The following is a 238573-nucleotide window of genomic DNA, read 5'->3' on the forward strand; positions in this document are numbered from 1 at the left end:
GAGCATTGAACATTTATCATTAAGAATCAGTTAAAATTATTTTAACAAAAAAGAATCACAGAAACTGTAAGAGACTTTTGTTTATTAACCACGTATATGAAGTATGTGTCTATTTAACTATGATATTACTTATTATGATAAGAATCATAAGAAAAATCGAAAGCTATGTATGTGTAATATATTTATATGTATTTACTATTTAGAATATTTAACAGACAAAACCTAGGTGTAATGTCAGACAATAAAATGTTTTTGAAAAATGTATAGAAATATAGCATTTTTTTCCATGATAGATCTTGGCAATCCTTGAGTTGAATGTCTGACCGTAGCCCAAATCAAATACCTGGCAACTCTGAATCCTAACGAATAGTGACAGTAGAGTTATACTGTCACACATAATTTCGGACAGCTAAAAGCAAATAGTAGCTTTAGGGAACGGAATAGATCATAATCTTTTGGAAGAGCGCAATGTATGCAGCCGTGAAACCCCTCTCCAAGTATCTGCGCCTCAAGACGGTGCGCATATACGATCCGATCTTCACGCTGCACTCGAAGTGCACCATCGTGATCCTGCTGACGTGCACCTTCCTGCTGTCAGCGAAGCAGTACTTCGGTGAGCCCATCCTGTGCATCAGCTCCGAGAAGCACACGGAGTACGTGCAATCCTACTGCTGGACCATGGGCACCTACATCCTGCCCGTCGAGGGCGACAGAGAGAGCTCCAGCAGCTGGGACTTTGGCTTCTACTCGTCCTCCACCGCCGAGGCCTTCAATCTGAGCAGCCTGCGCGCCCTGGTGGCCCACAATGAGCAGTATGCCCGGGTCATCTCGATCGCCGAGGGCGTGGGACCCGAAACGCGGGGCGTTACCAAGAGGCTATATCTACGCTATTACCAATGGGTCTTCATGATCTTGCTCTTCCAATCGCTGCTCTTCTACTTTCCCTCGTTCCTGTGGAAGGTGTGGGAGGGGCAGCGCATGGAACAGCTCTGCAGCGAGGTCGGCGACGCCCTCATCCTGGAGTCCACCTACCGCACCCGGCTACAGATGCTCACCAAGTACTTCCGCGCCCAGTTCTCGCCCATCCACTGCTGCTACTCGCTCAAGTACGCCTTCTGCGAGCTTCTCAATCTCGTCATTAGCGTAAGTTCATACCTTCGGAACCAACAAAAAAAATTTACTTTTGGTCCACCTTAATGTTCCAAATAGGGGTTAATGAAAAAATAATTTTATTCCCACCCTTAAATATAATATTTAAACTGTAAAAACTATATATTTGGATTTAGGCATTACTCAATGGTCTTAGATTTTTAACATATATTAAAAATACTCATACAAAACATATAGCAGATAGAGTTTAGTCCAACAAAATCTTTCTTCACTCCTCTCCTATCGGAAACATTAATACTATTTCTTTGGTTGTAATCTAAACAAGATTAACTTGGAGCCGATGAACAGATTTTTTTTTACAAATTAAAAAAAAATAATCTGAATGCAGATAAAATAACTCCGAATTTCTAAAATGTAAATGCCCTAAAGCGGGTGAAAGACTGACTTTAAAAATGCCCATACAAATGTGGTCCACTCTAGTCTACATATATTTAAGTAATACTACTACCCTCACAGTTTCTGAACTTCTGGCTGATGGACGTTGTGTTCAATGGGTTCTGGCACAAGTATATCCATGCCCTGGCCGCCATACCCGTGTACGATTGGAATTTGTGGAACCTGATGACATCGCGGGTCTTTCCCAAGGTGGCCAAGTGCGAGATGTTTGTCTACGGGCCAAGCGGCACCCCGAATATCCTGGACATTCTGTGCGTCCTGCCGCTGAATATCCTGAACGAGAAGATCTTCGCGGTGCTGTATGTTTGGTTCCTGTTCATTGCGATGCTGGCGGCGATTAATATCCTGTACCGCCTGCTGCTCTTCTTCTGCTCGGAGTTGCGGCTCCAACTGCTGCGCACCCACCTGCGCGGAATGCCCAAGGCGCATGTGCGCGAGGTCCTCGCCAACGCAGGATATGGTGACTGGTTCGTGCTCATGTGCGTCAGCATCAATGTGAATACCTCGCTCTTCCGGGAGCTTATCGAGCAGCTCTATGCCAAACAGAGGCAGGCTCGTTCCATGGATATGGAAAACGAATCCGTGTCCCCATCCGCAGACATCGGGCATCCCTCGCAGCAACTGTCGCATCCCGCGCAGACCAAGCTTGAACGGAGCATCAGTCACAATTGCAACATTGGAATCGATCCACTGATCGATCGTCACTCCATTGGCTCGGTGAGCAGCCGTCGGCAGGAGGTGCCCGCAAGACCCACAGCGCCGACCCTCAATTTAATGGCGCCCAACGACGAAATCATCAGCATGGATCGCTTCTACCATGAGAGCAATGCCTAGGATATGGACTTCCTATAAAGTTTAGTTTTCTATGAATTGTTACCAAATATTAGGATCTACAATAAAACGGAATAACCTAAACTGATTAGGAGAGTAATTCAAAAATATAGTTTTCAATATAGAATTTACATTACCTAATGGTAAAAATGAGACGTGTAAATTAGCTTATGTATGTACAGTTGATTCTTTTCCTTTTACACACTTCTTTTCACTTTTTTCCCCGTACTTTTATAGATTCTGAAAGAAATGGCGCCCAACGGCAAGATCATTATCATACATCCATTAAACTCTTTAACAGCATGTTAACTACTCTGGTAAGTAGCAACTGTACTCCACATTGCTTGCACACATACATCACACACTTCTTTTCACTTTTTTCCCCGTACTTTTATAGACTCTGAAAGAAATGGCGCCCAACGGCAAGATCATTATCATAAATCCATTAAGCTCTTTAACAGCATGTTAACTACTCTGTTAAGTAGCAACTGTACTCCACATTGTTTGCACACATTCATATGTAGTTTCTTAACACATTACACCAATTTATGTATGAAAAATGGCGCCCGTATCATTTCTAATGCGTTTCCCTGTATTTCGACCCATTTTCCCTTCCGAAGCTTTATCAGTTTTGCAAATAAGTGAATTGCATCAGAATGCAAATAAAATGCACTAATCAAAATGACAGCGGGGTGGCCAGCGGGGTAAATACCAAATACCGGCAGGCATAACAAAAACTTTAACAAACTTACAGAAGTTAAACAAGCCGCGTTAGGGGAAGGGGGGGGTGTAGCGTTCGCTCTCGCTGAGAGATGATGACGATGATTGCAAAACTCTTCTCTTCCGCTGGTTAAGCTTTTGTCTGTCTGCCAACAGGTAAAACTAACAACAACAAGTTGGGAGAGGTGGAGAAAGCAGGTGTCAGTGCTGCCAACAGTAGCTTTCTAAGCGCATCTAAATAGCTAAAAATGAATACCTACGTCAAATAGAATCGAAAAAAAAAAATATTTAATTAATTTTTTATTGAAAAACGGAAATCAAATTGAAGTTTGTACAAGTATGTGTTGAATGATAGTATATCTAGGTATCATTGGCTAGACACACTTTCCAAAATCTCTTTAAATAAAAGTTAAAGGCTAACAATAACCAGATCTGGCTATTAAATAGCTGAATTGGCCACATTGGCCTTAGCAGAAAGAGAGGGATTGGGAGAGGCAGAGGAAGTAGGAGAAGAGGCGACGACAACGCAAATGGCGGCAATTACATGCAGCTACAGCATCAACAATAACACAACAACAGCAAGAGAGGAAGAGAGAGAGAGAGAGACAGACGGAGACAGAGCGCAAAAGAAAGACGCGGGCAAAGTCAACATCACTTTGTCTGAGCTGAGGCGGCCGAAAAGAGAGAGTGTGTGAGGGAGAAAGGTGGCGTGGGTAAAAGCGCAAAATAAACAAAGTTAATTTTAATTAAAAACCGCAGGAAACCGAAAAAACAACAAAATGCTAAATAAAGTGGGCGTGCACGAAGTGACTCGGCAAAGCCGATGACGATAACGATGACGATGACGCCGAAGGAGTGAGCAGGAAGTCTTGCATATGCCACTGCGATAAAGAGAAGGAAATAGATAAAAACAGTGATCAGTGGTGCCAGCAGTGTCAAAAAAAAGCTAAAACAAATAAAGAAATTTAAGTGAATACGACTGTTAGAAGTTTAACTAATTTAATAAATTATATATATGCGTATGCGTAATAATACGTATACGTAATTGCTTAGGCCATAAATTTGTATAGCCTACTTTTTTGGTCATAACATATTTTTTACTCAGATTTAGTGTTATTATCTGTTTATGATGTTGTTGAGCACTAGTTTCTGGAATTTAGACGGCATTAAAGGTATATCACTTACTTTTGCCTTGGAAAAACATAAAACCCTGTCCGAAAAATGTTCAACATGGCAGCACAGACACGAATAGATATGTAGACTGGCAGAGAAAACATGCCTCCAGCTAACAACGAACAGCTGAAATGTAGGCTGAAACATAACATATTCCTACTCCGACCCCCAAAAACCGACGTATCCCCCCTGAAAACCCCCCTCCACTCAATCCACAGCCACCAATGGATAACTGTAACTGTAACAAAGACACATGTAAACAATTCCGTTTGTCTTCAACGCTGTTCTTGCCTAGTTTTAATTATACCAAGCAAAAACTTTGCCCGCACTTTGCCTACACTTCCCACTTTCCCATTTTCCCATTTTCCACCAACCTTCAACCATCAACCATCTCCGAACCACCCCCCACCCCCCTCCCCCCTTCGGCATCAAAGTTTGAAGTGAGCAACGGTAAACGATTTTTAGCTAACCACAATCCCCAATCCACATGGAAATTACTCAGCCACCAGCTCCTTTTTCGTTTCAAAGGAAACTCCTCGAAGAGATTTTGAAGAAGTAGCTAATAAAACTGCGATTGAGATGCCAAAACTGAAGAGCATAAGTGCTGTGAAAAATATGGAAGTTAACTTGAGAAACCAGGATCATTTTTTTTAAGATAGTATTGAATTTTCCATTCAGAAAACATTTCTTTCATGACCGTTCTTTAAGTTTATGGCCCCTATATCGATTTTTATTTATAACATATGATACTTTATCAATAAGATTAGTAGAACTATATCGTTTTGCGTTTCAAAGGAAACTCCTCGAAGAGATTGTGAAGAAGTAGCTAATAAAACTGCATAAGTGTTGTGAAAATTATGGAAGTTAACTTGAAAACCCGGGATCATTTTAGTTTTAAGATAGTATTCAATTTTCCATGCAGAAAACATTTCCTTCCTGGTAGTTCCTTAAGTTTATGGTCCCATATCGAGAATTAGAATTACTTTATTCCTTAATTTACATTTGACCTTGAGCTAGAACCAACTTTAACTAGTAAAACTTAAGGATTAAAAGATAGTACTAATTTTCAATTCAGAAAACATTTCTTTTATGATGGTTCTTTAGGTTTATGGTTCCATAGCGAGTTTTTTTTTTATAATGTATGGTACTTTATCAATAGGATTAATCAAACTATATTTCTAAATTCAAATTTGACCTTTAGTTAGAACCAACTTTAACTAGTACAACTTAAGGATTAAAACTCTTTTTAAGCCGTTCAACAATTATTAACCGATTCAAAATTGAATTCATACATCCCACCAATACATCACTACAATTTGATATACTGCCAACCTTTTCGCGAATTAGATTGCCAAATTAACAGAGACCGAGCGGCGGAAACCCCTTGCTCAAGCAACTCCGCTCCCAACTGAACCGTAACCCCCATCTGAACCATCACCTTGGTAACCCCGGCGGAGTGGTTTTCAATGGCGAAGGACGAACAAAGAAAATTTCAAATAAATTAACAAGTTAATTGAGTTTCGTGTTTAGGCGGCGAACGAAAGCGATCCCAAACAGACGGGGCCCGAAAGGCGAGACCTCAGAGCAAACCTACCTTATGGCCAATAATCGGGGGGAGTCGCCAGGTGACACTGACGCCCCCGCAATTGCGGTCAAAATATAGTATTGACACTGCAAGCAAAAGGTTTACATTTCCCTTCAGGCCTTTAAGGCTTTCCATTGTTTTAAAACTTTAAAGCCAGCTTAAGATATTTCTTATAGTGTTACAAAAAATCGAAAAATGTAGGACTGATCATTATAATATAATAATAACTAAAGTCAAAAACTTGCTTAAAACATTTATTATTTATATAATTTGGTTAAGCTACCTTAATATTTTTGAAAAACTTAGTAAGACCTGTTTTATGTATCATTTGGAGGACAATTTACGAAGTTCATTATCTTCTATATAGATAAAGGTATCCACCCAAAACCAAGAATCAAGGCAAAGCGAAAACGACTTAAATTACACTAATAACACTGTGTAACAAAATTGAGCCTTTATTTATTTACCTCAATGGTTGCTAGAAAATCTTATTCGCTTTAAAACCCCCATTTTGAAATTTATTTACCAAAAATTAACCTACGCAAGGATTCTAAGGAAAAAAAAAGGACCTCAAAGTCGTAAAAATTCTGATTTTTGCTTTTCTTAACCGAATTTACAGACTAACCCCACACTACTATTATGTTGACCGCAGCTGTATGTCTATGACTATGTCTTCATTTGTTTATAACTCCCTTGAAAAAAATCATACAGTTATTTTGAGTATGGTATTTTCCAACTTTAACCTTCATTTTCTCAGAATCCTTGCGTAGGGGAACTTTTTGGTGAACACAGCTTAAAATGGCTATTGAAATCAAATTTTCTTGCAGCCATCGAGGTAAATATTTGATGTTACATAGTGATATATATCTTATAATTAATTTTTTATAAATTGATTTTTTTTATTATATAAATTGATTTCCTAAAATAAATTTGGGGAGCCCAAGTGGCCCTAATCGCTTTTACTGAGAAGAAAAGTTCCGGACGAAACCATTAAGGGGCCTTACAAGAAATTTTATAATTTTGTTTTTATTATGCATATACTTCATATATCATTTGAGGAGCGATTTGTAATCCAAAGAATTTCAGAAAACATCTAAAGAATTGTTTTTAACGTGTAGATACCATTTACTGGTTAGTAAATTGAGTGATTTTAGTAATTCATGTTCTGAAGCTGTATCCTGAACCCAGTATATTGTATCCTGAATACTTTAGCCATCTCTCTCCATCTCCATCCCGCCATCCAGCCCACGCCAAATGTCCTTGTTGATGGTGTCGAAAGCGTTGTGGTTTGTCAGGTGCGTTAAACTGTGCGGTTCCCGATGCGGTCGCCGCCGGTTATTAACAATTAACAATTAATGCTAAATCAATAAGCAAACACAACATATTTGAAAGGCTCTGGCAAAGCGGCGAGAGCGACAATGTCATTTATATGCTAATTAGGGCGGCTCAAGGAGGTGGCATCCATCCATCCATCTCATCTACCCATTTATCCATCTACCTGGATATAGCTTCGCTGCAGCATTTGCAAGTTTCAAGTTTCCGCTGGCCGCTCGACGAATTAATTAAACTTTTTCGCCTTGCCGCAAAATTGGCGAAAAGCGGCGCCGCCACAGGACAAAAGCCGGGCACAGAAAATGCAATCCCCAATTCGAGTGCCCCGTCCTGGTTTTTGGGATCCCTGTCCCAGGTCCATCTCCATCTCCATGTCCACGTCCGCATCCGCATCCGGATACCGGCCTACATATGTGGGACATGTGCAACAAAATCATTTTTCAATTACATTTTCGGGTTTTCGTGTGCGGTCCGGGGTTTTTGGTCCTTTAAAAAGCGACCATGACCACATGCCAGGTGTATGGATGGTCAGGAGTAGGAGTAGCAGGTGGTTTCCACCAGGAACAGAACAGAAGGACCTAAAGGACAAGTGCTAAGTGGGGCGGCATTCACGCCGCTCCATTGTTGCATATCGAAAATTTGCTGCAAAATTGATTCCACGGCATTTTTGCGGATGGGAATGCAAAGCATTTTGAATGACCATTGATCACATGAACAGCAGGAAGTGAAGGTGAGCTCAAAAATATTTATATATAGGGAAATAAATAATAAATTAAATAATAATATGGTTTACTTGCGACTAAGTTTCTATCTCGCCTTCTTCTGGGATTACTTAATATTTTTTGGCATACCTATTTTCATTATTTTTTTAAGCCAATTAATTTGGAATCGCCCCCCAAATTAGATGTGCATATGTGGTTTTAGTACTGACAGTAATTTAATTCTGCAGCTGCGCCCGGCCGTTAATCTTTAATAACAATTTAAAACTGGGTATGTTGACTTAAACACTTTTTGCTTGGATATAAAGGCATAAATATTGCAAACCACCGGACCGCATGAAATAGCGCGTCCAAAGCTCGAAATGCGATGGGATTGCTTCATCCACATTGCACATTGGCCAAAAAAAAGGATTTTTGTTAAAAAATATAAAAAAGTTTTTATTTTTGATCCACTGATAATTAAAAAGAAAAGAACATGTATACGGTATAGGTAATTTAAGCCAAAGTGGTGTATTATTTCGAACTATTTTATTTTTCGCATATACGTTTTACTAAGCCTTAAAGTATAAGAGATACATTTTTAAAAAGTATAAAAATAATAAAAGTATAAATATAAATAATATATATATAGATCGGCACACAATATAACGACATTTTGTTTTTCAAGTGTTTGAGTAATTTGCACTAGGCAATTCATAGATGTGCTTTTGCCCACCGCTGTTGTACAATGTATGTGTTGCGGCAGAGTCCGGTTAGTCCATCCTTTCTAAAATTAATGTCAATATACTTAAATCAAGAAATTTTTTCCGGGAGAGTGTTATCATAACTAAATCAAGTTAATCAAGTTAAAAAAAATTGCTTGGAAGATATGTAATTGATCTTGCAATCCGTTTCTTTTAACTTGATGTTATACGTTTAATCCCTTCAATTATAAGGTAAAAATATGTAAGCTTGAAAACTATGATAATAAGTGGTTACACGCAAACCACTATGGTTTTTATATCTCTTTTAAATGTACATTTTTGTGTCTAAAAGTAGGCAGTTCATTATGGATAGTAGTCTTTTTGAATGTATTCATTGAACTCCTAAGCTAAAAATATATTGTTGCCTACTTTTAGACACCTGAAATTGATTTTTTAAGTGATTTTATAACCGTAGTAATTTATGTAGCACCCCTGAATTATGAATTTTCAAAAATTTGCTCAATGAGTATTTTAGGGTGATCCAAATCGTACTTCCCTAATTTTTCCAAAAGAATTGTTTGCCAAAATTCTAGTTGCAGTGCCAATGTGCGGTGGCTAAACGCTCGACCAGAAACAGCCGTAAACAGTGCTGATGCAATTGCATTTTCCGCATCCCCACTCCCGGTGCCTTTTCGCCGTTCAGGAGCCTTCAACGCCATCATCATTGGATTCCCTGGACAACATCCACATTCACATTCACATCCACATCCACATTCACATCCACATCCACACCCATCCTCGTCGTGGTCATCATCCGTACCGTTTTAATCAATTATAATTGCTAGCATTTTTGATTAGTTGGCACCTGCCTCAATCATCTGCAACGTCCGAAATGGTCGGAATCGTTTTGGTCAACCGAACACACAGCAACGGATGTAGGATGTGGGTTTTCGGGCCTCTTGGTTCCACAACAGCTACAGCAACAACTGCTACGGCTACTACTGGTTTTACTGAAATCTGGGTTGGAGATTGGAATGGGGGGGATAGATATACCGACCCACACAAATTTGGAGGACGGACGAGGAGCGGCTGGCAAACATTTTACGTAATTGCGCACATATTTAAATTGCGTTCCATATTGCACAATACATCAAATTATGGCCCAAAGTAAAGTAAATCTGACAGACGGACTGTTGGACACATGGACATGGCCACAATGGATATGAATGGAGACCTAAGGCCAGTTAATAAGTAAGCCATTGCATTTATCCGGCTTTGTGTCTCTATCTCGCATGCATTTTGCATGAGATTTTTCAGGGGGCAAACTGCACTGTAATTTATTTAGAATGTCTTGGCAAATATTTGTGCACATCGTTTCATTGATTTATAAATCAATTGCAGCCCCCGGGAAATCCCTGGGAGCTTCCCCCCGTAAAATGCTGACCGTAATTAATAAAGACAAATTACCTGAAAGCGATTTCGGCTCCCGAATGTCTCGGAAACTTTGTGGTCCTGCCAAAAAACTGGAGATGGGATCAGGCTAATCCCTTATCCCCCCCCAGACTGCAGATCTGGATTAGTATTAGTCGGGAATCGCCATCATTGGGGGTCATTAGACTCCTTAGCCTCCATTCGGGTCCCATATTCCCATCCTTAGCCATGGCTGGTTAAGTTTGCAACTGATTTGATTTCATCTCGGCCGATTTTCCTTCGATGGGCGTGCTGCCACGCCCACAGCTAAGCGGTCCATAACAAAGAGAACGACTTAAAAACACTCCTTCGACCCTCCACATCCCTTAAAAAGGACTTATCGGCACAGACAAGATCACAAATCTAGCACTGGGAGTAATTAGTTATCAGCTTACTTTCCGTTTGCACCCCCATATATATATACTCATCATGAATTTCAGAAAATAACCATTGATAGTTAATAGAGCTTTTTCAAAATCATATAAACATTTTTTAAAAACTCTCAAAAAAAATTTTTTTTTTTTCAAACAATTTTTAAAAATTAAAAAAGTTTAAGAGTTATAAATAAATTTTCTTTAGAGTGCACTCATACTGATTAAAAAGTGCACAGAGAAATTAAAATTGAATTGAGAACATTGATCTTGAACATTGTTCTTGAATCGAGAACATTCGTTCTTAAAAAACCGTGCAAGTACATTTTGGTATCAATATAAGAACAAAATGTTGAGAAGAGAAAAGTTAAATTGAGTTTATTTAACAACTTTTTGATAAGTATATACTAAGGACTGAACTAATAGTTTTTATTTTACATACAATGTACTTAAATACCGCCAATTCAACTTGATTCGAGCAAAATAAGAAAATTTTCAACTTAAAAATGTCGTTCTATTTTAAGAAAATTTTCAATTTAGATGAGAACGTCAGATTTTTCTCTGTGTAAGGTTGGAAAACCTAAAATTTTTTTTTTTTAATATAATGTATTTTACATTTTCACTCATTTTTTCTCATTTTGGTCTGATTGTTATTCTGAATTTAGGAATTTCATTTAAAATTCAAAACCAATGGACTTTTAACACATTTTCTAGGTTAAAATAATTAATGGTATGCATATTTCTTTTAATTTAAATAAACCTTGTTCCTAATGTGACAACCTGCATTGTGGATGTCGGTATTGCCTCGATATGTGTGTGTATATAAAAAATATTTCACAGGCAATTTCGCATCCCCACACACGCCCACGAGGAACGTCTTCGTCTTCGCCTTCGCCTTGGTCCTGGTTTTGGTCCTGCCATTGGTCCTGTGGCCCCTGGTCCGGGGACATCTACTATTGTGCATACACAAACTCTAATAAAAAATTCAGTCCACGTCTCGAGCACTTATTGATACGTGAGCATAGATGACACACAATCTCGCACACACATAAGTAGCGCACACATATGCATACGGTCCTTTTCAGGAGTGTGGCCCTCTGGGGGCCCAAGGATATCGGCCGGGGACTCGGAACAGAAGGCCCCCCCCCCCCCAAAAGGGACAATAACTGACCATGAAAAATGGACAGGAGTCGAGACATCGATTGGTAATGGGACTCGATCAATGTCAAGGAGACAAATCAATTTTGCACGGTGAATCACTGGGCATCCAATTGTGGGTCAGACAGAACTTGGTAATTAGTATAAGAAAATATAGCTTTTCTTAAAAATATATAGCATTTTTATCCTCTTTTTATACTAAGTGTCAAAATATTGTAACTTGCTAAAAAATTCATTGAAGTAGGGCAAATACTAAAGGAAACATTTAAAATGGTTTTTTGGTTGTTTTAAGCCCGAGCAGTCTAGTAAAAAAGGGATTTACAATTTTTTGTGATATAAAACTACAATATTTGTTTACTATATTCACAGTTAATGGATTGCAAATGTAAAGCTCATGGCTCAACGTGGATAAATATAGCTTTTTCCGGTATTCCCCTCTAGAATTTCCCCAAGGATTAATCCCAAACTCTCCATTTCTTAATTTTGAGGACGGCATTTTTGGAATATCGTCTTATGCGCTTGAAACGACTAATTTTTAAGTATTTGAATATTTATATACAATTAATTCTGTACATCGATTTATAAAAAAATTTTATTAATACAATAGGTTATAGGTAATTTTCAATTGCCTTTTAACCTGAGAATATATAAATAAATAAAATAATAATAAAACACGGAAACTGTTAGAAGGTATATGATTTTATTTTTGAAAATCCCAAGTTTATCTATTAAAAGTCAAAGTACAATGTTTAAAGCATTCTTTTGTACACATTTTCAAGTGATTTGAAATCACTAGAGGTTTCTGTGGCCATAAAGGGGAAACATGGAGCGAGCACACAAAGTGTGGAACATTTTGGTAAGGCCACTTTGCGACATTTTAATTTAAATGCTAATCAGTTGCCAATAGACAAAAAAGAACGAACCTATCCCACCTCGAGTGCAGTTCATGTTTCAGGAACCGGGTGTACAATGTGTGTTTGGGAGTGTGCAAAAATTGCAACTCATTTGGAGGAGGACGTGGTAGTGGAAGTGGCAGTGGCAGTGGGATAGTGGACTGAATGGGCCATGTGGATGGGCTGGATGGGCACAACAGCAACAGCGCTGCAATTTGTATTTAAAATGTCGGCCATTGTGGATTAGCTGAGACAGAGGAGCCCAGGAGCACGTCAAAAACAGGACACTCGAAAAAGAACATTTAGGAACCGGGAGATCATATATACAAAATTCTATTTTTTATCACACTTATATTGTACGTTTCCGTTGGTGAAACCTTGCGTAATAAATTTGATAAGCGCTCAGTCCTATTTATTTATTTAATCCTTTTAAAACTACTCTCCATAATATTATGTAGCTATTTTACTAAAAAAATCTTATGTTATGTTTTTTTAGTGGGCTCTTCTTTATAAAATGGAAAGGCATAAATATGTGTACTTTAGTATCAATTATACTAAAAAAATTAAAAATAATTGATATTCTATAGGCAACCTTTTATTATTACCTTTATTATCATATCATAATCATATTGTATTTGTAATGTTTTTAAATTTACATATACTGAATGTATTACCCAAGGACAATCTATTATTTTACCATATATCATGTTGTATTTCAGATATTTAGTTGCAAGTTAAACCTAAAATATATTTTTCCCAGTGCACATTGTCACCTGAAGCTCTTTGTTGTTGCTGTTTGGGTGCCGTGTCGTCATTATCGTTTGCATTTGCATTTTCGGCCTGCTCACTGTCGGCTGGTTGGGTAAATATTGCCATTTTATGCAGCGTCCACGAGATGCCATCGAAGGAGTCGACACTATGACTATAAAAACAAATTGGACGGGGACGGGGGCACAAGGCCGCGACGAATGTTTAAACAAAATGTTGTTTGCCCCACCTAGCAATTTAGTTAACTCGCGGAATTTAAATTTGAATCTAATCGATAACGATTAACGGCAATCGAATGCACACGCCCAAGAGCTGTCAGCTAAGGCACTCCCAGTGTTTCCAGCTTACGCTTCTGAAAAAAGTAGCTAGAAGTAGCCAAAAGCAGCTAACTGATAACTAACAACAAATAAGTAATTTCTTTGCAGAGTGTATGTTGTTAAAAAATATATAAAAATAAATCTTGGAGGTGATTTAACCATATGTTGTGAAGTTTTATCTAAATACAAGTTGTTAATTTTTAAGCCCGGTTAAAAAATAGCTAACATTGCTGGCTATAAAATAACCAACTGGCCATCCTACAGCTGATTGATAAGTTCGTTTTTTTTTGGTTTCGATTAGTTTACTTTTCTTTTCTGTTGTTTATTTGTGAGCCATCGCTCACTCCGCCCAGATCGCCAGCCACGCCCCCTGCCTTTAGCCTCCCATGGACACCCGGACGAACTGCACCTGCGAGGAGATGGGGACGGATGGGCAGATCCCCGAGAGAAGCCACCGCCTGCTGCAGTTCACCAACTGCCGCCTGGTTCGGGGCCACCGGATCATCCAGGATGACCTGTGGGTGCGCGACGGACGGATCGTGAATCCGGAGCCCGTCTTCTTTGACGAGCAGGTGAAGTCCCACTGCCGCATCGACTGCGGAGGCGCCATCATCGCACCCGGCTACATCGACCTCCAGATCAATGGTGAGTTCCCCTGACCTTATTATCCTTAGTCCGGAAAGAATCCATATGATAATCCAGGATTCATTTGAAGAACCACATCATATAATCATTTCAACATAGTTAAAAACAATACGAATATATCTAGACTAAGTGCTGAAAGGTCAAATAAATATTTGCATATCACATGATTTTTGGTACGATATATGTATCTGGAATTATAACTAAGCCCCATAATGGATTCAATATTATATGGATGAAATAAAAATTATAATCATATCGCATTCCCTTTTCTTTTCATGTATTTCATGATAAATAACTTTGTATCTTACAGTAATGAGATCATTTAATATTTACCATAGATAATATCAATATGTTTAAATACACTTCAATTTGATGGTAAAAAAAAGTATTTGTAAAGATAAAAATAAAAATCCTAGGTTGGCAGTGGTATTTGAACTCAGTTATTATACCCAGATGCCATTAACCCTACAAAAAATATTATTCATCTCGATTTAAATATTTTAATTTATTAGAATGATATGATAGATGATATTGAGCTGTTATTCTGCCGGCGATCCCAGTAATTGGTACTTTCGCCGCGGTTCAATCAGTCGCCAAAGTCATCGTTTCTGTTTACCCGTTGACGAGCCGCAATATGGAGCACTCGTAATCGGAGCGAGTTAATCTTATCGTGACTTCAAAGGCCCCAAGCAGGAGCTCAACCACAAGTGGAATACAGTGGGCATTTGCAGCAAAGACCCACTGTGGTTAGACTTAAGTCGCGATAACCTGGTTCTTTGTCTTTTAGAAACAATGGGGGATCGGGCGATAAAGATAATCTATTTTTATTATTAGATATACAAATTCCTGTTTTGGTTATGATATTGGAACTCATTTTTGTATCATGTCATTTTAAAATGTAATATTAAATCTATGATTTCTTTTCTAAAGGTGGCTATGGAGTGGACTTCTCCTACGACACGGAGACCATCGAGGAGGGTGTGGCCACGGTGGCCCTTGGTCTGGTCAAAAGCGGGGTCACCTCCTTCTGCCCCACGCTGGTGACCTCACCCAACGAGAGCTACCACACAATACTGCCGCGCATTCCCAAAGATGTTCCAAAGGGCGCCGGAATCCTGGGCATCCATGCCGAGGGTCCGTTCATCAATCCGCAGAAAAAGGGTGCGCATCCGGAGAACTGCATTCAGACCATTGATAAGGTGGGTTTCTAACTTTTAAGATCTGCTGTTTAATCTAACATAGTTAGCTATCCTATTAATAAACCTTCTTTATTTATCCTTCAAAAAGGGACTGAGCACTCTGGAGAGCACATACGGCTCCTTGGAGCGCATCAAGATCATCACCCTGGCGCCGGAGAAGGTCACCGACCCGGAGGTAATTGGCCAGCTGGCTGACCGAGGGATCACCGTGGCCCTGGGCCACTCGATGGCCTCTCTGAGCGATGGAGAGCGTGCCGTGCAGCAGGGGGCCACGCTGATCACGCATCTGTTCAACGCCATGCTGCCGTTCCATCACCGCGATCCCGGCCTGGTGGGATTGCTCGCCTCGGATGCAGTGCCTCGCGGACGGACCGTTTACTTTGGCATCATTTCGGACGGAGTGCATACGCATCCGGCGGCACTGAGGATTGCCTACCGAACGCATCCGCAGGGCCTGATCCTGGTCACGGACGCCATCTCGGCGCTGGGCCTGGAGGAGGGTGTCCACCACATAGGACAGCTGCCGCTGCAGGTGAAGCAGGGCAAGGCATTTATCGCCGGCACGGAAACCTTGTGCGGCAGCATCGCCCCCATGGACGAGTGCGTGCGGATCTTCCAGAAGGCCACCGGTAAGATCCTTGCAGCTGATACTTGCTAGAATTCCTTACTAAATGCTCTATATTGCAGGCTGCTCCGTTGTCTACGCCATTGAGGCGGCCACCTTGCATCCCGCACAGTGCCTGAAGATCGAGAAACAGAAGGGCACCCTGGACTTTGGCTCAGATGCGGACTTTATTCTCCTAGACGATCAGCTGCAGGTGCTGTCCACCTGGATAGCAGGGACATGTGTCCATCGGACTGCCAAGTAGTACATCAAATGTACAATGAACTTGCAAACAAGTTACAACTCTTTTTATATACCTGATGCAGGATGTATTTTATACCGAAGATTCTCCAATTAAATTGTTACATTTATACATTCCAAATGGAACCTTAACCTCCCAAAAAATGATAGTCCTTCGTTTATATGACATGGTTTAGGTTGTTCTTTATATTTTTAATCGGTAAATCATTTGGTGTAGACAACTAAACTAAATCCATATACAGTTACAAATAATTGGTTTACACGAAAAAAAAATATGTAGAATAAAATTACAAGGAGACAGGAGGCGAGCGCACGTCGGTGCGTTTGGGGTTGGGCGCTCCTCCCTTGCGGATGCTACATTCATGGCGTGCACCGTCCTTACATACATACACATACTTGGAGATATACTCGCGCGCACACCCACGCCCCCTTTAAGTGTACACATATATAATAATATTGGGTGTGCGGGCGCGAATAATGCACATAAAAACGATGCAATATATGATTCATATTTATATATAGGCAATAATCAGAAAACAATTTCGGAACAGCTCGAACTCTGACCCCGGGCTTGATGAGTGGAGTGACTGCAGAGAGGATCTATGTACGAATCTACTATCTAATAACCCCTACCTCCCCCTCCATCGAAATCTTAGTATCGCTGGCTTAGTATCTTAGTATCGTAGAAAACAAAGCGAAAGCAAGCTAAGGTATGTATATGCTATATACTATCCGATGTATAATATGTATAGGTGTTATTTATATCTAGACTGAAACGCAAAACAAAAACAAAACACTAAGCGGGGGGCGGCAGGGGAGAAGTGCGAGTGATGGCGAACGAACGAACGATTGAGTACAGGAATCGTAAGACTATATATATATCAAAAGTTACGTTACAAAAGTTGCTTATGTCTGCCGTCTTTGTTTATCTTAAGTCCCTGGAACTGATCTTCTATGTCCACGTTAGCTGACCGAAAGAATGCAACCCGAAATGCAAATATACTCCTCTGATTGGAGCTGTGCTAACGTAGCCCATTCCACTTGCTATCTGATCCGACCACCAATCGTCTGGGGTTTTTTTTTTTTTGTAAAGATTCTTCCAAATGTTCGTGTTACAATATCTGTTGCTAAACTTTAGGTAGGTTGTTTCTGTTGCTTGTTCCATCTTCGTATCCTCGTTATAAGTAAGTTCCCACCGTGCGCGAGTGACCCCGGGTTTATTGCTTTGTTTCCCCATTTCGTTTGTACGGATCAGTTTCAGAAACCGACCCCCAACGCATTCCAATCCGATCTAATACAATTCCATCCATCCTTCGCCGTCTTCCGCCGTCTTTCCCACGCACAGCTAAGCACACAAACCGGGCCAAAACCACGCCCCGTTCGCCTCGAATGCCGCTTTTTACGCACAGCACTTGCTGTAGCCCTGCGCCTTCTCGTTGTTCCGCCGATCGATGATCACGCGCTCCGGATTCTCCGCCGACTCGCGTCCCGATGTCTTGTCCAGAATGGCCTCGGCCAGCTCGCAGAAAGCCCGCTCGATGTTTATGTTCGACTTGGCGGATGTTTCCATAAACCGAATGCCATGTTCACGGGCAATCTAAACGCGGGGTAGAAATGGAAGAGGAGAGGGGGTTACACACTCTGTAAACAAATTGATCAAAACAGGCACGGATCGCATACACATGTGTGATCATTGGGAAGCAATCAATAAATAAATAACCATATGAGTTCTAACGCAAATTGGGTGTTTGTGTGTTTGCCGGGGAATTTCCTCTGGTTTGTTTGGTTAATTTGGAAACTATAAAGAACCTAAATCAGTTTAACTTTCTAGCTATCTGAAGAAATTTAATAGGAACGAAAAAAGAGAACTTATTTCTCTTCATTAACTTTAAACTGCAAGATACGTAGGTCAGTGTATCTTTTTAGATATCTAAAGACTGTAAGAAGACTTAGATATTTGCCTTTTTGATTTTTACATATACGAAGAACTATATTCTTTTCATTTATTAAAATTTTAAAGTACGTAAATAAGTTTTAATTTCTAGCTATCTAAAGAATTTAATGGGACCCACAAAAATTGATTGGAAACGTAAGCCAGCTTATCTTTCTAGATATCTAAAGAATGTAATAGGACCATATGATCTCTATATGATTTTAAAATATACGAAGAATACTATTCTATATTTATTATAATATATTTATTGGAAACTTCAAAGTAGACAAATCGGTGTATCTAAAAAAACGTGCCCAGTGCTACAAATATAAGTGTAAACACGCTGCGCTAGGATAGTAAGTAAATAAATAAGTTAAAATGAAATACACAAATATAAAGGGATCAACATATATGACTAATAAATATGAAAAGAATCCTAAAAATTCTCGTGTAATTGATTAGTTGAAAAAAATTTATAAATTCCCTTAAGATTGATTAGTTAACAAAAACATTTTTGTTTTTGTCTTAAAAAACCTAGGAATACGAGGGTACGGTAAAGAATAGTTTCCTATAGAATCTAAGAATAGTTTAGAACTGTAGGCTCTTATAATTCCTTTCTTAAAGGATATATGCCAACAATCTGAAAGGTATTTCCCAACTAGTGATCTCTTATCTCTAAACGGGTAAAGGGTTCCCGGGTTTTGAAGATGCTCACCGCTTCGCCGCGCTCCTTGTTCACGACCCGCTTGTCCGTCATATCGCACTTGTTGCCCAAGATCATCTTCTCCACATCCTCGTTGGCGTGCTGGAAATGGAAATACCGATATATATTTAGAGGGGATAGGTCTTGCGATAGCATTGGAGTCACTTACCTCGTCTATATTCCGTAACCATTTGACTATATTCTCGAAACTCTTCTCGTTCGTTATGTCATACACCAGCATTATGCCCATGGCCCCTCGATAATACGAGGTGGTTATCGTGTGGAAGCGCTCCTGACCGGCGGTATCCCATATTTGCAGCTTGATCTTCTTGCCGCGCAGCTCGACTGTTTTGATTTTGAAATCGATTCCTGCAAGAAAGGTGTTTTCAAATACAACGATTTTTTTTTGGAGCGGAAAAACAAACATAAAAGTAGCCCAATGACGTCACGGCGATGTTATCGATTACGCTTGTGGAACGGAACTTGAAGTTTGGTAAATTAATAAAGTCCCCCCTAGTGATAATGAAGATGATTCATTCGCATATCGAGCAGACATTCCAACTAAATGTTTGCACGTTCGTGTTACGTGTTTCGATTTTGTTTTAGTGCGGGATTAAGGGAGTTACATAGTCTTGGGTTAATATTTCTTAAATTCATGTTAATTCTACAAGGTGATCAAAGCAAGCAGTGCGTCCGCCAGTCGATAAGGCAGTGCCACGCCCAGGCACACACACACACTCACACCCACCCACCCACACAGGCGCACATATCCTGGCTGTGCAGCTGACATGCGTATGTATGTATGCAAGGTCCCGTTACTCACCGATGGTCGATATAAATGTGGACGTAAACGCATCATCCGAGAATCGGAACAATATGCACGTCTTTCCCACTCCCGAGTCGCCGATCAGCAAGAGTTTGAAGAGCAGGTCGTAGGTTTTCTTTGCCATTTCAACCAAAACGACACGCTCGCAGAACAAAGCACGAACACACGAACACGCACTGACGCACACACACACACACGGGGATGCAGGTGACAAACGATATTATTATTTTCACGTCTGTTTTCCTCGCGATTCTCGTTATCTCCTCCTTTATGCAATTGTCTTCTTTGCGGTGTTTAAATGCGCCGAATTACTTTATATTTTCGTTTTCAATTGTTGCTATTATAACTAGAGCTGGTACAATAAACGATGATTATTCAAGGCTATCGATGTTTCCGAAAGTGTGGCAACTCCTCGAATATAAATCCTGCAAATATCGATTGCAGACTATCAAGTCACTCTTTTTAGTTAATTTTTTATTAGATTAAAGATAAGACCAATTTTCATAAGAACCTTTTAGTTTTAGGGTATACAAAAATAAAAACAGACAGGTTTGCTCATATCAAGGTCTTGCAAAAGTCACAGTATTACAGATTCGGACTCTAGTCTTCATTTCATAACTACATATCCTTATATTTTTCAATAGTTATATATAAAACTATATATAATTAAACTTGTTCCAAAATATAGCTTGGGAAATAGAATAGAATAGAAAAGTTTCAACGAATTGCTACTCTCCGAATAGCCCTGCACGATATAACGACCATAAAATAATAAATATTTTAATAATAATACATTAAAAGAAAACATGTTTATGTTAAATTCGAACAGCTTGACTTTTAGCTATAGAAGCTATGTAAAATATTAAAGAGAAAAGTTTAAATCTACAAAGATAAGTTAAATGGGAATTAATATTAAAACAAATGATTTTTAATAACTGTCATATTATCTTAATTTAAATAATTTTAAATGTTCACGCGAATATTTATAAAGATTGGCCTATATTGTTTAAGATTTTATAAATTGTAGATATAAATTATTTCGAAATATCACAAATACCGCTGGTTTAAAGTCAAACTTCAAGTTCTGAAGGCTATATAGGTATATAACTGACTTAAATCGTTATCGATATCAGTTGACCCGACATCCAACCCATCGTTAATCGATATCGAGGTGAGGTGGTTAAAAGTTGTATCGTGTTGTATTTACGAGGAGTTTTCGCACAAAACCGAGGGGCAAACGCCTGGACTTAAGCAATCCTGACCGCACACAACCCCATCCGCAATGGACATCGACTGGCAGAACAGCCTCACCGAGCTCAAGGACCGGGGCCAGTACCTGCTGCACTCGGAGAAGTGGGCAGACTGCCGCTTCCTGGTGGGATCTGGTTCCTCGCCGAGCCAGCGGCTCATCGCCGGCCACAAGCTGCTCCTGGCGATGGCCTCGCCGGTCTTCGAGCGGATGTTCTACGGCAATCTGCCGGACAAGACCGATCCCATCGTCATCCCAGACGTGCAGCCGGAGGCATTCGAGGCGATGCTCGAGTACATCTACACGGACCGCATCACCATCGGATCCTTCGACAAGGCCTGCGAGCTGTGCTACGTGGCCAAGAAGTACATGCTGCCCCACGTGGTCACCCGCTGCACCCACTTCCTCTGGGCAGACCTCAGTCCGAAGAACGCCTGCCGGGCGTACGAGTTCGCCAAGCTCTTCGATGAGCCGCGCCTCATGCAGAGCAGCATGGACCTGATCGCGGCAAATACGCGCGAGGTGCTTTCCGATCCCAGCTTTCTGGACATCGAGGTCTCCACCCTGATGGCCATTCTCGACCAGAACCGCCTGAACATCGACTCTGAACTGGATCTGTTCAACTGCCTATTGAAGTTCGCCAGCGAGCGAGGCATCCTCAACGAATCCGGGCAGGAGGAGGGCGCTGCCGGTGGGCAGGTTGGGCAGCCGACCAAGGAGTCGCCCGACACCGCCGCCGGCCATGTGCTGGTGGAGGAGATCAAGATGGAGCCCGATGTGGCGGCCATGGTGCAGCACATGCACCAGGACGACGAGGGTGACAGCTTCGAGACGGACGCCGGCATGGCCTCCACTTCCTCAGCAGCTACTGATGCTGCTGCTCCCGCGGCTGCCTCGCCACCTCTGGACGTGGCCTCGGGCTCCGATGATCTGGTGATCATCGACAGCGATGCCTCCGCCGATGCTGCCGCTAATATGATCAACATCATGGACGCCCAACGTACCATTCTGGACGGAGCCATGCTCCGGCAGGCGGTGAAAAAGATACGCTTCCTCACCATGACTCCGCAACAGTTCGCCGAGGGTCCTGCCCGTTCCAAGCTGCTGCAGCAGCACGAGGCCCTCTCCATCCTGATCAAGATCTCGAGTCCATCGCTCAACGATTGCCACATGCCCGAAGGTTTCTGTGTGTCGCGCAGCACGCGCAACTTCTACGAGTCGGGCCACCGACATGCCCAGCGGGAGCTGTCCTCCTCGTACCGCACTGGAGCTGCTGCCCCGGGCGGCGTCGGCTTCCTGGGACCGGGTCCGTCAGTCCGCGGCGCAGGTCCTGGCTGTGGCGGCGGCGGAATGATGGGCGTTATGCCGCGTTTCGGATCCATCACTGCGGGATTCAGTTTTGTAGGCGAGGACCTAGGTATGCGCCCCCCCGAACCAGTGGGCGTGCCGCCCGATGCCGCGCCAGCTCCCGCCCCACTGCGCTTCGGCGAGGGCTACGAGGGCGGGGCAGCTGTTCCGGCGCCAGCCAACGAGGACGAGAGCGGCGAACGAGGAGGACCGGCGCCCGCTGGTGGAGCACCAGCTGGTGGAGCTGGATCCGCTGCTGGCAATTCGCACAACGACATGGTGCGCGCATACTGCATGCGCTCCCTAACCCGCCAGTTTGACTTCCGCAACACCAGCGTCACGGACGCTGGCGTGACCTTCCAAGTGGACACGAACATCTGGATCCTGGGCGTCCAGGTGCCAACGCGAGTGCTGTGCGGCGAGCTAATGACGTCGGCCGGGTTCACGGAGCGCTACACCGAGGTGCTGTACGCCCACATCCAGGACATGCACGGCTCGAGGATCACGTACACCCACTGCACGGCGCGAGTGCGCTACGACTCTCTGCTGGACATCACCTTCGACCGACCCGTGTACATTTACCGGAATCAGATCTACAAAATCTATGTGGTGTTCAACAAGACTGGCTGGTATCCCATGTACTCCTGTGTGCCCGATGCCAACTGCAATCGCGTCAAGTTCATGTTCAATGTGGGCAATCCCACGGAATCCGTTCGTGACGGCCTCATCTACGCAATCATCTTCTCCACGCCCCAGGACCACGGCCGTCACCTGGTCGACTGAATCCGGAGCAATAATTAGTTAAGATGGTTTATTTTTTGTATTTTCGATGTGATAGGCTTCGGTGGGCGTCTTTGGCCATGGGAATTAATTGATCTGTAAGCTGAATTATTTCCCATCTCATATTTACAAGGTGGGAACTAATTCTGCATTGTTTTATACATCACTTAACATATTTTTTTAGATTGTGTTCCTTATCTAAATTCAAAGTATTATTTAATTGCAATTACACTTAAATACATATACTTTACAAGTTTATTGCCAACATCAATTAGTTCCGAAAAGCTGTAGCCAATTTGTGCATTTATTTTTTCGCATGCTTGATTTAAGCTGCCAAATAATAATGATATGTAAACATCTCTTCTGACAAATATCACTTAAATATTTTGCTTCCAAACATATATGTTTAATATTTAGGTTTTTGTGGATCAACAAGCTAATATTTAGGATGTACACAAGACTAAACTGGTAAACTTCAATTTAATAAAATATATTTCATAGATTTACTAACATCACTGCGAATTTTGTTATTTTTTGGGAAATAACTTGGATACAAATGTGTATACATACCTTGATTATTTAAAGTGATGATTTTAAATATTCAATTTAAAAAACAAACAAAGAAAAACAATAGGTCACCGTAGTACCCTTTTATATTTGAGTATGGGGCGAAACCAACCCCCCAAAAATATAAAAACCATAAAGTTAAGAGAATATTTCTTCTGATGACTTCAGGAATTCTTCCATCTTACCCAAAAATAACTTTTTGTGCCTTGAAAAAATGTACAATAAATAAAATTAACTTTATTGCGATTCATATACAAAAGAGACCAAACAGCAAACAAGTTAAGAATACAGGAAATAGTGACAATAATGTGGAGACGGTTAAAAAGCAAAGAGGTTAACAAGCTATTGGGCTAGGAAGTTTTGTTTACAGTGAAACCTAGATACGGAAAAAGAGTGGACGCAGCAGTTAGTCGGAGCTTTGATTTTTACAACACCGTACAGTGCACACTCGAATCAGCGAATCAATCAAAAACCTAGGGAGTAATGATTTGCAAACAAAAAAAAAAAACAACAACATATTTTTCAACAACAACTCGTTCGAAATTTGCAGCAAACAAATTTTAAATTTTTAATTTTAGCATTCACATAATCGAGATTGCACTGTAGTTGGTTCGTGAGTATATACATGTACGGAACGATCGGCGATCCCTATTTGCCGTAGTTGGCGCAGCTGCCGCTGGCGTACTCCGGCTCCTCGCAGGTCAGCGTGTGCTCGTCGAAGACCTTGTCCTCACCGCAGCTGATCAGGCGCGGATGTCCCTCGACGCAGGTGATCAGGCGGTGGCAGTCGCCGGAGACCGGGAAGCGGGGGAAGGGCCAGAAGCGGGCGGCCACCGAGTTCGGGTCCACCTTGGTGGGGCACTTGAAGCCGACGACAGCTGGATTGTTCAAAGGAAAGGTTTAATATATTATGTATTATATATTATATTATATTATATTATATTATAGTATTATAGTATAGTATTATATATTATACTATAGATGGTTTTTAATTTTTTTAATGCTTGAATGTAAAAGGCACATACAACTTTGTATCTGGTAAAACTTTATTCATTAGGAAATGCATTGAAAAACTGAATTTTTTGACTAAAATATGGTTTTTGACCTTTTAAAATATACTAAGGGATACAAATAAATCTCTAGAGGTTTGAAATTACCTATAAAAGTGTCTAAAATTATGCAAAGATACATTTTAGAACGCAAACCAAGCGGCATAATATTTCTACAGCACACTTTTAGTCAGCTTTTTAAGTGTTTTCAAAAACCCGTACATTTCAATTTGGCTTTTTATTTCTTCAGTTATTCCAAAGGGCTCCAACGATATACTTTTGAACCCAAGCCGCGAGACAAAGACTCTCAAGACTTAAACGTCATATAAGTGCCTCAAAATATGCAATTAACTTTGATTAAAGATGGTTTCTACAATTTTAGAAATTTGTATGTAACCATTAATTTTTTTTTATTTATTAAAAAATCCGTGTAGGCTTGGACACACCTATGAAAGACCCAACAAATATGCAACTATTCATTATTTTGAAGTTAGTTTCAAAATCTCTATAAAAGTCATTTAAGTGCAACAAAGTATGCGATGTATTTTGCTTAAAGATGGTTTCTAAACTATAAATTTTATTTTATTTAAAAAAATGCCCAAAGGTTTGAAATCACCTATAAAAGCCCCTAAAAGTATGCAACTATTTTATATTTTGAAGTTTTAAAAAACCCTATAAATGTTTGTGGCACAACCGATGACTCACCCTCGGGATTGCAGTGATCCAGCAGCTGATCCGGCCAGTTGCAGCCGTGGATCCTCTCGTCGTAGGCCAATCCGGCGTCGCAGTCCTGCTCATGGGGCTCTCCGTGGGCGCACTTGATGTAGGTGGTGGAGCAGTCCTTGGAAACCGCATACAGGCCGAACTGATACTCGCAGGCAGGCGTGGAGATGGGAGTGGCTAGGTGGAGAGGGGGAATCTTTTTTTAGTAAACGATTCGGGATGTGCTCAGGAACCCAAGGACTCACGATCCCACTGGCGACCCTTGCAGTCCACCGCCCAGTTGTAGTTGCAGTGGTTGTGCACCGCGCCCTTTCCATCGAAGAGCAGTCCGTTCTCACAGGTCTCCAGGGTCAGGGTGCCGTTGGTGCAGAGGAAGAACTGGTCGCAGTTCTCCGTGTGGGCGTAGGCCTGCACGCCGTACTTCTCGGGGCACTCCGGAGATCCCACGGCCAGGGCATGTCCTGAAAAGGGATTAAAGAAAAGTGGCGATGAGTCAAGGGATATCTCTTTAAGAAAATTTTAGCAAGATGGTTCCGTTTTACATACGTAGGTTCAACTATTTCGAAACTTCTACATCTTTTTAATACACATAAATATTTTGATATAGTTTACTGTTTGAGTCATAAAAGGAACACAAGGATGTTATTATATTTGATCATACAGTATTAAAGTTGGACGTGGTATATATTTAGCTTGCAAAACCAATTTGGCCCAACCTTTTTGTATTCCAGAAACTCTAAATAATAATTCTACTTTTCTTTTTGGTGTACCAAGTTTGGAAAACTTTGTCGGTGGTGCCACAAAATGCCCTAGGGATTTTCTATCGCTTTTAAATGCCAATCTGGGTGTCTAAAAGTATGCAACAATATTTTTTAAAATCAGAATTACAATGAATTCAACCAGAAAGGCTTCTATCCTTTAAACACTGCATACTTGTAGAACCCTAAATTAACATTTAATATTGATTTAAAAATGATATACAGGATTGGACATGGCATTTTTGGTATACCAAGTTTGGATAACTTTTTATAATGGATTTATAAAAAAATATTGGTTTCGCCTTTTGGGTAAGCAACACATAACTATTTAAACAGGGCGGCTTCTACTCCACTAATGTGTTATTTCTTTCTGTGTAGATCTAATACGATGCTGGGTTTAGGTGAGTCTGCTTGAGTCAGAAGTGCCCTATAGAGTTTTGGGATTGACTACCAAATTGGTTGTTTTTAAACGCTAACAACGGTTTCCCACCATTAACCATTATCAAGCCCGAATCGCAGTGGCGTCTACTTCCTTCCTGTCCGCCAGTCGGTCTATCTCTATCCGTTAGCCCCCTCCACCCGATCTCCGCGTGGATCGCCCCTGGTCCACCTTTCCACCTGCCCAACTGGTTTTGATGCAAGTGCAAGTGACGCCACAATTGCGACCACGACACTTTCGCGCATCTTCGCACCGCGTCTAGCGATTCGAATCGCTTTGGAGGTGGAGATGGAGATGGAGATGGAGATGGAGATGGAGATGGAGATGGAGATGGAGATGGAGATGGAGATGGAGATGGAGATGGAGATGGAGATGGAGATGGAAGTGGAGATGGAGATGGAGATGGAGCTTTGGAGCTGGTGTGATGTAAGCTCGAAATGCCGATGCCATCGAGATCGGGCAACAGGTTGATTGTTGATTGTTGACTGTCTGCCTGTCTGCACACAATTTTCTCGAAGCCCACAGTCGAAAATCAAAGGCAAAACATGCATATGCATATATATTTAAATCTTTAAAGATTTCCGGTAATTTGTCTTAGTCTTGAAATTAGAGAAATGTCATTTAGTGAAAATGTCATCGATCCCATATAATCTGATTCCTTATCGCCGAGGATATACATGATCTATTCAAGTAATATAAAGAAAACCAATGTGCTGTAAATTGTTTAGGTGATTACCATTATACAATCGTCAATGCATGTTACTAGTTCTTGGAAACTTCGATTATTTGATTGGTCGCTTAAAAACCGATTGTTTTCTAAGATAATTCTCTTCTAATAGCTCAATTATACTAGAGTTCCTATCCTATGTCTAATGTCAATAAAATTCAAATAACAGTAAATCTCTTAAGGTTTCTTAGATATCAGTAGATTTTCAAAGATAATTATCTTATTACAGATCGATTGTAATAGATATTAACTATCTCATGGTTATAGACAATCAAATAATAGTAATTTACTCTAGGAACCTTTTAGTATAGCTCTATTATAATAGATCTCACCTATTTTAATCAAAATCGTATAACGGTTACTTATATTTAAAGGTTTTTAAAGAAAATCCTATTATAACAGATTAATTTTAATAGATATTAGCTATCTTATGGGTATCAAACAAGTAAAAGTGATTTATTTTCAGAAACCTTTATAGGTTTGGAAATATTATCATGAGTTTAGGGAGTATTCTTGTGACGTAAGTAACATCGATCGCTTATCGAAAAGGCCAAAGCGTGTGGCGAATTATTAGATCCTATCAACCTTTCGGTTGGACCCGGGTGGTTTGAAACTGGTTGCCTTGGTTAACCCAGAACTAGATCGTATAATGTGAACGCTATCGTACTTAATTGTCAACTGGTTTGACGGGCCCAAGTTCTACTTTTGACTGGGTTTGGCATTTGTTTTATTTAGTCCATTAACTTGCCGGATTGGATCGAATTGCCTGCTGATGTATATACATATAGAGTATTATCCGCGCCCAGCACCAAGATCTCGGATCGGCCAAGTGAGTCAGTTGGGTGGAAACAAAAGCAAAAGTGATTCGAGCACATGATCTGCATGCCAAATCAGGTATAGCCCATTGCTATATGGATATAGCCAAAGATCGGGGTGTCTGGCGGGGTTAAAGTGGAGCAGGCGGGCTGCTAATCTGCGGCCTAGCCTTCGGCTCAAAACCAGTAATTAAAATATATTAAGATCCGAACTCGATTTTCGAGGTGAGAACAAAAGAGCTAACGGTCTGGCAGATTCGAAGGGGGGGCCTTTGTACACATAGCACTAATGTACCGCCAATATATCGCATTTGGACACTCCACGCGATTGCATTGGAATTTTTGAAAGTAAAAGCTTCCATTTTCGAGGCACACACACGCGAGTAATTGAAAGGTTGAGCTAATTGTGAGCGGGAGTGGTAACAATTATAATTGTTTGCGGCGACCAAGGCCCTAAAAACTAATCATCATAATAGTAAACAATATTTTGAAATTACATACCACAGGCAATCCAGGCCAGGATTAGGACACTGCTAACTTGGAACCGCTGCATGTTTTTAGTTTCCTAATGTTTGAATATATAATTTGTATGTTATGCTAAATATAATAATACTAGAGGAAATGCAAAAAAAACACAAATATAACACACACACGCACCGTAAAAAAATATATATTCAAATATACGCGCAGAAAATGGTTGAAACTTCCGCTCCAAGAGGTCTGTACGTTTTAACGGTTACGCGTTCCAAACTCAACTGAAAAGATTTATACCGCGCTCCAAGAAGAAGAAGAAGAAGCGGCCGAGCTGCGACTGCGCAGCGTTGACTTCGACGGTTGTTTTTGCCGTTGGCAGCAAAAAACACAAGCCAAATAATGAAAATACAAAAAAAAAACAGAAGAAATGTGGTCAAAAAACCGACTAAGTAAAAAACCGAACCAAACCGATATCGAAAGAAATACAAAAAAAAAACCCCACAAACGACACCAAAGTTTTGCAAAACTTAAATTTTGGCTTTTATTTTTGGGGGGCGTTAAGGGGGCAGGGGGGGGGGGTTGCGGGGTTTTGTGGGTGGTGCTGTGTGTTGTCACAGCTGCCATTGTTGTTGCATTGTTGGTGGTTGGTTTGAATGCAAAACGGGATTTGGGTTGTCCAGTGCTGCCAATTCAGCCATTTTCTCCATCAAATCTCAACCATGAGAGGAGATAGAGGTATATGATCTGAAAGAAAAACGCTTGTTTTTCTTATTCCTCCCCACATACCAAATTTCATATCGATCGGTTTACAAGTATTACACTTAGAAGCAGGACTTCCACTGATATTTCTAACGGATTAGAACCTCTTAAAAATATATCTAAAAGTATGCTGAGAAAAGTACAAGCCTTGAAGCTTGAAATACTTTTAGAAATTTTTTTAAAACGTTCCAAAACTTTAATTTAAATTGTAAAACACCAAAAAGTTTGCAGACATTTTAACATTCCGTTAGAAATGTAAGATGGGAAATTCAAGTCCTCCAGTTTAAAATCATTTTACTCAAGCTTGTAAATGTAATATCATAAAATCAGCAGATATTTGAAAGGAATGTCTTAAAAAGTCACCAATCTATACATGGGCAATACAGCTACCTTTTTATATACCTTAGATATAAGATCTTAGTTATAAGATATTGATATTTTAATATATTACTATAGTTTTTACTATAAATAATGCTTATAAATCACTAGGGTATTGAAATCACTTATAAGTGTGCCTAAAAGTATGCAGTGTGAAGAACAACCTCGTGTTTTAGGACGAATTCATAGGAGTTTTGACTTCATAGTATCTTATTGCATACTTTTTAGCATTTAAGTGATTTCCCAGAAGTTTCCAGGGCCAGTTTCGACCCAATATTTAAGTTTATGATCAGCATTTAACCATTTTCAATGAAACTAAGGTAGCTACTCCACTCCTGGTGGGTAAAACCGCCAGCACTGCGTGTCTGAGGAGGAAATCGGGCTTCTCTGGCAACATGTGTGATTGAAAGTAAAAGGCAAAGCTCGCGCAGACCATAAGCTTCATTCATGATTGGGTCTCCCGTTTGCCGATTGCCGTTACATTGTTAACTATTGCAAAACTCTTGCTTTTGCTTTTGCTTTGCTTTGCTGCTGCTTTGCTGCGGCGATTGCATAACAACTCTTGGCTGCTTTTTATTTTCATTTACATGTGCGGTTGCTGCTCTTTTTCGCCTTGCTTTGGCCACTCGGGTAATTAACGACTCTTTGTTGTCCGTTGGATTGACAAAGGGCTATAATGGATGGACCAAACCCCGCCCCCCGCCCCCCGCCCACCGACATTATCCGATATTACGTGCATACATATATATTCCCAGAGTTGCGTGTCCAGTGAAAGGTTTGATTGATTAGTCGATCACTCTCTTCAGCTGATCCGAACAGCCATCATCATTATTATTTCCAAACGAGATGCACACTAATTTTGTATAGATTCGAAATCATTTTTTAATCAAAGAAAAGGTAGAAATTACTGGGATGAAGTTGGTTTACGAGTGGGATTTTCTTACATTTACAGATTTACTGTCGAATGAGTGATGCCTTAAATAAATTAGGTAAAAGTAGAAATGTAGAAACTAGATTAAGGCAAACATTGTAGGCTTTGCACACAAAGCATTTGAAATAATAACAGTCTAGAAATTAATCAATAAATAGCCTGGGGTTTGTCGAATTCGAACTATGAAGTAGCATAGTCTAATGAGTATTTGAAAAAATATGAATTTAAAGAGAGAATTAGAAAATAAATGTGTAATGCATAGAACGCAAAAAGATATACAAAATAAAATTATAAAGTAAGAAACAGTAGGTGGAAAAGTAAACTTGAAGAAGAATTATAAGCACGAAAAAAAGTCTGATATAGGATAAGATTGTAAAAAAAAAATCTTGAAAGTTTTGAAAATAATCAATGTGAGGTGAGTTTAAGAACATGAAAAGATGCCAAATAAGAAAAAAATAAAGAATCTTTGTAGAGGATAGAAAAAGTTTACAATTAAAAATGGCAGAAAAGTTTGATACAGTATATGATATAGAAAAAAATTGAAAAAAAATATATTTTTAGAAAAAGATGCAAAGTTGAAAATTGGTATGTTCAGAGAAAATCACATAGAAGTAGCTAAATCATAGTAAAGAATAGTAGAGAGATCAGAGTCAGAGGAGTGGGAAAGATAGATAGTTTTGGTAGGTTTAGTTTATAAAAAAATCAGTTTATTCTTTTGTATAAAATTAAGGCGAAAGTCTGGAAATGGGAAATATATACACAACAATTTGGTAGAATTCGGTTGGGCACAGAGATTAAAAGATATAGAAAGTAGGAAAGTAAGTGATTTGAGACAGATCAGATAGTAAGGAAAGAGAAAGAACAGTAGATAGATAGAATAGAGGGTAAACAGAGTATTGAAGTTTAACTGCTACACATACGTTCTATAGGAAATGGGCTAGAACTACTAAATTTAAGTGACTAAGACGCGAATCGGTGTTGTGTTTTTTGTTTCGATTGTTTTTTCTCAGTGTGCTTGTGTGCATGAGTGTGAGTGTGGATGTGATGAGAAAGGTCGGCCGGAAGGGGCTTAGTCCTTCTTGTCGTCGACATCCTTGTACCAGTCCTCGCAGCCGGGCACATTCTCGGGGGCATCGCACATCTCGGTGGCATCGTTGTAGACCTCGCCCAGCTGGCAGCCCAGATCCCTGGGGTCCTCGCCGTTCAGGCACACGTAGAACTTCTGGCAGTCGGTGGGATGGGGATACTTGGGATGGGTCACCACCTGGCCGCGGTCATCGGTCTTTGGCTGATCCTTGGGGCACACAAAGCCGGTCTCGGAAGTTCCTGATAAAATTTTAGATATATATATATAGATTATTTCCAGAAACCTCACTCTATTTTCAGGGTGGACCTACTCTGCTCTGGGTTGCAGCCCTCGCGTTTCGCGGTATCGGGCCACACACAGGTGCCCGAGTACTCATCGAAGTGCAGACCCACGGTGCACTTGGTCTCCAGGGCGTCGCCTTCGATGCAGTTGTAGAAGATGTTGCACACGGCGGGATCGGGATGGGCGAAGAATCCGTTCTTGCGCGGGCAGTACTTGCTGGACTTGGGCTCCTCTGTAATGGGAAATCATATTGGGTTAGATGTTGAATTTCTATAGATCTAACGCAACTTAAACAGATCTGTAGAGAATGCTAACATGTATTTTTAATCCAGAAATTCTATTCTGCATTGTTAAAGCATAAAATTCTATAATTGATAGCACAGTTTTAGACACCTCCATAATATGGTTTCAAACTTCTTGAGATAAAAAGCCCAAAAGTGTGCTATAATATTATATTATGACATAATATGATGAACTAAAACTGTAATATACCCTATTTGATAATATATTTTTATCAGATCTAATGCATTTTAGATCATTTCTAGAAAGATAACTCAAATAAAAACAAAATTATGAAAGCAACAAATTAAAAAAATGTAAATATGATAAAAAAAAATGAAGAGGAAGTATTATCCTGAACTTCATGACATAAAAAGAAGACCTTGTGCCTACCCACCAAGTCTGATCTCGTATACACATTGCCAAGATGACTTTGCCTTGACATAGTTACTTGGGATACGTAATACTTATGTTGCATAAACTGGTTTACTCCCAAAGGGTCAGTTAAGATGGGTAGTTAATTATAGAGGATGGCCAACTTACGGAGCTCCGTGCGGTCCTCGCAGTCTACATTGAAGGGCTGGTCGCACTTGTTGAACTTGCGGTTGAGGGGATCGAAGACCAGGCCATCGGGACAGAGCTTCGCCTTGGCCACTCCATCGTCGCAGACGTAGAACTTGTCGCACTGCACTTCATCGGCGAACTGGCCATTTGCCTTGGGGCACTCAAAGTTGGCGGCGGAAACGGCTGTCGGGGGGAAAAAGGTACAAAAAGATATAGCTTGAGTCAACTTGTTTTCCCACTTTCACTTTCCTGGTGCAACTGGTGGCCCCAGTCACACACGAAAGTGTAACAAGATCGAACGAGCACTCGATTCATCGATGGCAATTCCGCATTTGCGGTTTCCTGCTCAATGAGCAATGGTTTTCGAGGAACAGGTTACTTGGGTACAAGATAGCATAAGGAATAATGGATAAATCAGATCAGAATCTGATAAAAATACGAAGTAATAGTACCAAAAAGTTCGATTATTGTAGATCTTTGTCAAGATCTCAGCTATATCCTCGAAAAAGGTATAGTTTTTACAAAATATTTGAAATCTTTACAGATTATAAGTCCCCTATAAGGTTTAATACCTAAAAAAAGATTAAGATACATCCGAAAAAAGTATAGTTTTAACGTTTTAAGTCAAATCTCTTTAGATTCTATACCACCTTTGAAAGTATCTAAAAGTATGCTAAGAAATTTTTGAATCCGGAAGTAATCCTATATTTGTATCACAACATACTTTTGGAAACCCTATTTTAAGTGATTTTAAATCTCTAGAGATTTTACATGTTTAAATATTTTTCAGATCAAAAGCGGTTATCATTACACAAGGTTTACGATGACCAGGCCGAGTTCAATGCCCTCTTCCGGTTACCATCTGGCCACAGAGATGAACGCGGTTTTATGGCTCAGAAAAGTAAGGTTTTTTTTTTTAACTTCGACTTGGCCAACAAACTGCAGGAGTTGCATAACCAGCGGCCCAGACAGCCAGCGACTCTTGGGCTTGGCCAGCATTCCAGTTTTTCCAGACGGAAAAAGAAAAACCAGCCCTCCATCGCCCAACTCGTTTATGTTTATGGATTGGATCCGCAATCGCGACTCGACTTGAGGCTGGAACGCAATCTTGCGAGACGTCTAAATGTCATTGGCTAAAGCTTAGAGCTTATAGCTTATACCATCTAGCCTTAGAGCTATGGCCAAAACAGCTCGATATGCAAAAAAACAAAAATAAAAACACATTTTGGTGTCAGTGTCAAAGCAATTAGCAACAAGTTGCGACTTCTACGGCTCGGATCGGATCGGAATTGACCAGAAATCACTTCAACACTGCTATAGTCCCACGGATCCATATCCATATCCATTGTTAAATTCCGATTCACACTCACTTGTCGCCACACACAGCGTCACAGCAATGGCACATAAAAATAACTTCATTTTTGACTCGAATGCTGACTTAAACAAAAAATAAAAAACAAAAGAAAGACGATCCTGGGAGCTGGGAACTTGGAACTGGGCCTGAGCAACTGATCGCGACTCAAGCGCTGCGATGGTTAAACTAAACTAACAACGGAACGCCAAAGAGGCGCACTTTTCAAGACTTTTTACCGGCTCCGATCGACGGCGACGTCGACGCCAGCGCCGACCGCGGCAGAGCGATGCCAATGGGCGGGGCCATTACCGCCCCCGCCACTGCCACTGCCACTTCCACCGAGCCGGGCCAAGACGAACGAAACCAAGCCAGGCCAAAACGAGCTGGCGCTGGGCTGGGACCGGGGCTCCAAAGGCGGCGAAGAAAGGCGAGCCGGAGATGTAATGGCACAAAAACAAGAAAGTTCCAGAGACGATGAGCGGAAAACCGCTGGCGATATGCCCTAGCTTCAAATGCACCTTAACAGAAACTAAAATACAACTACGCGAATTCTTCAGAGTACGGTCTGGTTGTCAAACACCACCTATCGGCCACAAATGGCATCTATTTTTGATTTGAATGACGTTAATCACATGCATCTTAAATAAAACATAAATTTATTGACGCGAATTCTTCAGTACGGGCACCGACCGATCTTGGTATAATGCACCCTCTAACGGCCAGAAATGGAAACTATTTTTATTTGTTGAAGTGATTTTGTATGAAGTTAATTTCATCATTACTACATGCATTAAAAAATAAGAAAGATAATGGTCTGCATTCTTTAGTACAGTATATAGCCCCATCTAACGGCCAGAAATATAAATAAATTTTATTTGGTAATGTGTTTTTGTATGACGTTAATTTCATCATTCATTACATGCATTAGAAAAAATATATATATATATTGTGCGAATTCTTTAGTGCAGGCACCGCTCGATCTGAGTTTAAAGCACCATCTAACGGCCAGAAACGGAAATTATTTTCATTTCATGATGTGATTCTACATTTAATTGTTACATGCATTTTAAAAGAAACCAAAATATTTCAACGCGAATTCTTCAGTAAGGGCTAAGGAAATATATTAATTAAATGTTAAACTAAGCATACCAAAAATATCGAAAAAAAATCAGGACGCGAGTTCTTCAGCTTTGTTATCTAAATTTAATTAGAACCTGTGTTATTAACAAAACAGAGTGTTAATAGATAGAGTATTCGGTCTTAGGCAGTTCCACACCATAGAAATATAAACTAATTAACTGCCTTTTTTATATATATTAATAAATACGATATAAGCTAAACTGAGTCACTTGACAATAGGGTAAAAATTAGTTGAATAGCACAGAAAAAACAGCTTCTATATGACACATATTTCCGGGTCTTGATCGTTTAAAAGTTAACCACGATCGCTGGACCAATGGATCCTGTTTGGAAAGGGTGCCCGTTCCCAGCGATCAGTGTGTCGATGTGGCCGAAAAAGCGACACGAAAATGAACATAAACAAATTCATATGCGGCAACGGTCCCCGGGCCGATTGTGAGTTTAGTTGGGTTGAATTGAATTGAGTTGATGGGCCGCATGCAAATGGCGTTACACCGATAAAAGGCCACCACACAAAAGACCATAACAAATTAAGTAAAAAAAAAAACAGAAATTATACAAAACAGCCAAATTGGCGATGAGATGAAGTGAAAGACCGGGCCGTCCTTTCGTCCAAAACTCCAGCCAAAAAGTGGCTTCAAGGCTGAAGAGGATTCACCATGGGCGTAGCACTCATAATTTTCCTAAATTTAAAAAAAAACCTCTTTTCTTAATGATGCACATTATAATAAGCCCATTAATCGCAGAGTAATATTTGGTATATTTTAATACTTTACCACTCCCGTAAATCAAAAATGCTAATACACCTTCACTCAAATCTTTTAAGGCGGAGTAGGTTTGCATTGTCAATTTTTACATTCAGTTGATTGCTTTTTTTCCATTAGTGCTTCCGGAAAATTAATAATAATTTTAAAATTTAACATATTCCGTTTTTTAAAAGGTAAATATATATAAGAATGTTATGGTCCAAGATCTCTAAACTTATAATGACAGATAGATAAATCTGATAAAAAAAATTTAAATACCTTGATTGATATCACTTTATTATTAATAATAATATTATAAATAATTTTATCTGGTCTGAATCTTTGTAAAAATTAAACAGGGAATTTGTGTGGCACATCTGATAGATCTTTCAAGTCTTTTTTCCCCGCCCATGGGACCCATCTTGCTTGCGAGGGAAAACTGTGTCACATCCCGGTGTTTCCACCGAAAGATCGAAGCATGCCGGTAATATATGTACATAATATATGCATAAATATGCTAAACATCCACGCAATGACCCAAAAGCAGCTGTCCTTGGGAGATGCGATCCGTTCCGATCAAAAAAATCAAAAAAATCAAAAAAAATATAAAACATCAGACATCACAGATGCGGCAAAACCAGACGGGCTGGAAAACTAGTTTAGGTTCGCGGCGTGGAGTGGCTAATTAAAAATACACTTTTACTCTCGCCCGATCTTATAGAGGTGGTTCTTGGAAGCTCAGAAATCTAAATCTGAAATTCAATTGGCAAATTAATTTGTAAACTAATCACGATTAAATCTCGATAGTGTGCGTGTGTTATATGCGACTGGTTTGGCTTGCAATTAGCAATAAGAAAAAAAAAGAGAAGAAAAAAAGAAAAATTAAAATTATAATGCCGCTCTTCGGTTTGGCAACTACCCATATGCAAGATTTGTCAGCCTGGAGCAAAAAGCAGTTAAAGATTTGGCAATTCAAGGTTTTTACTGCAACATGGGATCGGATCGGTTCGCATCGTATCGTTTCGGATGGGGATCGATTCCAGTCCGGTTTATCAATGCGGTTACGAAATGAGCCTTAGCCACTCAAGACCCCCGTCTTTATATGCATTGGACTTCAGTTTTTGGGTCGTCAAATGCTGGCATTTAAATGCAGATGCGCCAAAATCGAACCAAAAATAAACTTTAAGGGGATCGTTGGGGTCGTTTGCCCTTTGCGGGAGATTCTTTGGCATTTTGGGGTCGGGTCAGAAAAGCAATTTACAGGTAATTCCGAACGAAAGCACGTACATACATACGTACTCGGTTTTACAGTTAAGTTACCTGCAACTTTTTTCGTATAAAAACAATGCAGCAACAGCTGGCATTGGTGGCATAAATTATAGAAAGACAAATCATTTAATTGCGCTTTCTATTTTCATGGCAGGTTCTTGTGATTTCACTTGCCACCAAACGCATATGGAATGTAATCAGCAGTGTTGGGGGAATATTTAGAAATTATGCCTGTATATAAAAACAGAATTTTTAAATAAATACCTCACTCTTTTTGTTGGAGTTTCATCAATTTGGTTTTAAACAGTTTTGTTTATCATAATTGTTTCCTTTCTCACAATTGAATAAATTAAATATTTAAACAAGTCTATCTTAGTCTATAATATATATTATATTTACTTCAACTATACTCTTAAAAGTTTATTTTTATTTTAAAGTTGCTTTAATTTAGGTTCTAAATAGCCAAGTATATTTAAATTTATTTTCTCCCGCCATCCCACTTTGATAGTGATGATTAATTTAAATGATAGATAGATAAATGATAAGTGATGACCGATAGTAGTGCTGCAAAAAAATCGATGGAACCATCGATAGTATCGATGGTTGGCCGCCGGTGACCGACTTCGATATTTTTCAGACTATCACGATAGTTTTACAAAAAATTCGAACAACAACTCCAAAATACATTGTGTTGAAAAAAAAGTTAGGTCAACTAATTAGGTTTGCATATTCAAATTTGAATATTAAGAATCTTTATATTAAATTAGAAACTCCTTTATTTCCCCTTCACAGCTTTGCCAAGTCCCCTATCTCAGTCAATGTGAACTGAAACGTGTTTTAATTGCATTTTAATAATAAAACGTTTTTAAATTGCAATTAATAACGAATCGTAATTGCATTTTAATAATAAAACGTATTTAAATTGAATTCTAATAAGAAGGTACGCACATATTTAATAACGAAACGTAATTAAAATACATAACGAAATAAAAACAAATCGTAATTAAAATGCATTTGAATTACGAAACGTAATTAAACGTTAATAATGAAACGTAATTAAATTGCATTTTAGTAACGAACGTAATTAAATTGAATAACGAAACGTAATCAATAACGAAACGTAATTAAAATGCATTTGAATAATGAAACGTATATAAATTGCATTTGAATAACGAAACGTAATTAAAATGCATTTGAATAACAAGACGTAATTAAATTGCATTTGAATAACGAAACGTAATTAAAATGAATTTAAATAACAAAACTTAATTAAATTGCATTTCAATAATACAACGTAATTAAACTCCACTTTAATAATGAAACGTAATTAAATGCATTTAAATGACGAAACGTTATTAACATGCATTTTAATAACGAAACGTAATTAAAATGCATTTAAATAACGAAACATAATTAAAATGCATTTGAATAACGAAACGTAATTAAAATGCATTTAAATAACGAATCGCAATTAAAATGCATTTGAATAACGAAACGTAATTAATCTGCACTTTAATAATGAAACGTAATTAAAATGCATTTAAATAACGAAACATAATTAAAATGAATTTGAATAACGAAACGAATTTAAACTGCACTTTAATAATGAAACGTAATTAAAATGCATTTAAATAACGAAACATAATTAAAATGAATTTGAATAACGAAACGAATTTAAACTGCACTTTAATAATGAAACGTAATTAAAATGCATTTAAATAACGAAACATAATTAAAATGCATTTGAATAACGAAACGTAATTAAAATGCATTTAAATAACGAATCGCAATTAAAATGCATTTGAATAACGAAACGTAATTAATCTGCACTTTAATAATGAAACGTAATTAAATGCATTTAATTAACGAAACATAATTAAAATGCATTTGAATAACGAAACGTAATTAAACTGCACTTTAATAATGAAACGAAATTAAAATGCATTTAACGAAACATTAAACACGTATTAAAAATATCTCACTTGAATTTAAACTTATTGCGTTTTTAATTGTCAATAATTGAAAATAATAATTTATTTTAAAAAATACCCCTATTATATTGGTTTTACATGAATACCCCTAATGCTTATATATGAGCGATACTATCGCGATAGAATCGAGGTTTAGTCCGCAAACTATCAAGACTATCGATGGGGCTACCATCGATGTTTTTGCAGCTCTAACCGATAGACATGAAATGTTCGAAGTAATCGGAATGTAACTGCGTTTTAATGGCACGGAATGTTTTCTCACCCCTTCGGCTTTGAAAAAAATATTTAACTATATCAAATACATCCCAGGTATCATCAAATGCATACTTATTGTTTACCTAAATCTGTGTATATACTAAGAATATTTGAAATATAGAATCAAGTCAACTTATTGCTTTCCAACATGTTTTTGAAACTGTTATTAACAGCGAGCTGTTAAGCGCAAAAGAGCTGCCAGATCGCTGCTTCAGAGCTGTTAAACCATCGCTGTCACGACAGCTGTTCCCTGCTATCGCCAATAAGCAAAGAATACCTTTTTTCGTGTAAAATACCTGCTATTTCAGGACAACCCCTAAGGATCCTAGTTTTCATTACTAATTTTTGTCTTAAGGGGTCTCTTTAATCCGATTCCCTTTGCTCTTCTAAATGCAGTGACTATAACAGTGACAAGTAACGGGTCGCTGGCCAAGTTCCATCCCTAGTTTCTCTGCATAGTTAGTCAAAACATTAAAACATTTTTACCTTGTCTCGTCTGGTTGAAAAATGCGGATTTAAGTACTTGTACAGCAGCCGAGCAACGCATTTAGAACGTCAAGAGGTGGGTTTTCCAGTATTTGATTGAAATATCAAAGGGGTTATGTTCATAGCGAAAAAGAATGCAAGTGCAGGAAGAAAAGACGTCACACTCAATCACTAGATTATTGATTTTTTTTGCAAAGAAAGTGTGGTGACTGCGATTTACTGGGTTACTTGAGAAATGTGCGATTGAGGATGCCAAAAAACATATGTGGGTGGTATTTCTTGCAAACCATAAACAAAACAAAAACCAATGAGCGCACCCACTTTCTTGACTTCTGGCCAGCAGTTGGTGACATCATCAGAGCTACCAATATTGGCGACCATTAATCATGCATACCACCACCTTTCAGAGAACTTGGCCCGCTAGAGATCGAGATCCCCCCACACCGAACACCCACTCAAACTCCGAATCCCAGAAGGTAAACCACTGGAAACATGGATCGCAAGGCTGAGCTGGAACGCAAGAAGGCCAAGTTGGCCGCACTGCGCGAGGAGAAGGATCGCCGGCGTCGCGAGAAGGAGATCAAGGACATGGAGGAGGCGGCCGGTCGCATTGGCGGCGGTGGAGGCATCGACAAGGATCAGCGCAAGTGGGTTTTTGCCATCTCCTTCTAACCAATAGTTGACTCATCATCGCCATGCCATCACCTATTCCCCCCTCTTCCAGAGATCTCGACGAAATGCTGTCCTCACTGGGTGTGGCCCCCGTCTCCGAGGTCCTTTCCTCACTCTCCTCCGTCAACTCAATGACCTCGGACAACTCCAACACACAAACCCCCGACGCCAGTCTACAAGCCACCGTGAATGGCCAGAGGTAAGTCCAGTTCCCAGTAAAACCTTGCGGAGAAAGCTGTCATCATAGCCAGGAGTTTAAGTGTTACTAAATGCTTAGGTATATCGAACCAGCAAGAGACATTTCCCAGTCTTTTCCTTGAAGGAAGTTCCACATTAGTTCAATCCTAGTTATTTTTGATTTTAGAAGGAACTCAGCCTACTTAGCCTCTTTCGGTTTTGTATTAATTAGGTGCAAGGAACATTGTGATCATAAAAATAAGTTTAAGGGGTGTTTCACAAAGAAATCGCACTTTCCCATGAACTTGGAAAAACTGCACTACCATTAGGGTATAAAAAGATGATAGATTCTTATTTTAAATCCTTAAGAGCAGTCCTAGTTCCTGCTGTTCAATGCCAATCGGTTTTCATAAGCCGCCTTGTTTTGGGTTGGTATCTATGCAAACTAACATAATTTCCTTTGGATAGTTTTCCTTCGGGTGCTTTAATTCAAACCGTTTTATAGTCCAACAAAATGTTAAGTCGAAGTAAATGAGGAAAAATAAGTAATTAAGTAGCTCAGCCTCTGCAAGGTCTTATTATATCTTATTATTCGTCTAACACTGATTTTTAATGCACATTCCCAGCGCCGGAAAGAAGCAGCCCCTAAACCTGAGCGTCTACAATGTCCAGGCTACGAACATTCCACCAAAGGAGACGCTGGTCTACACGAAACAGACCCAGACGACCAGTACCGGCGGAGGAAACGGCGATGGTGCGTATTGCCCCCGGGGAAGGGGAGCTGGTCTGGGCTCTCTACTGTAACCACTATCCATAGTTTGACTCCATATTTCGCTACCGTTGCCGTTCTTTTTCTTGGTCTCGTTGTTAACTGTGTTTGGCTTCCCTGCGTTCCCGTCCCGTCCGTCGGAGGAACTAACTCTCTCTTTCTGTCCATATCTGTACACCCAACTGTCCTCTTCTGCCTGGCGCTAGTTCATATTGCTGCATGTTGACCCCGTTTCCGCGCTTATCCCGCCCATCAAGCGTCCCCATCTAACCCGTCCCCTCCCAGCAGAGAAAAAACAAAGATACAAACAGAAAACCATAATCCATAGTGAAATAAAATAACAAATACAGTTCTTTCTTGCCACTCCTCGCCTCTGTCAGGATATATGGAGGACTGGTGGCGTCCACGTAAAGGTACTAATCTTAATTTTAAGCAAACTCCACACCTAATCACACCACCACACGAATTTTGGTTTGACAAAAACGAAACGGAGAACATGTGTATACGCAGAGAGCCATGTGAAACGCTCATACGATTTAGTCCAAATTTCCTGTAAAATTCTGAAGGCAGAAGGATATCAGCATATCGTATAAGCGTAGACAATTTGATGGATTATTTAATCGATTGCTCAAATTATGAACAGCTTCCTTATGCTTTGCTTCAACTCGATTTGGTTACGATCCCCCAGAACAGTAGTCACTGGGCCATCGATCATGTAATAAAAGCTTTCCCCTGCTTTGCCCCATCTTTATTTTATTTTGACCTCCAGTGCTGCCAATTCAGGCCTTTTAGACCATTCTTCTTCTAAAAGTATATCGATTTGTAATAGTTTATTTTGAGTTTTAGTTTTAATATACCAATATTTAAAAACGGGATCATATTCAAAAATAAAATTCTTAATATATGTTGAAGATTCATATAAAAGTACAATTCATATTATTTCAAAACTGATTGTTATACGTACCATTTATAGCAAAGCTTAGCACACAACAGCCACAATTGACACTCTTTAAACTAAAATGTTACAAATGTGTATCCTTATATCGACCCTGTATCTTTGTAATGTCTAATAATTCATTGAAACTTTTTAAGGTGTATTTCAAAGCAATGTGTCATGTTCTCCCCTAAGCCTTTATCAATAATTACCTATTTTTATTAATTTTTTGATCGACATGTCCCGTTTTCTGTAAAAGGTTGTTGGTAGCACTTCGTCCCCTCAAATCATCTCACCCATTGGTTTTATTTTGATTGATTTCCGCTGCAGTCTCATTTCCGGCACATTCTCCTCTGCCCAGCATCCATCAGTTATGCCACCCATTCATCCACATCAATATCCATATGTATCCGTGTCCATAGATCATTAGCGTTTACACCGTTCGAGCGCATTTAATAATTTGTCTATTTACTTTCTCTCTCTCCCCCTTATCTGTTTTTGGCACGCACGCAAAAAAAACTGCAGCTCATGCTACGGATTATTATGGTGAGTAGTCCCCGTTGTATGCGTAATTTTGTACTTAGAACTTTTCAGCCTCCGTAGCGGTCTGTGTACCACCCGTAAAGCGTATCGTATGCCTATAACCTATAACCTGTAACCGTATATATCTACCTTAAATCTGAACCTTTCTCTATTTACTCGCATTATGTATTTGTGTAGTTTGCTATCTATCTTTTCCCACAAAACACACTCTATGCTCCTCTTAAGAATTCTTCTGACTTGCCTAGAGTATGCCTGATATCGTGTTATTATCCTATATCCTATCAATAGTATATTTATCTATTTTTATGTCCTAGCTTCTCGTAGTTGCTTCTTCGATCTTCGTTTCCGATTCGGTCATTTGATTTGTTTCCCATTTGGGATTTTCTATACATATTTACCATTGTATACATTTTATATGATTTATATCTGATTTGTTTCAATTAGCTCTAGAACCACATGGTAAGAGATTCAGTTTGTATCAGATCAAATAGACTTCGTGTGTCAAGCGATTATAACGAAATGAAAATCAACAACAAATTTGTATTCTCCACCCAATTTATAAGTTTTTAATTCGTTTAAGTAGTTTTCGTAATCGTTTTAAGTTGAGTTTTATAGTTTTTTTTATGAATTTATAGTTTTAGTTTATGTATATCCCATGTAAGTATTAAGGGTTTCCATTCAACAGTTGTTCGAAAGCTATTATTTTGAGTTTTCTTGTTTTTTTAGCATCACGAAACTATAACATATTGGATTTATTTTTCCAACTGTTATTTTAAGTCTATGATAACCTCTAAGAAACAAACATAACCCAAACACACACACACGTATAAAAGAAACTCCATCTGTAAGCACGAATTCGAGAGCCTTTATCTTTATAACGTTTGTATGATTAACTATCAGATATATTAGTTGACCATCCTAAGCTGTATTATAATCTCTTTCTCCTCCCCGCTACATTTTGTGTTCTATCATATAAGCCAGGCTTGTGTGCTAATAGTACTTATACATATACACTATATAATCATATTTATACATATGTATTCGTGTGATAATTTCGCCAAGCAACAAAAGTTAAGCACACTAAAAACCAACATTTTTCACTTTTTTACCGTATGCATTTTGTTAAAACATTGACTATCGATTGATTTATCGATTTAAATGGGCGGTATGCTAAAGCCAAACTCATAATTTTTTTTCGTTTTGATTTGAAAAGTCACAAAATACCAAACTACCAGCAATGTATGTACAATATATTTATTTCTTTATATTTCTTCAAGATGAATACAATCTTAATCCGGGTTTAGAGTGGGAGGATGAATTCACAGGTAGGTACAGGCCAGCCGCCCGAACCAAAATATTGAGCAGTGACGGAATCGACATGAAGCAAAATAGGAACGTTCCAATTCTCACTTTGCAAGCGAAACGAAATCAGATCAAAAGCACAGAACAGAAAAGAAAAGAAACCGCGTTGAAAATCGAAACTATAGGTGTCAGTGTTGAAAAGTGAATTGAAACGCAAACACACACTCGCGCTCACAACACTAAAAGTAACGGACCCGTGCCCTGCCTTGCCTCTCTCTCGCTCCATCTCTGCTTGTGTACAGCCTACATTTGCATGACTGCTAGTGCTCCTGCCCCACCCCTTCCCTCCTCTGTGTGTCGTGTTGCTAACTCCTATCACTCATCCTAAAACCCGAGATAACTCTGTCCTAACCACTAACCTTTCTCATAAACAAAAAGAAAAGAAACAGCAGCAGCGACAGGATGCTAGGCTTGCTTTATTTCACTCATTCTCCCACAAACTTGGCAGCGAGCGACACCCTGTCTCTCTCTCTCTCTCTAAGCTATCGATCCCGATAACCGATACCCTCTTAAATTACAGCACTGTAACAGAAACGAAAGCGATCAATCGGCCGTTAACTTTACCTTGTTTAATATATGTGTAATATATTTCTAGCATAAAACTAAATAATTTTAAGTGCAAGCAATTATAAAATGGGTGGAGAAAATGCAAAAAAAAACGATGTACAATAGCGATAACGTTGATACAGTTAATCGAAGCAGAAACAGAGCTAAACCGAAGCAGGGAAATTGTAAATTTTTTGATTTCAGTAATTGGCTTTGTATATTAAATAGGTGGAAAAAAGCGAAAAAACCAAAGAACCGAAAACCACAGCAATCGCACACATTCGCATACTCACCTGTCCATGCCCTAACAATGTATATATCGATAACAAATTACAGTCTGATATATGCACCTGTGTGAGTGCCTTTAACAGTGTTTAACAGTTTATTAACAGCCATGCACCTGCCGCCACGTCTCCCCTCTCTCTCTCTCTCTCCATCTCTCCCTTTCCCGATTTTACGCACGCACGCACACACCCACACTCCAAAGAGGAAGAACCCAGTGAGAAGAATCGATGTGCTGCACCTGCATCTCTCCCGCTCTTGCTCTCTCTCTTCTCTATCCTGCTGTCCCTCTCACACTCTAAGCCTCATAAAAAAACCCCCTCCCCACCAATCATAACATAATCCTACCCAATCCGTAAATCTCTCCCCAAGAAACCCATGAAAAATGAAAAATGAACAAAGCCAAAAGTCTCAGAAAATTGCAGTTCCTAGCCAAGCAAAACGAAGACGAAGAAGAACGCAAAATGAAAACGAATCAAAAAAGAAATCAACTTAAAAAGAAATCAATATCATACTCAAACTCGAATCGAATCAATAAAAAAAGAGCCGAAAGTAGAATTGTTCCTGTTCTGTCGATTGTCATGTTCCTCTAGCTGTGTTAGTTTTATACCTTAAACAGTGCTTGCATTTGATGCCCAAGGAGACGACGAAGAGAGCTCGCTGCAGAACCTGGACAATGGATTCACCTCCAAGCTGCCACCGGGCTATCTCACCCACGGCCTGCCCACCGTCAAGGACGTTGCCCCGGCCATCACGCCCCTGGAGATCAAGAAGGAGACCGAGGTGAAGAAGGAGGGTGAGTAATCATATCGCCAAGAAATCTATAGATTTGCTGTTTAAACTATTTTATTAACTGATTAACATGACATCCAGACTAACGATATGTAAGGTGGTGTTTCGGTATGCCTAACCAAGAGTCTGAGTCCAAAAATGTTTACAACTTGCATCAAGTCGATCTTGTGTTAACACAAAAAATTTAAAGGGTCATTAAAGAATCATTATCTAAGAAAGAGGTCAGTTTATAAGAAAAAAGATTTTGTTTTAAGTGATCAAAAGATCATACCTTCTTTTCACCATCCTTAATCGCTAGAATCAAACTCCTCCTGGGATGCCTCTGCCATAAGATCCTTTACAACTAGAGTTAAAATCAATCATTAGATTTATTGATACCACAATTAACTGTCCGAAATAACTCACTTTCCGGATCCGGCTTATCGGCCACAGAATACATTCCGTTCTCCTCACGCAACACTCCTTTTGCCAGCAAAAAGTTGATTACGGTATTGACCCCACTGGATAACTCGACAATATCGGTGTCGGTGGCCGTGCTCATTATCTGTAGAATGACATCCTTGGATGCCGAACCACCCATTGCACCCATCGATTCAATCACAAGACGCGCCATATCCTTATCGTAGAACGACATTTTGATAATATTTTTTTACTCGAAAAAAAAGTACACTTTTTTTTTTTGGAAGAAAAATTGATTCAATTGAGACGTCCGCACACGACCGAGCTGGATCGAATACTGAAATATGTTCTGGGATAGCCAAGAAGGAAGACTTTGAAGTTTCATTTTAGTTATATCGAAGCCTACTTGGGATCAAAGCCTACTTGGGATTGAGAAACAAAGCTTTCTTGTTAACCATTTCTAAAATGTAGATTCCATAAATTAAACTTCCCCTTCTCACAACTCTTTCAGTCAACGAGCTGTCCGAGGAGCAGAAGCAGATGATCATCCTGTCGGAGGACTTCCAGCGGTTCGTGGTGCGCGCCGGCCGCGTCATCGAGCGGGCCCTCTCGGAGAACGTGGACATCTACACGGACTACATTGGCGGCGGCGACAGCGAGGAGGCGAACGACGAGCGATCCCACGCCCGTCTCTCGCTGAACCGCGTCTTTTACGACGAACGCTGGTCAAAGAATCGTTGCATCACCAGCATGGACTGGTCCACCCACTTCCCGGAGCTGGTGGTGGCCTCCTATCACAACAACGAGGAGAGCCCCAATGAGCCGGACGGCGTGGTGATGGTGTGGAACACCAAGTTCAAGAAGACCACGCCCGAGGATGTCTTCCACTGTCAGAGCGCGGTGATGTCCACCTGCTTTGCCAAGTTCAATCCCAACCTGATCCTCGGCGGCACCTATTCGGGCCAAATTGTGCTGTGGGACAATCGCGTCCAGAAGCGCACGCCCATCCAGCGTACGCCACTCAGCGCCGCGGCGCACACGCATCCCGTCTACTGCCTCCAGATGGTGGGCACCCAGAATGCGCACAATGTCATCTCCATATCCTCGGACGGCAAGCTGTGCTCCTGGTCGCTGGACATGCTGTCGCAGCCGCAGGACACGCTCGAGCTGCAGCAGCGCCAATCGAAGGCCATTGCCATCACATCGATGGCCTTCCCGGCCAACGAGATCAACAGTCTGGTGATGGGCAGTGAGGATGGCTATGTCTACTCCGCCTCGCGCCACGGCCTACGTTCCGGGGTCAACGAGGTGTACGAACGCCATCTGGGCCCCATCACCGGAATATCCACGCACTACAACCAGCTGTCGCCGGACTTTGGCCACCTATTCCTCACCTCCTCGATTGATTGGACCATTAAACTCTGGTCACTCAAGGTAATACATACTTTCCTTAAAGAAAAGCCAACTAATGGCTCTGTTATAAAATGTGCATGCTATAAGGGGTATAATAGTCGACTAGTCTTAATTAGGTTCTGTCTTTCAGGGCCTTGTACGCTTTCTAAGGCTATAAACGTTACACACACTAATGATATACATTCCATATTCCAGGACACAAAGCCGCTGTACTCCTTCGAGGACAATTCGGATTACGTGATGGACGTCGCCTGGTCGCCCGTGCATCCCGCCCTCTTCGCCGCCGTCGACGGCAGCGGACGCCTGGACCTGTGGAACCTCAACCAGGAAATGGAGGTGCCGACAGCCTCAATTGTTGTGGCGGGTGCCCCGGCCCTGAATCGCGTCTCCTGGACCCCATCTGGTCTGCACGTCTGCATCGGCGACGAGGCCGGCAAGCTGTACGTGTACGATGTGGCCGAGAATCTGGCGCAACCGTCGCGCGACGAATGGTCGCGGTTTAACACCCATCTTAACGAGATCAAGCTGAACCAGAGCGACGAGGTCTAGGACAATAGTTGTTAACTGGTAGTAGTTAATAGTTGATACCAATTCTGCGATTCTTGAGGGAATCCGAGAAGGAGCGTCCTTGAATGAAATTTAATTTGTATTTTTTGTATCTTTTGTGATCCCACTGCTCCTTAGTTGTGTATAGCCCATAACTTAAAAACTCATCCGCAGTCCAAATGCTCAGAATTCGCTTGACCACATCCCCTCCAGAATATATCCCCAAGCTATCGAGGGAAACTGCAACATTCTCTAGGTAACCAACACAGTAACTGTATTAGAAGGTTTATTTAATGAAACTCGACAGAATATAGATTATATATATATATGAAGAGCAGTGGAAGAAGAACTAGAAGTTGGTCTCCCCGCATGTTTGATTGGTATATTCATTCATTTGTTATTAGATATTGGTTTCATTCCATTGCTATTTCCCAGATCCGTTCCCATTTTCAATCGTAGCCTATTTGATCAGCATCAGCAATATCAATACCGATCTGGCCAAATTCGTTCGATAATGGGAACGGATCTGCAAATGGGATTTTTATTTTTAATTTCAACTTGTGGAACTAAAAAGATTGAAGAATGATCATTTATTCGACTGTCAGGCAGGCTGAGAGCACACACATAAATAAATTAAATGCTAAATATTATATACAACAACGTATTAAGCTTAAACCTGAGAAGAAGAAAGACAGAGACAAGGAAAGTAGGACAGGAAAGGGGCTCGGGAATGAGGGCACGAAAACTGAAGATGAAGCTACATCCACTCGACCGAAGGAGCCCAAATGTAAATGTATTAGAGCGAAGCCTATTTAACGAGATTAAATAAACATAATATCTATATACACAAACAAGGTGATAACGTCTTTGATTGGCACTTATTTACAAGGAGATAGAATGGAATTACTCTCTGCGAGATCTTGTCTTAACACCAAATACAAATGTTTCATCGGAGTCGGTGTAGAAAGCATAAGAATATTTTAAATTTCATGGTCGGATTAATGAAACAAATTTAGCAGATTTCTGGAAGTAAGTAAGAATTTCGAGTGAGGTACCAAAAATTCCATAGTTATTATCTACTTTGCATAGCTTTCGAAGTCTTGATCCTGTTGATCCTGATGAGGAATATAGCTTACAGGGTCGGAAAATTCTAGGAAATATATAAATGTTAAGATATTACTATTTTTGACATATTATTTTTTTCCGTGTCTATATAGATTGCTTTACGAACTTTTAAAATTGCAAAGCGCGCCCTTTTCAATGCAAGTAGTCAAATCAAATTCAATTTTTCGGGCATTTAGAAAGCCATGTATTTCATTGGAAGCGAAATGTTTGAACACATCTCTTCTAAAAGTATGGCAGGCATACGTTATTTTCACGATCTCGTCAGCAGGTTTTAATTAATTAATTCAAAGAATGTGCCGAATGATTCATTTGCTTTGGAATTCAAGTGCAGGCACATTTGAAGTGGAATTAAAAGCTCTCCCGCGAAAGTCGCGCTCACAAAAGCTTATACACAGAAAAAAATTCAAATCGAATATATAGTTACATATATTTTATATTATTTTACGCTATTTGGGTAATTTTTAGCAAGGAAAGTATGGATCGATATTTTTTCATTATATAAAATAGCTTTTTGTACCAGTTACTCATAAAGTAAAATTGTATACTAGTTTTATTTTCCATTATTTCTGGGTTAAAAAAGTTAATTAAATGACCAAGTTCGATATGATAATTATTCGCAAGATGATGTTGTTATTTTTCCGTGTAAAACTTGTGCTCTGTAGTGAGTACAATGCAGAGAGCACCGCCAAGAGACCCCAGTGCAGTAGTACATACCTCCCATTCGGAATTATTCACCGAAAGCAGGCGGAGACAACAAGACGTCGCAAGAAGAATAGATAAATAAACCCCAAGAGAAACGTTGATTTTCGTGAATCGGCCATCTTAACACCGAAGAATACCCGTAAATTACTAAAAAATCTTCCAGCTACACAATGGATTACCAGGTTAGTGGATAGCTGGTGAACTATGTTGATTCTATTGCAACATTGCACTTATTGATTTGCCACCTCGATGCGTCATAAGCTACACAGAAAGAAAATGTGGTATGGATGATCTATATGATAATTTCACAACACACTTAAGGTCAAATACCAGCACTTTCTTTTGATAAGTGAAAACTTACAACTTTTTAATTGATATCAAGACCAAAAAATTATGGGATATGTATTGACTCATATAAAAAACTATAATTGCAGGTCAGGATTATTGTATACACTATAATTAGCCTAGAATAAATTATGGTATTTACAAGGCTGAATACATACAAAGTTTATTGGGCACCGGTGGTATTCGAACCCGTACCAAGGCTATCAGATATGACATTACAAAAATTTTTTTAATCATTTTTGGCTAACTGTGCTGAAAATTTAGAAACTTAATGAAAAATGATTTTTAATCGAATATATATATTTTAGTACCCTTCACTTATTTGTTTTTACATGTACATATGATATATACCTTTTTTTGTTTTTACCGTGTAGCCCGTGCCCACCGTGAAGAACGCTAGCCCCTTCGACGCCTCGCAGGACGCCCAGGTGCTGCGGGCAGCGATGAAGGGATTCGGCACCGATGAGCAAGAGATCATCGAGATCCTCGCCGGCAGGAGCAACCAGCAGAGGCAGGCCATCAAGGCTATCTACGAGGCGGAATTCGAGCGGGACCTGATCGATGACCTCAAGGACGAGCTGGGCGGCAAGTTCGAGGACGTGATCGTGGGCCTGATGATGCCACCGGTGGAGTATCTGTGCAAGCAGCTGCACGCCGCCATGGCGGGAATCGGAACGGAGGAGGCAACTCTCGTGGAGATCCTGTGCACCAAGAGCAACGAGGAGATGGCCGAGATTGTGGCTGCCTATGAGGATCGTTACCAGCGCCCGTTGGCGGAGCAGATGTGCAGCGAAACGTCTGGATTCTTCCGCCGCCTGCTTACGTTAATCGTGACCGGAGTCCGCGACGGTCTGAAAACTCCCGTCAATGCCGATGAGGCCAAGGAGCAGGCCGCCCAGCTGTATTCCGCCGGCGAGGCCAAGCTGGGAACGGACGAGGAGGTCTTCAACCGGATCATGTCGCATGCCAGCTTCCCGCAGCTGCGACTCGTCTTCGAGGAGTACAAGGAGCTCTCCGGACAGACCATCGAGCAGGCCATCAAGCATGAGATGTCCGATGAGCTGCACGAGGCCATGATGGCCATAGGTCAGTAATCGATCACCCTAATTGACTCATTTGTAAATGGGTGAGTCAAAGCTGATCTTAGGTTGCCAACAGAATTATTAGTCATTTTTAGTAAATTGAGAGTTTTCGCAGAATGAACAAGTCTCCTAAAACATCGTTATCTAATTTTTTTATTATCTAGAGAGATATCATTTTGATGGCGTTACTGTCCCCTCCATTGCTAATCTAAATCTTAACACGAAAGGCAAGGATACACTTTAAAAACTTTAACTATAGTCTCCCTTTACTGCGTATTGAAAACTCCTGAAGAATTCGCGCTTTAAATGTCAATTTAATGAGGTTAAGTTTTCGAAGCTAATATTGGATTCCTATTTTTGTTACACACCCATAAGTTTTTTAATGTTTCCTTAACGATTTCAAAATCTTCTAGTTGAGTGCGTCCAGTCACCGGCGGCCTTCTTCGCCAACCGTCTGTACAAGGCCATGAATGGAGCCGGCACCGATGACGCCACCCTCATCCGCATCATCATCAGTCGCTCGGAGATCGACCTGGAGACGATTAAGCAGGAGTTCGAGCGGATCTACAACCGGACGCTACACAGCGCCGTGGAGGTAAGTGCATCTCGCAATAAAGGCGAGTGCTTTGCACCTGGTTAATGCATCCCTTTCCCCTTTTTTTACTCGAATTCGGTATTTGTTGCGGTGTTTGTGTTGTCCTAGGACGTAAGTATTGGCCACGCCATTGGTGTAACGGTTGCAGTCACAATTTCGTTTACTCCTCGGTCTCAAATGCTTTTCTTACACTACATTTGCTAGACTATCGTAGGATAGATTTTTCCAAAAACCTCTAGACACGGTTAATTTTCTAAATTTCATTATTGGCTTACTAAAAACTATTTATAATCGTATGTTTATAAACATAATTGTAGTGTAATTAGGGCATGAATCAAGGATTTCCTTTCATCCCGTTTTTATCTCTTTTTCAGGCGGAGACCTCTGGCGACTACAAACGGGCCCTAACCGCCCTACTTGGAACCGCCTAAACCTAGGGATGTTGGCAGCTGGTCCGCCCAATATTTTATCCGTATTAATAGCCGTACTTGTAGTGTGCCTTTTAGGTAAATCGCTTTTAATGTCTGCGCATGCGCACACCCGGTGGCATTAAATAAACGCACATAGCAGCAGTTCTAACTAATACGGAGTTTGACAAAGGCCTGGGGCTGGGCATCAGTGGACTACTTAAAGAACAGCTTGTGCATCTGCTTGCTCTTAACGGGCAAAAAGTTCTGCATTTCATCTGGGTTGGTCCAAAAGGCAACGGAGTTCTGGAGCTCTGAGCAGGGCGCCTCCCTGTGGATGTACTCCTTCAGTATAAAGTCGTTCTCGATCTCGTAGTGAAAGCGCGTGTCGTGCATCCGGATGAGCACGTCGTCCACACGCAGGAAGTGGCGCAGAAGTATAAAGAAACCAGAGGGCATCACGCGCTGTCGGAGGAAAAGTGGAGTTTCTTAAGAAAGGCATCTCTCTATGATGACAACTGTGTACTTACAATTCGCACGCTCATCACGGAAATGCCGTGGTCGTGCAGTTCGTCCTCGAAGAGCGTAAGATCATGGTAAAATATGATGTTCTCGCGCTGCATCAGCTTGAACTTGTTGAGTGTCTGATCCGTGCTCTCCGAACGCACCTTATCGTTCATGGTGCCCTGGTAGGTGGTTGTGAATGTCCAGTCGAAGGGCTTGAACTTCTCCTCCATTGTCTGCTCGGAACTGAATAATTAATAATCGTTTAGTAACACTAAAAAGAAGTGTAAGACAAGTGTAAGTTGGGGAACTTCCAAAGGCTCTAATTCATAAAATATTACTGGCACCGATTCAAAATTTTGGAGAAAATAGGTCTAAAGATTTAATAAGTTTATAGATATAAGAGACATAATGATAAACAAGGGTTTACCAGAAATTTCTGAAGGTAAGCTTGAAAGGATTTAGAATTACTAATAGGGTTATATATATCGCCCAAATATTTGGTGACGAAATTTAAAAGAATAGAATATACGATTCAATGATTTAAAACATTTATAACAAAACAAAAATTTCTAAAGGTAATTTTAAAAGAACAGCTAAAAATTTATCATTATCTCAGGGTTTGTACTTGATAGAATTATAGATACGTATGCCCCAATTAGGGATTTGCTATTTTTGGCATTCCGGGCAAAGTATTGGATGCAGACGGAACTAAGAAGTTGATCAGATCTCTTGGAATAGTCTTATAAAAAATGGAGACCCGTGTTTCCAAACGAATCTATATAGATATGTGGGAGTACCCACCGGGTTTCCCGCCACTCCTGGGCGCAGGCAACCTCCAGCGGCTGCTTTCCGTTGGACACCATGGCCAGCGCCTCCATGGGCCGGAACTCGATGACGGCGCCGTCCTTGTGCTTGAGCACCAGGTGGTTCTTGTGGAACACCATGTCGGGCAGGTGGGGCAGCTCCAGGGAGTACTGGTAGTGGCAGAGGTCGCAGCGGTCGGCTGCCTCCTTGGGGCAGCACTCGGTGGTGCCCAGCTTGCAGCTGCTCTTCAGGATGTGCGATTTCTCGTAGCTGATGGCCCAGCCGTGGAACTGGATCGCCTCTCTGTCCACCGGCAGCCGGGGCACAAAGCACTGCTGGCGGGGATTGGGTTGAGTGTTTGGCCATTGGGCATTGCAACTACCACCACCTACCTCGTTCGACATTGTCCGGATCTACCAAAAACTCTTAAAGACTCTGTATTCAAAGCGTAAATCCTGTTCAAAAAGTCATTAAAGAATATTGCACTTTTTTATTATCGATAACAACATTATAGTGTTTTTATGCATCGATGACCTTAAAAGCTTAGTGCCGGTACCATCGGAGATTTTCGATTATCGCAAATTATTTGAAAATTAAAAATCATTAATCATAAACCTATTCTATTGACCAGTTGAAGCAAGAAAATAGACCACAAATTTCTGATAATGTTGTTGAAAAAGAAAAATGTTTTGTTTTAAAATTCAAGCGCGCAACAGCTATCGATAGCGTCACCTGTCAATCGGCGGTACACTTGTTACCCAACTGTCTGGCAACCCATTTTCGGTTTTGTTTTTATTCCGTTCCTTGTTGTTATTGTTTTTGTCCGTTCGGATTTCTTATGTGGGAAATTTGTAGATTCTAAGCGGCAAGGCAAGGCAAGTAAAGGAACCGGAAGCACGATGAATGCCCTGAGGCGCCTGGACCGCCTGATGGCACCAACCGCCCGCCGCAGCGCCGCCATCTCCACATGCCTGTGGCCCCGCAGGAACCAAACCACGACGAGCTCCTCCGGAAGTCGCACCTCCAGCGCCTCGGTGAACGCGGCCGAGGTGCGCGGCGTGGCCCAGATCCTGCGCCAGCAGAAGGGCAACCTGGGCCAGCCCACCAGCGTCTCACATCCGCACCTCATCCAGCCGGATGAACTGGTTCCCGGCGTGGAGCTTGGCGAGATTAAGGAGCGGCGCTTGCAGCTGATGCAGAACATCCGCGCCTATGCGCGCAGCTTCGGCGGCGAGTTCAACGGCCACTCGAGTCCCTGCCACATGGTGAGATCCGCTTTAGAAAACATACATATGTTTAAACATTAACACCAAATCCTTCTTAGTTCGTCCTGGGCGCCGCCTCCAAGAAGTACATGAGCGGCAAGATCCCCTATGTGTTCCGGCAGAATTCAGACTTCTACTACCTCACCGGTTGCCTGGAGCCAGACGCCGTGCTCCTGCTGACCATCGACGAGGCTCAAAACGTACAGTCCGAACTGTTCATGCGCCCCAAGGATCCGCATGCCGAGCTCTGGGATGGTCCGCGCACCGGGCCCGAGTTGGCCGTGCCGCTCTTCGGCGTCACGGAGGCCCATCCGCTGTTCATGCTAGAGTCAGTGCTGGCCAAGAGAGCTGCCGCCCTGAAGCCACACATTTGGTTCGACAAGAAGACCTCCGATCTGCCATCGTTGGCGGAGGACATGCTGCGCCTGAGTGGCGTGGAGCAGCGTCCGTTGTTGCCCGCCTACACTTTCCTGGAAGCCATGCGACTGCTCAAATCCCGCGCGGAGATGCAGCTGATGCGACGCACCTGCGACATAGCCTCTCGCTCCTTCAACGAGGTGATGGCCGAAACGCGGCCTGGACAATCGGAGCATCACCTGTTCGCGGCCATTGACTACAAGTGCCGCATGCGCAACGCCAGCCACCTGGCCTATCCGCCCGTGGTGGCCGCCGGAAAGAATGCCACAGTGATCCACTACGTGAGCAATAGCCAATTGCTAGGGCCCCAGGATATGGTACTGATGGACGCCGGCTGCGAGTACGGCGGCTACACCAGCGACATCACACGCACGTGGCCGGCTGGCGGGCAGTTCACAGAGCCGCAGCGCACACTGTACGAGATGCTGCACCAGCTGCAGGCCGAGATCATTGGCACCGTGATGAAGCCGGGCGGCGAGACACTCGACCAACTGTTTGAGACCACCTGTTTCAAGCTGGGCAAGTACCTCCAGGAGATCGGCCTGGTGAGCAAGTCTGTGACCGACTACAAGGAGCTGGCCGGCCAGGGATACCGCTTCTGTCCGCACCACGTCTCCCACTACCTGGGCATGGACGTCCACGACACGCCACATGTGCCGCGCAACACACGCATCGTGCCCGGCATGGTCTTCACCGTGGAGCCAGGCATCTATATCGGTCAGGATTGCGGCGACGTGCCGCCCGAGTTCCGAGGCATTGGCATCCGCATCGAGGACGACCTGCTGATTAACGAACACGGCCAGGTGGAGGTCCTCACGGACGCCTGCGTCAAGGATCCACGCGCTCTGCAGGAACTGTGCCAACAGCAGCAGAGGGATTCGGATTCCGGCGCTTCCGCTTTGTTGTGATCCCTCGGAGCTTTAAATTCCTAGTCATAAGTCGGTGCGTCCTTCAATCATCTTCCCAATAATTTCGCACGCCAGTAGTCCTAGTCTTAAAGTAAAGGCAGCTGGTGTATTTATGAATGCATACAAGGCAAATACATTGTAAATTCGATCCCGCTGCCGTTGGGTTTTAATCACAGATCACAGCTTGGCGAAAACGGGCTTCTCATCCTTGGTTAACTGGGCGGCCACTGCCTGTGCAAAGTCCTCCGACTGCAGATTGAGCTTGTTGAGCAGGCGCTGAAAAGGGCAAAATTTAGTTAGCTGTGGTTTTCTCTTGAGACATTTGTATGCCTACAATGTGATCCAATCCCTGCTGGTTGGTGTGCTCCAGCGAGTAGGTAAGATTTTCCTTGGTTGTCTGCACCGCAATGGGGCTCTTGCTGGCAATGACCTCGGCCAGAGCCAAGGCTCCGCTCAGCAGAGACTCCTTGTCCGGAAAGACGCGACTCACCAGACCGGAGGAATGGGCCTCGGCCGCCTCGAACTTACGGCCGGTGAAGCAGAGCTCCCGGGCAAGAGACTGGCTGCCCACCGCCTTGGGCAGACGCTGCAAAGTGCCCACATCGGCGGCCATACCGATGTCCACCTCCTTGACCTGGAAGAAGGCGTCCTCGGTGCAGTAGCGGATGTCGGAGGCGGTGATCAGGTCCACGCCGGCACCAATGCACGCCTTGTGCACGGCCGTGATCACCGGCTTGGGGCACTGCTCCAGGCTGCTCATCGAGTCCTGGTACAGCTTGATCATTCGCTCTAAGATGACGCCCTTGCGGGCATAGTCGTCGGTCTCGGCCAGCGTCTGGCCCAGGCTCATCATGTCGTTGAGATCGATGCCGGCGGTGAAGTGCTTCCCAGCGGCGGACACAACTATAGCTCGGCAATCTGGATTGATGGCCAGTCCGTCGATGCACTCCTTGATCTCCCTGCAAACGGAATGGAGGTTAGCCAGTGTTCCGGGACTGGGATCTGAGCTAGAGCTACTAATAAACCCACAGCCACATCTGCCGGTTGATGGCATTAAACTTGCTGGGACGATGGAGCTCCACATGGAAGACGAACGGTTTGGGCGAACTGATGGCCAGGGTCTTGAAGTGGCCAGTGGGTCCGGATTCCGGGTGGGCGTGGGCAGAGAGGTTCCTCTGGGTCTGCATCTGGATGGTTCGGATGGCTAGTGGAAATGAATTAGAATTGAGTTCACATAAAGGCAAAGGTTCAGTTCACCGGCACTTTCGGACTTTGAACCGAACCCAGATCTTGTACCCGCCAGGCGGGATTTCTGCTTATCGGGGTCATAGGCACCTACCGGTGGACTTGGGTGCCAGCTTCATCAGCGTATTCATTCGGGAGAGCCACATTTTTGTGCAATTAAACTTATTTCAAATCAAATAAACTTGTTGCGGTACCGAAATTAGTTTTGTTTGTTTATCGATAAGTGGTAGTGATGCCATCTGGTTGGGGCATTCAAATTGGCCGCGCTCAGCAGTAATCAGTGATCAAGTTGGTTCTAACTATAACGCTAACTAGAATTTACAACTTCAAAAATTCAAAGCTGCATTCTCAATTTGTTGACAGTCAGTTTATAAGCAAATGGTTTTTATTAATAGTTTGAAAAGCGATATCTATTGCCATTGCAAGTATTGCATTGCGCACAGCAATCGTGGATACATAAAAATCAAAAAGCCTATTCCAAATAATTATGTTAATTCTCATCGATATTTTACTTATCGCTTATTATAAAAAGTTTTAAAAACGATGCCGCAAATGCAGCATTGCGCACAGCAATCGTGGATACATAAAAGTCAAAATGGTCCGAACAATTATAAAAAATGTTTCTTAATCGATGGTTTTTTAATAATAATTCAGTTAATTATTATCGATATTTTACTCATCGTTTTTTATTAAAAGTTCATTTGAAAAACGATATCTATTGCCACCGCAACTTTAGCATTGTGCACAGAAATTGAGAATAAAAATTAAAAAGGCGGGAATAGTTGTAAAGAATTTACGTCATTGGGCTTAAGATTAATTCTGTTAACTATTATCGATGACCATGAATTAAGAAAAGGCAGGGTACTATTTGTGCGCTCCTTTTTTACTAAACTTTCATGTTGTTTTGCGGATCGCGGTCATTGATTGTTATATTTATAGTATTACCGATATGTATTATTATTATTAAGGACAGCTAAACTAAAGCCAAGCCAGGCATTTAAGTCGAACCCATTCTGGGTTTAAAAAAACCCAAAATTACACTATAAACTTAAACTAAATATTTTGCAAAGCTATACAAGAACCGCAAAATACTTAGCATAACAATATAAAATATCGATAAAAAACATAATTCAAATTGTGGCGGGGTTGGTGCGGTGCGGCCTGGTCACACTGGTGACAATCGAAGTACTAGTGACAGCAGGGTTGATCTCCGATTCATTGGCATTTAGCGCGCGACAACTCTCGGCTCGGCCTTTTTTGTCAGCAATTCGGAGAATTTAGTTCTTACTTTGTGAATACAATTCAACAATAAAAGGTGAGCAAACTAAAAGGCAATCATGGCAAAGATGTGTGTGCTGTGTCGCAGCAGCGAAACGGAGGATCCATTGTCCTTCGGCCGCACCATCGAGGAAGGAAATATTATGGTGCACCACAACTGTCTGGTAAGTGCCATTAATTTTAAAGGCCATGCCGGGCAAAACCGTCTGAAACCCCTTTCGCCCTGTCTCTCGCTTCCCCTCCGCTCCCCCTCTTGCAGTACCTGAGCTCCAATCTCGTCCAGCGCGGTAACAACCGTGTCGGCATCTTGCGCTTCCTGATGGAAGACATCCGCGCCGAGGCCAGGCGTTGCTTCCCTCTTCTTTGTGTTTACTGCCACCGCCCGGGCGCCAATATCGGTTGCTGCAAGTCCGGCTGCCGTCGAACCTTCCACACGAAGTGCGGCATCGACAATCTCGCCCAGAACCAGTTTCGTGGGACATACAAGTCGTACTGCCACCGCCATGTTATCACCCATCGCCGTCGCCCGGCTAGCTCGGACACCATCTGTGTCATCTGCACGGAGCTGCTGGTCGAGGAGGGCGAACGCTTCAATGTGGTGAACATGCTTTATTCGCCATGCTGCCGGAACGGCTGGTACCACCGCAAATGCCTACAGATGTACGCCAACACTTCCGGGTACTTCTTCAAGTGTCCACTATGCAACAATACAGAGGAGTTCCACGACGTGACCCTCATGGGCATCGCAATGTCTAGCCAGTAAGTCCGGAATGAATATATGTATATATGGTTCCCCCCACACTAATATTTCAACTTTTCGCCAGGGACGCCACTTGGGAGACTGAGCCCAATGCCTTCGCGGAACATTTCCGTCGCGACATGGTCTGCGTTGCCGAAGAATGCATGGCGCTGGCCGGCCGCACAGACAACTCCATCCTGCTGCTGTATTGCAATATTTGCGGCTCCAATCCGGCACACGGCTTGTGCATCGGCCAAGCATTTGATACTTACGTCTGCCATGTTTGCGCGGTCGTCTCGCCCGTTCCGCCGTCCCCGGCTGACGATGACAACGAGTCGATGAACTCCGACGAAAGCGACACTTTCGAGTCATTCGCCCAGGAGGCTGCTAACCAAACACTCCCCAGAACTGAGCACACAATTGTCTTGACCAATGAGCGTGATAATGTCCAGCCCAAGCTGTATACCTCCGGCTGGGATCTTAATAATGGTAATGACACCGAGGACGACGACGAAGTGTTCCAGCGTGCGGCTGAAATGCAGGAACGTCAGCAGACGATCGCTGATGTTATCGAGTCTTCGTCCGATGATCAGCCCTCTACATCTGCTGCGGCTGCGCAGATATTAGTTAACCGCAGGATGACCCGTTCCACTGCAGCAGGCGGATCGGCCCGAACTGCACCACGTCGCAGCAGCCTTAGACTGCGGGCCCAGAACCAGGAGAACACCGATCCAAGCAGCTCCTCATCTAACACTGGCAGGCGTTCTTTGCGCTCCCGTCGCACAATGCCCGCCAGAATGCTTGATTCTGACGATGAATCCGATACTGATGCCGAAAAGAGGAACAAGCGCAAGCCGAAGAAGCGCGCCGTGTCTCCTTCCCCACCTGCTATGCCAACACGTAGGCGCAACTTCGGCACCAACACGCCGGAGCCTAGCATGAACGGCTGCTTGCGCTCCATCACTCCGGAGGCAGCCGCCAGTCGCTCCAATGGCCAATCGCCACCAGGCAGAAACTTGCGCCGCAGGACCATGGCCAGCTCAAATCCGACTCGCAACATGGATCTGTCTTGCGTGGCGAACAGAACTCGCAACCGTCTGCCTAGCTACAGGGCCCATCGCAAGTAGGGTTAGCAATCCTATACTCTACAAAAAAACATTCCATGTACAGAATGTTGACTATGCAGCGGATCCCAATGCGTGCGTTCCATCCGCTGCTGCTATTTTAGTTTGTTATGTTTTTTTTTACATCGTTTACACTACACGTACCACAAAACGCTAGTGGTAGGTGAACCCTGATCTCGAAACGAAATGTATTACTAAGAATTGGGGATAATTTTTTTAAGTCATTCAAAATCGAATTTATTTGAAATTCATTTAAAAACTTTTTTTTTGCATTTCAGTTAAAAACTGGTGCTAAACAATGCTTACATCACATTAATTGCAACTTACAAAATACCTATTCGAATGGTTTATGGACAACATTCAACAAAATTAGCATGTTGCCCTTTTTTTTTAAACTCACATTTTCGTGTTTCTGCCAGTCAACAAAATTTCTATGTACCAAAATTTTTTTCTGTTTGTATGAAACTTGCATAACTTTTGAAAAATATATTTGTATTCAACTAATTTTTTTTTCCCCTTGTATGAGCTCTGTCCAATATTTTTTTTTTTTTTAATTTTTTTAAGCTGAATGAATACACCAATACTTCGGTTTTGAATGACTTCCCTCTAACACAAAACAGTACAAAATTATTATATAAACATGGACGGTACATAAATATGAATAAAACAAGGGTGATAAAAAATTGGTAAAACGTAAACAATTTTAATGCGAATTAACGACTACATATTAAAGGGAAGATGAAAAATAAGGACATGACATGAAATAAAAATACCTCAAATAATTATTAATAATAAAAAAATAATTATTAATGAACACATAAACTGAAAACTATATACAATGAGAGTTCAATGCCATATATCATACGAAATACCAGAACTTTTAGTTTTTAGTTTTTTTTTTTTCATTTTAAATCATCTGGTTGTTGGTCGCAACACTGCCACTATGATACAAGGTGTTACAAATTCTTTGGCAGTAATTAAATTCTCGACGTGAGAGTGGCAAGCCACTGCGCCTTGATTCGTATTCAAATTAAAACAAAATTGTGTAGCAATTTGGCCTTGCGTTTTTAAGGTTAAAAAATGTGAAAGCAATCATTAATTTATCCGTTTAAAAAATATGTATAATTTTTGAAAAGAGCGCAGAGTAGATGGCGCTTCATAAACTGTCGAAACATCGATAACCTTACCAGAATCGTTCTGTGCGAATGATTCCCAGACACATTTAATGTTCACTTTAAACTTTAGGGCAACATTTCCCTAATGTTTCAAAATGTGACTATAAATAGTATAACAATTATAAAGGTAAGCTATATTTTAAAGTTTTTGAAGCACTGTATTTTGCCTTTTGGAGCCCTTTTTATAAATTATACATATACATAGGTAAAAATGGTTTTTAAAATTTTAATTCGAAGCAAGCCACCCAGTTTTGGTTTGGTACATGAATGTGTTAAATGTGTCCATGGAATCAAAAAAATTCACAATTCATAATTTTAAGCGTTTTGGAGTGTAACCGCATTTCGGATTTCGAAATCTGAAAGTTCTAATTGATACGAGTTAAACGCCATTGAAGGTTTCTCTGGGCTATAGCCGATTGAAGTTGAATTTTCATGTCTTCAGAGTTATAATAGGTATGGACGTAGGGATTAAAATGCAAAACCAAGTTTTACAAAAAAGTGATGGTATTATGAAATTTCCGAAAAATAGCATTTTCTATTTATGGTATGTTAATACCGAATGATTTATTTCTTTTTAATTTTTCAGTACATTTCGATAATCCACGTTTTGAAAGAAGTGATTTATATTTTGTACTTCTCTATGGGCTTACTTTTAACAGTGTTGAAATTTTAAGGGGCTTAAGAAATACTGCCCTTATTAATCAAGTCACACATCCTTGAATCGCTATAATATTCAAACGCGAGTTTACCCAGAGAAACCCCCAATAGGTTATAATCCGAACTGCGGATACATTTTCCATGTTGCACTGTGTTATTATTGAAGTACGGCGATATTCCGTCGAAAATGTGCAACCAGAATTTCCAAATTTTTTCTAAATGCTATCGACACACTATAGCACGATAGTATCGACTGTATCGATAGATCGCAGTGCCACCCCCAACGACTTGGCCATTTGTTGTTGCTCGCTTCGAAGCACAGTAATCAGAGCGCTGCTCGTGAATAAGGTTGTGTTGTGTTGTAGCAGCAAAGGAAAATCCGAAGAGAACGAGACGAATAATACGAAGAAGAAGCAGGAGCGGACGACGGCAACGCAACAACAGTGACGAGGCGCCAGTGTGCGTGTGCTTGTGTATGTGTGTGCGTGTAAGCAACAACTCCCCGATATTCGAATCCAACGTGCGAGAGGGGGACGGCAATAGCGACGGTCGTTCGGTCGGTCCGACCGTTAGTCGCGTCTGTTCTGTCGGTCGTTCTCGCTCATGCACCTTCGCGGCAGAGCGAAAGAGAGCGCCACATACTCCTCCCGCTCAGTGTGTCGTGTGTGGTGTGTGTGTGTGGATGTGTGTTCTCGCTCTCGCGCGGTGGTGATAAATTTCTGTTGGCACAAAGTAAAAATATAACAGAATAAAAAATCGTGGCGCGGCATATAGAAGCTAATCGAAAATTATTGCAAGTATTGGGAGGAGAGAGACATTCTTTTTGTTGAGTGATTTTTTTTATTTTTGTTTTTTCCCCACAAAACTACTACCTGAAGATGCTGCCGGTGTGAATGTGTGAGAGTGTTGTTTTTTTTTGAGAGAGAGTAAAAATCAAAAACTTAAATATTAAGCATGCGATCCTTAAAAATCGCACATTTACCGCACCAGTCATTTCGAAATTCGAAAGCTTTGGCGGGCAGTCGATACGCGTGCGGGTTGCAACTCTGGCGATAACGATTGCTCGGGCGATAACGCGACCGCACTAATCAGCATTATCACATGCAAATTAAGGTCATCCAAATGAAAAATGACCACCAATCAAAGGCTGTGCACCCCTTTTTGAACGCCCCCTTTTTCTAAACACAAGAAACGGTGTGTTTGGTTTATCGCCTGCTCCCCGAGCGCCGTGCTTTGGCAACCCTGGCGCGGCTGCATAAGTGAATTCCGTCGAGGAGCCGTGTCATTTGGTTGGCCAAAACATCGCTGCGTTGAGATTAATTAGCCGCAAAAACTCGATTACTTGAAGTGCTCGGCCCTATATCATCGTTTTTGAGACGTGTGTGTGAGCTTTGTGGATTGCCATCGAACACAATAGGCCGACTCGACTCGCCCCCCCGCAGCCACCCGTCACCCCACCCACACTGCCGCAGGGTTGCCGGATCAGCGATAAATCACACACCAGTCGTTTAACCCAGAAACTGTGATTTTCTTCTCAAGACCATTTGGTGAAATTAATAAGGAATCTTTTAAATTCCGCAGCCTTTTTCACCTGTCGAAGATGGGGACGTATGGCAACCCTACGTCGCTCTGCGAGTGTGTTTGCGTGTGCATATCCATGTGCGCTAGTGTTTGTGTGTGTTTGCGCTCTTATTCAAATAGAAATTGAATGTTTTGCACTCGGATTCGAGACAATTACGGCTCCCCTGGTAATAACATTTCTTAACTGGGCACTTGCCCTAATTTCCAGTGCAGGGATATGGGTTAAGCGTGCGATCGCCGAGTGATCGTTATCGTTAACCCGGCTTTGGTTAATCGCTCCCGCATTCCTCCCCCTGGCATCCGCCTTTCCCCTCCTCCTCGTACTTCTTTCGGCATCCATCTCCCTCGCTCTCCGCCAGAGATGCGTAGGTCGTGCTCCGCTCCGCTCCTCTCGCACACACACTCACGATCGTGAGCGTTGGCATTGTGTAATCGATTTACTCTACGGTTACCTCTTACCTTGTTTTTTGGGGATGGTGAGGAGAGTTATCTATTTCGCTAAAGACAGTAGCAAATAAATATAACGTGGAGATTGTGAGGAAATCGTAACATGTTTTTTCGGGATATTCCTGGAGAGGGCAAATTTGCTCATGATTGTCTCGCCACGTCTATTAAAATGTTTTAAAATCAGTCTCTTTGATATGTGAATATATAATTTACTAACTATTCATTTAAAGAAAACCGTTAGTACTTTGTAAAATGGTTGAAGAAGAATGATTTACCAGGTCACGGTTATTATTAGGTATTTTTTTTAATCCAATTTTTTGACAATCTGCTCACGAGTCTCGTCCACCTGGCTCACGCGCTCATCTCTAGGCGACGCCAGCAGAGCGTAGTAGTGGTGGCAGTGGCATCGAGTGAATGACTCCGTAGTGGGGCATCAATAGAAAGAGAAAGAGGAAGGGGCACAGACAAATTAGATGGAACGCGGCGAGAGGAGAAGGGGAGCGAAGGAGTAAATGGCCAGTGAGTGGAGTGGATTTGGATTTGTGTCAAAGCGAAATCGCCACCCCCCACCCCCATAAATATCCACGAAACGCAGCTCTCGAGGACCAACTACCACTGACCCCCTGGGAATTTAATTCCATTTTGTTGTTTAATTAGCACTTGTTTTATACAACCAGAGTTCGTAGCTTTTGTGTGTGATAGCGGTGATTACGCAGTTCCATTATCTCTATGTGTGTTTATATTACCCCCTTAATCGATTGCACACAGTGCGTATGCGCAACCTATTGATATCGAACAACCAGTTGCATGAGCGTTTCATTACCATTTCGTTTTTTCCCGTTTCCAATTGCAGTTCGTTGTTGTTGTTTATCCAGTCCAAATGTCAGCTGTTTCACGCAACATGTACCATAAAAGCGGGACAGCGAAACGCAGAAAAAGAGCAAATCGATCAAGCCCAGGACAAGAACAGCAAAAGCAAGAGAATCAGCAGAAGCAACAACAAGCAGATGAAGAGAGCTGCTAACAACGTAAACAAAAACTAAACACACACATACACACAAAGGGAGATAGCAACAACAAAAAGACAGCAAGAAGAAAGAGAGCGAGGGAAAGAGAAGGAGAAAGCGCAACCGAGCTCAGTGAAAAGAGAACAAGAGAAAAAAGGAAGATCAACGATAACCGATCAAGTAAGTAAAGCTCGATTATCGATTGGTGGCACAAATCGATAACGCTTTCAAAACTTTGTGAAATTGGAAAATCAAATATCTAAACTAGTTTTCCGGAAATCAAACTTTTTGAAGTGCATAGTAAACACATGAACACCTTGTAGGTATTTCTTGATTATAATTTGTTTTTATAATAGACTTAAAAATAAAAAAATTTAAAGTTTCATTTATTGACCTTAGCTACTTATGAGAACTGGTGAAATGTTCGTAGTAACCTAGTAACTTAATTTAGGAACTTCGAAAATCAAAGCAAATTTAATTACATTTCGTCAATGGCTTCTGTTTGTTGTTTATAAACACGGATTTTAAACCCGTGTTTCTGCCTTTATTGCATATAAAAAATCTATTTTTGGGCTTTAAACTCTAAACTCTACTCATTTTATTTTGGTGCGTCACTGTGAGATTTCAATTTGTTTTGTCTTAGAAATAAATTGCGTCATGGTTTAATTTAATTATGTATAAATACTTGTATTATAGAAGTACCAAGACATCGTAATGAATAACCGACTGTTACGTACTCTATGGTAAGCAAATCGTTTAGAAAATTATTATAAAATTGTATTTTTGAAAATTTGATTGAAGTAAAGTAATTTGAAATCTTTAACACAGTTAATTGGTAAGAAATGAATGTTTTGAAGAATGATTAAAGGTATATTAACCCTATTATGGAAGTATCAAGATATTGTAACGTTTAACCAACTTTTACTTACTCCATGGTAAGCACAACCTTTAAATAATTACTTTGAGTAAGTAGTAGTAAATTTGATTACTTTAACACAGTTAATTGGTAGAACAAGCAAATCTTTAAAAATAATTATTAAAGGTTACAAATAGCAATAGGAAAATAATCCTTTTTAGGGATTAACCTAGATTTTATCGTAAAAACGAAACCCTATAACCCATATCAGCTGATGTAAAATCGTTGTGCAACCCTTTTTAAATCGTTAAACTTTTAGCTCTTTCTAAAAACGTTTATTTTTTTATAGGGATAACAGAGCAATACCCGGTTCGGGGAAGGAGGTCAACATAACGCAGGACCAATCACCGCCATGACAATCATACTCTTCCTGGTGGACACCTCGTCGTCCATGTGCCAGAAGGCGTATGTGAATGGGGTGCAAAAGACGTATCTGGACATTGCCAAGGGCGCCGTGGAGACATTCTTGAAGTATCGCCAGCGGACGCAGGATTGCCTGGGTGATCGCTACATGCTGCTTACGTTCGAGGAGCCACCGGCGAATGTGAAGGCTGGGTGGAAGGAGAACCATGCCACCTTCATGAACGAACTGAAGAACCTCCAGAGCCACGGCCTCACCTCGATGGGTGAATCGCTGCGCAACGCCTTCGATCTGCTGAATCTGAATCGGATGCAGTCGGGCATCGATACGTATGGTCAGGGGAGGTGTCCCTTTTACCTGGAACCATCGGTCATCATTGTGATTACGGACGGCGGACGGTATTCGTACCGGAACGGTGTCCACCAGGAGATCATACTGCCGCTTAGCAACCAAATACCGGGCACAAAGTTCACTAAGGAGCCCTTTCGATGGGATCAGCGATTGTTTTCGCTGGTCCTCCGAATGCCGGGCAACAAGATCGACGAGCGAGTGGATGGCAAGGTGCCGCATGATGATTCCCCCATCGAACGGATGTGCGAGGTGACGGGTGGTCGCTCATATCGAGTCCGAAGCCACTACGTCCTCAACCAGTGCATCGAAAGTCTTGTCCAAAAGGTCCAGCCGGGTGTGGTGCTGCAGTTTGAGCCACTGCTTCCGAAGGAGGCGGGTGCCAGTGCTGCTTCTGGTGGATCGGTGGGTACGGGCTCGATTTCGATCACCGGCTCCGGTATATCCTTAACGTCCGGAGCGGATCCACCACCCGACATTGTCTTCCAACCGGTGAAGAAGATGATCTACGTGCAGAAGCACATCACGCAGAAGACCTTCCCCATCGGCTATTGGCCACTGCCGGAGCCCTATTGGCCGGACTCCAAGGCGATCACATTGCCCCCTCGCGACGCACATCCCAAGCTGAAGATCCTGACGCCGGCAGTGGATGAGCCGCAGTTGGTGCGCAGCTTCCCCGTGGACAAGTATGAGATAGAAGGCTGTCCGTTGACGCTGCAGATTCTTAATAAGCGGGAGATGAACAAGTGCTGGCAGGTTATTGTTACCAACGGGATGCATGGATTCGAGCTGCCCTTTGGTTACCTCAAAGCGGCGCCGAACTTCTCGCAGGTTCACCTCTACGTATTGGCCTACAATTATCCAGCGTTGCTGCCCATCCTGCACGACCTCATCCACAAGTACAATATGAGTCCGCCAAACGATCTGATGTACAAATTCAACGCCTATGTGCGCTCGATACCGCCGTATTACTGCCCGTTTTTGCGCAAGGCGCTGGTCAACATCAATGTGCCGTATCAGCTGTTGCAGTTCCTGCTGCCGGAGAATGTGGACAACTACTTGTCGCCGACGATCGCCAATCAGCTGAAGCACATCAAGAACACGGCCAAGCAGGATCAGGAGAATCTCTGCCTGAAGGTCTATAAGCAATTGAAACAGCCGAAGCCACCGTATCGCCAAGTGGAGACGGCCAAACTTTGCTCGGGAGCTGCGTTGCGGAGGGATTTGGTGCGACATCCATTGCTGCGGGACACATTCGCCAAGTTGCATGCGGAAATTGAGCCGTTGGAGAACTATACGATTGTGGTGCCGCAGCTGACGCATCAGTCGTCCGCCAAGACGTATCGCAATCCATTCGATATACCAAGGCGGGATTTGGTGGAGGAAATAGCCAGGATGCGGGAGACATTCCTGCGACCCGCCTCGCTGGTGGCCAAGGATTCGGGCCACTGCCTGCCTATTGCCGAGATGGGCAACTACCAGGAGTACCTCAAGAACAAGGACAATCCTCTGCGTGAGATCGAGCCGACGAATGTGCGGCAGCACATGTTTGGCAATCCGTACAAGAAGGACAAGCACATGGTGATGGTGGACGAGGCGGATCTGAGCGATGTGGCGCCCATGAAGTCGCCAAATGGCAATGGACCAGGTGGTGCACCACCCGGTTCTCCTTCCGGATCTGGCTCGCCCACTGGAGGAGGACCCTCTTCCCCGGGTTCTTCGCCTGGCGGTGGTTCGGGTCCTGGGATGCCCGGAATGGGCGGCGGAATGTCCGGACTCATGCTTGGAGCCAGTGGCAGTGGTGGTTCATCCAAGAAACTCGATGGTACTTCGAGGGGGCGAAAAAGGAAAGCCGGTCCGCTGCCACGTGCCTTTGAATTTCGTCGAATGTCAACGGATTCGCGATCTTCCTGCTCCAGCTCCGTCTCCTCAACAACGGGCAGTGCGCCGGGATCACCAATACCAGGAGCCACATCATCCATAGCCGGCTGCGATTCCTCCGGTGGAGCCGATGGTAGTCCCAGTGCCAGTTGTTTCGACGAGGACAGCAATAGCAACAGTAGCTTTGTGAGCTCCACATCGGAGGCATCATCAAGTGATTCCGGGATGTCCATGTCGCATACGGATCGCTTGGGCATTGGTTTCGATTTCAACGAGGAGGAGACCAGCGACCAGGACACACCGCTCAATGGCTATGTGCACAACTTTATAAATGGCATCAGCGATGATGCGACAACGGCGGAAACGGAACCGGTAATAGGCGGTGCTTCCCTGCCGGGGGCTTCTCCAGCTAACGAACCGACAGCTGGAACATTACCAGCTGTGACAGCAGCAACACCAGCCGCATCTGTGATCCAGGCCAGCAATGGCAGCGAAGTTTGCCCCGTAACCGCAGCCGGGAGCAGTAGTTCCACCATTTCCAGCTCCAGTTCCAGCGCCAGTTCCTCGGGAGTTCTCTATGTGCCCCTCAACGGGCTGACCACCCATGCGGCCTACAGCAGCAATCTGGGTGGCCTGAGCTCGCCGCTGGACAACCTGAGTTCCCTGGGTGGAGCGGTGACTGGTGCAGGAGCAGGGTTACTGAGTATCAACAAGCCGGGATCGCTGCCGTTAGCCAATGGCTATGGACATGCGCACAGTTCAGCCATTTCTCCACCATCGCCATTGTCTTTGGTGCCACCAACGCCTCTGGCAACAAGTGGTGTAGTCGCTTCCAGCTCATCAGGATTATTATCGAGCTCCAGCTCTAGTTCCACCTACTTCAGCCACAATGACATCAACGATGCCTCGGAGATCTCGCGGATACTTCAGACCTGCCACAACGGAACCAGCAGTGGCTCCTCGGGAGGAGCGGGAGTCATTAATAGCAATTTAAATGGCAATGGCAGTACGGAAAGTGGAGGAGCCTCACCGGAGGATCATGCCTCGTTGGGTGGCAACAGTTTTGATGCCCTCAAACGAACTGCGGGACTCGTGGGCGGCACTGGAGCGGGGAATCCCCACTATTACTGGGCCAGCGGTCTCAATCATCACAATAACAACAATAACAGTGCCGGTGGAACAGCAGGCACTTCTGTGATAAGCAACAATCATAACCACCGGGGCCACAATAATAGCAGTCCCTGCAAACTGGAGGTCAAGAGCAACTCCAGCTGCGGTTCATCGCCGACGCACAACAACGGGGGGATGAATTCGCCGGGACAATCACTGCCCCTCACTCTCAGCGAGGAGCAACGCGAATCGGCCCGGGTGCACAACATTGAACTGCGCCTCCAGATTTTCCGGGACATTCGGCGACCCGGACGTGATTATAGCCAGCTCCTGGAGCACATGAACCTGGTGAAGGGCGATCAAGAGATGCAGTCGGATTTCGTGGAGATGTGTATCGGGGAATCGTTGCGCTTCCGCCGACATCGTATGGCGTCCAGCATCCAAGAGTGGTGGGATCGAAAGCAGCAGTTAACTGCTGGATTAGCGAGTGGAATTACTGGACCAGCGGCCAACGCGGAGCAGGCCGTCGCCAAGAGTTAACGATGGCTCATGTGGCACCACTGAGCCTGCGGGGTCATCCAATCCATCTGTCTGTGATGTCAACGAAATCGAAATCGGAGAGCAGCCGCGGCAGCCAAAAATTCTCGTCAATTTCCATGTACTGTAAATAGATGGCATTACAGCCAGTCCACAGGATCTGGATCGCGATCGGGATCAACGCCGGGGATATAGCCACTATATCGCATACCAAACAACCAACAACAACATAAGCAACAACAAAATCAACAAGCAGCAACAATTCTAAAGCAGAGAAAACACCACATTTTTGAGGGTGATTTCTTAGTATTTAATGAGTTTAGGAATTTTGTAGGGCGTGCGGATTAAAATCCACTCGCCGAGCAGGCAAGATACATGTAATTATAATATATATAAAAACCTAAGCTAGCCGTTAGTTAACGATAAAACTTAAAAGAAAAAGAAAAAACGAAATGATTTTTGTAGCAGCCGATTAAGTTGTATTTTTTTTTTTACTTAGTAATACTTATACAATTATTTTTCTCTTGTACGTCTAAGGACTTAGGAATTATTTTAATTAGACTTTTATCAAATTAATTGTATATTGTATGTGTATAAAAAAAGGGAAAGTCTAGGAAAAGCTTGAGCTTATTGAGCCTCATACGTTTTAGCCAATTTTTGTTGGACATGTTTCAAGAACAATTCGCTTTGATTTTAGCCAATCGAATAGAGAACGTAAAAAGAAAAGCACTTTACACACATATGTATACATATATATATATTTATTGCCTAAATCGGGTCAGCGTTTCATTATCTAAAATAATTGTATTATTATGTATTTTTGGTTTCCTCAAACCCTCCCTTTCTTTTTGCTCTTATGTAATTGTATACTTTATTAAATATTTATGCAAATTGCAATGTGAGCATTGCCTATAAGAACCCGCAATAATTATTTGAAAGGCAGATAAAACGATAAGCAAAAGAAAAACGTACCGTTTGTTATATATATATATAAAAACAAGAAAAAGTAATACATTTTTGCACTATTTTTTTACGTGTATGTTTGTATGCATGACCTGTGAGTAATTGAGTAATAACAACAAAAAGAGGAAACGTTTACTAGTAGTTAGGCGGAGGGCAGTGATTTTAGTACTGCTTCAGGATTAAATAATTATGTACAACTTAGACATTGCGTATCTAACAAATTTCATAAGACATCAACAACAGAACAGCAGTAAAACAAACCGAAAACAATACGAAATCAAACGAAAATAAAAAGAGGAGCATTGCATTCAACATCATGTGTTGGGGGGTAGTATCTATGGTTTTTGAGTCCCCGAAATCATCGTCTCCCATGAAACATAATTTTTCAGCTTCCCCATCCTTGTCCAAAAGCGTCGGCGACCATGCCCTATGTATGAATTATGAATGATCCCTTTTCATGGTCGCGGTCACGCCTCCAAAACCTTCGATACTCCTTATATTACTTTCAGTCGTCTAATTTTGGGGACAAAGATATGGTACAATGGTGTTTGGGCAGCTGCAACTATTTTTCTGAAGCATATCGTTAAAAACGATGCTTAAATCAGATTTATAAAATCTTGAAAGAGCGGGAAAGTCTTTATACAAGAGTGTATTGTACATAAACAATTTGGAAAATATATGCAAACATTTTTTTTTCAAGTAATGGGTGTCTTAACAATATATTCCTTAAATGTGAAATAATCCCAATAAGTCATAAGAACCTTTGATGTTCTTATATTTTTTGTGGTTTGTTTAAAAAGCTACATGAAACGAGCTATTTTTAAATATAATGGGAATTTTTGCCTTCTCAATAGTTGAATTAATTTGTTGAAAATTCACATTTTTTAAGAAAAATATCGCTTTGATCTAGTTTGTCGTTCAGTTCTAAAAACTTAAAATGTATATTATTTTACAAAAATAAAAGTGTTAAGTTTTATTTTGTAATACTAAATATCATTTAAGGAAAAATTAATTCGTTAATTGGATGCATTTTTTAAACATGTTCATTTTATTATATTTCATTCGTCACTTCACTGCGCGCTTCTGAAATATTTGGATTGCTTTCGTCACGTTTCCGGCTAGCGATAACAGTGTTGGTCAGCTCGATAGGTATCGATTGTAGGTCAGCTGATCAGATATGCGCGAAAGAACGCCACCGAAATATCAATGCCCTTGGACTGCGATATCACTAAAGTATCTTAATATGAAAGAGTATACCACACTACCGAAATTCTAAAACAGCGAATGGAAGGGGATGCATTTTGTTGCAAATTGGGTTGATTAATAAATAAACACATGTCGATTCGATAACAGCAACGTACGAATCATATGCTGCGAATCAATTTCTAGTAGTATTAGGCTTCGCGATAGTATCCATTTTATAAGCTTTATTTTTACTTTCTCATCTTTCATTTCAATCTCTTATTTTTTTCTTTTTTGTTGGCTTATCAGCTGTTTTGTAAAAGTTGACAGCACTGGTAAACATCGATTTTCCAGAAAACATCGATAGGCATCGCCAAAAACATCGATGCCCGATGCGTCGATGGGTTTTTGCATCACTAACCTAACTAAAACCAAACGCAAAATCAACGGCTAGAAGCGAAGCCAGCAACAAAATGCGCAGCGCGAAACGTGTTAAATAAAAGGAAAAACACACTAAATTATATATTTTTTTGCGGTGTGTGCGTGCGTGTGTGTGAGGTGAGGCAGAGCAGCCGAGGAGAGCGAACGAGGAAGAGGAGTTTCTGTGGAGTAGTGGCGGTGGAGAGAAGCAGAGTGGAAAAGGAGGGGAAAAAGTAAAAGTGGCGGTGCCTGTCTCTATACGTGTGTGTGTGTGCGTGCGTGCCGCGTGTGTGTTGGTGTGTGCCGAAAAGAAGTTGCAGAAAAACATTACGCAAAATAAAAGAGAAAAATAACCACAACACAACAAAAGATATTGTGCAAACAACAAAGAGGAGGCAAAAGGCGAAGGTGAGGCGGCGAAGGAGAGGGGTGAGGAAGACGAGTGAAGAACCAGTGAGTGCGAGCGAGCAAGAACGACCGGCGCAATGAGCATCGTTGGCGAGAACCACCCCCTCCCACCCCCACCCCCCGCCAGCACAGTGGTGGTGTCCGCATCATCGGCCGGAGGGGGTGTCATGGGCGTAGGCGTAACCACAGCAAATGGACCCCGTGTCGTCACCATTTACAAAACGGAAACGGGATTCGGATTCAATGTGCGCGGGCAAGTTTCCGAGGGGGGTCAACTGCGCTCGATCAATGGCGAGCTGTACGCCCCCCTTCAGCACGTGAGCGCCGTCCTTGAAAATGGAGCAGCCGAGAAGGCGGGCATCAAAAAAGGCGACCGCATTCTGGAAGTGTAAGTATTGTTTCCACAGTAGTTTATACTAATAGGGGCTTGGATCCCTCTTTCGCGCATCTGTGCTGATAATTTCCAGATGTCAGGTAGTAGTTTCGATGTAGGACTTCGTAGGACAACTTGTGGCAAAGTTTCATATTTCCACATTATATTAAATTAGTAATCCGGATCGGACCCTCTTTTGAACCCAAATCTCAATTACTTGATGTAAAACATTGTGAATCGAAGAGTGATATGGAAATCTTTTCGGTTACAATTCTAGTTCTATATAGAGTTTATCTTCCTAATGTCACAATGCCTAAGAACTGCGTTCTTATAAATATTCATGGTTATTTGTAATCCAGGAATGTGAAAATAATTGTTTTTGTACCTAAAATTGTACTTTTGACATATCTAAAAACACTTTACCATCTGTGTAAAGCAAAAAAGTAGCCTTCTTGCTTCTAAATAAACCCTTTAAAACTTTGAGTTCATACGTTAGCTAGTTATTGCAAATGACCAATTAGGAAAATGGGTAAAAGTTGATGCTATAACATGTTGGCATCCTCGTTTTAAGCTGCTTGATAATTTGGTTTAAAACTTGGGTCTAGTTTAACACTTTTGTTTTATCAAATTATAGCTCGAACTATGTATAGTTTTTAGTACAGCAGGATGTTTGCTTAACCCCTGGTGTAAATGAAAAAACTTGCAAAAAGTTGTCAAAATTCAAAAAGCAATCTTCAGAATAAGCGCCTTAAGCGCAGGGCTTAGGGTGTTGGCATTATTGGGGTGCCCCTGGGGTTAAGTAAGTGAAGTTAACCCAACGAAGGGCTTGCATGTCCAACCTCTGACCCCGCCCACTTTTTGGGTGGGAATGGGGCGTTTGAGGGAGATGGGAGTGAAGTGGGAAGTGGAAGTGTGTTTGTAGTGGGTCAAAAATGCCCGGGAATATCAATAAACACTTTTGCCTGTATGTGTGTATGTTGCTTTTTTCTGAGTGAGGTGGTTGTTGCTTTTGTTGTTGTTCTGTCGGATTTATCCACCCATTTTAGAGGGTTGCTATCCGAAGTTTGAAAAGTGGGAGGCACTTGAACCAGTATTTCTATGAATAACAAGGAGCCAAAGGGTATGGTATTTATATGTAGGGGTTATTGGATCGGAACCATAAAATATGGTTTTAATTCCATACCAAATGTCATTATAATGTGAGGTACAATTAAGTTTGGAGCTTGAATAAAATACTTGTTAACTATCAGTTAATATTTAAAGAACAGATTCAAATTAAATTCAAATTCAAATATCAGTTAATATGTAAACAACCTATTCAAATTAAACACGTTGGTAGGATAAGATAAAGTCCAGCTACAGCTGCAAAGCTCATATTTCTTTCTAATAATGCAATGTTATCAGGCATTTATCGTTTTCTATGAATTCCTGTTAAAATAAAACTGGAATGAGGAAGTTTGATGGTGAAGAAAAATGAGTCAGGGGAATGTTGATAAAGGCCTTAAGGCCTTATGACACTTGCTTGATTTTTGACTTATTGCCTGGATTTGTGTTAAAAAGTTTTGACAGCGTAGAGAACAGCATTTTATAAATAAATACACATAATAAATCAAGACTTTTAAATATCCAATAAGCTAGTTAAAAATTAAACAAGTGGCGTGAGGTCTTTAAAGAAATTTTATCAATGAATTGGTTTTATTTTATTCGTTTTTGAGACAATGGTTATGGTAATGGTTTTATGTTGAATGTTTATTAATTCCCTACCTTAAAACCTAACTTTAATATATGACGGTACTCCTCTTCCTCCTCCTATTCACTTTTTTTCTGTTATGTTTTCTTGAATGGCATAATATTATGACACACACATATGGGCACTCATTCCAACACTATTGCATGCAGGCTAATTAAAATGCTCACTTGTATTTTCTTTTCTCATTTGTATTGTTTCTTTTTTCTTTTACTCTGCTATTTGCCAGTATGTGCTGTCTCTGTCTAGCAAAGCTTTTGTTTAGCATCTTTGACATTTAAGTCTCGATACCCGTTATCAGTGGCCATCCTCTGTCCTGCCTTCTCTCTCTCTCCCTCTTTCCTTCCGTTTCTCCACATTCAAGGCTGTCCATCAATCATTTTATTTTATTTCGTTACTCATATACAGTAAACTCTCGACAAGGTAAACCAGTAAAATGTGGTGTTTTAGATCTCTATTTAAAAAAAAAAGAATTTTTTTATTAATTGTTTTATCATATGATTGATACTTAAAAACACCCAAATTTAATTCACTCTGAAAAAGTTATTTAAAAAGTTTACATTTTTAAAACATTTAAATTACATGATTTGACAGGCAAAATTAAATCACTCTTTTGAAGTTTTTATTTATAAAATCAATATAATTTTAAAAACATAGTAGGATTTAGATATTAGGAAATGATATAAAAGTAAGTCACTCCAACAAAGTCTGGTGCAATAGAGTCTTCACTGTATTTCGTTGCTCTTGCAGTTTCAATTCATTTTCAACGTGGGTGCGGTTTCGCTCTCTCTTTCTAGCTTACAGTGCCCACTATCTCCTCGGTTCGGGATGAAATTCAATTAATAAATTTTGCCAAAGTTTCGTCGCTCGACGCTCGACGCCCAACGCAAACTTAATTATCATCGTCACCTTCTCGTCGGCAACGAAAAATTCGCAAATTTTCCACACTTTTCCCCATTGCAAACAGAATGTGTGACGTGCAAAAATGGCGGGAGGGGTGGTGAAGGGGGGGGGGCTGTCTATTATGCGGCTTGTTGTTGCTATTTGCAGTATCCATCATTTCATTATCAGCGAAAATAGCAACAAGAACAACGACACACATAATTCGGCTGCGCGTGAGCTAACAAAAGCAGAAGCAAAGCAAAAGCAACAAAAAAGCACAAACTGCAGAGGGCAAGCAAAAAGCAAAAAGCAGAAAGCAGAAAGCAAAAGCAAACAAATTTGCATTTGGTTTCCGCCTTTTGCGAACCAGTTTTCAACTGGAACCAAGCGCTTAAATCCCAGTAATTTATTCTTATTTCTTTTACTTTACTGAATATGAAAGACATAAAAATTTGCTAAAAATTTTACTAAGATTATGAGTATATACATTAAAGGCAAAGTGGCTTTTGGACTCTAGCTTGTTATTACCTATGGGTAATTAGCATTCACAACTACGTAAAAAAATCTATCAATTGGCATTGAAAAAGAAATTAAATTTTTGTACGTCTAAAACGTATAAAAACCTTGCTTTATAAATAATCAATTTTAATAACTACGAACTTTATTTCAAGCTACGTTTTAGATAGAACTACTACATTGTACTACTAATGGTTACTATGGTTTACAACTATCCATAGCAGTTTTGTATTGAAAATACATTGTAGCATACTTTTAAACGCCTTTCAAAATGATTTCTAAGTTTTAGTTATTTCTGTGTTTCTCACAATGGTATATATTTTTATTATTTTTTTGGATAAGGAATAGATTGCCCGTATAGTCAACCTTGCCTTGGTTATCTGAATGATATGGTTTATTTGGATGGGGGCGTTGCTCCCGTTAAATACATCCGCCCCTCGCTATGCCCCTGAAAAAGTTATCAGTACACATTTTATTGGAGGTTATTATCGGAGTTTTCGGGACCACCAGTACTGCAGAAGTGACCACCAGTTATCCGGCAAGTTATCCGGATCCGTAACCAAACCGACTTGCGTCTGCCTCCAAAGAGTTGGTGCATAGTTGCACAGACTTCCGTTGCACCGGACGCAGTAAGGATCGTTGGCGGAGCACTCCGGCACCTGACCCTCGCATCCCCGCACCGTATAGATCCCGTCCAGCCGACTGACCACTGTGCTGACACACAGCTCCGTTGGGCTGGAGCAATTGCTGGTCGTCATCGCCGAGGGCAGGTCCATGGCCGCACAATCCGTGTCCTGATCCTGGGCATTGCAGCGATAGCAACTCCGGACGGAGTAGCGATTGCACGAATCGGCATCCCGACACAATTGACAACTGTCGCCCGGGCCAGCAGGTGCAAAGTTCTCATCCGCACAGCCACGACGCAGAAAAGTATCTGCAAAAATAGGGGTATATTTATATCTATAACGATATTCATTTTAAACACAACATTTATAAGCCATTAGAATACAAAGGTTTCTAAATGGAATGTTTTCAAACCCTTAAAGCTATCATTTTAGTTTTAATGGTTCAACTTGTTGTTAAATTGTTATATTTAAAAGCAGATGCAGCAGATTACGTCTAAAATATTTTAGGTTTTAAATCCATTATAATAGTTTATGATAAATGGATTCTTTTAAAACATTCTACAGCTCGCTATACCACTTTAATCGCAGAGTAAAAAAGTATATTTGATTCGTCGGAAAGTGTGTTATAGGAAACGCTTCCTTCTTTCCAACCCTATAAAATATATATAATATATATTCTTGATCAGGATCACAAGCCGATTCGAACTAGCCATGTCCGTCTGTCCGTATGTCTGTCCGTCCGTATGAACGCTGAGATCTCGAAAACTATAAAAGCTAGAAAATTGGGACTTTGAGTTTGTCTCAGCAGAGAGTCACGCCCATTCTAACGCCTACAAACGCTTAAACCTGTCTAGCGTCCACATTTGTAAAGATTTTGTAAAATCGTGAACTAGATTTGGTCTTTATTATCAATATCTATTAAAAGTAATGGTTTTCCATGACTAAAAATCCTTCAAGCTGTGCTTTTTGTTTTAAACATTTTATTTAGTATAGTTTAGTTTAGTTTGTGGGTCTTTCGATAAGTATTACCAGACCCGATTGCCCCGAAACCACCCACTCACCCTAACCTTGCTCGCAGGAATAGCAGGCCGTAGTGCCAGCTGCGCACTTTTCCGTTGGCAAATTTCGTCCCGCCCGACATCCTGGATCGGCGGTGGAATTGCAGGCGGCACAGACGATATCCTGGCAATTGGCATTACAGAATTCACCATGGCATTGGGTCACCACGCCACTGGAATAGAATCCCATTGTGGTGGAGCAGCCCCGCTGTACGAGCTCCGTTTGGGTGTTCTGATAGGTGAAGCAGTTCTCCCGATGTCCGTACATCACCCTGTTGACGCAATGTGTGACCGTTGTGTTGTCCAATGAGCACCTTGGTTGCGCATCCTCCGATTCGGCCTGATTCCTCAGGCAGTCCGGATTAGGAGACAATCGATTGTGGGTGCATTGAAGGCAACGCGATTCGGTGATGGTCTTCTCCGTATTGCAGCCATTATAGTTGCACTTAAGGCAGACATGAGGACAGCTATCCGGTATATTGGTGGCCTCACAGCCACGCATGGTGTTGGAAAGATGGTACAAGTTCGTGTAGCATCTGTCGCCCTCTTTATAGACCGGGCATGGCAACAGATACTGCGGTGAACTGGTCACATCGATGCACTCCGCTCCGCTGCACTGATAGCATCGCAAACGATCCGTGGGATAAACGTGTCGATTGCACAGACTCGTATTACAACGTTCACATGGAGCGGCACAATAGCCATTGGGATATAGTCGCGTCAGGCAGCCGCGTCGCGTTAGTCCCGCCGATATCGAGATGACACACTCGTCATTCGCCTGGGAACACTCCTCCACTTCCAGCTGCTGACCCGGTCGAGTGGCACACTCCGAGTTCTCTGCGGAATCGCAGGCGTAGCATTCCAATGAGTCCACAATAGCTAAACCCACGATGAGTAGTCCACCCGCCATGAGGAATAGCAGTTGGGAATGGGAATCCAATGTTAGCCCTCTAGCCATCGTTCTAATCGGTTTCAAATCGACGGACAAACTGGCAGGCACAAAGAACTGGTGGCTAGGTATAATACTACAGGCTATATGGTGATTAGATAGGTCTTTGAATCTCAAGTGGTCTCAAGATCGCACTGATTGGTCCGCATAGGTTTTCGAAATGGGTATTTCTGTGAGGGTCGCAAAGGGGCTGAAGATTTCATCGAGGTGTGCTGATTGGTTCTAGAAATAAAAGTCCAAAAAATGAACTAGATCCGAAGGGAAAAAATTCGGTATTACTATTTGAAGGGAAGAGGTCTATAGGTTGCCATTTCGATTTTACCTGATGGAACTTAAACTAAAAACCATTAGAAAGCATTATAATTTAGCTTTGAAATGGAATAAATAAGCCCAAAACTAAAAATGTGCACCGTTTAAAATTATGTGATACATTTAATCACTTTATTAGGATACGTTAATCCGTAAAGTAATTAAAAGTGATATGTCAGTTTGATAGTTTGCCCCAGAATCAGTTTTAAATATCACTCTGCAATACAATAAAATCAAAGGTCAATTTCAATTGCCTTGATGGTGCAAACAATCTAAAATCTAATAAATATAATGTGTATCCTTGCCTTCACTTTAGTAAGGCAATTAAAAATAATAAACTTTTGCATAAAGAAAACACAATTTGCCTGAGAATTTAACCCACATTGCAGCGGAGAAAGTTTCACACCCCCACTTTGTTTTGTTGTCCATTTAAATTGAATAAATAAATTCCTTGGACAATTTGTGTTTGCTGCGTCTCAACTTTGTTGACTAAATTAACTCATACATGAAGCGTAATTCATTTCAACGAGAAAATGGGGCATCAATTACTTGTGTCACTTAGTTTTTGGCCTGATAGTATAGCGTCGAGATGTTGAACTATTCGGGTGATTTAATGGCACAACTAACTTAGCTGCACTTTGAACTTGGGCTTGTCAAGTATCTAATAGCCCCTGTGTGAATGACCATATGACTATTGGATGTTTAGGAACCAAATGGATGAGTCCGTTGACCCTCGTTCAGGATTAGTCCTGAAGAGGGTTTGATGAGTTGCTGAACCCTTTTGCCAGCGGCCTTTTGAGACATCTCTCGATGGAAACGGGACCAGTGAATGGATACTTCTGGATATACATGACATAATTGAGGACCCCAAGGACCCCCCGGCGCAGTCAGACAGTCTTTTTAGCCATATTCCAACTGCATCTTTTGTGCACGTCGTCTTGCACTTGGCCATCCCCCAGCCCACTTGACATTGTACTTGCGACTGGGAGGTCGTGGGTAGTTGTTCTAAGGTTGTGGGATTCAATCAATGGGGATTATGTACTATTTTCAGACTGCCTTTCGTTTCGCCCTCTCAGCAGTGCCCGTAAAAAATGCACAACAGGCATGCCAATGCAAAATGCACAAATAGAAACATTAAAATAAATATATAACAATAAAAAAAATTAGAAAGAGAAAATACAAGGGCATTTATATTGTTATAAAACGTGACATTCAAAAGAATTCAATTGAGAAAAAAGGTTCACTCTGTAAAAAAAAAGAAGGAAAATCCATTTTATATGATCTGTTTTCCATCTTGCCCCTGCATATTAAAATTTCTTTCAGTGCGTGTATCCAAGATACACGAAAAAATTCACCCAAAGAATTCAGAGAACAACTTTGCCAGTATTGCAAACAATAAAAAAAAAGGAACTTGATTGAAACCAAGACGAACAATTGCATCTTGAGCCGGAAATTTCCTTCACTTTTGTTCCCTCTTTTCTCCGTTTTTTTTTTTCCTTTTCAACTCCTGTGCTTTCATCCTATTACTCCCAAGGTATTTTCCCTTCACAAACAAGTACATAGCATATACGTTTTTCGTATGTACAAGTTTAAGCCAACAATTTAAAGTTCATCTTCTCGGGCCGAAACTAAATTGAGTGTTAAGAAGCCTTTAAACACGCAAGTGGCAGACAATTTCCCAACTCAAACTTGCCACACGGGTCGAATGTTTTGTGGCATATGGCTTGAGTTATTGAAGGGTCATTAGCTGATTTGTAGCCAGCACATTTGCCCAGCCATATGAACCACCTATAGGGAGCTCGAGTTACCTTGTTTTGTACGTGTGTTATATGGACTAGTGTGCTACCCAAAAGTCCCAGGGGTTAAAAAAACAAATTTATCTCAGTAAAACTATAAAATATGGGTTTATTTTTATGGAGGATAGGGAATATGGTTTCATATACAAATCAAATAATTTGTAGCTATTAACAGAGCCTTTGTAACCTTAAAAATACTGCATGAATATTATACAAAATATAAAATATGTGAAATTAAGTTAGTATCACAAATTATTTGTAGCATAAATATAAAAGAAAAGTATACTTTTCTGAAAGACCCATGTGCAGAGAATACGGTTCGACATAGAAACCTTAAATCAAAAACCGAAATTCGGAAATAATTCGTAGTTATTAATAGAGCTTTTTGAAGCCCCTCTATGTTGTTCTTCCCCAATTAATAAATATTTATTGGGTATTGCTAAATCGAGTCCCTGGCCTCCAAGTCGTCCTGCATGTTTTTCTTATGCTGCCACGAATTTGTGTTTGCGGTTTGGTTCTGTGTCAATGTTGTTACAGTTGTTGTTGCTGGTTTGTGGCATATGCCCCGACAATAATCAATAGATTTACGTCACTGGATGGACTTGGATTGGATGGGGACTACGATGTGGATGTGGATGTGGTCTCGTGGTCGTCGTTGTCGTTGTTGTTTCGACTTGGTTGGCTGGCTGGCCCACATTTCCGCATTTCCTAGAGTTCGGTGGCGGTTTCAGGTTTTCATGTTTTCAGGTTTCACTTTTCGGTTTCATGCGGACTAAACTAAGCCAGAAATAAACATGGCAGGGGGGGGGGGGGGGGGGGGGGGGGGGGAATCGGGAATCGAGTTCGAGTTCAATTCCGAGGGGTAGAAACACATCAAACAGAAACAGAAAACGAGAATTAAGCAATGGCAGAAGGACACTTGTTAAGCACTCATGTCAAGTCCTCCACCGGATTCTTGTTGGGCTTAATTAATTTTCGATTTCCATTCCCGTTAATGGAATTACATTTCAGTTGCAAGAGTAGCAGCGAGTACTACGTGTCCAAGGTAAATTAAATATAAATGCAGGCGTATGTTGGCTTTGTTCGTTGATTGCGAATATCCAGCGGGGATATTCTCGTTCAGATGTACGGGTAGATATTTCTCTGCATATTTTTAGACATCAAAACCCCACTCTGTATAGCCTATATATGCGAATTATATTTTCATTTCGCCCGCAACTATTAAAAATCTGTGTATAAACATATTTTTTTTCTTCCGATTTTATTATTTGTTCGGTGTCTGGCAAATATTTATTCGATTTGCTCAACTTAAACAATTGCATTCCCCGTAATACCCCATATATGCCATCGCACATTCGCATTTCCATGTCCAATTAGTGCTGGAGGAGAGCACACAAATCGCGAATAAACATTGACCGAAATGAATATAGAAATGCCATTAGTATTTGTCGAAGACTGTTGCTTTGGCCTTTCAACTTTTCAGATACCCTGTGAAAAGTTATGATGGCACTGTGAAATGGTACTTAAATAGGTTTAAACAGTCCTAGATATTTTTAGATTTGAGTTTGTATCTAAATTCCACTGGAAAATAAAGTTTTTACAAGGATTGCGGTCTTACAAAAAATTGTTAATCCAAAATTTTTAAAAAATTCAAAATTTTAGGTTACAAAATTTAATTAAATAACTATATCAGGCTTAAATTTCTAGCTAAAAATTATTTGCGTGTAGGAATTATCTATTTTCTGACCATTTTAGTGGGGACTCTGTTTATAAACTAGAACAGCCGATTTGCTGCAAGCATATTTCCATCCCTCTCGCACTCCCTTTGACGTTGATTATAGTATATTGTCTGGTTTTTTATTTTATGTTAGATATATGTATCTACATTATTGTGTTGCAAATTCAATTATGGCACCAAAAAAGATTTTCATTAAAAAAAAAAAAACTTCAAACTAGAACACTTACAAACCCCCACTTTTTTTTTGTATAAAACAAAAAAAATGTTTTCTTTAAAATACCAATTTCTAATAAAATAACGAACTTGCTAACATAACTGGAATTCACTTGGCACCCCATTAAAAATCACGAACATTTGAAATTGAGAATGGGGGAGGTCCCCTTAAATAAATATGATGCTTTCAGTTGAAAATGTTCATGAGTAAATATCAATCGATATGTGGGAATGCCCTCAGGAGCTGTTTATAATAATACGAGCCGCAACGCCCCCAGATGTTGTTTCTCACGTCACGAATTGTGGGTGGCCGCCCACTGTGCAGCGCCACCTTGTCCCACTGTGCGCCAGCTTACAAGCTCTTCTCGCCCATTTAGCTTTATTCACACCCACAAGTGTGCTGCTTAAGATGGCTCAAATGTTTCAAATTAAAACGCCAAGCATCAGGGGAAATTGGATAAAGTCTCTCTCGTTAAACAAGAAAACATTCGCGCATATTGTCGAACACAATTAAGAGGGAAAGGCATTTGCATTTGCATTTGGCCATAAATAAATGCATAGATAGCTTTGTGTTTGTCTATGATTGTGCTTTTGTATTTTGTTTTTTTTTTTAACTATTTTTACCAAGTGGCTGGGTTCCATTGCAAAAACAGGTTTCCGGAGCAGAGTCTCTCGTCTCGGTTTAAGTTTCAGTTTCAGGCTTTCAGTTGTCTGCGCCTGTCTCCTGCACTGAGAATCTCCCCCACGTTCCCGATTCTCCATTTCCCCCAGCTCTACCGCCCTGGGTTTATCGGCCATTATACGAATGGCATCCAGTATTATGGTATGCCTGGTCCCCTGATTTCTGGATTTCTGACATGTCGCTATGTGAGTCATGCTGAGAGGCTCTCTGTGGAGCTTTTCAAGCGTTCCACAGTGCGTCACAATGTGGCGATAGCTGCTGCTTGGATTTATTTACTTATTTACTTCACATTCGGCACGGATGGCAAATTGCAAACCGGAAAGGCATCGCAGCACACAGACTCCACCGGAGAAGTGGAGGAACTCGAGGAATGGATGATGTGGATGTGGATGTGGATGTGGATGCGGATGTGGGTGTTCATCTGGCTGTGGGTTGGATACTTTGCGCTTATCAAAGGCCACTCGCTGTTGCCTTTTATTGCAATCAATTTGATTTCACTTAATATGATTCTTGGTCGTGTAAATAACATTTGTGCTACTTGTTGACGTTCCCATTTCATTTTGCAAAGCACCCACTTAATTGAATTGAATCGCTGTATTCTATGCAGTGCAATAAATATTTTTTCCACTCTGATTCTCACTGAATTTTAAGACCCCTGTAGCTTAATATTTAATTTATATAAACATCACTTTTTTTAATAATTCCCTGTAATTTTTACAACATGCCAATACATTTCTTATCACTAAAATAGGTTTATTTAATTTGTGTTGCCTTTTTCTCCCTATCTTTTTCTCTGTCTATCAACCTTCAAGTTCAGTCAAAAGCTTCGATCCTAGAAAGATATGATACGTGTGATTCCAACTTGACCCGAATAGAATGGAATCGTTTCTTATCAACGCTCCACCGATGTCAATGCATCCATTATCTGCGCTCCCGCTGTTATTATTTTCGCTTAAATGGATCTGTGGCCGATGGCAACGCCTTTAATCCGCCTGCGACGATCGTTCGGAATCGATTCCACTCTCGTTTTTCAATTTCCAGCGAAATGCTGCCTTTTCATTCCGTTCAGTTTGCACAGTTGACAGCTCTAGAGAAGCGCTGTCTTCGGTTCGATTTCATTCTAGATCCTAAAATATATCTCTTCCTATGTAAAGAAAGGTATTTTAATGCTTGTCTCTATTACATTGCAGGAACGGCGTCAGCGTGGAGGGAGCCACACATAAACAGGTCGTGGATCTGATCAAATCCGGTGGTGACTGCCTAACTCTGACAGTGATATCGGTGACACAGCAGGTGAGAGAAAAAATAAATAGATATACCCTGGGAGGAGGAAAATATTAGTTACTGCTTAAAAATTTTAGTATACTATTGCAGAGCGTATAATGATTTCAGTCAGAAGTTTGCAACGCAGTGAAGAAGGCGTTTCCGACCTCATAAAGTATATATATTATTGATCAGCATCACCAGACGAGTATAGCCATGTCTGTCCGTTCGTCGGTCCATTCGTCTGTCCGTCCGTTTGTCCGTCCGTCCATCCGTCCGTCTGTCCGTCTGTCCGTCCGTCCGTCTGTCCGTCCGTCCGTTTGTCCGTCTGTCCGTCTGTCCGTCTGTCCGTCTGTCCGTCTGTCCGTCCGTCCGTCTGTCCGTCTGTCCGTCTGTCCGTCCGTCTGTCCGTCCGTCCGTTTGTCCGTCTGTCCGTCCGTCTGTCTGTACGTTTCTACGCAAACTATTTTCTCAGTTTTAAAGCTATCGGGATGAAACCTTCCCAAAAGTCGTAATACTAATATTGCAGATTGTATATTATTCAGATATAGCGGAATCGGACAACTATACCCTATAGTTCCCGTAGGAATATTCGAAAAAATACTGAAAAAAAGAAAATGGGAAACAATCGAATAAATAATGGGAAAATAATTATAGCTTCGTTATTTTTGATCATATTCTCTTCTACTCCGGTATATAACATTTTTGTATTATTTCAGAACAACGAAAAAAATGTGTAATGCAACATTGTCTTGATATTACTTTGATTATTTTAAATTTTCTAAAAGTCGGAAAGTTCTGTATATACATTGCTCCCATAGGAACGATCTGCAAGGGTAAATAAACTTCAGCTTGCCAAAGTTAACTTAACTGTTGCATTAACTTAGGGAAAAAAACGTTCTTAGCACAAACTTTCATGACAATAAGAACATGTAGTACAAAATTAATTGCCGTAGCTCTTGCTTTCAGGGTTTTGGGTTGATTTATTAAAAAATAACAAGAGTTTTATATATATAGAAAATACCTTAGGATAAAGAAAACAATTGAAAAATTTTTCTTAAGGCAACATGCTATAATTCCGTTTGAATATATATTTTATATTACTTTGTTTAAACATTTGTCTTACCCTTAGGAGGCCGATCGACTGGAGCCGCAGGAGGATCAGACCGGCTACTCCTACATTGATTACTCGGACAAACGCTCGCTGCCCATTAGGTAAGTGCCTGCACAGCAAAGGATCTTAGAAGGATTATTAATATGTTTTCTCTTCATAGCATACCCGACTATGGGATTGTGAACCGGAATGGCGAGCGGTACATTGTCTTCAATATACACATGGCTGGAAGGCAGCTGTGTTCGCGTCGCTATCGGGAGTTCGCCAACCTGCACTCGCTGCTGCGCAAGGAGTTCTCCGGCTTCAACTTCCCCAAGCTGCCCGGCAAGTGGCCCTTCCAGCTGAGCGAACAGCAGCTGGACACGAGGCGCCGTGGTCTGGAGCAGTATCTGGAGAAGGTGTGCGCGGTGCGGGTGATTGCCGAAAGTGATGCTGTGCAGGACTTTCTCACCGACACCGAGGACGATATATCCGCCTCGCCGGTGGATATCAAGGTGATGCTGCCCGACCACGAAGTGAGCACCGTGTCGGTGAAGAAGTCCTCCAATGCCCAGGTGGTGTGGGAGATTCTGGTGCAGCGCGCCAATCTCACCGCCTACACGCAGCAGTATTTCTACCTGTTCGAGATTGTCGAATACAATTTCGAGCGAAAACTGCAACCGCACGAGATTCCCCATCAGCTGTACGTGCAGAACTACAGTACCGCCTCGTCCACCTGCCTGTGCGTCCGGCGCTGGCTCTTCTCGGTGGCCAAGGAGCTGACGCTGCCGGATGGCGAGCAGGCTGCCCGGTTTGTCTTCTATCAGGCGGTCGACGAGGTGAATCGCGGCAATATCCGGGCCGATGGACGCCTGTACGAGCTGAAGGCGCTGCAGGACGCGAAGAAGGCGGGCGACTATCTGGCTTTGGCCCGCACACTGCCAGGATACGGGGACGTTGTTTTTCCCCACTGCTCCTGTGATAGTCGCAAGGAGGGCCACGTGGTGCCCGCCGTGGGTGAGTGGCTTTGCCCTTGTTTTATCGGAACCATTTTAAAGTGCTCAAGAAATAATTGAGAGGGATAAATTGTTATGAAAACTGTTCAAGATAAGGCTAAATTTCATGGTAATTACCATATTGTGATAAATTTGCGATAAGGCTTTATCTAAATTTAGAAAACATGCCAGAAAAACATAACTTAATACTATAGCAGGATGTTTCTCTCTGAAGAATGTTTTATGGTTATAAAACTTTTCGAGATAAGGCTCCAAAAACCCAAAAAATTTGATTATACTTCTCGAAATGCCTATAAACGACTCAAAATATCACAAAAAAATTATTATTTGTATTTTGTATTACGCTTTTTGTGAGCTTAAACGATTTAAGAATTTAAAAAGTCCTTTTAAAGTGGTTTTCGTAGTCTCTTGTTTTCATTAATACCATCACTTTTAATTACTTCGATTTCTTGACAGGCATGAAGAGCTTTCGGCTGCACGCCTGCCGTGAGGATGGCTCGCTGGAGGCGCAAATGGTCGAGCTGACCTGGGATAGCATCACGCGCTCCGAGAGCGACGAGGAGTCCATGTCATTCTGCTTTCAGTACAATCGTCCAGATAAGCCAGCACGTTGGGTCAAAGTCTACACGCCATATGTATGTTGGATCCTTAAAAGCCCTGTCCTTTATAGTGCGCTGCTTAACTCTTGATTAGCTTAAAATAGTTGTTTACCTCTTGGTGTTTTAATGGGTCTAAACTAAACAAAGTTAAGTTTTTAAAACCCTAGATAATCTAAAAAATGTGTTTCTCATAAATATTTAAGCTAACAATCTGCAAAACAATAGGTTATTTGTATTGCCATACCAAATTGTACAAGTAGTATTGGGGTAAATTACAAATGAAGATAATTACCTTTGTGTGCATCAAATAGACAAACACATTGCATATTCAAATGAGGCTATAATTAATTTTCGGGTTGATTAGAACTGTAATGTAGCGAGAAGTTCAGCTGCGCACTATATATACATATATAGACCACAAATCCATGCCAACCCTCGAATGAAATGCATTTAATTAATGTGGCTTTCCATCCTGCAGCATGCATTCCTTGCGGACTGCTTTGATCGCATCATGGAGGAGCGCAAGTGGGACGACAGCGGCGACTAGGGAAGGCCGAAGGCGCTGCAGGAGGAGCAGAAGCAGAAGCAGGAGCTGGAGCCAGTGGAGCAGAAGGAGCAGCAACGGCGGCGTCGGCGGCAGGAAGCACAGATTAAACCACCCAGTACCATACCGAACATCACCAGGCGGGCCGAGGCATTGCACATTGTTCGTTAGTGGGTCGGTGGTGGTGGTGGAAGAATTCCATTCGCTGGCCACTCCGCTTCTAAACCCACATACCACACCATCTCCTTCGGTTAGCTTGCCATATTCCGGCTGGCCAGTTCTCCAAGGGCTCCGGAATCTGTGGATTCAGAGATTCATGCTTTTGCCCGCTGCTTGCTGCACCCAAAGCCTCAACCCATATATATTGTAAAGTATATTTGGCACTGATATATATACATTTATATAATTTGTACATTGACAAGCAATTGCAATCGCCTTGGCTCTCGATGCTCCAATTTGGGATGCGGATGGGATGGTCTGGTCTGGTCTGGCATGACCTGACTTGGTCTGGTCCAGAGATCGGATGGAGTTGGAAAATGTTAACAGCAGCAACAAAAAATGTTTCAAATGTTTCCGGCACTTAGCACATAGAGCAAACACAGGCACCAATTTAGATCAAGCAGAACCGACGATTCTCATTATACAATATATATAGGTATATATACGTATATATATATACACACACCACTCACAGACACGCATACATTATAAACGAAAAAGGAAATATATAGAAGAGTATATTTAAGCCAACCTCAGCGTAATATTTAATTCATATTTTTTTCCAAAACACCCTTTGTTCCGTTTTTGTTTGTATATTTTTTGCTCATAGGAAGGCAGCGGCTAAATGGAAAATCTATGAAGAATAAATTGTAAAAAGTCAATTTTAATTATACACAAATATACATCATATATATATACATATATACATAAATGTTTAGCAAACAAATCAACAAACATTGATCATTTATTTATTTGTATGTACGTAGGAAGGCCTAGAAAGGAACTACTCAACTGAGAGCAAGAAACCGAAATCAGAAAGTCAGCCAAGAGTGAACGAAAAAGAAAAGCGGGTTGGCGACAAGCAAATGCTAAACGAAACAATATAAACTTAACAGAAAACTAAAGCGATGAAATGTTGAAAATATTGTACTCATTCGAAAACTTTCTATAGAAATTGTTAGTTAAATTTAAGGTAACGTTAATAGTTATTGAACAAATGCGAAAACGAGACTCAAAACTCAACAAAACTCAAAACCCAACTCAAAAATTAACCTAGAAAGAGACGGCAGGCGGGCAAGAGAAAGAGACAGGGAGATAGGCAGAACACAAATAGCGAATATGGCTTTCTTTCACGTCGAAAACCCACAAAACCCACAAAAATCACAAAAAAAAGAAACAATTTCACACGATTTAGGGCAGAACATAATTACACACCCGCATACTTATAGAATGGCATATAGGGCATACATTTATCAACGATGCAAGTGACGTCTGCTTGTGATATTTACAATTTACACAATTATTACGATTAATTTTACATATTATTTAATTGATTCCATATCTTTTTCGTATATCTGTATCTGTATCTGTATTGGATTTGTTAATCTCTCAATGTGCGTAGTCCACGTAATGTATTTATTATGTTTAGTTATAGTCCTACAATAATGTGAATTTAAAATTATGTTTATTCTTATTATGCTATATTTTTTTTTTCTGTTTTTCTATTTTTGGCCATTTACATGTAGCAAGCGCTTACTTTAGATTTGTGTGTATTCCATATAATAATTAATAATACTATACAACTAACTTCGCTCTGTCGTTATTTATTTGATTATTGTTTCCGTGTCACGTAACTGTTGAGCAAAACAAATGCTGTTGGGCGTCTCGGGGACCGCGAAGACAGCCAGGGGCAACATATATCGAAAAAGTATATATATACGCTAACAAAAAGATACATTCCTTAAAGAAAAATACGAAAATAATTATCAATGTTTTCTTACACATTTAATACGACAACAAAGCGCGGCAGAAATATGCTAACGACAAACTAAAAATAAAAGCGTATAAGAACTGGAAAATTCATCAAATGTTTAAGTGTACAACTAAACCAAATGAACAAATCTAAAAACAATTTATTGAAAACAAAAATAATAATAAAAACAAATTGCATTTTTCCCCTTTTCAAAATTACTTAAAAATAATATCTTGTGCGACTGCGGTGAACTGATAATCTGAAGAACTTAATTTGGCATAGAGTCTATGAGGGCATAGCAACTATTTTCTCTTATTTGATGGATGGTTTTTGGCAGCTCATGGTTTGTATTACTGTGCCTCTTTTTTTACAGATTTAAGTATAAGGAAAATGAAAAAATGCTCTTATATTATTCAGAAAGTCTTCGTAAACTACTACAATAGTCATCAAAAATTCCTGGTAACGTCTGTAAGAGCTAAAAATAATAATATCGCACATTTTTCGAGAGTTGACCAACTTTGGTGGTGACTTTGAATCGCGGGTTGCATTTCAATTATCTGGGTTCATTAATTCTGAACTCGGGCATCGCCTCACGGCATTATAACGAGTCGTATAAGTGTTTATTAATTCGCAATCCAAGTTTATTTTCGCAATTTGCCTTTTCATCAGTCGGTAGTGTGTTAGCCCAGTGGCTTTTCACGTGGGACAGTGAAACCTCTTATTAGAAGATGCAAATCATAATTGGAAGAATTTATAATATTTGTGAACCCATCTTAAGTAAGTTAAGTTTTACGTTTTATAACTTTATTTTAGGGAAAGTATTTCTGAGATAGACTTATTTCTAGCTTTACTGTAGTGGGTTTTATCAGGAGCTGTAAAAGTTTGCCTGTTTTTTTGTTTCACTAAATCGTTTTATTACCGACTCTAATATTTGATTCTGTCTGATTGCCTTCTTACGTGGTGACTTAGGTACAGTGAGCACTGACTAATGTGAAATTATTTGACTTTCGCTTTATGAAATTTTCGTAAGAGATAAAAACTTTACGAATGTTGAGTTAGGGCTCATCCTATAAATAAATTGTGCAAAGAAATACTTAAAAATTTTTTCTTGTTTTGGTTAAGCAACTTACTTAAAGAGAAATAAGATATATTTAAATTTTTTAATTTAAAACTTAAATTTCCTGATAACGCTTCCGGGTAGCGTCAACTTTTTCCCGATATTCCCGTACCTCTGCTACCTCCTCTTCTTTCCTTTTTTTGTTGCGCTGATCGTAAATATAGCTCAATCGTCAAATATTTGCCCACTTCGAGAGAATTTATGAGTGTAATTTGTTAAACAATATTGCGAATTAGTTGTACCATTCCGGGCCCGTGAGATTACTATTCCGAGCAGGGGATGTTTATGCGAAAAGGGGGGGGTTCGGGATGGGGACGCCTGGATGTGGGTGATTGGGTTGGTTTTGTTTACCTTATCAGGTAACACATGTAATTATTAAAAACCCCTCGTTGACGCTGCTCAATTGAATCGAATCGATCGGATCGGCAGACGAACGAGTTTCGCTCTTGACTTTGTCAGTTGATTAATTTTTAGTGTTTGATTTTTGTATTTCGTGTACGCTTACTGCCGAAACAAGGTCGAGAATTTTGCGGGAGAGAGCGAGATTGCGCCTAATTAGCTGGGCAAACAAATGGCCGAATCAACGGCAAGGGCTTATGGCCAAGAAAACGAATTTAATTAGCCGAATCAATAAGAGAACAGTCGCAGAGTTCAAACAGTGGCGACACAAAGAATTCCGAAAAGGCGTTCAAGGGGGCAGTTAAGAGGCGGATCAGCTATATCTGCGTAACCGCTGCACTACGATTAAAAAAATATACACTGAGAAATCTGACTTGAGATCAAAAAACTAAGGAATTTTGTAAAAAAAAAAAATAAATTGGATAATTTCTAATCTTATACAGAGTAGTATTACGAGTATGGAAAGGATTATTTTGTTTAAATTTGAAAATAAGGTTAGAAAATCTATAAGGTAACTAACCTTTTTGACATTTTAAAGTATGTTGTAAACATTTCGAAAAGGTTTTAAAATTGTTCGTCAAATATTAGATGGGCTTATGTTAATATCAGAGCCGTTGCGTTTTTCACTTTCGAGTTTTTTTAGTAGATTCAAAAGTATTCTTTTTATAAAAGAGTATTAAATTTATTTCAAATGACATAAGTTTTTCGAATATCGAGTTCAATGAAATATCTCAAAAGTAAATATCAGAACAAGCTTGTATAACTTTTCTTATGGACCTATGTATCTTTCAATTTAATATTTATTTCCAGTAAAATTTCGAAAAAAACCCAAAAATAAGAGTAGGAACTTAATAATCTAAATATAGTATTACTTTGCCAACTTTATTTTGGCAGGTGTGCGATTATCGCCGTCCGATGATAAGCGCTGATTAAAGGCAAACAGCGATGGCAATCGAATCCGTCCGCTCACCGCCGCTCCCCCACTGCCCCCCTCCCTCGTGCCATCGCTCTCTTTCGCTCTGCCGGCGATTTGGGGTTCCGCTTGGCGCTCAACCCTTTTCATTCGCCAGTGAAACGCGTTCGGGTTTGGAACGCAGCCGCTGGAACTCAGAAGCGGTGGGTGAAATGGCCCACTCCTCGCGATCGGGAGCCGCGCAGGCGCTCAATGGCCGGCATCCGGAATTCGCCTTCGCGGACGCGGATACGGATGAGGATGAGCGGGATGGAAGGGCTGAGAGGCCGGAGCAGCGACAGCTGTTGGGAAACATGGCCAGGAAGCAATCCCTCGGCGAGCGACGTAATGTGGAGCTGCCGCTTTTGAAGGTGGTCAATGAGAAGGAACCGGAGGATCGGGAGGAACAGGAGGAGTCCACACCCACGCCCACGCCCTCGCCGGAGGCCTTTGCCCCGGGTCTCCGCCGGAACTCGATATCCATGCCATCGGGCATCAATGCCCTGGATCTGGAGGCACTGCGTCTGCGACACCAGATGCAGCCACAGGATGCGCTGCACGAGGAGATTGTGAGTATTGCTTTGGTATCTTTATTTGAAGGGTCTTTCTAAACCTCTCATACAAATTTAATCAATGTCAGATGGAATACTTTTGGAATATAGTATATAATATTTTAGGCTTAGACCTTTTTTTTTAATATTGTCTTAAATTATTTTAAAGAAATGTAGGGACATATATACTTAAATTCTAAATTTTAATATTATTACTCAATGGGAAATATAATTATAGAGTATAAGGTTTGAAAAAAGAACAATAAATCAATACACAGATAATACGTCAATATAGTCTGTCTTTTTTTTTAAACTGAAAACTAAAAAAGCTGTACCTTTTTTTGCGAGCTTTCAAAGTAGGTTGTTAGAATGTAATAAGCTATATAAACAATTTTTTATATACTTTAATAATTTTCAACCATTTGTAAGAAAGTTACCATATTTGATTGTTTTTTTAAACACTTCTTTTAAGTATTATTTTTTTAGTATAACATATAATTATATTTAATACCTCAATCAAGAAACTTTGAGTTAAAGTAGTCAACATACTTTTTAAAAGGTCTGTAAGTCTAGGGTATTTTACGATCGGGGCACTGAAATAAAGCGTTCTTTCTTTCATATTGTATCTTTTTTGTACATTTAAGTATTTAATTGCAGCAAACCAGTTGAGCAGCTAAGCCTCTCATTCGAAATTAAAATACAATGCGTAATTAAGCGAGGCGTCATCGCCTCTAGTCTGTGATTCTCGCCGGTTTACAGAAAGTTCCCCAAAATAATATCCAACCGTTAATTGAGCCTTAATTATATGAAGTTGGCAAGCAATCCACATGTGACAAAAAACCCGAAATCCAGTTAATAGTCACATGATGGTCCTACGGTACAAATGGGCACCATTATTTTAGCACTTTAGTTATACAACACATTTGTTTGCTTACAGTAAAATTATTTAGAGAATTCCAGGCTGACTGGCTCGCTTAAATATCCATTAAAAATTATAATATATCAAATTAAAAAACCATTAAGGTATGCATAGTGCTCCAAATACGAATTCATAGCTACCGAGTGGTTCCGATATTAGCATAATCATTTATGCTAACAAGATATTATCATCTGAAACAATTTAATTTCGTACAAATTAAAACGAGTTGGCGAAGAAGCCATTTAAAGTTAAAACTTGTTTTTGATCTGCAAATAAAAATAAAACTTGCATGTTATAGGCACCTATGAATACTGATTGATCGAAGTGATAAAATAATGATTGATTACTGATATTTCACATTTTTCCAACACCACCCCCCTTCTGTAGTATTCAAATTGAATTATTAGCGCAACCAATATTCTTCCCGTGGGAGATTATGTATATAAGTTTTTAGATGTGTTAGCACTCGAACTCATTACTGATGTCAGAAAGAAGCGGTGTATGACTTGCGCTAATTATAGAGATGCAAACAAGCCGTCGGGGCGGGCGAAGGGGGCGTGGCCAGGCCAACGCGGCGTATGTGTGATGTAGCCAAGCAATCAAATGTCACACATGCCAAAAATCACACATACGCAGTGTGGTCTTTGCGCAGGCTGCCTGAAAGTATGCCATTGTTATTTATCCTCTTTAGTGACAGGAAACCTTTGGCTTTTAAAGCGAAAAGAGCTGGGAAAGTAATGAATAAATAAATATTTAAAGAGTGAAATAAATGACAAGCCACGCAGATTTAATTAGCGAGTTATTTTGTCTCTTATTTTCACGTTTTGCCGGTAAAAATTAATTGCAATCACTGAGAAAGCCAACTATGAATTACAAAAAATAGTGATATAAACAAGCCTTAAAGAAAAGAAAAAGTAGCTTAAATAGTTGTGAATTTTGGGATTAAAGCAATAAAATCGAATGAAAAGTTTTAAAATATACACTTTAATTTTTTTAAGTTGTTACAAAACTTCTTATATTAAAAAAAAATTCATAAAACAGGACTTTTTTCCTTAATATGGTTAATCTAGCTTGTTTTATAATTTATTTGTAAATATATTTAAAGCAAAATCAATTAATTATTATATATACAGAACTTTGGTTCTAAGTCGACGTCTACAAAATTCCTGACTTTCTAAATGGAAATTTTTAACCAGATTCCATTTTTTGCAAAATAATATAAAATAAATTAGTAAAAAGCATATGGCTTTGCCACATTTTTTTATGAGAATCAAATTATTTCCCCTTGAATATGGCTTGCGCATGGATTTATTTAGCAGTGTATCAGTGTATTTATGGCCAGTCGCCGCGATTAAAGGCTAAATCGAGCGCTACCGTTCGGCGCTAAAAAAATAAAGCTAAAGTGGTACGTACATAACCAATCAGGGTATCACAATTAATTTACGACTACCGGGTAATTCTATCAAAATCAAAATCAAATTCCCTCTCACTTGCGGGCATTTCGCCCGGCTTTTTCGAGTCGATTCAACTTGGTGGCGATTATTCTGAGTGTGGGTGTGAATATTCCCACTCAACGCCCCACTGTGACTGCGCTGCCGACGTCTGCGTCGACTGAGGCAGCGGCGGTAGCCGAGGCAGAGGCAGCGACGGCGAGAGCGGAGCGATTAAAACGCATAAATTGAGGCTTCAAAAACAATATTCAGGCAATAGCAATCCAGCAATTATCAACGGTTAACAGTGCGATCGCGGCATTAACAGCGTTCGGTTCGGTGCCCTATTTAATTATTCAGAAACTTTCGAATATTCTTGACTTGAAAGAAAGACATACATTATTAAAATAATTATTAAACATTTAATTGGTTTTCTGTATTGATTTTAGCAAAACTTCTTAAGAAAAACATACCCATTTAAGCCCAGATCGGAAAATATCGCATCGGTGACCTATATTTTTTTGGATCCCTAAAATAAAAATAAATTAACAAAGTAGATTAACATTTGTTGTTTACCAATGACTTTGTGAAATGTGATCAAATTTAATATGTGGTTGATTTCTTATCAGGGTATACAAACAATATACCATTAATAAAACGTTAATAGTTTTACCTATAAAAATTCGAAATATCATATTGCATATCTTATATTCAGTGATATAAATAAAACCCTTAAGTGTCCAAAATGAGCTCACCCAACAGTCGTTTTATCCTGTCGAGTGTTCCCAGCGAGGATCAGCCACCGGATAAAGATATAGAAACCGATATAATACTCGATATCAGTGCGGATTTGGATAAGGATAAGGCAGGTACTAAGTCTGGCTGTCAGCTTATAAAAAAATCCAAACGGATGATATTACTGGTCCGGGTTTTGCGGTAATATTGAGCCACCTTGACGGGGCTCTCTGCGGTAACGCCTCCGTGCTAATTGTACTCACCTTGCCCAAGTGCAGGCAGGTGCCAAAAGCCCAGCACCCCAAGCAGAACCGATCCAGTATTCGTACCCCCCATATATATGTTATATATATGTCATGCCCCTCCAAAATCCCACACGCTTTCAGTTACAATTGTTTACTGTTTGCATTATCTATAGTGTGGTGGATAGTGTAACGAACCGAATGCGACTATTGGCTATATAAATTCCTGTTTTCCAGATAGCCGACGATGCGGCCTCCAGCCTGGGCACTCCGGGCGTTACGGCGCCGACGACATCGGCGAATACGCCGGATAAGGCCGTCAGCGGTACGGCCATCAATTTCGCCAACGCCGGCAGCGCCAACGATGACAGCGATGACGAGTTCGGGAACGCCAGAAAACCAGTCCACCGGTGAGTGATTTGTTCCGATACCATATACACATATCCTAAAAAGAATACATTAAAACATTTTACAATTTTTGTGTATCTTAAGTGCTTTTTAATCGATTTTTATTATGATATGATACTGATTTTTTATTGGATATACTAACATTTTGCCATATTTGTTTAAAAACTTTTTGTAGCATTTTTACCTTTTAAATCTATAAGATCAATTTTAGAAGCCAATATTTACCTATTAATGTTTAAATTTAGGAACACAATTTTTTTGTCGGCTTAATTTTATAAACATTTTTTCCAATATTGATAAAACTTTTCTTTAACTTAAGTATGGTCTTATTTACCTTTTGTAAAACTTATGATATGTTTAATAAATAATTATTATATTTTGTTAGTCTCAATATTTATAATTTTAAAGCCTATCGAAAATTAATTGATCTTATAATTTGTTTATTTAAATTAAAAGGTACTGAAAACCTATCCACTGATCAAAATTATAATTACATAACTCTACAATATGAACAGAAAAAGTAAATGATTTATTAATGTTACTGCCTAATAATTAGCACTACAGAGTGAGTCAACTATTTTAAAGACATCGTTTTAAATACTAATGATGATTAACTCAAATAGCCGCTCTTAAGATCCTTAAAGATAAAGGGTCGCCGACAGGATACCCAAATTCTTGGCTAGTCTTCCATCCAGAATCCAGAATAAAGATACTCTAATCTTAACTCACGCTGTCATTCTGCACATTTCCCATTTGATTCATCGGGCAATTAGATTAATTAATTGAAAGTCGCTGCCTTTTGTCTCCGAACGACAGTAATTCAATTGTGGCGTCTACATCGAGTGGAACGTGCCTTTCCCAACATTCCCCCCCGATATTAACGCCCGATTTGCAACGCCCCATTCCAAGCATCGGTATCGGTTACAGTTATTGCCCACTTCCATGCTAATTCAATTGCAATTTTCATTCGACTTTTCCCCGCCTGGGCAATTTGAGGCGAGTTGCGCTGTGAATTCCTATGATTACCTATTCGGAATCGGGCAAGTGTTGGCCGAATAACAGTTATTATTAACGATATAATATAAAACACTGGGCGTAACTCTGATATTAGCATGGGAACAAATAATAAAATAATATTTATTTATATAACAAATAGGTACCAAACAAAATATTACAACTGACCTCAAGATTTATCTATATTTTCCTTGCATCTTAAGGTTTTTGATTAAACTGCTTGCGGTTAAACTTAAAGAAACATCATGCATATTCAAAAGATGCAAAAGATTCTCTTAAATGAAAATCCCCTCAAGGAACTGATGTATTCACATTACATGTATTTAATACTAGCTTAATCATCTGATTTCATGCCAATTTGAAGCAGCTAAAACCAGCTGACTCTAACACTTATAATTCTTTTTTCAAGGGTTCTGTTATCAGAAATTGCATTGTAAGTTTTTGAGTGATTAAAAATCAGCATAGCAACTTCAGGGTAGACAAACAATCATATAAGATGCAGTCAATTTTGATCATAAAGCTCTGTAAAATAAAAAAAGTTGTATTCATTTAAATTTTTGTTTCAAAAAGTATCTCAAAGTATCTTTTCAGTTCAGTGTTATAAGTGCATAATGCTTAATTAAAGAAATCAATGTCAGTACACAAATCAACTAAACATTTCCTGCTTATTTTTAATGGAAAATGCTAAGTTTGTCTAAGTTTACTCATTAGACCCAAGGAATCAGAGGGTGTTAAAAAGTCCAAATATAATATTATAATAGGAATGCTAAATAAGCAGAGATCCCAAACATAAATCTGAGTGTTACTGTTTTTTTATAATATCAAAAAATCGATGATACCTAATCTTCCATCAATTTCAAAGTAAATCCTATCTTTGACAAAGGAGTACGTAAAAAAACGCTTTAGTTTTTTTTTTATAAAAAAGGTATATCTGTTATTCCTAAATATTCTTTGGGAACTTTGTGAGATTTCTCTAAATGCCCGTGTCATTCAGATGTTAAGGTTGTGATCAAAATTTGTATCTAATAATACTGCTTAAAATCTTTAAGATATCTCTAAGTTCCCATGTCACACAGCTTTCTTATAAGAAGGGTATATCAGTAATACTACAAAATACTAGTGGAACTCTGTAAGATCTCTCCAAAGACCCGTGTCATACGGCTTTTGCCGGCACACACACGCGATGAGGGCAATTTAAGTGCTTAGGCACAGCGACGGGTCTCCAATCTGCTTGCGGATGATAAGTTAATTTGGAGGCGAGGAAGCTCCAGCAAAAGTACGCGACCCGGACTCTACAGATCTGGAGCTGTATCTTTTTACTGGGCTATAGCGACATAAACGAGTCTCGGCTCAGTTGATGATCGTGATTGGGCGTGATAACATCCGTATATCTGTATATCAAACTGCATTCGAGTTATATATACTTATATATATATAACATATATATATCGGCTATAGGCCCCGGGGAGTGTTTATGACTTTGAGAGCAAAGCCAAGCCGCTTATCAACTGTAAATAAATCAGGCCAAGCAAGTATATATACATATATATATATTATATGGCACAATATCAGCTGCCCAGATTTTCGTGTTTCGCTTTCTGCCACTTTTGGGTTCTGCGATTTGTTTACGCGAGATTTGCATACCGACGGAGCGAAAAGTGTGCGTTATGCAAATTGCTCTGGGGCCTCGCGAGGTGGGCTTAACGACCGTCTTCCGCCCCGATAAGGGCGATAAGCCGTTGCAAGTTCAGGGTCCATGGCATACGGTTGCATCTTCTCGTTTGTACAAGTGTACTACCTCTTATCTTATTGGGAATTTTTAAGATTTCTCAGTCACTGCACGCAATACAAGTTTGATCTACTCAGTTTGATTATCTTTGGAAACATTTTTTAATATTGCTACTTTTTGAATAAATACCTACAAAATATAGTATATAGAATTATATACCAGCTTTAATTTGTTAAAATAAAATAAATAAATAATACATCCAAAGTGTATCTAGGAGATACATGTCCTTAATCCATTTATGATTTCAAATTCTTTTGCTAAGGTTTTATTCTTGTTTTAAATTCAAACCGTTTCCTTCTTATGTGCAATGCATATCAGCTGTCTAGGTAATATTTATGACAGCTTTGCTTATCGGTATCATAAATTTATTAAGGTACTATCGCTTGATGAACTTTATGTATATCAAAGAGACAACAAGCGGAGGTATTCTTCGTTTTTATGGGTTCTCAGACAAAAATGTTATGATCGTGTCTATAAAATGAACAATATCTTCTTTTTTTTTAATTTATAAGAGCAAAGATATGAGGGGATATACTTACAGTATGCTGATAGAATTATTTATGGATAACAAAAATTAAATTCGCAGATTTTACCAACTGAAAAACCTTTTAGATATCATATTTTCTAAACGTTGTTTAGATTCTAAGAAAATTATTAATATTTTAAAGGTAATATTTATAGTCATATTGTAAACATATGTGAATTTTTCCGGCAGAGATCGTTTCCGCAGCCGGAGACGTGCCTCGATTGCCCCTCTGCCCGCCCTGAGATTGAACTCCAAGGAGATGTTGGCCAGCGACTTCGATAGCCACAGTTTGGCCTCCAACCAGGCCTCCATCACCAGTGTCAATTCCCTGGCCAGTTTACTGCGCGAAAAGATGCAGGTGGGTCCGCCCTATCTCTTCCACAGTTCAAAGGTCATTTTCTAATAATTGTTTATTTCTCCTCAGGCCTTTCCACAGCTGATAAGAAAGAAGAAGCGGGAGACCAAGGACTACAAAATCAAGATATTCGTCATCATCATGTTTTTCATGATCATATTTCTGGTAAGCAGTTTTAATCTGTTTCAGCAATCTGTTCAGTCAATCACTCAGTATTTCAGATCACCAGCATAGTGAGTGATCATAAACATGGTGAAGAGCTTTTAATAGAGTTTCTAGATTATTTGCAAGCGAAAATTCTTAAAATCAATAAGACGATGACTGTGTACAGTTGCTTGATGTTTTAGGGGCCGATTTAAACTTGTCGAAACGAACTGGCTTCAAAAGATAAAAGTATTTCGTCCATTTAGATAAAGTCTGCTAAATGGGTTTTATGGGTTCTCAAGAGTACATTTTGAAGTCTTAAGCCCCCATTTAAGCTGTTTATCATATTGCTTTTTATTTTAAAAGGGCTTTGAAAAGTGTCATATCTTGACAAAGTTTTTACCAAACTGAAGATGGTCTTAAAACGTTACTTACTGATATGGTATCTTTGAAGGAACTCTTTTAAATTTCATTCATCGTTTATTTTTGTAGTAGTAGGAAATATTAATGAGGGATAAATGTAATATTATATGTAATATTGTATATTAAATTCATTAGGACCATAAATGTTTGTTTTTGGTACTTTGTGGACCATGAAAGTTGTATATCATTTCGGGATTCTTTTCATAAAATAATATGCTATATATATCTTTTCACTACCTCTACCTCTAGTACCATCCCAGAAACCCATTTCTAATAGATAACCCTTTTCTTACAGATCGGCTATGCGTACGTGGCCTACCACCAGCAGATGCTCACGAAGAGCTACTTCCAGAAGATCAAGTTCAACTCGCACGATCGTATCTTCCGGATCCTGAGCCACGAGGACAAGGAGGTGATATCGGGCCAGTTGGGCGTGACGCTGGGCTTCGATACGGCTCCGTTCCACTGCCTGGAGGATCATCGGCGGAGTGATGGCAGCGTGTGCATCGAGTGGAACGGGGTGGCCCGTCTGCATCTGAACTTCGAGGACAAGGGGGTTTTCCGATGCTACACCCTGCAGTGGCAGGCCCTGACCCAGGGTCTGTTGCCCACCGATTGCTATGAACTGAAGCGCGACAATGGGCTGTGGTTTGGCGGCGGGGTCACCAAGGGTCAGGAGTGGTCCCTGAGCTATGCCAACTTTGATTTTGCCCCCTACGCCTCCGGTGACAGTAAGATCCATCAGTTTGGCAATGGGGTGAAGAGGTACTTTATCAACTCCATAGGTGTGGCCATGCAGGTAAGTGAGAGGACCCCACTGCAATTGGGTGTCAACCGGACGGAGAATAGATTCTGCTTGCGGGCGGCCAACGATGAGTTCACCTTTGTGAATCGACTGACCCCGCTGCCCCAGTTGGATTACCGCATTTGCACCACCGAGGATATGCGAAGTCTTCACATGCTGATGACCCAGCAGAGCCTGTGGGATGGCCTCAAGAAGACGGACATGGAGGTGTTGAATTCCCTTCTAGAGGAACCCGTTTGGCGCATCCCGCACACCGAAGACCCGGATTCCCTTAACGAAACCGCCATTTGTGATTACTCGGAAAGTGCCATTGCCATGGGCTTGGGCCACATCGTGATCAATGAGTTCTGGCAGGAGAATATCGGGGACTTTACGGTGGACAAGGCCAGGTTTCCCACTCTCAAGGACACCATACGTGTGCTCGATCGCAGGGGTTTCAAGGTGGTCCTAACCATACAGCCCTTCATCAGCACGGACAGTGCTAATTTCAAGGATGCAGTGAAGCGAAAGCTGTTGATCTACGAACGCCACTCGGAACGGAGTATTCCCGCCCTGACCAGGTACAAGAGTAGCTCCAGTGCCGGAGTTCTGGATATCACCAATAATGCCTCGGTGCCCTGGCTGCTGGAGAAGTTGCAGCGCCTGAAGGAGGAGTACGGAGTGCAGAGCTTCTATCTGGATTTGGGTACCGGTTATAATCTACCGCATTACTATCAATGCCGCCAGACCCTGGATAATCCGGATACGTATGCCAGACTGTTCACGGCCAGCTTGGAGGGAGCCGGCTTGATGGCCGTTTCAACGGCAAGTGTGGTGCCCAAACCGCCCACTTTCCTCAGCACTCCGCCGGCGAATGCCACCTGGGAGGGATTGAGGGAGACCCTGGGAGCTGTGCTCAACTACGGCGTCATTGGCTATCCCTTCGTCCTGCCCGGCGTGATTGGAGGCGACTATCTGCTGCAGCGACCGCTCTCCAAGATGGTCTCCTTCTATTCGATGGCCCAGCCCCCGTTGCCCGATCCGGAACTCTTCATCCGGTGGCTCCAATTGGCCACCTTCATGCCGGCCATGCAGTTCAGCCACCTGCCCTCGGAGTATCGCAGTGACCTGGTCACCCGGGTGGCCCAGGAGCTGAAGGAGGTGCGCACCAACGATGTGATTCCGCTGCTCAAGAAGTACTTGAAGTCCTCGATGGACGAGGGATTGCCCCTGGTGCGACCGCTCTGGATGATGGATCCCCACGATCCCGCCTGCCTCATCGTCAGCGATGAGTTCTCCGTGGGCGAGGAGCTGATCGTGGCGCCCATTCTGCATGCCAAGCGCCAGGAGAGAGAGGGTGAGTCCAAGTTAGAAATAGCACTAGGGATTCAAGATCTTTTAAGGGAATATTTCATTCACTTTTACTCCCTTATGGGCCTAAAAACGTTTTTTTTTTGATATTTTGTTAGATTTTTAAAATATTTTTTACTTTTTATGGAATTTTTAAGATATGAATGAATCATAACATTATTGTTTTCAACGTTTCTGAAGTCGTATAAGTAGATATTTTAAAAGATTGTTGTCTTTCTCTGAAGTTTTAAAACTCTCTTATCATAACTTCATTATTTGTTGATGGGGCTTGGTTTGGTATACCTATAAAAGTTTATTTATTAAATGTTCAAGCAATCCGTGCTTAAAAATCTTAAAAAAATATTTAACTTTTTCTATATTAATAAAATTTAAATTTCTCTGATCATGAAAAATGATTATTTTTTAAAAGATCTTAGAGTAGTATACCATTAAAAGTATTTTGTTTATTCTGCAATGAATCTTTTGCGTTCAAATCTCAGTCGATCCCATTACTAAAATTTATAGTATTGGTTAGGCAAGTTATGGGGTGGGAAATATGTGATATATCATATAACTTGGTATATATATTCATATTTAAGTAAAACATTATTAATTCGATACCTATTCTTTCAGTTTACCTGCCACAGGGCGTGTGGAAGGATGGCATCGATGGATCGCTGAGGAAGGGCAGCCGCTGGATGCACGGCTACCGAGTGCCCACGGATAAGATAGCCTACTTCCGCAAGATGCCGGATAACACTCGCTTCTAGGAGGTGAACTCCCTATCCACCCATCCATTATCCACTATCGATTAGCTGCCCCAGAACCACAACCCTTGTGATATGAACTACATAGACAGCCGGCAATTCCGCATACATCTATTCTGTATTGAGTAACCTAAATACTACATATATATATATATATATATCTATCGATAAGCCCGCGATCGTAATACATAAGATGCCTTATCGCTAGCGCTTAAGCATTATCCTTAGCCTATGTAATTTCGTTTTTTTTTTGTTTGTTCGTTTGTGCGTATGATTAGTTAAGTACATCTGGGATGATCGCTTACTCGCTGAATAAATATGTTCGATTATAAAGTACTGTTCAAGTACTGTCAATAAATATAGGGTTGTTTATCTTTTGCTACTTGGTTCTGCAATCGGGCAGCGAGGATTCGCAGGGCTCCATTTCCGGTGGCTTCTGCAGGAGTCCGCATTCCGCATCGGCCACCACCACATCGTGTTGGTCCAGACAAACGACGGATCGCCGGCGGAGTGGAGGAGTGACTGATCCTCCCGGGGGACGACACGTCAGGGGACAGAATTGCCAAGGACCTGGCCACCAGTGGGCAGGACACGGCTGCTCGCCACATCCCCGCGACTGCCGAAGAGGCCTCTTGTTCTTGGCGTGCGTCCAACAGGGCAATGTATCAGCCAGACCTTTGGGATCGGTGATTATTTATTATAGCTAATTATATTCCAGGAAAAAATAGGTGGACTCACCCTTGCCGTTCTCCTGGCAGATGGGCTCCCGGTGCTGAACTCCGCCCCCACAGCTGGCGGAGCACGTGGTCCAGTTGCCCAGGCGCCACAGGAACTGCCTGCCGGCACTCACATTCAGTGCGGGCAGCGTGAACTCGTAGAAAATGCCAGCGTTGCTCTCATTGCCGCGCACAATAGCCTGGGAAAACAAATGAAAATCAGTAAAATTTCTAGGATACTAAATATTTAAAAAGAGATGTTGCAGTTTAGCCCTAGGTGTCCAAAATTGGGACACCAGAACATTAATTAGTAACCAGCATTTTAACCCGAAGAAATAAAAACCTATAAAGTATATATATTCTTGATCAGGATCATTAGCCGAGTTGATCTAGCCATGCCCGTCTGTCTGTATAAAGGCACTCTAATTAGCGTCCAAGTTTTTAAAAATATAGATTCTGTTCTGATTATCAATACCCATTTACATACCAAAAATTGTTCGAATCGGACCATTCATTAAAAGGTTATAAGCAATTAAAGTGTTTAATCTCGGAAACAGCAAATTTGCTGCATGCATATCTCCATCTCCCTCGCACTTCTTTTAGCTCAGTTACGGGTATCTATAGCGTTCTTTCTTGTTTTCTCATTTAAGTCCACTTACGTATAGCGATATGGAATGCTGGATGGGCTGAGGTATTGTGATGGTTTCCTGCTCGTCAACGCGATCGTAGAGGCTCTCGGCGCCGGCGATCTCGAACTCGCCGGGCATCGAGATGAGGCTATCCCCGTTCAGATAGAACCGATCCCCGCTGGCCGTGGCGATGGCAAGGAAGTGCGCCGAGTTGGCCTGCTCCCGGATGAGGATGTGCCTGGCACGCGCCGGTATGGTGACGATCTCCACGTAGGCGCCATCCTTGGCGGCAAACGGATCCTCGAACGTCTCCCTCACCGGCTGGCACTGATCGCCAGTACCGCCGCAGACACCGCAGCGATCGTCCTGCACCTCCGAGTCGACGATCCAATCGCAACCAACTTTCTGAACAAAAGGCGGTTCGGGCTCAGGGCTCAATTATATCGTACATGGGATTGGGGATACCCTACCTTGCAGATGCCGTCGATGCACATGTTGTTCGTGCCCAGCGTGCAGGGCGTCCCGTCCAGCACCGTGGAGCCCCAGTTGGCGATTATCGTGTCGTCCACGTCGCTGCAGAACAGCTTGCAGGGATTATCTGGGGGATATAACAGATTGGTAATATTTTTAAACATCATATTTTAACAAATGTATTTTTTATGCTCTAAATACATCTTAAATGCTTGTACCCTTAATAGTAATTTGTACGGGGCACCTTATCGATGTGTGTATACTAAACGCTTTTGTGCACTGTTTGTGTTGCGGCAGAGTCTGGGCAGAGCTTTTTTCTATGCCTACCGCTGTTTTAAGGCTATAATTTTTTAGTCATTTTTGTTACCCATTAATATAAAATTTAATAAAATCGAAAATCACTATTGGTTTAGCGATATATCTGACTTTTAATCTGAGATTTAGCAATAAATAGTTTGCAGGTAAAGCTTAAAGTTAATACAGTGATAAAAAAGTATTTTTAAAACTTATTATGTGCACATTGAATTTAAAATTTAGTGTTAGAATGTTAATTTAAATTTAATTTTTAAAAAAATTGAAATCAATTTTAAATATATAAATAAAAAATACAGTATTAAATAATATTTGCAATATCAAAATATTTTAAAAGATTATATCAACAAAAAAAAAATTTTATATTAAAATCAAAGACTAAAATCAGTGATATTATAAATTTTAATCGAATAATACTTGCAGATACTTTGTTAATAATATTTAAATATTTTATAAGCTTATATCAACAAAAAAGAGTTATATGTTAAAATCAAAGTTTAAAAACTGTGTATATGTATAAAGCGATGTTATACATTTTAATCGAATATGAGAAGGCAAATGTATTGTTTTTGTGGATAAAATGTAACTCATTTTTGAGAGATAATCCAAAGGTTTTGAGGACTCACTCTTGTCGAAGAACGGCAGCCACTTGTAGGTGGCTCCTTGGTAGCTGACGTTGTCGAACCGGGCACACTGCTGCGCCCGGAAGCTGGGCTCCTCCTCTGGACACGGCCGCTTCCGGCAGATCTTGTACCGCTTCCGCTCGCCGATGCAGAAGACACCGCCGTTCGCGGGCACCGGATTGTCGCACTCCCTCTTCTGGGTGGACACACCGCCGCCGCAGCTCCGTGAGCACTCGCTCCACTCGCTCCAGTCGCCCCATCCCCCATTGACCGCCGCCAGCTCCTCCCGGCGGACGCACTTCCCATTCTGGCACCACTTGTTCCGACCGCACAACGTTCCCGGGGCGGTGGGCCGCATGTGGGTGACGCACTCGCCGTTGACCCGGCACCACAGCGTCGAGCAGAACTCGTTGGGGGTGGAGCAGGCGCCCACCTCGCTGTCGGTGGTCAGGTTGAACTGGAGGCGACACTGGCCCCGGGCATTGTACCGCATCCCCGGCAGCTCGCCCGTATAGTTGTACTCGTCCAGCGGCGTCGGCGGGTCGTCCAGGCACTCGCCCAATCCTTGGCTGAAATCCAGGAAATTTTTAAAAATAAGATCGGGTTATAAGGGGAGTACACCCACTAGACCAATGCCGAAAATCACACACAACTTTTATAAATTCCTTTAGGTTATGGTTTTAAAAACAAAAAGAATCTCTTTTTAGACAATTCTTGAAACTTATATCACTATGATTTCAAAAAATCTCCATTAGGAACCAAAACCATTTTAACATATATTATAAAAATTTGGATATTAAGAACCGTTAATACAAAAGACAAAGAAAAAACATTTTTGATTAGAATCTAAATCCCATTTTACCGCCCTAAACAACCAATGTTTTTGGCTGGCATAATGAAAAAAAGGTCAGAATAATGAATGTCATACCTCGTTGAGTAATAAATTCCCCTTAGAGTGATGGAGATTTACGGAATTTGATATCAAGAACACAAACAAAATTTAATAGCTTGGAAGCGTTTCATAGACTTTAACTTGTAAACTAGTGGTCTCTGTACAAGAGTCATTATTTCCTAATATTAAAGGGCAGGTCATTTTCCCTTTTTAAAAAAAAGCTAATTCGGAAGATTTAAAAATATCAATTTTTTTAAAATATGATTAAACATTTAATAAATTTATAAACTTGTATTTTTTGTTATGAACACAAAAATGTTAAGAAATTTGGGTTCTGCCTTATACAACCTACCGCCTTAGGAACAAGAAAAAATATCAGAATTTTTTTTTTTTTTTGCTTAGTAAAAATGTGCCGTACTATCTATATCTACACATAATTTACGTGGACTACTTACTCCAGGAAGTGCGTGATGTACTTGCGGCTGCAGTTCGACCAGCAAACCTGCAGGGTGTCCGCCCCGAAAGTGGGCGTCATGATGTGCACAATGGGACCCACACGCGGATGGCAGCCAATCTTCGCGGTATCGTGGAACATCCCAAAGCTGTGGGGAAAATATATAGAAAGGAAATATGTGGGTATATCTTTGTCTAAGCAAAAAAAACGAAGAGTTGGAAACCCCGAGAGCGTAGATACAAAGTTGCAAACTGTCAGTGAGGAAATCCCCCCATCCCCAAATACCCCCTCTGTCACTCTAAAACCTGAATATTTTAATAGAATAATAGCCAATTCGGAGCAAATCGTTTCTAACATACACAAACAGATATATCCGATTAAACGAGTACCAAGCAAAACAAAAACAAACCACCTGTTTCTCCCGCCCAGGGAGATTCCGATTCCGGTCGGCTTACACAACCCATTGCCACTATATCTTGGCCGATCGGAGGGATCGGACCCAAAGAGGGGGTGTGCTGAGTCAATCGCGGACGGAGCACGCTAGACTGACTGACGGCCCCTGGGCGACACTCAGAGAAAAAACGGTGTCAAAGTGAGAAATAGCAAAATATTTAATTTTCACTTTAAAAAATTTGAAACAGATTGGACAGCCCAGAAACTAAAAAGAAAATATTTTTAAGATACTGTATCTCAGAAAGTTACGAAAAAAATTTGTAAAAATAATAATGATGTGATGATAATGCCTGAAAGAAGAATTCTTGAAGTCCCTACTTTTTCCGTTTTAGCTGGGAAAAAGCCCATTCCAAATAATGGAAATCACCTTGTAATCATAACTATTTTTTCTTGTATTAACCATAAAATGTTTTTTTTGCGAAGCAAATCATATTTTATAATGATTATTTAATCTATGCTGTGCTTAACGTTTGTCAGAACAAACTTTTTACTATAAAAGTGCACCAAATGAAAGGGCTATCAGCTAAAGACCGTTTTAACCATTATACTAAAAAATATTTATTTTTTTATATCTATATATTTTGATTATTTTTCGTAGTGTACACTTGCACAGAAGGCGGCCCACAGCCAGCCACTTGGAAACTGGAAAGCTTGGCAGCCTGGCGCGATCATCGAACGAGCGACCCAATCCAAGCCAAGCCAATCCGATCGGATCCATTCCGATCCAAATCCGCAGCTCCCCCGATAAGCCAGCAGAAACCGGACCCGGCTGTCGAATGGGTGTGAGTTGGAATGAGTCGGAGTGTCTGGGTGTGCCGATCGACTTTGATGCTGTGATCACTGTGAATCACTCGGTTCCAAGTAATTGCCGGTAATAGATCATTTTCCCTTTTCAAGTATTGTATAAGGGTCAACGGAAAATATTGCCGTAATTATACTACTTATAACTAATCATTAAATACTTAATTCTGTTTTAAGTTAACTATCTGAGAAGGCCTACTTTTCCATTGACTAGAACATACTGTTTCCATAATTGATGGATGTAATCCAATCTAAAATGCTACTACTACTTTTCATTGCAAACTTTTGGATACCTTTAAAAACTGCATAAGAAAAAATTAACAAATAAGCCACTTGATAAATACTAAAATGTATATAGACACCATTTATTTTTTAGAACTTTAGTTTAAAAAAATTCGATTGTAAAATTAAATTTAAAAAAAATGTGAAAACCAATGAAAAAAGTTGTCAAAAAATAAATCTTCCTTAAATCGATAGCAATTGAAGCAAGCTGCTCAAAACTGTCGGTCTTTTAGCTGTACGGCTTGATTTGGCTAAACTACGACTGAAAAACCACTAAAAAATGACCATTTTTGACCAAAATTTGAATTCCAAGAAAAACCGAGCTACCCCCTTACACAAAATGAAAAAATTTGTCAAAATATAAATCTTCCTTAAAGTGATTGGAATCGATAGCAATTGAAGCAAGCTGCTCAAAACAGTCAGTCTTTTGGCTGTACGCCTTGATTTGACTAAACTACGACTGAAAAACCACTAAAAAATGAGTATTTTTGACCAAAATCTGAATCCCAAAAAAAAACGAGCTACCCTTACAAAAAATGAAAAAATTTGTCAAAAAATAAATCTTCCTTAAAATGATGGGTCGATAGCAATTGAAGCAAGCTGCTCAAAACTGTCGGTCTTTTAGGTGTACGCCTTGATTTGGCTAAATTACGACCGAAAAACCACTAAAAAATGAGCATTTTTGACCAAAAACTGAATCCCAAAAAAACCGAGCTACCCCCTTACAAAAAATGAAAAAATTTGTCAAAAAATAAATCTTCCTTAAAGTGATGGGGATCGATAGCAATTGAAGCAAGCTGCTCAAAACTGTCGGTCTTATAGCTGTACGCTTTGATTTGGCTAAATTACGACCGAAAAACCACTAAAAAATGAGCATTTTTGACCTAAATCTGAATCCCAAAAAAAACCGAGCTACCTCCTTACAAAAAATGAAAAAATTTGTCAAAAAATAAATCTTCCTTAAAGTGATGGGGATCGATAGCAATTGAAGAAAGCTGCTCAAAACTGTCGGTCTTTTCGATGTACGCCTTGATTTGACTAAACTACGACTGAAAAACCACTAAAAAATGAGCATTTTTGACCAAAAACTGAATCCCAAAAAAACCGAGCTACCCCCTTACAAAAAATGAAAAAATTTGTCAAAAAATAAATCTTCCTTAAAGTGATGGGGATCGATAGCAATTGAAGCAAGCTGCTCAAAACTGTGGGTCTTTTAGGTGTACGCCTTGATTTGACTAAACTACGACTGAAAAACCACTAAAAAATGAGCATTTTTGACCAAAAACTGAATCCCAAAAAAACCGAGCTACCCCCTTACAAAAAATGAAAAAATTTGTCAAAAAATAAATCTTCCTTAAAGTGATGGGGATCGATAGCAATTGAAGAAAGCTGCTCAAAACTGTCGGTCTTTTCGATGTACGCCTTGATTTGACTAAACTACGACTGAAAAACCACTAAAAAATGACATTTTTTGACCAAAAAAAACCGAGGTACCCCCTTACAAAAAATGAAAAAATTTTTCAAAAAATAAATCTTCCTTAAAGTGATGGGGATCGATAGCAATTGAAGAAAGCTGCTCAAAACTGTCGGTCTTTTCGATGTACGCCTTGATTTGACTAAACTACGACTGAAAAACCACTAAAAAATGACATTTTTTGACCAAAAAAAACCGAGGTACCCCCTTACAAAAAATGAAAAAATTTGTCAAAAAATAAATCTTCCTTAAAGTGATGGGGATCGATAGCAATTGAAGAAAGCTGCTCAAAACTGTCGGTCTTTTCGATGTACGCCTTGATTTGACTAAACTACGACTGAAAAACCACTAAAAAATGACATTTTTTGACCAAAAAAAACCGAGGTACCCCCTTACAAAAAATGAAAAAATTTGTCAAAAAATAAATCTTCCTTAAAGTGATGGGGATCGATAGCAATTGAAGAAAGCTGCTCAAAACTGTCGGTCTTTTCGATGTACGCCTTGATTTGACTAAACTACGACTGAAAAACCACTAAAAAATTAGTATTTTTGACCAAAATCTGAATCCCAAAAAAAACCGAGCTGATCAAAACTTCTGATCATACTTTTTATTGCATACTTTTAGATACCTTTGAAAATTACTTTAGAACCCAAATCATTTTGGTAGCTTGGTACCTTTTTATAAAATCGTTCTTAATGATTGTAAAAATTTAATCAATTAATATAATAAATATTTTTTCAAAAATATTTTTTGTTAGAATTAACTTTGTAATTAAATTGTAAAATAAAGTACAATGAAAGTGTGGAAATGAATCTAAATTGACAGATTTTTCTAGTGGGGTGTACCCGTATTTTATTTGATTAAGTGACTCCGAGATCACAGTGACCTATTGATCATCTCTGCTGTTTTCTTGGTGTCTCCAGCATTGCGCTCGACTAATTGAGTTTGAATCGAACAGGAAGCAGGGGCACCGAGAGGTGATACGATCGCGAATATACAAATATGTGTGAGTATATCTGAATGTAAATCTGAATATGCAATATGCAACGCAGGCGATCATTGTCGCAGAAAAGCACACGCAGGTGTCAAAGCATCCGTCGCGTCCACTTAGCCGCCTCGGTGGAACTCAGGTGAGCCGTGCTCTTGGTTGTATTTCGTATTTTTTTTTTTTGTATCTTGCTGGCGATTCATTCATTAAACGAATTGGGCTGGCCATAAATCTTGGCCAGCGGATCGGATTGGGGATGGGGATCGGAAATCGGATTGGATCGCAGCGCGTGGGGCAAGTGTGTTGTTTGTTTGTTGGTGTTGGCCAACGTCTGGCGCCGCAGGTGGCAATGCAAATCGCTGCCGGCTACCTGTCTACGTTACCTGGCTCAACACTTAGACTTCATTCAAAGATCATAACTGGTCAGCCAAGGTAAAAAAAAAGATTTTCTACAAGTCATTTTATTACAACATTTATCTAGTTGAGTTCCAAGTGCATTTCTTTATATTATTTAATTTGAGATTGTTTAAATGAGAGATTGTTCAGTGCTTTCTTAAGCATCTAAGTATTGCCATCAGAACTAGGATTTTTTCAATTCGGAATGATTTTGTTCTAAATAATAAATATTTCCCCTAAAATCCCCAAAAATATTGACACAAAATATACAAAGTACTATTATATCTGACTTACTTGTGGCCCAGTTCATGGGTGATCGTGTGGGAGAGCATGATGCCGTTGTCCTCGTTGACACTGCAGGATTGCTTCGGCTTGCACATGCCACCCACGTTGGCCAGGCCGAGGGTCCTGCGAATTAATCGGATATAGTTTTGGAACCCCTATATCATCATTATCATCCTTCCCCAGAAGCACTCACATGCAGTTGTTGGCGCAGATGTTCTTGCGCGTGATGAGGATGGCCACGTCGTGATGGTGCGGATCCTTCTCGCTGCCCTTGTTCAACTTGTGCTGCCAACTTTGGAGGGATTTGCATGGGTTATTATAGAAAAGTTATCAATTTCTTAAATAGAATATAGGCATTAAGGCACTACATGGTCTTAAGATCAGGATTCTTTTGCACTTTTTTCGATGTACTAAGAAAAAACAAACAAGTTAATAGATGTTCTGAGATAATATCCTTAAAGATTTTCCAGTTAGATCTCATATTATTGAGTTTTCTACGTCTCGTACGTCACTACATGTTCTTAAGAGCAGAATTTTTTTGCACTTTATTCAATGTACTAAGAAACAACAAACAAGTTAATAAATGTTTCAAGTAATATCCTTAAAGATCTTAAAGTTCTTTAAGTTAGATATTATTCAGATAATATTTTTTTTAAGTTTTTAACTTGTTGCATTTAATAACTTTCCATTGAATAATAAGACCCACCTGCAGAACCGATCCAAGTTCTTCTGGGCATTCTGGGTGAGATTCAGCTGGAGCTGGGACTCCTCCTCGTCCAGTTGGATGATGCGCACCACCACGATTTCGATGGAGTTGCCGATGCTGGGATCCTTGTAGAGGGCGGACACCATGTTCATGATGGTCAGCAAGTAGCCATTGAGGTCCTTGTGAAAGGCCGACATGGTGGCATCGGCCACAATCAGGGTCTCCACATGCCGCGGACTGCTGATGGATCGTCGCCGCCTGGGGGGGATCTCCAGGTGGGGATCCTGCTCCGCCTGGAACTGCGTCTCGTACTTGAACTTGGTGTGCGGCACCACCCGATGGTTTTTCTGCTGCTGGTGATTATGGTGGTTCTTGTGCTTGTGGTGCCGACGTATCTGGCGACCTCCCTGGATCTTCACCTTGCCCCTGGACTGCCACTCCAGTCTCGTCTCCATTCGCCGGCGTGGCTCCCGGGTTCCGCAGTTGCTGACCTCCGCTCTGGATCCCGATCCTCCGCCCCGTTTGCGTTTGTTCTTGTTCCGTTTCCTCGACGGATGCTTTTGGATCAATATCATTGGGATATAATAACTGCAATGGAACTGGTTAAACCACCTCACCTTCGGTCTCACGGAGGAGCGCTGGAAGACCACGTGCGGATGACCGTTGGCCGGATGCGGATCGTGTTGCTTGGAGGGCTCGATGAAGTACTCGTTGCTGGACGTCCGGATGTGGCCCACCTGGCAAAAAAGTTAGATGTTTAGAGACCGTTAATATCTACTTTTGGCTAACATATCCATTTCTATAATATTTCTAGGGATAAAAAGAAGCAAAACTATGATATCGTAATATACAGACAGCCCCTTAGTTCAAAAAATACCACACGTTTTTGAACATAAGTGAATATTTCTTTTCAAAATTATTCTTTTGAGCATGGAAACTTTTGGATAGAACAAAGTATTACAAGCGATTTTATTAATATTGAAATACTGACTTAAAAAAGCATTTCTTAAACATTAGGAGTGTTAAATTTTAGTTTTATAGCTAGGATATTTTATAAAAAATGAAAAAAAAGCGTCAAGTTTTTTTTTGAGTTAGAACAATGTGTTATTCTTCTACACATTTCTGGTAGGGTTGCTTCTTTTAAATTATGTTATAACAGTATTTTCAAAAAAGGTCAAGTTTTAAGGAATAAAGTCTTCCTGTTTGCAATAAAATAGAGTTTGGTTCTAACTCTTAATTAACCTTTCCAGATTCTTAAGGGTTATTTAATAACCAGCCAGATTGATATTAGCCCGGCTACTCACCAGTCCTGAGCAGGTGGAGATGGCCACATTGGTGTCCATTTGGCCGCGCACCTTGCCGTGAAAGTGGCAGTTGAGGTGCCGCGGGGTCAAAGGTGACCGCGTGCGCAGATCCCGCCGATGCCGCTCCACCACCAAATTGGGGGCCAGGAAGTAGCTGTGCGCCGTGAGCTCCAGATGCAGTGTTTCATTTGCCAGCGGCACTTGGAGGTGCAGATCCACCGGCTGGGCATCCTGTTCCGTGCCCAAACTACGCCTCTGGCGATGCCGCCGATGGTCACGATCGTGGGCAAAGTCCAGCGAGTGGGTCATAAACGCCCCATCGGGGTGGACTCGCCGCGGCACCACCAGCTGCCCCTCACCTGCCACCAGTTCGTCGGAATGGAGACCGTACAGAGGGCCACTGGGGGCCGTTCCTCCTCCTGATCCTCCATTTCCACCGTGTGTTTCCACGAACAGCCAAAGGCAGATTAGCAGACCCAACCAGCGACTCCTGATCCGCATCCTGTTGCACTCCATAACCATGACCCGATCCTGATCCTGATCCCGATACCGATCCCGATCCTTGTCCACAGCCCTAGCCGTTGTCCAGCCGTTGTCTCAGCAGCATGGCAGCGGTCGCATACTACCGATCTTGGGCTGGTCAAGATCAGCTCTGGCTAAAAAAAGATTTTAATAAGGATTTTTGCAAATATGATCTCAGTTTCCTTTAGAAACTATTGATTATTACACTGAAAAAACCATGGTAAAATAATTTCTAAGTTTCTTTTGACATATTTAAATCAAATACAAACACATAACATTTTGTACAAATCATTGTTGATCTAATTTGAATCAACCTAGAAATATTAAATATGATGTTAGTAAAATTTATTAAATTTTATATAAAACTTAATCAAAGTTTTATGTCTTCAAATTAACTTCGGTTACTAATTAAATATTTACTTTAATTTTTTATTGATTTTTTTTTAATAAATTAAGTGAAATATTTTTATAATATTGAAAGGGAGAATTTTTCAATATTATAAAAATATTTAATGAAAGGGAGAACTTTTCAATATTATAAAAATATGTAATTTTTAAAAAGGATATATTCTAAAAATGCTTAATATTAAATTTATATGTTTCTAACATTTTTCTGTTCATATTAAAAGGTTTCTTGAGTTTATAAGACTATAATCCTTTTGCAAAATACTAAAAACTATACTATACAATTAATAAAATCCTAGTATAGTTTACTAATACTTAGCTTTATTTTAATTTTATATCAAAAAACAGTTTAAAATCGTATTAAATTTATAATCTTTTATATTTGTTTTCTAAAGTTCGACTTGCTTTTTGTAGAAATCAAAGTGTTTCTCCAATATTTTAATTGCACGTTCCCCTTCCGATTTCAGTAGCAAATTAGAGATTATTTATGATCCTAAAGTGGCTCAGTTTTTGAGAGGTAATGAGGCAATCAATCTTTGAAGTACTGTGCCTATTTCTGAGGTTCTTTTTTTTGCCTATCATTGTGGTTTCGATGTAGACCTGGCGCCATCCAACCCACTAGTTGTTGTTATAGCAATCCAATCCCATTCAATCCCACCCAATCCGGCTGATTTGGGCTGGGATTAACCTCTGGTCTGGCCGCGTATTATTATGGCATATAGAGGCCATAAAAAGAAAGAGACCACTTCCAGATATAATAAATAAAAGGTGATTTGCTTTTTGGCTTTTAACAGAAACACTTTCGAGATGAAACAGAGACAATGCTTGGGTGAAATACAAAAAAAAAAAACAATAAAGCCACGGGCCATAAAATTAAGCAAATTTTTTTCCGAATGCGGCTCTTCAAAGACAGCAACAACCTAACCAATAAAAACAACAACAAAATAAGCACTGGCTAGTCATTATCAAAGCAACTGGACAACTTAATTATTCAAAAGATTGACGCACTCTTATCACGATCACGATTTGTAATTTATGATAAATGTTGGCAATTCCATTAATAAAATTAAACAAAAGCTCATTAGCTTCAAAATGCGATTTGCAATCGAAGGAAGAGCAAAAGAGTGGACTCCATACCCTGAAAATGGATTCATTTTTTCGGGAGATCTTAAAGCATGGATTCAAAATTCTTAATTTCTCGGAAATGACGCACACTTTGGGAAATACCAGCTTGTCTAAAATGACGCCATTCTTCGCACCATAAGTATTAACAAATTTTGTTCTGCGTCCATCAGAATAATTAGCGATTACCTAAACTTAACTCAACATATGCACTTTTGAAGGATAATTTTGGGATAATGTTAGGCAGTTAATTAAAAAAAAAAATTAAGTAAACTAAATTTATTCAAAAAATTCAATATTGATTTTAAGAAATTGCAAACCACCTCTTTAAAGGTGATCTTAAAGGTCATACCTATTTATTCTATAAAACCCCTTAAAGTAGTAAAACATTAATTATTCAAAATTTAGGCAAACGTTTTAATCTGTTTAGATGTATAGATATACAAATTTTCTTAGTCTATTGTTAATAAAATGTGTAGAAAACCATTTAAAAAATATTTTCATTTATTATTTATCACACTTCAATAAAAATGGTATGATCCAAATTTTTTTTTTAATAAGAATAATGTGTTAGAATGAATTATTCGAAAGTCGATAATACCCCATCGATGTTAGAAAGAGCATATGTGGAACGCCAATGACCTTGGAGATGGCGCCTGAGGCGCAGGTGCCGTTCTTAATTCCGAATTCAATGCGAACTCATCATGGCCATAATGATGGCAATAAAATATGCGCTTAAATATTGGATATACCCGAAATTCCCACTCCCAACGACCATTCCTGTTTCGATATTTATTCGGTGGATCTAATTCGAGTCGCGGCGAAACTTGAAAGACTTCCCAGTTAAATTAGCAAGCGCCACATGATCGTATATTAAAATGTGGCCATTGTCCATCCATCCGTTTGTCCGCTTCTCCGTTTTGTCCCATTATGCTGCAGTGCCTCCCAGTCCGCCGGCTGAATGGTTGAATGGTTGAATGGTGGATGCCAGTAGGCGCCACTCTTAATTATCAATCAATCAATCACTGCCGCCCGACGGCTCCCTCCATTAAATGTCAGCCAATTGATTGCAGACTGTCTGCCACTCCCCTCGCTTCCCCTTCCGCCCCGCCCAATCGAGATATAGGTGTATACATATATATCCACCTCGTGGCCCCCATTATTCCCCTTCTTCAGGCTTCACTGGGTGCATTTTGATTGGGTGCAGGGAAATGGAAAGCATCGGGGGAACAGGACGAACACTCCTTCTTGAGTATGCCATCAATCATCGAAATATTTCAGAAAATCGTTTATGATCACGTTGAAAACTCACTATATCTGCATTATAAAAATCGAAATCTGATACTTATACCTTTTTCTAATTTTCGTATTTTTGCACTAAAATAAAAACCAATTTTTTTTTATACTCTATAAAACTAAATCTTTGTAATAAAATGAAAAAATGAAGATGATTGTTTTATTATGTTTTAATAAAGAGTATACAAGAAATTCTCGGAAAGTATGTAACAGGTAGAAGGAAGCGTTTCCAACCCCATAAAGAATATATATTCTTCATCAGCATCACTATATTGAGATGAGATTTTGTTCTTATTATCAATACCCGGCTACATGCCAAAAATTATTCAAATCGGACTATTCATTAAAAAATTATAACCAAACAAAAATAAATAACCAGACATATTCAAACAGCTTGCTTATGAAAATTTACTAGGAATGAACGGTAGGTGGCGCCTTTTTGTTAACTGAGTGACGGGTACCTGATAGTCAAGGCCGTTGACTATAGCGTTTTCTCTTGATTAATCTTAAATTTTGAAATTTATAGACCTTGTTGTATCTCACATTTTAAATGCCAATGTATGCCTACCCTAATTTGATAAAGATTTTTATGTGTTTTTAAGGTACTTCCCCTTATTCCAAAAGCCCAAAAGCTTATATTGAATAACTTATCATATATTTAATGGATGAATTCATTGTGATGGGGAAGGGGTGTACAATCTAAATTCTCGGAAATGTCCCCAACAAATGCCGCATGATCTCATGTGATTTTGACTTCGCCCATATCAAATGGGTTCGTTTCGGAAATTTCACTGAATTAAGTCTTTACTTTTTCCTTCAGTTGGTCAAGTCGAAATGGGCGCCCCTCCTCCGCCAAGTCTACCAAAACTTCCTATTTTCTATATTATTCAGACGTTGGCGTTTTATTATTTCGTCTTTGGGCGATTTTCAACATTTATCACAAGATTTGTCACCTCTGGTTTTTTGGTCAAGCCAACCATCGATCATTGGTGACGAATATTTATGCTAATGAAAGGCCAAATCAAGATCGGATACACGTACTCCTCCTCCTCTTTCCTGGCGGCCAAGACCACATATGAGAAATGAAAAAGAGCAAAAAAAAAACTGAAATACCCTCTGGCTGGCGAATTTCCGATTTCACTTTGTGGAGGCCTCCAGCCAAGAGGCGAAGCAATTTGTACGCCCACCAGTTGGCCAGATCGGATCCAAGATCCCAGTATTTAAGGCACACAGTTCCCAGTGCACATTACCAAGTCCCCAGACTTTGGATGCAGACTAGGCCACAGACCGGACCAAAATGGATTGGAGTTGGAGTTTTTCGGGGGATCCGGAGTTCGGGGCTTGGGGATCCGAGTGGATTGGCTGGAAGCTCCATTGATATGTCTTGCCATTCATGCATTGTAGTTTCATTGAGAAACTTATACAAACGCACATGGAGCTGGCACACGGTTTCGGTTTTTCAATACCCTATAAAGGTGGTATTACCGACTGAGAGTACGTACGATTTTTCAAGGAATTAGTATTGTATTTTGAAACTATAATATAATTAGTTTAAACTATTTTTATAATGTCCCTTCAAAATTTGTATAATTTATATACATAGTACTTAAATTTTAAATTTACATTGTTTTTAAAATGGTATATTTAAATGTTTTCAATACTATGTCATTATTATAAAATAAATCGAAAGATCATAATATGTTTTTCAAGACCAGGTCTTCATGAATATAGTGGGTTAGTGGCCAGCTTGGCAACAAGATTTATTTAGTTGTATACCACTTTAGTTTAAAACGTTATTGGACACATACGAGGGTATCAAAACTTCGTATTGCCAAACATTGACTTCCTTTCTCGTTTCTTTTTCATTTATGGCGTTTTTTATGAATGAAATGAAGCTTTTCACGTAAAACGACGATTCCATATTGCTCGCTCGGCTATGGTTGGGTTGGTTGGGTTCCCCATAGCCCCGATCCCCAAACCGAACCCAACCCCCCTTCTATAATTTCGCGGCCCCGCCCTCGCCAGATCGTACGTTACTCCGATGTTTTCGCTCCTATATCTCGGGGCACATTTGAATCTCTATGGCTTCGCTCGCATGTGGGCCGAAAATGTATTTTTATGGCAACGTCGTTCGATTTATTATTTCATTTGTTTTCTGTTTGTGTTATTAGCGAGTACACACATGTCCGATGGTAAGAGGGTTTATCTTGTTTTTTATATATTTTTTTTTGCACTGGCATTTCTTGGGGATGTTCTTGCCGTTTTTATGGTGCGACGACGGATCGGATGGGCCAACTGGTCCCGGCCAAAATACAAAATACTACAAAGCAAATCATTTAATTTCAGTTTATTTGTCATGACATTGTTGCCATCTCGTCGCTTGTGACCATACATGACTGGATTTATTTTTACCCTTTTTGGGAGTCGTATTTTATTTTTATTTTTTTCGGCTCTGTCTGTGAGATAAAAGTGTGTGTTTTCATTTTTTCTTTTTTTTTTGTCGCCATGCTGAGATCACACAGGAAATTGACTGGGGAACAAAAAAGGCAGAGGAAGTGGGAATAGCAAAAGCCCTAAAAGTCATAGATCGATGGTGTTGATATGATACCAAAATACAATAGATGGGGGTGTTTTAATGATCATTTAGCTTGCTATTTATTGGAATCACTTATCAATGATCTTCAGTTTATTGATCAATCTTTTCCATCTATTAGATATTTTAAAGCAAAACATTGGTTTATCATTAATAATAACATTTATATACAAGCTAATAATTTAAACTTTCTTTTTAGTAATTTTTTCAGCGACTAACTTTGGTTATGAGATCACTTATCTATTTAACAAAAACTAAGTCATTATAAATAATAATATCTTCTGCCACAATAAACTAACTAACTAGTGTTTGGATCTATTAAAGTTTAAGATTTTAATTTTAAGAATTGATAATGGTATTATAAAGGGTGCATACTAATTTGATTCATTTTATAATAAACTTACTAAATGACTGGATGATAAAAACATTCAACTAAGAATTTGTAAATATAGAGAAGAGAAATTAACCAATAAGCCAGCTAATCAGATCCCAATAAATATATTTATAAATATATCAGATACAAGTATTAAGTCTCATAAATTATAGTAATGTTCCAATAATATTTAACGAACAAAACAAGCATCAAGCATATGTATCTTATACCATCGCAGTATCGAAGATATATCACATTCTTTGGATGCCCCGACTCACCGATTCCGAATTCGAACTGGAATATCCAATTCCGAAAGGCGCCGTTGGTGAAGCCCGCAAATATTTTAACCGCAAATAAAAGCAAAAGCCCGACGGCAGCAGTTTAGCTTTAGTTTTTTTTTATTTTAGTGGCGGCGATTATAACGCCAGGTAGGAGAACCCAAACCCAGACAACCGCTCTTTCACAACAATGGCCGAAGATTTCACAAGTCGCGAACTTCGGTTCACTTTGGTTCACAGGTAAAAAAAGAAATGCCCAAGCAGGGCAAACAAAAAAAAGCGCGTTTTTCAAAACACTGATGTTACGTTTCGAATCAATAACACTCACATATAGGCATGCGCACAGGCCTAATATTCCTATATCTGGTACACACAAATAATATGCATTTCTGTGTAATAGAGACCAGTCTGCACAGAGGCTGTTCGGAACTAAATCAAAGTATCATATGGTCCACACTTTCTTCAAAAGACTCCGTTTTTCCGGCGTCGTATCGGTTAGATCGAGGTTCTTTTCAGATATTTTCTTAATCGCTCTCTATAAGAAACGAGGCAGCAGCACAAGCAGCGCGGGTGAAAAGATATCGTGCAAATACAAAGTGTCGGCAGTTGTGTGTTGCTTAAATAGATTTTCTTGTCGATCTGTTCGGCTCGACATCGAACCTGATCCAGTGTTGTCGATTTAGACTTTTTACTCCATTAGGTGGGTATTTTCAAATATAAAAGTACTACATTTTAAAGATTTTGAAAAAAAATTTCTTACAGAAAATTTTAATGTCATTCTTTCATAATTTTAAATTATGAATTTGACTTGGCTGAAATTTTAAGTTTTTAAAACTAACATATAAATGCATGATAAAAAGCGAAAGGTATATTTTTTTTATTAAAAATAAATAAATAAAAGTGTAAAGTCTATCATTTATATTTTGACAAGTACTATTTTTTGAAAATTTTGAAAATAATTTCTGAAAAAAAAGATTTTTATTTAATCTTTTTTTTTTTTAATTATGCATTTGTCTTTACTGAAGTTTTGAGTTTTTAAACCCAAGATATATATGCATGGTAAAAATCGAAAAGTATATTTTTTCTATTTAAATTTTATGTAACAATAAAATTATTAATATTTGTCCTGATTTTTTTTATTTGTTCTACATGTTCTAGCTTCCATTACCCCTTGAAGAGCAAAAAAATAAATATATTTAAGTTTCAGAAAAATGCTACGTATTTTCTAAATAGTTATTTTCCTACCGTTCTTATTAATTTAAAGACAATGCTTACGCAGCACTGGCTTGATCTCTTCCAACCGGTTCGAGCCAGGTTCGATGTCGAACTTTACTTGGCCAAGAGAGAGAGCTCTTCGCGTTAACAGTGAAAATAATCTGCAAGTGTCCTTGACTGAACAGCTGACCAAAAATTGGGGAAAAGGCTCGACTTATGTCTTTCCTTTGCCATTGCCATTCTTTCTATATATTTCCATTTAAAAATGTACATTAAAATAATTAAAAACTAATTGGGGAAAACTGAGTGTTGCTAAGATCATGTTGGATAACATTATTCCATAGATCACCATTTGTAATCAATTAGACTGAATTGGTAATGTATTGCTAAATTGTACAGTGAAGGCATTTGAAAAATATTCTCTCTTATCCTTATTCAGAAGGAAGTTTTCAGAACCCAAATAAAATCGAATTGGGCAAAAATGATTGGATCCTTGGACTAATTGGAGTCCTATTCATATGATGCAACATTTTATACAAATTCTTTTTTGACTCATTAGTTTATTATCTTTATCATTAAAACCATATATTTTTTAACGATTAAAGACTCTTGATAGTAGGAAATATTTTAAATTTAGCGATACAATCTGGTCCGAACTATGAGGTTATTTTATACGAAAACCTGCCAAATTATTGTGTAATATCAAAAATGATTCTTCAAATTTAATACACTTAATTTAACGCTATTTCTATGCCATTTCGCGGGTATTTGTCTGTGTTTCTTATAGCCAGTTCTCACTGTGGCCTGGCAGACTGTGTTGCCATGCGTGTTTGCCGTATAATTATAATCGTATCATGCATATCTGCTTTATGGCGTCGATCCGCAGAAATTGCTGCCTTATCTCGGTGCTTCCAGAAACAGCGTGAATATCCAGGGAGAGGGTCCCTGTGCCTGTCCATGTCCCATGTCCCACGTCCACGTCCACATCCACGTCCATGGAGGTGGATAAAGGGGCGGTGTATCCCGCCAAGGACACACCGTTAAATGCGGACAATTGCCGGCGGGGCAGCACAAAAAAGGGGAGTAAATTGTTTAAAATTATCACATACTAAAGACGCCGCGAGGATGCATCGCTGCGGAGACAAGGAACCCACTTCCCTGGGTTCCTTGGCCATCTCCACCGAAGACAAAACAAATCACATTATTAGCCGCCGTCGTTGTTGCACGTTATTTTTAAAATTTTTCGTTTCGTTCGGCCCCCGTTTGATTTTAGGCGCCAAGCCGATGTCGCCGGCGTTTGGCTGCAAATTGCGGCGACACGTCTGGAGCGTGGCAGCAGCATTCAACAGTACACTGCGCGAAAAGTGGTGCACCCACTTAACACAAATATAGAATACATATTTTAAGGGGGCCAAAGAAATCCCTTGGGTTTTAAAATCACTCACTGAGGTGTCTAAAAGTATGCAACAAAATGGTTACAATGGATTAATCACTTAGACGAGTAAGCCTTTTTCACTGCATACTTTTCGGCACATTCATAGTTGATCCCTAATATTACTATTCAAGCGATTTCGACACATCAAATCCTTTTTTTTCCATAGAATTAATGTTTTTGTGCATGCTTTATAATTATAGGTATTACATAAAAGTTATATTATAACTTGGCTTTTTTTAATCGCTTGAATATTTAAAAAAAGAAGCATGAACCAAGCTTAGTTTAAAATTAGTACGTGCCAAAATACATTGAAATACTTACCTTCTACCATTTTAATTATTTTTTTATTTAAAAGACAATTATTATAGCAATATAAATAGTTAATGTGTTTAATAATATTTTGAAAAAAGCTTAAATAAATATTATAGGCTTGAAATGAAAAAATAGTTTAATTGATTTTTCATTACATTTTTCTGCTTTCCCTACATTTTATTTTTTTTAGTTTACATAAAAGAAAACAATAGAAAACTTATGTTAAATAAGGTCAAGCTAACATATCAACATTTCTTTTTAATTTACATATATACCTAGGAATGGTATTTGTTTCATAAATTGTATCTTTACTGCAATTAAATTAGTAAAAGTGTATCTATAAATTTATAAATTCGCTTTAATCGAGTCTGCTTTTTATTTCTTTGAGTGCACACATTCACACACATGAGCAGCGATACAAGGCGATAAGGCAAAGGAGAAAAAAAACCAAGGCAGTGCGAGCGAGAGGGAAGGCAGTCGAGATAGAGATACAAGATAAGGGAGACGCCAGACAAAAAAAAAAAACAACTACAACAACAACGACGCAGACGAAGACGCAGCATCGCCCCTACACTGAAAAAGTAAATTCATTTACATAAATCAGAAATATAATTTATACAAGAGCTTTTAAGTACCTTTCAGATACTTTTGTATCTTTCGGATGTTTTCAATAAGTATTAAATCATCATAGAAGATGCGTGCCATAAGATTTTTTCCAGTGTACTACCGACTCTGACGCTGCGATGCCAACAGATATCAAGCACGTCTCAATCTCAATCATTCAGGGCCGGGCTCCGGGAAAGGTTTACGTTTACGTAGCTGCCGCTGCCGCTGCCGCTCAATTAACAATGAAAAGTCGGTCTGGTACGTCATAATATATTTTTATCTGATTACCTGGCTGCGCACTAGAGGTGGACCCCAAATCATTACCGATAGCAAAGAAAATAATTTTAAAAAAGTACTAAACATTGCTTTTTATATTTACAATAACTCTTATTAGAGCTCCTAAAAAAATCGAGAACTTTTAAAAATGCTTTTATAAAATTGTACTGATTTCTGATCATGATTAAACAATCCTCCTTTTAGGGTTTTATAAGCCAGCACAATACATTTAAAGCCTTGTATTATAACCTACCTTTTTTAAAGCCCAGATTCATATCTATCGAATAGGGTGATCCTCAGCCCGTGTCACGTGCCCACCCACAGGAAGCTGAATGGCAGACAGTGGCGCCGGCCGCCAGGGACCAAATGGGAGCCAGGTCCCACAACCAACCGATCCAACAGAATCGTGCGTTAGTCCGACCCGTCCCGACACACAGATATTGTATCTTTGTATCTGCGGCAAGGCGACTCCAAGCGACTGGAACAACATCATTGCTCGTCTGTCCGTCATCCGTGCTGTTGGCATTGTTTCTTCTGGTTGTGGTTGTTGTTTGTGGTCTATGTAATTTTTCGCGTGACTCCCATGTCAAGATTTGATCTTTAGCAGATCTCACTGGCCTGGTGGCGTCAGTCTCCAAGTCCCCAGGTCTCCAGGTCTCATCAATGCGACGCCGCCCGTGTCCCGACTTAAAAGCTTCATTAGTATGGGAATTACGCAAATAAATTGTAAAAACTCAACTATGGCTTTGACAAGTCAAAGAGCATCTGAAAGAAGAATTTTGTCCAAATAGTGTACATACATATTTAAGTTAAGAACCTAATTAGGTGATATAACCCAAAAATACAGTAAATGCTAACTAAATGAACCATATAATTTTCTATATTCAAACTTTTTAAAAGGATGTCTATAGCTTAAAAATACTCCACTCTTCAAAATAATGATATGTTAGGTTAGAATAATATCAAACTAGTCAAAAACATTCCCTTTAAGTAGAAATGATTCCTTGATTTCTATTAGCTGTTGGTCTTCTGACTATTAATACTACAAAGATCATATCCAGTACAAATGTAAGACAACTGGATTTCTCGAAATTTGGATTATTTTCAAAAATATTTCAAGTGCCGCGTCAATTCAGTTTTCAAATGACCATTTATCGATACCAGAAAGCGCGCTTGGCAATCGAAGAGCGATAGCATAACAGCTGATTCGCAGCACCTGCCAATTATCGATAAGCAATAGAATCCAGATGTGAGAGAATTTTTGTGTTGTTTTGGCCAACTAATTGGGCCCTGATTCTTCCTGCTTTTGCCACTCGGACACACGGGCACTGTGACCCTGTTTGGAGGAGCCTGGCCAACGGGGTCGAATGGCGCGCAATGTGCTCGAGAGCAGCCTGCTGGGCGCCGGCTTCAGCATCATCTTTCAGGTGAGCGCACAATCCAAATCTATTTTGTGTTTTCACCCAGAACCTCAGCCATCCATTACTCATCCATCCGTCGTCATCTTATTGCCCCGCAGATACTGTGCCGCATCCTAACCTTCGGCATCAACGCCTACATTGTGCGACATGTGGGTCGCGAGGTGCTGGGCATCATGAACGTGCGTCTGCTGCTCCTGGAGAGCACCCTGCTCTTCTTGTCCCGCGAGGCCATCAACCGGGCGGCCCTGAGCGCCAATGCCCAGCAGGGCGACCGCTGCTCCTGGGCGCAGCTGATCAACCAGATGTGGCTCACGTAAGTACCCGGTGACTGGGCACCAGGGGATGCTCGTCGACTTCTGGTTGCCTACGTGGTGTTCCACCTGACGTCCTGTAAAAGTTTCACCTTCATAGCTTTTGCCACTTTAAAAATGCGCTGGGTTGTCTGTTAATGCCTTGACGTAAAGTTCCCTATCCTACTTATTGAGTGTCCAGGGGCGAGGACAATGGTTTGGATAGCTTCTAGGTGTCCTGTCTGACGTCCTGTGAAAGTTTTACATTCTTAGCTTTTAACGCCATCAAATGGGATATGTCTTAGTTATGTTTAGAGTTGTGTTTAGAGTACCATTTACATCTCAAAGTTCAATGTCAATGATAAGGTAAATCTTCACCTGTAAATACCATGGAATTGGTATTCCATAACCTGCATCGAATTGGTTTACTTATGTATCTGAATTATAATTTTCTAGGGCTTAAATAGAACTTAAAGTCAATTTTGCACTGTAATATGAACCTTTTATCCCTGACTCGATTATCCTCTAATGCGTAATCTCTTTTCAGGGTGCCCATCTGCGCTGTTCTGTGTGCTCCTTGTCTGTACATCTGGCTTAATTGGCTGTCGGCGGTGGACGCCATCTACGCCTCGCAGTACGAGTTCGCCTGCTATGCCGTGGCCTTCTCCTGCGTTCTAGAACTGCTAGCCGAGTCAGCGGTATTTGTGGCCCAGGTCTTTTGCTTCGTAAAGCTGAAGATCATGCTGAATACGCTGCACATCCTTGTGCGTTCCGCCATCTTCCTGTGGATAGTCACCGGTGATCGCAGTGCGGCAATCACTGCCTTTGCAATTGCTCAGCTTTCCAGCGCCGTGACTATTGTCCTGGGCCAATATGGCTTCTTTTACTTTTACCTTAAGGGCTTCAAGGATTTCGTGGCCCAGCAGGCGAGAAAGAAGCCGGCGACTCCGAAAGCCTGGCAGGTTTCCCTCTACGAGCACATGGATGACTTCCCCTTCAAGCAGCTGAACGACTTTCTGCCCGGCGTGATGTTCAATCCGAATGGAAAGCATTTCAACCGGGAACTGCAAACACTTACACTGAGCTTCGTAAAGCAGGGCGTGCTCAAGCAAATCCTCACGGAGGGCGAGAAATATGTGATGTCCGTGTCGCCGGTGTTGAGCTTCGGGGAGCAGGCCACCTACGATGTGGTTAACAACCTGGGCAGCATGGCGGCCCGTTTCATCTTCCGACCCATCGAGGACAGTTCGTACTTCTACTTCACGCAGACGTTGACCCGGGACACCAAACTGGCCAAGCAACCGCAGGAGCGCGTCCGCCAGGCAAGCAGTGTCCTGAACAATCTGCTCCTGGGCGTGAGCTCCATTGGCCTGATTGCGTTTACCTTCGGGCAGAGCTACTCGTATCCAGTCCTGCTGCTCTACGGCGGCCCAGACTTTGTGGCGGGCGGCTTGCCACAGAGCCTGCTGCAGTGGCACTGCCTGGCGATCTATCTGCTGGCCGTGAATGGGATCAGCGAGGGCTATATGTTTGCCACGAACACCAGTCGGGATATCGACAAGTACAACTATCTGATGGCCATCTTTTCGATTAGCTTCCTGGTGCTCTCCTACATTTTGACGGGGATATTTGGCCCGGTGGGCTTCATCTTCGCGAACTGCATAAACATGCTGAGCAGGATTCTGTACAGCACCTATTATATCAGGCATCAGTATCGACCGCTTTCGCTGGATCCGCTGCTGGGCCTCTGGCCGGGGAAACTCTTCGGAGGCACGCTCTTCCTGGCCGGGATCGTCTGTTATTGGGTAAGTTTTGGAAGGTATTTCTCGGGAGTATGCTGCTAATTTCACATTTGTCCCCACTCTTTGCAGTACCAAAGTTCTGGCCTTGCCACACATCTGGGCGTGGGTGTCCTGGCTGGGCTAGCCTGCCTTCTGTCCTGGGCACTGTCCCATCGGGATCTGGTGCGTCTGGCCTGGCGTTATGGACGCCGCATTAAGATCGATTAGGGGCCTTGCTGTTTGCATTGATTTCCTCGCTTCCCTCGCACAGACGAACCGCAATAAAACGCACAGTTTGAGAAATTACAACATATTTATACATAGCTGACAATTGTAAATTAATTCCAAAATTAAGTTGTGTACTTATTGAGTGTTTGTAGAGCCTTGATTGCTTATTTAACGTTAAGACATGCATTAAAAGACAACGATTACTGTTTACAAACGAATCTTTCAATTACAAGGAATGCATTTCTTGGGTTCCAATTTTTATTTTTGAGGCATTTCAACATTCTTGGGAATTATGGAGAAATCTAAATCCTCTTGTCAGCAATATGTATTTGCTTTTTTACATAACCAACAACATCATTTTTTGTTGGCTAGAGCAATGCTTTCTAAATATAACTCGCTATTTAGGTAAACATATTCAGATAATCCTTCCTTCGTAAAACTCAAATCTGAAATTTCTAGCTTAGCTATTCTTGTATTTTTTGTTTTCAAAGTCATAACAACATTCTTAAGAATAACGAAGAAAATCGACAGCCGCAATACTTAAGAGATCGTTATTTTTTCAATGATTAGATAATCATCCTAATTCAGTACATTCTTTAACCTAGTTTTGATTGGCTGTAGTAAATGAAATTGCTTAAATGATCAATTTTTTTCTGGAGCTCTTCTATTGCCCTAAATTTGCAATGTTAATTCAGTGATACACAGAAAACAGACTTAAGAAACGTTGTAATTCGGCAGAAAACATTTGAGATAGTTTTATCCCGATAACTTTAAAACCAATGGATTGGTTTACTCGACTACTGGTGCTGATCAAGAATACATACATACATACATATGAATACTTTATGTGTTCGGAAAGGACCTTTCACTGCATTGCAAACTTCCGTCCAAAATTATAATATCCTCTGCAATGGTATACAATTATTTGCATCTATTTAAGTACCATGATTTACTTAACATATTTAGGTTTGTTTCCTCTTTCGCTTGTGTACCTAAAATTAGTATTTAAGCTTTAAAAACATATGGAAATTTAGAATTTAAAATCTTGTTTTAGTTAAACATGCCGACGAGAAAACGAATCTAAATAACGCGTTCCCATAAATAAACATAGGTACATGATTTCCATATTTAATTTTCATTACTTGCCCACCACCAGCTTATCAATAACATTAAAAGGAGGCATATCTTTATATTTAATTAATTTCAAAATATTTAATATCAAGACGAAAAGTTTGTAGATAACGTATTAACGCGTTCAACGGGGGAGTGAGTAGAAAAAATACCAACAAGCCAGTAATAAATAATCATAGTTACATACAAAGTTGCTGCGAAGAGTTAATGATAATATGTTATTCCAAAAAGGGAAAGACCCATGAAATAAGAGAGTGTGTAATAAAAGCCCATGGTACAGAGTAATGTTTAGGGGAAATACAAATATTGGAGCAAATTACGAAAATACTAGCCCGCTGAAACTGGTCTTACCAATACCTGGCTGGTATTTGAACTTGGCGGTGACGGTCACACTCCATCCGAGCGCGCAAGTAATTTTTGTTTTGTTTGCAACGCTTTCCGAGGACTCAGCGGCGACCATGAAGCGAACCAAGGACGAGGACAAGGAGGAGGCGCCGGCCCAACCGGCGGCGCACAACAGCAGTGCCGGCAGCAACGGTCACGAAGCCACATCTCCCGTGGGCACCACTGCATCGGCGGCCACTTCATCCGCAGCCGTTTCGGATGCTTCGATACCAGGAGCCTCCGTTCGCACGACGGGCCGCGTCAAGGTGAGTGTGGCCTGCATCTCTGCCACTGTCAACACTCCGGCTCACCATCCATCCATCTGCTGCAGAAACCCAAGCAGGTGTACGATCCCTCGGACAACTATGTGTCCCGGGCCAGCAGTCGCAATTCCCTTGGCGGAACAGCGGCATCTACAGCCGCTGCTGTTGCTGCGTCCACCGGCAATGTCCAGTCACCACCTGCCAACGTAACTGCCAAGGAGACCAGCGATTCGCAGGAGTCCACACCCAGTCCGGCCGTTTCGGAGCAGCAGGCGGCGCAGAATCGCAACTTCGACACGTGCCAGAAGTGTGGCAAAAGCGAACCCAAACGCGGCTCCGGTCACAAGAGCAACTTTCTCACCTGCAAAGGATGCATGCAGAAATGTAAATATCTATCAGTGTTCCACTTTACTATAGAAAAACGGATTTCTATCTTACTTAAGCCCTGGTATCAGATTTTTAAGAAAGGATATGATGGCAAAATTGGTTTTTAAAGTTTATAATTCACAAGATCCGGAAAAATTGCTGCAGGGAAAATAAAGTTTTGATTTATACAGTGTTCGTAGCAGGCAAATAAATACGTTATAGCATGATTAAGAATACATACCAATTAGCAGTGTCATGACTACAGAAACATCGTCCATATCCCCACTTTATGCAACTAGTAACTTAAGATAAGATCAAATGTTTGCAACGGATAGACAAAGTAGATTGTATGCCTCTGTTAGTATTATAGTTATTTGGGTCAATGGTTTATGATATGAAGTCTTGATAGTTGATAATTCACTTTAAAATGTCTCTTATTTAATGACATCACAGCTAATTTGTAAGAGTACGAAGTATTCCGCTTGTATATTGTTTGGCCAATATCACTCCTAACATCTCCACAGCTTACTGATGAAACAAACCCTTATTTTCTTTGCAATTACTGTTCACAAAGATAGTAAAAGGCAATGCAGCTCACAGAGAACACTATATAATTTTACAAAAATAGCTTGTCTATCATTGTATCAAGCCAAGTGTGTCTGTCAAATCAAAGTTCACATTTGACAACTTTTTCTTTTTGCTGTCAATGTTATAAGAGATTTTTGTCAAGGACTAATAGTCCAGTATCCGGTCAATGCGACAGTACTGCCTGCGACTGACAACCAAATCATCCATCAAATGGTTTTAAATATAAAAAATCTGTATCAATATGTATCACCACCCTTTTTTCGTCTTCTTTCAGGGCACTTTCCGTGTTTGCCGATCCATTTCCAGAATCAGAGCACGGCCCGCAAGAAGTACAAGTGCGACAAGTGTCGCTACTGCCAGGTGTGCAACGTTAAGGGCCGGGATCTGCCCATTTGCAGTGTGTGCGTGGAGGCCTACCATGCGGACTGCAACGACCCCACCATCAAGCAATACAAAGTCGTCGATACCAATCCCAAGTGGAAGTGTTTCCGATGCGAGGCGAGCAATAGTGGCAATAACACCAGCCCGTCCAGCGAGGAGCAGACGGGGGGCAGGAAATCTAATGCGAGCCGTGACGACCCTCCAGTATTGCCAAGGAAATCGAATGCGGGCCGGAAAAAGCGTGTCCAATCTGATCCCACTGGTCAAGAGAAGCCAGCGAAGATTGAGAAGCTGGGAAAACGAAGTCCGCCGCTGAAACCAGAAGAGAAAAAAGATAAGAAGGAGGAAAGGAAGGAAGAAAAGAAGGAGGCCAAGAAGGAAGAGCTGCCTGAACAACCAGCTGAGGTCAAGGTAGAGAAGGTCGAGAAGGAGGAGGCAGAGGCGGAGGAGATCGTGCCTGTGCAGCCGGAGAATCAAGACCAGCCTGAGCAAAGTCAGGAATCGCCTCCCTCACGTCTTTCGCCACCGCCACCTGCAGCTGCAGAAAGCCCCGTGGACATAAAGGCCCAGCCGGTAGCCACCTGGTCCGTGGAACAGGTCGTCGGCTTTGTTGCCCAGCACTATCCAAAGGAGGCGAACGTGTTCCGATACCAGGACATCGATGGCGCCTCTTTGCTGCTGCTCACCCGCCAGGATGTGATGAACGGATTTGGCCTGAAGCTGGGCCCGGCGCTGCGCGTCTTCGAACTGGTGATGTCCCTGCAGAGTCGCTCTGATGACGTGAGACTCGCCTGGTTCGAGTAACGTCCCCACCTCGTTAGCACCTAAGGTCATGCACCATATTGTAACTTTAATTCAATACTCTCATCTGGAGCCATCGCTTACCCGGTGGCAACTCGTAAAGCTTATATTAAGTCTTCTGCCGGATGACTTCAATTTTGTTCCAGTTTTTAAGATGTTCTGTAATTCTACACCTGCAAATGCAAATACTTTGTAAATGATATCTGCTAATTTGCAAAAAAATTATATGACTTTTATTTGAATTATTTTTTATTAGTGGGGAAGGCCAACAGTTTCCTAGTTTATTAACGTGAGCTATCAAAAAGTTAGATAAACCAAGGCACGTGACAATTCTGTGGGCAATTAGCCTCATTAAAAAGAGTTTGGGACGGTATCATTAAAAAGTAACGAGCATTTAAGTTTAACGACTCGGAATTCTTTAGTTAAAATAGGTAGTCCTTCAGATTTCCAGGAAATACATATAATTTTAATGTTTTTTTGTCAATAATTAAAATAAATACATATAATTTTTTAATTGTCTTTAATTCTACTAATTTTGTCTTTACACCTACTCCCAAATTAAAAACCTTTTTATAATTTGTCTTATTTTTATTTGAACAAAATGACAAAAAATTGAGAGTTGCGTTGACTCGATATGGAATCATACTTATAACGCTTGGCGAGTAATTCGACTTTAGTACAAATATTACAATTTTCAAAAATAGGAAAGATGATAATGTATAATTGCACATTAAATATAATAGTAATGGGGTGCAAAAAATCTTTTTTGGACAACTCGAAGCTTTTAATAACGATATATAGGTTATTTAGATATTTTCGGAATAAAGACCTTTATATAAAAAAACGTTTTGTAAAAATAATTGAAAAATACTGCGGGGAATTGTCCAAAATTCTCTTGTAACATTAAAACTATAAATTGTTATGAGTTCTCAACCTAATCAACTCCAAGTTGATATTTACAAAAGAATAGGTAAAGAAAATGTGTCCAGTAAACGTTTTCGGTATTCCTTTGCTTTTATAAAGTAACAACTAAAATGATATATAAAATTGTGCATTTCGAATTTATCATTTTATATTCTATACTTTACGTTAGCTATTGAATACCCTAATTGTATTTAAATTACATAAATAATTAAGTATTTGCTTTACATTAGAACTATCGTTTCCAAGGGGAAAGTGCTACGAATTGTCCAGACATTAATATCCACCCTAACATATATACACACAACGTGGGGAATATCAAGAACATTAGATGCAATCATCGAACGGCCTCCGGGTTGTAGACAAATACTGTTGACAGATCCGGATTCCTCCAGAGCTAGACGCGTGGCAGCAGCTTCTCCTCATCGCCGCCAGGACCCTGCATAGTCGACTTTGGCGCCGATCTGCCCGGATCATAGCCATATAGGAAGATCGAAGCGATGACCAAACCAGCTCCGAAGCTGAACTGCAGTGTGAGATTGAAGTCAAAGATGTAGATAGAGGCCACACATGAGATGATGATGGCCAGCGAGGTGGCGAAGCCCTTCAGAATGTTGTCCGCATACTTGACCACCACGGCCACTATCAAGCCACCGCCGGCCTGCAGCAGGACTAGATACCAGACGAACACATCATAGCCATTAAAGAATCCCCGGTCGAAGATCCTACTGCCGTCGTTTACGAAGCAGGTGATCAGTCCGAAGGGAATGCTGAGCAGACTCAACTGAACGTTCCTCATCCACACAGAGATCTCGGCGCCCTTGAGGATCTTCTCAAAGTAGATGCCCGCAAATCCGGAAAGGAAACAGGCGCCCAGTGCGGCCCACAGACCCAGCATTCTGTTCTGTTCGGGCGCTCCTCCAGAGGAGGCGGCCGTGGCCGCTGCTGCAGCTCCACCGGCTGAACCACTCGATGGTCCCACTGTTTGGGCCAACTGCACCAGGACAATGCCCATCACCAGGAGCAGCAACGCACCCCACTGTGTGTTGAGCAGCTTGCGGCGCAGGATCACAACAGCAAACATGGCCGTGGTGAGGATCTTCAGCTGGTACGTCACCTGGTAGGTGGCTGCATCCAAGTGGGAGGCGGACACATACAGCAGGTTGTTTTGGACGATGTAGACCAGCGAGGGCACACACACCTTCAGCGTGTCCATGGGATTGGCAATGATGGTCTTGTGCAGCGAACGGACGAACTTCTGGGCATCCTTGCCCTCCTCGTTGAAGACCAGGAACAGGCACGTGATCAGCTTGGCAAACTCGGCCATTAGCACGGCTGCAAGCGGAGGTGATAAAAGAAATCAGTCAAGTTTCGGAAGAAAGTGATAAAGCCTATGGCAATTAAACCTACTCAGCTACTTCCATTAAAATTTGATTGTAGTTTTTTGGATTTTCTAATGAGTCAAACTACCCTAATTGTCCTCGATACAATTAAAAAAGCGTAGAGATATGTAGCTTATCTATAGCCACACTAATTAAGAATGAAAACAATCCGAACAAAATAAAAAACAAATCGAGTTACGTGTTTGAAATTTCGGGATCCCTAACCCTAGCAGTATGTTATACAAAATATTGTTGAACTTGTATCTAGTTGGAATTAGATTGATTGATTTTTAATTCGAAAAACACAGATTCAGAACTACTAACATGGATTTCCTTTTGTTAAAATTGGTAAAAACAGAATATTAAAACATTTTAAATGCATCACATTTATCAAAAATCGTTTCAAGAAGTAAACTAAAAAAAAGATTTAATTTGAGAGAACCCAAACTATTTGTATGTATTTTAGGTAAGTGAAAAATTATCAACTATGAATTTTTAAAGTACAATTACTAAGAGATCAGAAAACAGAACGAACACAAAAATGTGAGCCAAGAACCTTTAAAGAACCCTGGAGAATAGCACCATTAGAAGACGCAAACAATGTTATCTAACTATTAGGTGCCACATGCGGAAGTGGCTGCTTATCAGCTTCCTCGGCCATTCCACATCTCCCCGAACCACTACTGCTACTACTCCTCCTCCCACTCCATTTTCTGTGGCTTTTTCTGCTGATGTTACTGCTTGCGTGGACAGACCCACGTTGAGGTTTCGTGGAACTGCCGCTCGACCACCGGTTGAACCTGATGAACCCGGTCAACCGGATGACCCCGATGACACCTGCTAGCACTCACCCGTGGAGCTGAGGAAGATGTCGCCTGGTCGGGTGCGGGCATACCGCATGCTGAGGCCCAGGATCGCATTCTGCAGGGTCAGCGTCAGCAGGCTGATGTACTTCAGGGTATTGGCGTTCACTGGTCGATGTGAATAAGAATAGGAGACGGGGGCGGGCAGGAGCGCCATGTCAGTATCGCTGGAGCAACGCCACTCGACTAAAGGCCATATACTCACTGTGTATATTCATGCTGCTCCGCGTCAAACTCCCTTGTTTTTTCCCCAACTCTAAAACCAATAAAAACCAAAGGCAAACAAATGCCGGAGTTGGTTTGGTACACAATGTGTGGATTCAGTTTCTGGCCAAGATCAGTCGACGGCTTGCCGTTCCGTTTGGCGGTTCGTTCCGTGCGATTTGGTTTGGCTGTGGCTTTGGCCAGAAGAGCAGAAGAGAAGACGACTCCACACCGGACCGGGCGACACGTAAACAACAATCTGAGCCCGAAGCTTCTGCCAGCGGCGACTTTTTTATCGCCGCCCATGTGGTTGTTGTTGCCGCGGCCAGGGGCGTAGCTCGGATTTCAATCAGGGGGTCAGACAATTAATATAGGGAAAGCAATCTGAGTCATCTTTTTTTATTTGCACTAAGTTAAATGAAATTGAAATCTCATATTTAATGCTTAAGGGGTAAACCCTTTAATCCATTGTCTCGCTACGCCTCTGCGTTCAACTGTTGTTGTTGCTTTAGCAGCAGAGGCCGGCTTTTCGATAGCCACAGTGTTGCCACTGCAGCGGTTACATCGGTGCTTGCAAAAAAAGCCAGAGCTGCTTGCAAAAAAGGCTAACATTTAAAAGGTGCATAGAAAGGGCTTTTATAGCTAACTAAACAAACTAATTTAAATATCTCAAGATTCTCAAGGTAAATATAAAGAAAACTATTTTAAGATTCTCTTGTTTATTCTGCCTGTTCTTTTTCTTTGTTGTTGACGCGAAGAAAAAAAAGAACAAAAACTAACAAAAGCAAACAAAAACATACTTTTCAAGTAACAATTCAGAAGCAATGAAAATGATTTGAATATTGTTCAGAAAACCACCGCACAAAGTGGGCTTACATTATTTTTATTGATACAGGTGCGGCCAAACATACGTCACAACAAGAAGTAGATGAAGGCCATTAAAACAATCACACAAAAAACAAATCCAGAGAAACCAGAAATTAGTTGACGGCTTGATGTATTTAAGACAAGCTGCTTATGTTTATAATTAGGGGAAATAAATACATTAAATTTAGATATAAAGTTTATACAACAATTAAAAACGTTCATTCTTATTTGTTTAGCTTTTTCTATTTGCACAAAGCAGCTGATTGCAATCGAAACCGGTCTGCTCATCACTAGCGTGTGCTTTCGCCAGCTCGCTTATCGATAACACAAGTCCGTGTGCGATTTCGCTTGCATATTTACAGGTAAATACCAGGCAACTTGTTGGGCAATTGTGAAACTCAGAGAAGCCAGGACAGGATGAGGGAACAGCCACTAAAGGAGGTCACCCAGCTGATCCACGCCATCAAAGTGGGGTAAGTGGGTGGGAAGGCATTGCATTGCGGCCGGGCACTAAAGTGGACAATCTCGTGTAGGCTGGTGGAGGGATCCTACAGCATAACCAACAAGACACTGGACATCTTCAAGTACATCATCATGAGCAAAAGCTGGCAGAATGCGGAGTAAGTTGAGCCTTTGACTTCCACCTCCAAGGATGACCCACTAACTGATTCATATCCCTCCATTTTGGCAGTGCCCTTATGCAGATTGTACGCGGCCAGTGCAAAATCCTGCAGGCAGCTCTGCCCCAGGAGACGGTCACCTCGAACATTGCTAGGAGGATCCTGAAGCTAACACGCGAAGAGTTCGACCTGCTGCACGCCAAGGTGCAGCACTTCGCGGACGACTCGCAGGCCTCACTGTCGCTCCACAAACTGGTCACCCAGACAAGCGAGAGCAACGTAAGCGTGGACTACTCGGTGCCGCAACAGGGATTGCGGGAGGCCCTGCTCGACCACCTGCAGGAGGTGGAAACGGAGCTGGAAACCAGTTCGGAGAACATTTGTGTGCAGGCTGAGGAGCACATCCACTCGTCGGAGATCATATTAACCCTGGGCCACTCACGCAGCGTCGAGAACTTCCTCAAGCGGGCGATTAAGAAGCGCCAGTTCCTCACCATCATCGTGGCCGAGTGTGCGCCAGCATGTCGGGTGAGTTGGGTGATCCGAAGACCCTTTATTGACACGAGTGGGATTTGGACAAACTCTAAAGTTAGAGGAGACTCAAAACCAATAGAGTAGCAGGCTCTAGTTTCTATTTCCTTACCCTTATCACCTTTTCCCATTGCAGGGTCACAATTTGGCAGCTAGCTTGGCGGCGGAGAAGAACGTGGAGATCGTTGTGATTCCAGATGCAGCCATTTTTGCGATGATGTCGCGCGTCAACAAGGTAATCATCGGCACGCACAGTGTCCTGGCCAATGGCGGTCTGAGAGCGGCCTGCGGAGCCTACACAGTGGCCCTGGCTGCCAAGCACTACTCCGTGCCGGTCATCGTGCTGGCGCCCATGTACAAACTGTCCCCGCTGCATCTGTGCGAGCAGGATGCCTTCAACATGGTCGGCTGTGCGGAGGATGTGATCCCCTACGATTCGATTCCCGCCCGCGAGGCCAAGGTCTACAGTCCCATGTTCGACTATGTGCCACCAGAGCTGGTTACCCTTTTCATATCCAATACGTACGTAGTGATACTTTTATATATTGCCGCGTTTCAATGGATTTATTATACTATTTATGACATTTTCCTTCAGCGGTGGCCACGCCCCATCTTATGTGTACCGGCTACTCACGGAACTGTATCATCCCGAAGACCTGGAAATCTAAAATCGTGTTTGTCTCCTTATGTTTACGAAAATCGACTAATAAAGGTTGACCCTGAAATTTTTAGAAACAAACCTTTCCCAAATAAATTCATTAACTTCGGGATAGTAAACATTTATAAACTCATTTTAAATTCGCCATTGCATTCGAAAGTAAATGCCTATTTTACAGAACAACAGTGGTTACAAATAGTTTCTGATTTAACAATATTAAATAGGTGTTTAGGCTTTATTTAAAAGCCATAACAAAACATCTAACATTGCGGTGGATCGGTTTTCGTTTAAGGAATATTTTAGTTTCCACTCTTATGATTTTATAGTTTCTTTCAGGTAGCTTTTTTCTTTTGATATTCCTGCTATGTAGGCTCTTGAATCTATTTTTTAATATTTTCAAGCAGCTGCGTAAAGTCCGCCAAGCTGTCTGCATAGTAATCCGGCTGGGCTTCCACCGGGGCATTCAGCATATCCTCCTTGGTCAGGCAGCCACTGAGCACCAGGAGGGATTGGAAGCCGCAAGCCTTGCCGAACTGGACATCCTGGACCAAAGTGTCGCCGATAAAGATGCACCGCTTGGGCTCTCGGATCTCGAACATTTCGTTGAACATCTCGCCCAAAAGGGGCGATGGTTTACCTAGGAATGTGGCCTCCCGTTGAGTGTAACGCTTCACATGCTCCAGGAAGTCAAAGAACCCGGCCACATTGAGATTCTCCGCCAGCGGCATGATGACATCGCTGCCACCGGCTATCAACTGGCAGTCCTCGTTCTCCTGCAGATGCCGGATGGCCTTGGCCAGCTCCACATACGAGAGATCCAGGTGGATGTCGAAGAGCACTGCGCCCACGGGCTTTTCGATGGCAAGGTGATCCACCAACGAGGCTGCTGTGAGGTGCTCCTTGACTTGCTGGAAGGCAGAAAGTCAATTTAGGTATTTAATAAATACGAGAATAATTGTGTATCCATCAACTATTTAACAAATGTGTACCCTTTGAAAATCATATATTAAAATTCCAAAAGCTTCACTAAATTGCCTAGATACTCTTTTAAAACCACTTTGAGTTATCATAAGTTTTAAAGGTACTAGAAAATTCGGAAATCTAAAATGCAAGTCACAGCAAAGCCCTATTCCATATATTTATATGTATTTTGGCTGTTACTAATAAATTTTTTCTCTTACCAGCGACTCGAACTCGATGTTGTGCTTACGCAACGTCTCGTTGGCCTCCAGGGACATGAGGGAGAACACCCGCTCTCCCGGCTTGTGCTTCTTCAGGTACCTGACAATGGTCTTCACCGGATGAACGATGTCGTCCTCCTGGATATTCTTGGCGCCTATGTGCCGGAACTTCTCCATGTAAGCCTCCTCGGAACGGAAGCTGTTGTTGGACACGAACTTGATTTGCTTGCCGGCCGCTTTCAAGGCATTCACGGCAGGTCCGGTGTTGGGAATCCAGCCCACCAGGAGCCAGACAACGCCATCGCAGTCGCTAATGACCAGGTCGAAGGAATCGATGAACTGGCGCTGCTCCTCCAGGCTGAGCTTCAGAATGTGACGTGGTGGCGACATGGATATGGGCGGCTATATGTGGCTATATATGAACGGATGACGGATGCTGGTTGCGCGCGCACCGAAATTCAACAGCCGACTGACTGCCTTTGCCGGCATTTAACCTTCAATGTCAACGCATTGACATTGTTCCCCCGATTCCTCGGTCACTGAAATACCAATGTATATACATATATGTTAAGTATCTTTTATTACACGATTTAGCTAGCCGAGCTGAGTGGCTCGTCCGATAAGATTTCTTATGTAAATAGATGCTTCTTCTGAGTGGGAAGCGGCATGGAAGACGCGTGTTTTGTGTACTTCCTGGTCTTATCTTCGCAAAACAATGAAAACAATCCGAAAAATATCCCCTTTGCTTCCTAGTTATCGGGTTTTTGTCAACAACCATAGACGTGATTTTCCTAATCTGCACAAATTGTTCATATAACTTTCAATTTTTTTTTTTAATTTTTCTCTCTGTCTAAGTTAGGAGAACATTTTTTGTTCGTCATCTACAATAAGCATTAATCTTCTATTTTAAATTTTGGTTTGAATTTAACGGAATTTTCAGTAGAACGTTAGGTGGTTCGATATGCACACTTCTGTATGTATGTAAAATCTATCGATTTTAAAGTTTTTATGAATATGTTGGTAAATATGAAAACTAGTTAAATAATTATGTTTGGTATAACTTTATGTATTTATTTGATGTGTTTTATTAATAATAGTTATATTTAATTTAAAAAAAAAGGTTTCATTTAAAGGAACTAGTTCAGTTTAATTATGTACTTAAAAGTATCGAATTTAAAATAAATACACATTTAAAAATTTCAATAAAGGAACTAGTTCAGTTTAATTATGTACTTAAAAGTATCGAATTTTAAATAAGTACACATTTCAAAATTTGAATAATGTCAAACTTACACTTATTTCCACCACCAAGTTTTTAATATTACATTATAAAAAATATAAATAGAACTCAAATTTTGAATTATTAATATTGCTATTGTCTTTTCAAAAGTTATTCCATTTAAGTAAAAATTCCATTAATTTTAAAATTTTTTCGATTGAAGGCGATTGACAGGATAATCGATCGATGCATCGGCCTTTTGTTTTCATGTAGTTGCTTGTTGCTCTTTGTTGTTCTGTCTAAGCTTATAACTATTGCATGCACAAACATGTACAGTAGTAACCCGAATGGGTTGTTATTTATTAACTGATTAACTAACCAATAAAAAGTATATTAGCTTGCACCTTATATTTTAATTGCTTAGAACAATGTTTAAAGAGCAGAAATGAGGCATGCATGAGCGTGTTTCAGTTTGACAAAAGAAAGTACAGTTTTCGTTTAATAAACTAAGTTCCGCAAATTTAAGAGCACGGAAAACTACGTTTATTTTTAAAAACAAAAGGTAAGTAAAAATGTAATAAGTATTTGAAATACATATAATATGTTCTTGAATGGAGACTTTATATATCTATTCATTTTATATATTTTTTAAACTATAATTATTAATGGATTGTCTATTTCCAGGTGTGGATTTTCCTGTAGCTACTGGTTCCTCATACTGATAGCCACTGTACTGTGCGCTAGACCCTCGCCACACGTCAACACCTTGACATTGATTGCTGCGGTATTTGCCCAACGGAAGTGGCGGAAAGGAAAGGAATGGAATGAAAAAGAAACCGAAATAGGGGGAAACCACAAATGGCCAATAATTCAAATTCAAATGCAACATTTCAATTGGTGGTGTCCGGAAGACAATTGTTACCACGGCGGAGAAGGCAAAAGAACAGGCCAACAGGGCGTGCACTTGATATGTAGGTTTGGTTTTGGTTTCGGTTTCGGTTTGGGCTTTGGGTATATCACCACACATCACAAGTCGAAATCGATTGCCGGGCCAGCTAGTTTAGTTAGGCGTCTCTCTGATAAGATACGGGAGTACGAGTGGCGAACGCCAGCGGAGAATTCTGCCAGAAGAAAAGCACATTCTGGCCCCCGAGCTTGGAGCAACTGTTCCCGGCGGTTATACAACCACTAACATTCAACTAAAAAAATTCTGAAAAATGTCTGCGCTAGCCAATGGAGGACAAGAGGAGGATCTGAAAATTCTGAGTCAACTGAAGAGCATCGAGCAGATCAACGAGCAGCGCCGCATATTCCTCAACAGCACGATCAACGAGGAGGTTTCGGAGGACTTAAATGGTCCCACGACTCAAGAGGAGGACTTGGAGAAGGATCTGAAGCAGTTGGAAGGGCTGGAAGCGAAGACAGTCGCCGAGCAAAAGCCAGAGTTGAAGACAGTTCCCGAAGAGGTGGCGGAGAAAGCACCAGAGGCGACCCCAAAAAAGGAGCAGGAGAAGGTTCCCGAAAGGGCTGAGCAGTCCAAGCCCCAGCCACCGAATACGCTCACCCTAAATGTTAAATACGCCACCCTACCGAGTCCCAATGTGGTGACCCTGCGATCCCCGCTCTCGCCGCCACCCAAGCCGCCCATGTTGGGACGCACGCGGAGCATAGGTGCCGGCGATGGCAAGAGCAACGGAGCCCTCTCGCCCGACAACTCCCTGATGCGCCAGAGCTTTCCCGAGGGTGTGCTCACGTCCAACAAAGCGGCAAAAACCCCAGTCACACCCATTGAAGAAGCACCGGCCACCGTTTCCGCCCGCCACTACGAGGGACTCATCGAGGAGCTAAGGTGTCCCGGTTGTGCCGGCGCCATGAAGGCACCCATACTCCTCTGCAAGAGCGGGCACAGTGTCTGCGAGCAGTGCACCCGCATTCTGCTCATGTGCCCACTGTGCAAGGTAAAAATTGACGTCAGTCCCATGTCCCCATGTTCGGTTATCAATATCATATCCCCTCCATATTTCTCTTATCTAGTGACGTGCAAATATGGGTAGAAACTAACAAAAATTAGACGGAGATTGCGATCTTTGACAGGCGCAAGATAGAGTGATCTCCGGTTGCGATTAATGGAGGAGGGTGTTCTAATCAATTCTCAAGAGGACCCACTATCAGCACTATAAAGTAGTATAAATATAGCTCCTCCACTTGTTAATACTTTCCATAGTAAGTGGGGTTTTAAGGCGTCGTACTGCAGATAAAATATTCTCTTAAAACGGGGTTTCTAGCCTTAACGCATTAGGTATATTTATAGTCTTTATCATTTTTGTTAGTTTATTCTCTTAAGTAAATATTATACGGGATTTTAAACCATCACCATCTGAGTGAAGACCTACTTGTTTGCTTTCTAAACATATCACAAACTTGTTAGGTATAATTATAATGTATACCATCGGTAAAGGCAGATAAAGTAAAAAACGCTTATACTTAAGTAATGTTTCTATAGAAATTCTCCAAGAACCCTCTCATTATTATTATTATTTATAAAAAATAAGTAGTGAGTCTTGTTACGGATCCTGAAATGATATGAAATGAAAATATGATATGATATTAGCCCAGTGACCCTATAACTTTCATATAGCTACCCAATAATGATGGGATATCCTCTCTTTTTTAGGAACCGTTCACCAACTCCCGATCGCTGACTGTGGAGGCCCTCTGTGCCAAGGCGCACTTCCGGTGCGGACACGCTTCCGGCGGCTGCCAGGTGCGGATGCCAGTGGTCCTGCTGCCGTGGCACGAACAGCAGTGCATGTACAAGCCGATGAAGTGCTTCATGGGTCGCGTGTGGGGCGACTGCCGCTGGCAGGGACGCGAGGTGCAATGGAAGGACCATCTGGAGGAGAACCACGACGACCGACTGTTCCGCTCGAGCAGCGCGGACCTGGAGTGGAATCTGGCTACACGGCGGAAACCGCTGACCGGCTACTACGTCTTCCAGGCGCACGACGAGATGTTCAACTTCTACGAGATCCACGACCGGCAGCGCATCCTGTTCACCATGACCTGCACCTCGAATCGGCGGGACAGCAAGTACAACTACGCCTACGAGGTGACCGTGCTCCAGCCGGACAACGAGGCGCTGTCCATGACCCAGAAGTTCCCCGTGCACAGCGAGTACGACAAGGACATCCTCATGGAGGGCACCTGTGTCAGCATTCCCCTGTCGGAGCTCAATCGGTTCCTGGACCAGGATAAGGTGAGTTCTGAATACCGACTAAGACATCTCATCCCCATGTTTCAAACTAAAAAGTATAGTCTTTAAAAACCCTTCGGTTCTGGACTGATAAAATACGAGCTAAGGAAGATTTTATGGTTTCATTTTCCAAACCCATGTATCCTAGTTTTAAAGCAGTTGCTTTTGGGCTATTTGTTTCCAGTTTTTAACTACACTAAATATCCTATTTTCTCTTTAAAACTTGTTTCTCAAGCTTTAAAATTTACTTACGTTTTCGTGAAGCTTTTAGTTTTTTTAATGCAATGCCTTTAAAACGAAAAAAAAATGTTTTTAAAGAATGTTGAAAATCCGACTTTTATATCTTTTTAAAGACCGGTTTATTATCATCGCCAAAACTAGATCACTTTTTTCCTGAACTGTTTGTTCTATTTTTGCTAAAATGCTTTTCGAAGCTAGTAAAATAAATTGCACTTATAAGTGCCAGATAAGGATCGATAATTTATTTCAGCGAATGGGCGATAAGAAAAATTCGGAGAACTTTTGCGTTGAATACCACTTTCAGAGAGCCTGAGTAATTAAAAACTACATATATCTAATTCTAAACTTATATTTGCTTTTAAAGTTTTAAAACAATTATGGTAAAACATACTTTGAAATGCATAAGTTAAAGTATTTAAAAAAATTGAAGCGAAACAATTTTTAAAACATTTTAAAAGTTAGAAGTAGTAAAACAAATGTGTACATTTTTCACATTGAAAAAAAAGATTAATCCAAAAAGAAATCGTTATAAAATGATTTAACGTTGGTCCCGAATTTTTGATTACCTTTCTGCAAGCGATTTTTGCCTATACCAATATTCTAAATATGTTTAAAAAAATGGTTAAATTTCCTAGGAAAAACATGTTTCTTTTGACGGTTTTTATACAGAAATAGTTTTTTAATTGTTTTGCATTCGCTAAATCCCCTTGTCACTCAGCAGGTTCTCCACTACCGCGTGAGTGTGCTGGCGGTCAAGTCACCGCGCCGAGCGAAACCCCCTCGACAGAGTCTCCCGCAGCCTGTGGACCTTGAGCAGACCCCGAATGGAGGAGTCAATGGAAAGAGCGTGCCGACCAGCATGATTATTACGCGCACCTACAAGGAGGCCATCGGCGAGGTGACTGCCCAGACCAAGGAGGCGGTGGCCACGCCGGACTCGGAGGAGGACGCGGTGTCCGCCGGCGGTGGTGGCGATGGAGGCCTGGAACTCGAGCGCAAGTGGGGCACACCGCAGCTGCACTTCAACCGCAAATATCTGCGGAACACTCTGAATGACTCCACGCCTGCGGAGGATGAACTACGTCCCCTGGCTACGGATTTGCGGAATGGAAATGGCGACGACAAGCTCTCCCAGTGCAGCAATAGTACGAGTTATACGAAAAAGGTCTCCGATTCGCTGCGAAGGAGTTTCCGGGCCCTCAAGGCGGATATCGTGGAGATGCGGCCGTTCAGCAAGAAGTCAATCAAGGCAGGATCCTCCTCTCCCGTCCAAGCCAATGGCAACTAGTGATTCCATGTGCGCTTTTCTTTTTTTTCGCCTTAATTATACATCATATTTAACACTTCGGTCCAAAGCATGTAAATATAGCGAATGATTTAAATCTATTGAAATGTATACCAAAATCATAAAGAAATAACTTATAATATATACAATATAATTTTTAATATTTTCGTTAAACCATTCTAATAAATATGCAAAGTATTCGAAAGTAAAATTAAAGAAACTCAAATCAAAATGGGTGTGAAACTGTTTTCAGTTAATTTTAACATTTTTGTAGATTGAAAACGAAAATACAGGTTTATTTTGTTGTTTGTCATAATCTTACAAAAAAAACTATTGTTGAAGTTACCAATGCAACGCATTGGATATTGGTTCGAATGACCCGCTTTATCTAAGACTTAGACTACACAATTTACAGGACTCCCTTTAAGCGTTACAGCAAGCCCTGCATCTCGTTCATGAACTGCATATAGGCGTCGTCCTTGGTGGGCGGCTTGGTGTGTGACTCGGAGGGGGCGTGGTGGCCATCGTTGGCCGCATGCCTGGGCCTCGCCGTTCGCCGCTGATCCTCGCGCTTCACTCGCAACGTGGATGGCACAAAGCGGGTGACATCCGCACTCAGATTCCTGGTAAACAAGACAAAGTCAGTACATAGGTATAGAACAAAATCTAAAGGCATTCCAAAAAACTCACCTGATTTGTGGCTTGGCTGTAATGGTGGTCACACCCTTGGCGGACTCCTTGGGCGGACCGCCGCCGCCTCCCTGCTTGTTATGGTGGGCGAGGCGAGGTGGCAAGCCCGGTGGCGGTCCTGGCGGCATCCTGATGCCCATGCGGGGCATTGGTCCCAGGCCATGTGGTGGCCTCGCTCCGGGCGGTGGTCCAGGCGGCATGCGTATGCCAAAACCGGAGCCCGCATGTGGTGGTCGCAAGGGTGGAGGTCGGTACATAATGCCCGGCGGCCCAAGATTGTGAATAGGCGGGAGTTGCGGCAGTTGTGGAGGCGCTGGCACCGACGACGCAGGGGGCAACGGAATAGTCGGCAGTGTCGGCGCCGTTGGAGGAGCCGGTGCTGGTTGCGCTGCCGTGGTGGAGGAGGATTTTACAGATGCTGGCTTGGTAGGCGGTTCGACTATCTCTTCGTCTTCATCCTCATCTTGATCGTCGTCGTCGCTGTCGCTACTGCTGGCGGATTTCCTATCCGAGCTAGAGGCTCGTTCCAAACGCTTTTCGGAGTCATCATCGTCCTCGTCGTCCTCCCGCTGTTTCTCCGCCTCGTCTTCCTTGGCCGCCAGCTTACGATGCTTTCGCTTGTGCACATGCTCCATTTCCTTCATAAAATCATCAATGTTCTGGTTATTCGGTTCCGTGGCCTCCTTGTCCTTGTCCTTGTCCTTGCTCTTCCTTAGCGACTCCTGCTCTTCTTCCTCGCCCTCGCCATCGTAGTCCGTATTGCCCTCGGCATCGGAATCGAGTTCGGACAGGGCAAACAGATCCGGCGGCGGTCCCGGTGGTACACCCAGCCAATCCTTTTCCTCGTCCTCCTTGGACTTCTCCGCTTGTGCCTCGCTGGCAGCTGAATCGCTGTTTTTAGCCACGCCTGGCGGAGCACCGGGGGCATAGGGCGGCAGTGCCATGGTCATGGGCGGCGGGGGAAGACGAATACCAACGGCGGCACCGAATCCCGGCACTACCGGTCCGCCAGCGGCGCCAGCGGGACCGCCTGGAATGGCCGCCGACACCGGTGCGGGCAGGGGAATCTCATCGATCTGGACGCTTTGGGCGTGCTTGACGCTCTCGTAGTACTGCTGTTTCTTCAGGCGCTTCTTCTCGTACTCCACCTCCTTGCGCTTGAGGTCCGCCCAGTGCTCGGGCTCGTCATTGTGCTGGAAAAGAAATAGAGGATGTTGAGAGCGGCAACTTATTTCGGCACACATTAGGCCAATCTTACATAGAGTCGCATCACGCGGTCGAAAGTCTCCTTCAGCTTTTTCCGCTTGTCTCGCAGCACCTTCTCGTTGAGTGGCGATGGCTGCAGCACGTTGTACTCTGTAAATGGAAGGCACTGCGTCAGTGGCTGGAAGAGATCAATGCTTTCTCTCGCGGTTACCCACCCATCTCGTCGATCTTCTCCATCTCCTCGAGTATCTGTGAGGGATCCTTGTTCTTCAGAACCGCCGCCCGCACCATTTGGCGCTGTCTCTTGTTCTTCTTGAGCTCCTTCTTGCGAGCCTCCTTGCCTGAAAGGGTGTAGAGGTACGGCTGGTGGGTTCAATGTGGAATGTGGGCCCAATGGAGGTACTTACGCGCCTGGTCCGTGGGATTCATGTACTTGCCACTCTTGGTGGTGTTGATGGAGCGGCGACCCATCTTACCGGCGATTTACGGTGCCTGCAACTCAACGAAATATCAAACCCGAGTGACGTCCTTTTAACCTTGTTGTCCGGTAGCTTCCTTCTGCCCTGCGTTTAAGTTTTCTTTAATAATAATGCTTTTATTTATTTATTATTCGTTTGGAATATGTTATCGCAGAACGATAGGTCCGATAGAACGGCTGCTGATATCGATTTTTCAAAGGCGATAGCCCAGTGTGGACATTAACACTACTCTGTTGCCAACCACATTAAAATCTGGCGGGAAGAGGCTTAAAGCTAAATAAATAATTCAAATTTATACTTCATATATAGAGGAACACCCGATACAAAATTGTGTAAACTCAATATTTGTCACAATTTGGTTTAAATAGTCGAAAAACACCGAATCAAAATTCAAGAATTCACCTATATTAGCTTTTCGGGAATATACATTTTTTAAATGTTAAATTCTGACATACATTGGTGTTGTGGCGTATGGTATTTTAATTATAGTCAGAAATTAAACTTATTGAAAAAAATAGATAGTTTTCTCAATTTACAAATCCACATACACCATTTTTTTAAACGAAGAAATTGAACTATCGGTTTGTTTCAATACACATTTGCCGCATGCACATTGCTTTTATAAGGTCGTATATAAGGTTTCATTAATATGATTTCCATTGAATTTAACCATTTTTTATTGAATTGACTGATACCAGCTGCATTTTTATATAAACGACTTGCCTGAAAACTTTTTCTCTAATGTTAGTACTATATTAAAGTACCATTTTCATTGCAACTTGTGAGTGAAAACCTTAAAAGCGTGACATTTTGTAGACAGAAATGGTTAAGGCTGATGCAAACTGGCGATAATGGCTTTTAATTTACCCGCTATAGATCACTTCCTGCCGTTTCCCAACACTGGAGGCCCGGCGACTTTTGGTTGCTTGTTAGCGGCAGAAGCCAATCGATTCATTTATACTATTATTAATAACAATATTGTTATTTGTTCGAGAAAATGTCTGGGAATCCGGACAACAGTCTGGCGGATCTGCTCATGGACTGCAGCCTGGGGGACGAGAATAAGGACCCGGCAGGCAGTGACCCATCTGTCAGCCCGGTCAGTACAACCCGATCCCAACTAGTTCATTTGAAGTCGCCGTGCAAGGTGCCCCAAACTGAAATCCAGACGGACCCCAACGACAGTTTTTCATTTGTGGACGCCGACATCACCAGCGGCAGCAGCGTTTATTTGGTGTCATCTGGAGTGTCCAATGAGTCGTTGGTCAGCTGCCTCCACTCGTCCCAGCATCACAGCACCTCCGAGGAGCCCATAACCATTGAGGAGACCACAGACTGCGAGTTTGGGCACTGTTCACTGGATTCGGACACCAGCCGTGAGTGCCCGGCGTCAAAGCAACTAGGCCAGGTCAATCCTAACATGCACATTCCCATTCCGATTGCCCTAGGTCCTGGTGCCGGCGACATGGACACGCCGAAGTTCACATTGAAGCGACACTCCCCGGATCCCGCGGAACATGATCTTGAGATCAAGAAATGTGAGTGGTTAGGTGGGGAACCGTATCTTGAGAGGCTCCAACTTCAATCCGCGTTTCGAAAGAATTTCCTTTATATGTTAAGATCTAGCAATTCCATTGCTTTGAATGTGTAAACTTTAAACTATTGACCTTTAAAAGGGTAATCTTGTTGCGTGGAATTGTGTCCGAAGGGACCTAAATGGGTTCCACCTTATATCTTTTCTGTAAAGAATACTTCATCAATAATTAAGTTCACCCTAGATCATGATGACAGTCATTTTGAGACTAAGAAATGTGAGATGGAGATGAAGAAAACACAGAACGATGATGCTCTTGGTGAATACTTAGTATCTCAATGCTCAAACCATTTGTTTCGCTTGCCATTCAAGCTGTATAGTAGTATTTGTAGTTATGATTCATATCCTATTATATAGTTGTTGGCTATTTTGAATAATCTTACACAACATCGGACCGTTGAGGAGTCCGCTTGAAATTGTTTCTTTAGAGAATACTATTAAAATAACTATTCGTGGGTCGTAATTCTTAGGTCCTAGTGCTAGTGCCTCCACTGACGTCGCCACAATGAGGAAGAGAAAGTCTTCGGATCATAATGACAATGATCCGGCATGTAAGAAACGTGAGTTGATGAATTGGACACGAATTACGTCTGTGAAAATACAGCATTATCTCCTGGTATAGTAAGACTGAAAGGTTTTGAGAGCTGAAAAAAGTACTTCTTCCTAATGCGAGTGCTCTTTCAACTTGTAAGAAAACTTTATCTTTATTTCAGACACCGTAAATAAGAGGGTTTTTTTTAAAAGGCCTACTGGGACTTTTTAAACCAATTAGGCGGGAATTAGTCAAGCGTTAATATAGTCGTTTGTTTTCCAAATTGACTGATGGTTTTATGCTTTGTCAGCAAGATAAAAAAACGTTATATTTAACGTTTACAATTAAAATTCGCAGTAGGTATTTTAAAGTAAAAACCATTAATAACTTTTATTTACGGTGCCTGATTTATTTACATATTTAAATTTGTTAAAAGTGAAAAGTTTATTTATTTTAGGAAATATTACATTTACAATGTTCAGATTCCATGTTATTGTCGATATTAGGTGGCATTCTCAGTTAAATAAGATGTGATTTTAACAAATTTAAATCATCACAAATATATTTATTAGTAGAACATGCGATGTAGAAATCTCCAATATGTTTAAATATCTTAAGAGGACAACTGAAGTGCAGTAAGTACTGAAGGTCCAACCAAGAATCTCTGTAGCAATAATTAAGGTAACATATGATAATATTAGATTTAATAATAGTTTAAAAAATATAACATAGACTTTGGGAATCCTTATACTTAAATTTAATAAATGACGCAAATGTCTTAGAATGTCTTAGTTCCACTAATAATAAAAACTTAACAAACTGCTCCTTACTTCGTTTTCCTAAAACTAATTTTTTTTTGTATTGTCATTACGCAGTTCATTGCGATCTGGAGGAGATGGCCACCCCCTCGAATCGCTCGGTGGTGACGCGCAGCGGTCGTGCAGTTGTGCTGCGCATGAACAACGAGTTCGACTACTCATCCTCGCAGTCGAAGGACGATGGCGAGGAGGACTCCGATGATCAGTCGCTGGAGACCGACGACGAGGAATACCAGCAGGCTCTCGAATTCGTCCAGCCCAAGTGGCATGCGTGCAAGCGGCGCAGCCTGGGGAATAGCAGCAGCAGTGTCTGCAGCACCGATGAAAGCCACTCCTCGCCGGAGGCAGTGCCGCCGATTGTCTATCTCGAATTGGGCGAGCAAGTCGCCATTGTCAGGGACGAGCCAAAGGCCAATATCGTCCTCGAGGATGATGGGGAACTCAAGACGCAGGTGCATAAGTTTTTGGGTTTGATGGCGTCACGTCGCAGGCTGTACAATCCAGCGACTAACCTTGATCCGGAGTTACCGGAAGAGAATGAGAATGACATATCGGTCAGTCGTTTGTTGGATTTATCCCGTTCCTCGGCCACAGGCCTTATTACTCCGTCACCCAAGCGCCTTACTCAGTCTCCCAGAACACCGACCCCCACCTGGTCAAGCCTGAACTTATCGCATCGACGTCGCCCAACCCTGGAGGAGCGCCAGACGAAGGTGTTCGATGACATGGTGTTGCAGGCCAATGCCAATTCGTACGAGGAGCAAACGCCGGATTTCCTCAAGGAGCCCATCGACCTGAGCGATCTTCCGAGCCGGAAACAAGTTGCCCTCATCTGCCGCCGACACAAGAGCAGTATTGCCTGCCTGGAGCAGCATCCGCTCTTCTACAGATTCGTCGAGTCGCTCAACCGTGAGTTGTGTGTGTGTTCCAGGGTTTCAGTCTGCTTACTTAGCCTCTGCCTTTCAGCGAGGACCTCGATCAACATGTGTCATCCGCTCGCGATGACCTATAGGGAGAAAAATTTCAATGACTGCAAAGTTGCACTGGCCAAAGTCTTGTTTAATATGTTCAATCACGCCATCTTCCACTGCGGTTTGATAGCGCCAATCGTTTGGAAGCGCGGCATGACCACGTACTGCAAAAGCGAACTGGAAATCGCCGCCTCCGGAAGGCGCACTGCTCGCATTCTGCTGTGGGAGAACATCACTCAGCCGGGCATGCTCATCAAGCCGCTGCTCCATGAGATGTGTCATGCGGCGGCCTTCGTTTTCAACAGGGAGACGGGACACGGCGACAATTGCCGCAGATGGTGAGATCCAGATCTTGGATGCACTATATATAAATATTCAGATACCTAAAGGGGTCTTCCTTTAGGGGTTATTGTAGATTAGTTACCCACATCATTGCTTATATGTCATTATCGTCTTTCACTCACATGTATCCTTCATTCCTTAGGGTCTACCAGGCAAAGAGCGCGATGCCGGAGCTTCCGGTGATCGAGGACTGCCAGGCCACCTTCAAGTATACCTGCACCATGTGCTCCCGCTGCTCGTACGGCAGGATCGAATTCGAGAGGGATCGGCTGCGCTGCCACCACTGCCAATTCGAGGTGGGCGTGAAGCTATGTCGCAAGGACGACATCTGTCACGGCACCCGGCCGGATTTCACGATAACCCCCTTCAAGTCCTTCGTCCGCGAAAACTACATGAAGCTGGGCGAGGAGGGCGGCAGCACGCACAGCTCGAAGATGAGACTGCTTAACGAAGAGTACAATAAGATGAACGCTCCGACGGGCTAGAGCGCAACACCTTTGTTACGTTTTAATTAGTTTATATACTTTATGTTAACTACCAATTCACAAACTATTTTATGGCGAATGAATTCCAACTTGGGACCCTCACAAGAATGCAGGCGGCTAAAGAGAAACACTGTGACATACTTATTATATTTTAATAGAAACTAAAGATTTTTTTTAAACAAAATAAACAGAGCTTTAACTTAGCTGGTTCATGGTCTAATTTAACGGAATATACAGAGTGTTTAGGTTGGTAAGTTTCCGTTCTATACAAAAAAAATATATCCTCTCGTTTTTCAGTTTCTGTAGTCTAGTTTAAATTCAACGCTTACCAAAGTAAAGTCAACATGGATTTTCTAAATATACCAAGTATAAATACATTTATTTTTAAATCTTCCAAAAGGATTTCTTGGGCCCAGGCTAACCCATCATTCCCTTGCTGCGCTTGAAGGCCGCTCCCGCCTTGCGATTGTGATTGGCACGCGAGGATTTGTGGGCCTCCTTCTGCCCACGGTTGCGTTGGGTTTGCTGGGACTGTCCCTGCCCCTTGGGTGCTCCCACGACAGAGGGGTTGGACTGCTGTCCAGAACCTCCTCCGCCTCCGCCACCTCCGCCACCTCCTCCTCCTCCTCCACTTCTCTGGCCGTACTTGGCCATCTGGCGTTGCTGGTAGCGGGCGCGTATCACCTCTGGATTTTCACAAAAGTCCTTGTTGTTACGTTTGGCCGTCTCCGTATCCGATCCGCTGTTTGAGCTCTCCTCGTCGTCGTCCTCCACCTGATCCTGTGCCTCGTAGGCGGAATTTGAGGCGGCGCCCTGCAGTCTGGCCCGCAGCAGGCTCACTGGTGGCGCCTGACCCTCGTTCAAAGCCTCGTAGCTGTCGTCGTACTCATCATCATACTCGCCACTCTCTAGCGGGGTCTCCTCGACCATGGCGTACTGCTGGTAGCGCTCCTTCAGTTGCTTCACATCACTCTTGTCATCGAGCAGCTGCTCCGCATTGCGCGGCGCTCCGGGCAAGCCCTTGCCCTGCTTTATGATGCACTCCGGCTGATCCCGCGTCAGCACGTCGTAGCGATCGCCATCATGGACATTGAAGTGGCGCACGCCCGTTTGGCGTTGCAGCTTGTCCTGCGGATCGGGGGGCACAAATACCTCCTGGCGATCCATCTGCGCCAGATCCGGTGGCAGATTGTCGTCCAGTATGGCGGCAATCGCCTGCTCGCTATTCTCGTAGCGGGTAAGCAGGCGCCGGATAAATCCCGTGCCTAGATCGGGCAGCACGTCCAGCACGGCGGTCACCTCCAAGTCGATGTCCCTGGTGGCTCCGTTGGCCGTCGTAGACGACTGTGGAGATGTGCGCGAGGAGTCCTCGTCCTCGTATTCGTCCTCCTCCTCGGTGTCCAGGTTGCTGACCATGTCGTCGGCCATTATGCCGCCGGGGCAGCTACTCAGGGCCTTCTGGTAGCCGGCTATCACAAATTCCACCTTGTAGTTTTTGCTGGCGATGCAAAGATGACTAATAACACAGATTGGCTTTTAAATAAAATAGATAACTCACATATTCGGGCAACGTTGGAGCAGCAACTCCATATCGTTCTCTAGGGGAAACTGTCGCTGGTAGTCCACCACAAAGGTCTGGGCGGATAGGCACTCCTGCAGCAGTTCCACCAGCTGCTGGCCCCGACCCGTCTCCATTTGCAGGCTGACAATGCGACGGATGACGAAGAGGAACTGCTGGCGCGTCTCGTTCAGCCAACGCAGGGAGCAGGCCCCCGGGTTAACCATATAGGTGTTCTTGTACAACATGGGCACGGTCATGTCATAGAAATTGGCAATGCTGCGAAAGAGAAAGAGATGGCTAATAGAATCTCGCAAAATACTAAATACTAGAGCTTTCAAAACGCAGCGCACCTTTGACCCAAACGCAGTTGTTCGATGGTCTCCACCAGCTCGGGGCACAGGAGCAGAAGCAGGCGCAGCGTGTAGGCGCAGTCCATGGCGAAAAGCACCACATCGTCGTAGGGCGTCTCCAAGTCCGCGTCCAAAGGCGCCCCGCCGCCGGCGCCCTCGCAGCCCTCGTTCTCCACCTGAATCTGCATGCTGAGGAAGGCGCTCTCGTAGAAGGCCAACGCCTCCTTCAGATCCTTTCGGTACTCCGGCTGCAGGCGCAGCACTTTCTCGAAAATCTCGCGCAGCAGTTCCACATTCGAGGGTTCCGCGTCGCCCACGGCAATGAGCAGATCAAAGAGCATTGGCACAGAGATCAGGTAGTTGCTGTACAAAAGGCTGCTGTGCTGCTGGGGGCTGATCCACTCCGAATCCGACTCCTTTCCGGTGCACAGTCGCATCACCAAACGCACGACGAGATCGAGGAGCTGCCCGTACAGCAGGTTGGCCTGCTCCAACTCCTTGTCCTGGCTGGCCTCTGTTTGTCTGTAGTACGGATTGGCACGCTGCAGAAATGTGACAATGGCCGCCATGGCCGACTCCTCGTAGACCATATAGGACCAGAATCTGGCGGAGATTACATAGGAGTATTGTTAGTACAATGAGGGGAAAACGGATCGGACTGCCACACTCACTCGTGCTGACTCAGGCTCAGCAGGAACTCCATGTCCTGGCGGCAATTGTTTGCCGCAAAGGTCCACTCTTCCAGTGCTGCTCCGGTTTTCAGATGGCCGTAGGAGCCAATCAGGCAAATGTAGCTGCCAAAGGGCTTTTCGCGGCGCACCCAGTGCTCGTCCTGCCAATGTACACACATTAATTCATCGCCTGAAAACCAGGATGACCACCTACCAGTGCCGGAACATGTCTGCGCACCCCATCCTGTCCAGAAAGCGCTAGCTTCAGGTCGCCCAGAGGCAGCTTTTGTGGGTTGCAGTTGTTGTTGTTGCTGGCGTCGTTGTCCAGCATGGCGGTTGCTTAACTTAGCTAGGATTAATTAATTACTAGGATAATTGGCCTAATGGAACGTGAACTTTCGCGAATTTCATGCAGCGCAAGGTGGCCGCAAGTTGGCGAGGTGGCGCACGAAAATACAGCTTGTGACGTCGAAAGTTTTGGTAAAGCGTTGCCAGAGGGTTGGCGGGAAAACAGTGAGCGGTTTCTAGCGAGAAAAAAGCTATAATACAAAGGTAACGAAAGATATTTAAGCTCTGTTACATATGTAATTAACAAATTTTGAAGGCAAAATCTAAGTTCTGAAACAATTTTAAAAAGTATTTGTTTTTTATTTAATAGTTAAAAATCGTTTGTGCACAAGAAAATCAATTTTACAACAAAGTGAGAGCACATGAAATTTTATACAAATGTTTATTTTAAGGTCCAAACTGAAATCTTCAAAAGGATTGTGTACAGAAATGAAAGGGAAGACCTTCAATATTTATAGTTTTCAGGAAAAGTTCATTCATGACTAACAAAAGGCAAAAATCTAAATTTAATAACTATATTTGAGGGCAATCCAAAAATTATACAATTTTTACTTTATTACAGGGTATTACATTACCATAAAGCTTTTTATAAATAGGGAATGTTATCGATAAGTGGCATCGATAAGTAGTCAAACTTCAAACGCTGGTCTCCAAATTATTTCAGTTTGTTCGAAACTCCCAAGTGGGACGTGCTCTTTCAAGTTTTTTTCCATCAAAACCCCATTAAACTTGGGATTTGTTTATTTTATTAAAAGTGATTACCCGGAGTAGAAAGTGCAGCAATGAAGCCATTTGAAGATCTCAAGGTTCCCAGCTTTACGGTGGAGCACCAGGGAACCACTTTCACGTACGCCAGTCCGAAACTCGGAGAAGCCTCCTTCGACTTTTTAGCGCAAACGATCAGAGGAAAAGACCCGAACACATGCAGAATTGTTTTGATTTGTCAGCAAAACTCCGAGGCCGAGCATCTGAAATCGGAGCTCGCCGGTCGTGATGTGAACACTATTCTCCTGGAGGCGGATGACCCAATGGCCCACCAAGTGCTGCACCTCTGGTCAAAAGGGGTAAGTTTGGGTTAAAAATCCAATTCATAAACACTCATATGGCCACAAAATGGCTGTTGTATATAAACGCTTGCATATCAAATAAAAAAAGTAAAAATTGTAAGCAGCAACCCTAAAAAAAATGAAAAAAGTTAAAGTTAATCATTTTTCTATTAAAAGGTTTTGACTTTTCTTGGTCACTTATAATTAATGACAAGTTTATTGTATCCTACTTCCAGTACATCCACCAAGCTCTGATTCTTTGTGATACCATGCTCAACTTTCTTGAGGGGTTTGAGGTAAATTTCGTGATCCATACAACGCTGCCGCCGTTGAAAAAGTTTGAGGAACGTTTGGAGTGGTTTAGTAAGTCGGAAATGAAAGCCGAGATGTTGGTTATAACTGCTCAAAGCGAGGAAAATAAGATTTCTGGAAATAATGCACAGGCAGAAATGGGGGAAACCCCAAAGAACGACGTAAATGGTATTCCTAAAATGGAGGGTAAATCTGTCCCGGATCTGCAACTACCTCCACAAAACAAGTCCTTCAGTGATATAAAACCAGTGGTCAAGAATGACCCCAAATATCTTCAGAACCTAGGTGAAAAGGAAATCGAAATATTTAAATCCTCAAAAGACGGTAAAGCGCAGATGGAGGCCTTTGCTAAATCTGTATTTTATCCATCCGGTCCGATCTCTGGTATAAAAGACTTCAATTCTCCTGTAGCGCTCGAGAGAATCCCAAAATCTTTGGATGATATCCAACTAAATGATAATAAGAATCAATCATCCTCAAAGGTAGACGACTTTATGGAAAAGTTTTTAAAACTGGGCTACGTTGAGTCCCAAAATACAGGAACCCCTAAGTTTGATCAGGAACCAAATTCTTTTAAAGTAGATGAAAATATGTCTATAATGCTTCCACGATGTAGTCCTTCAAAAGGTGAATCTCCTCCACAATACTCTCCGGCAGAAGACCTTTCAGTGTTAAGTACCAAATATCCAACGGAGGCTTCGGAAGTTGAGTTACAGAGCTTGTTGATGGCATGTAGACTTCAAAGTGCTCCCCAAGACTTCGAGCCTGTACCTCCTCCTCCCATTGCCCCCATTGGAGAGTCCCCCTCCCTGGAGCTGCTTCCTGATCTCTGTGGCATTGATGATACCAATTCCCTGGATTCGTACCAAACTGTGGAGGACTCTCCTGTCGATCCCTCGGAGGGTGCCCTTTCTGCAGGGGGAACGACTGCCTATAATTATGGCGTTCTGGCCTGGAGTCGCCATCTGGTCGCTCCGTGCTACGATCTGGGCGGACTGTCGGGCATAAGCAACACCACCAGGAATGCCATACACCAGCTGGGTGTGGACAAGTCAAGGGCCAAGGCCGTCCAGAGATTCGCCTGGCCTCATGTCTCCTCGGGGAAGCCCGTGATCGTTGTGGGCAACTTGCAGACCGGCAAGACCTGGTGCTATCTGCCCACTTTCTGCCAGCGGAGCCACAAGGAGCTGCAACGCCGTCCAGTGGATGGCCATGGACCCACCAGCATCTTTGTGTGCTCCAATCAATCGCAGGGCAATCAGATTGGCCGCTGGATTGACTCGCTCCTCCGCTCGCTGGACAATGAGGTGGCCCTGGAGGGTGTGGTCACCTGCTGGGACAAGGACAATGTGGCGGACATCGCCTGCCGGCTCAGTCAGCCCGTTGGAATCCTGCTGACCAGCGTGCACATGCTGCTCCAACTGCTGTCGCATCACTCCAAGAAGTCGCCCATTTTCGATGTCCGAGCGGTGAAGTTTATAGCCCTGGATAACTTGAATGACATGGTGCGCTTATTGCCGGATGTCACAATGAAGGTGCTCAAAAGGTTGCCCGAAATGTTCGACTTTGCCCAGAATAAGTGCCAACTCTTTGTGTCCGGGCGAAATTGGCTGAATGATTTGATGGTGCAGCGCATCCTGCCGCTGATGCCCGATGTCCTCATCCTCTTCGATGACGCCTTGGAGGCCAGCATCTATGGCGGCGTTGAGCTGGACACTAGGATAGTGCCGGAGGAGCAGAAGATCAAGCACTTGGTGGCTGTGATCAGGGACACGAATCGCACCGACGAGCGCACGGTTGTGGTCTGCTCAACCGCATCCGAAGTTCTCCATATTCGCCAAAAGCTGGGCAAGATGGGGATGGACGTGCAGATCTGCATCTCGGAGGCGAACTACGCCCAAGTCAATCAATGGCGGCGGAAATCCCCGGCCTGTCTGCTCCTGGTCACAGATGATGTGGTGTCGAAACTGAGGTGTGGTTCCATAACGCTGCTCATCCATTACAGCTGGGACACTAGTTGGATGCGTTTTAAGAACCGCTTCAGCCTGTTCTACGGTAATTACATGGCGATTCCACAAGGGGAACGCGGTCAATCCGTGGTCTTCGCCCGGGAAACCGATGTGGATAGCATCTGGCTGATTTCCAACTTTCTGCTGGAGCATGGGCTACCAAGGCCCACCCGTTTGCTCGACATCGTAGCCCAGCATCGCCTGGCGGAACCGCTTAATACGGCTATGCTCAAGCTCTGTCGCCAGTTGACCGCTTATGGGGATTGCCTGAGGTATACCTGCAGGTACCGCCATCTGTTGTGGCGGCCGGAGGTCCTACCACCGGATCACTATCCCACCGAGGGCGAGATTCGGTTTACGGTCCTAGGTGTAAGTATTTTGTGTATGATTCTAACCAAAAAAGCATGTGTAAAACAAATTTTCTTACTCACTTTTAATGTGTTCTCCAGTGCAACAGCCCAGCCAATATATCGGTGCGTCTGAGCGATCAATTCCCCACGATGGCTCACTACCTCAAAGCTCCGATGACCAATCTGGGCCAGCAAGTGCAGCGGCACTACGAACTGGAGGAGAACCGACGCAGGCACCCGAATCCTGTGCCTGGGGAGAGGGCGGTGGTCAAGAACCTTAACCGATACGAGCGGGTGGTCATAGTGGACGTGGATAATAGCAAGGTCTCGGTGCAACTGTTGGACACGTCCATTGAAATCCTCATTTACAACGCTAGTCAAGTGTACATCTGCGAAAAGATGTTTAAGGTAACCAATATAATATCCTAAGCCATTAAAATATTAAATTATAATCATTATGAATCATGTCTATTTATATCCTATTGTAGAATGATATATAACCTATCTTAATATGAAATAATACAGTTTTTACTGCATCCTAAGTAATATATACACAACCTTAAACTTCATCATGTTTGATTATAAGTGAATTTGCTTATTATTTATAGATCCTAAGCAATATCTTTTACTAGTTCGACTGATTGTCTTAAAATATACCGAACTTATTAGACTCTCTCTATGTCATATTGTATTTCATCCCAGGTTGATCTTAAACAATATTATAAGTATACTAAATAATAAAAGAATATGCTTTTAATTAATAGATCATAGGTAATATCATATACTACAACTTACTTTATCCTTATAGTAAGTGTAATCATACTTCAAGTAATATAGTTTACATATTAGAACTGTATCTGATTGTATCTTTAAACCTTTACAGGATCGACCGAGGGAAGCGATGGAAGTGAGGATCACTGGCCTTGAGCCAGGAACCCTCGATCGCATTTGGCCGGAGGATGCGCGCAATGTGGTGCGCAACCAGTTCTTCAGCAGGACCCAAAATAGACGGAGCCGCAAGTTCTTTGCTGTTGTGCAGGCCACCATCCATGAGACCATCTTCGTTCGAAATGTGTACGATAGTGAGGGCAACGACCTCCGCACCTTTGTTACAAATCGCTTCCGCGTTTATCAGGAAAAGCGTTGCCTCGATAAGCTTATTAGGATGGTCCAGAGCTCCGTGCCCAAACCATGCCCAATAAGCCACTAATTTTATCAATTGACTTTTTTTTTCTTATATCCCTAATGGGTTTGCATTTAAACTTGAAACGAAAACGTTTTCACATTTTCATATGATTTTTGAAATTTATTGAACCATTGCATTTGATTATTCGTGCATTTAATACATAATATTTCATTATGGATTCATTCCTCATTCTGATATTGAATTACTGTGTTAATCATGATACTTGATGGCATTTTTACTTGCTTTGCTTTTATTATATTTGCAATGATGCTTTCGTATAATAAATTGCATGAACCTAGCCGTCTTTAAATTTCGGGTTGCATAATCATATAATATGTTGTGTTGAGGATAATTGAAAAGCATGAAAACATTAATCATTAACTTGATTAAAAATCAAATATTTCAAGACTTGACTAGGACATTTTAGATCTGATTAAATTGTTGATTTCTGCATTATTAATAAATCCTATTTACTTATAGAATCAAAACGTATTATTTCCTTTGTTTATGTGATCTATATAAATAACGGAAAGTACGAGGACAGCAAAATAAATATATCTCAATTGAGTGTTAAATATTTAGACACTAATCGATATTATAATAATACCCATTAATTTACCATCATTTGTCACTGTAACTTCCATATCTAACTAAAGAACCGTTTGATTTTCGTGTGAAAGTGTATGTCCATGTCCATGTGTAAAGTTCGCGCAATTAATGTCGTTTTCCAATGTCCTAATCATGCGACAGCTCGATGAGGTAGGCTCCAAGTGCTTCCCCAGTGTCGCAAGTAGTGATCCCTCCTCGTTTTCTAGGGCAAGTGCCACATCTGTAAGCGGGTTTTCTGTTGCGGCAAGTGCCGTCAGAATCATCAGTTCAAAGCCCACGCCATTGCTGTGCGAGAACCATTGGGATTGAGAGGCTCCAGTGGCGGCGGAGGCGGAATTATGGAGTACCGCCATCAAATGGAGTCCGGAGCGACCACTATCTATGTATTCTGCCCCATTTGCGAGCGGCAACCACTACTGCTCCGCGAAGAGATGCACGGCGAGCTGCTGGCCCACATCGAGACGTGTCACCTTCCGTTGAGATGCAGGAAATGCCAGCGCAACTATACGCGCGTCGATGATCTGCTGGAGTTCAGCAAGTGTGTGGATCAGCAGCAGAGCTGCACGGAGACCAGCGGCAATGATCTCACTGGCGAAACGGAAACCTCCAAAGTGACGGTAAAGAAGGCGCCCAATAGCACCGCCATCTCCACGCAAACTTCGCCGGGCGTAACGCCCATTTCGCTAATCAATATGCGCTGGAAGGCCAAGAGCCGCCTCACCCATGAGGAGTTTATCAGCGACAGCGTCTCCTCCATACGCAACCTCTCCTCGTTTAGCAACAGTTCCATTCGCCGTTCCATTGGTCACCTGAGCGTGAATCCGCCAGAAACTGCGGTCAAGGGAAAGGTCATACGGTCAACATCCACGCCACTGCAGGTGGAATCCGTGTTCGCCAAGCCCAAGGAGCCGATTGTCTTCAATGCCTCTAATGGCGGTCATGTGTCCAGTATCTACCATGAGGAGCCCAGTCCGGCTTTGGAGAACAATCCCGTCCAGCCGCAGCAGCAGCAACCGTTGCAGCAGCGCGCCTGGAAGATGGGCGCACGGAATAAGATGAGCGCCGCCACACCGTTGCGCCAGGTCATGTCGAAAAGCATACAGAAGGCCTTCGTGGAGCACGGCGGTATGCTGGTCCACCAGCCACCATCCGCGGTGATTCAACGTCGCGTCCGCCTCGATCTAAGCGAACACAGTTCCTGCGAGGCGGCAGGATCCTCCGCCCTGGACCTGCGACTGTCGCCAGCCATGCGGCGCACCCAGAGCGAGTCCAGCACCTCGGAGGTCAGCAGCAGTTCCAGCTGCTCACGTAATACCGATCTCTACAAGCGTCCGTTTCTGCTTTCCGCCCAGAAACTCACCACAGAATCGATCATCATCACCCGAATGAACTCCAACTCGCAGGAGAGCTCGTCCACGGTGTACAATTCGTGCGAGAGTGTGGAAATCATACGCTCCACATCGGAATCGGCCGACCTCCATGTCCATGTGCCGGCCATAACGCCTATCCGTGTGACTGGCGCGGGGATCAATAAGAAACAAATCAAGTTTGAGACGCCTTTGAAGGGGGGAAGCCTAGAGTTGGTGACGCAAGGCGAGGGCGACGAAACCAAGGATCAGTTCTTCACACCGGATCCTGGGACGCCGGAACGACCAGATCGGCGTAATCGTCAGGCGATTGTGCCGCGCCAGCTGAGCGGCGAGTTTTCTCCCAAGAAAGAGAAGGCCAAAGAGAAGGAGATGGCTGTTTTGGCCCTGGTCTCGCCGCCAGTTCAGCGTCCCAGGGTGCGTCCTCCGTTGCGCGAGTGTCGTCAGCGGAGGGTCTTTAGCGGTGTACAGGATGTGGGCGAGCCGGAGGACCCGGACGAAGAGGAGGACGTGGTGTTCCGGCCCACGAACGCCTCCACGCGCAACGACAAGAAGCAGGAGCCGCCAAACTCCGGCCGCCTGTGGTCGCTGATGACCTCCATGATGCGGCTGCCGGCCAGCCTGCGCGGCGAAAAAGACACGGAGAGCAGGGATCTGGATCAGGACAAGGAGAACGCCGTCTCGGTCTCACTTATCCGCCGCTGCGCCTCCATCGCTGGCTCTCTGGTGCGTCCCAGTGGCAAGGAGTCGTCCTCCATGGAGGACAACCAGAGCCTCAAGAGGAAGCGCACCCAAACGCTGGACAACCAGTACTGCAGCCCGATGTCGCCGTCCAGCTCCTCGAAGCGATACCGCATCCGGCCCAGGGAGCCCATCGAGCGCATGCGTCGCCACTAGGATTTAAGCTTTTAATTGCATATTTGTGTTTTTATTGTGAATTTCTTTTTTTAATAAATGTTTGGTCTTGCATTTGCCGTTATGCGGAGCGTTGCCACCTGGCTGTTCTATAATTTACAAGACAGGAATATTTTATCGGACTAGCAACTCTGGCAGCTTTATTTAAGGCCTTTTTACTGTTTTTCAGTTGATTAAACTCTTAGAAAGCTATGAAAAAGAACTTTGTAAATATATTTCCACCCTTTATTTGATGGGTCACTATTTAATTTAAACAATTTAAAGCCCAATAAAACCCAAAAGCTCAGCTTAGAACTTATCTCGTGTAGAGGGGTCTTAAGCAGAGCTGCCATACTGACCGAATAATCCTGTGTGAAAGTAAAAGCGGAATTAATTAATTTAACTGTATTAGATTAAGAAACCAACGTTTGTGGGATGTCCAAGTTGAGGTCTGGTGCACATCAGGCGCCATCCAGCGGTGCTGGATTTGATGAGGCGGAGGCGGTCAAGCTGTGGATCCACTGCAGCAGGTGCTACGAACTGTTTGCTGAGAAGAAGTTCACCTTCTTCCTGCTCGCCTGTCACCACGTTTTCTGCGAAAAGTGCATCAAGGTGGCGGCCGGACGCACGCCCACCGACGCCCCCATCTACGAGTGCTCCACCTGCAAGCAGAGTGTCCGCGGCCGCCAGGTGACCAACACGATGCCCAAGCACTTCAAGGACTTCTTCCACCCGGAGCCCTGCACCCTGGCCAACGACCTTGTCGAGAAGTTCCAGCGGCGCAACCACCGGCACTTCGACAGGTTCAAGGAGAGAAAGGTGCGAATAAGTATATTTCAACAGTATATCCTTACAACAAAGACCTTGCAAAACATATCACATGACATACGCTAAAGATTCCGCACTTTAAAGTACTAGAAAAAAAGGTGCGGATCAGCATTAATATATATGGATTATATTATTAACTATGTACCATTGTACCTGTTGCTTAAAAATTACTCTTACAAAACATTCGTTCAGTAAGGTAATCAGGGAGCAGATTAACAGGGTCAAGCCCTAAAAAATCTCTTAAATTAATTTGGAATATTTAAGCAAAAAAATTATACTAAATATTTGATGGCTTCCATTTAATTGACCCAAAGGTCTTGGTCGGTAGCGCTCTATTCATAAGTTAGCACATACATAGTTTTGAACTTTAAGTTAGCTTTATATAGATAAAGAAAATATTTAATTGAAACATTCTTTTGTCTCCGCAGGAAGTCGAGATGAACAAGTTGAACAAGGACATCGAGTTGGCCAGGACCTTGTGCCAAAAGCGCTTGCAGGAGATGCAGATGCTGCGCGTGGAGCGCAAGAAACTTTCGCAGCGGATGCGGCATATAAAACTAGAAAATCAAAAGGCGGAAATGCTAAGGTTCGAATTTTTATATAAGTTTGTTTTTATCTGCATCGACGTTTATTATTTCTATAATCCTTAGAATTGCCCAGGCCAATCTGAACCGTTCATTGGAGACGACGAAGTCATCATCACCTGCACCGGACTTAATTCGTGGACGCATTCGAGGTCGTGGAGCCTCTCAGGCGCCAAGTCGACGAAGTTCTAGGGACTCGAATCGCAGTTCTCAAGCTAAGAGAAGGCAGGTCACCGGCTTCAGGCATCAGCCAAACCACTCTTTCAATCTTTAAACTAATATTTAAATAAGAAAAACTGTTACCCTTACTTACAATATCTATAAGTAAATTAGCTTGAAACTCATGTAAATAGCTTGAGACTAAGAAAGTAAGATATTCTGGTAATGTACAATTCGTTACGTTTTTGTTTGTGATCAAAGGTACATTAACCATTACTTACAATATCAATAAGAACATCTGAATAATTGTTTAGTTTGAATATTAAAGTTAATTCTCATCTGAATAATATTTACTAAATATATAGCTTGGAACTTGAAAAATAAGATGTTAGCACAATGAGTATCAGAGCCTTTTTCTGTAAAAATCTTTAAGAATGCAATTAATTTACATTAATTTCTTGCACACTCCTGTTAAATTAACATTCGCTGTTACCATTAACAGGAACGCCAACACTTTATTCGATAAATCGCATCGTGAAACAAAACAGTGAACACAATCGATGCCTAAATTATCGATTGTATCGAATAAACATCTGCCAAAAACGCATAAAAAGAGTGTATTAAAAAAAGAAGCCAAACGTCAAGAAAGCGGCGAATCCGGCTATTCCCGACGCTGCAAACCAGGACAAGGACACCGGATACGGATTTGGAGAGGATGATGACCGGCAAGGTGGGCGGGGTGGTGGTGCTCAACTGCCGGACGTGCACGCGTGCCTGCAAGCAGCACAAGCCGCTGCATGAGGAGATCGAACTGGGACCGGAGGGCAGCACAACGCTGGCCAGCATGCTCAACTACTGCGCCGGGCTCTCTTTCGAGCCGCAGGACGGCGCCGCCATGCCACAGCACATCTGCCTCAATTGCCTGCAGCTCCTGGAACAGGCGTTCAACTTCAAGCGCATGGTCATCGACTCCGATGAGCTTCTCCGCCTGGGCCTGGACGAGGCGCAAGGCACCAGCCACCAACACAATCAACAGTGCCAGCAAAACCAGCAGCAGCACCACCAAAATCCCGACCAGCAACAGCACGCCGGCGATCCAGGCGAGGAGTACCTCATGATCGAGATGCTCAACGAGGAGCAGGAGCCCGGCACTGTAAATAACTATTATATATTGGTATTCTAAGATAGAATGGGAAGTGTTCTTTTTATACCTTAGTAAGAGCCTTGTTGATCGAATCCCAACGGAATCTGGTCAGGATCGAGTCGCTCGGTACGAGGTTTTTGGTGCTTATTTCAATTAGCAATAGGAGCAGGGGCGTGGCCACTGTAACAACAGAAAAGAGTTAAGTTTATTGGACTATAACAACCACAACTACCACAATGGTATATGGGTTCTTTAAAATATATTGGGGTAGGTTTAATTGATAAGTTAGTATGTAAGAGTCTGGAATAATCAACAAGTCTAAGACGTGTTATGCAAATTCCAAGATATTTCCATTTTGATTTATAATTGGATTTGATAAAACGAAGGGCTTTTGCCAAGTTTCAGGTAGAATGCCATATAAGTGTCTCACCTAAGATCCTTAATCATTGCATTAAGGTAACATTAAATATGTTATTATAAAATAATACATTTAATGACTTCAATCTCTTGCAGTTGGAAGAACAAGAAGTCGAGGCCGAACCTCACGAGCACATGAACGAGGAGGAATTCGTCATCGAGGAAGTGGCCGATCATGAGGAGGAGCTGACGGAGGAGGATCAACAGCATGAACAGGCGGGCGGCCAGGAGGAGCACATCACCATGGAGAGTGTTCATGAATTTCAGCCCGCCGAAGTTGAGTACGTGACCATTAAGGATGAGTTCGAAACGATCGTCACTGAGGAGGATGAGATCGAGATAATGGACGAGTCCGGAGCACAAGACGAAATACTGGACGGGCAGATGATTGTGATACCCGCTGAAGGAGCCATAGACGAGGTGATCGGGGAGGAGGCCATCGAGCTAGACGAGAACGAGCGCGAAGAGCATCTGGTAGGTGGTCATGGTATAACATACACAAGGAATCAACTCATTTACAATTCCTTACCCACAGCTGCCGGAAGGGGAGGATGTCTGCGAGGAGGAGGACTTCCTGGAGGAGTCGCTGGACTCAACGCCTCTGACCACGGGCGAAGCTCTTCCGCATGTGTGCTCCGTGTGCCAGAAGGCGTTCCGCCAGCAGTGTCGACTGAACCAGCACATGCGCTCCCACGTCGACGAGAAGCACTACGAGTGCGAGGAGTGTGGCAAGCGACTGAAGCACCTGCGCAACTACAAGGAGCACATGCTCACCCACACCAATGTCAAGCCGCACCAGTGCAACATCTGCGATCGGTTCTACCGCACTACCTCTAGTCTGGCGGCCCACAAAAGAACGCATGCTGAGGAGAAGCCCTATAACTGCGATCAGTGCGGCCGTGGATATGCGGCCTACGATCACCTTAGACGCCACAAGCTCACCCATACGGGCGAAAGACCCTACGCCTGCGATCTTTGCGACAAGGCGTACTATGATTCGTCCTCCCTGCGCCAGCACAAGATTAGCCATACCGGCGAGAAGGCCTTCACTTGCGAGATCTGCGGCGTGGGACTGTCCCAGAAATCGGGCTACAAGAAGCACCTGCTCGTCCACACCGGCGCCAAGCCGCACAAGTGTCCCATCTGCGATCGGGCCTTTACCTTCACGAGCAACCTCAATGCCCACGTCCGCCTGCATTCCGGCGAAAAGCCGTTCAAGTGCGAAGTCTGCATGAAGGCCTTTCCCACAAAGAAGCGTCTGAATAGCCATTTGCGTGTCCACAATAAAGAGACGCCGGTGATGGCCACCGCCGGCGGGCAGTCAATCGATAACCGCCGACGAGCGGTGGCAGGAGGAGCAGGCAGCGGAGGAGCCGCCAACCTGCACCTAACCGAAGTACCTGAGCAACCGGTGTCCACCTCCAAAGTGGTGGTGGTACTTTGAGCGGGCATCGGTCGGAGGGTGCGGCTGTAGAGTGTAAGACTAGACTAAGGTTTTTACATTTACGACTACGTGGATCTGTTAGAAATCAAACACAATAAAAAGTAATGACACTGTACCATGTACATGTATTTTTCTACCCACAAATAAAGAGTCTCCTTAATATTTTGGGAGTATGTATTATATATCTATTAACGATATATGTATTTTCCAGAAGGTGTAATCGCTATCTTTGATAAGATAACACATCGTACTAGTGGCTCTATTAAGGACTTTTGAAAATGAAACACAGGGTTTTTTCTTTTGTTTTTGGTTTCGCTTTAAGGTCATCTGTTTATAATAATATTATTATGATTACATTGCCAAACAACAAAAACAAGCAAGTTTAGTTATTTATTTAAACAAAAACATTCGCCTTATCCTTATCCCAAAGGAGTAATAAAAAGAGCGTGCCTTCCTTTCCTGCGCCCTACTCCATCTCTTAATCGATGAAAATTATGGCCAGTGTGCTGCTGCAGGGGGTTTGTTGTTTGTTGTGTCTCCCGATTTCTGTGCTTCGGGGCAGGCGGAAGGTTAAGGTATGGATATGGAACGGGGTGTGCGGGATGGCCAGCCTCCTAACGCCCCAGAATGTTGCGCGACCACTGCTTGACCATGGGCTTGGTTTTTGACTGCTCGATGCGTTCCGCCTCCTGCATTTGCTCGGCCAATTTGCGCTGATTGTCCCGGAACTGACTGATGGGATCGTCGAATTGGCGATAGTAGTGGAGCACCTCACGCACATCGTCCACATTGTTCTGGGCAATAACTAGGGAGAACAAGGCACAATGTTTATTACAGAACTCAATCCAGTTATCTGGGGCAAAACTTACTCTTCAGGAAGGCAATCAAGTCCAGTAGTTGACCATCATCGTCATTGCCATGCCAGCGGGCCAAGCCGAATGTATTGTCCGGATGCATTTTGGTGGCATTCGCATCCCAGTCAATTACAATTACCTAAAATGACAAGTTATTAAAAGATACTCTTACTTTCAAGCAGGCATATTAGGCACACACCTTTTTCAAGTCGCGATTCAGGTTGTCCAGGTTCTTTACGTGGTGCCCGTCCACAAAGTGTGTGGCATCCCTGACCAGGCGGTACATGATGTACCCGTTGGGATCGAGGGCGTCCAGGATGGGGAACACGGTCATGCCCTGTTCGGCGGTGAACACAACGATCTCGAACTCTTTGGCGCACTCGGCCAGAAAGTGATCCACGCCGGGACGCTTCTTGAAGCGCCAGCCCGTCTGGTACGTCCAGTCCGGATGCACCAGCACGTCCTTCATCTCCAGGACGAGCGTATAGCGCGGCTGCACATACGGCGGCTTGAGCGGATCGGGTAGCAGCTTGGCCCGCGACGGCTCCTGGATCATACGCTGATAGTAGTGCATGCTCTTCCACATTCGCTGCAGATATTGCTGCACCAGCGGCTTGTGTGTGAACTCATCCTCGATGGTCTGCCCGTTGGGATCTACCTCTGGCTTGCCGAACTCGTAGACGGCCCACAGGCCAGCGGCCACACCGCCGCCGCCAAAGATTGCGAAGCTGCAGGAGAACGGGATTCAAATTTTCGGTAAGTAAAGGTGTGATCAAGGAAGAAAAAGGCCAGAAAACCTACCCCAGCTTCATGCGCTTCCAGGCGCGCTCATTCTCCTTGGCCTCCTCCTCCTCGCGCTTCTGGCGCTCCTGCTCGGCGGTGCTGTCCACCTCGGGCGAGGTCTGGGGAAAGAGCTTGGCCAGCAGTGGGGCATTCGAGACGGGTGGCGTGGCCTCGGAGGTGGCTCCTCCGGCGGCTCCTCCAGTCTCCTGCTCTGTAGTGTGGAAAAGGCGCATGATTGGATGGGAATCTGGTGGCTTGTGCAGTGGGGATCACTTACTGGTGGTGCTGCTGTAGCCGCGAGCCGATGGCAGCGATGTGGAAGTGGACAGGCGCGATGAAGCACGGCGGTGGTGGTGGGCTGGGTGATTACCCAATGCGCTGGGCTGGCGGATTCGGGTAAGAACGCGCGGCGAGGTCAGGCCGCGCAGCATCTGGAGGACGGTGGCCGGTGCCATGCTCATGCTTCCTGGATTCGGGTTCTTTCACCGATTTTGAGTCCTGCCCGCCTAGCAGGGACTTTTTCTTACAGAATTTCCAATGAAAGATTTCAACCTCGCACCGGCACGGCGTTGGCGTTAGGGATAATTGGTGGCCAGTCGCCAGCAGGCGTTAGTACATTCAGCACGTGGTGCTCCGTTATTGCGAAGCGGCTATTTTCAAGCCAGTTCCGACGAATTTCGTTCTTTACCGTACTTATACAGCACCACGATAACAATAGGTTATTAACTTTAAATTTTAGGATTACTAGTATATGTATGGTGGCTAGGCAAACTCGGCCCAATGTTTAATAAAGAATTAGTAAATTTATACAAAAAACATTTGATGTTAGGACTTTTATATTCCTAAAAGTTCTGAAACATAAATGTCTTGACATCAAGTGTTTTTACAAAGAATGCAAAGTAAAAGTGATTGTTATGAGGACATTTTTTTCAACCAACAATAAATTTAACAGAAAAATTATAAATATACAATTTTAAAATTTGTCTAATTTTTAAACTCTTGTGTGTAAGGTAAAGAATAGACATTGGTTCAGTATTAATAAAATTTATTGAGTTCAATTTCTTTTTAAAAATGTAAACAGGTACACAGACACCATTTCTAGTTTTCCGTGACAATTGGATCCTCCTGAGTAAAAGCCCCACACAAACTTATGTTCCATCCACTACTGGTTCCGCGGTACAACTAAGAATACAATAAATATGATTGGACACATGTATCTTGAATGTTTTTGCTGAAACACACTGCAAGACTACATATATTAGTAAAAAAAAAGTCACCATGGCCCATGTCTTCGGAATTTGACGTGAAAGAGGAAATTCCCAAGTTTTTTATCATTTCATTGATCCACTAAAATATAAATGTTAAATTAAAGTAATTTTTATTGCGGCTTAAAGCAATTTTATGAGGATATTTTATTGGACTTGTATAGCAATAAAACCATTTTTTGTTTAATTATCTACTCCTATATGTTGTCAAATTTAAAATACATAAGTCATGGCAACCTATATAAGGACCCAATTATCACGGAAAGTAGAAATGGTTTCTGGAAATTTCAAAAAGTTGACTTTTAAGTTCCTGTGTTGGTAAAAAAAAAATATTTAGCTAATTTCAAGCGGTTGTGCTGTTCTCCATGTAGCCTTTTTGAGTGCCAACACTAATGGATCAGCTGATCCCTAACGATATTTGAAAACAACACTTGAGTTTGGGACGCTAAAGTTAGTTTTTAATTTGGTAATCGCCACTGAAGTCTAACCCATGGCAACCATGTCGCTGGCTGATCCGATGGAGCTGCCGGCCAGCCCTTTGTCACGCCTCCAAACGCCCATGGACGCCCTGTGCCGCGTTTGCCACATTTCATCGCCGCGCTGCTTGCCCCTCTTCAAACCACTTAATAACCTGATATCCGGAAAGCTAACTACTCTGGCCAACATATTGAGCTACTGCAGCGGTCTGGAGATCCTGGAGACGGAGCTCTTCTTGCCCCATTACATCTGCCCGGGATGCGTGGCCAAACTTCGGCTCTCGCTGGAATTCAAGCGGAGTGTCCACCGAATGGACAGAATTCTCAGGCAAAGTCATGCTGACTTTTGCCGCACCAAAAGGATTAATGAGTTGACAACTACCGCCGGGATGTCGCATGACATCACCGAGGATCTTGTCTTTGTGATCGATGACCAGAAAGTGGAGGAGGAGCCTGTAGAACATATCCCAAATGAAGAGGAACAGCTGGTTATTGAAGAAGATCCAGAGGAAAGTCGGGAGATAGAGCCCATGCTGGTGGAGGATAGGCTGGATGTGCAACTAGAAGCTCAGAACGAGTTTCCAGAGACGGCAGACCAAGAAGAGTTGGTTCACTTGGATGCTAAAGCTAGTGAAGATCTGTACGAGATTGTCGACGAGCCGGAGCAAACCCAAGAGCCCTTGCCCAGCAAAATCAAGCCTGGAAAAACGCCCCAATCGTCGCCTCAGTGTCTGGTAAATTTGCTAAATTGGGAATAAGTATATAAAAATCCCTAAACAGACTTCCTCTTTCTGCAGATCCGCAAAAGGGCCTTTCGGTACCACATAGCCCTCCATGACCCACCAAAAAAATCTCCGAGAACTAAAGAATCCCTCCGAATAGAGCCCCATCCGCAGGTCAAAGCTGGTAAAGATCTGTACGAGATTGTGGTGGAGACAGAGCAACCAGCAGTGGATGGCGAGAAGCCTTCGGCCAGCAGGAGCAGGCAATGGAAGCCACAAAACCCCTCATTACAGTGTCAGGTATGTTGGCTACGAGCAAATATTAAGAAAGCAAAGATGTCAAACCTTTTTTCGGCAGATCTGCGGCAAACAACTAAGCACCAACAACTCGTTCAAGTACCACATGCAGCTTCATGGCACGGCCACGCCATACGTTTGCAAGATCTGCGGCGAGTCCTTCAAGACGCGCAATGCCCACGACGGCCATGTAACCCTGCACGATCAGAACAATCCGAACAGGTGTCCCACCTGCTTCAAGGTTTACCGGCAGGCCTCATCGCTACGCACCCATCTCCTAATCCACACCGGCATCAAGCCATTCGAGTGCAACATCTGCGGCAAAAGGCTGACCCAAAAGTCTGGCTACAAGAAGCACATGCTTACCCACACGGGCGAGAAGCCGCATGATTGTGATATCTGCGGACGAAGATTCCGATACTCAAGCAACCTGATTGCGCACAAAAGGTGTCACAGCCAGGAGAAGCCGCATCATTGCCAGGTGTGCCAGAAGCGAAGCTTCGGCAGCCGATCGGAGCTCAATCGCCACATGCTCGTGCACAGCAGCGAACGGCCGTTTGGCTGTGAGGAGTGCGGCAAGTCCTTCAAGCGACAGGTATCCCTCAGCATCCACCTGCAGTCGCATAAGGAGGGCATGAAGCGGAGAAAGCTGGACCAAAAAGTGGACGAGCTACGGGAGGAGACCTAATCACAAACATAGACTGGACCCTTTGAATCTCTTGATATACTTCTTATTTAAGCTGCGTGCTCCGGTTTTAACTTTTACATTTTTGTTTTGTTTAAAGCCCGATACTTACCCCAATCAAAAAGGCAACGAAACGAAAATCTCTATACCAAATTGGTTCATGAAATTTGTCGTCTGCCATTCTTGTATGGAAATTTTCGCCTGAAAACCGGATCATGCCTCTACATTAAATTTTTGTCAGTTTTATAATTTTCAAAACAGGAAAAATGTTGTACTATTATCCATTAATTTTAAGTTTGAGTTGTGCAGCTTCTTAACCATGGCCATATAAGTTCCATAAATAACAATAAGTCGTATTTTTAGTTTGTTTTTATTTTCGGTATTCGCCTTTGTAAAATAACAAGTTTTAAGTGTTGCTGTTACAAAATACGCTCTAGGATTAAATGTTGTCCCTCTGTTCTGACCTAACTTATGTATTGTATATATATTATATATGTTTAACAAGGGGCGGGAGGCGTGGAAGGGGTAAACATTTCCAGACTTGTAAAACGTTCGAGTCTTTTTTCGGGAATTGGATTTCTTAGGTGATTTAATTTATTATGCGGAGAATCTCTATACATATGGAAGTTTCGATTGGGTTTGGTGTTACAGGCTTAACTATACTGAACCGATCTTACGTGCTAGAAACCAATTAGAGGAGTGCAGAACGAGTGTGCGAGCGAATAGACAAACATAAGGGCTGAGAATTCTTTAAAAAAATGGGGAGTTATCGCGTTCTATCGCATGATACATAAAGTTAATGTATAAATAAATATATATGTTTAGACAATGTGAGTGCTTGCTAATACTTGGCATACATAAAATGAGAATAGATCACAAAAAGTCGCATAAAAACATAGATGTTAATTCATATAACATATGGGATGAATAATATCAGTGAGTTAAAATAAAAATGAGACATGAGACGTGCAGGCACTCATGGGATCCCACTTGGATAATCGCATCCCTCTCATCTTTTCTTAGGGTCCGGATCCGTGTAAGTAAACGAAGAAGACACCACCGGATTCCCACAGTCGCCACTGCTAATCCTTCTCCTGCTGCTGCAGCAGGGCGGCGATCTCCTGAAACTTGTGACGAAAGTCCACGCTGCTCTCGCTGATCACCGACATGCTCGACGAGGGATCCTTTAAATGGTTAAATGTTATTTAAACATTTTTTCAAGAATAAGTTTTGCAATGAGAATTACCAGAATATCCCTAGTGGCATCAATCTCATCCAGATGCCCCAGCAACGATGTCAGTGAGAAATCATTGATGTTGTCCTCCAGCCAGCGCGCATTGGATGTTGAGTCCCTGAGCAAGTGCATCGGGCTTACGCTGCCATGGAAGAAATTTTGTGCTGGCAGGGAATAGACAAAATTTAATAGAGGGAAACAAAATGTAAGGCGTGTTTTTCCTTAATACATCTACATTAAATATGCTTAAATACTAATAAACAAATCAAAGATATGTATTCAATATAGAAACCATAAATTTAATGAAAGCCTCAATTTAAGCAAAACAAAAAAAACACGAACTCGTTTCATGAAGAATGGTGTGAAATCAAAAGTAAAGTTTGTAAAACCCGAAACCGGGCTTAAATATATATCTTCCTACTTGTGCTCTCATCTTGGACCGCCTCGGCCAGGGAACTGCTGACGCCGGCGGTGCTGGTTGCCACACAGTAGTCGAGGTTGGGCATGTCTCTTCCGCTGCCAGGATCGGTTCCATCGCTGAAAAACTGTATCGCCTGCCGATCCTCTTGCTGCTGATTCTGCGAAGGCATCGCCACAGCCATGCTGGAATCTGATCCGGAGCTGATCCCACTGGAACTGGTGCTGCCCATGCGATCGATCGGTTCGAAAAGGCCGCTGTGCAGCTGGCGGACACTCAACAAATCGTACGGACGATCGCCAATGGATGCGGGGGGCAGGAGTCGACGCTGCACGAGCACGTGACGACTGATCTTTTGTCGTGTAAGCTGTGGAGATTAATACATTTACAAAGGATTTTGAGCCATGCCACTAACAAAACCCACTCACCGCTGAAAGCTGTCGAACGGGATCCATGTTGACTATCGGTCGCCTCACTGGCAACATCGGGGTGCGGAAGTTGCCCTCCATCACGCCCACTGCACCAGCTGCCGCCGCTTCCGTCATCTGTTGCGCCTTGCTCATCAGATCCCGCTTCCGATCGCAGGTGTGTCCGCAGTTGCATTGGCGCTTGCGCACACGCTCGCTGAGATTGGCCACCAGCAGCAGGTGCTTCAGCTTGTTGCTCACCGACGATGTGGTGACGGCCTTGACGCGTTCCACGCTATCACAGTCGTTGGGATTGTAGGGCAGCGAGGAGGAGCTCGCGGTGATGGCGGGGGAGTTGAAAGATGTGGTTGTTTGAGCGGCGGCGAAGGAGGGGCCTGTTTGGGTGGCCACCGACGAGGAGCTGGCTGCCACAGCGTTAGACGAGGCAGTGCTGGATGCTAGCGCCGTCGAGCTCTCCATCTCACACCAATAGTACTCCAGCTCCAGCTTGGAGTCCTGGCCAAAAACCACATACAGGTCACCTATGGTAATATCCGCCGCATTGGCCTCCGTCCATCCCTTGCGTATTCGCTTGAGGATCTCATCGCTGAGCAGGGGCTTAAAGTTTCGCGCCTGTGCCGCGGCCGCCGCCTCTTTGGCTTCTTTGCGCTTGGAGCGAGCTGGCGGCTGGGCGACCAAGGGACCAGCTGCAGGAGTTGTGGGTGCGGGAGCAGTTGAAGTAGCGGCGGCAGCTGGAGCTTGCAGAACTGAGGTTACCGATGGAGTGGGTAGCTCGGTGGTGGCTGTAGGAGCCTGCGTAACAGGATCTGTGGAAGTTTCCGGGGCAACAGCTGAGGCATCAGGGGTGGATTGAAGAGCTGCAATTGTGGTTCCCTGTGTTTGGGCCGTGACCTCCATTATGTCACCGAGAAACTCATGAATCTCCTCGCCCAACTCGTCTCCGCTGCTATTTTCCAGCTTCACCAGATTTCCCTCCAAGGGCACATCATCCAAACTCTTCTCCAGCGGCGGACTGGCACCCGGTTTGGGTTTCTTTGTCTCCGGTGAACGCTTTTCGGAGCCGCTTTCGGTTCTGGGTCTCTTGCTGGCCGCCACCGTGATGCCGGTCAGGTTACCCAACGTCTCGCTGCGCACTTTGAAGCCCAAACGCTCCTCGTAGGCGGTTAGGCAGATATTAATGCTACTCAAATAGGCGGTGATGCTGAGCAAAGGTCGGTGGATGGCCACTCCCGGCCTGGGCTGGAAGCACAGGAAGGGATCAAGCGATGAAGCCGCCGGCTGCAGTGGCTCCGGTTCATTGTTGTTGTTGCTGGTGGCGTTGGAGGCAGTCGATGGCATGCTGCTGGGGATAAATACGCTCTTCTCCTCGTGCAGACGCTGATTGGCACTCCGCCATTTGTACTCGAATGTCTTGATTAAGCTAATCAGCTTCTTGTGCAGCGGAACTATGATCCTGCCGCGCGGATTCTGAGCCAGGGATTGCACCCGACCGAAGGCCTCCATATTGGCGGGCGTCACCACCACCTCCACTTTGCTGGGCAGACGAATGTCCTCAAGGGAATCTATGGGTTGGCAAGCATTACACACGGGGGGCATTTGGAAAATCTCTAGTAGGGAACTCACCATCCAATTGATTGAGGCGCCGAAGCGCCTTGCACGATGGTGTCTTGATTCGGATGTTCTTCCCCTTACAACGCACGATGATCTGTCCTTGGTAGACCAGTTGCTTCAGCTTCATGAAGTGCTTCTCTGTGAGAAACTGCAACTTGCGACGCATTTCGCCGTAGTTGATCAGTGTGTACAATTCCTGGGCGGGCTTTTTTAACTCTGTAAAAGTCAAGAAATTATTAAATGTGGGATTGCAATACGTTGTATAGATCTAGTCCGAAAATATTATTAAAACATGTTCAGTTTAACTCTTGGTAAAGATCTTAGAAGTAACAGCTATGAATGTGATTTTCCATAATTTAACAATTCCCAGAATTTCAATCGAAACACCAAAGGGAATCAGAATATTTACATTTTAAAGTTCCTAAAAAGCATTAACAGATTTTTGATAAGCGATGACCGATTCTCAGAAACCCTAAGATTAAACATGTTGATGTTTCAAGCGCGCAAATTCTACTTTTCCAAGAAACGAAGAAGCAATTTGTTTACATTATTGATATTTAAACATATTTGGAATAGATCACAAATAAATTTTTTAGTTTTTATACTTAAAAGTTAAGAAATTTAAATAATTTCTGTTTTGAAAAAAAGGACTGCTCAGATTTTTTGATCTAGTTTACGGTTATTTTGTACTGTGAAAGCCTAGAATTTTCCAATTCCAATTTGATTCTCAGAAACTCAAAGTTTAAACATGTAGAAGCATGAACATTAAGCGCGCAAATTATATTTTTCCAAGAAGCAATGAGGCCATTTTTATAGACAATGACACTGAAAGGTTTTAAGAGTAGTTTTTAAATAAATTGTCTAGTTTGCTAGATTGACATTTAAGAAATGAATACAGCTTTCATTAAAAAAAATAAATGCTGCGCAGATTTGTTGACCTAATTTGCGATTTTCATTCCATGAAAGTCGAGAATGTTCCATTGACCAGCTAATGATGGGCACTGCTTACCTTCCGAGTAGCGCACATACTTGCAGATCTTGTGATAGGTCTGGTAGTAGTGCTGGCGCACCTGATCCTTGGTCTTGAAGCTGTAGTCGCTGCTGGCGTTGCGCCGCTTCAGCTTGGCATTGATGCAGTTGGCCACCGCCTCGAAGTCCTTGCCGAACTCATTGAGGGCATCGAAGAAGCAGTTGCGCTCGACATTCGTCCAGGTGGTCTTCCCACTGCCCGTCCTCAGCTGGCTGGGCGTCTTCTGGGCGGCCTTCTCGTCCTTTTTGCTCAGCTCCCGTTCGTTGGGCGGCGGGGTCATCGGGCGCGTCTGGTCCTGCTTCATCTTCTGGATGACCCGGGCACTGGCCCGCGTTCCCGGACAATTGTGCGTGGTCACCGAGCCCAGGAGCTCCTCCTCGGGCAGCTCGATCTTGAAGTGGACAGCTCCTCCTCCTCCTACTGCTGCTCCTTTGCCATTTGGAAGCGGCTCCTCGATGGCAATGGACGACGGTGGCGCCTTGCACGGGTCCTCCATGTTGGCCAAACCACATCCGCTTGTCGCCTGCACGGTATTAATAATTATAATATCAATTAAACTGCGTAGTCTTTTGGGAAGAGTGGCAAAAAATGGCGCTTGCCGCCGCCGGACTGTCGGATTGTTTGTTATTGTTGCCAATCCGCTCACCCTGGAAGATCCGCCACTGACCAGAGGTAATCCGCGACTCTTTGCTAAGCTCCTGCGGGCACTCACCTAAAAATCGGACATGGAAAATTGGTGCTTTATGGCTATATAAAAAAGATTATTAACGAGACGCCAGGGATTAGAGATGTGAAAAATATATCAAAATATCAGCCTATCGATAGTTTTTCGAAACAAACAATCTCGTGTTATTTTATCGATACTGTTTTTGAAAGTTGTCACACTTACACTGAACAAAACAATGCATGAAGATCGAAAGCTAAAAATAAAAAAAAGTGTGAGTTTTTTTATAAAAAATGAGTTTGAGTGTCTTTCTAGTAATTCTAGTGTCTCTGTAGAATACGTTGTACATATGATATGGAATACATCATATCATATAAGATATACGTTTCTTTAATATCGAACATTTAATTCGGCTTGTTTTTTGAATAAAAAATATTTATATCGGAATATTGTTATGACAATTTTGTAAGTGGTTTGTTCTAATAAAAATTAAACATTACCATAAATTAAATAACGAACAAAGCAAAATCCATGTCCGTTACCCAATTTCAAAATAAAATTGCATCCCAGCAGATGGCGCCAAGTGCAGTTGGCTACCGGTAGTGACGTCACAGTGCCGTTAACAGAGAGGCGCGAAACCCTTGCTGTTATTTTTTTGCTTACGCACTGTTGCTTGTTGTCATTTATCAGCCTTACAAAACTCTTCTTTAAATTAATCAACAATCTTAAAAAAGAAATAAGATATTAAAACAATATATTTATAAAAAACTACTGGGGTTTCTTAAGACGTATTGAAAAAAGTATTGGGAGAATCTGATGATATGTTTGTGAAAGAAGAAAGGGGATACTGTTATGTTGTAGAGAATTTAAAATATTAAAATCACTGTGGACGGCAGTCCACGTAGTGACAAAGCGCACCAGAAGAATATAGTAGTCATATACATATACACGAAAAAAATAGACTACTTTCTCAGATCCTTTGCTAAAGATGTCTGGTTTAACTAAAACAGTATAACCCTTAAGATGGTTGCATTTTAAAATTAAAAAATAATAATTTATCGTCTCAAATTTGATACCCGTAGGTTATTATGTTGAAGGTGCGATCGCCACGACACTTTACCTCGTTAAGAGATGTTTTTGTTTAATATATATTTACTAAAATAAACAACTTATGCTATTCGGCTTACCTGTTGACAACTCACATAAGGTATTAACAAGGAAATCCATTTCTAAAGTTTATTTTCTTAAAAATAATTCTTAAAAATAAGCAAAAAAAAGATTGTCGCACATGCATCACAAATAAATACCAACAAAGAGTAATACTAACAAAATGGCTGCAAGTATCGCGATGAGGATTATTTTTTTCTGCAAATAGAGAACAAATAGAATCAGTTGAAAAGCGGTTTTCGGGAATTTGGGGTCAGTCCACCTTGCGCGCTCTTTTCTGGTGCTGTTCCGCCTGGTCCAGTTCGTCCGCCCCCTTGTCCACATAGAGGGTGGCCTGCTGGGCGTGGAACTCCACCCGCTGGATGACCTCGCTCTGCTCCAATACCAGGGTCTGGATGCGCATGAACAGGGCGTGGACCTCCTCGATCGACTTCTCCAGGCGGCGCAGCTCGTTGAATCGCTCCATCATTTCGCGCAGTAACTGCCGCTCCTTCTCCGTTTCCTGCAGGTACTGGAAGTGTAAGACCATAGATTACTAATTTATCCCAAATAGGAAATTAACGAAACGAAATATATTTGAAAGTATTCAAGAAAATCAGGTCCTGATAAAGCCTACAATATTGAACATATACAATAATTTTAAAGGGTGTAATCGGTGTGTTATTTATAGCAATCTTGTCTTGCTTTTTTAGAAAATTGCATGCAAATTATATTCTTTACCGTCAATTATTTACATAAAAAATATAATTTTAATGTTATACAATCTAAAAAAAATTTGTAATATCGAAAATTATAAAATACGATCTCGTTATTGCACGAGAAAAGAATATGATTTGTTTGAATATTTTTCAACATAGGAATTTGTTTATTAAAACTTTAGTGATAAGAAGCAATATTAAACAGATGGATCTGTTGTCAGTATATGCCTATATCATTTTTTGTTTACTCACATTATCCACAAAGAGTTTTGTTGTCTTGTTCTCGATGAGTAACTCGATTTCTTGTTCGCTGGCTTCTGAATTGACTGAAAAATATAAGTATTAAGAAATTGCTCAAACAAATGAATAAATTAAATTATTTGGTATGTATGTGTACATATACATAAATTATAAATAATTAAATATTATCTAACAAATATTTAACAGTTCATTGAAACTTAACTTAATTAATAAAAAAAAAACTTTATAATAAATATCGGATTCTATAAAAAAAATAGCATAAATGGGTATAGATTACGGATAAAGAGTCCACTATTCCCTTTTATACTTACTGATTTTCGTATGCAGTCTCAGATTCTTTTTGACTTTGGTCTCGTAATTCTGCAGGAACAGTTCGTTTTTATGCCAGAGATTGATAAAAGTCTGGTGGAGGCCGTAGAAGAGGGTCCTTTTCATCCTCGCCTCCAAACTGTAATCGTTTTCCGCTGGAAGATTCGTCTTGAAGTCCTTGAATCTCGTCATCAGCGTATTGCCCAGTCTCAGGTTTTTGTTGTGCAGTTCATCCATCTCGTTCTCTGGGGATCGTTTTGGATAATTTTATAGATAGTTTTCCATGCAGCAAGTTGAAATTCTTACCATTAAACGTTCGCAGATTAATGGTCTGGGACATGCGGTTCATCGCCTTCAAATTACCGGCAATCTGTGCGAGTTGTTGGCGAATCTCCGTGTACTGAAAGGATTATAGAAAAAATGTATCTTTAAAATATATCTCTGTAAGATATATCTTTCGAAATATTTAGCAAAGATGTTAAAAAAATACTAGATATATTATTGATAGAATTTTGTAACCACATTAAGATATTTAAGATGAGAGTTACTAAGATGTATGTATGTACAAAACCTCAATAATACTTCTTAAAACCTTAAATCTTCTTTGGTTCCGTTCCAGCTTTTTAAATAGAGTTTTACAACCCTATTTTGCTAGTGGAAGAAAGCAGGTTCTCTTGCTCCACTTCTGATAAGATTTTCTGCCGGTTGTCAAGTGCGAAATATTTGTTTACAGTAACAGAGAGTTTAGAAACCCCCTAAAAAGTGGGCGGGGCTTTTCTCTCTACATTGCTCTCTCAACTTCCACAACAAAAGGCAAAGGTACTTAATGGAAAAAGGTTTTTTTCTACACTTATCACGAGTTTTTGGCTACGCCGGCAACGATTGAGTAATACAGCTGATTCATATAATGAACTTTAAAAGAAACAATATCTCTCTCTTTCTGGCTCTCTGAACCTTAATTCTCATTGAGAGAAATTTTAGACGATCTAACTGGATATCAACAGATTTGTATATATTTTTGTTTCTCTTATGCATAAAGATGCTCCATTTTGATAGGGGGAAATATCTTACAGATATATTGTGTATGGAGATTTGTAATACCTAGATCACTTATGTATATCTAAAAAAAACATTATTCACTCTATCCACTACTCATAATACAAAAAAATGGGTATGCACAACCAGTCACAAACTATTTATATCTTTTGTTTAACACAAATCCTTATTAAAAACTCACCGGATTGAGTATATCGTCCACATTCGTTCCATATTGCGACATTTTCGGAATTAACCGATCCTTGGTCTCGCTACTATTATTGTTGTTGTTGTTTTGGCTGACCACACTGTAGCTATTATTGTTGCCGCCGGTGTTGTTGATGATGAACTCCGTGGTTCCACTGTACACGTTCAAAAGCAGTGAACCATTGGACGACGAATTCGAAGAGTTCGTGCTCAATGAGCGCTAAAATGAAAACCAAAAAAAAAAACCGAAAAAAAATCAAAATAGGTCCATGCGATCCTAACGAACTGCAGTGAAAAACTGAGAAAAAAACTAAATAGAAACTACCAACTTTGGTTGAGTTTATTTACGTTTGTGTGTTCACAATCTGGCGCGGTGTAAATGAACAATAAAAATGACTTCGGACTGGAATTCACTTAGTGCTAAAAGTTTGGTGGGGAATACGGGGGTGGTGTCCCGTAAGTGTGATGTGAGGCCACATTATCGCCGTTATCTCTGGCCGATCTGATAAATACCGTAGAGAACCCCCTTGCCAAACCCCTTGGGCTCTCAAGTCGAAATAGTGCCAAAAGCGCCCACAGAATGGTGAGAAATTGAGCAAATTGTAGAAAAGACGGCTGAACATTGGTTAGAATGTACTAAAAAAAAGTACTTATGTATATCTTACGTTTTATTATTGGCAAAATGTTTAATATCCTGCGATTTATTTCGTCTTTTGAATGCCTCGGGGAATCAGAATTGACAGAGATCTAAAATAACTTTTGATGATCCACAAAGTCAAATCATATTTACTTATGTACGATGTGGATTTCGGCTAACCACAGTTTGGATTTCAATATATAAAAATACTCATCGAAACGAGTCATTTGTCGTTTCTCTAGCTTAACTCGCTTTTGGATGTTACAGCGACTTAAAGATTTTGTGTAGAACTCTATTTATAAGGGCAGTACCTCTTAAGACCATACAAATTTCAGGTACAGGGTCTCAATGATGTTTTAGTGCAAAACAAAAAAAAAACATTTCAAAAAATATATATCTTGTTTTAGAACAGTGAATATTAAAATGTAGTCTCAAGAATACAACGGAAATATAGAAGTTGGTATATGTATGTATATATGGTATATTTCCAAAAATTTCCAAAATTCTAAATTCTATTTTTATGATAGGTACATAATAATATAGAAGATATTGCAGTCGGCCCATAAGACGAAGCCAATTTTTACTTGAAATTCTTATATTCCTATAATATCCATATGGTAACTATTCTAGAAAAACACCAAAAGGGGTTTACATAGTTTCGATGAGAACTTTCAGAATTCAGAATTTCGAAAACCCTAAAAAAAAAACATTATTTTTAAATATAGTATTACCGGGAGATTTATAATGAGAACCGTATAAACAGGTGTTTTTTATTATTTTGAAATTGTTTTTACTAGGTTTTAAGTGCTGTTTAACCAGTGTGCTTCAAGCTAATTAGCAGTTACCTCATCCACACACCTCCCAACTGCCCACATATCATATATTTTCCTATTGTTATTTCACTTACCTGTAAAAGCTCAGGCAGTCGATCTTTTCCCATTTTGAGTCTTTTTCCGAATGACTTTTATCTTAATTTGTTTAAAAATATTATTTTTTCTTGTTCATTAATTTTTTAATTTTTTGCAGCTGCTTGTCGAGCTTTGTTCTTAATTTTCGTTGTTGTTGTTGCCTTCAACAGCTGTTCGCGAATGAGAAAATTAAGATTGAGAGCACGAAAGAGAGGGAAACTTGTCACCTTATCTTATCAGCTGGCGGGGCTTCTGATAAGAGCCGCCTAAAAATTCACGGAATGCCCTTCACGAGGCGAAAGAGAGGGGTTGAAAGTTGGAAAGAGAGGGGATGTGGCGACAGAGAGAGACAGCGAGTATCACTTATCACCTTTATTTCATATATTTGCCGCTCTTTTTTCTAATTTTCTCGCTCTCGCATTTCCACACACATTTTCTCACCCACAACACACAAAGTAATAAGATTTACTTAAAAAATAGATGCCTCTTTTTAATTTTTAAAATTGTTGTATTGATTTTTCCGCCACATCTTCTGCCGCTACTCGATTTATTGAAAATCGATTCCTTTGTCTTGACCGCGCCGCATTCGTTTTTGAACTAAGAAATCGACGCCGGCACAATACCGCAGAGCCTCGAGTCGCGGCGAGATTTCTTCAATTTAAAAAGATTAAAGACGGCAAACACTCTGCCTACAGCTGGGCCCAAGATAATAGCAGATATCTGCAACACATGCTGATTTAGAATTTTTCAAGCCCCACTTTCCAATAAACTTGGCTTAATAAGAAACACTTTATTAATATCATGATGTTGGTTTGAATTTTTAAATTAATACAAATGTTACATAGTTATTATTTTTAATAAGATATTATTTTATTACAAAAACTCATAATATTGAAAATACTACAAATAAGTTACAAAATACACATATCTATATATTTTACACAGCATATTATTTTTGTAAACTACTAAAACTAAAACAATATGTTCGTGTTTAATTTCATAAAACATAAGGCACTGCACTTTTTAAAAAATTTTAAGAACTATTGTAATGCATTCTTAAATTATTAAAATAATACTATCTTGTTGAACTGGGGTGTATTTCATACGTTCGTGTTGCTGGAGAGCGATAAAGAGACTCGTACTATACTATGTGTAGTTAGTTACGATCTACATTTTTCTGCTGTCTTCAAATAAAATGAATAAATCGTCTTTTGCCCCCAAAAACTGGTTAGGCGGCGGAGAAAAATGTGTTAATTGTTTTTATTATTATTACTCTGTTATATGGTAAATATTTCCACACTGTTCTGACAATGTTGTTGTGGCAGTGCTTTTCACGCTCCATGTCGCTGTTCAATTGAAAAAAAAAATAAAATTGAAAAAAAACGTACACAAACCTGCGGCGACAACGTTCAAAAGTCACTTGCGCTAATTATTTGAATTTTTTCTACTGCCGTTTGCTTGATATAATACCCGCATATGCATTTTACAGGGTATCAACGAGTCCGACTGATTTGGGTCAAGGGTTTATTCATTGTCACATTTTCAATAGAATAGAAACGCCGTAAGATATTTGTAGATACAACATTGTCATTTCGAATTCTATGGATTAACTTCTTTGTAAAAGGAAAACCATTTATTTAAAACTTTGTATTTCATGAAAATATATTTAAGGTGAAATTCATTTAATAGGATAAATACTTTGGTTTTGTAGTATTTTTCTATGGATTTTATTCTATAGCAAAAATATGATCACTAATTTAAATTAGTAAATTAATATTATTAAAATATATTTTTACAGCATTTCCATTTTGTTCTGAAATGATAAAATGTTTATAACCTTATGACTTACAGGATATTTTCAAAGTGTACCCTCTTGTTTTTTTTGTTAGCTTGTGGTTGCAAAATGAAGCTTATGAACTGCCCTCAACTACGTCAGCAACAACAATAAAAAAATAAAACCATCAACACCAGACAGTTGCGAATTTCCATTTCTCTTTTTTTGCAATTCTTCTCAAGTTGCTATGTCATGTGAATGGGACGGAAAGAAGCATAGCAAGTAGAATTCTTCTCTCTCTAATGATTCTACAAAAATGTATGGTGTACGTGATATATTGATACATTGAATTGAACTTCATGTATCCCCATAAGGTTAAAGCATTTAAATCAATCTGACAGTTTAATGTGAGCTATGGGAAATCTTGAATACCCTGTAATCCTTTTTTAAATATATATTAAAATAAAAAAATAACTTAAGTATATGAAAGGGTAATCCCTGTTGAAACTTCAGGGCTCATCAAATCTTATATTTATATTAATTAAAGTTCTTCTGAAATAGTAACACTTTTTTACAGTGTTTAAGATTCCACGGAATATTTTTGATTTAAGTACTAGTTATATGTTTTTACCCCTCGATAATATTTTGTACTTTCAACCGCTTATCAGGTAAATTCTTTGGAGTCATATATGACGTCCAAGTGTCATTTACCTGTGAAGTGCCAATGGGAATACCCCTCTCTCTTTTTCCTCTGTGATGCCTCAACGATTTTTTGCTAAACGGTTATCAAAAGGCATTAAATTGCTTGAAAGTTGTATATCCACTTCAATATATATACATATGTATATACAACTCTGACTCAATGAAGATATTGTATACTTTTGTATTGAGTAAATTAAATAAGTTCAACAAAGCTAAATTTAATTTAAGTAGAGAGGCGATAACTGCTATACAATACATTTCCGTGCAACCAGTTTATTTTTATAAAGCCGTGGGATTCACCAAGATTAGTTAATAATACTACAACAGAATGGATATTTCTTGCTTTTTTCTAAACATTTTAATGTAGTTGAATTTTTTATTCAAGTCCCTAATTATCTTTTTATTATAATAAAATTGGTTGAGAAATCTTTGTTGGTTCCGTGGCAGTTTCACCCTTTTCACACATTGTTTCATTGATTTACTATAAAAAAGGGGGCCTGTGAGGGGAAAATATTACCATAGGTAGTCAAGTTTATTGTCCTGGCGTTTGTTAGTTTTCTCGGCTCTCGCGTTTTCCTTTTGTTTACAATTTATTTTGTCATGTGTCGAAAATTGCAAATTTATGAGTTTTTGATGAGGCCTTTTGTGCGTTGTCCCCACCTTAGTTACCACTTCTGTTGTTATTTCTTGTTTGTTTTTTTTTTGTCCTCACGCATAAAACGAGAAAGGAAAATTCATGGAAAAACTGGGGGAACTGGGGGAAAAGCGATAGCTTTGGGAAAATCAAAAGGGGCGGCGTGGGAGGCTAGTGTGTGCGCTTTTTGACTTTTGATTAAATTCGCACTCGTCAAAAAACTACAAAAAATGCACTTTTGTATACGGCCACGTAGAATGATACAAAAAATATAATAAATAATTGAGCCTTAGTAGAAAGGCTTAGACTTAAAGATACCCCATAGTTCTTCTTATTTATTGTGGAAATAACAAAATATTTATTCATTTATTTAATTTAAATACTGGTAATTATTTGTATTTATGTAGTATTTATTTGGTAGTTATTTAATTTATTAATTGTACGTAAATAATAATAATAATTATATACTTCATTAAAAAAAATATTTAAGGATTATGGGTTTGCTTTAAGTGTTAATGAAAGTGGGATTTCCCATTTTGTGAAGCATTCTTTGATAAAAATATTATTTCATCTTATAAAGTGCAACACAAAGTCCCATTTTGAGTGGATAAATATCGCTCTTAAAGTAATGGGAATTAATATTATTAATTTGAGCGAAATATGTTTGTCTTTGGCATTGATTACTATATTAATATTTATTATATTATTTATTTTTTATACATTACATTTAGCTGGCCTAAAAAAACACTTTTAAATGCCTCGATATACCCACGCATTCTCCCATATTGGCAGCGAAAAATATCCAAATATTTCACGTACCGAAAAAACTGTAGACAAATTGCTTTTAAAGCCTTTTAAAGGATGCGAAGGTTGATCCGCACCAATTTAAATGTGCGCCCAAAACTATGCAACGAAATTTCATATTTCTCTTTCCATTTGCATAAAAGTCACACCAACGAAACCAAAAGCCAAAAAATTCCCTTTTGCTGGGTTTTTTGTCGTTTTTTTTATTTTGTGTTGTTCCTAATGCAAATTTTTTTGTCTAGTTGCGGTCAGGATAAGTGTTTGGTTTCGATGGTTTCCACTGGAGCGTCCTTCACGTGGGGCGTGCATCTCATCATAATGTGAATTATTCATTTGTTTATGCTTTTAGTTTATGTTTTAATTAAACTTGTTGGTTGTCATGGGGCGGGTGCTGTTTTTATTCATGGGTCGGAGGATTTCCTCATGAAACCCATGGGGCGTATGAGTAATGCATAGTCTGACTTGAAAGATTTTTCCTTTGGTGCTGCACTGGGAATATGTAAACTTAGGAATCAATAAATTTTACAGAATTTCTTACCATTTTAGTTTTAATTTTTTGATTTATATTTTTTCTTTGTCACACAGAGCGTAATATCATATATTTATTTAAGTTATGTTACTGAAAATTCTGTACATAAAGGAATTAATTGAAAGGAAGAAATTTCGTAAAGAAACGTTTGTAATAGTTTTATTAGGCGCAACCCCAGTTTTTCTAATAATATTTCAACTTTAAATATTAAAACTTTAAAGTTGTATCTCCAAAAAAGGCATAAAACCCAGAGGCGGGCAATGAAAATGGCCAAGTCGCATTATTTATCGTATACGCATCGGGGGGTATAATACACACACACACAGACACACATACTTAAACACACATACACTCACACATAGATGGATAGATAGAGCGGAAAGGGGCCAACACAAAATGGCGCTGCATTCATAATGGCGGTTGGTGGTTCGGTCGCTTCCTGTCGACGCTCCGGTTCTTCTTGTCGCAGCGGATGCTTGGCATTTATTGCAGGCGACAATATTTTGCTTTGCCCTGCATCCTCTCAGCGCCTTGGCCCGCCCCCCACCCCACCCTGCCTCTATACACTGGAAAAAAATGCTAGCAGTACGCATTTTTAATACCAAAAAGTATTTTACTTTTTAATTTATGTAATGGAAAATATATACTAATCGAAATATATCGCATTCTATAAAAAATATTATATCATTTTAAACATCAAAGACTTACATAATACTAAACATATTTAAAGATAGTAAATGAATATACACACAGAGAAAAAATCAAGTATTTCGAGCTTGAATCAAGTAATTTCAGTGTCAAAACTTCGCCAAGCAATGAAAATCCTGATCTCGAGAACAAAGAACATCTTTCAAGTACGACTTTTTATAATACTTGATTTTAGTATGTTGTTAGAACCTTTCGGTCTACAATCAAGTATGAATTATTCTTAAACCTAGGTATATTTGTACTTAAAATAAGTACGATTTATTGATACAATAAGAATGTTGCAGGCATGATATAAGAATAAACAATTCTTAAATCTATATACATATACTGTATATTTAAATTGAGCTTTAATGATGGAAACTAAAAATGGATAGACGAGATATATATATAAATTACATTAATCTTATAAGTTTAACTAACGCTGCGTATTTTATGTGCCTTATATACCGAGCACTTTCAGAATAAACACATGGGAATTTTTAGAGATGAAAGATATTTAAATTCAAAATGTGCTCAATATAATAATTTTTTCAGTACGAACGGTCTTAAAATTGTGAGAATGAAATCGTTCTTAAGACCATACTGCTTTTACTTAAATTTAGCACGGTATTACAAGCTTTTTACTTATTTATTAGTTCGCACAAATACTTTCTAATTTCGGTTTTTAATTTCAGATTTTTAAGTCAAGCCGAACTCGATGTATCCTAATCGTCCAGAAAATGTGGAATACTCCCTCCTTTAAAGTAATTTATAGATTTATCTTCATTAAAGTTTAGAAGAGTTGATTTGTGCGTCATGCCATAAGTAGTTTAAAAGTTTTTTGAAAACTTATTTTTTAAGGCGAATACCAATTCATTTGTGCCAGTGCCTTATTTTTGTGTGTGCATCCAGTGTTCTGCCTTGTCATTGTCAGCAGGCGATAGAAGCTCGCTGAGAGCCAAGGAAATTTTTACTCCTATTTGTTTATAATAAAGTCACAAAAGAACAACAAAGCACTCTTCGCCGATAGGAAAATGCGGGACGGTGATGAACGGCCACAGGAAGTGACACGTTTGCCAAGCCGATGGATACTCGTAGTCCTGGGAAAAATCGAGAAGGCTGCAGGGGTACCAACAAAATAACCTAAAGGTGCACTTAATCCAAGCACTCAGACTTAAGCCAGGAAAATAATTGAAAAAAAAAATGTATCAAACTTGCAAGATACATATAGGTAAATTCTATTCTATGTATTCCTAATAAAAGGTTCAGAAAATTAAAGAGACTATTCTCTAAAACTTGGTTTAGTTAAGTCGCAGCAGCAAAATAATATGTGTGTTTACTCTCTTCATTTTTAACTTGCAGTTTCTTATCCCATTAGGGTTTATTTATTCCTTTATAAAACTATATTCATGGTGTTCTCGGAGCAAGCTGATTGTATAAAGCAAAACTACAACCGAGGATACAGCAAAGTAAACGGCTTACTTTGTAATCAGAGCCCAGGATTTGGTGCCGCAACAACATGTTGTCCTGATGCTGCCACACTTAACCCCCTTCTCCCACCAAAAGGACCTTTTGGCCAACACGTCTTTCCACTCAATGCTTTTTCCAGCACCTTCCCTTGATTTTTCCTTATTTTTCCCGGCCAGCCGGGCTAGCTGGGCCAGCAATTGTCCTGTCCGAAGACAAATTTCATTCTTAGTCCTTGCCGCAGCCAAAGGATTTGTCAAAGCATATGAAGAGACTAAAACTTGTTAACTGAAATCTCTTTTATTTTGCTTTGCTCGCCGGGGAAAATCACTCGCATATGGAGAGGAAAATGCTAGAAAATGCATTTAAGCAAGTGGGCGGAATGGGGCAAAGGCGAAGGATTTCGCTGGGCAGCTTAAAAATTGAAGAGCATCCGACGGATTTATCGCAGATTTTCACAACTGAGGTTCGAAATGCCATTTGACTCATAAAAAATGTTGGCATGTTTTCATCGCAAGAACCATGACTTCACTTAAAAAATATGGGTACAAGTGTAAAAAGAAATGCTATCGGGTTTTGAAATCATGTTTTAAAGTAATTTTGTTATGAATTCTTTCAAAAAGATGATTATTATTATTCACAGCATACTTTTAGACACTTAAAATAAAATTTATCCTTATATATCTTAAAGAATATAAGTTGGTATAAATATATTGGAAAGCTCAACGAAAACTAAAATTTGTTGTTTGTTGGCAATAACAAAGATTTGCCAATTGTATTTGCAGCGGTTAGCCTTCACGTTTCATTTAAGACATTAGAGACAAGTGTCCACCGACCACAAGTTGCATGTTAAGTGTGTTACAAGGGAGCCAGAGTCATTTAACTCCCCGTATATTCGATATCCAATTCTACAGCCCATGCAACCCAACCCTTCTATGATTACCGCTTATATCAGTAGGACAACTGCTGAGAAAGCAAAATCAAATTGAAATGCTATGCAGTTGCAGCCTCTGTATCGCCCTATAAACCCCTTTACGAGTCCCCTTTACCAAACCACCATACACAGTAAAATGATTTATGTTATTAATTAAAAAATAATTAGGATATTCGATTGTGAAGAAAAGCGTTGCATTTAGAATGAACTAAATGGGACTGTTGCATAAAAAATAAATTTTGACATACTTTTAGACACCTTTGCTTGTAATTTTAGAACCCAAATGATAAAGTGCTTCGCGTTTTTATAGTAAAATTGATTCCTTTGTTGTTTATTATCCAAAATTTGTTTCACAGTAAAATGATAATTATGATGATTAATTAAGAGTATTATAGCATACTTTTAGACACCTTTGTAATTTTTAGAAACCAAATGATATGGTCCCTTGAGTTTTATAGTGAAATATATCCTTTTGTTGTTTATCATCCAATATTTGTTTCACAGTAAAATGATAAGTATGTTATATGTATCATATTATCATTAATTTCAGAATATTGAAGTAAAAATATATTTCGGATTTAATATATGGGGCTGCTTCATTTAAAAAATGTTTCAGTATACTTTTGGGAACCTTTGCTAGTGATTTCAGTGAAATAGCATCTAATATTTATTCCAGTGCACATAATAAGACGACTCCTGTCGCCACACAACGTGCGGTTGGGGCGACATTGATTGTGGGATTCGCTTTGGTCAAACGCGGCCAATTACATCAATTATTTCGATAATTATCAATTGCAGCCTGGCCGCAAATTAATTGTGGTCGGCTCTTCTATCACTTTCCACTGTTTCCGCAGTAGTTTAAGTATTTCTTAAAAGGGAAACTCTCGAATATCCTGCCAAGTAAAAATTTACAAAAAACACTGCCTTTTTTTTGGCGCAACTTGATTTTTATTAAATATTGTGGAGTGGGTGAATTTTGGGGAGGAACTTGTGTCCTCAGAGATTGAGTGTAAGCCCATAAGAGAAACTGCCAACTAAATGAACCCCTAAGTAAAAAGACAGACAAAAAAAAGCCCACATAGACACCCACGCACCTGAGTTGTGTGATTTCAATTAGAGGGTGCATCATAAAGTAACCAAAGTGAAGATAAGAAATTTGGTTGGACTCGTAACTTAATTTCCAATCCATTGGCATTCAAACCTCGGAATTATTTATTTTTGCCAACTCCGGGAAAGGAACGCCTCTTGAAAATAGCAAAAATAGTTTAAAAATAAATTTTCCCTAAAATGATGGGCATCATTAACATGGGTAGCAAGCTGCCCAAAAAAGTCCGTCTGTTTGCTTAATTCCCTTAATTTGGAGGGAAGTCAACTACGATATTTGACTAAAATCTGAAACATTCATTCATTAATATTTCCACATAAGACTTATGAAAATGAATTCTTTATTTAACATTTTCGGTTTAGGGCTTTCGATAACTGTCCGAAAGCAGGTAGACTTGCTTCAACATTTCGTCTCCTTCAGCCATGGTCATGGCAAATACCTGGAGCGTTCCCGAGTCATAGAGTCTAGCTGCTACTCCGGGAATGTTCTGGTTCACATAGTGGACAAAGTTCATGTCATGGGGACGTAGATCCCAAGAAAGAGCGTGGGCCCTACTGAACTCCTGCACATCAACGCTCCAGGGGAAATCGGCGCCGGAATAGAGACGCAAGTGTAGTAGCCTGTGGCCAGGCTCGAGCTGGAAATTCTTCTTGCCCATGGTCTTTGCCACTATATCCTGTAGGGCTTCGGCTAAAACGGCCTTGCTTTCACCATTTACAATCATGACTGTGCCGTTGGCCCAAATCCAGCCTATCTGGGGTGCCTCGAAGCGAACTTCGATGACTCCTACGTCGCTTCTGTAGACAGCATTGTCGAGGCTCTTCACAGCCATCTCAAGATCCACAGGTCTGTGCATCTGCAGGGTACAAAACAGTCTGCAGACCTGCATATTTATGCGCAAGCGCAAGGACTCGCCTTGGCGTTCAGTGGGACGTCCTAGAATCCATGACTTCTGGAGGCTCTGCCTCTGACGAACTGGCAAGGGCGCAAGCACCAACGTTCTATTCAACTCATGCGCCGACTCGGAGCCATATAGCTCACTCCACTGGGAAAGAAGTCGTTCGGCCTCGGGATCCTTGTACTTCCACACATAATGATCGATACTCTTCTCCAAGTCTCCGTTGCGAAGTAGGTATCTAACATGCCAAGGGCTTTTCGCGGCACCCACTACGATCCCATTCTTTCCAGAACTTCGGGGCTTCATGTGCTCCTCGGGTACCTCGCCTTCAAATTCAACGGGCTTGGCACTCTCCTTAATTACTAGAAGTAGCAGTTGGTCGGAAATGGTCACACTACATAGCTGCAGCCACTCCTCAATTGCAGCCTCATTTTTGGGTCGGGGCGGGATTGATACCAAACGTTCTGGCGTAAAATCTTTTAGGTGCGTTTTCTCAAGTGGCTTTTCGATTATTTCATCGTGCGACTGTACAGCATTCATTTTACGTCGGGCCTTCGGTACAAAACATGATTTTGGAGGTGGCATAAGCTCAGCGTCGGATTTTATGCCAAAATGTAACACTACACCACCTTCAAGGCATAAAATGTCGGGCCACGTTTCTGAAAACGGGGCACTAAAATGGGTTTTAAGAATTGAATTATTTACCTAATTCACTAAAGATGGCTTACCAGGACAAATGCAGTTCCTGGGTGTCTGCTTGCAATGGAACTTCTACAGGCAGCGCCCTAAATATCGGAAATAAATATACGAAAACCCAAGTGTAAGGACGCAGAACATTCTGGTTGTTCAGCTTTAAATGAAAATATCTGCTCCGTTCCTACCTGTCAAAACACTCGGAATTCCTTCTGCGTTTCTTCTGGCCCTTCGTGGAAGTACAAAGTTCGACTTTCGACCGACGTGGCATCGTATAAGAAAAAATTATTAATCAAGCGTAGATGTTTACAACTTCGAACCAAAATTATTAATGCCAAATGTCGAACTGAATTGTCAGACGTAAAATTTTTCAAGAACTTGCTTGCTGCGTTAGCGATGGTCGTTCGATAAAACCTATCTGCTGAAAACCAGAGTTGTCACCCTATTTCTTTAAAAAGCCATGGCAACTCTGTAACATTTTAGTATCGCCAGTAAGCAATATTTATTTTAGAATCAATTAAGAAAGTGTATTTTATATTTTATTTTACCTTATTAATAACTATATTTACTTACACTAAAATATTTCGTATTCTTACTTCCGAATAAATAAAAAACTGGTCACAGCTGTTTGAAAATTCAAAAGGAGCCATTTAGAGTCGTTCCCTCAATAGCTAAAATCTTCTGTAGAATTTTCAACAATTTAGCAATTCAACCGTTTAGGGTTATTTTTCCCTAACAAAAGTTTTTATTTTGGTTTGGTGTTTAAATAAAATAGCAAGCTGCTTAGAACAGTCGCTATTTTAGCTGTACGGCTTGATTTTACTAAACAGCGATTGAAAAATCACAAAAAATAATAACATTTTTGACTAACATCTGTTTTTGGCCGATATAATACATTAAATGGTCAGAATCAGGGATGCATACCTCGTTGAGCTCATAGTTTAATTTCCAATTCATTGCCATTTTTGTCAATTTACGCAAAAAAATGTGATGTTAACTTCGATAAAAAATTGGAATTGTTAAAAAAAAACATTTTCCTTCCATTTCCAAAAAAAAAAGCTAACCCCTTACAAAAAATGAAGAAATTTGTCAAAAAATAAATCTTCCTTAAACTGATGGGGATCGATAGCAATTGAAGCAAGCTGCTCAAAACTGTCGGTCTTTTAGCTGTAAGTCTTGATTTGGCTAAACTACGACTTGAAAACCACTAAAAAATTAGGATTTTTGACCAAAATCTGAATCCAAAAAAAAACCGAGCTACCCCCTTACAAAAAATGAAAAAATTTGTCAAAAAATAAATCTTTCTTAAAGTGATAGGGATCGATAGCAATTGAAGCAAGCTGCTCAAAACTGTCGGTCTTTTAGCTGTACGTCTTGATTTGGCTAAACTACGACTTGAAAACCACTAAAAAATGAGATTTTTTGACCAAAATCTGAATTCCAAAAAAAACCGAGCTACCCCCTTACAAAAAATGAAAAAATTTGTCAAAAAATAAATCTTTCTTAAAGTGATGGGGATCGATAGCAATTGAAGTAAGCTGCTCAAAACTGTCGGTCTTTTAGCTGTACGTCTTGATTTGGCTAAACTACGACTTGAAAACCACTAAAAAATGAGATTTTTTGACCAAAATCTGAATTCCAAAAAAAACCGAGCTACCCCCTTACAAAAAATGAAAAAATTTGTCAAAAAATAAATCTTTCTTAAAGTGATGGGGATCGATAGCAATTAAAGCAAGCTGCTCAAAACTGTCGGTCTTTTAGGTGTACGCCTTGATTTGGCTTAACTACGACTGAATAACCACTAAAAAATGAGATTTTTTGACCAAAATCTGAATTCCAAAAAAAACCAAGCTACCCCCTTACAAAAAATGAAAAAATTTGTCAAAAAATAAATCTTCCTTAAAATGATGGGGATCGATAGCAATTAAAGCAAGCTGCTCAAAACTGTCGGTCTTTTAGGTGTACGCCTTGATTTGGCTAAACTACGACCGAAAAACCACAAAAAAATGAGCATTCTTGACCAAAATCTGAATCCCAAAAAAAACGGAGCTACCCCCTTACAAAAAATGAAAAAATTTGTCAAAAAATAAATCTTCCTTAAATTGATGGGGATCGATAGCAGTTGAAGCAAGCTGCTCAAAACTGTTGGTCTTTTAGGTGTACGCCTTGATTTGGCTTAACTACGACTGAATAACCACTAAAAAATGAGTATTTTTGACCAAAATCTGAATCCCAAAAAAAACGGAGCTACCCCCTTACAAAAAATGAAAAAATTTGTCAAAAAATAAATCTTCCTTAAAATGATGGGGATCGATACCAATTGAAGCAAGCTGCTCAAATCTGTCGGTCTCTTAGCTGTACGCCTTGATTTGGCTAAACTACGAGTGAAAAACCACTAAAAAATGAGTATTTTTGACCAAAATCTGAATCCCAAAAAAACCGAGCTACCCCCTTACAAAAAATGAAAAAATTATAAGTTCTGTGTTATTCGACATATTTATATTTATTTCCTAATATAATTACTTTAATATTTCAGAATTTCAAACAAAATTGATTAAAAACGGAAGACTTTATCATATATGTAGCTGCCATAGGAACGACCAGATAATTAATTAAAATCAAAATAATACAAAAACCGTTATTTTTCGTTTTCGGTAAACACACGCTAGTAAATTGAAATTTCTTTTATTAGTTTTTAGTTTTTTGAAAATCGGAAAGCTCTGTACATACAATGCTCCCACGAGAACGACCTGCAAGGGCATAGAAACTTCGGCTTGCCGAAGTTAGCTTCCTTCCTTGATTTTTATTCTTATACCCAACCAAAAATTCAATTCTTAAGATAATTGGACTAAAACCAAATTCAATCGGGCTGATTAGCAAAAGCAACACCAGAAACCCCCTTGCGAAGATCCCATTGAAATCAAACTCTTTTCCGATATCTACCATCCGTCAGCAACAATCCTTGAAGTCACTGAAAACCATCCATCAAGTTATCAAACCAGGCAGAAGATTAGGAAAAGTCACTTAAGGGATTACTTTGGAGAATCGTAACAGATATAATAAGTGTGCCCAGACTTGCTAAGGGATTATCAACTCGCAGTAATCTGGCAACACTGATTCTGGCAAACCCCAATTGTGTGCGTCCACACTAAGTGTCTGTCAAATATCAGTCAAGATATTGAATGTTAAAATTTTTTTTCGCAACGTAAAATTGGTTCCCACTGAAAGTAAGCGCATTAAAACTTGTATAATCCCTAATTAACCTATTTGGGGTGTTGGATCAAGGTGCTAAGTGGTTTTCAGCAGCGGTAAGGATCACCGAGAAGAAGAATTTAAAAAAATCAGCCAGCAAAAACTTTGCACACGTGAACAATATGGCCGACATGCCCGACCTCTTGAACCATGTCTCCTTCAACCAGAAGGGGGAAAACGACGCACCAATGGAGGCCGGGCTTCCAATAATGACCATAGCCACCGGGTCCGAGAAGCCCGGAACCGCAGCTCCCGAGGCGGCGACTACCTCCGGCAAGGGTGAAAAGCCGGAGATCGAGGCGGAACCGCCTTCGAACACCTATGTTGAGGGCCTGGAGAAGGACTCGATGGACGGGGAATGCCCCAAGAAAATCGACGCAGATCAGCAGGTTAGTGTTACGCCTGTCATTAAAAGAATGCAACTCTGACGACCAGGTGTCCTCCGAACAGGGACTGTCGGCGGTGGGCCGTGAGCTGAAGGAAGAAGCTTCACCCGAAGCTCTTCGCCAATCCGAGGAGGAACAGAAACAGTCTAAAGCAAATTCCTTGCTAAAGCGCGATTCCCAGGATACGGTAGATGATACGTTTGCTCCACAGGCTAAGAAACCAAAGCTTTTCAAAACACAAGACATGGACCAGGAGATGTAAAACTATTCTCCAAACCAAATCATTACGTCGTCCTGTCACAAACTTAAACTATGCCTACAGGCCATCTCTACACAAAACAACTACTTACGTTACCTTACTAAAACACTACAATGCGGACAATTCTAAACTTAATTCATTGAATTAGATATTTGTCTTTAATATAAATAAACATACATCCTAACAAGCCAATTAAGTACATAATGATTGCTCGGAACAACTAATTGATAGTTTGCATAGTTTTTTTTATGATTTTTTGAAGGTGACAATGTCAAAAAAAATTTGTATGAAAAAAAAGAAAAATATGGCTCAAATTCAAGTTTCTAAACATTTTCAAAAAATCATAAAAAATATAAGCAAAATGATTTTTGAAAAATTCTTATTGTAGTTATTATTATTTTTGCTTGAAGAAACTTTTGGCAAAAAATGAAAAAATTTGTCAATAAATAAATCTTCAAGTGATTGGGAATTAATACGATTATTAGATAAATGACCACAAACCCCAAAGGAAACACAAACTCGCGAACTCTTGAAACCACCCATTCTTCTATGATTTGGCTGGAGTGTAATTTAAGACATATTCCCCTCTTTGTGGCTGTAAATATTTAATATATTTCCCGAGCCATTCCCGTAAAGCTTTCACCTTAGCATCTAACCTTTCTGGGACCGAAAGCGCCCACTCCCAAACGGCAATTGGCATAAAAATAAAGCGAAGTCCTCGAATTTCCTGGACTAGCATTATTATTGTTATTAAATTTTACTGCCTTTAACTGTTGCTGCGGGTGCCAGACAAATTAGGGGAAGCCAGGGGATACGTGTGGGTGGTATAAGGTCCTAAGTCTGGAAGGACCTCGTCCCTTTTACGCACAATGTTTTAATGTTGTGTTTGTGTGCTCATCAATATTTATTGCGGTTCGACTACGTGAGCCGCACACAATCAGGGCAGCTCCACCTTTCGGCCCCAACATTTGTGCAAATATTTTTATTATGCCCGCTACCTGTTCAAAAAAAAAACAAAGACTCAATTTCAAATGTACCCAGCAAATGTTATATTAAATAAATATGTTGACCAGATTAAAGTCTTAAGATTTATACCAAAGTTTGCAAAGAAAAATCTTTTAAAAGGGTATTCTTCAAAGAATTTTGTCATGAGATTGCTTGTACAGTTATTTTTATTATATTATATTGCTTATATTATGTTATTATTATTTATAAGAATTTTTTAAAAATCGTTTAAGCCTTAAAACCATTTAAAAAGTTTCCCAAAACTATGCTGCGAAAAAGCATTTCTTATTGGAACTTCTCGGACTTTAATTATTTTGTAGCATACCTTTCAAAAAAGTTATAAGCATATTTATTTTTCCACAGTATTTCCTTGGTCGAGTTCATTCCATTCTTAAACACTTAATTTTACTTATTTTATTTCTTGGTATCGTTTTGGGGAAATGCGTGGAAAAGCGAGCCAAGTCTGACCTCTGATATATTGCCGAGCCGTGGGCAAAAAAACAATGAGCAATTGGGGGGGCGGAGAATGTTCGGCGGTTGGGGGCGTGGCACTTGCTAAACAAGCCCCTTATTTACTATTCAAAAACTTCAATTACCGCAAAGTAGTCGCCGGAACGTTAATCCCCACAACCGAGTTTCGCCACCGCCACCACCCTAATAATAATTATGCTGATTTAACGCTTTATTTGTGAATAAATAAAACAAAAGTTTATTGGTTATTAAGTCATTTCCGCCCGTTGAACCCCTTGATTTTCCCCCAACATTTCTTCTTTTCAAGAACGATTAAGTCGCACGCAGTCCAAAAGTAGTCAACCGATTTTCACCTTTTGTTCTCTAACGACTTTGGTTCGGATATATGTAGTTAACAACATAATGGCAGAAAACTATGGACAATTTAGTCAAGCTGATAAGGGGATTATATACAGGTATGGTAAAAATAGAACAATGTGACTGCTGATTAAATTACACAGGAACACAAAATTAAATTTTGTGAAAAACCATAAGCCATTTCGAGTTTTCCATGATATTTGGGTGCTTCTGAGTCAAAGTCCCATTCAAAGGATATTTACCCACATATTGAATTATGCGGCCTATAAAACTGGACCTGTTTTAAATATTTTCGCTAAAAACACACTCTCAATACACTGCTAAAAAATAATTAATTAATAATTATTTATAATTGTGGTTACAAAATATTTAATCTCTAACCTGTTTTTTATGTTTTAATTTCAATTTTTCTATAAATATTATGCTTAACATTTTTATTTAAAGGGTATACATAATAGGACTTATCTTAAATAATTTCACATTGATTAATAATTATTATATTTAATCTCTAACCTGTTTTTAATGCTTTAAATCCATTTTTTCTCTAAATATGATGCTCATCTTTATTATTTTAAGAGTGTAGATATAGGGATTGGCTGGTATGGGTAACCTTCAACATCATAGTCCCTGGGCCAGCAACAACCATTATCCCTCATCCCCAGGATGAGTCCTTCGCATTATTCGCATCCATCTTTCCATTGAGTTGGCCACGCGAACAGGCACGAACAAATGTGGCGCATTAAATGCAAATGGCTCTTGTCCCACCTGAGGCGACTTGTGTCCATTGAGGTCCGTGGGTTCCCCTGTTCAGACCGGTTACCCCCTGTTCCCCCCCAGTTTTCCCCTGTTAACCGATTCCTGGATTCTATAATTCCCCCTCCAGCAGGGGATTTTGCTAATTAAACACAAATCGCCATAGTTCACAGCGTGTTAGGCCAAGCAAATTGATTTGAACAACAAGAATGGGGGTTTCGGATGCCAGGAGGTCTTGTTTGGTAAACACTGAAAATGGGTCTACAAAACGCGATTTACAAATTTATCTGTTTCCAGTCACAATCATAATTTTTAATGCCGAAGGCATTTATTGTTTAACAATACATATTCAAAACAACATAATGAGTGAAACAATGGTTTAAAGTTCAATTGAATCTTCTCAGTATGAGTAAATACTTCTTTAAATTAAAAAAAAAGTTAGCACATGTAAGTATATTTAAGTATATTTGGATTTTAATGTAAGTAAACAAATTAGTTTAACGTCTTTAAATATCATTATAAGTAATAAAATCAATTAGTTAATTTTGTAAACCTATTTTCTTGCAGTGCTTTATCTTTAAATACACTTTTGTTAATCTTTTGGTACAGTGTAGGACTCTCATTACAGCTAATTAATTCGTTGGCCGCTTGGTTAATTAAAGGCGATTGACCATGGAAACCGAAGTGGATGCCACAGCTGATGGAGCGGCCTTCTCCTGAGCATCCTGCCACGCCCCCCGCCTCCTTTACCTGTCCATTAACCGCTGCCTGTGTAATTGAATACATAGCCACCAAAGTAATTTGTCAAAAAAGATTTTTAAAACGAAAACAGGTGCTTATTTAAAAAAATAAACAAAATTTAGTGAACAACTTTGAGAAAATATATTAAGGTTATTTAAAATTCTAATATCGCATTTTAATGGCAAATTAACTAAACAAGAGTATATTAAATATAAAAACGAATAGCCGTTAAATTACACATTCATGTTGGTTTTTGGAATTAAAACTAAAATCCCTATCACAGTTTTCGCCAACAAAAATATATTTAAGAAACCACAAAAAAGTAAGCGATATATAAATGCTTTTATTATTTTGGTTATGGTTTTCTTGGCTTCTTTAACAAAAAAAACATTTCAGTGTATAAGATACTTTCCTCTTGAGTAGTTATAATTATTAAAAATGCTCAAGTTTGCAATCTGTTTATTATTTTTACAAGGATCACTGGCTGATTCTGAGGAATTCTGGACAAGGACTTCGACAACAGGAAGTCTGGAGGGGAGATTGCAGGCTCTGGAAACCAAGATGGAATCCATAAATTAAACCTTTCTGAAAAAAAGGCAGAACTTCTGGAAACCCTGGTCAAAACGAATTTAAAAATCCTTTATTCTCAGTTTCAACTAATGGGCTCTGGATATTTTTAAATCGAATATAATATTATGCAAAATTGGACTACGGCTGCTGTCACCTGTCGAAATATGGGAGGATATCTTGCCCTAATTAAAAATAAAGAATTTGATGCCGTTATGAGGAAACTCAAAAAAGATCAGTTTTATTTACTTGGCCTGAACAATAAAGCTAATGGTATCCCAAGAAATAAATAAACAGTTTTGTGTTTACCTATATGACGGATATATGTACGATTGCGATTGCCAAAGTGTAACTTATTTTATTTGCCAGGCAAATTACCTAAATTAAATAATTAAAATTATTGAATGAAAACCTTGCTTCAGTTGTTATTCATTTAATGGAAAAGATCTGCAATTTCTAAAAAGAAACAAAAAGTTACAAAGCATATTCCTTTAAACTTGTAGTTTTACATAAGTAAGGAACATAAATAAATGTCATAAAATCCTACTCTCTTATTTTATAGTTATACCTAGACAGGATAATTATAATAAAATCAAATTTAAAAGAGCAAGAACCCACTTTTCTCAATAATTAAGGTACACGTTTTAGTTAACTGACGGAGTTATGGATATGTTATTTAAGATGCTGCTGAATTTGATCTTTCTTAAGGTTACTCGTTGTTATTAAAGTGCATTTTGGTGATTGTGAGGGGCAAAGTAAGCGCGGAGATGGACTGGTTTACTGGCTTTGTTCATTCGCAGTCGTTGGCCATAAATCGCCGGGCAACGCGGCGTATGAGTTACGGCACCTTGAAGGATTCCGCCGCCGTGTCAGCAATTTTTCATGCATTTAACAATAGGAGACGCCAACGCCAACACCAAGATGCAGATGCAGTTGCAGTTGAGACCATGGGTTGTCCACCACCATTCACTCACCCATCCATTCGGTCACCCAGCCACCATTCACTTGCTCATCCAGTCAGTCAGCTGGCCATTCATCTATTGCCTGGATTGATGGGGTAATACCGTGTGAAAGGAAGCCAAGTTCCAGGCATAACTTGGTCATTTCTCTGTTAAATATAATCTTGTTAAAAGACGCCTTTATCTGATGGTTATATTGGAATGACTATCACCCTCTGAAGGGTATTCTAAAATATAATATAAGTAAAATTCTAAGTTAGGGGATCATTTTTTTAATAAAAATTTTTTATAATTCATAGAATGTTAATATTTTATGTAGATCATAACAGATTTGTTATATTTTTTTTTAATTTGAGATGCCTTTTTTTCTTTTTGGGACAGGTACTTTTAAATCTCATATGAAGGTATTCAAAGCGTCTGTAATTGTTTTTCCTGGCCCATTGTTTTAGCTTAGTTTTCCCTTTTAACTGTCCTTGTTATTTATGCAATGGCTTGACAAAAGTGCGGAATAGCTGCGGCCATTATGGCTTAATTAAGTTTTGCAACACTAATTGAAACTTGGCCTTGCCTTGACACCTTAACGTCCCGTCTTCCACCCGTTTTTCATTCGTTTTCCACCCATTTTTCACTCATTTTCCAAGCCCCCCCCCCATACCTCCGATTCCTTTGGATCCTCCATCAGCGAGTCAACCACATTCACGTGCCTCGGCAGTTTATCTTCACACATTTGTCCTTTGTTCCTTCATTTTGTTTGGCCGGGCCAAAGGACACGCCGCCTTGGTGGCCTTGTTGCCCGTCTCTGTCGCACCGCCTAGCCCCCTCTCACTCCCTCTCACTGCCACTCTTTCTGCTCTGTTGTTTCCCTTTTGTTGGCTTTTTGATTGGAACAAATGCTTTTCTAATCTCAGCTGGAACCATTGCCTTCTTCGAGCATTTCTTCATCTCGCTTTGCTCCTCCTTGGATATTTCTCATTTCGTTTTGTCGCCTATTTGTCATTGCATTTTCCTTGCACATTTTCCCACAGGCAACACCAATACACATACACAAACACCCGAAACCCCCTCCCCCTCCACCACCACACACACACACAGATGGAAGGACATAGATGTCAACACCCACATCTGCTGCAGGCCATCTTCAATAGTTTTCCTCCTTGTCCAGCAAGGATGCACTGCAAAAAAAGCCAACATAATATTTCATGGTTGGATTCTTCTATAAAGGTATCCATCAGTATAAATTAGGTCCTCAAGCTGACTGATTCATTACGAAAGATGGCATTACAATTTTACTTGCCTACTTTTGGGCACCTTTACTAGATTTATAGTTGTATGGATTAAGTCTCTTAGTCCCCAAAAGAGTTCTAAAAAGTATGCAAGAGATATAAAAAAACTAACACAATATTTCATATTTATATATTTCTCAAATTATGCAACAATATAATGTTGACGGACTTATTCCGACAGAAGGCATTCCATTTTTGAATGTTTGAATGCTTTTGGCACCTTTTTTTAGATTTATATTTTTAAGAGATTAAAATTAAATATAAATTGTATACTTAAGTGTTTTAAAAATATTGAAAACTCAAAAATAATATTGCATGGTTCAATTTCTTCAAAAATGTGTTTTAAAGTATGCATCAATATAATTTGGGTCCTGAAGTTAACGAATTCATTCCGAAAGAAGGCATTCCTTTTTTAATACATTCTTTATAATAGTTTTCATAGTTTTATGGATTAACAATCAATATAAATTATATGTTGTAGTCTTTATATTCACCAACTCGGTCCAAGTCGAAAGTGAAGCTGTAAACCTTTTTTGTAGTGTAGAGAGAGAGAAGGCATTTAATGGCCAGCTGTGTTCAGAAAATTTTTAGAAGGCTAAAGGGGACAGTCTATGGATCCGGAAACAAGTTGGGAAGTTGGAAAGTTTCTCCGAAAAATGTTCGATTTCAAAACGGAAGTTTTGCGCCTTTTTAGCTGCAAACATATGTCCTTGCCACAATTCAAAAGGATTTAAGTGCCTGCCACGTGTGCCAAAAATCGATCTGTGTCTATTGATAATCTGTGGCATTTCTCCAGTAATACATATTTATCACTGGCCTGCCAAATTGAATTTTAAGTGCATGTTTCAATAAGGAACTCACTCTGGCCAAATAATAATTTAATAACGTTGATTGATTAGATAAAGGATGCAAAACACAAGTTCGATTTAAATTAATGTCTGCTTGTGTAATGCATACAATGTGTGTTACAATGTTTTATATAATTTATTAGGCAGTGCGTAGATATATGAATAAATCACAAATTACTTTAAAATAGTGAACTAGTGCATAAATAACTGATTATATAAGAAATTTGGGTTAACTATTCTGTAATTAAGGGACTAATCACTTGAAGGGTGAATAAACTAGTCAAGAAGTAAAATAAACAGAATAAATGAGCTGCAACGGTAATTTTGATAAGCACTATTAATTATATACCTATCATTCGCTGGTTTAGTTTATGTTAATATTTTAAAACATGTCCAATATAACAGACTTCAAATACAAACCCCAAATGGTTTATTTTATAAGCACTTTCCATTCCCAGAGCCAATCGTCTGCCATTTGATCCTTTTCCCATACACTTAATCACCTTTCACCGGTGCTCGTTTATCAATCGGTTTTATTGGGCGACAGGGGCAAGTATGTAACATCTAAAAATCAATGTTTAATGATTCCGCAGGCCTTTTGCACTTAATTCCAAGGGGAACTTTAAACCGAGAGCTAAAGCTGAATATATATCGAGATGCAGGAACAAAGGCCTCGGGGCAGACATTCGACTCCGGTTTTCCCAGCTCCTTCTCCATTTTCCATTCCATTTCATTTTCCTCGCAAGAAAGCCCCCTTCGCTTTCCATTCCGACTTGTTCATTTTTGGTAAAATCCCGAAATCATATCCCACACACACAAAAAAAAACCGGAGATGTGCACACATATCCGAGCCATTTGGACATTTGGTAGTCTCTATAGGTCGCATTGCATTTTAGTCACGTACCGACGGAAAAGTTATCGAAGATTTAAACGCACGTACATGGAGCCAAAGAAAACCCAGACAGTGCGTTTCAGTCGATTCATAATTTTCCCGGCTAATATAGAAAATATTTAAAAAGGAAATACCACTTAGGTGCGCTGGAAACCCCATCTCAAACGATGGAGGTAAGAGAATATAACAAACTATTAGAAATCATTTGGGTTTGAAAATCAATTTATAAGACTTTTAAAGTTTTCTCTGCCCTACTATCTCAAAATATTTTGTTGCATACTTTTAGGCGTCGTTACAAATGATTTCAAAACATTTGCTATTTCTGTGGCATCTTGGCATATATACTTGCAGTATATTTTACTTAAAGGCTATTTTTTATTTGTATTTTAAGCCTTATTTTCCCGTACCGCACCTTACAGTGATAAAGAAAGATAGGGAATACCAGAAGACGTCATCAAATGCCGTGAGTTATTGTAAAATGTCGAGTTCTTCAATTGCGACTCTAATGCGGACGGGAATATATCGGCGATGGGCGAAAAGTAGGGAAAAGCGGGGAAAACGGAAAAAGGAAAACTCCCCAGACTCACGAAACGATTTGCACGTAGTCGAGAAGAGAGAGGGAAAAAGTGCCAACTGTTTTGCTTGTCAAATTGAAATTAAAAGCCAAAATGCCTCAACTTGGCTTCTCCCTATTTATATATATATATGTATATAATCCACCCGATCAACCAGCGTTCCCCGTTGAAGTCATAGATATAACCTTTTTATAAAATCAATAAAACCAAATAAAATATATAGAGGAGTATCTGCAGTCGAGCGGCAAAGCCACATTTAGAGAATTTTCCGATGACAATATTTATTTTATATTATGAGATATTAAAATATATATATTTTTAAAAGCTACTCCTAAAAATGTATTTGTCAACTACTGTTACCTTTAGTTATTTTTCCCCTTTTACCTTAAATTGAAATGTTTTTAATCAATAGAATTACTTTGCCTTTAATATTTGATGGCCTAGGGACAGGTAATTGGAAATTAAAGAAGTTAGTAAATGATTGAATGCCTAAAGGAACTGCTGTTTTGGGACTGATTTAATTTATTTGATTGATCTATTTTTTGAATAGTTTTGTATAGTTTCTTCGAGTGCATTATCCGGACACGTAGTCAGTTGTGGATTCCTTGGCCTCGGGATGGGGCCAAGTCCCCGGAGTCAGACGCAGAACCAGACCGAGCCGAAAACCCGTTGCTGTGGTCAGCTTTTGGGGGATTGTGATACTTCTGCGGTCGCGTGACCTTTGCCCTCCGCCCTGGGCCCAAAGAACTTGCAACAAATTCGAAAGAATGTGGCAACAACTTGAGGTGCCAGTGGGGGATTCTCCGTGTCTGGGTCAGTAGTCAGTGGTCGGATTGGTCCAGTTGGCCAGTTGGTCAAGGGGTTCTTCGACTTAATTCACTGCATTCGAATCCTGCGTGTGTTGCTGCATTTAACTTGGCACCCTTCCCACATTTTACCTTTAACTTATCACATTTATATACAATTTACTTGCAATTTATTGGTATGTTTTGTTCAATAGAGAATTGTAAGAGTATTTTCTTAATTTTTTAAAACCAAGAAAACCCTAAGTTGATAAACAAATTAAAGATAAGTTCATTTTGTTTTGTTTGTTTGCATATTTGTGTGGCTTGTCAAAATATTTCTTGGTTGAATGAAATGGTATTTATTTTAAAAACATTTACTTCGCAATATTTTGTGCATTTTACTTTGCACTTTTTCTTCAATTAATTAATATTATATATTTAACATTTACTTACAATTTATTGGGATATTTTTTTCGATTAAATAATTTAATATTCATGATTATTATTTAATAGCTGCCTATCCATGTTGTTTTAGTTTTTTACTTCAAGCAAGCATTATGTAAATAAATAAATATTTAAAATTTCTCAACTTGAAGTTGATAAGCAAATTATAGATAAATGTATTTGGTAATGTGTTTATATATTTTGTCAAAATTTAACTTTCTTTTAAAAAGTTAATGGTTTTAAAAACATTCATTACGATGTGGCTAGCAGCATTTTATATTGATCAGGATTACACCGAGCATAAGGTAGAATTTCATATATTTTACCCTACATTTCTATGAGTATTTTCCGCACGTTAGTTTGGCCAATTACCTTTCGCTGCTTCGCAATTCATGTGCCAATCGTTCACTCGTCCATTTGTTCATTCATTGATGATTTAAGTGCCGTTTCGACTTTCGGCAATCCTGCGGGATCCTGTAGCCCCCGAGGTCCACGTATTCCCCAACATCCCGCCAGGCCCCCAGTAAAATGCACCTCGCGGCCTGCGAAGCCAGTTTGGCAATTATTCATGCAGCCTAAACACAAAACAGAAGCTGCCCATGTGTGTGTGTGTGTGGATGAGATGGTGTGTGTGAGATAGTGCGTGTGTGAGTGTGTGGGGGAGTCCATGTGGGTGCAATTAAACCAAACTGTCTGTCTGTCCATCTGGCAACCTCATCTCATCTCCGTTTCCGCCGCTAAGCACTGCGAAAAATAAGTGCCATCTTTATATATAAAACTGCTTTTAAAATTTTAAGAAAAAAGACGCAGCTCAAGCTATTAAAGTTACTGTTTTTAAACTTTTTCAAAATAGTCTTAGTGATTACCTGATTTTTACTAAGAATGGATTCTTACTAGTATTCTTACTAGTATATGAAATAAAATAAAGCTGTTTTAAAAAAAGAATGAAAAAGTATTAAGGCCTATCTGCTCATATTTGAATATTAAAAATCCAAATAATTACAAGTTTAAATTTATATGGCAGAACATTTAAGTGTTTTCTTGCTATCTTCAAAACGAAGTAACAAAACAAAGACATATTTTTAAACAAAGAAATATTTTTCAACAAAGAAATATTTTGTCAAGCCACAAAATAATGCGATTACAATACAGATTATATTCCATTATAAAAGCGCGCAAACTCTTTTAAAATGTTTATTAATTTTTCAAAAATGTACCAGCTTGCAACGTATTATTTGTGCCTCCTTATTTTACTGTATTTTCATCAATCGTTGGCTGATTTTCAAGATTCTGCAATCCAGAAAAAGTTAGATGGGCTTAAAGAACAAAACACAGTTCTTCAGGAATCCCTGAAGACGATAATAACAAAAGAAGACTTCGAGACGAGTTTGCAGGTTCTTCAAAACCAGCTGGATGGTGAATTTCTGACGCTTCAGACCAGATTGAAGGAACTTCAGAACAAACAGATTCAGAAAGACAATTCACAACATATCCCACCAAAGTTCGAGCAAATCGGCTCGAGGTACTTTTATATTGAAAATTATGTTATTCAGGATTGGACTACAGCTGCAGAGACCTGTCGCCAGATGGGTGGAAATTTGGCATCCATCCAAGATGAATTGGAACTCAATGCCATTAAGGAAAAACTCAGCGCCGAGTCTTATTACTGGCTTGGCATTCACAATCGAGGCATAAAGGGGGACTTTATATCATTGGCTTCCGGAAAGTCGGCCCCATTTTTGAAATGGCACATTGGATATCCCAGAAGTTACGCTGAAAATGTAAACTGCGTTTGGCTTTCCAATGGCGAAATGCATGATTTCTATTGTACATATAAAACCCATTTCATTTGCCAGGCAGACAAGGAAGTATAGAAAAAAGTTTACTGATCCTATTAACATAATAATAAACCAATAATAATAAGTCGTATTCATATTTACCATTTTTTGATAATAAAAACGAGTACAAAGGTTATTAAAAGGTTTTACGAATGGTTTTATTTATATAGTTTCAAAGTTTTAGTATTTCAGATATTTTGAAAAGGAAAAAATGTTAATTTAATTGCCTAAATTTCCGAGACAATTTTTGTATTATTATATTAAGCTTCAAAAAAGTATTTACCTTTATTTGTTTAACATCTGTTTGGTCAACAATTTCAAGTTTTGTATATACATGGACATGCTTTAAATTCAAAAAAAATATACTGTCGCCAGAAAACATTAATATATCTTAAATTAATTAAGACCTTTTTGATTTCAGTGCATTTCTGCCGTCTTGCGTTTCTGTTGTTTAGCTGCGTTCGCGCAATTTTCCCATTTCCCGTTCGCTTATTAATGAATTTTCCAATAGGTTCTCTAGCCAAAGGGAAGGGGGTGTTGGGGGCCGGGATTTCGGGAATGAAAGGGGGTCGAGGACTCCACGTCCATGGGCTGCTGAAATATTGGTCGCACTTAGACTTATTGTTCGGTCCTCGGCCATTAAATCATTTTATTCCGACGGCAGACAGATGGTGAGCATAAGCCAAAACACAGACGAAGGTCTAGAGACGTCTAGCTATACGTTTTCATTTTGGAAAATTATTGCGGTCTATTGTCCAACTGAAATATATCCGTTTTGAGAGCCTTAGTATTTTTACAAAATTAAAACTAAAATAAACTAGTTAAAACTATATCTTTATTTTAGTTTATGTTTATTGTAGTTAAATTGAATTTGGTTCTAATTTTGATTAGAGAAAGGGAGACCTGCGATCTCCATTATCCATTAACCAGAGGAGCTGTAGCTCCAACTCAATCAGCGACCAACAACAGCTAGGGGCAATGTGTGCTTTTCTTTTTCCACGCTTTTCCGCACCCGTTTTTCCCACATTTTCCAACCCTGCCAGGCGCAGCATCTCGGCAACTTTCAATTGTTTGGGGAATTCGCAGAGAACGTTTTCTGCCATTAGTTAAGGTTGAGGTCGATTGTTGGCTGAAAAAGAGGCACACACGGAAAAATAAATAGTAAATAACTACAAGCTATGGTTATAGGACTGCAAAACATTAACCTTTAATTGTCAGAAATCAGAAAGTATATCTTGTTCATTTGACATAATGAAAATACACTTCATTGCCAGCTAAAATTTAAATAATATCAATATATATGGATCTTTACAATCATATAACCCATAAGCAAAACATATTTTGATGATTAAATATTAATGTATTGGATAGAAAATTGTAGCTTTATCTTTTTAGATTTGATTAAACAGGTAATGAATAAATATAAATTCACCAATATTTACTGTGTAAAACATCTAATAAAAGAGGTGTAGAAACTGGTGAAGAAAATGGGGGAATCCCCACTTGAGTTCTCGGTTGTGTGTTAACGTTAATGCTGTTAAATGTTAACTGTGGGTCGGTAATGTATGTTTGATAAGTTAATTTTCGCCGTTAGAAAGGGCAAGGGGAATCGAAGGGCTGGCCGGGAAAACTGCCAGCTTATCATTAAAGGCATTGGAAACGATTCCTTGGCTCGAACACACAGCCAAAAGGACTCCCACGGCAACAAAGCCATTAAAGCGCTTTGTGTGGATGGCTCAAAGGGGTGGGGGAAAATGGGGGAAAAACTGGGGGAAAACTGCGGGAAAACTCGGGATAAACTGGGGGCATTCAAAGTTACAAAGACGCAACCTTCGCCCCCCTGACCCCCAAATAATAACCCCCATTCAGTCACTCATCGTCATTGATCCAATCATTCATTTTCTGTAAGGGGTCGAAAGGGCAGGACAGTTTGATTGCCCAGCAAGTGGGTGGAGTAGGGAAAATGGGAAAAAGGATGGGAAAGTCACCAGGCTGACAGTCAGTCATCCATTCGTTTAATACAGTGGGTTTGCCTTGTTTGAAAACACTTAAAACTACATTTTAAACACATTCCATAGTCTTTAACATTTTGAAGAACTAACTTTAAAGCCATCCTTTTAAAGGGGGAAAGTTGGTGAAAGGATCCATCGTAATCAAATGTGATAGAAATTTATAAGATTAATACAAGTAAATAATTTCCATTTAATTAAAGTGAATAAAAGAATAAACATTTGAGAGAAAATAAATATTGCGCATACGCAATGTGTGTTGTTTTTCAACACGCTTTAACAGTCTTTATTAATTATTCCTTAAAGAAATTTTATTATAAAGCATTGTAATGTAGAGTCTACAATTTGTTTACACCGAAAGTATTTATTTTATTTTATTAGAAGGAGTAGGAATAAATGAATACATTCTATATGCACATGCCCCATGCCAATGTGCGAGTGTCTATTGTAGTCTATAGATGATTTGTTTTATTTTTATTTGATTTACTTAAGAAATCGAACGCTTTACGATTTTGATTTGCGCTCGTTGTGTTTGCTTATGAAAGTGCTACTTACAGCGCAACAATGGATGCCATATCGGAATCCCCAACCATTCCGGAATAACCGCAGTTCTGGAACCCTCTCCAATATGCCAATGCCAGGACCAAAACGGGAATCAGGATGGGGATGAAGATGGGGATGGGGATGAGGAGGAGCATGCGGAGGACGAGGACGAGGAAGGACCAGAACCAGGACCAGGACCAGGAACAATATCCACTCCCCCGCCGAATCCCAAGTGGCTGGTGTCGTTGCTCGCTTCGCTTCTGTTTGGGTTCGGTTGGGTTATGGCTTGGCTTTTGGCTGATTACACTGCTCGAAAAAATACCTTTTTGATATGACACTTCTTAAATTTAAGTTGGATATTTTATTTACTTAAATACGTTTCATGTTAAATGGTTCTATACCTTTTAGGTACAAATTTAATTCAAATTTAAACACTTTTTAAATATTTCAAAAGAACTTTGTAAGCTCCTTTTTGATGGAGAAATATGTGGACTTGAATGTATGTACCTAATTAAATATAATAAGCTAAGAATAAAGTTATAGATATATTTTATACATGCTTAAGACATAGTTTAATATCAAAAATAAATACATATATTCGTTTATTTTAAACATCAATATCAACAATTACTAAAAGGTAAATAGCATACGTATACTCCTTAATTCCTTACATATTTATTTTGATTTTAAATATATTTTTTTACTTTTACTTTCAGTACACAGATTCTCTCAATATACCATAATGAATATAATAGTTACTTCGAGCACTGATAAATCATGATTTTTTCTATGTTTGTACTTACTGCAAAATGTAATCAACAGTGTAGGACTTTGGTTCGGGAGCTGGCTTGGCTTGTTATCCTTTCTGCGCGAGGACTCGCTGGTAATCAATGAAATTACTTTTTAGTTCAAGGCGAGCCAATAGTGTTGCAAAATGAAATTATTGCGAAGGAGGAGGAGGAGGAGGTCCTGGCGCTTTTTTCCAGAGCTTGCTAATGAAGTGTTGCCAAGATTGGTGGGCGGAAAGGGGGCGTGATATATTGGCGGGACATGCCAGCTCACATTTTTCAGTTATTTCAGTTCAGTCTCAGTCTCAGTTTCAGCTCCAGTTTTAGTTCCAGCTCCAGCTCCTCTTTTTTTTCCGGTTGGCTTGGGTGTTGCATACATTTGCGCTTAATGGCTTTGGGGAATTCCGATGACGTTTATAGTCGACGGCAGCCGGAGCTCCGGCTGCTTGGATCCTCGGGGAAATTTGCTTTTGAAAGTTTCCCGCCCCATCCCCCTTTCCTCCTCCTTTGAAAACACTTAAAGCCCGGCTCAGAATAAATGGCAAAGAAATGGCCCGGACGTAAAGTAAGGCACAATCCCTGCCCGGACAATAACTCCTTGATGGTCAATGATTTGCTGATGGATGATCTTCATTTTATCCTCGGCCTGGATGATGGCACAATACCAGGGCGGAGATTGTCAACTTGTCGAGATGGATTAGAGACAACGGAAAAAAGGATGCATCTATTAGGTTTCCTTAAACGGCAAAGGAATTTAGAACTAAGCGAAAACTATATGCATTTGTGAACAGTTGTGCAGCTATATAAGTTAAGGCTTTAGTCATTTTTACTTACTTATGTGTTTTAAATTATTGACTAATCAGCAGCGATATGCAAATAATATAGTTTATCTTATTTTAAAACCCCAACGTATATATTTGTCATGAATTTAGTACATCAGTAGTTCGTTTGTCTCCTAAATTATTGATGAACATGGGGCAAAAGACACATAGTTTATTTTAAAAGTTGAAATATATTTATTTATATATATTATATAGTACTCTAGCTCAGCAGTTTACCTACTCTCAATACAGTACTCATTATAAACGTGGATAAAATATATATAATAGTTTCAAAACTAGTTTTTTTTAAGAATTTCCTGGGCTGCCTTGCTAAGACTAAAATTGTTGTATATTCCTTTTTTCTTAGACCCTTTTCTTTGGGATATCACGCATACGTACCGTGGACGTTGGCTATAATTACTGGGCTCCTTTGGTGGTTCACTGTACTGAAAGCCCTGATGCCTGCCTGTCCGGATGATTGACTCCGGCCGCGGGGATTTCCGTGGAAGGATGGCGGAAGGATGCCTGCCAGGCAGGTGGCTGGGCTGACAGGATGCTTGACAGGAGGAGTAGGAGGAGCAGCAGGACGAGGGGGGCAGGAGGTGGACTCGTCGGAGGAGGCAGGCAGTCAAGGGTTAAGCGGGTCACAGCCGGTTGACAGTTGCAATTAATGCGGCAATTGCAGTTGAGTTTTTGTGCCAAAGATGATGCAGCATCATCAGGAGATTGATGCAGCAGGAGGAGGAGTTGGGGGAGTGGGAGTGGCTCCATGTCCATGATGGTTATTCCCAGTTTACAGCCCCTCCTGCTAATTGGCATGCATCAATGCATCGATGACGTTTATTAGCAGTGCTCAGACACACTCGAGGGAAGGATGGTGGGCCAGTGGAATAGTGGGCTAGTGGGCTGGAATGGCACTCTCTGATGACGTTATTGTGTGCGCAGTGCGGCAAATTAACTTAATTTGATTTAATGGGCAACGCGAGCCCCGGCTGACGGATAGTTATAATTGCGATCTGGGGTTTGAGTGGGTAAGTCGAGCGCTTCGTGGACCCAAATGCCAACAATGCAGCTCAATTAAAACACGGCCTAATTGCCAGCGACTTCTATTTCGAGAACCATTCACTTCAATTCGCATTCCCTCTTCAGACAGACATATTCCATATATTTTACAACAATTTCATTTGTCACTTGGCAAATTCATATAATTGTTTAATATTTATTTACTGACCACACATTTTTTCGTAATCAAAATATATATTTACAAGCATATTATACTATAAGTGCAAACAGGGTTGATAATATATTGTTGCATACTTTTCAACACCTTATGAGTGATATTTGTGATAACTCTGATTAATTTGAATTTATTATTTATTAATTTATTTTGGTATTATAAACATTTTTTTTTTAATTTCTAAAAGCTGATTTTATTTGTCACTTTGCAAATTAATAATGGTGTCTTAAAGTATGCAGTGCAAACAGGGTTGATAGTGTATTGTTGCATACTTTTTAGCATCCTATAAGTGATCTCTATGACACCTCTGAGTAATTTGAGTTTTGTATATACTTATTTATTTTGGTTTTATAAAATTCCGTTTTAATTCACTTAGCAAGTTAATATGATTGCTTAGTATTTATTTACTGTCTAAAAGTATGAAGTGCAAAAAGGGTTGATGATAATATGTTGCATACTTTTCGTCACCTTATGAGTGATCTTTGTGACACCTCTGATTAATTTGAAGTTATTCAACCAAATGAAGCTCTATAATGTATATTGGTTCTCTAAAAATTTGTTTTTAATTTCTGAAAGCTGAGATATTTCCATTTGAAGTATATTATAATAATTATAAAGCTTATATAGATATTACCTCAGTGCTTTTTGGGCACGTCGTGGAATTCCATCAATTGACACAACACACGATCCCCGAAAAACAAGGATGGGGCTTCATTAGCCCGCGAGATGTAAACACTGGCTTAGGTGGCCCCTTCTCCTCGGGTTTATGTAGATGTGGAAATGCTTACATGTCGTATTCTTTGGGCACTGATTTAGCTGCTGTCGCTTCTTGTTCCACTCGTTGTCGTCATCGGGTCGAGTGGCAGCATTTAATGAGGTGCAAATGAGCTTGTCCCGGTATCAGCATCAGCATCATCGCACCGTGTAGCCCAAGGAGCCAGAGTCGCGCACTTTAAAAAGAAATTAGCTGCCAGGAGTAGGCCAAGTGGCAGAAGACCCAAGGAGCGCCCTGCTCAAGAGTACACTGCGCGAAAAAATCCTGCACTTGTCGCAGTTCTAGATCGGTAAATACTAGATCTAATAGTATTTTACTCAAGCGAAAATGTTGTTTGGTTAGGGCTACCAGGATTTTGTTTTGTATTTACTAATAAATTCGACTCTTTTATTTTCTAATTCTTTATTATTAATTTTCATTGTTTGCATAATTGAATTAATTATCAAGCGTTAAACATTTTTAAATAACTATTTTATTTATGTATTTGCAACAAACTCAAATTTTATTAACATTTATTTATTTATTAATCGCCAATGGACAACTCCTTTCTGGCTGCAGTTAATTAACTTAAGTCTAAATCCAAACATTATTTTAAAGAAATTGTCCATTTAATTAAAATATTTTATATTTAGGAAATATGTTTGGCTAATCTTATAATTTGTTAAAATGTCAGTTCCTTAAAAATATATACTACAAATATTGATTAATAAGAAAATATTGAATGTCATATTTACAATAATAGTAGTATAAGACTTAATCATTACATTTCATTACTTTTTCTTTTATAAGATTTTAATTAGAATTTTTCTTAGTGCTCTTAGTATCGAGATGAGTGGCAAATGTTGTTGCTAATTTCCCCACTTGCTCTGCTCTTGTTTTTTTGTTTTTCTTTAACTGTCTGTCTGTCTGTGTGTCTTGTAAATTTTACATATTTTCTATGAAAATTACCATAGACACATGGCCGCCGTCCCGCCCCCTTTCGCGGGGGGCGGGGATGGGGGTTCCTCAAATGCCGGGCACGTAGTCGTGGGTGCACCCACTTAACATGATAAGCGACAAGACACCTAACATGTTCAACACGACACCTTCACGACAGCGACGACGGAGGACCCCAGATCCCCGGATCCTTGAGGGTCTGAGGATGGAACGGGTGTGACGAGGTGGTTCTGGATCCGCAGGGGGCGCATGACGCTGCAGGAGATGTGGGTGCTGAGTACTCAGCTCGTTTATGGCCAGGACTTTGATTTGATGGGTGAAATTTACCACGTTTATAGGTAAACAAGTATAATAACAGCACTTGCAGGCTTTATTGCTCTAAATTGGAAGATTTTATCGAATATTTGTGAAATAGGATATTCAAAAAGGCAGGGGAACAAGATGGTTTTGTATCGTAGCAATCTTAAAACTTAAAAGGATTTAAAATATATGTTATATTTTTTTTTTCAAAAATTTTAATGGTAACTTATGACAAATGCCCAAGATTTTGATTTGATGGGTAAAGTTGACCTCGTTTTGTAAATAAACAAATTAATAATAACACTTAAAAGCTTGGAAATTGGACGATTTTATCGAATTTTTTTGTAACAGGATATTCAAAAATGTAAGAGAACAAGAAAGCAAGGTAAAAAAAACATATAAAGGTTCTACAAAAATGTATTGAGTTTTTTGAAGAATTTTAATTGTAACTTATGACAAATGGCAAAGATATTGATTATGTGGGTAAAATTTACCTCGTTGTGTAGATAAATAAATTAATTAAGTCCTTTAAAAGCTTAACAGGTTTGAATTTAAAGACTTTAAAGAATATTTGTGAAATTAGCCTTAGAATCATTAAAGATTTATCAAAATATTGCAGATAAAACGTTATGGAAAAATATAGTTTTGTGTCATATCAAAATTAAAACTTGTAAGGATTTTAAATATTAATAGTATTTATTTTTTAAATTTACATTTTGTTTTTTTAATTGTTAATTTTCAAGTAAGGCTAAGAATCATATAAGATACTTCGAAGTATCGCAGATTAAAGTTAATAAAAAATATTCAAGAATATATTGGAACAAGATAGGTTTGTGTCACAGCGATATTAAAACTAATAAGTATTTGCTATTAACTGTATGTTTTTAATATATACAAATTCAGGTTGAATAAGTAGTATTTTTTCCCTAATAAAAATTAAATCATTTACTTACATTTTAAATGTTATTTGTAAGTGACAGCTATCTGACAACTCCTTTTACTCGGAAAAATCCGGGCTATCTCAGCGGGAAACTTGAGATTGCTGGCGTTGAACGGGGTGGGGTGTGTGCGTCGGTTACTTGGGTGGTTTCGTAGGGTTTTGTGGGCTATGTGGGTGGCAGGGGCGCACGCAAAGGTGTCCTGGCCCCCCTCTGCCGCCGGCTGTTGCCGACTTGCGGCTTCTCTGTCTGCGGCAGGACTTCTGCGGAATAAACCCGCCCACATGTCATATTAAGCCAGTGTCCTGGTGAACGTTGCGGCATTAGTTGCCACAGCATTTACACTCGAAGCCCCTCAAAGCCCCCCAAAAACACCACGGCTGCAATTATCTATTTGCGAGAAACATTTGCAAACAATTTTTGCCTTTGACTAATTAGCGAGCTTAGTATTTTTCCCACAATTTCTCTACGTAAAATAGGAGTTTACAGGCGCATTGAATAAATAGCTTAGGAATAAGTGGCTAGAGTGAGTAGAAATATTTTACAAAATTTAATGAAATTAGCATCGTTGTGCACAAAAGGGATTTCTTATTAGAAAAGTTTTTCAACTCTTTAGATAAAGAGAGATTTTATTGAAGCATCTAACGAGCTTACCAAAGACATGTTGTACAATTGTTTTTATTACTTTTAAATGTTTGAGTTTATTAATTTTATGATTTTCCAAATGTTTTGTTTTAGGCTCGTTCAAGATTTAAGTTTGCCTGACTGCAGACCTTGTTTTGAAATGGAAAACAATTAAATTGCTTCAATTGAAATATTACACATACGCCTCGTTGGCGCATTTGTGCTAAGAAAATTATTTGCAACATATTTCGACCATCTGTGGGCTTTAATGGACAAACACTAAATAAAGTGCACTGACATGCCATTGTGTGTGGGCCTGCAAGACGATTTTCTAATTATTTTTCGCATTGGAAATTTCCATCGACTCGACTTTTTTGCCACATTTGTATTATTTTTTTTTTTTTCGGGGGGCTGAAAATGTACGGTCAGCTCCATAAATTGTCAAACCACAATGTGGGCGGTGCAGTGGATAACACAAACCAAGCCACAGAACGATTGAATGCAACCGCGTAACGTTTTGCCACTTTTTACACTTGTCTACAGTATTTTAAATATACTTTTGCGGTCGGTTGTTGGTGGGCCGAAAAACAAGAGCAATAAAAAATAAAACAAAAATAATTGCCTTTAATTTAAACGAAGATATATTACCTACTGTGAAAATTACGACTAAAAAAATAAACATGTTTATTATTTAAAAATATAGCAATTTTGTATTTTTATAAAAATATTAAATATTTTGGAAGAACCCACTAGTTCAAATGCAATTTGTGTCATAAAATCATAATTTAAGTCAATTTTAAAAATATTCTGGGATGTTTATAAAATAGCACAGCATGCCATACTTTAATTTAAATATAAATAAGTTAAGTATATATTTAATTACCTTCGTTCTATTCCCGTAGACCCTTGATACCCTGTAATTCGTAAAACATAACCACCGTGATATGTTCAGATCGAAAAGTATAAAAACCACGTTACCTCCATACATTTGCCACTTTTTTTTGCCGCTGGGGACATTGCCTTTTTTCTGTGTTTTTTGTTGTGTAGCTTTAAGCTACACAAATTGCATAAGGTCGGGGATTTTCGGGGGAAAATGGGTGGGGAAGCTGACGAGTCAATGACTCGGAATGAACACCTTTAAGCCGCTTAGAAAATTGCAATGCCCAAAAATCACATCACAGCGAAGCGGAGCAGCCAGCAACAACAATGGTTAGACATTTTTCCAGTTGTCAAGGGAGATGACATTGCATATACACTGAGAAAAAACTGTGCCAAGACTAGATAGTTTTTAAAAAATATTTTAGTATATTTTTAGTATTTTTTATTGTATTTGAATTTTTAAGAACAATTTTTAAATACATATTACCATTGCTTAAAAATTATGAATAGTAAGTCTTAGTTTTCTAAACACTCCTTATAGAAATAAAAAAATAAAAGTAAACTAACAGATACATTTTGAAAAATGTGTTAGTATATTTGTAGTATTTTTTATTTTATTTTAATTCTTGTCCGAGTATTTCAAAGTTTGAAACAAATTTTAAACACATATTACCCTTAGTTAAAAATTATGAATAACAAGTCTTAGTTTTCTAAACACTCCTTAAAGAAATAAAAAAACAAAAGAAGATAAAAACATTTAAAGTACAGAGAAGTTTATATTATACCAAAATAAATATAATAAATAGATAAACATTGATGGTATATTAGATCAAAAATAAGGATTGTACTCAGAAAAAAGTTCCAAAAAAAACAAAACTGAATTACATCTCAAAATCAAATGGAAAACTCAAAATAAAAGTGAGTTACTGGGTTTTCGTAGTGCACTTCCCCAGTATTTCTCCGCCCACCAACTCCACTTTTGCGACTCCTTTTCTCTGTTGCACTCGCCGCCGTCCAAAAGGATTTCCAAATCAATTTGATTTGCCAGGGGTTAGGGGGAAAATGGTGAAAAAAAATTGGGGGAAAGGGGAAGTTTCAGGTCTGCTGCCGTTCGCAATCAATATGCAATACTGTTGCCCATTGTCTCTCGCTTTTTGATTTCGTTTGCTTTTGTCATTTTCCACGGGCGGCCTCTTGGTCCTTTTTTTCCGATCCCTCTGGTCCTGACTCCTTTTTTTTTCTTGTTTTTTTGTTGATTTTGTTTGCTGCAGAGATTTCATTGCTTGGTCCTGCTTTGTTTGCCTCAGTGGCATTCCCATTCCAATTTCCATTCGCCCAGCGAAATCACATTTGACTTGGCATTTTAATGACGTTGACAGGAGCGGAATTCCAATCGTATCAAGCTAAATTACCAGTATTTTTCGGACATAAGTTATCCCTACGGAATCAAAATGGAAGTAATCCGCTTATTTATTTGGCATTGAATTTACAGATTTTAAATTAAATATTTTTGTGAAATTCCTATGAAGTTATTAACATACATAGAAATAGAAATATGTTTAGGTATTCACTATAAAATGTGGTTAATAATTAAATTGGCTTTAAAAACATATATATTGCTCTACTTTTATTTATTTAAATTCAAACAAATACATCGCAGATGTTCAGTACCTTTATAAAATGTTATTTCTATCCACCTTAAGATCTATAGATCTGCTGAAAACCAATTTATTTCTCCCTGTTGCTCCTTTCTTCGGGAGAATTTCCACAAATTATTCGATAATAGAAAATCAAATTGCAACAAATTCGCACACAATTGCAACACAAAGTGGAGGGCATAGAAAAAACTAGGAAAAACAGATGAAAACGATGTGAGATCGAAAATAAAGTGAATGCCATCAGCAAGACGCCATTGCGTCAGTTCGATTTTCCCCATTTTCACTTGAGGCGGCGGGAAAATGCTGTGGAAAGTCTGGCTTAGTCCAAAGGGCAACAATGTTGTCGCATTTTGTAACTGTCTTGCACCGGTCGCATCCCCCCCCCCCCCCCCCCGCCCCTTCAGACAGCCCGGAAAAGCGGTAGGGGTTTTTCCGAGCACATGCAGCGGGTTAAAGAATTCCAATCAGCAGGACCATTGTTCTTGAGACATTCGCCCGGCAAAATTGAAGATAATTGAAGTGTAAAACGTTGCAAGCGGAAGTGCAGCAGTCAGCAAGGGGTTTCCCCAGAAAATACCCCTCATTTTCCACACACCCCCCCCCCCCCCCCCTCCGCATTTTCCTGCCCGAGGTTGTGTTTGTGCTGCTGATGTCAAGGCATATTATGCAATACAATTTTGGCAACAGCAGATTTCCCTTCTCAAACATTTTGAGTCACGTCGACTGTCGAATGCGGAAATGATGAGACAAAAGGTTGATGCCGCAGAAAGAAAGAGACGGCTATGGGTGGCGAGAAAGAGAGGGCTGCAGATGGAAAATCGAGAGACCACAGCGCAAATGGAGGCCAGCAATAAAACTGTTTGCTGCAGGGCCAGCAACAACAATGACTGCCCTAGTGCACTGAAAGAAATACGACTTTCATTCTAAATATTATAAGTAAAATATATTATATTATTATATATTATTCAGATATATTATATATTCAGATATATTATTCATATATATTCAGGGAATTCTAACATATTTTTCATTATATAAGTAGAATTTTAATAAACGATATAATTTATTGAAATATTTAAAAGTTAAAACAGACAACAAATAAATATTTGTTTACAGCAATTTGTATTATATTTAAAATATATTATATTATTATATATTATTCAGATATATTATTCATATGTATACAGGGAACTCTAACATAATTTTCATTATATAAGTAGGATTTTAATAAGCCATATAATTTATTTAAATATTTAAAAACTAAAACAGACAATAAACAAATATTTTTTTACATCAAATTGTATAAATAAATGTATAATTAATCATTTTGACTAAAAATAATATGGAAAAAAATAAAAAAAAACCAAGCAATAATGATTTTATATAAAAAGGATTTAAGAAGTCAGACAATTTACTTAAACATTTAAATATTAAATCAGATATATTTTATTATATTTTCTAAATTTTACTTGTTATTTTATAAAGTGGCTTTTAATAAATCATACCATTTACAAATATCTGGTATGCCTTTTTTTCTCATAAAATATTTCCAATTGTAAGTTTGAAATATCCACAGTGCCCCAAGTAAAATAAGAATCCGAACAATGGCAGCAATATGAAGTGGAGGTATAAGAACAAAAAGTGCAATAACAAAACAACGATATGCACATCGCTGACAACGAAGTGAGCAAACAATCCTTGCACCGAATCCTTTTGTCCTGCCAATGCAATTGCCAAATTGCCAACGTAATAAGAAACAAGAAAAAGATTTTGGGGACAGGACAAAAAATGGGGGAAAATGTGAGCAGCGATGGAGCAGAATGAAAACTTGGGCTATTTTCGTAGGCAATTTCCAAGTGGATATTGGCCACGAGTGGAGTTTTTATTTGCAGAGCGGTTTTGTTTCTTGGGCAGGAAGATCAAGGACATTCTAGTCCAGGTTAAAGTAGACTTAAAGTCTTTTATTATTTTAAAGTTTATATTTTGGCATACAAATACACAGAGATAATTCTGACGTTCTCATCTGAGTTGAAAATGTTCTTAAAAATAGAACGACATTTTTAAGTTGAAAATGTTCTTATTTTGCTCGAATCAAGTTGAATTGGTGGTATTTAAGTACATAGTATGTATAGAAAAACTATTTGTTCAGTCCTTAGTTTATACTTATCAAAAAGTTGATAAGTAAACTCAATTTATCTTTTCTCTTCTCACCATTTCATTCTTATATTGACACCAAAATGTACTTACACGGTTTTTAAGAACGAATGTTCTCAATTCAAGAACAATGTTCTTAGATAGTTTTCTCTGTGTGCCACCGTATGTATCAATATGTATCAATATTTAACCCCTTAATGTACTCATTAAAGACAAAACAAAAATCGCGTTCAGTTTTCAAACGCAGACGTATCGGAAAATGCAACAAAAATATGCCAAAAATGGAATGTAAACGAAAATTGAAAGTAAATCAAAACAAGACACGACAAAAATCGCACAGCGACATGCCATAAAAATTGCTTCGCTTTTGTGATTGAGGAGACCATCAGGGCGGCGGGGGTCATGTGGGCGGGGCAAATGCCATGGGTGGCCGGATGGTAAAAAGGGGGGTTACATTTCGCTTCGGGCGGAAATGTCATTGGCAACGCGACTCAGATTGCCGACAGTTGTAAAAACGATTGGGATGTTTACTTCATAATATGTGGGGGGGTTTCGGGGGCCAAACGGCCCCCGTTAACTCATAACGTTGTTGTTCTTCTGCAAGTGTAGCCACAGCGGGAAAATCGCAAAAAAAAACGCTAAATTCAGGGCTGGACTGGAATTTAAAGAAAAATTAAGATTAAACCTGAAAGTAAGGATCAATCATTTAATCAATCATTTATTTTAATTTTATTGGTATAAAAACATTAATTAAGATAAATCTGATTTTTGGCTTACGTGTTTTTCCCACAATATTGATGGATACACAGTAACTTAACTCTTTCTCTTTCCATTTCATTTGCTTCCGATTTATTGGCACTTTCTGCAGCCCTGTAGACCCTTAAAAAACAAAAATAGGGAAATCCCAGCGTGGAATTTTCGGGGCAAGTTGGGGCAAATTGGCATCCATCACCTGGAGCGCATTACCAGCGGTAAAACCGAAAAACGAATAAATGAAATTCCGAATGCATGTGAAATTGCATTTGTGCATGCAGATGAGCGGGGAAAATGGATGAAAAGTGGGTGGAAATTTGGTGGAAAACGGGACCGTGGCTTTGAGATTCAAGTTGGCCAGCGATGGGCTTAGAAAAAGTAGCCCTTTTTTTTTGATTTTCTTCTAATTGGATGAAAAATGTCGCAACTATTCATGCAAAGTCAACCACAATGTCCCCTGATAGAACTGCGTGTAAATAATACAAATTTATGAAATAAATACATTTTGGGATGATTAAATAGAAATAGAAATTATTAAAAAAATACATTTATAATGATTTAGTAATTTAAGTTATCAAGCATTTATGTATGTTCGTTGAAAAATATTACAAATCGACAGATCCATGTTTTAAGCACTGAATTATTCTTAAAATCCCAAGGAAATGCAATGAAATGACGAATATGCTTTTATATAACCAAAACAATTTTATAACCTTGTTAATTTTGTATTCTTACTTTAAATACTTTCATTGTTGCTTTTCCTTTGTCTCAAGTCTTTTTTTAATGGTATTAAAGATTCTTCAATTTTTTTTTTGCATATCCTTCTAATTTTCTTGATATTTTCCTCCATTTTCCGGAGCAACCTTTTCGTTTTGGCTGCGTTTTCCTTACCTCTTTTCCAAATACCTCCAACATCTGTCACTCTCGATTGCTCCCAACCATCGCCCCCTAAATTGTGTCGAGCGTGTTATCCACTTTTGGGCGCTTGACGCCCCCTCTCGCCTTCCTACCCCCTTTTTTCCAAATTTTTCCCGCCCTCCTGCATTTTTCCACCCACTTCCGCTTCCTTTTTATTCCTTTTTTCCCTGACCATTTAAAGTCAACGATGCGTTGATGCTGCAAAGGATTCCCGCTGCACACAGGCTGCTGTCAGCAGGTGACTGCCCAAAGGGGCGTGGCACATCGGGGCACAGACAATTCGCTGACTGGCAGCCGAAAAACAGAAATAAACACAAAAGGAAAAACTACGGAAAACAGCGAAATAAGCGTACTGTTTTCACTTTTTCCAACCCATTCCACATATATAAGTATATAGTTGTGCACCGAATAATAGTACAGGTTCAAAGGAAAAGGCAGCTTATTGTGATAAAAAATATATAAAAATGTTTTTAATTTATTTAATCATTTAAAAAGTAAAGTATACTTACATAAACAGGAGATAATAAAGCAGCCTTCACATTTTTATCATATTTTTATAAGTCACCCAAAAACTCCCACTAATCTTACCACATCTGTAGCTATATATGTTTATACAGAAATAGTTTTATATGCACTTGATTGTTTTGGCTTTATTTCTGATCAGCTTTTATACTGCGGCTGTTTGTGGCAGCAAAGCGGAAATGCGATTTAAATTATTTGATTTCCGTTTTTGTGGGCGAGCTATTTATTTTGCTCTCTAGTGTTTCGTGTTGCCTATTTTTTGGCGACAAAACAATATATATATATCGCACGTTTTTGATGTCTTATTTTTGTTTGTTTGGCATTTATTATTTTCAATAGTAGTAAGAAAAACAGAATTTAATTTACATAAAACAAATGTCTTTTCAATATTAAAGAGGATTTTAAATTGGCATTTTTGCAAAAGAATAAGGTACAATAAATGCAAAAAGCTTAAATACGTTCCTTAAAAATGATGAATAAAATGATAACCAATAACTTTTTTACTTCTTCATTAATTTTTAAGTTATAAATAATTTTTTTTTCTTAGGTATAAGATATTTAAATCAAAACTCTTTTATTTTTAAACATTTCTCCGCCAAACTTTTCCCTGTTTTCACTTTGCTTTCCCGTTTTTGTTCCCCTTTTTTCGCTGCCTTCTAATGATGGCCACTTCACTGTTTCCGCCTGCCAGCGATGCTAAAGCGCAAAGGCTGGGAAAATGGGAAAAGCCAAAAGGAAAGCCATCGGCATTGGCAGCAGCATCGGGGGGCATGGCAGGGGCGGTGGCCAGAGGGGGTGGGGGTTGGCTGGTCTGGCGTGAATGTAGCTCGTAAATTTGTTAGTTTATTAGCGCAATTTCCGTTGCTAATTAATTTCCAGGCCACACACACAAATACACCAAAGAAAACGAAGCGAACACATGCAAAAAAATTAAACTTTTAAATCTTAAAAAATATGTTCACACTTTTCATAAATAGTTATTAAACCTCTAACATTTCGAGAGTTTGAAAAAGAGAACAATATTATTTCTGCCCTTTAAAATTTTTTTTTTAGCTATTCATAAATTATATTGTTCTACAAATATTCCATAACCATTTTTATAACAGATTTATTACCTTGAAATTCTTAAAAAAAGTAAAATACTTTCAGATTTTGTTTTGCCGTAGCTGTTGTATTATATTTTATTTTTTTATAAACAGTTTTTTTAATATAGTAAGTAGTTTTTCTCAGTGTAGCTTCGGTCATCTCGCTCTAACGCTAGAAGAGATATTAGTGACATGCAGCTTGCAGTTTTTAAAATGCCGGAAAATGGGGGAAAGTGAGGGGGTGGTGGCGAGGTGAAGGCGGCGGTGGGCGGAAGGACGCTTCAAGGATGCTGCGGTTTTGTTCTTGTGCCAGGCAATCTGCTGAGCTGCATATTTCTAATTAATTAACCTGCATGCTGGAGTGCATATATATATATATATAAATACGTATATATATAAATAAATCCTTGTAAATAGACCAGCACACCCACATAGCCACCATCTATGCAAATTTTCAATTTCCGGCCATGTCTTAAGTAGAATAAAGGTTAAATGCTGAACGACGATGCTCTCCAAAAGTAATTTGCAATATATTTTTCTAGATTATAAAAACATTTCTTAGAAATTTTAAAAAGGTCATATGAAAATAGGATACTTTAGTTACTATTTAACTTAAGTATTCAGTGTAAGTTAAAGAAACAACATCTTGCAAATATTCTTAAGCAAAAAATATCTTCAAAGGGGAATTATACAAATAGCTATATTTCGTAGCATTATTTATACATAATGTACCTTTTTTTTTTGACTTGACTAATTCCCTGTGTTTTTATAATTTCACGTTAGAGTATCTTGGCCCATAAAAATAAAATCAGACTAAAAGCAGAGACGGAGGAGGCCAGCGACAAGCTATAAATTATAATTTCCAAGACATGTTTTCGGCACATGGCGTTGGTTGGTGGCGGTAAAAGGGGGAGGGGCTGGTTATGGGGTCAGGGGTCGGTGTGTGACTTTGACAAGTTTTGATGATGTGTGCCCCCTCTTTATTCCCCAAAAACCCACACCCTCGTGTAGGCAACATTTTTCAATTAACAAACGAACGAAAAATGTATGACATGCCACACATAGATACTCACTAATACTTCCATGCTAGCCACTCGACATGAGAAACGGTGCCAGGCACCTCCCCACCACTCCCTGCCCCCCCTTTGCCACCCCCTACCACCCACTCCCAACCTGATATACATCATTTTTCATAGGCTTTCAGCCATTTCCCTTGCCTTTTTCCACCACCGCAGCGCTTCGAATCAAAGCGCCAAAAACGTCCTGTCAAAAGGGGAAAAAAGGGGTGCCAAAAAAGTGGTGCTAGAGGGGCGATCCGGATCAGAGGGTAACTAACTAACTAACTTACTAACAGTCAACGGACGAAGACAAGGGAAAATCGCATCACAGGCAGATTGAAAGGGAAAATACCCTGGAAATAAGAAACAAAAACTATATAAAAAAAATAAAAAGAAAAGTCTAAGTGAAGGTGAAAAATAATAAGGTTTATTTAGAGGTTAATTAGATTTATTATACAAAAACATGCCAGTTAGTTAAATAATATATATAATAATTATATGACAATAACATGCCAGTTAGGTAAAGAGTATATATTATAATATTAAAATATAATATATTTGCAGGCTAAAAAAATTGTTGTAGATTGCCTTATTGTTAAGATACAGGGTATCAAAAGGGCAGATTATGTACATACGTATACTCATGTATATATCATTATACATAAATGTATATATATATAAATGACTGGGGATTTGTCTGGGCGCCTGTGTGATGTACTTGTGTCATTCGTTTCGCCCTGGCAAAATGACAAGCGAAATGTTTGCTGCCACAAAATTTCATTTAGAAAAAGGGTTATTAATAATATCAAATTTGACGCTGGGCGGCCATTACATGGAGGACCTCTCACTGGGGCCCCTCCCATCCTTTGTCTCTTTTTCGGGCCTTATCCTGGGTTGTCCTTTTGGGCGTTTTGTGGCGCGCTAAACACCTGCTATTTTATGATTTTATTAGGCACTCAACACGCCACACGAAAGGGGGGATCTTCGCTTTTGCCACGGGCGGGGTCTCCAAGGGGGGCTGATGGTCTAACTTGACGTGTGGAAAACGAACTTCACTCGATGAAATGGTTCGTGTTCACAGAAAAAAAATTACAATAAAAAGGGCGGGCGAAAAGTATATATATTGAACATTTCACATGGAAACTAGTTTAAAGTAGTTTGAGGTTTCAGTTTGAAGTTTTCGGCATCACCAATGGAAATCTATAATCTAATCTAAAATAAGTTAATAAGTAGTAATTGTTTCTTTTTTGGTCGCCTTTTAAAAATAATTAAAATTTATCAAAGAAACTTCTATAACATAATGTTTAAATACAATTTTCAGGTGTATATACAAGTTTTGTATTTTAAAATGTATTTTTAGCGAATTTATTTATAAGCATCTATTGATTATACCTAAATATTTTAGCATAGGGACAATAATTTACTAATTTTCTAAAGTTTTATAATAAGTGGCTGTATTTGAAGTTCGTGCGCTGTTTAATTTTATTGTTATCACATATGTATTACAATGTACACAACCATTTTCTGTTTGCGCCTTTTATTTCCCTCACCTTTGGCCTCAAAATCACTTGCCAAAATGTGAAGGCAAGAGCAATGGTCAAGTGTTTTAAGGGCGAAAAGTGTCACTATACCCATGTTCCATTGTGTACCATTTCCCAAGGGGCGGCAGTGAAGGGGGCGTGGCGGGGGCTGCCACTGGCCAGCGGTTGTATAAACGTTTTCTCATAAATAAACTGCCAAACATAAAATATGCATATGAATGCTGGCCTCACTCACTCACACAAAAGGCGCAGCACTCACACAGGCACATGAATTTAAATTGATTCAACCTACACAGACCCGATGCACTGAGCGAAATGGGAGCAGCGCCTTAAAGAAAGTGAAAGGACTTTATCATAAGGCTGCCAAAGAAAATATCAGAAAATAAGAAGAAAAATAGGCATAGTTTTCGTTAAAAAAATAAAAACAAATATTTGTAGCTCCAAAAATAATATTGTTTTTACTTTTTGTTTAAGTGTATGCAAACTTTGGCTTCCCGAGGTTAGCTTCCATTTTTGTTTTACCAAATACTTATTTATTGTATTGTTAAGTATTTTTAAAATAAATTAAATGCATATGTTTTGGTTCTAATCCTATTATTATATCATTACTTAGGACTTACATTTTTTTCCCGTATAAATTCATTCTGCTAAATAAGCAAGCACAAGTGTTTTTAAAAACAACACAAACGAAACAAATGGATCCCATATTAAACGACACGGAATAAGTGTTCTCCTCCTGCCTTTCCTTTCACCTAATTAATTTCCAACTTTTCCAACAAATTTCGCTCCAAATTATAATGATTTTGGCTGGTGAAAATGTCCGGGTCATAAAAAGTGAGCATATTCAAGACAAACCTAATAAAAAAAGTTCCACGAAGCCAGCGATGATTTCCTTGGAGACAAATTAGCAAAAAGCAGTTGACACACGCACACCACAAATGTTTTTTGGGGGCCTTTCTCCTAGATCCTTTGGTCAGACATTAATAAACTTACCAACACTGGGAGTTTTCCTCTGACCAAAAATGTTGCCACAGGCAAATTGGCATTTGTCTTTATTAAAGTGCCGAGCGAGTGTGTGTGTGTGGACATCTTTTCTTTTCACCGGAAGTTGTGAAAAGTCCACTGAAAGGGGTTTCCGGTTACCTTCGCCAACTGGGGACAGTATGGGTTGGAATTCAATTTCTTTCTTTACTTCACATTAAAAGCATTATTATTTAGTTTCATAATTTTTACTTGATTAATTTTTATAATTTGATCTATTACCAATGTAAATGGAAACTTTAATGCCCGCTTAAATTAAAAATAAAAAAATATTTGCGCATGATATGATTATGTAATGTTCTGTTTATGCCATAGATTGAGCATGCTGAAGACCTGGTTTTAGATAACTGATAAACGTCTAATTAAAATGAATCTTAAATTTCCATTTTCATTCGTTAATATTCTCTAAAAATGCACTGTTTCTGACATTGCTGCGGGGTTTTTGTAATGCAGCTCAGTAAATTAGCGGAAATTCGCCTTTTGTGGCACACATGCGTTACTAATTTGGTTTGCTTAAAAACTAACCAGCGATGAGGACCCAAAAAATGTAGACAAAAAACGGGTGCAAAAAAGGTATGTGTAAGAACAGGAATCCATGTATATAAATGAGTTGGCTCAAGGGCGTGGGCTGAGGGGGGTGGGTTGAGAGGGGGGGCTTAACAGGTGGAAGACGATTTAATGCATACAAAATGATTTACACGCCGCTGGCCAAAGATAATACGAGTGCTGGATGGGGATGGGGATGGGGATGGGAATGGGGATGGGAATGGGGAGGGGGGCCTAAGGATGCACGCATGTGTGCCACCCCCTCGGAAAACAAGCCCGCCCCGTCCCTGTTCTGTCAGCAGATAGCAGCCCAGTTTTGTGCTTGGCTAGCAGTTGCACTCCACCCCCCCTGAGTCCACCCCCCCGGGTCCACCAGCCACCTTTTAGCCCCTCAGCTGCACCACATTCTTCCACACTTGCTGCGATATCCACCCCCCCCCCCCCCCCACACTGCTCATTCCGAACCCCTTTTTAGTGCCCGCCAGCGAGGCTCTGCTTCATATAATCAGGCAGTGCTGAAAAGTATGCTACACTTTTTGGCCCCGATGACTACACTCAACAAAATGACCCACAGATAAAGCTAATACATCATGAGAAATCCCCTCTTTAGGGATTTTGAAAATAAATCATTTATTTTCAGAAATTGTTGTGCATTTTTTTTAAGTGAGCTGTTATTTTGAAAATCCAAGTAATACAATTTATAAAGCATTTGGAGTGCTTCAAAACAAAATGTATTTCTTAGATCTATTGAATCTATTATTATTAGAACATCAGTGCTAAAGAAAAATCTTAAGTTTTCCCCAACAAACAAGAAGCATTACAAGTTAGTTCGTAAATTCTTTAAGTGCACACCCCACTATTGTTTTTCAAGCCAGATCAAAAATATGATATATACTTTTTTGAGTGCAGAAATAGCTTCCTCTTGCTCCTTTACGCTCTGCCAGCTTGCATTTCAAAGCCAGGAGCCTGACAGGCCATCAAGCTGAAATCTCTGATGATACGAAATCAGCATAAACAACAACAACAACACGAGGAGTAGGAGCTTCAGGGGCGTAGTGCCAAGAAGGGTAAAAAAAAAAAGGCAGGGGTGGGGAAGGACTGCGTTTATGGCACAAAAGCAACTGCAAATAGGGTTAACAGCCAGTGCAATTTTCATATTACCAGGCTTTCGAAAAACTGCAGGCGATTTTAACCGACCCCGGACACGCCCCTGAGCCCCCCGCCCCCTTAACCCTTTGTTGGCACAGAGAGTTCGTTGAACGCATTTCGAGCGGGGGAAAAAAAATGGTTTAAAGAGGCTCCATCGAACGCTGCATGTGAAAAAGGGAAATGTTCTTAACACGATTCGGTTTCAGATTATAGCCAGCTCACAAAGCTTTTCGTCTGGCTGGGATTTGTAGAGCGATTTCTTGGACCCTAACGTATGGCCCATGGGATAATATGCCAGCAAAGTGCGGATTTTTTCTATAGCTGCTAGTTATAAAAACTTAATTCTTCTAGTTACATGTTCAGCTTATTATAGTGTATACTACATTATTACAAAACAGCTAATATTTTTGATTAATTTAATTAAAATCTAACTTGTTCAAATGCACTAAGGTTCTTTTATTAAAAATTAAACTTTTGTATAAAAATAGTTACTTAATGAGTTAATTAAAATAAAATCATTTGGGGAAATAATCAAATATTTGTAAATTGTTTTCTTCCTTTTCTTCATTTTAATTCCAATATTTTTGCTTAATTGCATTAATATCTAACTAGTTCAAATGAACTCAGGTTTCCTTTTTTAAATATTATACTTTTGCATAAAAAGAGTTACTAAATGTAGTTAGCATAAAAATAAATTGAGGACATAATCAAATATTTTTAAATTGTTTTCTTCCCATCTTCCTTTCAAATTTCTACTAAAACTCTTGCATTACATTATAGTCCAAAAATTCGTAGTATTTATCCATTAAACCACTTCTTATTTTAATTTCCCTTTTCTAAACTTCTAAAATCATTACGTTTCATTCTTAAATTGAGTGAGATTCCTATTATTGACACAAAGATGAAACGATTCGCAAACACAGTGCATTAATAGAACACGGAAATGGGGACTCGAGTGATTTGACCAGAATTGCATGCTTCTCAAATCCCCTGACCCTCGGCCCCGCCCCCCCCTTTCCGGCAGCCCCTTTTCCACAAACTCTCAGAATGAAAATGCAAAATTGACAAAGCCAAAATGCTTTATATAAGCACATATTGTTTAGACCCATTTGCGATGGAGAGGAAGCAGAAGTCAAGTAAGATGTTTCCCAGCCAACTGATAGAGACAGAAGATGAAAGGCAGAGGGAGACGGCCGCACAAGGATAGAAAGAGACGGAGGGAGCGAGGGAGTAAGACAGAATGTGCCATTAAATCTCTTTAGAACTCAATTCTTATTCCCAACGCAATTTATACAACAAAATTTCAGACACAGTCGCACACAAATGCAATCCACACATATGCAATTCTCACACATGCTCAGGGACCAAAAAAGCTAAAAATAAAATAGTTAGGATGCACCTGAAATACTCTTACCAATTGAATATTCATTTTCTTTTGACTTTCCTTAAAAAATCTATCAAATGTCTTAGCTCTTGGTACTTAAAAATTTCAAATGCGATTTTGAATTATTTTCAATTTAAAGTTACTACTTATAAGTTTAATAAGAACATATATTGTGATTCTATTAAGTTTTTAACTAGTTTCAAAAATTCTGTAGGCCATTAAAACATCTTTTTTTTTGAGATTAGCTTTTATTTTATAAACTTACTTTTTGTTGATGTATATTTTTTACTTTTGGGAGACAAAAATTTAAACTTTTTCAAACACATAGGGTATATTTTTTAAAGGCAGACAAAAACTGAGCAGAAAAAAGCAGTAAAAAGCAGAAGAAAGAAGTGAACACGAAATATTGAAGCGATGCACAACAAAAGCGCCGCCGCTTCTGCATTTCCGCCCGCTTTCTCCTCACTTTCTCGCCGCTTTCTCACCGCTTTCTCCTTGTCTGTACATGTGTGCGCACATGTGTGAGTGTGACATATGGAGCGGAATAGAAAATAAGCGCACGTCAACTGCATGACACAAACACATAGAAAACACACGACGCGACAAAGCCGAAAAAAATATGAAGAAAAAAATAAAGGGGGGGGGGGGTATGGGAATAAAAGGAAGTGAGGTGCAAAGGATTAGAAGGAGCAAAGGAAGTGAGTCCTAGAGGAGAGTGTATAAAAATGGCGTAAAGCCGTGGAACATATTTATATTTTTGGCACTCTCGAAAAGGAGAAGAGAAGGAAATGTACAGATCGAAATAATATCAGACAAAAAAAAATAAATAAAGAGAAAAAAGATACCTAATAATAAGAACCCCTTACCCCAAATAAGACATGGTAATTTAAAAAAACAATAGTATTAATATTAATGACAGTACAAAAATATTATACATTATTATTATAATTTTAATATGTGGCGTTCGCTAAGGAAAAATTACCTTATAATAAAAACCACTAGCAAAAATATATATGATTGAGACCAAAAAAGACATAGTATTATAAATAAACAATAATATTAATATTAAAGATTTTATAAAAAAATATTATATATATTATTTCATGATAATAATATCTTACATTCGCTAAGGAAAAACTAAAATATCTGGGTATTTTTAATAAGCATTTTATTTAAAAGAAATATTTTTGGAATTTTAAGCCTGAAACAATTTCAAAATTATACACGGCGTATGAGTAATATTCTCCTAGACGTGCATCACTCATACGCAGTGGGGCACAAAACTAAGAGATGGAAAAATTATGAGTTTAAAACTGACTTCCTCGCAGTGTGTATACCCACTGGCCATTTCCCTGAGCTTTTCTTTTGCATTTCTTTTTTGCCCCCCTGCCTTTTATTTGCCAACTTGTTTCGTACATTATTTTGCTTGCCCAGTTATTATCATTTGTGCGAGAGGCGGCTGTCACCTGAACAAGGCTATGGAGAATGCCAGATACTTGGAGTTGGAGTTGCTTTTCCCACACCACCCCCCCCCCCTGCTTCGCCGAATTTTCCCCCGTCCATCAAATGCCATTTCAGGAAAATGCGGGTCTGCCATACGAGTATGTGTGTGAGATCCCAGTTGTTGCTTCTGTTTGCCGTCGTTTTGTTTTTGTTTTCATTTTGCTTGGCTGGCTTGTTTGTTTGCCTTGCCGCCTGTCCTCGTTGGCTGGTTGAATCTGCCACAGAACAACGCCGCCCACCGCCCACCGCCCAACGCCCAACGCCCCCTTCCACCCATTCGTCATACCATTTCCCAACCCCATTTTCCACCACCCCCCGTGGCGACCATGTCAGGAGTTTGCCAACATTGCATACTTCAAGGGGCCAGTCGAAATGACTATACAGCATTCAACGGGACACGCGGATCCTTGGTCAACGGTCCTCGAAGCGCTAGCACTACACGATGCCATCTATATAACCAAACAATACCAGGTTTTAGAATTTACCACCACTAAAGCAAAGTGAATTTTAATAAGTCCTTCATAAGCAATTATAAAGGTTTACAAATAGTTCTTAATTGAAAAACCATGAATAATTATAGCTATTACTTTTTTTGAAAATTACTACACGATGCCATCTATATAACCAAACAATACCAGGTTTTTAGTATACACCATCACTAAATCAAAGTGAATTTTAACAGTCCCTCATAACCAAATACAAATGTTTAAAATTGGTTCCTAATTGAAAATCCAACAGTAATTATAAGTATTCCTTTTTTTTAAATTATGTTAAATTGACATATTAATTACAAACTTACTTTTCTGGGTTTCTTATTATAATACTTCGTACTTACAGTTCTCATTTCTTTAGCCTTCTGAAATAAAAATGGCTTTGTTTCCAATAGAAAACATTTACAATTCTTTGATAAGCTGTAGTAAATTATCCATTAAAAGTTAAAAAATAATTTAAAATCATCTGAACTACAGGTAGATGGCAAGTATTGATCAAAATATATTAAAGGAAAATAATGCGTTTTTTATAATGATGCTTTAAATTTAAAGTTGCTTTTCTTAAATAAAAATTGATTTGTTTCCAATAGATAATATTTAAGCTAATTCGATAAAATCAAGTACATTTCCAATTAAATGTTAAAAAATAATTGAAAATCAGAAATACAGGCAGATCATATTTCAAAAATACCAAAGGAGAGGGCTTATTTTAAATAGTTAATAACAATTGTGCGGAGTGTTTTGATTCAAAAAACTGGAGATTTAAATAAAATATGTACGTTTATATATAAAAATAGGTTTGAAAAATCCTTTAAAAAGGTAAAGTAAAGTATAGTGGAGTGGAAAGGCCAAAAAAGGTTTTCCCTTTGCCCTTTCGTGGTGCTTTTAAGGTCCTTAAAGTGGCCAGGACATGAGCCTCCGCCCATCCGTTCCCATGGCAGGGAATTAATTTCTGTGCATATATCTGAAGGCTTTAACACATTTTTCACCAAATCTTGTTAGTTTGGGTTGAGCCTCATCGGATTGGGGGGCGGGCCCCGAATGAGGGGGCGTGGCGCACAGTGGCGCGTCAACATGATTAACGCTTTATTATGAAAGTGTGTGTTCGAGTCGGCTGTCTGTATGTGTATTTAAATCTGTATATATCCTGGCACATCCTTGCGCCAGCCGCCGCCTTCTGTTTGTTTTTCTTTGCTCCAGTCCCATGGCGCCGGAATAAATGTGAATACTTTTTTATAATTAATTGACACATGTGTGCAGTGGCTCCTTTATCCTTTATCCTCGGGTTAAACTGCACAAATAATTAAACTAAAGGCGTCTGCTCAGCAACGGAAATCGCTGTCAATTCATTTTGCCGCATTTTAAATGCTCGAAAGTAATTTAAAACAAGTAAAAAAAAAGAGCTGCAGAAATGGGGGTAAAAAACGCCCGAAATAACGAAATGTATACAAGGATCGAAAGGATATCGATGGGATGGCTGGAAATTTATTGTTTTTGCCATTAGCGCTGCGCAAATGCGTGGAAAGTCGGAAAAGCGGAGGTGGAAAAGTGCCACGAAAGGGTCTTTTGCCGGAATTGATGTCGATGAGTTTTCGTTAATGTGCGAATATTTATTAAAAGGAATTGGCGTCGGGCGAAAACCCCACCGAATGGCCAC

The 238573-nt window shown here is 40.6% G+C and overlaps 37 protein-coding genes and 2 long non-coding RNA genes across 88 annotated transcripts; 21 read left to right on the forward strand and 18 right to left on the reverse strand.

Annotated features, from left to right (window-relative positions):
- Nucleotides 1-365: 365 nt before the first annotated feature.
- Nucleotides 366-2505, forward strand: Inx6 (Innexin 6). The gene is made up of 2 exons (XM_017086628.4): nt 366-1143; nt 1627-2505. The coding sequence occupies exons 1-2, from the start codon at nt 469-471 to the stop codon at nt 2398-2400; spliced, it is 1449 nt and encodes a 482-aa protein (XP_016942117.2). The 5' UTR covers nt 366-468; the 3' UTR covers nt 2401-2505.
- Nucleotides 2506-13882: 11377 nt separating this feature from the next.
- LOC108019155 (N-acetylglucosamine-6-phosphate deacetylase) lies at nt 13883-17089 on the forward strand. Its single transcript, XM_017086905.4, has 4 exons — nt 13883-14231; nt 15162-15430; nt 15519-16059; nt 16118-17089. The coding sequence occupies exons 1-4, from the start codon at nt 13973-13975 to the stop codon at nt 16297-16299; spliced, it is 1251 nt and encodes a 416-aa protein (XP_016942394.2). The 5' UTR covers nt 13883-13972; the 3' UTR covers nt 16300-17089.
- Nucleotides 16453-20119, reverse strand: Rab10 (RAS oncogene family member Rab10). Its single transcript, XM_017086907.4, has 4 exons — nt 19755-20119; nt 19101-19300; nt 18944-19033; nt 16453-17892 (listed from the first exon to the last, which is right to left on the reverse strand). Exons 1-4 carry the CDS (start codon nt 19879-19881, stop codon nt 17695-17697), a joined length of 615 nt encoding a protein of 204 aa, XP_016942396.1. The 5' UTR covers nt 19882-20119; the 3' UTR covers nt 16453-17694.
- Nucleotides 20120-20903: 784 nt separating this feature from the next.
- LOC108018866 (uncharacterized) lies at nt 20904-23648 on the forward strand. The gene has a single exon (XM_036819844.3). The coding sequence runs from the start codon at nt 21040-21042 to the stop codon at nt 23134-23136; it is 2097 nt and encodes a 698-aa protein (XP_036675739.1). The 5' UTR covers nt 20904-21039; the 3' UTR covers nt 23137-23648.
- A 269-nt stretch (nt 23649-23917) lies between these two features.
- Peritrophin-A (Peritrophin A) lies at nt 23918-28962 on the reverse strand. The gene is made up of 5 exons (XM_036819845.3): nt 28869-28962; nt 28713-28808; nt 25718-25933; nt 25455-25649; nt 23918-24578 (listed from the first exon to the last, which is right to left on the reverse strand). The coding sequence occupies exons 2-5, from the start codon at nt 28762-28764 to the stop codon at nt 24349-24351; spliced, it is 693 nt and encodes a 230-aa protein (XP_036675740.2). The 5' UTR covers nt 28765-28808; nt 28869-28962; the 3' UTR covers nt 23918-24348.
- A 2476-nt stretch (nt 28963-31438) lies between these two features.
- obst-A (obstructor-A) lies at nt 31439-34514 on the reverse strand. The gene is made up of 4 exons (XM_017086553.4): nt 34336-34514; nt 32945-33148; nt 32151-32354; nt 31439-32079 (listed from the first exon to the last, which is right to left on the reverse strand). The coding sequence occupies exons 1-4, from the start codon at nt 34382-34384 to the stop codon at nt 31823-31825; spliced, it is 714 nt and encodes a 237-aa protein (XP_016942042.1). The 5' UTR covers nt 34385-34514; the 3' UTR covers nt 31439-31822.
- A 5609-nt stretch (nt 34515-40123) lies between these two features.
- Nucleotides 40124-49495, forward strand: LOC108019102 (cytoplasmic dynein 1 intermediate chain). 29 transcript variants are annotated; one of them, XM_036819929.3, is made up of 10 exons: nt 40124-40282; nt 40614-40853; nt 40931-41077; nt 41682-41809; nt 42175-42237; nt 43284-43304; nt 44579-44626; nt 46111-46287; nt 47194-48116; nt 48291-49495. In XM_036819929.3, exons 2-10 carry the CDS (start codon nt 40699-40701, stop codon nt 48642-48644), a joined length of 2016 nt encoding a protein of 671 aa, XP_036675824.1. In that variant the 5' UTR covers nt 40124-40282; nt 40614-40698; the 3' UTR covers nt 48645-49495. The 29 variants fall into 29 exon arrangements, with proteins under 29 accessions (XP_036675824.1, XP_016942288.1, XP_016942289.1 ...); XM_017086799.4 differs by having other exon boundaries at nt 46132-46287; XM_017086800.4 differs by having other exon boundaries at nt 46135-46287.
- LOC136117351 (uncharacterized) lies at nt 46314-47068 on the reverse strand. Its single transcript, XM_065868116.2, has 3 exons — nt 46689-47068; nt 46555-46626; nt 46314-46493 (listed from the first exon to the last, which is right to left on the reverse strand). The coding sequence occupies exons 1-2, from the start codon at nt 46915-46917 to the stop codon at nt 46571-46573; spliced, it is 285 nt and encodes a 94-aa protein (XP_065724188.2). The 5' UTR covers nt 46918-47068; the 3' UTR covers nt 46314-46493; nt 46555-46570.
- A 991-nt stretch (nt 49496-50486) lies between the features above and the next one.
- AnxB10 (Annexin B10) lies at nt 50487-53073 on the forward strand. Of its 2 annotated transcripts, none has more exons than XM_065868114.2 (4): nt 50487-50650; nt 51188-51899; nt 52309-52490; nt 52599-52709. In XM_065868114.2, exons 1-4 carry the CDS (start codon nt 50639-50641, stop codon nt 52692-52694), a joined length of 1002 nt encoding a protein of 333 aa, XP_065724186.1. In that variant the 5' UTR covers nt 50487-50638; the 3' UTR covers nt 52695-52709. The 2 variants fall into 2 exon arrangements, with proteins under 2 accessions (XP_065724186.1, XP_016942476.1); XM_017086987.4 differs by lacking the exon at nt 52599-52709 and adding an exon at nt 52865-53073 and having other exon boundaries at nt 50488-50650.
- Nucleotides 52979-54758, reverse strand: LOC108019200 (TIP41-like protein). 2 transcript variants are annotated; one of them, XM_017086990.4, is made up of 4 exons: nt 54601-54758; nt 54206-54540; nt 53428-53647; nt 52979-53362 (listed from the first exon to the last, which is right to left on the reverse strand). In XM_017086990.4, exons 1-4 carry the CDS (start codon nt 54610-54612, stop codon nt 53114-53116), a joined length of 816 nt encoding a protein of 271 aa, XP_016942479.1. In that variant the 5' UTR covers nt 54613-54758; the 3' UTR covers nt 52979-53113. The 2 variants fall into 2 exon arrangements, with proteins under 2 accessions (XP_016942479.1, XP_016942478.1); XM_017086989.4 differs by having other exon boundaries at nt 54206-54543; nt 54601-54732.
- Nucleotides 54759-54992: 234 nt separating this feature from the next.
- Nucleotides 54993-56946, forward strand: LOC108019189 (xaa-Pro aminopeptidase 3). Its single transcript, XM_017086962.4, has 2 exons — nt 54993-55473; nt 55533-56946. Exons 1-2 carry the CDS (start codon nt 55108-55110, stop codon nt 56796-56798), a joined length of 1632 nt encoding a protein of 543 aa, XP_016942451.2. The 5' UTR covers nt 54993-55107; the 3' UTR covers nt 56799-56946.
- Nucleotides 56877-58296, reverse strand: LOC108019190 (delta(3,5)-Delta(2,4)-dienoyl-CoA isomerase, mitochondrial). Its single transcript, XM_017086963.4, has 4 exons — nt 58138-58296; nt 57828-58002; nt 57133-57757; nt 56877-57074 (listed from the first exon to the last, which is right to left on the reverse strand). Exons 1-4 carry the CDS (start codon nt 58187-58189, stop codon nt 56976-56978), a joined length of 951 nt encoding a protein of 316 aa, XP_016942452.2. The 5' UTR covers nt 58190-58296; the 3' UTR covers nt 56877-56975.
- A 961-nt stretch (nt 58297-59257) lies between these two features.
- On the forward strand, nt 59258-61876 carry Phf7 (PHD finger protein 7). The gene is made up of 3 exons (XM_017086555.4): nt 59258-59485; nt 59581-60080; nt 60146-61876. Exons 1-3 carry the CDS (start codon nt 59381-59383, stop codon nt 61185-61187), a joined length of 1647 nt encoding a protein of 548 aa, XP_016942044.1. The 5' UTR covers nt 59258-59380; the 3' UTR covers nt 61188-61876.
- A 1449-nt stretch (nt 61877-63325) lies between these two features.
- On the forward strand, nt 63326-72479 carry IntS6 (integrator complex subunit 6). 7 transcript variants are annotated; one of them, XM_017086847.4, is made up of 3 exons: nt 63326-63475; nt 65898-66231; nt 67257-72479. In XM_017086847.4, the coding sequence occupies exon 3, from the start codon at nt 67320-67322 to the stop codon at nt 71205-71207; it is 3888 nt and encodes a 1295-aa protein (XP_016942336.2). In that variant the 5' UTR covers nt 63326-63475; nt 65898-66231; nt 67257-67319; the 3' UTR covers nt 71208-72479. The 7 variants fall into 7 exon arrangements, with proteins under 7 accessions (XP_016942336.2, XP_016942334.2, XP_016942333.2 ...); XM_017086845.4 differs by having other exon boundaries at nt 63331-63489; XM_017086844.4 differs by having other exon boundaries at nt 63335-63503.
- On the reverse strand, nt 63497-64319 carry LOC136117255 (uncharacterized). Its single transcript, XR_010654693.2, has 2 exons — nt 63889-64319; nt 63497-63735 (listed from the first exon to the last, which is right to left on the reverse strand). It is a non-coding gene; the product is annotated as an uncharacterized lncRNA (long non-coding RNA).
- A 1280-nt stretch (nt 72480-73759) lies between the features above and the next one.
- On the forward strand, nt 73760-91771 carry Snx27 (sorting nexin 27). Of its 2 annotated transcripts, none has more exons than XM_036819951.3 (6): nt 73760-74565; nt 86257-86359; nt 87462-87544; nt 87604-88439; nt 88895-89073; nt 89516-91771. In XM_036819951.3, exons 1-6 carry the CDS (start codon nt 74255-74257, stop codon nt 89582-89584), a joined length of 1581 nt encoding a protein of 526 aa, XP_036675846.1. In that variant the 5' UTR covers nt 73760-74254; the 3' UTR covers nt 89585-91771. The 2 variants fall into 2 exon arrangements, with proteins under 2 accessions (XP_036675846.1, XP_016942199.1); XM_017086710.4 differs by lacking the exon at nt 73760-74565 and adding an exon at nt 86066-86173.
- On the reverse strand, nt 77816-80392 carry LOC108019068 (uncharacterized). Of its 2 annotated transcripts, none has more exons than XM_017086709.4 (2): nt 79389-80392; nt 77816-78629 (listed from the first exon to the last, which is right to left on the reverse strand). In XM_017086709.4, exons 1-2 carry the CDS (start codon nt 80335-80337, stop codon nt 78181-78183), a joined length of 1398 nt encoding a protein of 465 aa, XP_016942198.2. In that variant the 5' UTR covers nt 80338-80392; the 3' UTR covers nt 77816-78180. The 2 variants fall into 2 exon arrangements, with proteins under 2 accessions (XP_016942198.2, XP_065724212.2); XM_065868140.2 differs by having other exon boundaries at nt 78513-78629; nt 79383-80391.
- Nucleotides 91772-94123: 2352 nt separating the features above from the next.
- LOC108018867 (myogenesis-regulating glycosidase) lies at nt 94124-105816 on the forward strand. 2 transcript variants are annotated; one of them, XM_017086455.4, is made up of 6 exons: nt 94124-94590; nt 98136-98308; nt 101825-101993; nt 102060-102155; nt 102853-104698; nt 105325-105816. In XM_017086455.4, exons 1-6 carry the CDS (start codon nt 94195-94197, stop codon nt 105459-105461), a joined length of 2817 nt encoding a protein of 938 aa, XP_016941944.3. In that variant the 5' UTR covers nt 94124-94194; the 3' UTR covers nt 105462-105816. The 2 variants fall into 2 exon arrangements, with proteins under 2 accessions (XP_016941944.3, XP_065724210.2); XM_065868138.2 differs by lacking the exon at nt 94124-94590 and adding an exon at nt 97642-97790 and having other exon boundaries at nt 98140-98308.
- AdamTS-B (ADAM metallopeptidase with thrombospondin type 1 motif B) lies at nt 105044-123424 on the reverse strand. 2 transcript variants are annotated; one of them, XM_065868137.2, is made up of 13 exons: nt 123163-123424; nt 122835-123061; nt 116246-116901; nt 115559-115678; nt 114942-115498; nt 114429-114527; nt 114245-114358; nt 109557-109703; nt 108213-108778; nt 107274-107401; nt 106834-107208; nt 106197-106374; nt 105044-106133 (listed from the first exon to the last, which is right to left on the reverse strand). In XM_065868137.2, the coding sequence occupies exons 3-13, from the start codon at nt 116765-116767 to the stop codon at nt 105838-105840; spliced, it is 3102 nt and encodes a 1033-aa protein (XP_065724209.2). In that variant the 5' UTR covers nt 116768-116901; nt 122835-123061; nt 123163-123424; the 3' UTR covers nt 105044-105837. The 2 variants fall into 2 exon arrangements, with proteins under 2 accessions (XP_065724209.2, XP_016942197.2); XM_017086708.4 differs by lacking the exons at nt 105044-106133; nt 106197-106374 and having other exon boundaries at nt 106857-107204; nt 122835-123424.
- Nucleotides 123425-127908: 4484 nt separating this feature from the next.
- On the forward strand, nt 127909-130612 carry LOC108018921 (man(5)GlcNAc(2)-PP-dolichol translocation protein RFT1). The gene is made up of 4 exons (XM_017086513.4): nt 127909-128105; nt 128198-128412; nt 128937-130194; nt 130261-130612. The coding sequence occupies exons 1-4, from the start codon at nt 128046-128048 to the stop codon at nt 130396-130398; spliced, it is 1671 nt and encodes a 556-aa protein (XP_016942002.2). The 5' UTR covers nt 127909-128045; the 3' UTR covers nt 130399-130612.
- Nucleotides 130613-131895: 1283 nt separating this feature from the next.
- On the forward strand, nt 131896-134554 carry Lint-O (L(3)mbt interactor in ovarian somatic cells). Its single transcript, XM_017086557.4, has 3 exons — nt 131896-132179; nt 132245-132560; nt 133405-134554. Exons 1-3 carry the CDS (start codon nt 131988-131990, stop codon nt 134313-134315), a joined length of 1419 nt encoding a protein of 472 aa, XP_016942046.2. The 5' UTR covers nt 131896-131987; the 3' UTR covers nt 134316-134554.
- Nucleotides 134555-134879: 325 nt separating this feature from the next.
- On the reverse strand, nt 134880-137981 carry Ugalt (UDP-galactose transporter). Of its 3 annotated transcripts, XM_017086528.4 has the most exons (3): nt 137684-137972; nt 137467-137586; nt 134880-136568 (listed from the first exon to the last, which is right to left on the reverse strand). In XM_017086528.4, exons 1-3 carry the CDS (start codon nt 137694-137696, stop codon nt 135631-135633), a joined length of 1071 nt encoding a protein of 356 aa, XP_016942017.2. In that variant the 5' UTR covers nt 137697-137972; the 3' UTR covers nt 134880-135630. The 3 variants fall into 3 exon arrangements, with proteins under 3 accessions (XP_016942017.2, XP_070853855.1, XP_016942015.2); XM_070997754.1 differs by lacking the exon at nt 137467-137586 and having other exon boundaries at nt 137684-137981; XM_017086526.4 differs by lacking the exon at nt 137684-137972 and having other exon boundaries at nt 137467-137670.
- An 881-nt stretch (nt 137982-138862) lies between these two features.
- Nucleotides 138863-140477, forward strand: eIF2Bbeta (eukaryotic translation initiation factor 2B subunit beta). The gene is made up of 5 exons (XM_017086495.4): nt 138863-139022; nt 139083-139169; nt 139241-139697; nt 139837-140222; nt 140296-140477. The coding sequence occupies exons 1-5, from the start codon at nt 138967-138969 to the stop codon at nt 140366-140368; spliced, it is 1059 nt and encodes a 352-aa protein (XP_016941984.1). The 5' UTR covers nt 138863-138966; the 3' UTR covers nt 140369-140477.
- LOC108018905 (uncharacterized) lies at nt 140464-142023 on the reverse strand. The gene is made up of 2 exons (XM_017086497.4): nt 141540-142023; nt 140464-141266 (listed from the first exon to the last, which is right to left on the reverse strand). Exons 1-2 carry the CDS (start codon nt 141927-141929, stop codon nt 140739-140741), a joined length of 918 nt encoding a protein of 305 aa, XP_016941986.2. The 5' UTR covers nt 141930-142023; the 3' UTR covers nt 140464-140738.
- Nucleotides 142024-143558: 1535 nt separating this feature from the next.
- On the forward strand, nt 143559-147697 carry LOC108019168 (uncharacterized). Of its 3 annotated transcripts, none has more exons than XM_017086926.4 (3): nt 143559-144716; nt 145433-146014; nt 146970-147697. In XM_017086926.4, exons 1-3 carry the CDS (start codon nt 143976-143978, stop codon nt 147537-147539), a joined length of 1893 nt encoding a protein of 630 aa, XP_016942415.2. In that variant the 5' UTR covers nt 143559-143975; the 3' UTR covers nt 147540-147697. The 3 variants fall into 3 exon arrangements, with proteins under 3 accessions (XP_016942415.2, XP_016942417.2, XP_036675750.1); XM_017086928.4 differs by having other exon boundaries at nt 143564-144716; nt 146973-147697; XM_036819855.3 differs by lacking the exon at nt 143559-144716 and adding an exon at nt 144977-145057.
- LOC108019169 (WW domain-binding protein 11) lies at nt 147671-150088 on the reverse strand. Its single transcript, XM_017086929.4, has 5 exons — nt 149840-150088; nt 149648-149773; nt 149485-149582; nt 148227-149419; nt 147671-148159 (listed from the first exon to the last, which is right to left on the reverse strand). The coding sequence occupies exons 1-5, from the start codon at nt 149901-149903 to the stop codon at nt 147967-147969; spliced, it is 1674 nt and encodes a 557-aa protein (XP_016942418.1). The 5' UTR covers nt 149904-150088; the 3' UTR covers nt 147671-147966.
- Nucleotides 150089-150808: 720 nt separating this feature from the next.
- Nucleotides 150809-154856, forward strand: LOC108019150 (uncharacterized). Of its 2 annotated transcripts, XM_017086899.4 has the most exons (6): nt 150809-151287; nt 151360-151449; nt 151976-152065; nt 152913-153764; nt 153822-154164; nt 154311-154856. In XM_017086899.4, exons 1-6 carry the CDS (start codon nt 150909-150911, stop codon nt 154651-154653), a joined length of 2097 nt encoding a protein of 698 aa, XP_016942388.2. In that variant the 5' UTR covers nt 150809-150908; the 3' UTR covers nt 154654-154856. The 2 variants fall into 2 exon arrangements, with proteins under 2 accessions (XP_016942388.2, XP_016942389.2); XM_017086900.4 differs by lacking the exon at nt 151976-152065 and having other exon boundaries at nt 150811-151287.
- On the reverse strand, nt 154792-157687 carry LOC108019149 (activating signal cointegrator 1 complex subunit 2). Its single transcript, XM_017086898.4, has 5 exons — nt 157450-157687; nt 157236-157396; nt 156565-157167; nt 156212-156490; nt 154792-156151 (listed from the first exon to the last, which is right to left on the reverse strand). Exons 1-5 carry the CDS (start codon nt 157564-157566, stop codon nt 155071-155073), a joined length of 2241 nt encoding a protein of 746 aa, XP_016942387.2. The 5' UTR covers nt 157567-157687; the 3' UTR covers nt 154792-155070.
- A 623-nt stretch (nt 157688-158310) lies between these two features.
- Nucleotides 158311-162659, forward strand: fs(1)Yb (female sterile (1) Yb). Its single transcript, XM_017087031.4, has 4 exons — nt 158311-158647; nt 158866-161319; nt 161400-161708; nt 162184-162659. The coding sequence occupies exons 1-4, from the start codon at nt 158366-158368 to the stop codon at nt 162508-162510; spliced, it is 3372 nt and encodes a 1123-aa protein (XP_016942520.2). The 5' UTR covers nt 158311-158365; the 3' UTR covers nt 162511-162659.
- A 428-nt stretch (nt 162660-163087) lies between these two features.
- fs(1)Ya (female sterile (1) Young arrest) lies at nt 163088-165431 on the forward strand. The gene is made up of 2 exons (XM_017086531.4): nt 163088-163245; nt 163302-165431. The coding sequence occupies exons 1-2, from the start codon at nt 163204-163206 to the stop codon at nt 165357-165359; spliced, it is 2100 nt and encodes a 699-aa protein (XP_016942020.2). The 5' UTR covers nt 163088-163203; the 3' UTR covers nt 165360-165431.
- On the reverse strand, nt 164853-165908 carry LOC139353498 (uncharacterized). The gene is made up of 2 exons (XR_011604802.1): nt 165783-165908; nt 164853-165724 (listed from the first exon to the last, which is right to left on the reverse strand). It is a non-coding gene; the product is annotated as an uncharacterized lncRNA (long non-coding RNA).
- vilya lies at nt 165692-167325 on the forward strand. Its single transcript, XM_017086620.4, has 3 exons — nt 165692-166175; nt 166613-166770; nt 166835-167325. Exons 1-3 carry the CDS (start codon nt 165792-165794, stop codon nt 167040-167042), a joined length of 750 nt encoding a protein of 249 aa, XP_016942109.2. The 5' UTR covers nt 165692-165791; the 3' UTR covers nt 167043-167325.
- A 171-nt stretch (nt 167326-167496) lies between these two features.
- Nucleotides 167497-170047, forward strand: dwg (deformed wings). Of its 2 annotated transcripts, XM_036819815.3 has the most exons (4): nt 167497-168080; nt 168477-168527; nt 168585-168962; nt 169024-170047. In XM_036819815.3, exons 1-4 carry the CDS (start codon nt 167643-167645, stop codon nt 169930-169932), a joined length of 1776 nt encoding a protein of 591 aa, XP_036675710.2. In that variant the 5' UTR covers nt 167497-167642; the 3' UTR covers nt 169933-170047. The 2 variants fall into 2 exon arrangements, with proteins under 2 accessions (XP_036675710.2, XP_016941995.2); XM_017086506.4 differs by lacking the exon at nt 168477-168527 and having other exon boundaries at nt 167499-168080.
- Nucleotides 170048-170309: 262 nt separating this feature from the next.
- On the reverse strand, nt 170310-172159 carry ttm50 (tiny tim 50). Its single transcript, XM_017086522.4, has 5 exons — nt 171847-172159; nt 171588-171780; nt 170986-171514; nt 170802-170925; nt 170310-170737 (listed from the first exon to the last, which is right to left on the reverse strand). Exons 1-5 carry the CDS (start codon nt 172028-172030, stop codon nt 170547-170549), a joined length of 1221 nt encoding a protein of 406 aa, XP_016942011.1. The 5' UTR covers nt 172031-172159; the 3' UTR covers nt 170310-170546.
- A 1067-nt stretch (nt 172160-173226) lies between these two features.
- LOC108019137 (zinc finger protein 514) lies at nt 173227-175482 on the forward strand. The gene is made up of 3 exons (XM_017086881.4): nt 173227-174044; nt 174108-174332; nt 174391-175482. The coding sequence occupies exons 1-3, from the start codon at nt 173325-173327 to the stop codon at nt 175015-175017; spliced, it is 1572 nt and encodes a 523-aa protein (XP_016942370.2). The 5' UTR covers nt 173227-173324; the 3' UTR covers nt 175018-175482.
- crm (cramped chromatin regulator) lies at nt 175369-180583 on the reverse strand. 2 transcript variants are annotated; one of them, XM_017086879.4, is made up of 7 exons: nt 180448-180583; nt 179715-180258; nt 178718-178921; nt 177095-178656; nt 176670-177033; nt 176261-176412; nt 175369-176198 (listed from the first exon to the last, which is right to left on the reverse strand). In XM_017086879.4, the coding sequence occupies exons 2-7, from the start codon at nt 180229-180231 to the stop codon at nt 176097-176099; spliced, it is 2901 nt and encodes a 966-aa protein (XP_016942368.2). In that variant the 5' UTR covers nt 180232-180258; nt 180448-180583; the 3' UTR covers nt 175369-176096. The 2 variants fall into 2 exon arrangements, with proteins under 2 accessions (XP_016942368.2, XP_016942369.2); XM_017086880.4 differs by lacking the exon at nt 180448-180583 and adding an exon at nt 180382-180403.
- Nucleotides 180584-181626: 1043 nt separating this feature from the next.
- Syx4 (Syntaxin 4) lies at nt 181627-186218 on the reverse strand. Of its 2 annotated transcripts, none has more exons than XM_017086563.4 (8): nt 185849-186218; nt 185621-185791; nt 184072-184296; nt 183141-183234; nt 182837-183079; nt 182517-182590; nt 181829-182077; nt 181627-181764 (listed from the first exon to the last, which is right to left on the reverse strand). In XM_017086563.4, exons 2-8 carry the CDS (start codon nt 185651-185653, stop codon nt 181693-181695), a joined length of 990 nt encoding a protein of 329 aa, XP_016942052.2. In that variant the 5' UTR covers nt 185654-185791; nt 185849-186218; the 3' UTR covers nt 181627-181692. The 2 variants fall into 2 exon arrangements, with proteins under 2 accessions (XP_016942052.2, XP_070853564.1); XM_070997463.1 differs by having other exon boundaries at nt 186091-186207.
- Nucleotides 186219-194602: 8384 nt separating this feature from the next.
- LOC108018868 (uncharacterized) lies at nt 194603-196203 on the reverse strand. Its single transcript, XM_017086457.3, has 3 exons — nt 196037-196203; nt 195884-195940; nt 194603-195828 (listed from the first exon to the last, which is right to left on the reverse strand). The coding sequence occupies exons 1-3, from the start codon at nt 196117-196119 to the stop codon at nt 194616-194618; spliced, it is 1353 nt and encodes a 450-aa protein (XP_016941946.2). The 5' UTR covers nt 196120-196203; the 3' UTR covers nt 194603-194615.
- A 2739-nt stretch (nt 196204-198942) lies between these two features.
- Nucleotides 198943-199955, forward strand: LOC139352170 (uncharacterized). Of its 2 annotated transcripts, XM_017086675.4 has the most exons (3): nt 198943-199075; nt 199134-199489; nt 199551-199955. In XM_017086675.4, the coding sequence occupies exons 2-3, from the start codon at nt 199223-199225 to the stop codon at nt 199746-199748; spliced, it is 465 nt and encodes a 154-aa protein (XP_016942164.2). In that variant the 5' UTR covers nt 198943-199075; nt 199134-199222; the 3' UTR covers nt 199749-199955. The 2 variants fall into 2 exon arrangements, with proteins under 2 accessions (XP_016942164.2, XP_070853731.1); XM_070997630.1 differs by lacking the exon at nt 198943-199075 and having other exon boundaries at nt 199107-199489.
- The last annotated feature ends 38618 nt before the right edge of the window (nt 199956-238573 follow it).

Source organism: Drosophila suzukii, chromosome X (genome assembly GCF_043229965.1).
Source record: "Drosophila suzukii chromosome X, CBGP_Dsuzu_IsoJpt1.0, whole genome shotgun sequence".
Taxonomy (NCBI): Eukaryota; Metazoa; Arthropoda; class Insecta; order Diptera; family Drosophilidae; genus Drosophila; species Drosophila suzukii.

Excerpts from the sequence above, each read along its gene's own strand:
- Inx6 (XM_017086628.4), top strand. The coding sequence starts at position 469 with ATGTATGCAGCCGTGAAACCCCTCTCCAAGTATCTGCGCCTCAAGACG. Across the intron at positions 1,144-1,626 it reads TTCTCAATCTCGTCATTAGC|TTTCTGAACTTCTGGCTGAT; the intron begins GTAAGTTCATAC and ends CTACCCTCACAG.
- LOC108019155 (XM_017086905.4), top strand. The coding sequence starts at position 13,973 with ATGGACACCCGGACGAACTGCACCTGCGAGGAGATGGGGACGGATGGG. Across the intron at positions 14,232-15,161 it reads CATCGACCTCCAGATCAATG|GTGGCTATGGAGTGGACTTC; the intron begins GTGAGTTCCCCT and ends TCTTTTCTAAAG. Across the intron at positions 16,060-16,117 it reads GATCTTCCAGAAGGCCACCG|GCTGCTCCGTTGTCTACGCC; the intron begins GTAAGATCCTTG and ends TCTATATTGCAG.
- Rab10 (XM_017086907.4), bottom strand. The coding sequence starts at position 19,881 with ATGGCAAAGAAAACCTACGACCTGCTCTTCAAACTCTTGCTGATCGGC. Across the intron at positions 19,034-19,100 it reads GGTTACGGAATATAGACGAG|CACGCCAACGAGGATGTGGA; the intron begins GTAAGTGACTCC and ends TTCCATTTCCAG. Across the intron at positions 17,893-18,943 it reads ACAAGGAGCGCGGCGAAGCG|ATTGCCCGTGAACATGGCAT; the intron begins GTGAGCATCTTC and ends CCCCGCGTTTAG.
- LOC108018866 (XM_036819844.3), top strand. The coding sequence starts at position 21,040 with ATGGACATCGACTGGCAGAACAGCCTCACCGAGCTCAAGGACCGGGGC.
- Peritrophin-A (XM_036819845.3), bottom strand. The coding sequence starts at position 28,764 with ATGCAGCGGTTCCAAGTTAGCAGTGTCCTAATCCTGGCCTGGATTGCC. Across the intron at positions 25,934-28,712 it reads CCTGGCCTGGATTGCCTGTG|GACATGCCCTGGCCGTGGGA; the intron begins GTATGTAATTTC and ends ATCCCTTTTCAG. Across the intron at positions 25,650-25,717 it reads CAAGGGTCGCCAGTGGGATC|CCACTCCCATCTCCACGCCT; the intron begins GTGAGTCCTTGG and ends CTCTCCACCTAG.
- obst-A (XM_017086553.4), bottom strand. The coding sequence starts at position 34,384 with ATGAAGTTATTTTTATGTGCCATTGCTGTGACGCTGTGTGTGGCGACA. Across the intron at positions 33,149-34,335 it reads GACGCTGTGTGTGGCGACAA|CCGTTTCCGCCGCCAACTTT; the intron begins GTGAGTGTGAAT and ends TCCCCCCGACAG. Across the intron at positions 32,355-32,944 it reads CGAGGACCGCACGGAGCTCC|AGGAGCCCAAGTCCAGCAAG; the intron begins GTAAGTTGGCCA and ends TTCCCATTACAG.
- LOC108019102 (XM_036819929.3), top strand. The coding sequence starts at position 40,699 with ATGGATCGCAAGGCTGAGCTGGAACGCAAGAAGGCCAAGTTGGCCGCA. Across the intron at positions 44,627-46,110 it reads GTGGGAGGATGAATTCACAG|TGCTTGCATTTGATGCCCAA; the intron begins GTAGGTACAGGC and ends TACCTTAAACAG. Across the intron at positions 48,117-48,290 it reads TTAAACTCTGGTCACTCAAG|GACACAAAGCCGCTGTACTC; the intron begins GTAATACATACT and ends TCCATATTCCAG.
- LOC136117351 (XM_065868116.2), bottom strand. The coding sequence starts at position 46,917 with ATGTCGTTCTACGATAAGGATATGGCGCGTCTTGTGATTGAATCGATG. Across the intron at positions 46,627-46,688 it reads CGATAAGCCGGATCCGGAAA|TTGTAAAGGATCTTATGGCA; the intron begins GTGAGTTATTTC and ends TTTTAACTCTAG.
- AnxB10 (XM_065868114.2), top strand. Across the intron at positions 51,900-52,308 it reads CGAGGCCATGATGGCCATAG|TTGAGTGCGTCCAGTCACCG; the intron begins GTCAGTAATCGA and ends AAAATCTTCTAG. Across the intron at positions 52,491-52,598 it reads CGCTACACAGCGCCGTGGAG|GACGTAAGTATTGGCCACGC; the intron begins GTAAGTGCATCT and ends GTGTTGTCCTAG.
- LOC108019200 (XM_017086989.4), bottom strand. Across the intron at positions 53,648-54,205 it reads CAGGAGTGGCGGGAAACCCG|TTCCGAGCAGACAATGGAGG; the intron begins GTGGGTACTCCC and ends TTAATTATTCAG. Across the intron at positions 53,363-53,427 it reads CCGTGATGAGCGTGCGAATT|CGCGTGATGCCCTCTGGTTT; the intron begins GTAAGTACACAG and ends TTCCTCCGACAG.
- LOC108019189 (XM_017086962.4), top strand. The coding sequence starts at position 55,108 with ATGAATGCCCTGAGGCGCCTGGACCGCCTGATGGCACCAACCGCCCGC. Across the intron at positions 55,474-55,532 it reads ACTCGAGTCCCTGCCACATG|TTCGTCCTGGGCGCCGCCTC; the intron begins GTGAGATCCGCT and ends AATCCTTCTTAG.
- LOC108019190 (XM_017086963.4), bottom strand. The coding sequence starts at position 58,189 with ATGTGGCTCTCCCGAATGAATACGCTGATGAAGCTGGCACCCAAGTCC. Across the intron at positions 58,003-58,137 it reads GCTGGCACCCAAGTCCACCG|CCATCCGAACCATCCAGATG; the intron begins GTAGGTGCCTAT and ends CATTTCCACTAG. Across the intron at positions 57,758-57,827 it reads ATCAACCGGCAGATGTGGCT|GGAGATCAAGGAGTGCATCG; the intron begins GTGGGTTTATTA and ends TTCCGTTTGCAG.
- Phf7 (XM_017086555.4), top strand. The coding sequence starts at position 59,381 with ATGGCAAAGATGTGTGTGCTGTGTCGCAGCAGCGAAACGGAGGATCCA. Across the intron at positions 59,486-59,580 it reads TGGTGCACCACAACTGTCTG|TACCTGAGCTCCAATCTCGT; the intron begins GTAAGTGCCATT and ends CCCCTCTTGCAG. Across the intron at positions 60,081-60,145 it reads GGCATCGCAATGTCTAGCCA|GGACGCCACTTGGGAGACTG; the intron begins GTAAGTCCGGAA and ends ACTTTTCGCCAG.
- IntS6 (XM_017086847.4), top strand. The coding sequence starts at position 67,320 with ATGACAATCATACTCTTCCTGGTGGACACCTCGTCGTCCATGTGCCAG.
- Snx27 (XM_036819951.3), top strand. The coding sequence starts at position 74,255 with ATGAGCATCGTTGGCGAGAACCACCCCCTCCCACCCCCACCCCCCGCC. Across the intron at positions 86,360-87,461 it reads TGATATCGGTGACACAGCAG|GAGGCCGATCGACTGGAGCC; the intron begins GTGAGAGAAAAA and ends TCTTACCCTTAG. Across the intron at positions 89,074-89,515 it reads TCAAAGTCTACACGCCATAT|CATGCATTCCTTGCGGACTG; the intron begins GTATGTTGGATC and ends TCCATCCTGCAG.
- LOC108019068 (XM_017086709.4), bottom strand. The coding sequence starts at position 80,337 with ATGGCTAGAGGGCTAACATTGGATTCCCATTCCCAACTGCTATTCCTC. Across the intron at positions 78,630-79,388 it reads CTGCTATTCCTGCGAGCAAG|ATACTTTTCTGCGTCGTGGC; the intron begins GTTAGGGTGAGT and ends CTATTTTTGCAG.
- LOC108018867 (XM_017086455.4), top strand. The coding sequence starts at position 94,195 with ATGGCCCACTCCTCGCGATCGGGAGCCGCGCAGGCGCTCAATGGCCGG. Across the intron at positions 94,591-98,135 it reads ATGCGCTGCACGAGGAGATT|ATAGCCGACGATGCGGCCTC; the intron begins GTGAGTATTGCT and ends CCTGTTTTCCAG. Across the intron at positions 101,994-102,059 it reads TACTGCGCGAAAAGATGCAG|GCCTTTCCACAGCTGATAAG; the intron begins GTGGGTCCGCCC and ends ATTTCTCCTCAG.
- AdamTS-B (XM_065868137.2), bottom strand. The coding sequence starts at position 116,767 with ATGGTTATGGAGTGCAACAGGATGCGGATCAGGAGTCGCTGGTTGGGT. Across the intron at positions 115,679-116,245 it reads TCTCCACCTGCTCAGGACTG|GTGGGCCACATCCGGACGTC; the intron begins GTGAGTAGCCGG and ends CTTTTTTGCCAG. Across the intron at positions 107,402-108,212 it reads GCTGCCGTTCTTCGACAAGA|ATAATCCCTGCAAGCTGTTC; the intron begins GTGAGTCCTCAA and ends TATATCCCCCAG.
- LOC108018921 (XM_017086513.4), top strand. The coding sequence starts at position 128,046 with ATGGCGCGCAATGTGCTCGAGAGCAGCCTGCTGGGCGCCGGCTTCAGC. Across the intron at positions 128,106-128,197 it reads GCTTCAGCATCATCTTTCAG|ATACTGTGCCGCATCCTAAC; the intron begins GTGAGCGCACAA and ends ATTGCCCCGCAG. Across the intron at positions 130,195-130,260 it reads CCGGGATCGTCTGTTATTGG|TACCAAAGTTCTGGCCTTGC; the intron begins GTAAGTTTTGGA and ends CACTCTTTGCAG.
- Lint-O (XM_017086557.4), top strand. The coding sequence starts at position 131,988 with ATGAAGCGAACCAAGGACGAGGACAAGGAGGAGGCGCCGGCCCAACCG. Across the intron at positions 132,180-132,244 it reads GCACGACGGGCCGCGTCAAG|AAACCCAAGCAGGTGTACGA; the intron begins GTGAGTGTGGCC and ends CATCTGCTGCAG. Across the intron at positions 132,561-133,404 it reads CAAAGGATGCATGCAGAAAT|GGCACTTTCCGTGTTTGCCG; the intron begins GTAAATATCTAT and ends GTCTTCTTTCAG.
- Ugalt (XM_017086526.4), bottom strand. The coding sequence starts at position 137,635 with ATGGCGCTCCTGCCCGCCCCCGTCTCCTATTCTTATTCACATCGACCA. Across the intron at positions 136,569-137,466 it reads CATCTTCCTCAGCTCCACGG|CCGTGCTAATGGCCGAGTTT; the intron begins GTGAGTGCTAGC and ends CTCCGCTTGCAG.
- eIF2Bbeta (XM_017086495.4), top strand. The coding sequence starts at position 138,967 with ATGAGGGAACAGCCACTAAAGGAGGTCACCCAGCTGATCCACGCCATC. Across the intron at positions 139,170-139,240 it reads AAAAGCTGGCAGAATGCGGA|TGCCCTTATGCAGATTGTAC; the intron begins GTAAGTTGAGCC and ends CCATTTTGGCAG. Across the intron at positions 139,698-139,836 it reads AGTGTGCGCCAGCATGTCGG|GGTCACAATTTGGCAGCTAG; the intron begins GTGAGTTGGGTG and ends TTCCCATTGCAG.
- LOC108018905 (XM_017086497.4), bottom strand. The coding sequence starts at position 141,929 with ATGTCGCCACCACGTCACATTCTGAAGCTCAGCCTGGAGGAGCAGCGC. Across the intron at positions 141,267-141,539 it reads ACATCGAGTTCGAGTCGCTG|CAAGTCAAGGAGCACCTCAC; the intron begins GTAAGAGAAAAA and ends TCTGCCTTCCAG.
- LOC108019168 (XM_017086926.4), top strand. The coding sequence starts at position 143,976 with ATGTCTGCGCTAGCCAATGGAGGACAAGAGGAGGATCTGAAAATTCTG. Across the intron at positions 144,717-145,432 it reads TCATGTGCCCACTGTGCAAG|GAACCGTTCACCAACTCCCG; the intron begins GTAAAAATTGAC and ends TCTCTTTTTTAG. Across the intron at positions 146,015-146,969 it reads GGTTCCTGGACCAGGATAAG|CAGGTTCTCCACTACCGCGT; the intron begins GTGAGTTCTGAA and ends CTTGTCACTCAG.
- LOC108019169 (XM_017086929.4), bottom strand. The coding sequence starts at position 149,903 with ATGGGTCGCCGCTCCATCAACACCACCAAGAGTGGCAAGTACATGAAT. Across the intron at positions 149,583-149,647 it reads GGAGAAGATCGACGAGATGG|AGTACAACGTGCTGCAGCCA; the intron begins GTGGGTAACCGC and ends TTCCATTTACAG. Across the intron at positions 148,160-148,226 it reads ACAGCCAAGCCACAAATCAG|GAATCTGAGTGCGGATGTCA; the intron begins GTGAGTTTTTTG and ends CTTGTTTACCAG.
- LOC108019150 (XM_017086899.4), top strand. The coding sequence starts at position 150,909 with ATGTCTGGGAATCCGGACAACAGTCTGGCGGATCTGCTCATGGACTGC. Across the intron at positions 153,765-153,821 it reads ATTCGTCGAGTCGCTCAACC|CGAGGACCTCGATCAACATG; the intron begins GTGAGTTGTGTG and ends TCTGCCTTTCAG. Across the intron at positions 154,165-154,310 it reads GGCGACAATTGCCGCAGATG|GGTCTACCAGGCAAAGAGCG; the intron begins GTGAGATCCAGA and ends TTCATTCCTTAG.
- LOC108019149 (XM_017086898.4), bottom strand. The coding sequence starts at position 157,566 with ATGCTGGACAACGACGCCAGCAACAACAACAACTGCAACCCACAAAAG. Across the intron at positions 157,397-157,449 it reads GCAGACATGTTCCGGCACTG|GACGAGCACTGGGTGCGCCG; the intron begins GTAGGTGGTCAT and ends GTACATTGGCAG. Across the intron at positions 156,152-156,211 it reads CTCCAACGTTGCCCGAATAT|CAAAAACTACAAGGTGGAAT; the intron begins GTGAGTTATCTA and ends TTGCATCGCCAG.
- vilya (XM_017086620.4), top strand. The coding sequence starts at position 165,792 with ATGTCCAAGTTGAGGTCTGGTGCACATCAGGCGCCATCCAGCGGTGCT. Across the intron at positions 166,176-166,612 it reads ACAGGTTCAAGGAGAGAAAG|GAAGTCGAGATGAACAAGTT; the intron begins GTGCGAATAAGT and ends TTGTCTCCGCAG. Across the intron at positions 166,771-166,834 it reads CAAAAGGCGGAAATGCTAAG|AATTGCCCAGGCCAATCTGA; the intron begins GTTCGAATTTTT and ends TATAATCCTTAG.
- dwg (XM_036819815.3), top strand. The coding sequence starts at position 167,643 with ATGATGACCGGCAAGGTGGGCGGGGTGGTGGTGCTCAACTGCCGGACG. Across the intron at positions 168,528-168,584 it reads TCCTTAATCATTGCATTAAG|TTGGAAGAACAAGAAGTCGA; the intron begins GTAACATTAAAT and ends AATCTCTTGCAG. Across the intron at positions 168,963-169,023 it reads ACGAGCGCGAAGAGCATCTG|CTGCCGGAAGGGGAGGATGT; the intron begins GTAGGTGGTCAT and ends CCTTACCCACAG.
- ttm50 (XM_017086522.4), bottom strand. The coding sequence starts at position 172,030 with ATGAGCATGGCACCGGCCACCGTCCTCCAGATGCTGCGCGGCCTGACC. Across the intron at positions 171,781-171,846 it reads CGGCTACAGCAGCACCACCA|AGCAGGAGACTGGAGGAGCC; the intron begins GTAAGTGATCCC and ends TCCACACTACAG. Across the intron at positions 170,926-170,985 it reads TGAATCGCGACTTGAAAAAG|GTAATTGTAATTGACTGGGA; the intron begins GTGTGTGCCTAA and ends TTGTCATTTTAG.
- LOC108019137 (XM_017086881.4), top strand. The coding sequence starts at position 173,325 with ATGGCAACCATGTCGCTGGCTGATCCGATGGAGCTGCCGGCCAGCCCT. Across the intron at positions 174,045-174,107 it reads AATCGTCGCCTCAGTGTCTG|ATCCGCAAAAGGGCCTTTCG; the intron begins GTAAATTTGCTA and ends CTCTTTCTGCAG. Across the intron at positions 174,333-174,390 it reads ACCCCTCATTACAGTGTCAG|ATCTGCGGCAAACAACTAAG; the intron begins GTATGTTGGCTA and ends TTTTTTCGGCAG.
- crm (XM_017086879.4), bottom strand. The coding sequence starts at position 180,231 with ATGGAGGACCCGTGCAAGGCGCCACCGTCGTCCATTGCCATCGAGGAG. Across the intron at positions 178,657-178,717 it reads GCGCCTCAATCAATTGGATG|ATTCCCTTGAGGACATTCGT; the intron begins GTGAGTTCCCTA and ends GCCAACCCATAG. Across the intron at positions 176,413-176,669 it reads GGTCCAAGATGAGAGCACAA|CACAAAATTTCTTCCATGGC; the intron begins GTAGGAAGATAT and ends ATTCCCTGCCAG.
- Syx4 (XM_017086563.4), bottom strand. The coding sequence starts at position 185,653 with ATGGGAAAAGATCGACTGCCTGAGCTTTTACAG. Across the intron at positions 183,235-184,071 it reads TGGACGATATACTCAATCCG|TACACGGAGATTCGCCAACA; the intron begins GTGAGTTTTTAA and ends TAATCCTTTCAG. Across the intron at positions 182,078-182,516 it reads CAAAACTCTTTGTGGATAAT|TACCTGCAGGAAACGGAGAA; the intron begins GTGAGTAAACAA and ends TTACACTTCCAG.
- LOC108018868 (XM_017086457.3), bottom strand. The coding sequence starts at position 196,119 with ATGCCACGTCGGTCGAAAGTCGAACTTTGTACTTCCACGAAGGGCCAG. Across the intron at positions 195,941-196,036 it reads AATTCCGAGTGTTTTGACAG|GGCGCTGCCTGTAGAAGTTC; the intron begins GTAGGAACGGAG and ends TCCGATATTTAG. Across the intron at positions 195,829-195,883 it reads CAGGAACTGCATTTGTCCTG|TGCCCCGTTTTCAGAAACGT; the intron begins GTAAGCCATCTT and ends AACCCATTTTAG.
- LOC139352170 (XM_017086675.4), top strand. The coding sequence starts at position 199,223 with ATGGCCGACATGCCCGACCTCTTGAACCATGTCTCCTTCAACCAGAAG. Across the intron at positions 199,490-199,550 it reads AAATCGACGCAGATCAGCAG|GGACTGTCGGCGGTGGGCCG; the intron begins GTTAGTGTTACG and ends TCCTCCGAACAG.